General features: G+C 38.3%; 6 protein-coding genes across 10 annotated transcripts; 3 read left to right on the forward strand and 3 right to left on the reverse strand.

The window, feature by feature from the left end:
- Window positions 1-10,136: 10,136 nt before the first annotated feature.
- ubn1 (ubinuclein 1) lies at window positions 10,137-33,035 on the forward strand. 3 transcript variants are annotated; one of them, XM_057844024.1, is made up of 15 exons: window positions 14,502-14,638; window positions 14,730-14,854; window positions 16,879-16,977; window positions 17,061-17,153; window positions 17,263-17,388; window positions 20,942-21,030; window positions 21,094-21,607; window positions 24,159-24,229; window positions 29,979-30,102; window positions 30,230-30,354; window positions 30,418-30,534; window positions 32,093-32,236; window positions 32,324-32,374; window positions 32,442-32,845; window positions 32,922-33,035. In XM_057844024.1, the coding sequence occupies exons 3-14, from the start codon at window positions 16,942-16,944 to the stop codon at window positions 32,824-32,826; spliced, it is 1,875 nt and encodes a 624-aa protein (XP_057700007.1). In that variant the 5' UTR covers window positions 14,502-14,638; window positions 14,730-14,854; window positions 16,879-16,941; the 3' UTR covers window positions 32,827-32,845; window positions 32,922-33,035. The 3 variants fall into 3 exon arrangements, with proteins under 3 accessions (XP_057700006.1, XP_057700004.1, XP_057700007.1); XM_057844023.1 differs by lacking the exons at window positions 14,502-14,638; window positions 14,730-14,854 and adding an exon at window positions 10,137-10,196; XM_057844021.1 differs by lacking the exon at window positions 14,730-14,854 and having other exon boundaries at window positions 14,390-14,638.
- A 1,288-nt stretch (window positions 33,036-34,323) lies between these two features.
- LOC130919910 (MAM domain-containing glycosylphosphatidylinositol anchor protein 1-like) lies at window positions 34,324-50,455 on the reverse strand. Its single transcript, XM_057842542.1, has 7 exons — window positions 50,292-50,455; window positions 44,605-44,761; window positions 41,593-41,668; window positions 41,232-41,370; window positions 40,830-41,159; window positions 40,509-40,739; window positions 34,324-40,440 (listed from the first exon to the last, which is right to left on the reverse strand). The coding sequence occupies exons 1-7, from the start codon at window positions 50,344-50,346 to the stop codon at window positions 40,376-40,378; spliced, it is 1,053 nt and encodes a 350-aa protein (XP_057698525.1). The 5' UTR covers window positions 50,347-50,455; the 3' UTR covers window positions 34,324-40,375.
- A 9,026-nt stretch (window positions 50,456-59,481) lies between these two features.
- LOC130920789 (protein GPR108-like) lies at window positions 59,482-81,354 on the forward strand. The gene is made up of 18 exons (XM_057844250.1): window positions 59,482-59,861; window positions 64,198-64,317; window positions 64,451-64,501; window positions 68,668-68,759; window positions 68,839-68,918; window positions 69,012-69,190; window positions 70,166-70,228; window positions 70,299-70,400; window positions 70,462-70,595; window positions 70,668-70,743; window positions 74,494-74,567; window positions 74,647-74,764; window positions 74,826-74,956; window positions 77,241-77,284; window positions 77,350-77,399; window positions 77,479-77,562; window positions 77,638-77,759; window positions 80,714-81,354. Exons 1-18 carry the CDS (start codon window positions 59,766-59,768, stop codon window positions 80,799-80,801), a joined length of 1,704 nt encoding a protein of 567 aa, XP_057700233.1. The 5' UTR covers window positions 59,482-59,765; the 3' UTR covers window positions 80,802-81,354.
- Window positions 81,355-85,850: 4,496 nt separating this feature from the next.
- Window positions 85,851-96,432, forward strand: soul5l (heme-binding protein soul5, like). Its single transcript, XM_057843270.1, has 7 exons — window positions 85,851-85,961; window positions 91,588-91,647; window positions 91,712-91,793; window positions 93,427-93,547; window positions 93,626-93,765; window positions 93,830-93,993; window positions 95,937-96,432. Coding segments are annotated over exons 1-7 (909 nt in total). The 5' UTR covers window positions 85,851-85,959; the 3' UTR covers window positions 96,277-96,432.
- Window positions 96,433-98,542: 2,110 nt separating this feature from the next.
- LOC130920226 (calmodulin-regulated spectrin-associated protein 3-like) lies at window positions 98,543-144,769 on the reverse strand. 3 transcript variants are annotated; one of them, XM_057843269.1, is made up of 19 exons: window positions 144,516-144,769; window positions 130,159-130,436; window positions 129,952-130,092; window positions 128,643-128,735; window positions 128,517-128,552; window positions 124,981-125,028; window positions 122,330-122,468; window positions 122,115-122,254; window positions 121,956-122,049; window positions 117,318-117,369; window positions 117,185-117,246; window positions 117,047-117,077; window positions 114,485-116,780; window positions 112,751-112,866; window positions 112,399-112,682; window positions 112,245-112,332; window positions 110,838-110,944; window positions 110,644-110,762; window positions 98,543-105,105 (listed from the first exon to the last, which is right to left on the reverse strand). In XM_057843269.1, the coding sequence occupies exons 1-19, from the start codon at window positions 144,661-144,663 to the stop codon at window positions 104,770-104,772; spliced, it is 4,608 nt and encodes a 1,535-aa protein (XP_057699252.1). In that variant the 5' UTR covers window positions 144,664-144,769; the 3' UTR covers window positions 98,543-104,769. The 3 variants fall into 3 exon arrangements, with proteins under 3 accessions (XP_057699252.1, XP_057699250.1, XP_057699251.1); XM_057843267.1 differs by having other exon boundaries at window positions 114,485-116,882; XM_057843268.1 differs by lacking the exon at window positions 124,981-125,028 and having other exon boundaries at window positions 114,485-116,882.
- A 16,011-nt stretch (window positions 144,770-160,780) lies between these two features.
- On the reverse strand, window positions 160,781-213,096 carry lpar2b (lysophosphatidic acid receptor 2b). The gene is made up of 5 exons (XM_057843442.1): window positions 212,754-213,096; window positions 184,685-185,106; window positions 181,702-182,196; window positions 169,039-169,298; window positions 160,781-161,437 (listed from the first exon to the last, which is right to left on the reverse strand). Exons 2-5 carry the CDS (start codon window positions 184,938-184,940, stop codon window positions 161,339-161,341), a joined length of 1,110 nt encoding a protein of 369 aa, XP_057699425.1. The 5' UTR covers window positions 184,941-185,106; window positions 212,754-213,096; the 3' UTR covers window positions 160,781-161,338.
- Window positions 213,097-230,659: the final 17,563 nt, after the last annotated feature.

The raw sequence follows: 230,659 nt of genomic DNA on the forward strand, positions 1-230,659 counted from the left end.
CGCCGGAGACAATGAACCAAAACACACCCGAATGGGCCAAAGATGGACAGGACAGATGGACTCACAAGAGGGGGGGCTCACTATGTGTGTGTGGTGGTCTACTCGGTGACACGGGCCCCGCCGGTGAAGGATCAGAGTGGTGAAATTGGAGGACAATGCTGGGATGGGGGGAGCGTTCTCCCAGAGGTGCATAATTCACTCATTCATTAACACAAGCAAGCAGGAGCCAATATTAATTAAGTCCTTCTGCGCGGAGGCTTTTGTTGTCAATTGGCCTCTTGGAGGAGAAGGAGTTAAATCAAAGGGGGGGCAGAGGGTGCGAATAGTGAGCAGTGTCAAATGAAGGGAAATGTTCTGTTCAATGGACAGGCTTTGCTTTTATTTGAATCAGAAATATACTTTGGATACAGAACTATCAATAGAATTTATTAGGCCTGCTTAATATATCGTTTGAATATCGACATCGCGATATGCGCAACAGTACTATCGCAGGATGTGCAATTATTATTTTCTGAGCACGTAAGCTTTTGGTTTGCTTCATTAAAGCAGCAAGTATGCCGAGACATAGCTTCATGTATTCCTTTTATATACCGTATTTTCCGGACGATAAGTCGCTTTTTTTTTTTTTTTTTTTCAGAGTTTGGCTGGGGTGCGACTTATACTCCGTAGCGACTTATGTGTGAAATTATTACCACATTATGATATCATTTTACGTTATTTTGGTTAGGGATGTCCCGATCCAGGTTTTTGCACTTCCGATCCGATACCGGCCGATACGGATACCGGCCTATCTGAGCATGTGTTAAAGTTTAAAGTTATTTAGCCTCCTTACTTAGTTGTCAGACTCATGTTGAAAAAGGTTTTAGTACTCTTGATAACAACCAGCCAGCTAAATTAGGTGAGTTTGAATAACAACGGTTGGTAACAAGAAACTGACCTGTTTATTCAGTGACAAACACAAAATATTATAAATAACAAACAGAAATGGCATCGTCAGTAAAACGTGCAAATAATATTGTAAACTGTCTTAAAAAAGCAAAACACACAGACAACCTCAGTGTAAAATCCCACAAACAAAAAAATCCCCCAAGTTTTTAGATGCTTTTAATGTTTCGTGCATTAGTTACAAAATTTGTATAAAAAGCCTCTCAGGTTTAAATAAACGACTATTTCAGTATCAAGTTAACATTTAAAAACAGTAAATAAAATACTCAAGTCCCCTTTCTGTATCAGCAGCTTTAAACTACATTCAATTCATTTAATTTTGCGAATCAACTGTTAAAGTTGTGAAAATTGCTCCCGTTATTCCATAATTTCCCTTCTGTCTACTTTCGACATGTGAAAGTTTTAAAACTGTTTTGATGATGGATTCAAGTCATGATTTTGCCGATTTAGGAGTATTTTAGATAAAAAGTTAATTGGGTTCGCTTGGAAGGTTTACAACAGCCCACTAGGGAAGTCTCCTGCTTTAAGATGGCGGCTGTTTACCAACGCAACTAGTTTTCAATACTTCAATGCAGTGGCATTACCCGGGTCTATGACAAGCATGATGTTTACTCTCGGGACGCAATGCGGTCCGTTTCTCATTGTGTCCCGAAGACCGTGCTGTGTATTAGTTCCGCTTTACTTGACATATTTCAGTAATCGGAATTTGGATGTTTGTAAATCGTTCTCGAATTATCCACGGCCGAATCGCTCAAGGATGTAATGACGGCTGGGCATGTTGTACCGTGGTTCTAAGTGTTGGATGGTGCGTCTTTACTCACGAGAGATAATGGCTCGTCATCCAGAATGAATTCTTCAGCAATGACTCTTGTTATTCCCTCGGCTTTGGGACTGTCGAGTGCCAGTTTGTCACGCATAGCAAAAGTTTCTGCCAGTGTTAGTTGCGTAGGACATTTCTTTTTGTCTTCGGTTTTCTTAACATACTTCTTATTTTGTTTGTGGTGGGATTTCGCTAAATGCTTGATTAGGTTGGTTGTCTTAAAACTTTAGCTAACTTTAGCTTTACCACCACGCTTGACTTTATTGTGGCATATGTTGCACTCTGCCTCCTCGTCTTTGTAGTCCTTTAAGGTGAAATGATCCCACACAGCTGACATTTTTACCGATAAAGTCTCTCGGTAAATTTGGAAACGGAAATGTAAATGTAGTGTCTTGAAGGTGTGCCGTAAAATGCGGACCGGATTTTAGGGAAACCGAATTAATAGGATTATGTAAATCGGTGCGCTGGAAAACCCGGACCGGACTTTTAAAAAAACTGGATCGGAAGTATGGATCGGAATTTTTCCGTGTTGGCCGATCCGATACCGATGCGCATTTAATTGCCCATATTGGCGTCCGATCAGGACATCTCTAATTTTGGTGTTTTAGAGTGACACTGATAGTTTGGTAAACTTGTTAGCATGTTCTTTATGCTATAGTTATCTGAATAACTCTTAATAGCTATGGCCACGTTCGCGTTCTGCCTTTGACAATGTGTGTTCAATTGTATTATTGACTTTTTTATATTGAAATGCATGCTTTTAGTTTTTGGCTCTTTCACGGCCACGTGGGGGCGCACTCGCCCTTGTTTACGTGAAGTTAGAGCACTGATACGCCAGAAGAAGACTGACACCTGTAGCTCTGAGTGAGTGGGCGTGTCAGTGAGAGATAAACACGGCTGCAAACCCACGTTCATTGTTTATGCTTGTAAAATATCTCTCTGTTGTTGGGTGTTTTCCACCCGCAATCTGACACTTAGAGCCAGTTGTGTGGTTGTTTGAACGATGTGCTAATGCTAGCGAACGCATGCTAACCGTTTGTGTCATTGCTGTAAGAGCACCTAATTATCATTTATTTATTTTGATGCGAACCTGTTTGGTATCGAGGACGAAATTGATTCAGCAAATTATACCGACGTCCAGCATCATCATTTGGGAGTTTAGCTCGCTGTATAGCCAGGACCGAGCGTAGCGTCCTGGTGAGGACAGTATATTCGCATTTCGTTGTTCATGCACTGTACACTTCATCAGCATTTAGCATGTTGTTCTCTATTGTATTTTTAGATTAAATTGCCTTTCAAGATGACATATCTGTTCAATATGTTGGATTTTATCAAGTAAATTTCCCCCAAAATGCGACTTATACTCCGGTGCGATTTATATATGTTTTTTTCTCTTCGTTTGGCATTTTATGGCTGGTGCGACTTATACTCAGGTGCGACTTGTAGTCCGAAAAATACGGTACAGCAATCTTCATCATTCATTGATAAACCCTCTTGCCTCGATTAAATGGTATTATAATGGTAATTTATATATACAATCATATATCGTGGTTTTGCAATTTTTTCCCCCACTTTTGGTTCTTAAATGTATGAATAATACTGTAAATAAATAAATATAGTTCATGTATATTGAAGCACCTTAAATCTGTAATGCAACAATAAAAAAATTACAGAAACTAAGATAACATTTTGATAATGAAGAATATGATAAATTGTTTAAAGAACATAAACAAACAAAAAAGAAAAACAAGAGGGGAAACTCAGGAAAAACAATCTCATAAAATACTGAATGCAATACACTATACAATAACATGGTAAGTCAACCAAAGTCTTCCCTAAAACTAGAGGTGCACGATAATTATCAGTCCGATAATTATCGGTCCGATAATAGGAACTATGATGTCATCCCAATAAAGCCAATAACATTCTATATTATCGGGCCTAATAATATTAATTTTGGCAATTTTGTTACTGTTCTAGAAGCCTTCTTTTTTCCGTCACTGAGTGATGAACCTCACTATGGCAATTAGCAAATGTTTGCATTTTACACTATGATGTTTACATGTTATTGAGAGGCCTTTTGGTTATCGATAGGCTTGCTGTCCTATAATTGCCAGGTTATGAAAGTTGTTTCATTCTCCTGTTGCACCAAATATTTTATCTGCTGACAAAGCACAATACCTGTTGGGTTTATGTTTGTTTTAGTTCCAGTGTTGGGAGTAACGCCGTTACGGAACGGCGTTATTTTTTCAGTAAAGGGGTAATCTAACTAATTACTTTTACTGACGGTCAAAAGCGGTGCGTTACTTACTCTGAATAAATTGAAGAAACTACCAGCCGTGTCGAGTCGACTCTCTGCTCTGTTGATTTGTCATCCAAGACTTGGGGTGCGTTCAGGTTCGAGAATAGCGCACGTACTTCTGACTCCAAGCTGTTTGTCTCTGCTCATTCAATTAGACAATGCTTTCCGAAGTTTGGTAATGTTTCTGTGTTTGCTACACCTGATGCTAGCTCCGTTTCCATTTCCCAGTGTCAGCCAGCAATAATTCTGCTTCCATCTTGAGGACGGCAGACGCTTTGAAGGTGACGTGAACTGTCGGGAAACGAGCCTACCTGAATGCCCCTCGAGAGATGCGATGGAAGTGATTGTGATTGGCTGAGGGTTAGAGTCATGTGTCGTGGTAAGCCAATCAGAGCCGGTGATTTCACAAGCAAACCGGAACAGCGCGTGCGGCAAACACACACACGCAAAACAGATGCACAGGGTCGGGATGGCAGAGCATTCAGAAGAAAAATTGTCCTTTAAGAGGTGGAGATATAGACACTATTTCAACTTTGTCGAAATTAAAGGAAAGAACCTGCATGTAATGTGTAATTTATGTCCCGGGGCAAAGCTTTTGTCGACATCTGCGCTAAGCAATTCAAATCTGCTGAAGCACCTAACAAGTTAACTGTTCTTTTCTATTCCACTGACTCGAATACTGCTCAGAAAATTTCAAATTCTTTGACATACAACAAGTTCTTTTTAAAGTAACGGAAATAGTTACTTTCCCTGGTAACTAGTTACTTTTACTATAGAGTAATTCAGTTACTAACTCAGTTACTTTTTGGAAGAAGTAGTGAGTAATGTAACTAATTACTTTTTTAAAGTAACGTGCCCAACACTGTTTAGTTCTGTGCTTATTGTTCAGGGGAACACATCGTCAATGATATTGACTGATTGACTCAAATTCTATTTATTTGAAAAAATTAATATGGGCACTGTATTTGAAGTCAAAACTGTTCTCATCTTTGTTTTGTTCATTATAATAATGTTCATGTCATCATGAAAATTCTGGTTAGGTCAAAGGCAAATCTACTAGTATTATTGACCTACAGGTGTTCAAAAACTCAGGTAAATATACATTGAAAAATTATATCTAAATATTAGGGCTGCAGCTATCGAATATTTTAGTAATCAAGTAATCGACTGAAAATTCTATCGATTAATTGAGTAATCGGATAAAACATATATTTTTTTAGGTAAAGAGCAATTGTAAATACACATGAGAAAACAAGACATTTCATCTAATATTGAACCACTTTCAGTCAATCAATGCCTATATTTTCGATGTACATTGTGGGAAAATAGCCAACAACTGCATCTCAGATGTGACTAGAAATTAAAAAAAAAAAGACTAATTCACTGCTTTCACTCAAATTTTTTTAGATCTTATAAAACATATATACAGTGGGGAGAACAAGTATTTGATACACTGCCAATGGGAAAACCCATTGGCAGTGTATCAAATACTTGTTCTCCCCACTGTATATACTATACATATACAGATATTTCTTACCTAAAAATGCCATTACGCTTGATAACACACATCACTTAAAAGTTAGGTGTTTTTGCCACGTGTTTCAATTGAATTTCCATTTGTGTCAGGGTATTTTTAAGTTGTAGTTAAGTTTTAAGTTAATCTAAACTGTAAGTCCTGATAGGGTTTTGAGTTTTTGCATTGTTCAAAATAAATGTATTGTAACATATCAGGTTATAATATATGGCTTCGATATTTGCATGCGTTCCTGAATGCACCGCGTGGCGTGTGGAGGTGAGGGAGGTGCGTGAGAGCGAGAAACGTGCCTTACTGTTGTTGTTCTTCTTCTGGCAGGTGTGCGTGCGTCGGCTGCGCAAACAGCAGTCGTGTGTTGGTTGTTCCACAAGTTCCCAAAAAATAAATAATCACAACCAAACGAAGCGGGTGACTCTTTGTCAACGTTACAGTATGATACCTACTGTATTAGAGCACATTAGGGACCAGTGCTACTTGGTGTTTTATCTAGCAATGACTACTGAGCTAAAATTGACAGTTAGCATTATTAAGTTTTCATTTTACACCCTCATCACTCTACAGGGCTATGTTTTCACAGATAAAATAAAGCCTGTGTGTAAGCCACGTTAGCCACGCATCGACAGTGGTCAAAATTAATAGAAACCTAGCCCTCCACAGGGCTAACGTTACGTGGGCGAGTGACAGTAACGTTAATCATATTTATTAGCGCTGAGAGGTCTACTGCTTTAAGATGGCGGCTGTTTACTAACGCCGCTGACTCTCTCATTTTGCATCTAGTTAAACATACAAGTGATATGTATGAGACGATTCAGACGCTACCAGCAACCACCGTTGCATGCTCTGCGTAGCAGCAATAGCATGCGGGCTAGTTTTTAGCAACGTGGGCATAGTTTGTAGCGGCTGTCGGCTGCAGTAGGGTGTTTTTTTATTGCTTCTTCCTCTACGCAAGTGATATCAGCGCGCTGTCCCGCATTAAAAAGTTGTCCAGGCAAAACGTGATGCTTAGAGCAAAATGAAACGATTCCTCGAGGTGAATAAAATTACTCGGATCAGTTTTTAAACTCGAGTTACTCGAGTTGCTCGAGTATTCGTTTCAGCTCTAATATATATATATTAGGGCTGTCAAACGATTAACATTTTTAATCGAGTTAATTACAGCTTAAAAATTAATTAATCGTAATTAATCGTAATTCAAACCATCTATAAAATATGCCATATTTTTCTGTAAATTATTGTTGGAATGGAAAGATAAGACACAAGATGGACATATACATTCAACATACGGTACATAAGGACTGTATTTATTTATTATAACAATAAATCAACAAGATCACATTAACATTAACATTCTGTTAAAGCGATCCATGGATAGAAAGACTTGTAGTTCTTAAAAGAAAAATGTTAGTACAAGTTAGATAAATTTTGTATCAAAACCCCTCCTAATGTTTTCGTTTTAATAAAATTTGTAAAATTTTCAATCAAAAAAATAAACTAGTAGCCCGCCATTGTTGATGTCAATAATTACTTACACAATGCTCATGGGTGCTGAAGCCTATAAAATCAGTCGCACCCAAGCGCCAGCAGAGGGCGGCAAAAATCCATAAAACACAATTAACAAGTGGGCATTACACCCTACTGTCATTTAAATCTCTCTGAGCGGGACATGTACGTTAATTGCGTCAAATATTTTAACGTGATTAATTAAAAAAATTAATTACCGCCCGTTAACGTGATAATTTTGACAGCCCTAATATATATATATATATATATATATATATATATATATATATATAATCGGTTATCGTATAGGTATAGGAGCAGGAAGTTATCAATATCGGTATCGGTTTCAAAAAATGGATATCGCGCACCCTCAGTGAAATCCATAAATGTTTTTGGTAGATTTTTGCAAATGAAAATTAGTGTTGACAAACAACATTTTTTTTTGCTCCCGATACCAATCCCAAAGGTATCGGCCATTGCCGACACTGTACCGATACCACATTTTTGGAAAATATACAGTAAATAAAAATAAATAAATAATAAACCACGAAGGAAATAAACAGTAAATATTCACTTATTTTTCTTAACCTTATTAATTTGAATTATATAATTTTAAAATTCACCCAAAATATTGGGGAACTAATTTTTCCCATTTTTTTTTTTTTTTTCCCACATTGTTTTTAGTTCTTTTGCTCATTTCCACAAGTCAAGCTCAGAATAATAGAAAATAGATATAGTAAACTGGTAGATAAACTGGTAGTCTAGGTGGTGTTCGTGGTATTTATTTTTTTTTTTCATAGCGGCTTAAGTATAACACCATTTACCATTTACCATTCATGGCATTTCCATTCATTCCAATGCCAAAAGATAATTAGAGTCGCAAAGGTTTTGACTTGCAAGCCTGAAAACGGAAGAAACACTCATAAGTCAATGCAGAATGTGGTTGAAATGAACTGAATTGAGTAATCATTTTTACTGCCTTACAGCGAGGCCTGTGGTGTACATTTCCACTTGAGTCGAAGTATATTTTCAATGTTTCATAGGCCTATAAAAGGCTACGAGGCTTTTGCAGTTGCTTCCAAGAAAAAGAGGCCATGTCTTTAAATGGCTTTTTACCCACATTTGTGCAGGCCTCTGGGACGCACAGTAAAATCGGATCATGGAATTCTGGAATATTTGTGGTTCATCTCCACTCGAAAACAAATGATGGATTATCTTTAAAAGTTTATAGCTGTGCTGAGCAGTACTGATCGTGTTTCGGCGCCACTGACGGAGATAGACGGTTGAACGAGGAGGTCGGTAGCGAATTTTTACATTACATTTTTAAGAGCTGTTTCTTGTAGCGCTGTCAATGGAAGCCAATGAGGTGAAAAATCTAATTTGTTCATCCACAATTCAGTTTATCATTAGTGGACAGTGTTGTTTTTGGCAGCAGTTTTCATTTTCGTCTTAGTCTTTTGGATGATATTACTTATTAGCCTTAGTCATATTTTAGTCATCTCAAATGTGTTTGTCTTCATCTAGTTTTTGTTGACTAAAACTCGACTAATTTTGTCCTGTTTTATTTGACATTCACTAAAAATGTATTTGTAACATTTTTTAAAAATTACCCCCCCCCAAAAAAAAGAATAAAGTAGGGTTGTTCCGATCATGTTTTTTTGCTCCCGATACGATCCCGATCGTTTTAGTTTAAATATCTGCCGATCCCGATATATCCTGATCCGATTGCTTTTTTTTGCTCCCGATTCAATTCCAATCATTCCCGATAATTTTTCCCGATCATATACATTTTGGCAATGCATTAAAAAAAAAATGAATAAAACTGGGACGAATATATACATTCAACATACTGTACATAAGTACTGTATTCGTTTATTAACACAATAAATCCTCAAGATGGCATTTACATTATTAACATTCTTTCAGTGAGAGGGATCCACAGATAGAAAGACTTGTAATTCTTAAAGGATAAATGTGACTTTGTATATTGTGACTAAATATTGCCATCTAGTGTATTTGTTGAGCTTTCAGTAAATGATACTACAGCCATTTAGCTTCTGCCCAAATGCATGATGGGAAGTGCAACAATGACTGTGCATAGTGCTACCAATTGATATATCTTCTCTGCGTTGGGAAATAACATAGGGTGTTAAGAAAAAGATCAATTACTACCTTGATTCAGATTCAGATTCAGATTCAGAATATTTATTGTCATTGTTACAAAAAAAGCACAACGAAACTTTGTTTGGAGCATCCATCCAGCTCATACAGCTAAGTTGGTAAAGTGCAAAGTGCAAACCCATAAAATAAATACCCATCAGTACCAAGTGTAAACACTGACACAGTTTTGGACATATGTACAGCAAAGATTCAACAGCAGCATGAGGTCGTGTCAGTGCTAAAGAGCAGAGCAAAAATATACCAGTTGAAAACAGGCTTCCCCACATTGCTTCCCACCATATTTCTAATCGTAGGGAGAGGGATTGTAAGGCTATAGCCAGTTAAAAAAAGGCTCCAAAGGCTGCCAAAATTCACTCGACTCATTTTACGCTGCCTTTTTGCTCTCTTTTTAGGTAAAAGGGCACCATCACAGATTGCGCGACAATGCGTGAGTGGGTTGTGCAGCACATGCATTAATTGCGTTAAATATTTTAACGTGATACATTTTTTACAAAATTAATTTCCGCCGTTATCGGGATAAACTTGATAACCCCTAAACTAAAGACTCTGGATGAGTGTAACATATTATGTCTGTAATGTTAAATACAATTAGAAAACGATTTAATAAAAAAATATACTGTATATATTAGGGCTGTCAAAATTATCGCGTTAACGGGCGTTAATTAATTTTTTAAATTAATCACGTTAAAATATTTGACGCAATTAACGCACCCGCTGGCATATTGCCTCAAACATTACAATGAGGCCGTTTATGGACATTTAAAAGTGAAGAGAATGCCACCGGCCGCTTGGGGGCAGCGCCGTTCCATACTCATGTTATGTCTTCTAAACGTGGGAGAATTAGTAATTGTGAGACATTTATGCTGTATTCACAATGCAACGCAAATTGCTATTTGTGCTTCACACAAATTTCGGTAAGTTTTCTTTCTTTTGGTGGCAATTATGTGTCTCTTGTTTTATTTTGGGTAAGATATGTACAGATACAGTGGGGAGAACAAGTATTTGATACACTGCCAATGGGTTTTGGCAGTGTATCAAATACTTGTTCTCCCCCCTGTATATGTTATACAGTAAAGGCGAGTGGACACAGGCGCGCCGTTTATTGGCATAAGCTTCTCCTTCACAACAAACACAAGTATCGTTTAGTGAAAGCACAGCAAAAATAATATTCCTATCTCTCAAAAAATATATATAATGTTCTCAAAAAGAAAAGCACTTTAGTCTATAGTAATGAGGCCCTATTCTGACACACAGTTAAACAACAATGCTAAATAAACTGGCATTCCATATCAATTTAGCTATGCAAAATACACGTAAAACTTTTCACTCTATTTTTATTATTGTTATTTTTAGTCTTATTATTATTATATTAACTCTACTTTTGATTGAAAATTTTACAAATTTTATTAAAACGAAAACATGAAGAGGGGTTTTAATATAAAATTACTATAACTTGTAACTATAACATTTATCGTTTAAGAACTACAAGTCTTTCTATCCGTGGATCACTTTAACAGAAAGAATGTTAATAATGCCATTTGTGGATTTATTGTTACAATAAACAAATACAGTACTGATGTACAGTATGTTGTATGTATACATCCGTCATGTGTCTTATCTTTCCATTCCAACAATAATTTACATAAAAATATGGCATATTTTAGAGATGGTTTGAATTGCGATTAATTACGATTAATTAATTTTTAAGCTGTAATTAACTCGATTAAAAATTTTAATCGTTTGACAGCCCTAATTATATTATATTAAATTATATATTATATTTTTATTTTATTTACTTTTGGTCCGTGAAGAATCCAGAAAGGGTTATTTGATTGTAGCTTTCTGAAAAACAATACATTTTTACATTTAGGCACTTCTGCAATCGTCACACTTTTTCTGTTACAAACTGACCCTGGCCCCTCATCAGAAAGGGGGGAAAGTAATCTGGCCCTCACAGGAAAAGTTTTGGGACCCCTGGTTTATCTGAATTTTTTTTTTTTTTTTTTTTTTTTTTTTTAATGTGAAAGTGGTTCGCCCACCTGGTGACTAATTTGAGGAAATGCAGCGTATTGAAAATTGCTTAAATTGAAATGCATGTCAAATAAACATATGTGAAGCAGGTATCTTGTGGAATCAGATGCATTTTCAATCAGCAATTACAGAAAACATCTTGCTAATCAGACTCAATAAAGTCAACCTGAAGAACAGAGTGATTTCTTGTTATGTGTGCCAAGCTTTATTTTCTCCTGATCTGTTTTGGTATGCATTTGAAATGACTATCCACATTAGCTGGAAACCAAATCTTTACTATACAAGTACTGTTAAAATTGAGTCGGTTGAAATTGTCAAAAACAAAACAAAAACAGTTAATATTATTTTAATGTTATTGGGTTCCTGACACTTGTTGTGGTTCGACACAAAACCATTAAACTCTGACGTGGTACAAGGTTTTCTCCAACGTTTGTTTTGGTTTTATTGATATATTTTCCTAAGATATTTCCTTGATATATTTTCCTAAGAGTTCAACTGTATGAGCTCTTTGTTGTCTTATGAAAAGTGTGCCACCTACAAGTGAAAAGTGCAGGACTGTGTATCCTTTTCATATGTCTCTACTGCCCCAATGTGTTGGAAAGATGCATTGCAAGCTTGTTGACACCGATAGCCTGATGCAAAATTGTCCATTCGCCTGATTTTGAAGCAGGTAGCGTGGAATTTAGTTCCCAATAAATAATGTGAACAGTTTTCCCTTTGTTTTTAACCTGTATATGCCCTGAGATTGAGCAATTCGGGGTGTTTAAGACCAAAGTTGTGACCATGAACAAGACAGAAAATAGATGATGGATATTACCAGGGGTGTCACTATACCGAATACAATACTAGGGCACAGCGGGGCACTGACGAGTATTTTTTTTTTTTTTTAAGCTCTTATTAGTATGATAAAAAGTTTTTTAAAAAAATAGTGCTTTAAACTATATATAATCGAACCAAAATACAAGTTTGTGTAAAAAAGTGACATGTTTTTGTTGTTGTTTGTTTTTGTTTTTCAGTATTTAAAATCAAAATTGGGACCTCCCTTTTTTATAGTCAGTTCACTTCTTCTAATGCTCATCAACTTCCATCTCTCCTTCACCTCTTCCTACACACGTTGTCTGGACAGAAATGAGGATATACAGTGGGGCAAATAAGTATTTAGTAAACCACCAATTGTGCAAGTTCTCCTACTTGAAAAGATTAAGGAAATCACATTGTTTGATTTTTAAAGAATTTATTTCCAAATTAGAGTGGAAAATAAGTGTTTGGTCACTTACAAACAAGCAAGATTTCTGGCTGTCAGAGAGGTCTAACTTCTTCTAAAGAGGTCTAACGAGGCTCCACTCGTTACCTGTATTAAGGGCACCTGTTTTAACTCATTGTCGGTATAAAAGAAACCTGTCCACAACCTCAATCAGTCACACTCCAAACTCCACTATGGCCAAGACCAAAGAGCTGTCAAAGGACACCAGAGACAAAGTTGTAGACCTGCACCAGGCTGGGAAGACTGAATCTGTAATATGTAAAACGCTTAGTGTAAAGAAATCAACTGTGGGAGCAATTATTAGAAAATGGAAAACGTACAAGACCACTAATAATCTCCCTCTATCTGGGTTTCCATGCAAGATCTCACCCCGTGGCGTCAAAATGATAACAAGAACGGTGAGAAAAAATCCCAGAACCACACGGGGGTACCTAGTGAATGGGACCGTTTTTCTGCAAAGGGACCAGGACGACTGATCTGTGTAAAGGAAATAATGAATGGGGCCATGTATGGAGAGATTTTGAGTGAAAATTTCCTTCCATCAGCAAGGTCATTGAAGATGAGACGTGGCTGGGTCTTTCAGCATGACAATGATCCCAAACACACAGCCAGGGCAACAAAGGAGTGGCTTCGTAAGAAGCATTTCAAGGTCCTGGAGTGGCCTATCCAGTCTCCAGATCTCAACCCCATAGAAAATCTGTGGAGGGAGTTGAAAGTCCGTGTTGCCCAACGACAGCCCCAAAACATCACTGCTCTAGAGGGGAGCTGCATGGAGGAATGGGCCAAAATACCAGCAACAGTGTGTGAAAAGCTTGTGAAGCAAGCTGGAGAAACTCCATACAGGACTTGAATTAGAGTCAGTTATAAGTCATCGTACGAGTAAAACAGTAAAACATCGCCTTTTTTTTTTTTTTTTTTTAATGGATGGGCCATGTTTTAAAACTTTGTACATAACTACATCACCAAAACACGGAAATCCTGCACATCAGTACAGCGCAGTGGCTCCGCCCAGGGGATACTACATTGGCAAGACACCGGCGGGCGTACCATATTCAATGGATGACGATCTTGGCAAAAAGTATAGCTGTCCTAAGCAGCCTGATTTAGAATTCCTCTCAAAAATAATGGGAATTGGGGAATGAAAAAACACTCATTTTCAACTTAATATTATATATATTCTTGTAAGTTAATTTTATTTCTGACACTGTGTTTCCGGGGTCATCAACATGTTGTGCCCCCTCCTGCCCCAAAAGTCAAACTCAGCCTATGCTTAAAGGTTGGTGGGGACAATTTGAGCATCCTGAAAAGTTGGTAGTGTTATGTCCCTACCGTGCCAATGCAAACCTTCGCCCTTGAAGAAATCTAATTCAATTCCCGGGGCCAGGCAAAGATGCAACCATGACGATGCGCGTGATTTCAAAATGCGACCTATTATGTCATTTAGATGTCATTCCCTATAAGTAGCTGTGGGGGACAGCTATGATGTCTTATGATGTATTTTAACCAACTTTATAGTGCGCAATTGTCTTTCTGACTTAGACTCTGACCAGCCATTAGCCATTATTACAGTAATTCCCAAAGTCTTTATTCATTTAGTCAAGCTAACATACTTTTATGAGTTACGGGGTATTATTAACGGACACCTGTTGCCTAAATACATAGAAGACACAAATATAAAAGTAACATTCTTCTATGAATGAAGACTGTTGACATGTTGTGCAATTAACGGCACACTCTTTTAACCGTTATTTTTTATTTAGTATTTGAATGTTCCCTATTTGACCGTTATTAAAGCCAAGCTGTGGCAATCACGACGTCGCGTCCCCACGCAAGATGGCGCAGCCACGCCGGGTCCGGCTCACCTCGTTGCCCTGTGACGTTCACTCTCCCGCGGTCACCAAGACCTCCTTCAACCTGAGGACGTCGACAGACAGCGGTTGTGCTCCCGGACCTGTTGCGGAGGGTGGGTCGGGTTCGGTTCGCCTCGTTGTGGACTTGTTTGAGCCGGACCAACACAGATTTAATGAGTTTATTTACACTCAACTGCTGGAAAAGGCAAAGGTAAAGCGCCAAAGTTTGGAACGTGGTAAAAAAAAAAAAAAGATATGGAAACTAAATGGGTTGTTTTTTTTTCGGTCATTTTGTTCTTTAGGACGTTTGTCGCCTTGCAATCGAGACGTTACTTCCTGATTCATTGATTAATCATGCCCTGCAAACCTCAACTGCCCAACCAAACCACTTACCCGGTCCATAGGCGGAGTTCGACTTTTGTGGGAGGTGGGTAGAGTAGCCAAAAATGTTAGTCAAGAAAGAGTAGTTACTTCAAAATAATATTAGAAAAGTAAAATTAGTTGTCATAGGCGGAGTTTGACTTTTGGGGCAGAGGGGCACAACATGTTGATGACCCCGAAACGCAGCGACAGCAATAAAATTAAACTGTATAGAATATTTATAATAAAAAGTTGACAATGAGTGTTTTTTTGTTCCCCATCATTCTTGAGGGGAATTCCAAATCAGGCTGCTTACTTTTTGCCAAGATCGTCATCCACTGAATATGGTACACGGTGTCGTGCCAATGTAGTTACCCCAGTCACAAATTGTATCCCCTGGGTGGAACCAAATGGTGGTAGATTTGTGTCTTTGTTATTCAATCCAAAAAAAAGTTGTTTCAATAAAAAAAAGTTGGCTTCAATCAAAATATATATTTTCAAACCAAAAAAATAAAGTCGCTTAAATCAACAACAAAAAAAAAAGTGAATGCAAAAATAAATTTAAAACTAAAACTCCCCCAAAAAATTTATGTGAAAGCAATTTTTCTTTGATTTAATTTTTTTTTTTTTTTTTTGGGGGGGGGGGGGGGTTGAAGTTGTTGATTTGTGTTTGGGCCACATTTTGGCTAGGCCATTTTTGTCTTTATTATTCAATTAAAAAAAAAAGAAATAAATTGCTTAAAAAAATATTTTCAAAAAGAAAAGTCAATCAAAAAAAAGAACAATTTCAATAATGGAAAATGTTTTTGAATGGGGAAAAAATATTTGAGATTGAAAATTTTCATTTGAACACTTGATTGAAGCAATCATTTTTTTGTTTGGGCCATATTATGGGTAGGACATTTGTGTCTAAATAATTTAATCCTAAAAAGAGCTGCTTCAATCAAAAAAATATATATATATGTATTTTCAATCAAAGAAAAAAATCATTTGAAAAATAAAATTGCCCTCCCCTAATTTTTTTGTGAAAGTTATATGCAAAGCAAATGACCGTCTACGTTGCTAGTTTTGTAAATCTTTAAGAGAAAGGAAAAAGTTAATGAGATTCATTTTATTTGGGAGGTTCAGAGCATTTTACATGTTAGTGTGCATTTTGGACTTATTTTTGTTGATTTTTGTTAGTTATTCATGATAATTGGAAAAAAAAGTCAATGTATCAATTTCACTCTGCATTTGTACTTATTTTTTGTTTATATATGTTACTCATATCTTTTTCTATTTTTAAAGTCAATCTTTACCTTCAGTTTTAATGTAGCGAACCTATTTACAATTCTCATAGCAAATCGCTCACACATTACGCCACAAACTTTAGCTGTAAACTTCATTACAAATGTTTACACAAACATACATATATAAGCTGAAACAACTTACAGCCCTATGTGGGCCAAACCAGAGCACAGCTATTCTTTATCCCTGTCGGACATCGGAATATGCCTCTCAATCATACAAGGCAACAGTCCAGCCAGACCTGAAACTGCCACCAGAGGGCAGTGTATCCTCCATCATTAAACAAAATACAATACTTTTGGACTTTTTTAATAGTTTTCTTGAGATTTACTTAAAAGGTTCATTCCGATTTACGCGGAAATTCGGGTTACCTCGCAAGCGGAGGAACGGAACTCGTTGGTAACTGTAAATGTGGTTAAAGTTGTCAGGCAAACATGCAAAGAAAAAAAAATGTAGAACTCCATGTTAAAAATACACACAGGTTGGAGCAAACAAAGTACAATTAAAATTTTTAGTTTATGAAAATACAGCACAGTCTTGGTGAAAGCGACAAAAAATGTAGGCCATTATGATGCTTCAAAACAACAATGAAAGATTTGAAAGTATATGTATTATATATAATATACAGTACACAGATTACTACTGTATGATATGTATCGTTGGATGGAAATTACATTTAACATTTAATAACTAACGGAAGCAGTTTGACAACATGCAATTTGTCCAAACATTTCCAATTTGAGTACTAATGTAATCTGACCTGCTTGCAACTGTGCCACTCATAACTTTTTGTATTTTTCCAAGAAAAAAGATGAAGTCCAAACTAGCCCCAAATCTGAAGCTAAGGACAAAAGGGAGAACGAGCTTATGGCTGACATCGTGAGGAAGATGGAGGAAAAATATGTGAGTCACCGTCACTCTACTCCTATTTTTTTTTTTTTTTGTATGTTTTGTTTTTTTTCTTAAGAAAAATTTCTTTCTTGCAGGCGGTAAAGAAAAAGCAGGACCGCCTTCAGGACTTGATCGATATGGGTTATGGTTACGATGACGAGGATTCCTTTATTGACAACTCTGAGGCTGTGAGTACAAAGCAAATAGAAAGTAGGAAACTAATACGCATTTTTCTGTGTTTGAATTAGAGCTGTGTGGCGGGGGGAATGGCGATTTAATACTATGTTGTTTCCACAGTACGATGAGTTTGTGCCATCCTCCCTCACCACCGAATATGGAGGCTTCTACATCAACACCGGCCTGCTGCAATTCCGACAGACTTCTGAAAATGAATTGGACAACGACAGACCCGAGAACTCCGAGGTAGGTCGAAAATCTTTCCGCTTCACGCATAGATTCGTCATTTTTGGAGGACAACGAAGTGAGTCCTTCACCAGTAAAGGGAGAGGGAATTCTGGGTTGAGTTACGATGTTCTCGACCTATGACATTTCAACTTTGCAACGCTCGTGTCTTGTCTGCCATTAAGTTCCCTGCACCATAGTTTGTGCTTTAGCTAATGCATAGTGCAGTTGGGGACCTGGCAGCCACTGTAATTGAATGGTAGGTGGGTCCCACACTCTTGTACTGGTGCACGATAATTATTTGTCCGATAATTAGCGGTCCGATAATAGGAATTATGACGTCATCCCGATAAATCCAATAACATTATTAATAGGACCGATAATATGTACTGTGCTGGCTTTACAGTTTACCCACTAGTATGGGAAATCAGTTGACCATTTACGGGGCATTGCTGCCACCTGCTGGTCAGAATAATTCTCTACATCTATTCTTTGTTACAGTAGTTTGGTTCATTCACTTACACATTGCCGTGTCTAGCGATAGCATTGACAATCGTGAATGCTTTCTGTTACGTTTCCGCCTCGGAAATATATGTAAGTATTTTATGTTTACTATAACATATGGATGTGCAAAATCTGTTTACTTCTGTGGTCAAGGGTGATATGTACAGAACTTCATAAGTTGTTGACTTGTTGTGTAATAGAAGCCAGCCAATGCTTTAGTAGCTCAAGCTAGTGTGCTATGCTATACATACAATAGTTGTGTATATAAGTCTATTGTGCAGTTTGTTGCATATTGAGTATTGAATATGTGTATTTTTCTGTTGTACTTTCACAATATTAAGACGAGTGTCTTCCCATAAAAGCAAAAAAAGACCAAGCCTTGTGGTTTATGGAAGTGCATTCATTCTTAGCTGGCTGTCGGGCAGTGCAGAAGTGAAACGCACTGTTTTGTTTTTGTCATTATGAAAAATCTGGTGAGATCAAAGGCAAATCTGTGTTGAATCCACCACTATTTTTTTTTCTTTTTTTTAAATTCCAGGTTTTCAAAAACTTAGGTTATACATTTTAAAAAATTACAGTGGGGAGAACAAGTAATTGATACACTGCCAATGGGAAAACGCATTGGCAGTGTATCAAATACTTGTTCTCCCCACTGTATATATTTATTATCGGTATCGGCTTTGAGGAGGAGGAAGTTATTGATGTCTGTATCGGTTTCAAAAAATGGATATCCGATAAATTACTTTTTTTTTTCCCCCTTCATTTTGAATCCTGCGGCTTATAGTCCAGTGCGGCTTATTTGTTGATTTATTTGGGTTAATAGGCAACACATCCCTCGTAGCATACATTGCGGCGCTACAGATGTAAATAACAATTAAAATTCAGGTTCTGTTCTGATTATTTATTCAGTTACTGTTCCAGTTGTTTCATTAATTGCTTGTAATGGCATTTGGTAACACTATATTTGACATGTATTTGTATTGAACCGTTTCATTAGTGCTGCTCGGTTCGGAATGGAGGCGTACCGAACGATTTTCTGACGTAATGTAACCCTTACTTTTTGAGGCTGTGAGTCGATCGGGTTACAGTTTCTTTGTGTAGATTATATTTACTCCGTCTTCTCTATTATAATGAGGACCAACACGGTAGGACAGTATAACCCAGAAACGTCAACGCCGCGACAACGTGGCCCTGCGAGAACGTAGTGAAACGCGTGCGTTAAAGTCAATCAGCCAATGCACACCAGTCGCAATGCGGCCGCGTGTTAGACGCGTCCCAGAAGCGGCTCAACACGACGCACGCGAAAAGAACTGCAGAATTAATTATTTGACACGAGACGCGACCCTCCTGCGTCAATACTACTACCGGTAGCTAGGATCGGGCAGACCGGAAGTCACTCGTGTAAAAATACGGTGGATCCGGTCGATTTTCAAACTAATATGCACTCGTAACCCACTTTTTGAGTCCATCAGATCTCTCGAGTGGTAGATCGGGGCACAGTTGACTTATCTCTCTTGATTTACTGCTGTCTTCTCTGCTATAATAATAACCAACATGGCCCCGTGTTCAATACAAAACCCTCCTACCACAACAAAACAAGTAGGAACTAATATTCACATAGGAACTAAAGTTATACAACATAAAATATACAATATAAATGAATACTACATCACATTTGTAAAATATAAACACATAATAAAATAAATAATAGCCCATTTAAATAAAATAAATTGAAATGAGCTAAAACACCTGTAATTAAATAATAAGAATAATACACAGCTCCTGCTTACACAATTAAATTTATTAATTTCTGTGTGGCGCTTTAACTTGAGAAAATCCACCAATAAAGCTTTTGAAATCCGTTCATAAGAAAAATAAAAATGATTCATTGAGGCATTTCATTTGTAAAATACATGTTAAAATATTTGTCATTGGGATTTCTTTACTCTTTAGCACAGGACTTCTTTTTTCTTCTTTCTTTCAGAAAGATAGCTGACCAATACGCGGGGTCTGAAAGGCAAATTGTTGTTGGATTATCTTCAAATACCCGCTACTTTTTGAGCAGAATTCTAGCTTTGTATAGGCTAATGTTCCTATCGTTGAAAGCACAAAGATGTGTAATAAACAACTAGCACATTTATATTTAGCATTTTGTTTTCTTACTGTACCGAAAATGAACCGAACCGTAACCTCAAAACCGAGGTACGTACCGAACTGAGATTTTTGTGTACCGTTACACCCCTAGTGGCGTGATATCCCACTATCATGGGTATTACAGAATACTTATGACAGATGTCATTAAGTGTCATCTGGCAAATTATGTTACTAACTCCATTTATGTCCAGCTCGGATCTTTTAGATCCATTCGCCAGATGACACTACTTGACATCGGTTATAAGCATTCATTAATGCTCATGACACTGTCATGTCGTAATTATGATTGTCTATTGACAGTCTTAAGGTGCCACTGTCAAATCAAGTGTTATCAAATACAATAACTAGCAATGAATGAAACAACTGGAACAGTAACTGAATAAATAATTGGCATAAAACATGAATTTTGACTTTATTTACATCTGCAGCGCTGCAGTGCATGCTAGGAGGCATGTTGGACTACAACAGTGTTTAGAGCAGGTGGCAGAAGAGGTTGACTGTCTCCCCCAAAGGAACAGTGATGGTCAAATGAAGCTTCTTGAAGCAATGAAGCTTTGAAGTCAATTGGTTCAAAGCTTCATGGTGGTTCATTTGGTCATATGACAGTCTTATGATGTCGCTGTCAAATAAAGTGTTACCGGTTAATATCTTTTGGTATAAATATCCCATAATACAGTGAGGACAGCTGCAGCTTATAGTCCAGTGCGGCTTATCTAGGAACAAACGTGGTTTTCGTGTCACATTTGGTGGGTGGTGGCTTAGAGTCAGCTGCGCTTTATAATGTAAAAATTACGGTAATCAGAAAAGTAACTAGATTACGTTTTTGAGGCCTAATCAGTAATTAATTACTTTTTCAAGTAATCTGTGACAACAATTCTCGTAATAGATAAAAATCTTGATTTTTGTGATTTTACAGAAACCTAAACTCAAAGAAGGACAAAAGCCGCCAAAGAAGAGGAGTAGAAAAGCCCAACAGGATAAGGACGATGTAGACATAAAGCCAAGGTGGGACTTGGAAGAATACTCCTGTGTCACATGTGCTTGAAAAATGCTGCGCTTCTCCTTCAGAGCGGATGACCATCTGACCAACAAGAAAAAGAAAAAAACAGCAGGCACTCTGAGCGTCACCAGCATGCTGAAGAAGTTCCGTCGAGAGAAGGAGCTGGAGCGGCAGAAAATGGAGCGAGCTCATCAGCACGTGACGCCGCCAGGTCCAGCGGATGCGGGTGGCGGCGGCTCGGGATTGGCCGACCCGCTGCTCAGTTTGATCGGCTCTACCAACGAGCAAGCGCTTCTCCAGGCCGCCAGCACGGTGGAGTTTGACATCGATTTGGACTGTTTGTTGGGTGTTGGTGACGACATCCCTTCACCGCAGTCTTTAATGGAGGCGACACTGCCAATTCTGAGTGAAACGGACCATCAGCTCCCGTCTGAAGTCTCCACCGATGCAGCAAAGCCTCCCAGCAGAGACGTGACCCAACCACAAAAAGCTCATTCAGAATCTAGGGAATCGCTACAGTGCGTCACGTTCCCTGAGGGACTCCCACCAACCCTAGAGGACAGCATTAAGTGTCTGATGCTGGTAAAGTCCATCTTTCTAACTCATTGGCTGCCATTGATGGCGTTAGAGATCCTAACAATTTGAACTGGGAGGGTGGCAGCGAATGAACAAACATTCATTCGCTGCCACCCTCCCAGTTCAAATTGATAGCATTAGGGATTTGCTTGTGAGAGAAATTAACATGGGTCCCAAGAAGGTTAGTGCAGGTGGTGAAAAAAGGTCAAGCTCTTACCCATAGACTTCACCATCAGTTGACGGGACACAGGACTGATTGGGAGGGGGCCTATTTTCAAAAACTTAAAATTCAAATATTTTCATATATACAGTGCCTTGCAAAAGTATTCGGCCCCCTTGAATCTTGCAACCTTTCGCCACATTTCAGGCTTCAAACATAAAGATATGAAATTTAATTTTTTTGTCAAGAATCAACAAGTGGGACACAATCGTGAAGTGGAACAACATTTATTGGATCATTTAAACCTTTTTTTAACAAATAAAAAACTGAAAAGTGGGGCGTGCAATATTATTCGGCCCCTTTACTTGCAGTGCAGCAAACTCACTCCAGAAGTTCAGTGAGGATCTCTGAATGATCCAATGTTGTCCTAAATGACCGATGATGATAAATAGAATCCACCTGTGTGTAATCAAGTCTCCGTATAAATGCACCTGCTCTGTGATAGTCTCAGGGTTCTGTTTAAAGTGCAGACAGCATTATGAAAACCAAGGAACACACCAGGCAGGTCCGAGATACTGTTGTGGAGAAGTTTAAAGCCGGATTTGTATACAAAAAGGTTTCCCAAGCTTTAAACATCTCAAAGAGCACTGTGCAAGCCATCATATTGAAATGGAAGGAGCATCAGACCACTGCAAATCTACCAAGACCCGGCCGTCCTTCCAAACTTTCTTCTCAAACAAGGAGAAAACTGATCAGAGATGCAGCCAAGAGGCCCATGATCACTCTGGATGAACTGCAGAGATCTACAGCTGAGGTGGGAGAGTCTGTCCATAGGACAACAATCAGTCGTACACTGCACAAATCTGGCCTTTATGGAAGAGTGGCAAGAAGAAAGCCATTTCTCAAAGATATCCATAAAAAGTCTCGTTTAAAGTTTGCCACAAGCCACCTGGGAGACACACCAAACATGTGGAAGAAGGTGCTCTGGTCAGATGAAACCAAAATTGAACTTTTTGGCCACAATGCAAAACGATATGTTTGGTGTAAAAGCAACACAGCTCATCACCCTGAACACACCATCCCCACTGTCAAACATGGTGGTGGCAGCATCATGGTTTGGGCCTGCTTTTCTTCAGCAGGGACAGGGAAGATGGTTAAAATTGACGGGAAGATGGATGCAGCCAAATACAGGAACATTCTGGAAGAAAACCTGTTGGTATCTGCACAAGACCTGAGACTGGGACGGAGATTTATCTTCCAACAGGACAATGATCCAAAACATAAAGCCAAATCTACAATGGAATGGTTCAAAAATAAACGTATCCAGGTGTTAGAATGGCCAAGTCAAAGCCTGTTGGTATCTGCACAAGACCTGAGGTTGCAAGGTTCAAGGGGGCCGAATACTTTTGCAAGGCACTGTATTTTCATTTTGCAGAATTTCCATAGATATGAACGTAAAACAGTATAGATTCTTGGTTAAAAGCAAAAACCGGGCAGTTATCATTCATTTTACGTAAATATTTGTAGCCGAAGTTACAGTATTATTTAATCCAACATAGCTGCTGTCACGGAACAAAGAGCTTTTTTAAGTCGAAAATTCTTGTAAATAAATGCTTAAATCACGCAATTTCTATAGATATGAATGTAAAACAGTCTACATTCTTGGTTAAAAGCAATAAACAGGCAGTTATCTTTCATTTTACTACGTAAATATTTCAAGCAAAAGTTACGATATTGTGTAATCCAACACGGCAGCAGTCACAAAACAAAGCTTTTTCAGTTGTAAATTCTTGTAAATAAATGCTTAAATCACGGAATTTCTGTACATATGAACGTAAAACAGTCTGGATTCTTGGTTAAAAGCAAAAATCGCGCATTTCACTTAAATATTTCAAGCCAAAGTTACAGTAATTTTATCCATTGATTTTTTTCACAACGTTTCAAAGTGCATCCATTGCGCTATTTTAATATGATGATTACCTTGAATCCTTGACCAAATCGCTCTTGAGATACTCCTGCCTTCCTGTCAGCAGTAAAACCTTCATCCTGTTTCCACCTAAATACGGCGTTAGAACGCAGCGTGTATTAGAGTTTATCACAGTGAAAGCCAACTCAATATTCTGCCTATCGTGGCCCATCTGTGGGAGCCGTCTTGTCAACTGATAGTGGAGTCTATGGCTTACCATTGAAATTAAGATGGAAATGATGGAATATGTCTACAATCTCGACGGTCCTCCTCTGACCTCTGTTCGCCAGTCTTTATAAGTTAAGGAGACTATTATTATTATCGTAACATCTGCAAGGAAGTCGCGAGTTTCGTTTTTAATCATCGGATAGGAGAGGAACGATAAAAAGAGCTACGATTGGACGCCAACATTAAGCAATTTGTTTCCGCAGGCAGCCAAGACCTCGGAGGGAGAGTCCAAACTCAAGTTTTTCACCCCAGAAATCAACTCTCTTTTGCTCGAGTGAGTCTCACACAACTTTGTCGAAGCACATGGTGTTAAGGTTTGATTCGGTGGAGCATTAGATCTGCCACAGTTAATCAATAAATACAGGGGTCCCCAAACTACGGCCCCCTGAACAAAAAAAATAATTTTTTTGTTTTTTTGTTTTTTTTTTAAATAGTGTTATTTATTTCCTGGCTTTTTTCTGTGAAGAACCCAGAGAGGGTTATTTGGTTATTATCGATTTAATTAATAGTGTTATTATATTATATAATATTATATTATATTATATTTAGGGCTGTCAAACAATTAAAATTTTTAATCGAGTTAATTACAGCTTAAAAATAATTAATCATTATTAATCGCAATTCAAACCAATTATATAATATGCCATATTTTTCTGTAAATTATTGTTGGAATGGAAAGATAAGACACAAGACGGATATATACATTCAACATACGGTACATAAGTACTGTATTAGTTTATTAGAACAATAAATCAACAAGATGGCATTAACATTCTCTTAAAGCGATCCATGGATAGAAAGACTTGTACTTCTTAAAAGATAAATGTTAGTACAAGCTATAGAATTTTTATATTAAAATCCCTCTTAATGTTTTCGTTTTATTAAAATTTGTAAAAATTTTCAATCAAAAAATAAACTAATAGCTCACCATTGTTGATGTCAACAATTACACCATGCTCACTCATTATGCTGAAAGCCATAAAATCAGTTGGACCCAAGCACCAGCAGAGGGCGCCAAACACCCAAAAACAAGTAACAAGCGAACATTACACTCTGCTGTCATTTTTAATCTGTTTGAGCGGGTCATGTGCGTTAATTGCGTCAAATATTTTAACGTGATTAATTTAAAAAATTAATTACCGCCCGTTAACGCGATAATTTTGACAGCCCTAATTATATTATATATTTTTTTTTTATTTTATTTACTTTTGTTCCGTGAAGAATCCAGAAAGGGTTATTTGATTGTGGCTTTCTGAAAAACAATACATTTTTACATTTAGGCACTCCTGCAATCCTTACACCTTTTCTGTTACAAACTGACCCTGGCCCCTCATCAGAGAAGGGAAAGGTTATGTGGCCCTAACAGGAAAAAGTTTGGGGACCCCTGGATTAATGGATCATTATTTTGATTGTCGATGTGTCGTTTAGACATTTTTGACCAAAAAATGGTCAACGTTCTCTTTTTTGAGGTTCAACTTAAATGATCTCTTATAGGGTTTTTTTTTTTTTACTTTTTTTTTTTCAATTAAAAAAATAGATGAATATTCCATTATTGTTCATTTTACTTATCTGCAATTTAAAAAAATTTATATATTTTTTGTTTTGTTTTGTTTTTTTTTTTTTGTTTTGTTTTTTTTTTTTTTTGTTAACATAAAAGCAACATTAGGTAACTTTTCACCCTTTACAGTGGTATGAAAAAGTATCTGAACTTTTTGGAATTTCTCACATGTCTGCATAAAATCACTGTCGAATGTGATCTGATCTTTGTCAAAATCACACAGATGTAAATACAGTGTCTGCTTTAACTAAAACCACCCAAACATTTATCGGTTTTCATATTTTAATGAGGATAGCATGTAAACATTGACAGAAAGGGGAAAAATAAGTAGGTGAACCCCCTGGCTAAGGAGACTTAAAGAGCAATTCAGACCAATTTTTACCAAACGATTTAAGTCAAGTGTGTGCCCAATCACTAATGAGTGGTTTAAAGCTGCCCTGCCCACTATAAAACACGCACCTGGTAAGAATTGTCTTGATGAGAAGCATTGTCCAGTGTGCGTCATGGCTCGGTAAAAGAGCTGTCTGAAGACCTGCGATTAGGGATTGTTGATTTGTATAAAGCTGGGAAAGGATGCAGAACCATCTCTAAAAATTAAAGAAGTTGTATAAAAATGGGGAGAGTTTGTCACAAGTCATTCCGGAATATCCTGACATCGCTACGAGAGCACTGAAAACCTTGCTAGAATTTCCAACATCATAGCTTTGTGAAGCGGGCTTCTCTACAATGAGACAACGTTACGGAGCAGACTGGACATAAGGAACACACTACGTGTCTCACTGTCTCCCATCACACCTAGATGAGACCATCTCGTCTCGGCGAAACAAGCTCAGGCCTCCCACTGATTCAGCAGGTGAGTTATGTTTTCCCTGCACTTAACATTTGTTTATAGCCCCGTCGTGTTATTTTATATTTGCTGTATTTTTCTGCCGCACATTGCCGGTCATGAAAAAAAGACCCAAATCACACTGGTCCGTGGTGCAAAAAAGGTACGGGGCCCTTGCCCTAAAGTGTCTGCTAAAGACATTCAGAAATCTCTGTGCAAAAATAAACTAAATATAAAACTATGGCCAAAAATGGTGTTCATGGGAGGACTCTCACGGAGGAAGCCACTGCTGTCTAAAAAAAAAAAAAAAAAAAAAACATCGTTGCTCGTTCAATATTAGCACAAAGGCACTTGGACACTCCACAGAGGTTTTGTTAAAATATTTTGTGGACTGATGAAACCAAAGTTGAATTGTTTGGGAGTAACACACAATGTCATGTGTGGAGGAACAATAAAACAGCTCACCAACATCAACACCTCATCCCAACTGCAAAGCATGGTGGAGGGAGCATCATAATTGGGGCTGTTTGCTACCTCGGGGCCTGGACAACTTGCAGTCATTAATGGAAGAATGAATTCAAAAGTTTCTCAGGATGTTTTGCAGGAAAACCCGAGGCGGTCTGTCAGATGGTTGAAGCTAAAAAGAGGATGGATGCTGCAACAAGACCATGATCCAAAACATAGAAGTAAATCAACTTCAGAATGGTTTCAGAAGAACAAAATACACGTTCTGGAATGGCCAATTTAAAGTCCAGACTTGAACCCCATTGAGATGCTGTGGCATGACCTAAAGGCAGCGGTTCATGCCAGACATCCCAGCAATCTGACTGAACTACAGCAGTTTTGTAGAGAAGAATGGGCTAAGATTAGTCCTGATCGATGTGCCAGACTGATCTTCAGCCACAGGAAGCATTTGGTTGAAGGTATTGCTGCCAAAGGGGGGGGGCACAAAATATTAAATGGGATGGTTCACTTACTTATTTTCCCCCTTCTGTCATTGTTTGCATACTATCCTCATTAAAATATGAAAACTTAAAAATGTTTGGGTGGTTTTCGCTGAAGCAGACAGTTTTTTTTTTTATCTGTGTGATTTTGACAAAGATCAGATCACATTTGATAGTGATTTTATGCAGAAATGTGAGAAATTCCAAAAGGTTCAGATACTTTTTCATACCATTGTATAAAATATACAGTGGGGAGAACAAGTATTTGATACACTGCCAATGGGAAAACCCATTGACAGTGTATCAAATACTTGTTCTCCCCACTGTATTTATAACATGTCATATGTCGACTCATAACTAGTTCAATGACACCTCTTTTATATCTTGATGTTATCTGTTTCACTTTCACCGACACTAATTAACTTTGATGAGGGTGGCAGGAATCCAGCCACACACACAAAAAAAAAAAAACTACAAATGTGCTGACTGCTTTACAGCATGCGTCACTTCCCCCTTTCCCCATTCATTATAAAGACAGAATTCGATGCTAACGTTTTTGCGCTAATTCTGCAAGGATGGCAGAGCAATAGAGAGTTTTGTCTGAGAAGGAAAAAGAAAGGGCGGCTACCAGGACTTTCCCAACCGAACTCTTCAGCGCTGACGAGTTCAGGTGGGGTGGGGGGATTTAGCCTCACTAAGCCACACAGTTGCTAACTGTCATATGCTATTGTTTAGCCACAACTAGATTCATTACCTTTTTACTTTTGATCCTTCACACAGCTGCTGGAAACAGAAATGTTGTTTAATCCATCTGCAGGCGACCATAATGATTTTACGACACTATGCAGGTGTGCGTTGGTCCTCCTGGGAAACGCAAAATACTACTGCTTTTGTCCACCGGCTTCGCTAAAATCGACTAAAACTGAAAAGATGCCAAGTGTTGCTTAAAAACACAAAAGGTTACAAATGTAATTAATTTTTTTTTTTTTTAAGGAAAACCAGCAAATATTTTTTTTAGACTTTAGAGTTACACTATTTAATTTTTCTTCAATTAGAAAATAAATGGGGGGTCTATAACTGTGTAGTTAATATCAGTGGCGCCTCCAGAAGTTTTTCATAGGGGTGGCCGATGAGGCCACTTAAAATCTTGGGGCGGCCAAAACTAAAAGCCATCATTTCAGGTTTTCATTATATTATTGCAGTAAAAAGTTCAGGGGAAAACTATCAGAAAGACTTAAGGACACGGCTACTGATATACTTTGGTGTATTGTGTAATATTTGATGTTGCTAATGATTTAATGTGCATAGTCCATAACTGTCCAGTCAACATTTTGAGTTCCACAACAATTCTGTTTTATTATGTTATGTATATATTGGGCATAAGGTGTACATTTAACTAGCTGTCAAACGATTAAAATTTTTAATCGAGTTAATCACAGCTTAAAAATTAATTAATCGTAATTAATCGCAGTTCAAACCATCTCTATAATATGCCATATTTTTCTGTAAATTATTGTTGGAATGGAAAGATAAGACGGATATATACATTCAACATACTGTACATAAGTACTGTATTCGTTTATTATAACAATAAATCTACAAGATGGAATTAACATTTTTAACATTCTTTCTGTGAAAGGGATCCATGGATAGAAAGACTTGTAATTCTTAAAGGATAAATGTGAGTTTGTATATTGTGACTAAATATTGCCATCTAGTGTATTTGTTGAGCTTTCAGTAAATGACACTGTAGCGACTTAACTGTTCTGCCCAAACGCATGGTGGTGCAACCATGACTGTGTGTGGTGGCTGTAAATGCTATATCTTCTCTGCGTTGGGTACACTACAGGGTGTTAAGAAAAAGATCAACTCCTGTCATTCTTCCCCACATCGCTTCCCACAATATTTATAGTTGCTGTGGGAGAGATGACAAAGCTTTTGCCAATAAAAAAAGCACGGCCCCAATGAATGCTTGTATCTACTCCACTCCGCCTCATATCTCCGTATATACGTAAAACGGCGCCATTGTAGGCTGTTTGCGGCAATGCGTGAATGAGTCGTACCGCGAGTGCGTTAATTGTGATAAATATTTTCACGTGATTAAAAATTGATTACTGCCCGTTAACGCGATAAATTTGACAGCCCTACATTTAACAAAACAAAATAAATGCATTCATTTCGGATGAAATGCATAACTGATGCTACAACTAACGATATACTGGCAAGCGGGGTGGCCAGTGGGGTGGCCAACCAATTCATTGGTGGCGCCACTAGTTAATATAAAAAACATTAAGAATATGTAAATTTCTACTTTTGGTGTTTTATTTTTTTAGTTAAACAGCAAATTTGCATTTTAAGAACGATATATTTTTTTTCTTTTTAGTATTTAAAACTGCTTTTGAAAAAACAATTTTATTTTTAAATCAAAATTTTGAGAAAAAAAAAAACAAGAATATGCTTGAATTCTGATATTTTAATTTTCATTTTAGTTGACGCACGATTTACTTTGGTGGGCCGAACAAAAAAATCTGGCAGGCTAGAGTTTGTTCTACTTCCTTCAAATTGCCCTCAGTTAGTGCATCAGAGGGCCAGACTGTTTTTTTAGTTTTGCCTTGAGGTACAAAAAGGTCAGTAATTACAATTGCACTCAGTTTTTATTAATGATTGCTCGTTTGCAAACTTTCTTCAACATAAGCATCGAGTATCAGTGTCGGGAGCACGGCGGCCAGTTACGCACCCGAGTGTACACGTACCTGTCGTCCTTCCTGCCCTGCAGCAAGGAGACGCTCCTGAAACGAGTCAAGAAACTCAAGCTCGCGGTGAGTACTTTGATTCATCCACTAGTATTCTGCAGGCATAAGAATGGGGGAGATTAAATCAACTCTTGTATCAGCCTCTAAATTTTGGGCGATTTTAAACATTGTTTTTTTTCTCCTTGGCATCCAGGAAAGTCTTTCAAATATGGAGGATCCCATGTGGAAGCTGAATGAAGCCATCCAGCGAGCCATGACAGAGCAGATTGCGCTTTTCAACCAAAAATGTCAAGAATATGAACACGCCAAAACCCTGCAGTGAGTTTGGTATTTATGAAAAATGCTTCTAAATTCACAACATCTGTTGCGTTTGCTCGTCAGGATAATGGAAGATGGGAGTGAGGTCAAGTGTGGTGGTCAAGGGAACGCGGTGGAGGAGAAGGTGACAAAAAGAGGCGCTGGGCCAAAGAAACTGTTCAAGTGGAACGAGAGGATCAGGTGATGAAGTGAAAATTGCTGCATTTAAATGGACAGACGACACGGTGTAAATGACCTTATTGTGAAAGACTGTTGCTCAAATATGTAGGCAGATGGCAGGTACACAGGTGCGGAGCTTTGGGGGGCGGGGGGGTGTAGGGCTGTCCCAAACGATTATTTTTCTCCCGATTTAGTTTTATTTAACGATCAGTCGACTGGTCGAATATATATATATATATATTTTTTTTTTTTACTATTTTTGCAGTTAAATTTTTGTTGATGACTATTAATTCACAAAAACACTTAAATTCTTTGTTAAAGTACAAATGAACACATAAATAACTAGCGATGCCGATCGATCGGGTCCGATCACGCCATTTTCAAAGTATCGGAATCGGCAAAAAAATATCGGCCATGCCTTTTTTTAATATATATATATTTTTTTTTTTATTGTTTTCTAATTATATTTAACGTTGCAGACATAATATGTTACACTCATCCAGAGTCTCTAGTTTAGGCTTAAGTTAGGGTTATCACATTTATCCCGATAATGGCGTTAATTAATTTTGTTAAAAATGTGTCACGTTAAAATATTTAACGCAATTAATGCATGTGCTGCACGACCCACTCACGCATTGTCGCGCTCAATCTGTAATGGCGCCGTTTTACCTGTATAGAGAGATAAAAGGCAGCGTAAAATGAGTAGAGTGAATTTTGGCAGCCTTTGGAGCCTTTTTTAAATTAGCAAAAGCCTTACAATCCCTCTCCCTATGATTAGAAATATCATGGGAAGCAATGTGGGGAAGCAAGGTGGCAACTGATCTTTTTCTTAATCCCTTATGTAATTTCCCAACGCAGAGAAGATATATAAATTGATAGCACTACGCACAGTCATGTTTCCACTTCCCATCATGCAGTTGGGCATGGCTACAGTATCATTTACTGAAAGCTCAACAAATACACTAGATGGCAATATTTAGTCACAATATACAAAGTCACAAGTCTTTCTATCCGTGGATCCCTCTCACAGAAAGAATGTTAATAATGTAAATGCCATCTTGAAGATTTATTGTCATAATAAACAAATACAGTACTTATGTACTGTATGTTGAATGTAAATATTCGTCCGAGTTTTATTCATTTTTTTCGTAATGCATTGCCAAAATGTATATGATCGGGAAAAATTATCGGGAATGATTGGAATTGAATCGGGAGCAAAAAAAAGCAATCGGATCGGGAAATATCGGGATTGGCAGATACTCAAACTAAAACTATCGGAATCGGATCGGGAGCAAAAAAACATGATTGGAACAACCCTATAAATAACAATAAGTCACAAAGAAACAATGAGGTCAAATGCTGATGTCATTAACTATATTACATTTCGTAAGCCTCTTGCATGCCAACTGTTAATACAGTAGCCCACATGAGGCAAAATGGGATGTACACATATATTAAACTAACAAAAATAGTCAATTGCCCTATAGAGCATAGTCTGGAGTTGTTGTTGTTTTTTTGTTTTTGTTTTTTTTTTAAATTGACAAAATCCTTATTTCTTCAAATCTCATTTCACCTCTAGGGAGGCGCTCCATCACGTTCTGAGAGAGAAAATTTCAGTTTTTCAAAGCAGAAATAAAGACAATCAGCATCTGGACAACTACCTCAAGATCTTGTTGATCAAGGACTTCAAACCTCTTTGGCCCAAAGGCTGGATGCAGACTAGGTATGCGGTGAGCGCTATCACTATTACCATTCATATATCACTATTACGTTCATACCATGTTTCATTCAAGTGTGTCCCTGCCTTTAGGGTGCTACTGGACGAGAGCAGGAGGTTATTGGGCCTCCAGCCGACGAATCCGTGAGTACTGCAAGCTTACGGTTGTTCTGACAGCCGCTTAATGAAGTTTTATGGCAAATATGAATAGGAGGAGGTCCAGACCAAAGAAGAAGCAGCTTTCGATCGTCGCTCCGTCCGTTTTGGATCAAAACACAAAATCGCTGCCGGTCAACGTAGGCCTTCCCCACGAGGCAGATTCAGCAAAGGAAGGCTCCAGCGCCTCGTATGTGACGACAGAGGGCAACGAAGTCATCATCTTGGATTCGGACTCATCACAGGTGCTCGATGAACTGGATCCAAGAGTTCCCACCCCGCCGGCGTCCGCTGTCGCCAAGTACAAAAGTTCCCCACATAACTGGAGGTCCAGCTCCTCGGTTTCACCGCAGGGTCCTCAGTGCAGCAGGCCTGTGTCGCAGGGTGCAGCCAAAACCGCTGCAAGATTAAATTGGTTCGGAAATGACGTTGGGTTCTGAAGTTCATTTTGAGATCTAGGTGAGTAAAGATGCTCATCGTTTTAATCACTCACATTGGATGTCACTTAACCCCCTTTTTTCCTTCACCCTCCTAGATGGAGTTTCTGTGGATATAGTTAGGAACTGCTGTTATTCATTTTGAAGCTTTGGTATGACTTAAAAAAAAAAATAATGCCCTTTTTTGTTTTTTTTTTTAATTTAAATATTAGATTAAAAAAATAAAGATACTGCATATATAAAATGTTCAGCTGTATTTGACTCTGTAGCTGTCAAAATGGATTGGACGTCCACAGGGGTTCATTTGTGCGGGATCCTACCGGAACAAGATCCGGCACCTCTTGATTTTGGCCTCCCTGTGTTCCGGGACTTATTTGGGCAGATCCGGCACCTCTCGTGTATAGAAAATAATAATGATATAAAATCTTTTTCAAAAAAAAAAAAAAAAAAAGAAAAATGTATAAAATAAGTAGGGCTGTCAAACGATTAAATTTTTTAATCGAGTTAATCACAGCTTAAAAATTAATTAATCGTAATTAATAGCAATTCAAACCATCTATAAAATATGCCATATTTTTCTCTAAATTATTGTTGGAATGGGAAGATAAGACACAAGGCGGATATATACATTCAACATACTGTACCTAAGTACTGTATTTGTTTATTATAACAATAAATCAACAAGATGGCATTAAACTTAACATTCTGTTAAAGCGATCCATGGATAGAAAGACTTGTAGTTCTTAAAAGATAAATGTTAGTACAAGTTACAAGTTATAGAAATTTTATATTAAAACCCCACTTAATGTTTTGGTTTTAATAAAATTTGTAAAATTTTCAATCAAAAAATAAACTAGTAGCTCGCCATTGTTGATGTCAATAATTACACAATGCTCATGGTGCTGAAACCCATAAAATCTGTCGCACCCAAGCGCCAGCAGAGGGTGACAAAACACCAAAAAACAAGTAACAAGTGGACATGACACTGTGCTGTCATTTTAATTCGAGCGGGGCATGTGCGTTAATTGTGTCAAATATTTTAACGTGATTGATTTTTTAAAAAATTACCGCCCGTTAATGCGATAATTTTGACAGCCCTAAAAATAAGATAATAATATGCATTAATTTATTTACAGAACAAATCCCAAGAATTGCATGTTGTTTGTAAAAATGTAACGTCATTTGAAAGAGTTGGAGATTTGTTGATGCTGGAACAACAAATAATACCCCTGAAATAAAAAAAAAATTAAAAAAAGGAAAAACTTTGGAAATTTGCGGTATCTGGGGGGCAAGCAGCGAGGACCAAATGGTATTTCAACATGCCAAAAAGACTACTTTTTTTTAAAAAAGAAGGGAGATGGTTCAAAACGAGTCAGAAAAGTAACAACCAGCAATGAGAGCAGCTGCAGCGATCATGCTAACGGGCAGGACTGGGTGCGGCAGGAGGCTAGCGCTGCAGCAGCTTGCCAGGTTCACGGACAGCAAGCCAAGCCGGGGCAGGAGGCTGTTACCGTGGCAACAGCTGGTCAGGTTTAGCGCCACCCAGCGTGGGGACCAGCTACAGCGCCAGCGGTCAGCCAGGGCGACCACCAACAGCCGGAGCAACAGGCTAGTACCCTTATGGGAAATTTGGGTTTGGGTTGCACTATTTGGCAGGAGGTGGGAACTTTGGTTCCAGAGAAAACGGGGGGGGTGAAACTCTCAAAAGAATGTGTTTGTGTTATTTATCGTAATCAGATTTTTTTTATGTTTTACAAGTTAGACCTGTTGAGAAACTAGTTGCTGACTGTGTACAGGAAGTCCCACCTGTGGTTATGTCGGCAATTGCCCGTGCTGTGCAGGGTATAGCCTAAATAATTGTAAATTGTTGTCATAACATTTATACCATGGATATCTGAAATTGAAGCTTATAAGTCCAACAGCATGGCAAGTGGGCATTTGCGTGTGTTTTTCAGCACCATATTCTGCGTATGTTCCAAGACCTGTGCCCGTCTCGTCATCCCTACGCTGTCATATGTACTTTGCATTCCGGCACCTTATGATTTACAAATTAAGCACTGGACGTCCATCACCGTCAATGGCCCTAAAACATGATCATGCGGTGGTGTTCAAATTAAAGGTCATACATTAAAGTCATATTTATTTACATTACACTTGATCACAAAAACATCATCCTGATCATTAATTGACAATCTGCCAGCCTGTAAAAGTGGAAAAATGATTAAAAGTACCTGGACAGTAGTTCTTTTCAGCTCAACTCATTGGCTGCCATTGACGGTGATAGGCGTCCAATCATTGGCTCATTTCTTTTGGTGTGAATTTAAATGAGTTTATCACTAGTAGACATTATAAACATTTGAAGTGGGAAGGCAACCCTCCCACTTCGAACGGATTGGACGTCTAGCACCGTCAATAGCAACCAATGAGATCATTGCTGTGCATTTGCACGAGATGAGAATGTAAATTATCCTATTTCACTCACATTACGGCCACCAAGCTGAGCCTCTTGATCATTTTTTGGATTGACTAAGCCAGTGCTTTTCAACCCCTGTGGTTCGGCACTGTGCAAAACCATCCACTTTCACCTAATTGATGTAAAATTGTTTTTTTGAAAATGAATCCGCAAATGTGCCATCTCTGAGTGTCTGTACTGTCCAGTGGTTAGTAATCTTGCAAAACTCATCACTATCAGTGGGTGTCAATAGATAGCTAATAGAGCTGGGAAAAAAATATCATCAGGCGATATATATCGCGACGCTTTATGTCACAATCTGAGTATCGATACTTTTTTTATGAGTATTGATTCTTTAGATAGTTCTAATGTGCTGCACCAACGCAGCAAAGACCACAAACCAACAAACCATAGATGTCCCGATCCGATCACACTCTGTCCTGCTGCTTTTCTTGGTCCATGTACTCAAGATTGCTTGTTAAAGTTAACGATGACTGATAACTGTTTAGGCTTTGATGTTTCCAGAGAAGCCTGGGAGTGCTATACTTGAAAAATGCTCATTGTTGAGCTTGTTTACACTCTTGCAGTAGTGTGAGTGGCAATTCATTATGTGTGTGTGAGCAGCCTGAGTGGACTGACTCAATGAAGCATTTCGAAAAGATAAGTGCCGTAATTTCCGGACTATAAGCCGCTACTTTTCCCCCTGATTTTGCATCCTGTGGTTTATAGTCTAGTGCGGCTTAGTTGTTGATTTATTTGTGTTAATAGGTAACACTTTATTTGACAGCAGCATCATAAGACAGTCATAATTATGACATGACACTATCATGGGCATTACTGAATGCTTATGACAGATGTCATTAAGTGTCACCCAGCATATTATGTCACTAACTCCAGCTCAGATCTTTTACATTCATTCAAAAGTGAGATAATTTGCCGGATAACACTAAATGACATCTGTTATAAGCATTCATTAATGCTCATGACAGTGTCATAATTATGATTGTCTAATGACAGTCTTGTGGCGCCACTGTCAAATAAAGTGTTACCAAATGTCATAACTAGCAAATAATGAAACTGGAACAGTAACTGAAGAAATATTTAGCACAGAAGATGAATTTTGATTGTTATTTACATCTTTAGTGCTGCAATGCATGCTTGGAGGCATGTTGGACAACAGCAGTGTTGACAGCAGGTAGCAGCAGAGGTTGACTGTCTACCCCAAGAGAGCAGTGATGGCTAAGTGAAGCTTCTTGAAGCAAATGAAGCTTTGCCGCTAATTGGTTTAACACTTCAAGGTTGTTCATTTGGTCTTATGACATCCTCTGATGCCACTGTCAAATAAGGTGTTTTGGGTTAATATCTTTTGGTGTAAATATCCCATAATACAGTGAGGACAGCTGCGGCCCATAGTCCAGTGCAGCTTATTTATAAACAAGTGCTGTTTTCATGTCAAATTTGTTGGGTGGCGGCTTATAGAGAGGTTCGCCTTTATAGTGCGAAAAGTACGGTACTTTTCTATGTTGTTCCCAGGGGTCGCGTTAACCGGATATTTTCCGTCGTTGACCGGTTTTTTAAAACGGTGACGGAAAAAACTGACGTCCGTCCGTCATTTTGACAGGTTGTAATTCACACCCCAGACCACAGGGTGGCGAGTTAGCATATTAATTAGCTATTGTCTCTCTTAATGCATGACGTCGTTGGCTCTTCTGTCAGAATATTGTAGCGTCACCGGGGTCTGGCGGCGGCACCGTGATTGACACATCAACGCGAGGTTCTTATTGGTGCACCCGGTGTGCCAGCGCGTCATCCAATTGATGGACAAGATTGCCGCCCAATCACATGACGTCACAACTCCGCCCCCCTGACTGGAACCGCCATATTGTGTGTCAGCTGTTCATGTTTACACATTACCGCTACGTACATGCCTCCTATTACGGCGTGTTTTTCTGCTCGTTAATATTAATAATCAAAATGGTGAAGGCGTGTGTGGCGGTTGGTTGCTGTAACAGAAAAGATAGACGGAGAGACTTGAAGTTCTACCGTATTCTGAGAGACCCGAGGATGAGAGCGAGATGGACTGCTGTAATTCGACAAGAAATCTGGGCACCAAACGATCACCACAGACTATGTAGTAGTCATTTTATATCTGGTAAGATGCATTTAATATATATTTAGAAGATTTTGAGCTGACAACCACAATTAAGATCATTGTGTGACGTTGGTGATTGGGGTCTATATCGTTGCCTCTTTTTCTTTGGGGGTGTTTTTTCGCCGCCAAGCAAGCGTTACAATATTAATTAAAAATGAATGAAAACAATACTATTGAATATGTCATCATTATCATTTTAAAAATTGAAGTGACCGGTAAAAATAGACTATGACCGGATTTTTATGACCCTGTCAGTCAAAATGACAGACAACGAAAATGTCTAGCGCAACCTCTGGTTGTTCCTGTTTAAAAAAAATAATAATTCAGTGGGACATTAACATGTTTAAAACTTTTTTTTTAACAAATTTTATTTCGGTATCGGATTGGGACTCGATATGAAATATGAAGGGTTTGTAATATTTATAATGGTTCTATTTTGCATAGGAACAGTTGCTGTAAGTAAAAATAAAAAAAGAATGTCAAATGGTATGTAGTTTAAACGGAGATACATGCCTCTGCTTTTTTATGAATTTTAAAAGGTAATATGTTGCTATAGACACTACCCACCGACGTCATAAAACCACGTGCTCGCTGTATGGTTCCGCCCACTTGTCCGTCATTTTGTCTCTGTATTAGCATTGGTTTCAATTGATCGAGGAATTTAAAATGCATTTCATGGAAGACCCGGTGCTTTCTGATGCCGTAAACTCACTGGATGTGTTGCATAAAAGGAGTTATGTGGAAAAGCTTCGTTCTATACAGTCGCCAGATCCATATTTGATGCCCAAATCGATGTTTTTCGACCCACTGTCTTCGCCCTGTCTGCCTGACATCTGCTACGCTGATATTTACAATTATCTTGTCCACACAAAATCAGCCTATTCTCACGAAAATTTGAAAAACTTCAAGAGCTTGGAGGCTTATAAATACTTCGTTGCTGGTTGGGTGAAACAGGTCCTCGTCCACGAAAATTCGGCAGGAATCTATCTTGTGCTTGGAAAGGTGAGTTACGAAATTTTCAATTCAAAATCTTTTGTTATTGCTAACATCCACTGTCAAGTCTAATGTATTTCATGTCGTTTGTCAATGGAGTTAAGGCTTTTAATGTTTATATGGTTTAGCGATAGCACTCTCACTACATACATACGTGTATGTTGTCGGCGATTAGCCTAGAAATGATCTTAATTGTGGTTATTTGTCAGCCCAAAACCCTCTAAGTATATCTTAAATGTATCTTACCGGATATAAAATGACTACTACATAGTCTGTGGTGATTTTTTGGTGCCCAGTTTTCACGTCGAATTGCAGCCGTCCATTTCGCTCTCCTCTTTGGATCCCTCGGAATACGGTAAAACTTCAAGTCTCTCCTTCCATCTTCTCTGTTAGTGCAACCAACAGCCACACACGCCTTCACCATTTTGATTATTAATGTTAAGGAGCAGAAAAACACGCCGTAAATAGGAAGAATGTACGTAGCCATAATAAGTTAACACTGTTTTGACGGACAATTGGGCGGTACCATTCAGGAGAGCGGAGTTGTGACGTCACGTGGGTAGGGTCTATAGTTGAAGTATCAGATTGCCACACAGGTATCGGGGATACAGATCGGATCATGACAAAAGCGGATCCTCCTAGCCCTAATAGCTAATTACTTTGTTTAGTAATGCGCATGAGGTATGAATGACATTTGGGCTAGCGGCTAACTAGTGAAACTATAATGGTGACAGTGGCCAGCAACAGCGGGGAAAGTTTTTAAAAAGGAAATGTGCTAACTCGGAACTGTACACTGGACAAAACTCATTGAATGGCGGTCAAAAGGAAGCAAAGACTATTTCCTCATGGAGAGTCTGGTCTGAGGAATAAGCAGAACTTTCATTGGGACAATGTTGTGGCATTAGCAGTGCAGTGACTGTGACATTGTCAGTGGTGTGCAGCATGTCAGAAAAATGTGTTGTATTTACTATTCAAAACGGGACTTTATATTGTTAATATAGGCAACAGAAATTAATTTTTACATTATTTTGGTGGTTTGCCATGTGATTTTCTAATTGAAAAAAGGGGGCTCGTAAAAGGTTGAAAAACACTGGTGTAAGCAGATCTATTAAAGTCCATGCATCGGAGTGCCTCCAGCTTGCCAAGCAGAGCCTTTTTTATGCTTTTTGGCGGGACTTGGTAGTCCTGAGATGTCCATGGTGTGCTGCGGAGCATCTCTATGTGGCCCAATATTGATCCGCTATTATTACCGTGTTGGCCCGAATATAAGACGGCCCTGATTATAAGACGACCCCCTCTTTTTCAAGACTCAAGTTTGGGGAAAAAAGACTTTTTTTACACCAAATTTTTAAACAGAAAATAATTACAGTACATCTGAAACAAATGATTATAACAATATATGTGAGAGAAAAAGCATGCTGTTTTGCCTCATTCAAATCTTAATATCTGAACATTTAAATGTGTAAACTAAAGTGCAATCACATTCGTAAATGAATGGCTTCTGGTTTTTTAAATGTAAATAAACCAATCTATTGTGATAAAACGAGAAAATTGCAATAACTGCATTAACCATCAAAGTGAAGTCTAACTGTAACTGTAGTCTTGAAACAAATCTGAATAAGGAAAAACATTGCAATAAAATAATGCACACTGGTTAAACTTGAGAGTAGCTGAGATCCGTCATGACAGAACATCGCTTCAATGATATCTGGCGCCATCTAGCGTCGTGAATGGGGATAACGTCTAGACCGCGAATATGACGACCCCCGCTTTTTCAGTCTTATTTCAATGCAAAAAACACCGTCTTATATTCGGGCCAATACGGTACAAATCAACGATAACTAATCCCGTGCAAACGCGAAACTAAACATGAAACCAAACTCCCTGACAAATTTTCCTCCCAGCAGCAGACATTTGTGTTAACAGCAGTGAGACTTTGGTTAATTTTTGAAGCTTTACAGCACGTTCAACATCAGTACAAACAGCAGCAGGAAGAGTCCTTCACACACACTTGCGGTGCCTAAAAAGAAAAAACATGGTGGAATTGCATCACTTTTAACAAAAAAAAAGGCAAAAAATAAAACATACCTCTGCATGTGACCACCTCTACCTCCACGGTCACATTCTTTTGTCCAAAAAGTCCTGTAGCCAGCACTGTGTATTTCCCCGCGTGCGCTCTCGTGGAGTGGGTGGGCGGGATCACCCGGCGGCCATCTTTGAGCCAGATGACCGACGGTTCAGGATTTCCTCGAACATCGCAGTGCAGACTTTCGCCCATCTTTACTCGGAGCTTTGTGGGGCAAAGCAGTTGTGGACCAACTGTGGGTGGATTTAGTTTTCCCAATTTTAACTCATTGATGACAATAGACATCAAATCTAATTGACCTGTGAATGTTTTAGTTCACTTACAGAGGACAGTCGTTGCGACTTTTTCCGACACGACTGTTACAGGTTTCTTCGTTGTCATCAGCTGCAGTTGTAGTTCAGCCTCACACCAATAGTTGGCGCCATCGTCTTCCCTCATTGCCACGATGTTTAACGGGAAGATCTCAGTCACTGGTGTCTTATCAGTCACATTTGAACGTAATCGAGCCAGTCGGGTTTGGTTTCGGTAGAAAGTCACGACGAGGTTCCTCGACGGTGCGACATCGTGGACGGTGCAATGTAGAGTGTACTGATTGTGCTCTAAGAGTGAGCCCGTGTGGTTCGCGAAGCTGAGGGATACACTGTCTGGAGGTTCTGATTTTAAAAAAGTGGCAAAGGATTGAAGAGACTGCTTCAAGTTTTCAATCTACAAAACCTAACACTTACTGTAAACGAGGACAGGAAGAGGACGGTGACACGGTCCTCCAAGATCTGACACGGCATAACACATGGGGGAAATGCTCCATTCGCTCATGTGATCCACTTTCCAGACTAGAAAGCTATCCATGGTGGGCTCTGGAGCAAGCTGAAGATCACATACGTCAAACTGTAAGGCAGGGTTACCCAACTCTGGTTCTTGAGAGAATTCCTGCTTAGGTGGTGCTTCTCTAGATTTAGGTTCAGTCTCAAGGACAAGTACATTAACTCAAAAGCGGGCGTGATTTACTATTGTGTGGATTATTAAACACTTGAAGTTGGACGTAAAAGCAATTTTGGAATGACCAACATATAGTTTACTTGCTCTCACCAGTGTGACCTCCCATCCTAGCAGAGAAAAGCCCTTCATCGGCACAGAGCAGTTGACTTTGACTGGATCTCCAAACCTAAACAAGACGACTTTTACGTGGATGGTGCCATTGGTTTCAGTGTATGTTGTTTCCAATTGAGTCAATTTTTTTTTTCATAGGGTGCCATTTCGACCTAACAGAGTGAGTGGACACTAACAGTTAGAATATTTTGTGCTAAAGTTAGCCCTCAAACTAGCTTTGCTAGCATAATAGCTAGCATGACTTTGGATACATGATGAGAAATCTATAATTTTACAAATAAACCTTTTGAAATGATTCAATTTATTTTAGCTATGGACTTCATAAAAAGTGTAAAATCTTTTTAAAGGAGGTAAAAAAAAAAAAAATGCCTACCACAGTTGGATTTCCCGCCACTGGTGTGATGTTATCGCAGAAGAGTGATGTCATTAATGAATGGGGAAATTTCTTAAAGGTACAGCAACACAACTTTCAGTAGGCAGTGACCATTTTGTTTTTTTTTTGTTTTTGTTTTTTTAATGTGTTGTTTTCAAAATGATTACACGAATAAAATAGTTTATCCAGGACAATAAAATCATTTTTTTTAATCTACTTATAGTAGTCATTTTATATACTAAATTTGAATGAAATACACTGAACCAGAACCCGCTGCGATAAGTGAAAAATCACGAAGTAGCGCCCGCCCCCCCAAAAATAAAAAAATTAAAATTAGTGAGTTTTCATTGTATTTATTCAGAATTAGCATTGTAAAGAGATACATATAAGACATGTTTTTTCACTTTTTTTCCCCCCAAAGTATTAAAAAAAAACAACTTTTATGTATAGATATATTTCAATAAATGGTTTTAGGTCAGGGGTCCCCAAACTTTTTCCTGTGAGGGCCACATAAATTTTCCCTTCTCTGATGAGGGGCCAGGTCAGTTTGTAACAGAAAAAAAATTAACGATTGCAGGAGTGCCTAAATGTAAAAATTTATTGTTTTTCAGAAAGCCACAATCAAATAGCCCTTTCTGGATTCTTCAAGGAACAAAAGTAAATAAAATAATAATAATAATAATATAATAAATATAATAAAATAATAACACTATTAATTCAATAGATAATAACCAAATAACCCTCTCTGGGTTCTTCACAGAAAAAAGCCAGGAAATAAATAACATTATTGGAAGAAAAAAAAAAATTGTTCAGGGGGCCGGACCAATTTGGAGGCTGGCCGTATCTGGCCCGCGAGCCGTAGTTTGGGGACCCCTGTTTTAAGCACTTCATGTAATAATTGTAAGTCTTAAACATGTTACTGTCCCACAGAGTAATTTTTAAACAAGAACAAAGTAGAAAAATGCTTGTCTTTATTAAAAATGCTTCATTGAGTGAGTCCACTCAAATCCGCTCAAGCTGCTCACTTACATGCAGTGAGTTGCCACAGCAACTGTTTAACAAGTTAAACGATGATTGACGCATGCGGCGCTTTGAGGTTTCGGCTTCCAAGCATCACTAGCAAAATCAAACCTTAACGTCAGTCAATCATTGTTAACTCCAGTGCACTGCCCGACCAAGGAAAGTAGCAGGAAGGAGAGTGAGACTATGTGATCGGATCAGGACAGCTCATCTGTGTCTATTCATATTTAATTGAAAAAAAAAAGAATCCGCGATGGACTAAGGGCGCAAAGTTTGAAGCACGAAGGGATCACTGTATAGCAAAGTTCTATAACAACTAAAGATGTCATCCCGATCGATCGGGTCCGATTATGTCATTTTCAAAGTATCGGAATCGGCAAAAAAATATCGGACATGCCTTTTTTTAATATATACAGTGGGGAGAACAAATATTTGATACACTGGCAGTGTATCAAATATTTGTTCTCCCCACTGTATATATTTTTTAATTAAATCATTTTCTAATTGTATTTAACGTTACAGACAAAATGTCTTGCATTCATCCAGAGTCTTTAGTTTTGGCTTAAAGTAGGGCTATCAAATTTACCGCGTAAACGGCGGTAATTAATTTTTTTTTAATTAATCACGTGAAAATATTTAATGCAATTAACGCAGGCGTTGCTCGACCCACTCACGCATTGTCGAGTTCAATCTATTATGGCGCCGTTTTACCTATATATACAGCTAACAGGCAGCGTAAAATGAGTAGAGAGTATTTTGGCAGTGTTTAGAGCCTCTTTTTAATTGGCTAAAGCCTTAAACTCCCTCTCTCAACAATTAGAAATATCGTGGGAGGCAATGTGGGGAAGAACAGAAGTGGTTGATCTTTTCCTTAACACCCTATGTTACTTCCCAACGCAGAGAAGATATATCAATTGGTGCCACTACGCACAGTCATGGTTGCACTTCCCATCATGCATTTGGGCAGAACAGTTATATGGCTACAATATCATTTACTGAAAGCTCAACAAATACACTAGATGGCAATATTTAGTCACAATATACAAAGTCACATTTAAGAATTACAAGTCTTTCTATCCGTGGATCCCTCTCACAGAAAGAATGTTAACAATGTAAATGCCATCTTGAGGATTTATTGTCATAATAAACAAATACAGTACTTATGTACTGTATGTTGAATGTATATATTCATCTGAGTTTTATTCATTTTTTTTTTCTTAATGCATTGCCAAAATATATATGATCGGGAAAAATTATCGGGAATTATTGGAATTGGATCGGGAGCAAAAAAAAAAGCAATCGGATCGGGAAATATCGGGATCGGCAGATACTCAAACTAAAACGATCGGGATCGGATCGGGAGCAAAAAAACATGATCGGAACAACCCTAAAATAACAACCTTTTACCAGAAGTCAATTTAAAAAAATACAGAACTTAGGAGCCCTTGAATTTATAATAGATAGCATTGAAAATACACAAAAATGTAAGTTGAATGGCTATTTGTCCAACTGTAGTGAAAATACAGCTTAATTTATATCATGGACACAAATGGCACCCTATAAAAAGAAACTTGAGCCAATTCGGAGTCGTGCCCTACCTGACCACCAGGCTGGATGGAGACAAGGTGAGAGGGCAGAGGGCGCTTTCCGACAAATCTATCCAGTCTGCGGACGGCAAGATTGTTGGATATGGAGAAGGGATTTGGGAGGTGAGCAGAGGAGCAGATGTGTGCGTGGAAAGCGGAGATGAGGTAGCTAAAAAGGAGAAGAATTGAGAAATGATTTTAAAAAAAACATTTCGGTTGATGTGAAATGCTGTGTGTGATTCTTTTTTTGTTTTGGCTGAGTCATTGTTATACAAGGCAGACAAAGGTCAATAGAATTTTGCCATCTCGTGAAATCAGACTCTTTTTAGATGATCTATTGTGTACCATTGTTTTATTGCAGGCTGAATCCACCCAATGTGTTCCTTTGAGGAAGGAAGGACACCCTGCCCAACTCCAAAGAACTGGCTCCTCTTTTCTACCACCATTGTTCAACTGGACCCCGAGCGCCTTCTCCTTCCTCGTACTCAGGCGCGGCGCCTGCTTGGGAGGGATTTTCTATGTGCGTGGCTCAAGTTTTCCTATGGTTCATAGTTTTTAATTCGTTTTAATTACCATAACTTGCAAATTATAAGCCACTACTTTTTCCCGTCATTTTTAATCCTACGTTTTATAGTCCAGTGCGGTTTATTTATTGATTTATTTTGTCTAAATTAGGGCTGTCAAATGATTACAATTTTTAATCGAGTTAATTACAGGTTAAAAATTAATCGTAATTCAAACCATCTATAAAATATGCCATATTTTTCTGTAAATGATTGTTGGAATGGAAAGATAAGACACAAAATGGATATATACATTCAACATACGGTACATAAGTACTGTATTTGTTTATTATAACAATAAATCAACAAGATGGCATTACCATTATTAACATTCTGTTCAAGCGATCCATGGATAGAAAGACTTTTAGTTCTTAAAAGATAAATGTTAGTACAAGTTAATAGAAATTTTATATTAAAACCCCTCAATGTTTTCGTTTTAATAAAATTTGTAAAATTTTCAATCAAAAAATAAACTAGTAGCCCGCCATTGTTGATGTCAATAATTACTTACACAATGCTCATGGGTGCTGAAGCCTATAAAATCAGTCGCAACCAAGCGCCAGCAGAGGGCGACAAAACTCCGAAAAACACAACAAGTACACATTTCGCTGTGCTGTCATTTTAATCTGTTTGAGCGGGGAATTTGTGTGTTAACTGCGTCAAATATTTTAACGTGATTAATTTAAAAAATTAATTACCGCCCGTTAACGCGATAATTTTGACAGCCCTAGTATAAATATATATATATATATATATATATATACCTGTATATATACAGTATATATACATACTGTATACTATATATATATATATACAGCATAATAGGTGACACATTATTTGACAGCGGTGTCATTAGACTGCCATAAGACCATCATCATTGTGACATGACAATATCACTGTATCATTGATGAATGCTTATGACGGATGTCATTGAGTGTCATCAAGTAAATAATGTCCCTAACTCCATTTATGTCCAGCTCGGATATTTTTACATCCATTCAAAAGTGAGATAATTTGCCGGATGACACAAAATGACATCTGTCATTAACATTCATTAATGCTCATGGCTGTGTCATGTCATAATTATAACAGTCTTATGACAGTCGTATGGCACCACTGTCAAATAAAGTGTTACCAAATACCGTAACTAGCAATTAATGAAACAACTAGAACAGCAACTGAAGAAATAATTAGCACAGAACATGAATTTTGATTGTTATTTACATCTGTAGCACTGCAATGCATGCCAGGAGGCATGTTGGACAATAACAGTGTTGACAGCAGGTGGCAGCAGAAGTTCACTGTCTCCCCCAAGACAACAGGGCCAAATGAAGCTTCTTGAAGCAAATTAATCGACAACTATTTTGATAAACAATTAATTGTTTAGGACCTTCTTCACCTTGAACTTGTCGAAATTCTTGAAATTATACCTGAAATATAAGTTCTCTGTGGTAACGATTTCTTCATTATATTTTTGTTAAGTCAAAGTAGGACATGAACAACAATCTGCTTTTACTTTGGAAAACAACAATTCATATTTTTGCCAATTTTCAGGCATTTTACTATGTATACAAGATCCTTAATTAGGCTGCAACAACTTGACGGTGGTTCATTTGGTCTTATGACGGTCTTATGATGCCGCTGTCAAAATAAAAGTGTTTTTGGATAATATCTTTTGGTGTAAATATCCCATAATAAAGTGAGGACAGCTGTGGCTTATAGTCCAATGCGACGTATCTATGAACAAATGCCATTTTCGTGTCAAATTTAGAGGGTGGCGGCTTATAGTCGGGCCCGTCTTGTATAGTGCGAAAATTTACTTAGCCATTACTTTAAGCTGTTTCAGTCATGACTTTTACTTTTGGGGAAAAAAATGCCACCAATTTTGTCTGGGGATGGCACTAAGAACACAACTGAAATTTGGAGTTGTCTGATCATGATTTTTGTAACCAATGTCGCGATATTGTCCAACTCCCAAAATCCGATACCGATATATGCAGTCGTGAATTTACCATAGTATGGCTAATAGTATTGTGATGCCTAATTGGATGCGTTAATGATGATAATGCTCACATGGAAAATTCCAAGCATCTTAGTTTGGAGACATCTTATAGTCGATAAGCATAACTGCTGTGCTAAGCTGTGACCAGTCCTTGTACAAAGGCAGATGGCTTCTACAGTCACTTTGAAGGCAACATGCATATTGGCCTTAAACCGATGATGAAAAACCGATGTCGATAGGGCTGCAACTAAGGATTATTTTCGTAATCGATTAATTATTTAAACGATTAATCGGATAAATGTACCGTAATTTTCGGACTATAAGCCGTTACTTTTCCCCCTGATTTTGCATCCTGTGGCTTACAGTCCAGTGCGGCTTATTTGTTGATTTATTTGGGTTAATACAATAGGTAACACTTTATTTGACAGAGGCGTTATAAGACTGTCATAAGACTATCATAATTATGAAATGACACTATCATGGGCATTACTGAAGGCCTTTAACAGATGTCCTTCAGTGTTATCCGGCAAATTATGTCACCAACTCTATTTATGTCCAGCTTGGATCTTTTACATCCATTCAAAAGTGAGATAATTTGCTGGATGACACTAAATGACATCTGTTAAAGGCCTTCAGTAATGCCCAAGATAGTGTCATTTCATAATTATGATAGTCTTATGACAGTCTTATAACGCCGCTGTCAAATAAAGTGTTACCTGCTGTATAACATTCATTAATGCTCATGACAGTGTCATGTCATAATTATGATTGTCTTAATGCACCTGTGTCAAATAAAGTGCTACCAAATACCGTAACTATCAATTAATGAAACAACTGGAACAGTAACTGAAGAAATAATTAGCGCAGAACATAAAATTTGGTTATTTACATCTGTAGTGCTGCAATGCATGCTAGGAGGCATGTAGGACGACAACAGTGTTGACAGCAGGAGGTTGACTGTCTCCCAGAGTGATGGCCAAATGAAGCTTCTTGAAGCAATGAAGCTTTGCAGCTAATTGGTTCAAAGCTTCATGGTGATTCATTTGGTTTCATGACAGTCTTATGATGCCGCTGTCAAATAAAGTGTTACCGGTTAATATCTTTTGGTGTAAATATCCCATAATACAGGGAGGACAGCTGCGGCTTATAGTCCAGTGGGGTTTATCTATAAACACATGCCGTTTTTGTGTCAAATTTGGTGGGTGGTGGCTTATAGTCAGGTGTGCCTTATAGTCCGAAAATTACAGTAACTTTTTTCAATTACCTTGACAAATTGAAGTCGTTTTAGGCATGTTGTAAGTAACAAGACAAAATGGATGACGATTTCCTTCAAAAATAATATTTATCACAGCTTCCTGATCTAACAGTAGTCTACAACTTTATCGATTATCAAATTCATTGGCAACTAATTTATTAAACGATTACCGTATTTTCAGACTATAAGCCGCTACTTTTTTCTCGCCGTTTCTACTCTGCTTATTTATGGATTTTAATTATTTATTTATTTATTTATTTTTACAAGCAAGCTTCATATTTTCTTGTTTAAAAAATAATAAAATTGGACAACTAGACATATTTTAAAAGAATGTCTTTCCAAATTTTGCAATGACATAGCTCTCAGCCTCTACACTACCACCGATAAAGCGTGGCAGAAGCTTGTCAGACTTACTCAAAAACTCAGGATTTATAGATGTAAATGGCTCCATCTGGTACTATATGCTACTACAAAAGAACAGTTTTAAATGGATGGGCATCCACTTCTTGCTGCGACAAGAGAACGCGATGCTAGCGTTGATTAGCCATTTTCAACTGGCACTCGGAGGACTTTAATACCACAGTATGCTACAGCAAAGCTGCTATATAAGGGTTAGCGCTAGCTGTTAGCCGTTTTTAAGAGGATTTCAGCCACGACAAGTTTAGAAGTCAAGGTAAATATCTTTGCAAATGTGGCGACCTGTTTTTTAAAGTTAGTTCGTTCTAAAGCATTCATACAACACGTGATGTTGATGCGTGTCTATCTGGTTCATAAAGATATTTTTGATCAATAAAATATTTGGGTCTAACATCTATGTAAGTATCCAATGTTAAGACATGGACACCTAGTCAGGGACGGCGTATATATGGATGTTTTTCTAAAAATTTCGTGAAATTTGGCCATTGCGGCTTATAATCAGGTGCGCTTTATAGTGCAGAAACTACGGAGGTTGTTGCAGCCTTATTAAGCTAGTTTAGATAGTAAGGTGTCCGAAAATTGGTAAAAATGTGAATTGTTTTCCAAAGTAAAAGCAGATTTTTGTTCATGTCCTACTTTTACCAAAATGAAGAAATCTCTACCACTGAGAAGTTATATGTATGATATAATTTCAAGATTTTAGAATAGTTCAAGGTGAAGAAGGTCCTAAACGATTAATTGGTTATCAAAATAGTTGATTAATTTGCTAATCGATTAGTTGTCGATTAATTGTTACACCTGTATATGTTGATATTATCCGATATCATTTTAAAATATTTTTATCGGCAGATATTATCATCATTAGGCTCTTAAGTGCTTTGCTGTCAACACAACACTGGCTTTTGGACCATAAATTTTATTCATGTTTTATGCACCGAAATATCTTAACATTTCCAACTTTACACTGAAAAATAACGCACACTTTAAATGAAAATAATATACAATATATTGTAGCTCTCCACCAAGGTTGAAATCCTTACCCTGAACTTTATTTTAACACCATTGACTCAAAAATTAACACAGCACGCCACCTGATCACTATGTGATTTCCGTTAGCCATTCAGTATAGAAAACTGATGAGAATCAATTCAACTTACAATGTAACAAATGCAGGAAGTCGGCTATGCTATAGTGTACTGAATTATGCTTTAATGTAGCACTTGATAATAATCATGCTCTACTGGTACCATAGAAATCAGTTGGTTATTTAAAATAGAATATTTTTAAATTGAAAAATAATGCAGATTTTTAATGTACAATACTTTTGAAGTTATTATGAATTATAATTGAAATTATCTTTTTACTGTACTTTTACATTTAATTCAGTGCTTTCTCTAGTTTTGGTCTCCATTTTTGTGAAATGGGAGTAGTTCTATAGTCCCAGCTCGTTGTTCTGACTTACCTGAGCAAAACAGGTGAAGCAGCAAAGTGACCTTGATCCACCTTGAGGCACACATCCTTCGCGAGCTTCTGTATCTTCGATGGAGTCTCTCGAACAGTAGCAGAAAGACAGTTTGGAAGTACAATAGCTAACTAGTTGTCGGCAACACCTCAATGTCAGAGTGGAGAGACTTCAGGCTTTTATTATGGGGCTGTCAGGGTGTGTGTTTGTATATGTGTGTGAAGCTGATGATCAGGCAATTCCTTTGCTTTGGCCTCTCAAAGGCACCATGGGCGTTCTCTGTTGGTATATCGGGGGAGGAAGGAAGGGAGGGTCAAGAATAACGGTGTGGAGTGCAGCAGCACACTGGGCAAGGAGGCATGGCGCGCCCCTATGCCTATGCGTGTGTGAAAATCCAAAACTGGAAAAATGATCGTTACAACCTCATGAAATGGGAGTTTCTACACTGGTTTGATGACGTCTTAGGTCAGAATATTAGAAAATGCTCCGTGTATGATACAGTAACATGTTGAACTAGAAACTGCAATTTCGGGAGAAATTACACCTGGGTCTTTCCTCTGTGGAGATACAGATCTTAATCCCACTCAGGTCTATCAATAGAAAGGACAATAATGCCAGTCAATGGCATTAAACTAAGTAAACGCCATTAAAAATGATTGGGAAAATTGGACGTCCATGTCCGTCAATGACAGCACCCTCCATAAGCGTCAATGCAATCGGGGAGACTTGGGGTACACGTCCTATTGATATCTGGTCATTTTCTGTTGATTTGGGGAAAAAAATTCCCCATTGAAAATGAATGGGGAAAATTTTGAATAATAATGTTTATAATGATGTCATACTTTAAAATTCTTTCAATTCTTTTTAGTTCTGCTGGTCCTTTCTATGTAGTTTTATTAAGTGTATTGTTATAGAATGCTATTTGTCTCGTTTAAAAAATACCTCATTCCCATTTTTTTATTTTTTTATTTTTTTTTGAGGGGCGAGAACTCATTTTTTCTTTTCGAGGTTTCACTGTAGGCTACGTCCTATTTTTTTGCAAAAAAAAAAAAAAAAAGACCTCGCATCCACACACTGTATGTGGACATAAAAATTTGGCCACAATTTAGGCCGGAATATGAATTTATTAGGGCTGTCAAACGATTAAAAATTTTAATCGAGTTAACTGCAGCTTAAAAATGAATTAATCGTAATTAATCGCAATTCAAACCATCTCTAAAATATGCCATATTTTTCTGTAAATCATTGTTGGAATGGAAAGATAAGACGGATATATACATTCAACATAAGTACTGTGTTTGTTTATTCTAACAATAAATCCACAACACGGGATTAACATTCTTTCTGTGAAAGGGATCCACGGATAGAAAGACTTAATTCATAAACGATAAATGTGAGTACAAGTTATAGTAATTTTGATAGTTTGTATATTGTGACTAAATATTGCCATCTAGTGTATTTTTTTAGCTAAACTTAATGTTTGAATAGTGTATTATTTTGCATAACTATTTTGATTGGGAATGCCAGATCTCTTTGCATTGAGCGCTTTTCTTTTTGTGAATATTATTTTATTTTTGAGAGCTAGGAATATTATTTTTGTTGTGCTTTCACTAAATGATACTGTAGCGATTTAAATGTTCTTAACTGCCCAAATGCATGATGGGAATTTGAGCAACCATGAGTCACAGTGGTTGCTGCAAAGGATATATCTTCTCTGCGTTGTGTACTATACCTGGTGTTAAGTAAAAGATCATCTCGAGTTTTACTTCCCCATGTTGCTATCCACAATAGTTATAACAATTGTTGAAAAGATTCTACTGCGTAACCCATTAAGAAGCGCGGCTCCAATAAATGTCTGCATTACCAATTCATCCTGCTAGGAAATTGGTAGTGCTATGGACCCCATTGAACCGGTTAATCATGTTGGCTCATTGTCGTCAGATGACTCGTTTCGTCCGATTACCTCCTGAGGAAGACGGCGACGAACATTTAACACCGAGAGGCGTTAAATGGCTTTTTGTGAATACTTTTATTATCAAAACAAAAGCATGTGGGGAACGCAGCACTCGGGCCTGCGCTAACTGCGCACTTTCCCTACTCTCTCGCTCCCTCTCTCGCTCGACCACTTTCTTCCTCACTGCTCAATCTGACAATGCCGGTCACATTGAAAATAACAGCGGCCCCCTTGGCAGGTGCCGGTAACACCTGCGTCCACTCCACTTGCTTGCCTCTGCCCTTAGCTCTCAATATACTTCAAACGGCGCCATTGTAGTCTGTTCGCGGCAATGCTTGAGTGGGTCGTTCCGCGCATGCGTTAATTTCATTAAATATTTTAACATGATTAATTTTAGAAAATAATTACCGCCCGTTAACGCGTTAATTTTGACAGCCCTAGAATTTATTATTGTATTTGGTATACAAGTGTGCATATGCGGAGATTGAGGGGGGAGGGGCGATAAGGGGCATACTCCCCCTGGCGGGCGAAAATTTCTTTGCACTTTACTACATATGAATTTAAAATTAAGACTTTCCCGGTAAAAGTTTGTCTATAAAAGCTGTAAAGCAATAAAACAAACTATAACATTTATAATGGGTCAAAACTATTTTTCAAACAGATCATGTGTCTAGAACCTTAGAGACGGTCATTTGCTTTGCTTAGCCAAGAAAAAAACTCAGGACAGAAGAGGCAAGATGGATATACATAATTTTTTCAAACCTAAGCTTTCAAAAGCAACAACAACTACTAAGCGAGAACCAAGTATTGAAGATGGCTAGGTTCATACTACAGGTCTTAATGCACAAATCTGATTTTTTGTCATATGTTTTTTGGCGTGCCCGTTCAGACTGCCTTTGTCCATTGAGACCATTCAAGTATTACGCATGCGCACTAATTCGCAGTCCGACACGCGCTGAGCAAGACGACGCGCATGCGCAGAAGCATCAAAACAAATGACCACACATGCTGGCTGTCATCCGTCATTCCAGGGATATCATATTTTGCTTTTTAAAAAGGGGGCACAAATAACAGACATAAATAACCCCAGTTTAGGCTTATATTCAAAGTATATGGATCGATAGTATGCACGCACTGTCCGTGCATGTCACACGCACATACGGGCAGTTTGCCCCGACTCTCGGCTGTGTAAGCAATGTTGAAATATTGCTTATATGGAGCAGACAGAAAACCGATCATTCTCGGGCTTATCCTCAACCCATTTTTATTTTTTTTTTATGACTGTTGTCAAGTCCGACCCTTCCTAAAAAGCCGTGTTCAAGGCAGGCTAGGCGCTAATGACGCACAGCTGCACCGCTACCGTAGCGTCTCTCTCACTTTTTGATGACATAATTGCTGCATGAATTCCGATTTGAGAGACTTGACAGTACAGACCGCCGCGACAGTCTGGAAAAATGTGGCCCAGATCGGATTTGAACCACATACGAAAGTGACCCAGATCGGATTTGAAATCGTCCAGTTCTATGCGACTTGTCACATTCAGACTGTCAAGTTAATGCCTCACTCGAGTTGGAAAAACACGAAAAAATCGGATTCGTGCATTAAGACCTGTAGTATGAACGTAGCCTTCGTTTTGTTGGCAAATTATCCCAATTTTGAATGGATGTAAAAGATCCGGCTGGACATAAATGGAGTTAGTGACATTATTTGCCGGATGACACTTAATGACATCTGTCATAGGCATTCATTTTCATTCAGTCTTATGGCAGTGTTATGACGTGGTGTTATGAAATGGTCCAGTTCTATGCGACTCACGTTCAGACCGTCAAGTTAATGCCTCACTCGAGTCGGAAAAACACGAAAAAATCGGATTCGTGCATTAAGACCTGTAGTATGAACGTAGCCGATGTGGACCATGAAATGCTGGCGAGCACCGCCAAAATGGTGAGCGGAGTTTCAGTTTGCCACACTAAAGATGTTAATTGTACAAAAGAGCCACCACCAGGCGTACCATATTCAATGGATGGCGATCTTGGCCAAAAGCATAGCTGTCCGAAGCAGCCTGATTTAGAATTCCCCTAAAAAATGATGGGGAACAATAAAACGCTCATTTTCAACATATTATTATAAATGTTCCTGGCTGGAATATTCAAAGTCAAAAAGGATGCGGCGTCTACTTCTTCACTAGATAAGACAGAAAAACGTGCACGCACACACACACAGCTGGGATGACTGTATGTACGAGCATGGGCTAAGCTACTATCCGAGCATATATCTTGTAAGTTAATTTTATTGCTGACACTGCATTTCAGGGTCATCAACATTTTTGCCCTCCCTGCCACAGAAGTCAACCTCCGCCTATGCAAGTCAAAATAACATACCCACATTTGTGAACACCATGTCCAAAAAAAATGATTTTAAGAATGAAAAAAAAAGTATAATAATGGGATAGCAGTTTTTTTTTTAAATGAATTAAAATGACCAAAAACGGAATTATACTCTGGTTATGGTCCTAAAAAAAATAACACTTTTTTTTTTTAATTTGGCATGATACATCAAATTTATTTATTTATTTATGGAATTTTATTGCCATCATCATCTGTATCATTGACATACATTGACAATTACAAAATGTGATATGATTTGCCTGAAGGAACCGAAGAAGACGACAAAGGCAGACGAGATGAAGCATATGCTTATCAGTTTCCCGTCCCCCATACAACTAAAGACGCACATTCAGGCATGGAACATACATCAAAACTGTAAAATAACACAGTCAACAATCTGGGTTTAGTAACTGAGCGTCCAGTCAAACAGCCCGATTAATTTTAGGGCGTACAAGGTTATGACTTTGTCATGTCCCTGACATTTTTGCATCTGTTTGCTGTGGAACATTTTGTTGTGGCTATGTGTGTGACATGTTATCACAGCTGGTGTGAGTAGCGACTCAAAATGCTTTTCTTATAAGTCTCTTAAGATACATTGCTGAGGTGTACATGGTGGCAACAATTGGCGTACACAAGGTCACTGTAACAGTTTCATCAGACATGAATGTATAAGAAAATCAAACAACATGTTGCACATATTTTATCCCAAGATTAATGTCTCCACAACGAAAACATGCTTATTATTCGTTTTATACAGTATCTTTTCCATATACTCAGTAAACTAGACATTTGAATCAGGAGCTCGGTAGACACAGCAGATAATTATGTTTTTACAATTGGGGATTAGGAGTTCAATTGTAATACATTCCAGGAGATTTTTAATCATAATTGCAACACCCCCTCCCCCCTTAGATGCCCGATACTTTTGTGTCATGTTATATCCGTGCAAATTAAAGTCAGAGCCTTTGTTGTCTTTAGTAGATAATCCTTAATGTGTTCAAGATTCTTGTAACTCCTGCCGTTGATAAATTTCAGTTTACCGTCCACATCCACGAGTTGTTATACTGGTCGGCTGAGTAGTATTTAGTTATCCAGGTATTGTAGTCAATTGGTCAAGACTCGTAATAGCTTTAATCTTCATATCTTGCGTCTTGACAAGGATCCTGCAATCCGAGACCCAGGTGTTGGCTATTTTCCCAGCTTTTTTGAGTTGACGTGCTTTTCTTGCAATTTCGGCGAGTCAAGTTGTCATTCAAAAAAATCTTCTACCCTTTCAGGTGGCGGCGCTGGTAAAGCAGGGCAGTCTTGGTCTTGTGGTCTGCCAGCTTCATGAGCACCGTCGCCGGTCCTCTCCCCCCAGATGGGAGCAGAAGGCAGCGACGGATGTCCAGCGGTTCCATGTTTATTCCATACTCTTTCAGTTTAGCAATAGCCAGTTGCGCCACTGTGTCCCATGGGCCAGGCGTCAGTTGTAATCCAGAAATGATGAGCTCATTTGCGCGTCGGGCCTGGTCGAGATCGTCAGCCAAAATTTCCAGCTTCTTGACGCGAACATCTCTCTCCTCGACGCCTGCTTGAGTTTCTCGTTTTCAGTGCGAATTAAATGGAGCTCTCTGACGATTTCTTGATTCTGGTTTTGAACCAAGCCAGTCAAGGAGACCTCCAACTTCTGTATGGAGGATTTTATTTCATCCAAGTCTCCAGGTTTCAAATTCTTTGGAGCCATTCTGGGAGTCGAGCTTGCTGGCCCTGAGCGCTTATTGGTTAAGATAAGAGAGTGCTTCAGAGTGCGTCTGTACGTGGCGAAGGCTGAGCAGCGAAAAAATTTAAACTAGGAGAAAAGGTTGTGAATGCTCATAATTCAGCAAGGGCGTAGGTTTGGTGTCAACATTGGTAGGGACGATATAACAGCATAAACTGCATGTAAATGTTTTGCTTGGGACAGGACATTAATAAGACCAAACAGATTATTGAACTGGGGTCAGGGGCTACATTTCTCACGAATAGAAACTTAATAATTGATATGCCAAATGATCAATGCAAAAAAAAAAAAAATCTGTCTCGATTTATACTAACTTTCACGTGTATCACATCGAGTGACCCCTGTGAGATTCAAATTTTTGAAAACTTCCAGAATAAATTACCAGATTTTATTAGCAAATTTAAATTGCAATATTTGAACATAAATTACATTAACATGCACAATAGCTACAAACTTGTAAATAATCTCTTAACTATCCAGGAATGCAAAATATAAAGTTTTGTCTGAAGACCACTCAACATTATCTGTCGCAATAAAGAAATTAAATTAGGGCTGTCAAACGAATAAAATTTTTAATCGAGTTAATCACATCTTAAAACTTAATTAACCGTAATTAATCGCAATTCAAACCATCTATAAAATATGCCATATTTTTCTGTAAATTATTGTTGGAATGGAAAGATAAGACACAAGACGGATATATACATTCAACATACTGTACATAAGTACTGTATTTGTTGATTATAAAAATAAATCAACACGATGGCATTAACATCATTAACATTCTGTTAAAGCGATCCATGGATAGAAACACGTGTAGTTCTTAAAAGATAAATGTTAGTACAAGTTATAGAAATTTTATATTAAAACCCCTCTTAATGTTTTCGTTTTAATCAAATTTGTAAAATTTTCAATCAAAAAATAAACTAGTAGCTCGCCATTGTTGATGTCAATAATTACACAATGCTCATGGTGCTGAAACCCATAAAATCAGGCGCACCCAAGCGCCAGCAGAGGGCGACAAAACACCAAAAAACACAAGTAACAAATGGACATGACACTGTGCTGTCATTTTAATCTGTTTGAGCGGGGCATGTGCATTAAATGCGTCAAATATTTTAACATGATTAATTTTTAAAAATTAATTACTGCCCGTTAACGCGATAATTTTGGCAGCCCTAAATTAAATGTAACTGAAAAAACATCTTAGTCAGGGTATGATAAAAATGGAGCTTTCGTTCAGGTAAAACACTACTGCTTTTGTCCACAAGTACAGCTAAACTCAAAAAAATATGAAAACTTTTACCTCGATTATGATTAATGTATCATTATCTGAAGAAAAAATGTCTGCGTAGGCTGCAAAAATAAACCTTTTCCAAATAAATATAGTAGAAAATAAATAAATAAATTTTAAATAAATCCAAGTCTTCAGCCAATCAAATGTGTGTTTGAGGGGGGGTGGACCGGGACATTCAGCAAGTGAAAAGGGGTAAATGTAAGTCTGAACATAATGAAAATGAGTCAGTTAATGGTAGGGTCAGGGTTGGTCCAGGCCATCTGGGAGCCCTAAGCAAAATAATGCCAAGGGGCCCATATTTTTGGCCCACCATTTCGTCACAGTTTACTGTGAAACCCATACATGCAATCCAACCCATACGTCCATATTTTTTATATTAATCAGATTTTTCGTTTCTCTGCTCCAGAAGGACAAATTCTCTTCGACATATTCGTGCATCTATTTTCCAAGCAAGTTTGAGCACCAATCATCGCAAAGCAGGTTCAACGTCACTCCCCAGGTTGCCAGAATTGTAATGACAAGAAAATGGATGTTTGCATAGATAAATTGCAATGTGCGCTGCATTATTCACGATGCTCTATTAACAACGTATAAAATGAGGTTGTCAGATTGGAGGCCCTCTAGTGCTCAGGGGCCCTAAGCAGCTGCATAGTCTGCGTATAGGCTGGGCCGGCCTTGGGTAGGGTCAATTATATCCTTACAACATATAAGAAGATAATTTAAATAAATAAACTATCGGGTGATTCAAAATGAATGTGCCAAAATCATAACACAACATGTCAAAAATGGAAAAACATTACAAAACTGTAGCTTGGACGCATGTGTTGAACATCATTTCCATATTCCATGTTTTATAAGTGCTCAAACTACTACTACTACTTACAAATACTCAGTGTGGCAAAATAAATGAAGATATTACTACCAAAGCATTTGTAATTGCAATCATTTTCTGGAAGAAATTCAGCATTATCTGACAGAATTGCAGGGGTGCCAATACTTTTGACCAGCAGTGTACGTAATAATAAATGTATGTCATGTCATGTGTTTGCCACAGGATGGCAGTAAATACACATTTTAGAGAGAGCCATAGAGCCAAAACTAATAAAATATTCAATGTGTAAAACTTGAAATGATGTTCAACACGTGTCCAAGCTAGAGTTTTGTAATGTTTTTCATTTTTGACATGTTGTGTTATGATTTTGGCACATTCGTTTTGAATCACCCTATAATGCAAATAAGGTTGCTTAAAAGTTGGTGGGGACAATTTGAGTATCCTGAAAAGTTGGTCGTGTTATGTCCCTACCGTCCCTATGCAAACCTACGCCCTTGTTATTCAGCGCCCTCAGGCTGGCACCAATTATTCGCTGCCAACCTCTCCTAATCAAAATGGATTGGACGTGTGGCTCCGTCAATGTCAACCAATAAGTTCAATAAGGACAGATGTGCGAGCAACTATAACGTTTATTTCGTTTGCCGAATAAACGCCACCAACTCTTATTAATTAAAAAAGAAAAAAAAATAAGTTGGTTCCACGTGTCAAACCTGTTATTTTTATATAACGTCATCATCCATCGCAACTCGGGAGACGTGGAGCCGGAAGTTGTTTGTCAATCATTCGTGTCACATGACCGACTCATTCGAATTCCAGTGCTCCAAGTTGCAAAAATAAAAATTACACTAGATAACATCAATTCAATAAATATATTTGACGGTTAAATAGCATATTTTTCGTTTTCCCGCTTCGTCATTTTGTTAGCATGACGAGGAATGATAACGTCACATCCGGTTCCTTGTCGAATGTTTGGCTAGTTGCGAGTCCAACACCAGGAAGGGAGATGAGCTAATTGCTAAATGCTCGAAGCTGCCGTTGCTTTGTAGCGATGAAAGCCCACCGAGTTCACCTATTGTTGGTATTTTAGTAACACAACGTGATTCAACGAACATTTCGCCTGCTTTCATTCTTCTACGTCGCCCCTCCTGTGTTGTTGGGATACCGTTAGCAACCGAGGGGCTGTCAATCGATTCGTCCATCCTTTTGGCTTGTAGTGTAGTTTCTCGTTCTCTCTGCGGGAATATGGCCGTGGCGCACCAAGGTGGCGTCGTGGCTGGATTACTACTACTATTTTTTCTGGGTGGATGCAAGGCAAGGATACACAAACTCACCCTGAAGGTAAGTCGTTATATTGCGGTGAGCAGCAGAAGAGTTAGCATGGCTGGAGAGTTACTCGGGGAAGAAATCATACGGAAAGAAATTACTGCAATACCATAAAATTAAGCCACGCGTCATGTTATAGGGTGAACAATTTCACGCTTCGACGTTATCAATGTTCAATTACACGTTTCGCGTTCTCAAAAACACTTGGGGCTGAACGATTTTTTTTTTTAAACTGACATTGCGATTTGGGGGGGCTAGCGATATGTATTGCGATCTTTAAAGGCCAAGAATTTTCACCTAACTTGCATAGCTGTGTTTGGTTGACTCATAATGACCACATCTTTTTCATTAGAGATGTCCCAATCTGATCACATGATTGGAAATGGGGCCATTTTATAGAGGACCGGAATCTGGCGAAAACTTAAGGATTGGGTTTTTCATTAAAAAAAAAAAAAGTTTTTCTGCTTTATGCTCGTATAGCCTCTCATCCTCTCTTCTGCTAAGCAGTGTGACCTAACTGCAGGGCTGCAGCTATCGAATATTTTAGTAATCGACTGAAAATTATATCGTTTGATTGAGTAATCTGATATATATAAATTTATATATTTTTAGGTAGAGAGCAATTATAAATATACAGTGGGGAGAACAAGTATTTGATACACTGCCGATTTTTCTGGTTTTCCCACTTGCAAGCCATGTAGAGGTCTGTAATTTGTATCATAAGTTCTCTTCAACTGTGAGGGACGGAATCTAATACAAAAATCCAGAAAATCACATTGTATAATTTTTAAATAATACATTTGTATTTAACTGTATGAAATAAGTATTTGATACATTACCAACTAGTAAATAATTCGGCTCTTAGTTCTTTTTTAAGAACCCCTCCTGTTCTCCACTCATTACCGAAAGTAACTGCACCTGTTTGAACTTGTTACCTGTGTAAAAGACACCTGTTCACATGCTCAAACAAACAAACTCCAACCTCTCCACAATGGCCAAGACCAAAGAGCTGTGTAAGGACATCAGGGATATAATAATAGACCTGCAAAAGGCTGGGATGGGCTACAGGAAAATAAGCAAGCAGTTTGGTGAGAAGGTAACAACTGTTGGAGTGATTATTAGAAAATGGAAGAAGTTCAAGTTGACGGTCAATCTGCCTTGTTCTGGGGCTCCATGCAAGATCTCACCTCGTAGGGCATCACTGATCATGAGGAAGGTGAGGGATCAGCCCAGAACTGCACAGCAGGACCTGGTCAATGACCTGAAGAGAGCTGGAACCACAGTCTCGAAGAAAACCATCGGAAACACATTACGCCGTCATGGATTAAAATCCTACAGCGCACGCAAGGTCCCGCTGCTGAAGCCAGTGCATGTCCAGACAGGTCTGAAGTTTGCCACTGACCATCTGGATGATCCAGAGGAGCAATGGGAGAAGGTCATGTGGTCGGATGAGACCAAAATGGAACTTTTTGGTCTAAACTCGGCTCGTCGTGTTTGGAGGAAAAAGAAGGATGAGTACAACCCCAAGAACACCATCCCAACCGTGAAACATGGAGGAGGAAACATCATTTTTTTGGGGCTGCTTCTCTGCCAAGGGTACAGGACGACTACACCGTTATGAGGGGAGGATGGATGGGGCTATGTATCGCCAGATCTTGGCTGACAACCTCCTTCCTTCAGTGAGAGCCCTGAAGATGGGTCGTGGCTGGGTCTTCCAGCATGACAACGACCCAAAGCACACAGCCAAGGCAACTAAAGAGTGGCTCTGTAAAAAGCATCTTAAGGTCCTGGAGTGGCCTAGCCAGTCACCAGATCTGAACCCGATAGAAAATCTATGGAGGGAGCTTAAAGTCCGTGCTGCCCGGCAGCAGCCCCGAAACCTGAAGGCTCTGGAGAAGATCTGCATGGAAGAGTGGGCCAAAATCCCTGCTGCAGTGTGTGCAAACCTTGTCAAGGACTACAGGAAACGTTTGGTATCTGTAATAGCAAACAAAGGTTTCTGTACCAAATATTAAGTTCGATTTTTGTGATGTATCAAATACTTATTTCATGCAATTAAATGCAAATTTATTATTTAAAAATCATACAACGTGATTTTCTGTTTTTTTGTATTAGATTCCGTCCCTCACAGTTGAAAAGAATTTATGATACAAATTACAGACCTCTACATGCTTTGCAAGTGGGAAAACCAGCAAAATCGGCAGTGTATCAAATACTTGTTCTCCCCACTGTACCTGAGAAAAAAAGACATTTAATCCAATATTGAACCATTTTCAGTAAATCAATGTCTTTATTCTCGATGTACATAGATGAAAACAGCCAACAATTGCATCTCAGATGTAACACAAAAAAAAAATCACTGCTTTCACTCAAAGAACTTCGAGATCCAATTTAAAAAAACAAACATATTTCTTACCTAAAAATGTAACTACACTTGATAACACACATCACTTGAAAGCTACGTGTTTTTCCCACGTGTTTCAGTTGAATTTCCATTTATGTCAAGCTATTTTTAAGTTCTAGTTAAGTTTTAAGTTGTAAGTCCTGATAGGATTTTGAGTTTTTGCAGTGTTCAAAATAAATGTATGATACCTGCTGTATTGGAGCACATTAGGGACCAGTGCTACTTGGTGTTTTATTCAGCAATGACTACTGGGCTAAAACTGACAGTTAGCTTTATTATGTTTTAATTTTACACCCTCATCACTCCACAGCGCTGTTTTTTTACAGATTAAATAAAGCCTGTAAGACGTTAGCCATGCATCGACAGTGGTCATAATCAATAGAAACCTAGCCCTCCGACGGGTTAGCGTTACGTTATTTGTATTTAACAATACAATTTTTTTTTTTCAGAGCATTAAATGTATTGAATCGGATCAAAAATCGTGTCCCCCGTATCGAAAATCGTACTGAAACATGACTTAACTGTATCGTTGCATCCCTATGGAGCACCATTGCAGAAGCTATGAGGGGAAAAGTTTTCATTTGCCTAAATGCTTAAGTTATTAACTGCAATTGTGTTTTTTTTTTTCTTGGAAAACACATTTTATTTATTCTGTGTTTCTGTGCGGTATTAATATTGTTGTCTTTTACTTAAGAGGCATGGTCTATTGTTTCTAGTTATGATTTCTTATCACGTTTAAATGGGTGTACTTGATCTATTAATATATACTGTATTCTCACTGTGTTATTGTAAATTGGTTTTTAAAAAATTGGGCTGGGCGCAATAATATCGCATATCGCAATAATTTATGAGATAAATTATCGCACGCTAGAATTTGTTATCGTGACATATGTGTAAAATATAAACACATAATAAAATAAATTGAAATGAGCTAAAACACCTGTAATTAGATAATAAGAATAATACACAGATTCTGCTTACACAATTAAAGTTATTAATTTCTGTGTGGCGCTTGAGAAAATCCACCAATAAAGCTTTTGAAAACCGTTCATAAGAAAAAAAATGATTGAGGCATTTCATTTGTAAAATACATGTTAAAATCTTGGTCATTGGGATTGCTTTTCTCTTTAGCACAGGACTTTTTCTTCTTTCAGAAAGAAAGAAAGCTGACCAACACGCGGGGTCTGAAAGGCAAATTGTTGTTGGATTATTATCTTTAAATACCCGCTACTTTTTGAGCAGAATTCTAGCTTTGTATAGGCTAATGTTCCTATTGTTGAAAGCACAAAAGTGTGTAATAAACAACTAGCACATTTAAATTTTGCATTTTGTTTTCTTACTGTACCGTAAATGAACCGAACCGTGACCTCAAAACCGAGGTACGTACCGAACCGAGATTTTTGTGTACCGTTACACCCCTAGTATTTTATTTTTTAATTGGAAAAAAAAATTGCGATGGACAGATTCCGCGAAGTTTGAAGTTTGAATCACTCACTGTATTGCGCATGCTCACATTGCGATGACGATATTCAAACGATATATTGTGTGGGCCTATTCTGTCTATCCAAGTTTTTAATAAACACGCGAACACATCTCTTTTGCTACTTCTGTCAAAAAAAAATAATCCAAAATACAGATAAGATGCAAGGGTACGGCAGTGCTTTAAAGTTCGGAAAATTGGCGAAAACTTCCACCTTTTCACTGTAAAAACAAAGGAATTGTGTGATTGAAATATGTTCTTTCTGAAACAAAAAACGTACTTTACCTATACTTTTCAATGATAAATTAATTAGAATTGCATTGATCAACATTTCTTAATACTGTCACTATTGCGTAACAACTGCACCGTATGTGTTATTGTCGTGAGAGAGTGGTGTGATAAATTTCCAATAAAAGTCAACAGTCAAGTTTGTGTGTCTCTAGTATTGTTTCTGTTTATATCATCAGAATGAATCTCGCTCTTTCGTCCACCTCAACACTTTTGGCTTTTATGCCAACGGTACTCTGGATGTGAACCTACATTCACTCCGTCTCCAGCAACAACTTGTCAACTACAGTTTGAACCCGGTAAGAAGCTTTATGTTGGTCTGTTTACTTCATCATGCTCGCTTGTGTTGAGGGAAAAGGGAGTCACATGTGGTGGATGATTGCACTCATTCTTCATCATGTGATTCATTTCTCGCTCTCTATTTCTTTTTAGGTTGGGTTCACCCTCTCCAGGGCCCGCGTGAGTGGAGTTTTGTCTTACACTGTGAGTGTTTCTAATTCTTCGTTATTAACTCATTCACTCCCAGCTATTTTCACCGGTGCAACCCCCTTCGCTCCCGGCCGTTTTACTGGATTTTGACTGATTTTGCAAGGCCCACAGAAAATTCTGTTCTCTTGCTATATAAACATGTAACCCACCAAAAGAAAGATTAGACTCTCTTCTTTCAGCAGGAAAAAAAGTTCATATCTTTTTCCCTTCTTTAGAAATCAGCTTTAGAAAATAGCTTTGTTTGAGCAATTTTCCAATTTCTGATGAGAAAACGGAGAAATTGAGCTTTTTGTAAAAGCATACATTTCAAACATAACTTTGACATTAACACAGCTAGTTTTTGTTTTTGTGACACCCCAGACATCTAAATAATGTTTTCCTCCTAATAATAATAAAATACCACTAACATAAACAACTAGACAAATAGAGCTTTTGACAGCAACGTCATTTCTTTGCACATGGCTGGTAGAGGTGGGAATCTTTGGGCACCTAACAATTCAATTACGACTCAGAGGCTACGATTCAATTATAAATCCATTATTGATTACCCCCCTCCCCCACCCGCTATTAGCTGCTTTTAATGTTTTGTACATTAGTTACAAAAACTGTTTTAAAAAAAAAAAAAAAAATGCCTCACAGGCTTAAATAAATGACTATTCCAGTATCAGGTTAACTGTTAAAAACAAATAATATACTCAAATCCCCATTCTGTATCAGTAGCTTTAAACTACATTCAATTAATGTAATGTTGTGAATCAACCGTTAAAGTTGTTAAAATTGCTCCCGTTATTCCATAGTTTCCCTTTTGCCTACTTTCGAGATGTCAAAGTTTTAAAACTATTTTAAAGATAGATTCAAGTCAATATTTTGCCGATTTAGGAGTATTTTAGATAAAAAGTTAATTAGGTTCGCTTGGAAGGTTTGCTACAACAGCCTTGCAGGGAAGTCTATTGCTTTAAGATGGCGGCCGTTTACTAACGCCCGCATCCAGCGTTTTGTACATGTGCTGCTAAAGCCACCGAGTCTGTTATTTTGCATCTAGTCCTATATAAATATGATATCTACCGTACCATTATGTGGACGTAGTTTGTAGCAGCTGTCAGCAGCAGTCAGGTATGTTGTTGTTTTTTATCTCGTGGCATGAGTTGAGCTAAAGCCGTGAGTTGAGCATTGTCATTACCCGAGGGGCCGGGTACTGACAAGCATGATGTTTAGCTACACTCGCTCCGTTCCTCATTGCGTCCCAAAGACCGTGCGGCGCGCTGAGTGTGTTTTATTTCTGCTTTACTTGACATACAGTATTTCAATAATCGGAATTTGGATGTTTGTGAATCGTTCTCGAATCTTCCACGGTCGAATCGCGAATAATCTAAGAATCGGAAATTTCGCACACCTCTAATGGCTGGACTGTTGGGCTGGCAGATGGCGCTGATGTGGCCGCCGCGGCTGTCTTGGCGGACGGGGTGGGTTTTTCCCTCGTCACCGCCTGTCGTGTCTCATCAAGATGGATTTTTTTGAGTCTCTCTTTTGTGGTGACCACTGCCTCGTGGCGGAGTTCACCTGAGGAACTTGTGTGGCGGGGGGGGGACTGGTTTGGCCTTGGGCGTTTCTGGCTGAGTCGCTGGACACTGGAGGGTGCGGGGAGCGCGAGCGGCCGAGCACGGCTGCGCGGGCTCAGCTCGGCGAGCAGATCGGACTCAACGGCATCGTCCGCTGCACTGGTGGTCCAGGTCGTTCTGCTCGGTCGTCCAGCGCCAGGCATCTCGAGCGTCCTCCCGGTTGTTCTGCTCGGTCGTCCGCCGCCTGCCATCCTGGACGTCCTCGTGGTCGTCACACTTGGTCGTTCGTCGACACCCCCCAGAAACACAACATGCCCCACACAAGTACCCCAGGCGAACTCCGCCACGAGGCAGTGGTCACCACAAAAGAAATACTCAAAATAATCCATCTTGATGAGACAGGCGGGGATGAGGGAAAAGTTTACCCCGGCTGTCGGGGCCACAACAGCATCATCTCTCAGTTCAATAGTTTAGTTATGTGTAAATCAATTGTTACTTTGCTATCAAAAGCTCTATTTGTCTTGTTATGTTGTTTTGTAGAAGGACAACATTATTCAGATGTTTGGGATGTCACAAAAGCAAAAAAAATAGCTGTGTTAAAGTCAGTTATGTTTGAAATGTATGCTTTTACAAAAAGCTCATTTTCTCTGTTTTTTCATTAGACATTAGAATTAGGAGTGGGAACCTCAGGGCACCTCACGATACACGGCTCACGATAACGTTATATCACGATACAGCGGTTATCGATATATTGGTCAGAAATTGGATACATGACATTCTACGATACAACTGTTGAAACGAAAAAAGAAAAAACATTTTTTTAAATAGAAAAAAATACTGTTTGAGTCATTTATTAAACAGTGACACCTTTTCTGTGCAACATTGCTGTAAAATATAAATCTACTGCAAATTGTGCCCCTGTACATATAGAGGAAACCAACCACGACCACTGATATCGCTTGGAGAGATCATGATGAATGGCACCCTTAATTTCTTTTAAGTTTTAAATATTTAAATAAATAAATAAATAAATAAATAAAAAGTGCCGTAGGTGTCAGCAGTTGAGCTTGGAGGGGGGCAATGATAAAATTGGTGGGTCTTTTCTTCGTATATGACCTTTGTTGCTTGGTTTGAGCACTTCCGCTATCTGCTTCAGCATTTAAGATGTCAGACTTGCTTAGTCACAGTCTTCCTCACCTTAAAAACAACAAAATAAAACAAAAAATATTAGCTACTTCATAGCGTTTGAGTTGAAATCCTGATTTTTTTTGTGTTGGAAGTATTGAATTAAAAAAAAATATGAATTGAATGTATAGAAATTAAAAATTCAATAATTACCTATTTTTAATATGTAGGCTACATCAATAATTACCTATTTTTAATATGTAGGCTACATTAATTATCATGCACATCACTTTATATATCTTGGAACCTATTCAAACCATTTTTATAGCTTATTGTATCAAAATGACAGTAATAACAGTTTGTGTAGTAAACTAGATGGAAATTGGTTCTCAAATAAATCGGTAAATTCACGTGGGCTTGTTCGATATTCATTTTCATCCAGTTTAGGGTCCTGGTTTATTTTATATCATTCAATACCAAATGTCATCAAAATAATACATGTAAATCAAAAAGTCAATTACATTGCAAAACTTTCTTACCTCAAGTGATGAAAGCGAAGCTCACAAGCTCCGGTGGCCACTACGTCACCAGCTCCCAGTGAAACGTATTTTTCTTAGACAATTCTTGCATACAGCAAAGTCCTTGTTCACCTTACTTCCTTTCTTGTTGGTGTAAAATCTAAAGTGTGTCCCCATGTGTGATTTGTAGCAATATTTTTCTCATTTTTTCCTCCACCGTTCTCACGGAGCTTTATTTTTTCAACCCACTTGGAGCTTCCTCTCTTCTTCTCTAGACAACTTGTGCGCACTTTACCCTCACCGCCACTCCCGAGCGCCCCTAGTGGACCGCCAAGGAATTGCTCAACAAACATTGAGCAGTTTACAGCATCCATACTCCATTGTATGGCCAATATGTTAAATAAAAGTATCGATTCTTGGCGGGAGCATATCGATAACCCACCGGGTTGCAAAATATCGCGATATATCGCTGTATCGAGATATTGTCACAATCTTAATTAGAATATTGCTCAAACTAATCTAATTTCTAATGCTGATTTCTAAAGAATGGAAAAAGATATGAACTTTTTTTTCCTGCTGAAAGAAGAGAGTCATCTTTCTTTTGGTGGTTTCCATGTTTATATAGCAGTAGAACAGAATTTTCTGTGGGCCTTGCAAAATCAGTCAAAATCCAGTAAAACGGCCGGGAGCGAAGGGGGTTGCCCCAGTGAAAATGGCTGGGAGTGAATGAGTTAACTGCACTTTTGCATTGAGTTCACTCTACTTGTTACTCACAGGAAGTATTTTTCACATATTGTGTAGTGACTGTTGTTTTTATGTAACACTTTGCTCTTTGTTCCTCAAAACAGAAACATGCAATATGATGCGTTTGGTTTTCATTACAAAGTTGCAATAATGTCACAGTGACTCATTTGCTGCTGTGTTTTTTTTTTTTTTTTTTTTTTTGTCCCTTTCACAGGCTGAAGAGACTGGGACGTGCCCTCTCACGATCACTAAAGTGACCAGCAATGAACCTCTTATCCTTTTTCTTATTAATATCAACAGCCCCAGGTGTGTTCACATTGATGCGGGTGGGTTAGCAAAACGGTATGTGAGTATTATAAATGTTAACAATGCTCTTGCTGTTTAGCGTCAATGTGCGTGTCTTCGGAACTCAAGACAGCGTACTGACTGCTAAACTGAAGGCCAATGTGCCAACCAAAGAGAAAGGTAAGTGTCTCAACCTGCTAAGGGCTTTAAAGTCAAGAGAATCTTACTGCTATGTTCTCAGGGGGTCCAGTTTGAGATGTCTGTATGATTTAGGTCAGAAGTCTAAACGGCAGGCTCCTGAGCCGGCTCCAGGAAATTCAGCAGCAGGAGTTAAAGATGGCAATAAAGATTCTGCCACAACTGCGGATAAAGCAAAGGCGAAAGCTAATACGGAGCCCGTTGATCCAAAGAAAGAGGATAAAATAACAGAAAAGACCACGACGGATATCCAGGTGAGTTCTGACTCCTCGCATGCGCTTAGCACTAGAGCTGGGAATCTTTGGGCACCTAACAATTCGATTACGATTACGATTCATAGGCTCCAATTCGATTATAAAATGATTATTGATGCATCCCCCTCCTTTTTTTTTTTCCAATGTTTGTACCTTAGTTCCAGAATTGTTCAAAAATCCTCTCAGGCTAAACCAAACTACTATTTCAGTATCAAGTTAACATATAACAGTAAACAAATATACAAAAATAACAGTAAATAAAATACTCCAGTCCCCATTCTGTATCAGCAGCTTTAATCTACATTCAATTAATTTAATGTTGTTAATCAACTGTTAGTTGTTAAAATTGCTCCCGTTATTCCATAATTTCCCTTCTGTCTACTTTTTACAAAGTTTTAAAACTATTTCATCATTTAAAGATAGATTCGAGACAAGATTCTGCCGATTTAGGAGTATTTTAGATAAAAAGTTAATTAGGTTCGCTACAACAGAGCCTTCTAGAGAAGTCACTGCTTTAGTACTGCTTTAAGATGGCAGCTGTTTACTAACGCCGGAAAGTCTGTCATTTCGCATCTCTGTTCAATAATACATGTTCTAACACCGCCGTCTGTCATTTTGCATCTAGTTCTACATATATATGATATCTATTGTAGCCGTAAGTTTGTAGCAACTAGCAATTGGGCGTTGTTTGTAGCGGCTGTCGCCGCAGTCAGGTATGATTGTTTTTTCTTTATCTAGCGGCATGAGTTGAACATGATATTTACTCTCGGTCCGTTCCTCATTGTGTCCCAAAGACGGCGCTGACTGTGTTTTACTTCTGTTTTACCTGGTATAATTCAATAATCGGAATTTGGATGTTTGTGAATCGTTCTCGAATCTTCCACGGCCGAGTTGTGAATAATCTAAGAATCGGAAATTTTGCACGCCTCTACTTAGCACGGTCGTGAAAATGCTGTAATATATGTTTGTGTTCAGTTGGGGTCCACCAAAGAGATCACACTCGCTTTGGATAAGATTAACGACACCTACGCCTTCAATGTAAGTTAGTGTCAAAACCTCACTGTATGACATCAGCATTTGTTCTGACCTGATATTTTCTCCTTCGCAGTTCCACCTACTTTTGGGACAACTTTCCGAAGGGCTGTACAACTTTAACTTCTACTATTGCCAGAACATGGTCCCTGGAATTGCCCTGCCATACTCCTTTACTGTGAGTTTCTCGCAGTGTCGTGTGATTCGCGCACTCGCTAACTCTTACATACCCTTTACAGCTGGAAGTGACCGAAAAGAATCCCGGTGGCTTCTTGTCGGCGGCCGAAATCCCGCTCTCCCGCCTCTACATCGGAATGGCCGGCGTCTTTTTCGGGGCCGCCTTGTTGTGGGTTTACACGCTTATGAAGCACAGGTACAGCGAGTGACTACATGCACGTCTTCGAAAGGATAGAGTGGTGAATTGTCAACATTGGTTGTGATGCAGGTACAGCGTTTTTAAGATCCACTGGCTGATGGCGGCGCTGGCTTTCACCAAGTCCACTTCGCTGGTTTTCCACAGCGTGAGTCTGAACGATAGTACAGGATTTGTGATGCAATATTTGCCTTTGATTGCAATAGATGTCCAATCCATTTCGACTGGCGGTAACATTTGTGGGCACCCCTTGTAGTCAGTATTGATTAGAAATCGATCACAACGATACTAGTTGACAAATTACTGTAAAGTTCTCACAATAGAGCACACCTGCTAAGCCGCCCGACTCAAATTCATAAAATTTTAGTGACAAAAGAAATACACGTATAAGCTTCCCCACCCAAATTGAATAAGAATACACACATAAACACCACACCATAATTTAATCAAATACGAAAAAAATACATAAGGCGCACCTGAGTATAAACTGCACTACCCAAATTTGACACAAATAAAATAGACATAAGCTGCATTACCATAATTATATTATACCAAAAAAAATACACACATAAATTGTACCTGACTATAAGCTGCACCTCTAAAAAACCATTTAAAAAATACCGTAATTTTCGGACTATAAGGCACACCTGACTATAAGTCGCCACCCACCAAATTTTACACGAAAATGGCATTTGTTCATATATAAGCCACACTGGAATATAAGCCGCATCTGTCCTCACTGTATTATGGGATATTTACAACATATATTAACCGATAACACTATATTTGACAGTGGCATCATAAGACCAAATGAACCACCATGAAGCTTTGAACGAATTGGCTGCAAAGGTTTATTGCTTCAAGAAGCTTCATTTAGCCATCACTGCTCCCTTGGTGGAGATGGCCAACCTCTGCTGCCACCTGGTGTCAACACTGTTGTCGTCCAACATACCTCCTAGCATGCGTTGCAGATATAAATAACAATCAGAAATAATGTTCTGTGCTAATTATTTTTCCTGTTCCAATTGTTTCATTAATTGCTAATTTTGGTATCTAGCAACACTTATGCTTATGACAGATGTAACTTTGGCTACGTTCATACTACAGGTCTTAATGCACGAATCCGATTTTTTGCCGCATCTGTTTTTTTGGCGTGCCCGTTCAAACTGCCTTTGTCCACTGGGATCATTCAAGTATCACACATGCGCACTAATTCGCAGTCCGACACGCACTGAGGAAGACGACCCGCATGCGCAGAAGCATCAAAACAAATGACCACACATGCTGGCTGTCATCCGTCATTCCAGGGATAGCATATTTTGCTTTTTAAAAAGAGGACACAAATAACAGACTAGGCTTATATTCAAAGTATATGGATCGATAGCATGCGCGCGCTGTCCGTGCATGTCACACACGAATACGGGCAGTTTGCCCCGACTCTCGGCCGTGTAAGCAATGTTGAAATATTGCTCATATAAGGCAGAGAGAAAACCGATCGTTCTCAGGCTTATCCTCAACCCATTTTTATTTTTTTTATGACTTCTCAAGTCCGACCTTTCCTAAAAAGCCGTGTTCAAGGCAAGCTAGGCACTAATAACGCACAGCTGCACCGCTACCGTAGCGTCTCTCTCGCTTTTTGATGACGTAATTACTGCATGAATTCCGATTTGAGAGACTGGACAGTACAGACCACCGCGACAGTCTGGAAAAATGTGGCCCGGATCGGATTTGAACCACATACGAAAGTGACCCAGATCGGATTTGAAATGGTCCAGTTCTATGCGACGTCACATTCAGACTGTCAAGTTAATGCCTCACTCGAGTGGGAAAAACACGAAAAAATCGGATTCGTGCATTAAGACCTGTCGTATGAACGTAGCCTTCGTGTTGTTGGCAAATTATCCCAATTTTGAATGGATGTAAAAGATCCGGCTGGACATAAATGGAGTTAGTGACATTATATGACACTTAATGACATCTGTCATAAGCATTCATTTTCATTCAGTCTTATGGCAGTGTTATGACGCCGCTGTCAAATAATGTGTATTAACCCAATTAAATCAACAAGTAAGCCGCAGAATTCAAAATGAGGGGGAAAAAGTAGCGGTTTATACTCCGAAAAAAACGGTACTCATAAGCCACACCATCAAAATCTGGAGAAAAAAAAATGCACACATAAGCAGCATGACTCAAATTTCATAAGATTAAAAAATTAATGCAAACTCCCCACCAAAATGTGATCAATTCTTAAGGAAAAATGCACACATAAGCCTCACCCTACTATAAGCCGAACCACCCAAATCCCAAGGAAGACATACACATAGACCTCACACGACTATAAGCCGCACCAACCAAATGTTAAGTTTCCAGAACAAAAATACACATTAGCCTTACCACCTAGATGTCATGAAATCTAAATAAAAATGAACGTATAAGCCAGTTCTGACTAGGCATGTGCCGGTATGATATTTTGACGGTACGATAACCATGAGCAAAAATACCGCGGTTTCACGGTATCACGGTATTGCAATTATAGCTTCAAAAAATTTTGAGATGTATGGGTTTAAAAAAATAACTTTTTTCCATTAAACAGGATTTTTTTTTTTTTTCAGACCATAGTTGCAAATTGGAACATGAATATATTGTTAAAATAAATAAATTATCAATAAAAGATATTTTAAATAAAATTTAACTAAATATAACTTATAGACTATACTCACAACCGCGCCTCAAGTTGCTCAAGATTAGAGCAAGAACAGAATTATTTCTATAAAAAAGTAAAAACACTTCTGAATAAAATTTTTTTTTAAATTTATACTGCATCCCTTTTTTTTGAGGGTGGAAAAGCTCAAGTGAAGTTCCGCCATTTTCAGCCACTGTGTCAACTCTAGTCAACATGATGTCATGCCTTAGTGTTAAAAAGAACAAAGAATTCGTAAGTTAGTTAAAAATGTATAAGTTAGTTAAAATGTATATATTGTTGTGGAAAGGTTTCATCTAAAAAAAAAACTTAAAAAAAAAAACATTGGGAGTGAGACCTCTCCTTGATCCAGCGAACATGGATTTGTGCTTAGGGCAAGATCATCTTTCGCAATTAGCGATCTTTGATGCTATCACTTTTTCCCCTTCATTCAAGCGAATCAAACTTGTTTTCTCACTCTGCGGCTGTCACACTCAACGAAGTTGCTCTCCCAGCTAAGCCTCGGCTAACATTAATCTTTGTAAGCTTTTAGTTAGTTTATATATTGAATTTGAAAGGAAAATGTGTGTTTTGTTTTTGGCGAACTTTTTCCATGGTGCTAATCTGGTGAAGCTACTCACATGGAATAATCTAATTGTACAACATTTTAAATGTATTCATTTTGTATATTACACTTACCACGATTTGAGAGCTCAATAAATTGAAGAACAGTACGCCTTATGTTTGGAGTATTTGTGTTTGGGCTAGCTGGCTGGCTAGCCGATAGCGTCACTTTCACACACAGCAACAAACGGGAGGGGGTGAGCGCTGCTGCGCCAAGCCGCTTCTGGCTGCATTTTTGACACAAGAAAAATAGCGAATACCGTACTACGGTCTGACGGAAAATTTTTGTGGTTTTGAAACCGCGACGTTTTCACACCGCGGTAAACCGTGAAACCGGTAACCGGCACATGCCTAGTCCTGACTATGAGGCGCAGTACCCAAATTTAATAAATTTCAAAGAAAAGAATAAAGATTTGAATGTTCTCAGTGGCAACACCACCATGACACCCAGTTCCCCTAAAAATCGATCATTTTCCCACGTTGTTATTTGAAGAAAAAAAAACAAAAACGTCTTATAGTCCGAAAGATTTATACCGTTTTGTGGACATGGTGGCCTAAGTTCTTCTCATGAGGCTTTCTTGTTGTCACTTTCAGATCAACTATCACTTCATCAACACCGAGGGACATCCCATCGAGGGCTGGGCTGTCATGTATTACATCACTCACCTGTGAGCCTTCCCTTTTTCTGTTCTGTATTGTCTTGAGTCTGTTTTCCTATTTCAGCTTTCTCCTTTCTAACCCACTCAGGCTTAAGGGGGCGCTGCTGTTCATCACCCTGGCGCTGATCGGTACCGGCTGGGCTTTCGTTAAGTACATCCTGTCTGATAAGGAGAAGAAAATCTTCATGATCGTCATCCCACTGCAGGTATGACATCTTGGTCATTTTGTGGTGTTTGTTGTTGTTGACTGTGTGCTGACACCTGTAGTGCCTGGCCAACGTGGCTTACATCATCATCGAGTCGACTGAAGAAGGCTCCAGCGAGTATCCGCTGTGGAAGGAGATCCTCTTCCTTGTGGACCTCATCTGCTGCGGTGCCATCCTCTTCCCTGTTGTCTGGTTTGTCTTCAGCCACTTGCTAGTGGGTCATTCTGTGTCAGTGCACACAAGGTATTATTCATTTAACTAATTGGATGCCATTGATAGTCTGGGAGAAGCTGGCAACGACTCAGTCAAAATGCATTGGATGTTGAGGCTGGTCAAAGAAAACTGAAAAATTGACATTTATATAGCCAGTCCTTAAATTTTAATGAATTGGATGTCTATCACTGGCAGTGGTAGCTAATGAGTTAAACACTATCACATTTATGAAGAAAAAAATGGGAGTGTTTATTTCTATCTTTTTTTGGGGGGGGGGGGGGGGGGGTTGATTTTATTGATTTTGTTTTTATTAACTTTTTATTCATAGAATATGTATATAAAAATTATGATTTCACTTCTTAACCCCTTCAGACCCGCATTTTCTCTGCTGGGGAAAAAAAATCTTTGCTGATTTTTACTCAAATGCAAGGACAAAGTGCAATTTTTTTGGTCAGGGATATTTCATGCTTTTATTGGTTATTCTTAATGTTGCATTGTTTTTGATGAGAAATGAGCACTTGCGTTTGCCTTTTTGACGTTCCGTTTTGTCCAAGCCATTTTCAAAGAGTCATAAAGAGCAAAGAGGTCGTGCTAAATCTCATGATTTGATTTCGATGGGTAAAGTTTCGTCCAATTATATCCCAGAAGTGGCAATAGCAACTAAATTCAATATATTAATTGGTTTTGAAACGCGAACGCGTCGTGTCATTCAGCAGCATGCTGGACTCCGAAGGGGTTAAAAAAATAATAATAATTAAAATTGAGATGTGGTGTCCACATATGTGGTCATGACATTTGGTAGGTCACACTGGCACCAAAATGTTTTTTTAAATATTTTTTTAAACTAAGTTTAATCATGGGGGGGTCTGTTTTTACCATCATAAACATGAATAGACAGTTTAAACAATATTTACAGAATCGTAGAAAGAAACTACTTTTTGTAAACCTACTAATTATTAAGGATTTTTCAGGAAATATAAAAAAATGGTAGTAGGGCTGCAGCTATCGATTATTTAGGTAATCTATCAATTAGGTAGTTCGAATAATCGAGTAATCGGATTACAAACAGCAGAATAAATTTTGATGTAAAACAAAGAAACAAGTGTTAGTGTTGTTTATACCTGCAATAACATTTCTTTATCTTGCTAAGATTTCACTTTCAAAATAGCAGTAAATGCAAATATAAAATACCTGAGTTTCCTCAAAATATTCAGGATTGCACTTTCATAAAAGCAATAACTGCATTTAAAAATAGAAATACCTTATTTTTATACCTCAAACGGTGTAAAAAAATTTTTTTAAAAAGAATCTTTAGAACAATTGGCTAACTTGCGTAGCAAAAGTCGGCTAGCTTAAATGCTATTCTATGCTAACTTTTTTTTTTCTTGTTAATACAATTATCTTAACAAATCGGTCAAAAGGATTCAGAAGACAGGTTTTGATGGAGACAACTGATTCACTGCCACAAAAGGGAAAGGCTGAAAGGGAAAGATGATGAGTTATGTCATCATATTCACTGTTGTCACTAGAGGGCAGTGTATCCACACATATCAATAAAACTAACTGCGACACTTTCAAAACATACTATTACAACACCACTCTAATTAAATTAATCCTCAAAGCAGCAAAATTAGATTCGAAGTTGTTTTTTTTGTTTTTTAATCAAATTACCTGGGTTAATTGATTAATCGTTGCAGCATTAAATGATAGTATATGCATTATGCAATAACTAAACGAGTTTGATCAACAAAGCTCTTGTTGGTTCAAGGTGACTGTTGATGTGGTAAAAGCTAACTTTTATCATTTGACCTAAATAAGGGGGTCCAAAATGGCAGTTTTGTCCCTCCTCTCCCCTGTACCCCCACCAAAGTTCGGAGTGTCCTGAAACACTCTAAATACAGGGTACAATTCCCAAATATGATAATAAATTAGTTGACGCCACACTAGCACAAAATGTGGACTACAAAAATTATATATATCATTGCTTTAAAAAAATCCACTTTTAAAGGGTTATCTCCTCTAAAAACACATGCTATTTTTAAGAGCAGATTCTGATAGACAGGTAAACCTTGAAGGGCCATAGCTAGAAAACCATTTGAGCTAGGAGGCTTAAATTTGACATTATATATTATACTAAGAATATAAAGTGTAGGGAAAATTGAAGACAATTCACTGAGGAACGTGTGTGACTTGACATGGAATGACCCTACTATTTAGTGATAAAGAGAGAACCGTGTAAAGTACATTCCGAATATTTTTGCAGGTCCATTCGTCACCTGCAAGAGGCTTCCAGCACAGATGGAAAAGGTGAGTCTGTCGATTGAATTGCAGTCAACCAAATGATGGATTTGATTCTGACTTTTGACTTGCAGCTGCCATGAATTTGGAGAAACTTAAACTCTTCCGTCACTACTATGTCATGGTAGGCTTTGCCTTTAACTTATTTGTCCTCTTTTATGGTCAGTTATCTGATTTTCTTTTTATACTTTCTTTTTATATAGATCGTGTGTTACATCTACTTCACAAGGATTATCGCTATTCTGCTCAAGGTTACCATGCCTTTCCAATGGCAGTGGTTCTACGAGGTTATTATGAATAAAGCAACCTCAGTGATGACGACGGTGATGGTTTTAACCCTTGTGTCCGTATTTCTTCCTCAGTTCCTAGTAGAGGTGTCCACGCTCATCTTCTTCGTGTTGACGGGCTACAAATTCCGACCGGCCTCCAACAATCCGTATCTCCAGCTGCCGCAGGACGAAGAAGACGAAGAGATGGATGAAATGTAAGACGGTGTGACAAGTCGGGGTGCCACAAATTATTGTTTTGACAGTGTAGTAATCACAGAGTCATTTTGGGATGAGTCGACTATTTGGCTCGTACATGAATCACGTATTGTTTGCCGTATTTTTCGGACGCTTAAGTTGCACCTGAGTATAAGTCGCACCACGGTATAGGTCGCATTTTTAGGGGAAATTTATTTGATAAAATCCAACACCAAGAGCAGACGTCATCTTGAAAGGCAACAACGAGAACAACAGCGTAACCACTGCGTTTCGCCAGTCCCTTACATGTTTCTCGCCCACTCCAGATTTTCTTTTATGCTCCTCAATCACCGTTTTCGGCTGCATATTTCACTACTTGCAACTTATAGTCTGCTGACATATGATTTTCTTTTTCAGTGCCATTTTGATCTCAGTTGTTTTTATAAGTTACCGCAAATGTTGTAACACAGGCCTTGAGCGCCCTCTAGTGATACAGTTTGAAAATAACATGTGAATTGATGTAATAATGTGTTGTTATTTCACACTTGAGTCACTCCGGAGTATAAGTCGCACCCCCAGCCAAACTATGGGGGGAAAAACTGTGACTCATAGTCCGTAATAGACAGTACTGTTGTATTAACATTTTAGCTTTATATTTGCATTGGAAGGACTAAAAAAGATAGAATATTCTAGAACAGGGGTAGCCGACTCCAGTCCTCGAGGGCCCCCTATCCAGCTTGTTTTCCATGTCTCCCTCCTTTAAAACACCTGAATCAAATAATCAGCTCATCAGTAAGCTCTGCAGGAGCGTGATTACGATCCTGATTATTTGAGTCAGGTGTGTTGGAGGAGGGAGACATGGAAAACAAGCTGGATAGGGGCCCTCGAGGACCGGAGTTGGCTACCCCTGTTCTAGAATTATGTATCGTTGTTTTCCAGATGTTTGCAAATATGTCTTTTTAATCAAAGATTACAGAAATCAGAATAATCTTTAATTTTTTTTTTTTTTTGCTTTTTTAATTAAAAAATATTAAGTTCTCAGTTTTTTAGATGGAAAAATTAAAAATTTGAAAAAGTTCTTCTTTAAAAATTGAAAGTAAATAATGAAGATAATATTTAAGAGTTGTCCAAGTCGCATATTTCTGAAAGCAGTTTGAGTCAGTATCACCTGATTTTGAAGATCTGCCGATACCGACAACCGATCCGATACCTCAACAATTTATTCATCTATTATTGCAAAACATACATTTTTTTTTGTTTCTTTTCACAATATCCATGTCCATCTAGAGTATTTTGTTGCTTTGTTGCCATTTAAAAAAAAAAAAAAAGCTTAATCTTTTTCACCCGATTCCGATCTTCTAAAAATAACTTCACATGATCGGCTTGAGGACATCTCCTGCCATTGACAGCGATAGACGTTCGATTTATTTGAACAAGGAAGGCAGACATTAAGTTGATCATGTCCGCCTGCCATTGACAGTGATTTGACTCCAATTTGACCAGAAGGGTAGGCAATTGCTGCCAACCATCCCAGTCAAAATGAATTGGACGCTTACCACCCTCAATGGCAGCCAATGGAATATTTAAAAAATAAATAAATAAACCTGATCTTTTTTTTACCCGATTCTGATCTTCTAAAAAGGACGTGATCAAGCCTGTTTTCCGGAATTAAAATTATTTTAACCAGAAAGATACTAAGACTGCCTTTATCAAGGACTACAGAATTCAGAATATTCAGTTTTCTGTTGTTTTTTTTTTTGTTGTTTGTTGTTGTTTTTTTTTTAATTAAAAGCTTTACATTACTGTTTTAACAGTGTTATTTTTTCATTTTTATTAATTTTAAAAAATTATATGAACTGTTTTTCCCTTTGTAGCTTTTTACAAATTGAAAAATATTTTAAAAGGAATTCGAGAATATACACGAAGTCCCAAAAAAGGGGAATTAGATAAGTTTCAGGTCAACAATGTGTCTGAATAATTACCGTAATTTTCGGACTATAAGCCGCAACTTTTTTCCCCTCATTTTAAATCCTGCGGCTTATAGTCCAGTGTGCTTTATTTGTTGATTTATTTGGGTTAATAGGTAACTCTTTATAAGACTGCCTTAAGATATTCATAATTATGAAATGACACTATCATGGGCATTAATGAATGCTTATGACGGTTGTCATTTAGTGTCATCTGTCAAATTATGTCACTACATTTATGTCCAGCATGGATCTTTTACATCCATTCAAAAGTGAGTTAATTTGCTGGATGACACAAAATGACACTCATGGCAGTGTCATGTTATAGTTATGATGGTCTTATTGCGCCACTGTCAAAAAAGTGTAACCAAATACCATAACTAGCAATTAATGAAACAACTAGAACAGTAACTGAAGAAATAATTAGCACAGAACATGAATTTTGATTGTAATTTACATCTTTAGTGGTGCAATGCATGCTAGGAGGCATATTGGATGACAGCAGTTTTGACAGCAGATGGCAGCAGAGGTTGACTTTCTCTCCCAAGAGAACAGTGATGGCCTAATGAAGCTTCTTGATGCAATGAAGCTTTGCAGCCATTTGGTTCAAAGCTTCTTGGGTTTCATTTGGTCTTATGCCAGTCTTATTTGACCGCTGTCAAATGGAATGTTACCGGTTAGTATCTTTTGGTGTAAATATCCAATGGTACAGTGAGTACAGCTGTGGTTTATATTCCAGTGCATGTTATCTATGGAAAAAAATGACGTTTTCTTGTCACGTGGCGCCTTGTAGTCCGGAAATTACGGTAACGGATTAACCCGGGCAATTGTGTCCAATCTAAAGGTATGCCATGGAAGCGATGCATCAACAATCTTATTCGCTACCATTGACGCATAGACCTCCAATCAGTCAAAAGGGATTGGACATCTACCGCTCATTTTTTTTACTCCCATTTTTTTTTACTTCAATGGCAGTCAATATCACTGATTGTGTTTTTCGTGTCCAGAGTGACCGAGTCGGGCGCCCTGGAAGGCATTTCCAAAGTCAAGAAGACGTCTAATGGACGCGAGCGGCAAAAGGAGGCCACCTTGTGAGCGGGAGGCGGGGCTTCATTCAGGGAGGAGAGTCACATGACCAGCTGGCGCTGAGTGGCACACAACACAGACCTTTCCCTTTTTTCAGATGCTCCTTCCTGGCTATGCAAACAGACTTTTACAGGTTTTTGGACGGACAAACGGACCTTGCCCTCGATCCAAAGACCATTTTAGCTTTCCAGGTGTGTGCGTTTCTATTTAAGTGGAATATTTACAGGAACTGGTGCATCTATTGAGCGTGTGCACGGAACACAAGCTCAGGTTACGCCGACGTTAGGGTTGCTTATTTGGCCGATTCTAGTATTACACCTAAAATCCATCACAACTGTATTTTTTGTTTCAACTTTAAACACGATCACAATATTGCATTTTTCAGCCGACAACCCGTAAATACGATGCCTATTTTAACGGATAATTCAGAGTTAATTGTATTGAAAGGTGTGTAGTGAGTGTAAATATTGATGTGAGGACTCATTTGGTTTAATATGGATCAATTGAACTGAAGTTTCTTTTCATGTCTGTGACCTGTTAATAATAAAGATGGTGTTCTGGGTGTCGTGTCTCAAATTTCTTGTCTAAGGTTAACTCAAAGGCCGACATTGACGGGGATAGACGTCCAACCCCCCTGTTCAAATGAATTGGGACGTCTGTCGCTGTCAATGGCAGTGGAGTTCATGTTAAAATTGTACATTTTAATTGCTGGGGATGATGATCGTACAGGTATATTGATCTTGTAAAGAGCCTTTCAAAAAAAAAAATAGAAAAAAATTCCCATACTAAGTTGTCAAAAAGATTTGAGTAATATAGGAAAGTTAGCTATAATATCATGTGGAAGATTATGCAGTCAAAAATATGGAATATGTATTTCCGTAATAAATTTGCCCATAATTACATAAATCAGAGTTGCTTTTTCCTATTTTTTTTTCCTCAGGACATTCTCAATAAAAGTTTTAGACCATCCTAGACAAGTTTTACTTACTTACTACTTTACTTAGTTTGGAGACATCTAATGGTCAATAAGCATAACTGCTGTGCTAATCTGTGACCAGCCCTTGTACAAAGGCAGAAGACTTTTACACTCACTTTGAAGGAAATATACATATTGGCCCAAAACCAGTAATGAAATATCGATGTCTATATTATTCGATAGCATTTAGAATGCTTTTTTCAGACGATATTATGGGCTACCCGTTAATATCTGACAACTTTAAATGTATGAGTACCTTTAGGCCATTTGTATTTTCTTCTAGTTTTGGAAAATGGAAAACATAATTTCTTTTCTCAATGGCCGTCAACAAAAAATGATAACGTGTTACTTAAAATGTTGAGTTTTGCTTATTTAGCATATATTATGCTTACTTAAAAGGTTGAGTTTTGCTCATTCAAATACGTTTTGCAAAATTAGTTTTGACGTTTTGGCAATAATTCCATTTGCAGGTTTTCCATCAAAATTTGTAAATAAAATTGGCTGACTTTCTTTACAATGTATGTAGTCCTAATGTTCATTTGTTGTTCACCATATTGGGAAATTTGACAATGTATTTACCCATTCATTCATGGCATTACTAGAGTGCTGGCCCAAAGTATGGGTACCCCTGAAATTCTGTCAGAAAATGCTCAATTTCTCCCAGAAAATGATTTGAATTACAAATGCTTTGGTAGTAATATCTTGATTTGTCTTTCTTGCAATGAAAAAACAAGGGAATGGAGAAAAAAATTAAATTATAATTTTACACATAACTCCAAAAATGGGCCGGACAAAAGTATTGGCACCCTTTAAAAAAAAATGTGATGCATCTATAATTTTTGTAATTAACAGCCCAAGTTACTTACCTTTTGCACATAACAGGTGGTGGCAATAACTAAATCGCACGTGCAGCCAGTTAAAATGGATTAAAGTTGACTCAACCTGTGCTTGTGTATATCACATTGAGCATGGAGAAAAGAAGACCTGTCTGAGGACTTGAGAAGCAAAATTGTGAGGAAGCATGGGCAATCTCAAGGGTACAAGTCCATCTCCAAAGACCTGAATGTTCCTGTGTCTACCGTGCACAGTGTCATCAATAAGTGTAAAGCCCATGGAACTAACTGAACTAACCTCCCCTAGATGTGGACGGAAAAGAAAAATTGACGAGAGATGACGTGAAGTTACACTGATTTATGACCCGCATCTTGGATTCTTTCATTATAAAATGTAAGACCATATATGTAAGTATGTCTATCATAATTATGTTAAGTAATTATTTGAAATACATCCCCATTGATCTGTTCAGTGTACGATCATCAATATACTGTACTTCAATATCAAATGCAACAATATAATGACAGTATACATGTACAGTAACTGACTAGGTGATTCTCATGAAAGCCATGCATTACATTAATGCAGGGCATTTACCAAAGCTAGCTTAATATAGCAGACTGCTATGGTGATTCAGTAATTTTTTTTTCATCAACAGTCTGAGCTCCCTAATATTTTATTTACAGTAAAATATCTGGTTGTCTAAAATCATGTCATATTACATCTACGGTGGGGGAGTAAGCATATGTAAACTTTTTTTTAACTATTAGTAATATCAAAACAGGCCAAACAATCTTGGGTCATTTAGGTCACTAGTATAAATTATTCTACTATGATAAACTTCAGTATTATAAATGAATGGGTACAGGCTCCTAAATACAATTTTTAAAATCTAATTTGCTTCTGGTAAAAAGTTGTTAAGTAATTTTGCTGTGTGCCCAGTGTGATTTATTCCAATTCAGTCTATAAAATAACTAATATACCGGTAAGTAGAAAATATTCCAAAATAACTGTTTTGATTTTACTGTCCTGGATAAAACCTTAAATCGTGTTGTTAAAATAAGTTAACTATAAAAGTTAAAATATATAATTTAAAAAAAAAAAAAAAAAGGTAGTTTTGTCACTGTCCAATCCATTAAGTTGACACCAGTCTTCTGCGATAACATCACACGATTGGCGGGAAATTCAACTGTGGTAAGCAATTTTTACCTCCTTTAAAAATCAGATTTTGCAGTTTTATGAAGTACTTTTAGTGGCGGTGATTATAACGTGTCCACTCTATCAAATAGAAATAAAAGAAATTAACTGAATCATTTCAAAAAGTTTATTTGTAAAATTATGGATTTCAAGTATTCAAAGTCATGTTAGCTATTATGCTAGCAAAGCTAGGCTGAGGGCTAACTTTAGCACTAATTGCCTTCTCTGTTAGTGTCCACTCTGTTATGTCCAAATGGCACCCAAAAAAAATGACACTCATACCTTGTAGCCACCTTTTGTCTTGCTTTCTTTGTGTGGCAGTTTGGGTCAGAATAATTTAAATTTTTAATAATAAAAAAAAAAAAAAAAAAAAAACAAGCACAGACACTTTGATTATGACAGGACCTATGAAAGCTGCATACTGGACACTACATTTTCCTTTTTTTTTTTTTTTTTTAATACAAAGAAACCATTAGACCGTAGTTTAACATAATCTGCTAAATTTTTGTTTTATATTTTTTAGCGCTGCAACGATTATTTTTTTAATAGTGTTTGAGACTAAGCTCAGGTATTTTGATTTATTTTTAAATGAAAGTGCAATTCTGCATAGTTTGAAGAAACACTCGGGAATTCTGTGTTCGCATTTAATTCCCTTTTGAAAGTGCAATTTTAGCAAGCATCAAAAATTTATTCTGCAACGCATTTAAGTGTTCCTAATCCGATTACTAGATTATTCGATGACTAAAATAAAATTAGAGATGTCTGTTTGATCGGGTCCGATCACGTCATTTTCAAAGTATCGGAATCGGCAAAAAAAATATCGGCCCTGGTTTTTTTAATTTTTTTTTTTGGGGGGGATTAAATCATTTTCTAATTGTATTTAATGTTACAAACATAATATGTTACACTCATCCAGAGTCTTTAGTTTAGGCTTAAAGTACGGTTATCAAATTTATCCCGATAACGGCATTAATTAATTTTTTTTTTAAAATGTATCACGTTATAATATTTAACGCAATTAATGCATGCGCTGCACGACCCACCCACGCATTGTCGCGCTCAATCTGTAATGGCGCCGTTTTACCTATATAGAGAGATAAAAGGCTGCGTAAAATGAGTAGAATGAATTTTGGCAGCCCATGGAGCCCTTTTTTAATTGGCTAAAGCCTTACAATCCCTCTCCCTACGATTAGAAATATCATGGGAAGCAATGTGGGGAAGCAAAGTAGCAATTGATCTTTTTCTTAACACCTTATGTTATTTCCCAACGCAGAGAAGACATATCAATTGGTAGCACGACGCACAGTCATGGTTCCACTTCCCATCATGCATTTGGGCATGGCTACAGTATCATTTACTGAAAGCTCAACAAATACACAAGATGGCAATATTTAGTCACAATATACAAAGTCACAAGGCTTTTTATCCGTGGATCCCTCTCACAGAAAGAATGTTAATAATGTAAATGCCATCTTGAGGATTTATTGTCATAATAAACAAATACACTATGTACTCTATGTTGAATGTTTATATTCGTCTGAGTTTTATTCATTTTTTTCTTAATGCATTCCCAAAATGTATATGATGGGGAAAAATTATCGGGAATGATTGGAATTGAATCGGGAGTAAAAAAAAAAGCAATCGGATCGGGAAATATCGGGATCGGCAGATACTCAAACTAAAACCATCGGATCGGGAGCAAAAAAACATGATCGGAACAACCCTAAAATTAATTGATAGCTGCAGCCCTAATATTTTTATAATGAAATTGAATGTTTATGATCCTGTATTTAGGTGAACACATCGAAGCTTTTCATGGAATTTACGACTCTAAAATCAGTTTTTTTTAAAAAAACATACAAAATTCTATTTTGCTAACTATGCCACATAATAGACCATCTTATTTATATATAATAACAATCTTTCAACAAAAAAACGAACTATTTCAGGTTTTCATGACTATCCCTAAAATCTACAAAGGATCTTCATAGAATCATGAAAATCACCCCACTGTGCTATTTCCCCTCCTCCCTTCCCTTCCCATCCTCTCCCTCCTCCTGGCGTGCTGCGGTGAAAGTTGCCGGTGCGTCACAGTGCAGCACGCTGCCTCAACTGCATCACCATCGTTATTCTCTGCGGGAAGGACAAACACGCCGTGACATGTAAGTGACCCACACACTAACACTTGCTTAAAGTACAATGTCATCATTAAATAATGATCATACAGAGCACTTGCTCGTTTGGTGTCACTTTTTTTCTGCTGCGTCACGGCTGAAGAGCATGCACAAATTATTGAGTAGCTATTTAAAAAAAGAAAAAGTCATTTTGGAAATCACAATCATATGGTTATTTGTGTGACTGGCGTTTAATTCCAAGTCAGTTTTAGTCCTTGTTTGACCTTGAAATGTCTGCTGCAAAGTGAGAGCTGGTGCAGTCCTGCAGTGACGATGCACCACATGCAGACCTTGACTTACGAGTTGAATACTCCACCCTTGTAACTCAAAATACTCGCATCTCAAATCGTCCTACTTGAAATAATAAAAGGAAATACCTCATAATCAACAGAAAACTGACCAAGAAATCGACACCAAAACAAAACAAAAACTAGAATGGTAAGTGACCCGAATATTTGTCCAAACATAGAACGACATAAACGACAAATTTTCTTCTGATTAGTCAGCCGACTAGTTTTACGATTAATCGACTAATAATTTTCTTTTGTTACTAATTTAGCAATGAAATTTTTGTTGACGCTTATTAATTCACAAAACTATTTTAGAACACTTAATTTTTTTATTAAAGCACAAATAATCATGTAAATAACAATAATTAATCACAAATAAACAATGAGGTTAAATTCTAATAGCATTTACTAGTGCAAAAGAATGGAAAGTAAATAGATTCAGAACACTGACTTTGCCTTTCCAACATTATTCAAAACAATTCTTTGAAAAAAAATTCTAGCAATAATATAGTGTACTACTATATATAATAGTAGTATAATAATTGTAATAATTATTCATTGCCAATCATATTTGTCATGAAGAATGTCATTTGAAAGCTATTCTTAGTGTAGAATCTGTATTATGTATTATTTACTCAACATATTATAATATTAATTCTAAAGTATGCGGGATCAACTCCAGAAATCATTATTTATATGACGAACATGACGTTCTTTTGCTGTTAACCAGCTGTTGAGTGTTATTGTATGACTGATTGGAACTGTGCTACATTTTTTCGCCACAGGGTGTGCTATCGTGTATTTTATGTTCGGTGTGAAGAAGACGAAGAAAGTTAAGAGTCATTAGAGGCCTGTTCTCAACTTCTCCCTCACTGCACTTTGGCTCTCATGGAGAGCACGTTCGCTCATGTGTTCGAAATAAACGATAGCCGACGTGCAAAGTAGCAAGTGAGCTGTAAAAATAAACCGCGGGAGAGCTAAGTGAAGTTAACGAAGCTAACGAACAGCTAAGCGATGCTTAGCTAAACGGCGCTAAATGAAGCTAAGCGGCTGATACTCAGTCCGTGGTCATGAAACAGTACATTGTAGTGCGTTTGTGGGGGGGGAGATAATATAAATGCAACATTCAGATGGCTTTTTTTTTGTTTTGTTTTGTTTTTTTTTGTTATTTGTTTGTTTGGTATGCTGACATAATTATACATGACGAATAGTTGGGGGTGCTGCTGGCTCCGGTGGCCCAAGCCCTTGCTCGTTGGGGCAAGGGCAGTTGGTTGGGGGCCCCCTACTGGTTGGGGGCCTAAGGCAATCGCCTACTTAGCCTGAATAGTAGATCCGCCTGTGCTCATAGTGGGCCTATTTTCAAAAACTTAAAATTCAAATATTTTCAAAACCAAAGCCGCTAGCAACCTAAAACCAAAACAGGCACCTCCCTTAGGCATATATGAGTTTCCGTCAGCAGCGACATAAAAAAATTCAAAGTCTTTCCCTAATAAAATCCCAAACAAATATTTTTTTATACAAGTATAACAAAACTTAAAATGGCAATAAAATTCTCAAATTTTATGCTAGATGCATAAAAATCACCAAATGCAGCGATAATCACCTATATTTTCAGGATCAATTGCAATATTTAACATATCATTTAAGTTTTTGCCTAAAATAGCAACTTTTTTTTTTATTAAGAGCAAGTTTTCACTCAGTTTTCACATCAGAATCTTAATACTTGAGAAAAGCATGCAGAATCATCTTAATTTTACCCAACAAAAGCAAAATTTGCATTTTTCTATACACAGTCACAACCTATTTAAATTGAATTCCGATGTTACTATTCCCGCAGCACAGAGGCACGTCTTACCGGCTATCTGTTCCTCATCGTTTTTAGATTGAAATGTTACATAAAATAAAACACGGAAAAGGCTAATTCTTTTTTGTTTGGATGCAGAAATGTCTAAATTACTACATTTTTACCAAAAAAATGGGCAGTTGGCCAAAAATTACCTGATCATTTGAATGTAAACTTACGCTACTGTGTATGGATACAACATGGCGCCCATCACCAAAAAAGAGCTTTTTAAGTTGAAAATTATTGTATTTGAATGCGTACATCCCGCAATTTCTATAGATATGAATATAGAATAATCTAGATTCATGGTTAAAAGCAAAAAACGGGCAGTTATAATTCATTTACCGGAAATATTTCGAGCTAAAATTACGCTATTGTGTAAATCCAACGTGGCGGTCATCACAAAACAAAGCTTGTTAAGTTAAAAATTCTAGTAAATAAAAGCGTACATCGCGCAATCCTATAGATATGAACATAGAATAGTCTAGTTCCCTGGTTAAAGGCAAAAAAAAACAAAAACGCAGTTATCATTCATTTTACATAATTATTTTGAGCTAAAGTTACTCTAATTTTTTCCATGCATTTTTTCACGTTTCAAAGTGCATGCATTGGGCTATTTCATACAAGAATTATCTTGAATCCTCGACCAAATCACTCTTGAGACACTCCTGCCTGATTGTATCCAGTCAAACCTTTGTCCCTTTTCCACCTAAATCTGGCGTTTGAACGCATCGTGTGATTGAGTTTATCACAGTGAAAGCCAAATGCTCTGCCTGGGTCTGCCCCTGATGGCAAGGCGTGGCAATATGTTTGTGGGAGCTGTCTTGTCAACTGATGATGAAGTCTATTGTCCAAAATTGACAGGAAATTACCTAGAAATTCCCCCAAAATCAATATGAAGCGACCCTGGAAATGCGTCAAAATCAACAGTAATTGACCTGAAATTGAATCTAAATCAACAGAAAGTGACCCAAAATCAACAGGGAATCACATGGAAATGGCCCAAAATCAACAGGAAGTGATCTGGAATTGAACGTAAATCACATGTGCTAACATGAATAAGAAGTGACCTAAAATCAATAGGAAGTGACTCGTAATTGTCCCAAAATCAACAGGAAGTGGCCCCAAATCAACTGGAAATCACCTGGAAATGGCTAAAAATAATCTGAAAGTAATATCTGACATTTTAGCCAGATTGCCGAAATCACGCCAGCCAAACCGCCGGAAGCGAGCTAGCGCAATTCCAAACGACCTGGGCCTGCGGGAATCCCGACAACCCGACCAAAAGACCAAACTCCGCAGTTCACCTTAGTCTTAATTAGGGCTGCGGCTATCGAATATTTTAGTAATCGAGTAATAGACTGAAAATTCTATCGAGTAATCGGATAAAACAAATATATTTTTAGGTGAAGAGCAATTATACATATACATGAGAAAACAAGACATTTCATCTAATCTTGAACCATTTTCAGTCAATCAATGTCTTTATTTTCGATGTATATTGTTGAAAACAGCAAACAATTGCATCTCAGATGTAACTAGAATTTTAAAAAAAGACTAATTCACTGCTTTCACTCAAAAAACTTTTAGATCTTATTAAAAAAAATATATATATATATCTTACCTAAAAATGCCGTTACGCTTGATAACACACATCACTTAAAAGGATTTTTTCCCCACGTGTTTCAATTGAATTTCTCTTTGTGTCAAGCCATTTTTAAGTTCTAGTTAAGTTTTAAGTTAGTCTAAACTGTAAGTCCTGATAGGATTTTGAGTTTTTGCAGTGTTCAAAATAAATGTATGATACAGGCTGTATTGGAGCACATTAGGGACCAGTGCTACTTGGTGTTTTATCCAGCAATGACTACTGAGCTAAAATTGATAGTTAGCATGATTAAGTTTTTATTTTACACCCTCATCACTCCACAATGCTATGTTATGTTAAAGCCTGTATGTAAGACACGTTAGCCACGCATCGACAGTGGTCATAATTAATTGAAACCTAGCCCTCCGCAGGGCTAACGTTACGTGAGCTAGTCACAGTAACGTTAATCTTATTTATTAGTGCTTTAGTGCTCTTTATTAGCGCTTAGCGCTCTTTATTAGCGCTTAGCGCTTAGCGCTGTACTGCTTTAAGATGGCGGCTCTTTACAAACGCTGCCCAGACGCGGCCGAGTCTGTCATTTTGCATCTAGTTCAACATACATGTGATCTCAATGAGACGTACCAGACGCTACCTGTTACCAATGTAGCATTGTGCGGGCTAGTATTTAGCAACGTCGGCGTCGTTTGTGGCGGCTGTCGGCTGCGGTAAGTTTTTTTTTTTTCCCTTCTTCCTCTCCGCACGTGACAGCGCGTTGTCCCGCATTAAAAGTAGTCCTAGCAAAACGTGATGCTTGGAGCTGTCAAAATAAACGATTACTCGAGGTGAATAAAATTACTCGGATCAGTTTTTAAACTCGAGTTACTTGAGTTGCTCGAGTACTCGTTTCAGCTCCAGTCTTAACCCCTTGTACTGACTCCATTTCAAAAGCAGGAAAAAGGCTTCGAAAAACAAGTTGACAATATATTTCAAAACGGCAGCAATCGTACAGCACAGAGAGACCCAGGTGAGGAGGCAAACTGGATCCAGGGTCATCATATCACAAGTCAACAAAAGATTCCTGAGAAAAATGACAACGATGAGTAAAACATTCAGTCTTTTAAAGACTCTGGTGAGTTGGGCTGTGGTCCGGAAAGAGGGTGCGTTTGGTCGTTGTTTAGAATTATTCTCTGTTGTTGATTTGGCAGGAGGGTTTCGGGCGTTACTGTTGTCAGGGCAACGAGAGTTGAGAATTTTGCCACCCTCAGCGCCACGTGAGTGCTGAGTGTCAACTTCTCAGTCGCGGGTTCCTCATTATCAGATGTTCCTTGTGGCAAGACAAGCTGTCCCGCCATTTGTTCTAGACTGTCCAGAAAAGCTGATTGCGGGATTTGGTGGTGCGGACGTGGGCTTGTAGATGTCTTGCATGCTTGTCAGCGTCAGTCTTGCACAGTCAGCTGCATGACACGCACATTGGGCTTCCGTGGTCAGAAGGCGTCCTGTGTCTGTTCTGCCCTTATTTGCCCGTTGTCTTGGCGATGCAAATTTTAATCATTTCAAGGTTAATTGTTCATAATATCAAATATATTCTGCTTGTTCTTCTTAAACCATGATATAAGTGCTATTTAGTTTATATTGGGTGTGTTAAAGTAATACAGTCAAACAGTAAATATGAGAAAAGACACTATTCCCTGATTGTATTACTCTAACACACTTCAGATAACCAAACAGTCAAAAAGTAAATACAAGAAAAACTAATATTCCTTTCAACTGGGAGGACTGGCAGCGATAAATCGCTGCTCGCCTCTCCCAGTTCAAATGGATTGGATGTCTATCCCAATCAATGACAGCCTATGAGTTAAGAGCAATTGAATTGAATGCACATTTACTTCTTTTCAGGACTTTCCTATCAGTATTGGCTGTGTTGACCCTTGTGGTTAGCATTGAAGGAAGTGTTGGGTAAGTTGAACCATGCGAGTAATCGCTGTTCAGTGAGAGTAAAAATGAAATTGTACTCTTGCAGCCCAAGCACCAATAGCAGCTTTTGCACAGAGTCAAAGGAATGTCTGGAGTTTGAACTGGTCTGCAAAACGGATGAATATGAAGTAAGTGCTATTAACTAGGCAGTAACACTGAATGTGTTTGGTGTTGATGTTAGTGTGATTTATGTATGATTTGAAACAGAGGTAGTCCCCAGGTTACGAACGAGTTCCTACGGTGGCGACTTAACCCGAATATCCGCGTAAATCGGAATTAACCAATTTAAAATGTAACTATGCGGGGGATGGGGCTTTTCTGCCTGGATATCTGCCCTGCGCCCTGGCGCGGGTTGCTGGCTGGGTGCTGTTGGGTTGGCTGGGTATCGCCTGCTCCGGTGGGGGGTCCTGCCCTGCCCTGCCTTGGGCTTGGCGGGCCATTGGGGCTCCTGCGGTGTGCCGGGCCGGTTGGGGCGCCGCAGCGGTGGCTCATGTGCCAGGTGGGCGTGGGGGGTGGTGGCGCGTCTCCTTATCCCATCCCTGAAGGCCGGTTAATCGGGGCACGGATGGCCCGGAGGGTGTCAGGATTAGCGATAAAACAGCATAGAATAGGATGCCAACATACTCACACTCACTAGGGATTCACACAATTAATGGTTGTAGACCACATGGCTGATTTGTGTAAACTCCACCTCTCCCAGTCACTTACCTTTAAGACCCCCCCCCACACACACACACACACACTCTTTCCTTGGTCATCAGGCCCCCCACATGGTGTCAACCAGAAATACAACTAGCTAACGATAGCACCAACATATTTATAGTTAGTGTAGGCGTTCAATGTATTTCTTGTTGTTGTTTGTGCTTCCTGTCTCTCTCTCCTTTTCTATTGTTCCCCATAACCCGTTCCTGTTCGCTGTTTTCTCCTAATAAACGAGGTACGTTTAAAAAACTAATCATAATAAGGAAAAGAAAAGAAAAAAAGCAAGTCCAAAAGTATTGTATTTTACTTAATGGTGGAGGATACGCTGCCTACTGGTGGCAGCGTTGGGTCTGTCTGGACTGTTGCCTTGGATGATTGAGAAGCAGACTCAGACGTCTGACATGGATAAAGGTTAGCTGCGCTCTGGTTTGGCCCATATAAGGCTATAAGTTGTTTCAGGTAATATATGTTTGTGTATGCATTTGTAATTAAGTGTACAGCTACAGTTTGTTGAGTTATGTGTAAGCGATTTGCTATGTCAATTGTAAATACGTTAGCATTTGTAGCATTTAAGCTAGCGGACTTTTGTGAGGAAAATTAGGCTAATTTAAGCAACCAAATTTACATATTGATCAGACTAGATGGACGTTTGAACACCAAGCGTTTTGTGTAGAATATTTTATTGTTAAAATGCGTGTCGTTTTGAACAGACGTGTACTTATCGTGTGTTACAGCTTTACAAACTGTCAAAAGTGTAGAAGGTAAAAAGCTTCAAAAAGGACAATTGCTTTGTTTGCTGTCTGTCAAGCTGAACAATTTGTCGAAAAGTCATTTTAATAAAGTACAAATTACGATACTGTGAGGTACAATTAGGTACTGTTTGTGCAACAAAAAACAAATTTAAATAAAACCTGAAGACAAAATGGCAGACAAGACTTTGGCATCGTAAAGTCGAAACCACATAAATTGTAACCCAGGGACTACCTGTATATTTCCATAATAATAATGATAATAAAAATCTAATATCAAACATTTTTTTCTGATTTCAAACTTATGTAGGTGCGACACTACAGCCCCACCCGCTGGGTGTCCACTGACGCCGAGGCCTACTTCATGGGAGTGGGTGCGGCCATGGCTTTCAGGAGGCTTTTTCAGTACATCACCGGTGCAAATGAAGCGGGTAAGAATAGCAAAACGTCTCCTTTGGAGTGCATAGGACGCCAAGTGTGTCATTTGAATGAGTGTGTATTTGCGTCAGGCATCCAGATGGAGATGACCGCTCCCGTGCTGGTTAAAATCCCCGAAGAAACCAAAATGTGGGAACCGGCAGTCTATACGCTCAATTTCCCGCTGCCACAAGCCTATCAGGACAAGCCGCCCGCACCCACCAATGACAAGGTTGGACTCGGTCGCTAACCAAAACAGCAGCACCAGTCCTAATGTTCTACTTTTCTGTTTGTAGTTGTATTTCACCGAAATGCCCGAGATGGACGTCTACGTGCGCAGCTATGGAGGTTGGATGTTATCGGTGACATCTAGGCTTCATGCGCATCTGCTGACTAAAGAGCTGGAGCGAGTGCGGGCATCGTACAACCACACCTACCACTATGGGGTCGGGTATGACAGGTATGTACTCGCTTGGTGGTTGTCAGTGTGGTATGAGGTAAGGCTGAACTATATTGGAAAAAAACTGACATTGCGACTTTTGGTGGGTTTGCGATGTACTGCGATATTAAAACTAAAAGAATTTTCACCAGATGACTTGAATAGCTCTGTTTGGGAAGACTGGTTGATTCACTATTACCACATTGTATTGATTAGAGATGTCCCGATCCGATCACGTGATCGGAAATCAGGCCGAATGCGCCATTTTTCCGAGGATCAGAATCGGGTGAAAAGGATCGGGTTTTACGTAGTGCTGTCAAATTTATCGCGTTAACCGGCGGTAATATTTTTAATTAATCACGTTAAAATATTTGACGCAATTAACGCATGCACGGAATGACCCGCTCATGCATTGCCTCAAACAGTTTACAATGACGACATTTAAGCACATTGAGAGCAAAAAGGAAGAGAAATGCGAGTGGACACTAGAGATGGGACGCTCGAGCCGTCCTGCTTGAATCTGATTCAAGCAAATGAAGTAGAGGCGTGTCAAAGCAGTGTTCCGAAAACGGCGTCGAGCAAGCCAAAAATCACGTGACCACTACTGATGAGGCCTCGAACGTCACAGATGCGAGTCACACTGTTTCCACAGGAAAATGAAAACTCGATGGGAGCCCGCCCGCTCAATCGGTAGGAACGCAATAAAAAGTGGCAGAATAACGCAGTTATTCACTTTTTTTTGGGAGGAGGAATTTTCGCGAGTGCTACAAACAGTTGCTCATTTTCAAGTTTGGAGTGAGAATCTCATTATCACTTTATTTTAATTAAATTCATTCACATTGTTATACACTCGATAGTGGGATACGTCTAGATATTTAGAATATATACAAATACGACACATCCACCCCCCCAGAAATTATACTCAATAAAAAAATAAAATATTTTACAAACCTTTCCTTTTTATTCGGCTCAATTATTTCCATCTTGTGATTTTGGAATCCTTATAGTATGCAATAAATAATATACCTGTTCCCAAGCACTGTGCTTACCGTACTGTAATTTTTACACAAAACTAACAATACAGAGTTACTCCCCGACATCTAGGACGAGCCACTTACAAGACTAGCACTGTCGTGTATTACAAATACCGCTTTGAACACATCTTCACAGACAAAGCAAAGACACAGGCTTAAAAAGGTCAACTTTAATTGTGTAAATCACACTTAATGACAACACGATCCCACGGTTGAAATAGACGATATCCACTTAATTCTATTGAAGATATGCAATACTGAGGCAAATTGAGAAGTTTATCATTTGTGATTTTAATCTGTTTGAGCACGGCATGTGCGTTAATTGAGTCAAATATTTTAACGTGATTAATTTTAAAAAATTAATTACCGCCCGTTAACGCGGTAATTTTGACAGCCCTAATAAATATTATAGATTTTTAAATCAATGGCAATATTTTGTATCTTTCTAATAACATATTTTAGTAAAAGAGAACATTATTGGCTTATTAGAGCCTACAAGCCCGAGGTTACCTTTAATAGTGTACTCATTGAACTCATTGGCTGCTATTGATAGCACTAGACGTTCAATCCATTTTGACTGGAAGCGAGTGATCTTTGCCAGTCTCCCCCACTCAAAATGGATTGGACGTCTAAGGCAGGGGTTCCCAACCTATTCCACTAAGGCACACTGTGGGTGCAGGATTTCATTCTTACCAAACAAGATGACAACACTTTTTCCCCAATCTGGTGTTTTACAAGTGCAATCAGTTGATTGCAGTCAGGTGTGGCTTGTTTTAGCAGAAGCCTCATTGGTTCAACTGTCTCTGCTGGATCGGCTGGAACAAAAACCAGGACCCACAGTGTGCCTTGAGGACTGGGTTGAAAACCCCTGGTCTAAGGCAGCCAATGAGTTCAACGGTTGTCCTAAAAAGCTTATCTGTGTTTTTGTAGCCCATTAAAGCTACTCAACAGACACAACGAAGTATGGTACATCTCCGAGGGTCGGCCGGTGTGCTCGGATCCACAAGAGCCCACCCCAGCCCACATCGCCAGGACACCGGATCCCCTCCCCGACATGACCACCAACATGACATCATCCGACACATCGGACACCTCCGTCGTCACGACCGCCGGGCCATCTATTTCCTTTAGCCCCACCCTCGCCTCGACTCAAGTTCCGACGCACACGCCCTCCAACAACGCAACGGGATCCACCTCGCCGGAGCCCCAAGTAGACACCACCCACTGGAACAGCACAGAGCGCAATATAGCTACTCAAGATGCCGTCTGAGTTGCTACAACCACAATGCTCGCTTCTTGTACTTCACACATTATAAAATAATGGCAAATGCTGCTTTCACGCAAAAACAAAAAACAGAACTGGGTTGTATAATCTGGCGTTTCCCAACCTTTATTGACATTTTTTAAAAATTTATTTTCATTTTTTCAAACCCCTGATTGGTTGGGAATAACTGGTATTATCAACTCTAGAGCTTCTATTTGATTCTATGCACTTACATCATGTTATTAGCTTAACGCATGCAGGCGCTTGAATCGCTTCCACAGCAAAATTAGGCGAGAACATGGTTGGTTGTCACAAGTCTTCCACGATAATTCATTTTTAGCTAGGAAACTTAATTTCTTAGATTGGATTTGATCCTTTTCATTTTTCAACTTTTATTCATTAGTTGTTGTTGAGTTATGGTTCTGGGTGAGCGTGGGACCCAAGCGCAGAGAAGTCAGGCAAGTTGGCAGGAGTAACAATAGTTTATTGCATAATAAGAAAGCAGTCAGGCAGGCATTTGTCGAGTGAGCAGGTGCGCTATCAAGGCAGGAGAGCAATGCAGGATCTGTAGAATGAGACAAGGTGAGCAATACAAATTTTTGGTCAACGTGAATGCTAGAGTCACAAACTCGTGGAGTAGAGTTGTTGATATGGCGACTAAGTGAGGCCAGGGACCGGCTTAAGTAGGCTGTTAACGATGATCAACTGCACCTGGTCCCAGGCGCACCCATCTGTCCAATTCTGCAATCAAGACACACACACACACAGAGGAGGAGCAGGGCTCAAGGAACAGGAGCTCTAACATGTTGTTTTTGATAGTTAGCTGAATGGGTTTTCTGTAAAAGGGAAACCAATGTTTTCAATGAAATGAAGTATTTTTTATAAATAAGGACCTTTTATGAGAATACATTCTAACGTTACCGTTAAATTAGAATAGGTTTACAACGTTGCATCAACAGAGCAGATCAAATCAATTTTTCAAGTTATTGTGTAAAAACAGTGCACACAAGAACTCTACACAGACTTAAATTGAGTCCAGAATTGAACATCAATATCTTGTTCGATAGCTATTGACTGTCTGATTCAGAGTAATGATCGACTTTGAGTTTGCGCTTACCAAATATGCAGAATTGGTGTGCCTACTGCCTACGCAATGTTGTGTTTTACTGCCTTAAATTGTTTTTATTTTCAATATGTTTATTAAATCTATAGGACGGACACAACTGAGAGCTGTCAGAACACAATTTCATTGTACCGTTGTAGTGAAAGTGACAACCAACCTCAATGCGTTTTGTTGTTTCAAAAACTAAATTAGCAGCTAGCTAGCTAGAGAAAGCAAGTCAAAACAGTAACTTCGTCCTTATGCTTTTTAATGGTAACTTTTTCAAAACGAATACTGTAGTGTACCGTGCAACTCTATGCTATGCAGATACTTTACCAATACTACATTTTTTCTTTTAATGCTAAAATACTGCATACTCGAACGTAAAGTAATTGCTATCATGGCTCGGTCATGGTCCGCTTAACTCATTGTTTGCCACGGATGGCGCTGGACGTCGAACCCATTTGAAGTGAGAGGTTAGCAACGGATGATCGGACGTCTAAGGCTAGGTTCACATCGCAGGTCTTAATTCACAAATCCAATTTTTTCTAGTTTTTCCGACTGGAGTCAGGCATTAACTTGACAGTCAAAATGGGACATGTCGCATAAAAGTGGAGCATTTCAAATACGATCTAAGTCACTTTCGTATGTGGTTCAAATCTTAAAATCCGATCTGGGCCACATTTTTCCAGAATGTGGCTGCGGTCTGAACTTTTAAGTCCCCCAAATCGGAATTCATGCAGCAATTACGTCAGAAAAGATCGAGAAAGAGCGAGAGAGACAGGGTGCTAGGTTAGTGATGGAGCTGTGCATTAGCGTTAGCGCCTAGCTTTAAGGCGGCTTTTAAGAAAAAAATAAAATGGGGAGCAGGGGGAGATCTCTGCTCCAAATGAGCAATATTTCAACATTGCTTACACTTGGGTAGGGCGACCAGCGGTTTACCTCTGACCGCCAAGCGATGTAATCAAAGGGCGTAGGTTTGCATATGGATGGTAGGGACAAAACTACGGTACCCACTTTTTAGGATGATCAAATTGTCCCCACCAACTTTTAAGTAACCTTATTTGCATGATATAATGACGTGAGTCATTTAGATTGTCTTCCCATATGTTTTAATGGTTGTAATTTACCCCGCCATTATTAAGTAAATTATTGTCATTATGGTCAGACTTGGTTAATGACTTCAGTCCCCCCCCCCCCCCCCCCCCAACACACACACAGACACACACACTCGTTAGATATTAGGGATATTAGAATTTATTTTTGCAGCCAGCAGCAGCCACTTGTAAGAAATGTAAAACAATGTCAATGTCGTGGAAGTGGGGAACACGCCACTAATTTTGTTACTGAAAGTCCGACTTGCATCAGAGTTAGCATAACATTAAACTGTGTAATTCCTGGATCATTACGAGATGATTAACAAGCTTGGATTTATTGTGTATGTTATATAACTTAAGTGATGTTCAAATAATGCATTTTTAAAATTTGCTCATAAAATCTGGATATTTTTTCTGGAAGTTTTCAAAATTTTTCTTTAGTAGTTTTTGAAAACAAAGGTTTGAATTAAATAGGTCTGAACACATACACATAAAAGCTAGTATTAGTCAATACAGATTTATTTTGCATTGATCATTATAAATGTCTCGTTCCCAGCAAAAAATGTACATCCAGTTTATGCAATATCGTCCCAACCAACGATGTAGATTTATTATTAGCGCAACTCTGATCATGTCAATACTGATACTCCGCAACATCTGGTGGTCGAGTTATAGCACATATGTCAACCAACACATGTGACAACCAACCCTGTTCTCCCCTACTGTATTTCAGAGTGGTCAATAGTATTCACAAATGTGGTAATCATACCCACAACAGTAAGCAGTCAGCTAAAATCTGTACTTAGAAGTGCCTGTAAAACATTTTTGTTGTTTATTTTGTTCAAATGCATCAGTATAATTGAAATAAATGTACTTGGGCTCTTGTCAAATAGTGGACGTCACATTATAACAATAGAACAACACTCCGGCTCTTTGTGTCACTAAGTAATGAGGAAAGTGCAATAAATGTTGATGAAAACATTGATTTGATATGAGTTGTGCTGCGTTCATGGTTGAGGAATTCACACATTTTGAAATATAACAATAAAAAAAGTGCTTAAAATATATTCCTTGGTTGAAGAAGAGTTTAATCGGTCATTTCAGACATCACGTCCTTTTGGTAAAGCACCACTTGAGTCAACATCCTTCCACTCAAAAGTACAAAATCAGCTTCATTTTGCAAGGAGTCAATCAGAAACTACGTTCTGAGTCATTTTTTTTGTGAGGTGTAATAGTACAGTACAATGATCAGCCACTCACTGGCAACCATTCACGCCTTTGCAGATGTATTCTAGGTCCAAAATATGATCATATATGGCAAGTACTTCCATATTTTTCAACTTTAATGCCTTTAATTTTGTCGTCGCTATATTTAAAGATGAGCATGAAAATATGTTCTGCTTTTTTGTTCCTGCCGAACATCATCAAATCTCCACATTCAGAACCAAAACAGGTCATGTATAAAAATGACATCCCGTGAATGCGGCATGTTCATAAAAATGGACTTTGACAACAACTTCAAGGGTTTGGAAGAGAAATTCATTTAGAACAGTGGTGCTTTAAGATACGAGTTAAGGTTTACAACTTTATACATTCAAATTCTTTCCTAGATTTGCTGTTGAAACGGTCTAAAGCAGCAGTTTTCACACATTAGAATACTTGGCACTCCAAATACCAAAATGTATTGGATGTCTAGCGCCGTCAGTGGCACTGAAAGAGGAGCATTCACAGCCAGTCCTTCCAGTTTACATGACTTGGACTCCCACGCTTGTTAATGATAGGCAATGAGTTAATTAGTTGATTAGATTTGGGGGGAAAAATGTAATATACTCAAAGATTAAATGAAATGGTATTACACATAGAATATGTTCCTAAATACTGCATTTGAAAAGTCACAGTTCCAAAATATTAAATGTGAATCTTTTGTAGTTTAAATTGAATACAATTGAACTACAGGGTTACAAGTTCAAATAATGAACTACTACAGCCCGGTACCCAAACAAGGTACAACAAAATACTGATATCTTATGGATAACAACATAACGGCCTCAATTAATCAATCCGTAATCAATTTATAAACCCTGAGGAGAAAAAAAAAAAAAAAACTTGGCTCCAAAGATCAATACATAAACATCCCTAGAATATACCTACCAAATTTCATTCTGATCAGTCCTCAAATAACAAATAGGTAGCCATTTTAGTTCATATCCTCACTATGAATAACAACAAGAACAAAGCGAGTTTTTAAGAACTCCCTGTACTGTTGTCACGATACTCGATATTTAATACCATTTTTGATAAACTGAAACTTACAGTGTATCACAAAAGTGAGTACACCCCTCGCATTTCTGCAGATATTTAAGTATATGGCGGAAAACACAGACAAGACTGAAAAAGCAGTTTCTGCTCTTGTACTCATCTTTCAAAGAAACTGCTGTATTTTAAGCCAAAACAACTGTTGTGTTTATTAGAACAATATGTCTATATGCTGCCATAGCAGATTCATGGAGCATGAAGCCCCCAAACTATTTTTAATTTGTCCGTTTTACCCTGAAAACCCTCGTTTACAGACGCTGCGCAACCGCTTTTGTTTCAACCCAGCCATAAAACGAAGGTAATTATATTTATTTTTCAAAATGTCTCTTTTTTTTTTTTTTAGCTTAAAATCATTAATTGATGTCTCATATTTCGTTTGGAAAAAAAAACAACTTAGAAAAAATTATTCACTCACATATTTTAAACTTTTAAACAAATTATGTCACAATGGAAAAAATTGCGTCTGTAAAAGTCACGGATATCTACCTCATAACTATCGGTTAATTGTAATTTTTTTGTTACTGTTGCAGTTTCTACAAAATGTTCGATGATAAATAATCGATCCAAACAAAAAAATAATTGGAAAAAAAAAAACGTTTAAAAGGGTAAATATATGAAAAAGAACATTTCGACCACTCCTTAATGTCTGTGATTTCTGCATCGCGACCCTTGTTATATTACCATGTTTCACCCATGAAATCCCCCCCAAAAATCCAGCTGTGGCCATTCACAGCTGTGTCTTCACACTCAGTGATACATGCTACATAGAGTTTTTGGATCAAAACAAGGTAAGTAAGCGATAATATCTCGTTAAAGTCATGGCGTCTGTAATTCTGCTCTTGCGTGATCTCACCTCCAGTTAGGGTTTTGGTGTTTAAAATGTTTTTTTTTTTTTTTTTTAAATGCCCTCCTGTTCAAAAAATTTTCCCCTAGAAAATTGAGATTTTAAGCTTTCCAATGATGTATCACACATGCACAGTTTTGAAAGTTGGCTAAATTGGGGGTCTCAGAGCAGAACTTCATGACACCTGAGTGTTTTCCGCCATATTTTTTCATGGGACAACACTGACAAAATGACACTTTTACACAATAAAAAAGTAGTCTGTGTGCAGCTTATATAATAGAGTTAATTTATTTTCCCTTCAAAATAACTCAAAATATAGCCATTAATCCCTGGCAACAAAACTGAGTACACCCCTTAGAAACTACGAACTGTACATGCCTAAATGTCCAAATTGAGTACTGCTTGTCATTTTCCCTCCAAAATGTCATGTGACTCATTACAGGAGTGCTGTCAGCATTGCTGCAAGGACTGAAGAGGTGGGGGGTCAGCCTGTTAGTGCTCAGACCATACGTCGCACTCTCCATCAAATTGGTGTGCGTGGCTTTCACCCCAGGAGGAGGCCTCTTCTGAAGACGGTACACAAGAAAGCCCGCAAACAGTTTGCTGAAGACATGTCAACAAAGCACATGGATTACTGGAAGCATGTCCTATGGTCTGATGAGACGGGCGGGGTACTTAAATATCTGTAGAAATGCGAAGGGGTGTACTCACTTTTGTTGCCGGGGTTTAGATATTAATGGCTATATTTTGAGTTCTTTTGAGGGGATAATAAATTAACTCTATAATATAAGCTGCACACAGACTACTGTTTATGGTGTCAAAGTGTCATTTTGTCAGTGTTGTCCCATGAAAAGATATACTTAAATAACTGCAGAAATGCGAGGGGTGTACTCACTTTTGTGATACACTGTAAATCTTAATGTTCAGTGTTTTCCATTGGCGGTCATTATTTTTTGAGAAAAAAACATTTGCACGAAATTCCTCAAAATTAACAGGAAGTGACCCAAAACATACAGGAAGTGATCCGGGAAAGCCCTAAAACCATTAGAAATTTACGCAAAATTATCAAAGTGAACCAGAAATGCCCCAAAATAAAGAGGAAGTGACCCGGAAATGCCCTAAAATGACATGAAATGATCCTAAAATGTTCAGGACATGACCCCGTAATGCCCAAAATGTATATGAAGTGGCACAAAATTAACTCATTACCTACCAAACCGATTTATTTGGACTGAATCAAAAAACAAGAAGGTCATTCGAACATTTAATTCAATCTTTTGTCTACCACAGATCAATGTTGTTTTTGGCAGCCCTTTTAATTTTCGTCTTAGTCTTAGTCTTTTGGACAATATTACTTATTAGTCTTAGTCATATTTTAGTCATCTGAAAATATGTCTTCGTTTAATTTTGTTGACGAAAACTCAAGACTAATTTTGAGTAGTTTAAGTCTACAGTTTCTAAAAATGTTTTTGATTTTTTTTTAAATGTACTCAAAAATAAATAAATAAAGGTTTCCAATTATTCCGAATAAACATTGAGATGTGAGCACATATTGTAGCATGTACAAGGACAACATCAACTTGCAGGAAAACAGTACATTTTAACTAGATACATTTTGAAACTTTTTTTTTTTTTAATGGAAAATTGCCATTTACGGGCGAACAGAAAATTTTTCGGGGCCATTTGAAAAATTTCCTGCTTCACGCAAAAATTCCGGTCATGCCGATACTTGAACGGTGCCGATCAGTCAAACGGTTCGGGCTGTGCAGCGCGCCGTTTTTTTTTTTTTTTTCCATTAAAAATGAATAGGAATATTTTTGGCAAATTTCCGGGGAACTGTAAATTTTTGCCAAATTCTATATACCACTTTTATGCCCCTCACCGTCCCGGAATTTTGGAAGCCTAAATTATTTGATTTGCTCAAAAATTGTAGGATAGTTTCGGAAAGTTGCCGTTTACGGTCGAACGGAAAAATTTTCGGGGCCGTTTGAAAAATTCCCATCGTCACATGAAAATTCCGGTCGTGCCGATACTTGAACGGTGCCAATCGGGGCTACGGTTTGGGCTGCGCGGTGTGCCGAAAAAAAACGTTGACAATTATTGAATAATAATAATAAATAAAAATAAGTACAATAAAGTTGCAGAACAACATTACCTTGGCTTTCCCTTTGGGAAAGACCCAGGTAATGAATTATATCCATCTGGATGCCACGAATTGTATGTAAAAAAAAAAAAAAAAAAGTTGTCCATGAGTTTAAGAGGACGCTCACTTGGCGTTAGCCTAATGCTAAGGCTACGAGTTACATTTAGTTTGGGATGATCACTCAGCACAGACCTTTGAAGGCTAAAGCAACATTGAATATTCTCTCTGGCCAAGATAGGAAAAAAAATCTTACCGTGTGTGCAAGCTGGAGTGACTGGCGATGACACGGGTATGTCATGACACAACCAGACATTGCTACGATTTAGGCTAACTACACATAAAATGTCACACATTAACTTGTGACGAAAACTATTGCTCATTTTCCTCTCATCAGACGAAAACTGACATTTGTATCGTTATGTTTTAGTCACCCAAAACACGTTTGAAGCTCGTTATCGTCTCGTCATCGTCATGAAATGTGTTCGTTGACGAAATATTTTCGTTATGGTCACCGTTGACAAAAACAACACTGCCACTAATGGGAGGCCGCGAAACACTGGCAGTACTCGTGCCACACTTTGAGAACCTCTGATGTCGCGCGTATCAACACTAGTATTTTGCGAACTGCTGTTTGTGGTACAGTGAGTGGAGTTGAGGTTTCCTGCACAATAGAGTGCTCGAATGTCAAGTTTTCACATGCTAGTCAAAGAAAAAAAAAAAACATCTGAAAGTATGTAAAAAAACGGGGAAAAAAATCTCGTGAATCGGGTCACTTGTATCCAACTGTATTCAACTTTAAAGAGTTTCTTTGCAACCTTGCATAGCTAGAAAAACTCTATATAAAATCAACTTCATAGTCCTAGTAGATGTCAGGGTTTACTAGCTATAATCTTGTGTTGGATAGCCTTTTAAATCAATACGTTTCTTACTCTGACTATGAGAGAAACTATTTGCACTGGAAAGGGCCAAACCGGAAATTTGTTCATGAGGTGTCCCGTCACTTGGAAACGAGCGCTTTCTTGGTGACGCTCGCCCTTCTGCTGCCCCCACCTCCTGCAGCTGCCGCTGCCCCACCGTGCCATAGATGTCCAGGGATGGTGAACGCATCTACACTCATGCCAAGGGTCTTAGAAGGGATGGTGCTGAACTGCTTCCGGTCCGAGCTGTACTTGTACATGGATTCCACCTGGGACGAGTTTATGGTCTTAGGGCCGACGCCGGTCAAGCGCACCAGCTCTGTGGATTCGGGGTTGGCCGTGTAGACCCCACGGAACTGGCAGCTGGCGTCCCGGAAGAGGATGAGGAAGTGGTTGGCGGGGCTCTTCTCCATCTCCTGAAGTTGGAGAAAGAAGAAGACAAAATGGTGTACAGTGGTACGAAAATGTATCCGAACCTTTTTGGAATATGTCACTAGGGTTGTTAAAGTATTCGAACCTTTTTGAAATATGTCACTAGGGTTGTTCCGATCATGTTTTTTTGCTCCCGATCCGATCCCGATCGTTTTAGTTTGAGTATCTGACGATCCCGATATTTCCCGATCCGATTGCTTTTTTTTTGCTCCCGATTCGATTCCAGTCATTCCCGATCATTTTTCCCGATCATATACATTTTGGCAATGCATTAAGAAAAAAATGAATAAAACTCAGACGAATATATACATTCAACATACAGTACACATGACTTTGTATATTGTGACTAAATATTGCCATCGAGTGTATTTGTAGAGCTTTTCAGTAAATGATACTGTAGCCATTTAATTGTTCTGCCCAAATGCATGATGGGAAGTGCAACCATGACCGTGCGTAGTGGCACCAATTGATATATCTTCTCTGCGTTAGGAAGTAACATAGGGTGTTAAGGAAAAGATCAACCACTCGTTTTTCCCCACATTGCTTCCCACGATATTTTTAATTGCTAAAAGAGGGATTGTAAGGCTTTAGCCCAAAAAAAAAAAAAGGCTCCATAGACTGCCAAAATTATTTTTACTCATTATACGCTGCCTTTTAGCTCTATCTATAGGTAAAACGGTGCCATTATAGACTGAACGCGACAATGCGTTAGTGGGTCGTGCAGCGCATGCGTTAACTGCATTAAATATTTTAACATGATTAATTTTTAAAAAATTAATTACCGCCGTTTACACGATAAATTTGATAGCCCTACTTTAAGTCAAAACTAAAGACTCTGGATGAATGTAAGACATTTTGTCTGTAACGTTAAATACAATTAGAAAACGATTAAATTAAAATATATATATCTATTAAAAAAGGCATGTCCGATATTTTTTTGCCGATTCCCATACTTTGAAAATGACGTGATCGGACATCTTTATATGTCACATTTCTGTATAAAATGACCATCAAATGTGATCTGGTCTTTGTCAAAATCACACAGATGAAAAAGCAGTGTCAGCCTTAACTAAAACCACCCAAACATTTATAATATTTCATATTTTAATGACTATAGTATGCAAAAATATGACAGAAGGGGGGAAAATAAGTAGGCCTGTCAAACAATTAAAGTTTTTAATCGAGTTAATCACAGTGTAAAAATTAATTAATCAAAATTAATCGCAATTCAAACCATCTATAAAATATGCCATATTTGCCAGGATATTTTTCTGTAAATTATTGTTGGAATGGAAAGATAAGACACAAGACGGATATATATATATTGAACATACTGTAGATAAGTACTGTATTTGTTTATTATAACAATAAATCAACAAGATGGCATGAACATTATTAACATTCTGTTAAAGCGATCCATGAATAGAAAGACTTGTAGTTCTTAAAAAAATAAATGTTAGTAGAAGTTATAGAAATTTCATATTAAAACCCCTCATAATGTTTTCATTTTAATAAAGTTTGTAAAATTTTCAATCAAAAAATAAACTAGTAGCTCGCCATTGTTGATGTCAATAATAATTATGGTGCTGAAACCCATAAAATCAGTCGAACCCAAGCGCCAGCAGAGGGTGGCAAAACACAAAAAAACACAAGTAACAAGTGGAAATGACACTTTGCTGTCATTTTAATCTGTTTGAGCGGGGCATGTGCGTTAAATGCGTCAAATATTTTAACGTGATTAACTATAAAAAGTAATTAATGCCCGTTAACGCGATAATTTTGACAGCCCTAAAAATAAGTGAACCATCACATTTAATATTTTGTGGACCCCTTTGGCAGCGATAACTTCAACCAGACGCTTCCTCTAACTGCAGATGAGTCTGGCACATCAATCAGGACTAATCTTGGCCCATTCTTCTCTACAAAACTCCTGTAGTTCAGTCAGATTCCTGGGATTTCTGGCATGAATCGATGTCTTTAGGTCAGGGGTGGGCAAACTATTCCACAAAGGGCCGCAATGAGTGCGGGTTTTTGTTCATACCCATCATGAGGACAGCCTTTCACAAAACTGGTTTCTTACAAGTGCAATCAGTTCATTGCAGTCAGGTGCTTCTTGTTTCCACTGAACCCTCATTGGTTAAACTGTCTGTGCTAAATCTGTTGGAACAAAAACCAGGACCCACTGCAGCCCCTGAGGACCGGTTTACCCACACCTGCTTTAGGTCATGCCACAGCATCTCAATGGGGTTCAACTCTGGACTTTGACTTGGCACTCCAGCATGTGTATTTTGTTCTTCTGAAACGTTGATTTACTTCTGTGTTTTGGATCATTTTCTTGTTGCAGAATCCATCCTCTTTTTAGCTTCAACTGTCTGACAGAAAACCTTAGGTTTTCCTGCAAAACATCCTGATGAACTTTTGAATTCGTTCTTCCATTAATGATTGCAAGTTGTCCCGGCCCTGAGGTAGCAAAACAGCCCCAAATCATGATGCACCCTCCTCCATGCTTCATGGTGGGGATGAGGCGTTGATGTTGGTGAGCTGTTCCTCCACACATGACGTTGTGTGTTACTCCCAAACAATTCAACTTTGGTTTCATCAGTCCACAAAATATTTTGCCAAAACTTCTGTGGAGTGTCCAAGAGCCTTTTTGCAAAAATTGTGCACATACAGTGCCTTGCAAAAGTATTCGGCCCCCTTGAACCTTGCAACCTTTCGCCACATTTCAGGCTTCAAACATAAAGATATATAATTTTAATTTTTTGTCAAGAATCAACAACAAGTGGGACACAATCGTGAAGTGGAACAAAATTTATTGGATAATTTAAACTTTTTTAACAAATAAAAAACTGAAAAGTGGGGCGTGCAATATTATTCGGCCCCCTTGCGTTAATACTTTGTAGCGCCACCTTTTGCTCCAATTACAGCTGCAAGTCGCTTGGGGTTTGTTTCTATCAGTTTTGCACATCGAGAGACTGACATTCTTGCCCATTCTTCCTTGCCAGACAGCTCGAGCTCAGTGAGGTTGGATGGAGAGTGTTTGTGAACAGCAGTCTTCAGCTCTTTCCACAGATTCTCGATTGGATTCAGGTCTGGACTTTGACTTGGCCATTCTAACACCTGGATACGTTTTTTTTTTAAACATTCCATTGTAGATTTGGCTTAATGTTTTGGATCATTGTCCTGTTGGAAGATAAATCTCTGTCCCAGTCTCAGGTCTTGTGCAGATACCAACAGGTTTTCTTCCAGAATGTTCCTGTATTTGGCTGCATCCATCTTCCCGTCAATTTTAACCATCTTCCCTGTCCCTGCTGAAGAAAAGCAGGCCCAAACCATGATGCTGCCACCACCATGTTTGACAGTGGGGATGGTGTGGTCAGGGTGATGAACTGTGTTGCTTTTACGCCAAACATATCGTTTTGCATTGTTGCCAAAAAGTTCAATTTTGGTTTCATCTGACCAGAGCACCTTCTTCCACATGTTTGGTGTGTCTCCCAGGTGGCTTGTGGCAAACTTTAAACGAGACTTTTTATGGTTATCTTTGAGAAATGGCTTTCTTCTTGCCACTCTTCCATAAAGGCCAGATTTGTGCAGTGTACGACTGATTGTTGTCCTATGGACAGACTCTCCCACCTCAGCTGTAGATCTCTGCAGTTCATCCAGAGTGATCATGGGCCTCTTGGCTGCATCTCTGATCAGTTTTCTCCTTGTTTGAGAAGAAAGTTTGGAAGGACGGCCGGGTCTTGGTAGATTTGCAGTGGTCTGATGCTCCTTCCATTTCAATATGATGGCTTGCACAGTGCTCCTTGAGATGTTTAAAGCTTGGGAAATCTTTTTGTATCCAAATCCGGCTTTGAATTTCTCCACAACAGTATCTCGGACCTGCTTGGTCTCTTCCTTGGTTTTCATAATGCTCTCTGTACTTTAAACAGAACCCTGAGACTATCACAGAGCAGGTGCATTTATACGGAGACTACACACAGGTGGATTCTATTTATCATCATCGGTCATTTAGGACAACATTGGACCATTCAGAGATCCTCACTGAACTTCTGGAGTGAGTTTTCTGCGCTGAAAGTAAAGGTCCCGAATAATATTGCACGCCCCAATTTTCAGTTTTTTATTTGTTAAAAAAGTTTAAATTATCCAATAAATGTTGTTCCACTTCACGATTGTGTCCCACTTGTTGTTGATTCTTGCCAAAAAAATTAAATTTCATATCTTTATGTTTGAAGCCTGAAATGTGGCGAAAGGTTGCAAGATTCAAGGGGGCCGAATACTTTTGCAAGGCACTGCAGATATTGGACTGTGCCAGTAATTTCTGTAAGTCTTTAGCAGAAACTCTAGGGTTCCTTTTTTACCTCTCTGAGTATATCTTGGCGTCATCTTTGGTGGACGGCCACTCCTTGGGAGAGAAGCAACAGTGTAAACTTGTAGACAACTTCTCTGACTGTCGATTGATGAACATCCAAACTTTTAGAGATGTTTTTGTATCCTTTCCCAGCTTTATACAAATCAACAATCCTTGATCGTAGGTCTTTAGCAGAGGCGTCGCGCACCATTAGGCAAACCAGGCAATTGCCTAGGGCCCCCCAGCCAGCAGGGGCCCCGAGAGGGCCAAGAGATTTAGCACACGCAGCTTTACTGCACTGTCGCAGCAACAAGTGCGACAGTGCCAGTGAAAGCCTTGTGTCTGAGTTCCCAGAAGGGGCCCCTTCACTCGCTCTACACCCCTCACCCCCTCACGTGACTCAGAGTGAGAGTCAGCGGTGATTTGACTTTTTTTTAATTGGCGTATATCCAAAATGAAGAGAAGTTATTCTTCTGGAAGCAACAAAAGAAAAAAAAAGCAGAAGAGGAGAGAAGGAAGCAAGACAGCAGTGAGTGTACTATGTTACTGTAGTTTTATGTCCTAATGTAATAGAAGCCAGGCACTTTGAGTGTGCTAAAAAACACTTTATGAGACCGAGGCGTTATTATACTTTTATTAAATATGCTATTGCTCCAAGTCCAACTGTCCCTCTTACTTGCACACGCTCGAAGGGCCCCATGTTGCTTGTTGTCTGGGGCCCCCGGGGACCCCTGCTACGCCTCTGGTCTTTAGGCAGCTCTTTTGACTGAGCCATGATGCAAATCAAGACAATTCTTACCAGGTGTGTGTTTTATAGTTGATAGGGCAGCTTTTAAACCACTCATCAGTGACTGGGCACACACCTGACTTAAATTGTTTGGTAAAAAATTGTTTCAATTGCTCTTTAAGTCTCCTTAGGCAGAGGGTTCACTTGCTTGTTTTTTTCACTTCTATCATTGTTTGCATGCTATCCACATTAAAATATGAAAACGTATAAATGTATGGTTGGTTTTAGTTAGAGGAGATACTGCTTTTTCATCTGTGTGATTTTGACAAAGACCAGATCACATTTGATGGCGATTTTTTTGCAGAAATATGAGGGATTCCGAAAGGTTCAGATCCTTTTTCATACTACTGTACAATGAATGAATTACACACTATGGTGACCAACCTCAACGATCTTGTTTTTCTGGGATTCGTTAACCTTCCCAGCCAAGCAGCAACGAGACAGTGCATTGTGGATGATGAACTTATTCGACTTGAAACTTGGTTCTTTGAAGAGTTTTGGACCTGTTCGGACAAACGTTAAATCACTTAGCTATGGATGTGTGCGATGGGAAGTACGTAAGTCCCAACGCTGTGTACCTGTGTATTCTGGTGCAGGCGAGGTTCCATTCGAACCAGTTTCCCAGTCTCCGTTCTGCTTTGCAAGTCGGCTTGGCGTCAAGCATCCGGCGGGTGAATCAGGTCGGCTATCAGGTGCAGAAACAGAGACGTGAAGTAATACTCAACTAATGTTTACCGATCACGTTGTTTTAAAAGAACACAAGGAAACTAGAAACCGCAATTTCTGGAGAAATTACGCTGGGAATTTGCTCTCTGGTTATACAGATCTTAACCCCGTCCAGGTTGACTTGGGAGATTTCGGGGACAATATCAGTTCACTTCCTGTTGATTTGGGGACACTTTTTTTGCCATTGAAAATGAATGGGAAAAAATTTGGACGTCCATGGCCGTCAATGGCATCAACTCACAGATGCGTCAATGGAATCCAAGTACATTGGCATCAATAGATTTGACATACATGGCCATCAATGGCAACAATGCAATGTAAATTATATTGGAAATCCCATTGAAAGTGATGGGACATTTCCCATTAAAAATGAATGGGCAAGTTTTTCAAATTTCCAGGGAACCGTACATTTTATTCAAATTCTGTATAACTTTAATGCCCCTCACCGTCCCGGAATTTTTGATGCCCAAAATTTGTGATTTGGTGAAAAATTGTAGGACTACATACATTTTGAATTTTTTTTGTTTCCTATTAAAAAGGAATTGAGCAAGTTTTTGTCAAATTCCTGGGGAACCGTAATTTTCAAATTCTGTATATAACTTTTACGCCCCTCACCTTCCCGGAATTTTTGATGCCCAAATTGTGTGATTTGGTCAAAAATTGAAGGACCAGATACATTTTGAAACTTTTCTTTGTTACCTATTAAAAATGAATGAGCAAGTTTTTGGCAAATTTCCGGGGAACAGTAATTTTTTTCCAAATTCTGTGTGTAACTGTTATGCCCCTCACCGTCCTGGAATTTTTGATGCACAAATTGTGTGATTTGCTCAAAATTTGTAGGACTAGATACATTTTGAACCTTTTTTTTCTCATTAAAAATGAATGGGCAAGTCTTTGTCAAATTTCCGGGGAACTGTAAATTTTTTCCAAATTCTGTATACAACACTTATGCCCCTCACCGGAATTTTTGATACCTACGTAAATTACGTAATTTGGTCCCAAATTTTTTTTTTTTTTTGGAAAATTGCCGTTTGCTGCGCAACGGAAAATTTTTCGGAGACGTTTGAAAAATTCCCTTGATTGCGCAAAAATTCCAGACATGTCGATACTTGAACGGTGCCGATCGGTGAAGTGGTTCGGGCTGCGCGGCGCGCCGAAGAAATCCCATTCGGAAAAAAAAAAAACAGAGTAACACTAGGTCTTTTTTCAAAGACCCAGATAATAAGTTCTTGTAAACCAGCTAGAAATAGAAAGAACACCTTTGGACTTTCTTGTCTGCATCACTGGTTTCAGGCACATCTGTGGCTGTCAGGTTGAGTGAAGAATGAGACTTGGTCATTTTAGGGGCTGTAGAAACAAAGTCATTAGTCCAAAGACTTTTCAACTATCTTACAACTGATGATATTTCTGTACCTGTGGATTTTTTGGCAGGGCTCAAAGAGAGTTTGGTTTCCTCCCTGGTGACGCTGCGAGGCCGTGCCCGTGTCTTCCTCACAGGCGATCGCCCCTGGTTGGTAGATTTCCGCTGCAGCACCTTGTCAAGGTCGTCCATGAGCCGGAGCTGCTGCCGACGGGCGTATTCCACTCTTGTGAAATCTCCACGTCGTGCTGGAGTGGTCGGAGGAGTTGGAGAGGAAGAGGTGTTTCCAACTTGAGGTGAGTTAGAGGGAGAGGAAGTCTTCTCGGAAGATTCAGATCTGGGAAAAGAGGTAAGCAGCTTTAGCGTCAGTATAACTAACCACATGGTTCGTGTGACGGTCCTGACCTTTTTTCGCGATCCTGCTCTTGTCGTTTCCTCTTTAGCTCCTCAGCTCTCTTCTGTTGCCTCTCCAATAGCAAAGCTTTCCGCTGGGCCATCTCCTCTTCGTTGTCGACATCCTCCTGCAGATAACGTACAGTGGGGCAAATAAGTATTTAGTCAACTACCAATTGTGCAAGTTCTCCTACTTGAAAAGATTAGAGAGGCCTGTAATTGTCAACATGGGAAAGCCTCAACCATGAGAGACAGAATGTGGAAAAAAAAATAAGAAAATCACATTGCTTGATTTTTTAAAGAATTTATTTCCAAATTAGAGTGGAAAATGAGTATTTGGTCACCTACAAACAAGCAAGATTTCTGCCTGTCAAAAAGGTCTAACTTCTTCTAACGAGGTCTAACGAGGCTCAACTTGTTACTTGTATTAATGGCACCTGTTTTAACTCATTATCGGTATAAAAGACACCTGTCCACAACCTCAGTCAGTCACACTCCAAACTCCACTACGGCCAAGACCAAAGAGCTGTCGAAGGACAACGGAGACAAAATTGTACACCTACAACAGGCTGGGAAGACTGAATCTGCAATAGGTAAAACGCTTGGTGTAAAGAAATCAACTGTGGGAGCAATTATTAGAAAATGGAAGACATACAAGACCACTGATAATCTCCCTCGATCTGGGGCTCCATGCAAGCTCTCACCCCGTAGCGTCAAAATGATAACAAGAACGGTGAGCAAAAATCCCAGAACCACACGGGGGGACCTAGTGAATGACCTACAGAGAGCTGGGACCACAGTAACACAATGTGCCGCCAGGGACTCAAATCCTGCACTGCCAGACGTGTCCCCCTGCTGAAGCTAGTACACGTCCCTGCCCGTCTCCGGTTCACCAGAGAGCATTTGGATGATCCAGAAGAGGACTGGGAGAATGTGTTATGGTCAGATGAAACCAAGATAGAACTTTTTGGTAGAAACACAGGTTCTCGTGTTTGAAGGAGAAAAAATACTGAATTGCATCCAAAGAACACCATGCCCACTGTGAAGCATGGAGGTGGAAACATCATGCTTTGGGGCTGTTTTTCTGCAAAGGGACCAGGACGACTGATCTGTGTAAATGAAAGAATGAATGGGGCCATGTATCGAGAGATTTTGAGTGAAAATCTCCTTCCATCAGCAAGGGCATTGAAGATGAGACGTGGCTGGCTCTTTCAGCATGACAATGATCCCAAACACACAGCTAGGGCAACAAAGGAGTGGCTTCGTAAAAAGCATTTCAAGGTCCTGGAGTGGCCTAGCCAGTCTCCAGATCTCAACCCCATAGAAAATCTGTGGAAGGAGTTGAAAGTCCGTGTTGCCCAACGACAGCCTCAAAACATCACTGCTCTAGAGGAGATCTGCATGGAGGAATGGGCCAAAACACCAGCAACAGTGTGTGAAAAGCTTGTGAAAAGTTAAAGATAGCGTTTGGCCTCCGTTATTGCCAACAAAGGGTACATAACAAAGGATTGAGATGAACTTTTGGTATTGACTAAATATTTATTTTCCACCATGATTAGCAAATAATTTCTTTTTTAAATCAAACAATGTGATTTTCTGGGGTTTTTTCCACATTCTATCTCTCATGGTTGATGTTTCCCATGTTTACAATTACAGGCCTCTCTAATATTTTCAAGCGGGAGAACTTGCACAATTAGTGGTTGACTAAATATAATATAATAAATATAATTCTTTGTGAGCACTCACCTTGAAGAAGAATCCTATCCCTCCTCTGGCTCCAAGTTCATTGCTTTCTCCAAGCGGTTCCGCAACGTCTAACTTCGCCTGGCCTTCACTGGATTCCGTTTGTTGGTCCGAAAGGTTCCCGCCTTCTGTGGCTGAGTCCAACTGCTCTGTGGCGTCGGAAGTGATTACAACGCCACGCTCTGCCGCAGATTCTAGTTGCTCACTCATTGAGTCAGAAGAAAAGTCCTGAGCCTCATCTGTTGGTTCATCAGCACCTCCCTCTGGTCCTCCCACGGAGGAGAGCGACACCTCGATCATACTGAGATTCTTCTCTGCAAGAGCAGCATCACCTTTGTCTCGTCCTGTGCTGAATGCAGCAGAAATTGATAAGGTCTCGCTCTCAAACGAGCATTCGGAGGGAGCTCCGGAGCTACTGCCACTGGTGGCCCTTGGGGGAGGCGGTATGGGCACCGCGGAAGCCTCGGCATCGTCCTGCTCAAGCTCCAGGCTGAACTGGGTCGGGGTCTCGCTGGACGCGGTGTCTGAGGTACTATCATCAGTTTGGGGCGCAGTTTGAGGAACCTCCTGAGGAGTTCGAAGACCACCAATGCGAAAGGACGACGATGTCTGATCTTGACATTTGCTGGGTGAAACCCTGCGCAAGTGGGGTAGTGTATCCACAGTGTGAGTTGGAGTCAAAACACGATTGAGAGGGGGAAACTTCAGCTCTGAGGGTCGCTGATGAGGTTGCGTTCGTGGTTGGTGCTTGGGACTGTGGGGAGCGGATGAGATGTGGATCTTGGTGCGAGGGGCCGGACAGGATGAGGAGACAATTGTTTTGGGCGAAGTCGACGCAGAGACTGCATGGGTTCGTCGGGACGGCGAAGACACGGAGGATGTTTTGGAACCTGTGGGGATCATCCATGCCTTGGTGGTGCTCATGCCGGGATTCTTGGTCGGGGTTCTTGGAGGAGTCTTGGCGGGTGTGGCAGGCGGGGTTTTGGCCGGTGCCTTAGTACTGCTTTTAGCTTTTGGCTTTGGAGTGACTTTTTGTGAGCTTCTAGGTCTTTGGTTCCCCAAAAGTTGCTGCTGCTGTTCAGTTAGTTTCTGCATGTCCTTCTGTAGTGACTGTAAAGCATGACTCAGTTTCTGGACAATTTCATTATACTCCACTAGGACATCGCCTCCTGTCTCTTTATCTGATGCTTTTTCTTTCTCTTGTCCTTTCTTACTGTCGATAGAAAATGTGACCTGCTTTTCCAGCCGGGGTGGGTTTGAGACGGAAGGTTTGGCTTTCTCCTTTTCATCTTCCTTTTCTTTTCTTTCCTTTTCTTCTTCCTTTTTCAGCTGTGCCTCCATCTGACTGAGACGCTCCTCCAGAGAGAGGTTATCCTCTTCCATTGCCTCTCCCCCACCCTCTCCTTGCTCTCGTTTCATTTTTAGGAGGGCTGTTTTTCCGAGCCTCTGTCTGTGCTTAGTGAAGATGGCCTCAATTCGTCTCTTCTGAGCTTCGATGCTTTTCCGTTTTTCCTCCAGACGAGCTCCCAGCTCCCAGGCTTCTGAACCCGGCTCTGGACCTTTGAGGCACGGAGTTCCTACTGGTGTGCACGGAGTGCGTGGAGTTCCTGGGGTCGTTGGTGTCGGGGTAGTGGCGAAGTCTTCCCCAGAAGCGATGGGATTCCTTCTTCTGTTTTCCCGTCGCTCTGCAAAGCTTGTCAGACGTGGGCTGTTGTTGGCACTGTCGTGTCCCTGATGACTCTTACTGGGTCGCATGTTACCAGGGGCATTTCTGGGGGTATCGTCAGACGCTTCTGACGAGTCAACGCTGCCGTCTCGCAAGACAGAGTCATCGTCACGTGACGTATCTGTTGCCCGCGATGGCCTCTCCTTCCTCTCCCCTCTACCGCTACTACTACTTGCCTCTCCGCCCACTGGCCGATAAATGACTCCCGAGCGACATGGCGCAGAGCTACTGAGCTGAGGATTGTCCTCGAATGGAGAGTGCAGGAAAAACCCAGCAGGGGCACCCTCAGGACACAACCTGGGCTCTGGTCTTGCAGCCGAAACTCCCTTTCCTCCTTTCTCTGCAGTCCGTTCCTTTTTGCGTTCCTTACCGCCAGGAGTCATTTGTACCGCCTCCTCAACAGCGGGCAACACTCCCAAGGGTGCCGAGTGCGTATAAGGTCCCCAGGAAGACCGCTGAGACGGTGCCGAGGCGCTGACCAGGTGGCTGAGGTCCTCGGGGGGGCTGTACGGTACCCGAGTCATCCCCGCAGGCAAGGTCGTCGCGGGGATGCCGGCGGCCAGGCTGTCCGTGCTGACAGAGCGAAAGACAGAATCTATTGGGTTGCCCATGACAACATCAACATCACTGTCCAGCCCAAATGGGATGCTGAAAGTCACTGCGGACAGAGGACGACTGCAGGGAGGGCGAATGACAGGTGGTGGTGGTGGGGGAGTGAAGATGTGTGTGCAGTGAGACCACAGAAGCCAAAGTAAAACGGTTAAGAAAATTAAGGCAAAGTATGAGCACAACAGCACATTGACTAGGAAAAAGTAACGCACATCTAGCAAGTGCAATACCTGATTTGTTTCTTTGTCCAGCTTTTGTTTTCTGGAAAGACACATGAGCAGAATGTACTTGTGAGTGTCCAGAGATATGGGAGGACTTTGTCTAACATTTTTAAAGTGTGTCCCATTTTTTTTTTTTGTATCTCATACCTTGTGTTACAGGGGAGGAGACGGTCACAAAAGGTTGTTTGAAGACAAACAAAGGAGAACCGCTGGAACGGCGGTAGATAAAATTGTTGGTCAAAGTTAAAGGAATTGTGGTCTGAAAAAAATAGTTTTCTACCTGTTGCTGTTCCCACTGACAGGACTGGTACAAAACACTAAACCTGAGATGTCTGAAAGATATGAAAGCGCTTATCAGAAACTGGAAATGCAAGCCAGATCAGGATTTAAACTGGATCAGGGTTTCAGCCTGAAAATTTTCTACGCCTAGTGGGAGAAAAGCCCACCGGTGCCCCACCATGTTTTTTTGAAAAATTTAAAATGTTGACAGGAATTTTCAAATGATGACTATTGCCATTTCTTAAGAATACTTAAAGAGACTACCTTGTTTTTCGGACTATAAGTTGCAGTTTTTTTCATAGTTTGGCTGGGGGTGCGACTTATACTCAGGAGCGACTAATGTGTGAGATTATTAACACAATATGATATCATTTCACATGTTATTTTGGTGTTTTGGAGTGACACTGATGGTTTGGTAAACTTGTTAGCATGTTCTTTATGCTATAGTTATCTGAATAACTCTTAACAGCTAGGGCCACATTCGCGTTCTGCCTTTGGCAATGTGTGTTCAATTGTATTATTGACTTTTTTATATTGAAATGCATGCTTTTAGTTTGTGGCGCTTTCACACCTACGAGTGGCCTACTCGCACTTGTTTACGTGAAGAAGAGCGCTCTCACTCGCCAGAAGAAGACGGACAGCTACGCAGCTCTGAGTGAGTGGGCGAAATAGCGAGAGAGAAACACGGCTGCAAACCTACTTTCATTGTTTATGCTTGTAAAATATCTCTACAGAGGCAACGCCTGTGTGTATCATCTTTTCTGTTGTTGTTGTGTGTTTTCCACCCGCGATCGGACAGAGCCAGTTGTGTGGTTGTTTGAACTATGTGCTAATGCTAGCGAACGCATGCTAACCGTTTGTGTCATTGCTGTAATAGCACCTAATTATCATTTATTTACGTTGATGCGAACCTGTTCGGTATCGAGGACAAAATTGATTCAGCAAATTATACGGATGTCCAGCATCATCATTTGGGAGTTTAGCTCGCTGTATTGCCAGGACCGAGCCGTAGCGTCCTGGTGAGGGCAGTATATTCGCAATTCGTTATTCATGCATCATGTAACATCATACTGTACACTTATTCAGCATGTTGTTCTCTATTGTATTTTATATTAAATTGCCTTTCAAAATGACATATCTGTTTTATTTGTTGGATTTTATCAAGTAAATTTCCCCCAAAAATGCGACTTATACTCCGGTGCGACTTATATACGTTTTTTTTGTCTTTGTTGGGCATTTTATGGCTGGTGCGACTTATGCTCAGGTGCGACTTGTAGTCAGAAAAATACGGTACATGAATTTTCAATTCCATGCATGCTTCCCCAATGCCCTGATGAGTACACGGACCCCTGACATTTGAAGTGGGGCTACGTCTACACTAGCAAGGATAATTTTTTATCTTGTAATGCGGACAATATTTTATCACTGTCCGCACTATGTTTAAGGACAATTTATAAATGCCCCCTCCTACACGAGACACCTGCGCAAAAAGTTCCAGCTTCATGTGAAATGTCTTGTTCGATGTTCGATGTCTCCTCCGTACATATTCAAGAATAATGGGGAATGTTCATGTTGACCACTCTGGGCGAAAACGCGCCTGTGCATGTCCACGTGCATCCCCAGTGCAGTACCGCCCTCTCGGCTTAGCAAAAACACTTTTCTAATCCACTTTTCTGACACACTTAAGACTTGCGACTAACAGTAAACAATCACATGTTTACGTTTCTGGAGATGATCTGATGGCGGTTGCTTAATGTTCGTGCTTGTACAACCATGCACGAGCTTAACACAGGCTGCAGTGACACTTTTGGCTGGAGGTGGAAGGCGCGAGTAAAAAAGTGACAAACTCTGTATACGAAGAGGCAGTCTTGAAGTACACTTTTAACCAATAAACAAAAATACAATGCAAGTCAGTGTAATGGCACAATAAAATTTGCGATACATGGCTTACGATAACGGTTAATTAACAATATGGTGATAGAAAAATTATCTATATGCTCATGAATGCTCGTGTTTGATTGCCACTGATGGCGCATGACATCAACATTTGTTCATTCACCCCTCCCAGTCAAAATGAATTGGACGTCTATAACACCACCAATGGTGGACAATGAGTTAACATAGATACTATTCTTGTGGAAAATTTTGCTATCAATGAGCTGACATAGAGACTATTATAGTGAAAAATATTGCTAGCAACCTGTTGGTTCCTTTATTAAACAGTCTTTTTAAAACAATATATCATTTTATTGGCTGGAGCAACTAGATATCCTACTGGCAGACAAAGTCAGCCACTCATCATATTGATATATGGTATTTTCACACTTTCACATTCACTTACGCGATTTCGACTTTACGATGCTGGTGTTTCGTGTGTCATTTTTCCCCCCCTTTTTTCAGTCGAATAACAGTGCCACGCCTGCAAATTTATTGCAAGTCGCCCATTTTTGCTTAGTTTTTTACTTTATTTCATTAATATGACTTAAAATTAGGGCTGTCAAAATTATCGCGTTAACGGGCGTTAATTAATTTTTTAAATTAATCACGTTAAAATATTTGACGCAATTAACGCAGATGTCCCGCTCAGACAGATTTAAATGACAGTACGCTGAAACGGTCACTTGCTGTTATGGAATTTTGCCGCCCTCTGCTGGCGCTTGGGTGAATGACCATCTCGCATATTGCCTCAAACAGATTACATCATATGAGGCCGTTTATGGACATTAAGAGTGAAGAGAATGCCACCGGCCGCTTGGGGGCAGCGCCGTTCCATACTCATGTTATTTCTTCTAAACGTGGGAGAATTAGTAGTTTATGCTGTATTCACAATGCAATGCAAATTGCTATTTGTACTCCACACATATTTCGGTAAGTTTTCTTTCTTTTAGTGGCAATTATGTGTCTCTTGTTGTATTTTGGGTAAGATATGTACAAATATATGTTATACAGTAGAGGCGAATGGACACAGGCATTCTTTGGACCGCGCCGTTTATTGGCAACTTCACAACAAACATACATTGGGGAGAACAAGTATTTGATACACTGCCTATGGGAAAACCCACTGGCAGTGTATCAAATACTTGTTCTCCCCACTGTAAGTATCGTTCAGTGAAAGCATAACAAAAATAAATTCCTATCCATCCCCAAAAAAATAATGTTCACAAAAAGAAAAGCACTTCAGTCTATAGTAACGAGGCCCTATTCTGACACACAGTTAAACAACAATGAAAAATGAACTGGCATTCCATATCAAAATAGCTATGCAAAATACACGTAAAACTTAAGAATTTGGTCACTCTATTTTTATTATTGTTATTTTTATTCCTCTTATTATTATATTAACTCTACTTTTGATTGAAAATTTTACAAATTTTATCAAAACGAAACCATGAAGAGGGGTTTTTATATAAAATTACTGTAACTTGTAACTATAACATTTATCGTTTAAGAACTACAAGTCTTTCTATCCTTGGATCACTTTAACAGAAAGAATGTTAATGCCATTTGTGGATGTATTGTTACAATAAACAAATACAGTAGTTGTACAGTATGTTGTATGTATATATCCGTCGTGTGTCTTATCTTTCCATTCCAACAATAATTTACAGAAAAATATGGCATATTTTAGAGATGGTTTGAATTGCGATTAATTGCGATTAATTACAATTAATTAATATTTAAGCTGTAATTAACTCGATTAAAATTTTTAATCGTTTGACAGCCCTACTTAAAATACATGTTTTTGGATAGTTTTCTTTAATTAAGAGGGGATTTAGAGGTACTTAAAGGGTAATTCCAATTTACAAGGAAATCCGGGTTACATCGCCAGTGCAGGAACGGAACTCGTTATGTTACGTTACGACGTACCCGCCTTAATTGATTTCAACTTTACGACGCCGGAGTCTAGTCCGCCATTTTGTCTCCAGTCTTTTTTTTTTTTCTGGATCACGTAAACAGTACCTTATTGTACCTTACAGTATCTTGTTATAACCCGGAATTTAGGAAGTTCTGACTGGTACCACCGCCGTCGGTACCAATAAGAACTTCCTAAACTCCCGGATGTCCCGCGCAATCCGGTACTGTTGGCAACCCTAAGTACTTCCCATAGGCGGAGTTTGACTTTTGGGGCAGGAGGGGGCACAAAATGTTGATGACCTCAAAACGCAGTGTTAGCAATAAAATTAACTTACAAGAATATTTATAATAATAAGTTGACAATGAGTGTTTTTTGTTTCCAATCATTCTTGAGGGGAATTCTAAATCAGGCTGCTTAGGCAATACTTTTCGCCAAGATCGTCATCCATTGAATTTGGTACGCCCGACGGTCATTCATTTGTGTTGCAATTTTATTGCTTTACAACTTTTATACATACACGTCTTGGCGAGGACAGTACAATGATATCCAATACACGTTTTTGGATGGCTATTTTGAGATTTAGGGGTTATTTAGGGGTACTTAAAGGGTTAATTCCGATTTACACGGAAATCCGGGTTACATCGCCAGCGTAGGAACGAAACTCGTCGTAACCCGGAGACTACCTGTAGTTTTTTTTTTACTGTCAGCCCGCCAGGCTTATAAAAAATACAGGCAAACCCTGTTAAATGTAGACAGAACTGTGACTTTTCGCCCAATACTCACCTGTGAGATCGACGGCTTCTATCGGTTGGACAAATTCCGGCTTCTTGATCTCGAACCACTCTAGCAATTCTGCTACAAAGCTCATGATGTTCAGCTAAGGAACAAAAAACAATGGGTTAAAAATCTGAAAGAATTCACAACTTTTGCTATGATGCTTACATGTAAAAGAGGCGGAGCATAGAGAAGATCCTCGAGCGGAAGAAGGCAGCAACTCTGCAAACTGTTCTCACAAAACTCTTTAATCAGCTGCAAATTGTAAAGACTATCAGCCACTGACATGGTGTCCTTCAGACAAACATCTGGTGGGAAGAATATTTCAATTATTGACGTTTCACGAGGTAATGATCAATGTTTGATGACGCGTGCGAGCGTACCCTCAAGAGGCAGCACGCCGGGGCAGTAGAAGTGCATCACAGCAGCTATAGCGCAACCATTAGATAGATCTTTGACGGCGGTGACCAACGGGAAGGTGGGCGTCAGCTTGGACTGCACTTTGTCCTTCCTGTAGCGGATCTAATGGAGAAGAGAAGCTATTGAGCAGGAAGGGCTATCACCTATGAGGACAATAAGACTAAAAAAAAGGTGTGAGTCTTTCTCGCGTGATTTAAAATCAACCCCTTGATGCCTGAATTTACATTCAACAAAAATGCAATAAAAAGCTTTGGGGGAATGCATAAGTAAATAAAGATATTAATAATTTCTAAAAATGAATATACAGTAATCCCTCGCTACTTTGCGCTTCAGACTTTGCACCGTCAGTCAATTGCAGATTTTTAAAAAAAATTTTTTTTTCAATAAATAAATAAATAGATAAATAAATGAGCTAGCCCGATCCGGTCACACGTCAATCATTTAACTTGTTAAACAGTTGCTGTGGCAACTCATTGTGTGTAAGTGGCCAGCTTGAGTGGATTTTTGCGATTTTTCACTCATCGTGGCGGGTTCTGGTCCCCAATAACCGTGAAAAACGAGGGATAATTGTATACCGTTATGTAAGTATCGAAAAATACAGCAAAAAAAAAAGGGGAAATCATAAATAAATGAAAAAAAGTCCTTAAAGAATTTAAAAAATATATATTAAAAAAAATATAAATAAAATTTAAAAATACAATATATAGAAAATGTATTACATTTACAAATTATAATATTAGAAAAATAAGAAAATCATTTTTTAAAAAATATAACAATATATTCATTTTTTTTAAAAAAATTTAATTCACCCCAAAATTATTTTATTATTATTATTATTATTATTTATTTATTTATTATTATTCACCGTAATTTTCGGACTATAAGGCGCACCTGTCTATAAGCCGCCACGCACCAAATTTGACACGAAAACAGAATTTGTTTATAGATAAGCCACACTGGACTAGAAGCTACAGCTGTCCTCACTGTATTATGGGATATTTACACCAAAAGATATTAGCCAGTAATGCTATATTTGACAGCAGCATCATAAGACTGTCGTAAGATTAAATGAATCACCATGAAGCTTTGCAGTCAATTGGCTGCAAAGCTTCATTGATTCAAGAAGCTTCATCGGGCCATCACTGCTCCTTCGGCGGAGACAGTCAACCTCTGCTGCCACCTGCGGTCAAAACTATTGTCATCAAACATGCCTCCTAACATGCATTGCGGCGCTACAGATGTATATAACAATCAAACTCATGTTCTGTGCTAATTATTTCTTCAGTTACTGTTCTAGTTGTTTCATTAATTGCTGGTTATGTATTTGGCAACACTGTATTTGACAGTGGTGCCATAAGACCGTCATAAGACCATCATAATTATGATACGACACGGCCATGAGCATTAATGAATGCTTATAACAGATGTAATTTTGTGTCATCTGGAAAATTATCTCAGTTTTGAATGGATGTAAAGATCCAAGTTAGACATAAATGCCATTGATAGTGTTATGTCCCAATTATAACGGTCTTATGGCGCCGCTGTCAAAGAAAGTGTGACCTATAAACCCCAAAAAAATCAACAAATTAGCCGCGCTGAACTAGAAGCCGCCAGATTCAAAATGAGGGCAAAAAGTAGTGGCTTATAGTCCGAAAATTATGGTAATTATTTTTTCAGTATATGTATCTAGTTTTATTTTGATCATTTTTTAATCATTCGGGTTATTGTCATTTTCGCTGCAATTTTCAATTTAATTTACTATATTTTTCAATTAACTTATTGAATGCCCATGATGGCGATGGATTTTTATGTACAGTACTTATTTATTCCTCCATTTTTTACAGATATACAGTATTTGTTAATTGAAAATTCAGTAATCAAGGGGTTTAAAAAAAGGTAAAAAAAGCAAGTCAAGCTGTGAAGCCACAATGTACTGTACTCTCCGGCCACTTCATTAGGTACACCTGCACAATGTCATGGTAAGCGATCACAATATCAAAATGTTTACATGACTTTTAATGAACATACCTTACATATTTTTTATATACAGAGATGGCAAAAAAAAGCTAATTCTGCGCCATTTTGACTGGGAATGATGGCGAACTCTCCCAGTCAAAATGGATTGGACGTCTAGCGCTGTCAATGTCAGCCAATAAGTTAGCAAAAAATATAAATATCAATTTCAGAATTATTCGAAAGTGACATTATTTCTATTTTTTGGGATCTTGTGTAAAATGTTGAAGGACTTTTTTTTGTTGTTGAAAGTTTTAAACCACAATCAAGCATTATTTCCATTGGCAACACACAACTCTTGTTTGTGCAGGTGTTCCTGATGTTCTGACCAGAACGTGAGTGCCACTTGATCAAAACGACATAAGCACACACCAAACACTGGGTGCGGATTCAAGCTTCCGAACACAAACAACAGGCAAGAAGCTTAAAAACTCAAAGGTGTCTTCAGGTGAGAATTTGTGTGCCGCATGCAGCAGAAGCGCACGCACGCATTCCAGTTTGTTTGCAAAGTGAGATGAGGGTGAAGGGGTTCGTTTAAAGGGGTGCGCTGCTGGGAGGGGCGGGGGGTGACCACAAGAGCGATCGAGCTGTTATACGTTACCACTGGAGGTTTGTTCCCCGACTCCTTCAAACAAAAAGCGATTGCATGCTGGACGGGGCCGGGGCAGAAAGAGGGACACAAGCGTAAAAATGACAAAAAGGGACCCTCGGAAACACATCGTAACGCTGACACACATAGGGGAGGTTTGGGTGGGGGGGTACACAAGATGGATGGGGCTTCACCTCCCTCCTCCCCAGCGTCCCCTTCTCATCACACTAATGATTGAGAGTCGTGGATTTGAGATTTTAATACAGAGCCAATTGAGACATTGTGCGTAAAGTCTGCACACCCCCTTGAAATGTTGGTAGTAAAAGGTCAAATCAAAACCATTCATTTAACATGTACGACTCAATGTTTTGGAGCAAGGAAGTGAAAATAAAGAGCTCATGGGGTTGCACAAGTGTACAACACGCCCTCCTAAAACTGGGGAGCAGCTGTGTCCGGAATGAATATGTCACATTCAAACACATGTCAGGTTTTCTTGATTCATATTTTATGAATTTCCGCCACATTGACTTTGGATCTACTGTCATTAGTTAGCTCAGTTTCACTTAATGCACTGGTCAGCTAATTTTTGCTAGTAACTTTCACAAATGAGTTAGTAACTTCATTTCTTTGTTTGTTTTGCAAATGTTAGTTAGTTAGTTAGTTAGTTAGTTAGTTAGTTAGTTAGTTAGTTAGTTAGTTAGTTAGTTAGTTAGTTAGTTAGTTAGTTAGTTAGTTAGTTTTCAAATACGATTATTTAGTTAGGTCGTTAGTTTTGAAAGTCACATTAATAGGATTTGAAATAGTCAATTAGTTTTGCAAGTAACATTATTAGTGAAACAGTTGGGCTACTTTTTTTAAGTAATATTATATAGTTCGTTCGCTAGATGGATGGATGGATGGATGGATGGATAGATAGATAGATAGATATGCAAGTTAGTTCATTTCTAAAGTAACATTTATTTAGTTGGTTGGTTATGCAAGTAACTGGTTGCTAGTTGGTTATTTAGTATTGTTGTATTGGTTTTGCGAAGTTATTTAGTAAGTAGTTAGCTATGTACGTAACACTAGGTAGTAAAAAACAAGTTAAATTTTCCAAATACCATTATTTAGTTAGTTTGTTGGTTAGTTATGAAAGTTTCATTATGTGGTTTAGTGAGTGAGTGAGTGAGTGAGTGAGTGAGTGAGTGAGTGAGTGAGTGAGTGAGTGAGTGAGTGAGTGAGTGAGTGAGTGAGTGAGTGAGTGAGTGAGTGAGTGAGTGAGTTAGTTAGATATGCAAGTAACTTGAGTTAGTTCATTTCTGAAGTAACATTTATTTAGTTGGTTGGTTATGCAAGTAACTGGTTAGTAGTAAGCAAATATCTAGTTCATTTCTCAAGTAACATTAGTTAGTTAGTTAGTTAGTTAGTTAGTTAGTTAGTTAGTTAGTTAGTTTTCAAACACGATTATTTAGTTAGGTGGTTAATTTTGAAAGTCACATTAATAGGATTTGAAACAGTCAATTAGTTTTGCAAGTAACATTATTAGTGAAACAGTTGAGTTACTTTTTCAAGTAATATTATTTATTTAGGTGGTTACTTAGTTTTGTAAGTTAGTTAGTTAGTCAGTTAGTTAGTTAGATATGCAAGTAACTTGAGTTAGTTCATTTCTAAAGTAACATTTATTTAGTTGGTTGGTTATGGAAGTACCTCTGGTTAGTAGTAAGCAAATATCTAGTTAGTTTTTTTGGTTAGTTGATTAGTTAAATTTGCAAAAAACATTGGTTTTGCGACATTTAGTTAGTAATTAGTTATGTACATAACTCTAGGTCGTAAAAAACAAGTTAGTTTTTCAAATACCATTATTTAGTTAGTTTGTTGGTTATTTATGAAAGTTACATTATGAGGGTTAGTTAGTTAGTTAGTTAGTTAGTTAGTTAGTTAGTTAGTTAGTTAGTTAGTTAGTTAGTTAGTTAGTTAGTTAGTTAGTTAGTTGAGATAAAAAAGTCATCCCCCGCAAGGGGGTGACAAAGCACGGGCAACAGGAACATCCATCGACTTCAAATAAAACTTCCCCCTTTCTAATAAATACTCTTAAAAAAGCTCTTGATCCAATAAAAGATCCCTAGCCCTTTCTTTAAAATAAGGTAATATAAATAACTTTAAAAGTGTCCAATAACTTCAAAATATCCTTTAAAAAGTTAATGGTCCCACAAATTTATAAAAAAAAAATTAAAAATAATAAAATAATAAAAGAAAAAAAGGTTAGGAAAAAAAGGTTAGGGTTAGTTAGTTAGTTAGTTAGTTAGTTAGTTAGTTAGTTAGTTAGTTAGTTAGTTAGTTAGTTAGTTAGTTAGTTAGTTAGTTAGTTAGTTAGTTAGTTAGTTAGTTCATTTTTCAAGGAACCTTATTTATTTAGTTGGTTATGCAAGTAACATTGGTAGTTTTGCAACAGTTGAGTAAGATATGCAAGTAACTTAGTTCAGAAAGTTACATCAATATGGTTAGAAACAATTTTCTAGTTTGCTAGATAGTTCATTTTTCATGTAACATTTAGTTAGTAGGTAGGTTATGCTAGTAATATTGTTAGTTTTGCAACAGTTGGTCAGTTGTTTTTTAAAGTAACATGACTTAATTGTTTAGTTCTCAAGTAGCATTATTAGTGTTGAAAGAGGTACTTTTTCAAGTAGCAGTATTTATTTAGTTGGTTAGTTAGTTTTGAAAGTTATATATGTACTGTATGTGTGTGTGTGTGTATATATATATATATATATATATATATATATATACATATATGTACACACAATTTTGCAAGTTAGTTATGCAAGTAACTAGTTAGTTCATTTTTCAAGTAACATTTATTTCGTTAGTTGGTTGTTTTGCAAGTAGCTAAGTTAGTATTGAGTATATAACTAGTTAGTTTTTCAAGTAACAATATTTAGTTAGTTGGTTTTGAAAGTTACATTATTAGTTTTGCAAGTTTGTTAGATGTATAAGCAACTCTATTTAGTGTATTTCTTGAGTAATATTTTACTAATTTAGTTAGTTGTTTATGCAAGTAACTTTAGTTAGTAACAAGCAAATAACTATGTGGTTAGTTGGTTAGTTAGTTTTTATAGCAAGTATAAAGCAAGGAACTAGGTAGTTAGTTTTTCCAGTATCCTTTTTAGTAGTTTAGTTTTACAACAGTTAGTAAAAACGTTCAATTTTGGATGTAACCATCGTTAATTTTTTTACTAATAGTTAGTTTTCTTCAGTACTTTTTTTGTTACTTATTTACATATTTATATTGTTAGTTTGAAATTTACACTGTTAGTTTTGCCAGTAAATTTGATTAGAGAGATCGTGGAACATTATGTTCACTTGTAGCCTCAGAGAGTACAAACATGAGGCAAAAGACCGAGGGACAAATGAACACGCTCTCATTGATGGGCAGCTATTTAAAGGACAGACGCGTACACACACACACTTATATATTTTTATGTGGCATTTCCAGCAGGCACAGCGACGTCAGCCCCGGCGGGTGCACGCACACACGTCGTTAGGAGATGAGCGAGCGAAGGCGCACTTACGGGGACCAGCTTCCAGTACCAGCGGGTGGGCGGACCCTGCCACGGAGCCACAAATTAAGGGACAGAGAGACACAGTGAGGTTGATGATGACAGATGTACATCCATTCACATGTAAGTGGAATGTACCGTTTCCTGGGAGGGCTGCGGGTCAGCATTCGGTGGCGGCGGTTGTTTGGGCGTCTCTTCTTCCTCGGTGCTTTCTCTCAACTTCTGGTTCAACTTTTAAGACAGGACATATTCATAGACGGAGTTTGAGTTTTGGGGCGGGGGGGCACAACATGTTGATGACCCCAAAACACAGTGTCAGCAATAAAATTAACTTACAAGATTATTTATAATAATAAGTTGAAAATGAGCAGTTTTTTTTGTTTCCCATCATTCTTGAGGGGAATTCTAAATCAGGCTGGTTAGGACAGCTATACTTTTCGCCAAGATCGTCATGCATTGAATATGGTACGCCCACCGGTGTTGTGCCAATATAGTTACCCCAGTCAAAAATTGTATCACCTGGGTGGAGCCAATATGAAGGTGGTTTTGTGTCATCATTATTCGATCCCCCCCCAAAAAAGTTGCTTCAATCCCCCCCCAAAAAAAGTTGCTTTAATCAAAATATACTGTGCAAAAATAAATTTGAAACTAAAAAAAAAAATGCATTTGAAATGGAATTTTTGTTTTGTTTTGTTTTTTGAAGGAAGTCAATTTTGGGGGGTTGAAGCAACTTTTTTGATTGCATTAATGTTGTTTTGCATTTGGGCCACATTTTGGCTTGGACATTTGTGTCTTTTTTATTCAATCAAAACATAAGTTGCTTAAAACAAAAATATATATTTTCAAAAGATAAATTCCTTCAATCAAAAAAAAAAAGAAACATTTCAATCATAGAAAAGTTTTTGAATGTGAAAAAATATTTGAGACTCAAATATTTGCATTTGAACACTTAATTTTTCATTTAAAAAGTTTTCTTTGATTTTCGCAATCCTTTTTGTGTGACATTTGTGTCTAAATCATTCAATAATCCCCCAAAAAGTTGATTCCATCAAAAAAAAAAAAAATTCAAACAAAGAAAAAATAATTTGAAAAATAAAATTGGCCTCCCCTAATTTTTTTTTTTTGGGGGGGGGGGGGGGGGGGGGGTAATATGCTAAGCAAATGACCGTCTAAGGTGCCCGTCACCTGATCTGTTCAAAAAATCATTTTGACCCATTATAAAAATCTTTTTTGTTCATTTCATTATTTTTTGTTGTTTGTTTTATTGCTTTACAACTTATATATATATATATATATATATATAGGAAAGTCAATTCCATGCAATGAAACTCTTCGGCCACCAGGGGGGCTGCCCCCCCTTAAACTCCGCTTATGGACATATTCACTGCTTGTTAGATGACAATCATTACTGAGCTGAACCAAATTTGTGAGGGAAATGACGGCTTACCCTGTTGACCCAGAAGAGCAGCGCGTTCTCCCACGGTGCCCCGACACCCATTTGCCCGGCCTCGGCCGCCATTTTGACCCGGTCTACGATCTCCCTGGCGGCCAGGGACATCAGCGAGTCCATCACGGCCAGGTGGGCGTTCTGCACCAAACATTTTTGTTAGTGAAAATGAATTAGTGTCCACAATGTTTACCAGACATATCCTACCATCTTGACGGGAGTGCAGCTGAGGTCATCCTCGCTAACGTCCACATCTTGGACCTGTGGGGCCACGCCTTTTTTGGTAAGGAACTGCAGCAGGGAGCAGTTGTCGGAGGGCACATCCCGCGAGGCCGAGGTGGGCACGCCGCGGGCCCGGAGAAGCAAGGCCACGGCTCGACAGTAGATCTCCGGGGAGACCAGCAGCTCGGCCACTGCCGGCTTGAGGTGCTCCTGATCATACTGGTCCTTATAGAGTGGCTCGCGCAACTCCACTGGCACATTTTCTGTCGACACACACACACAAAAAAAAAAAAAAAAAAAAGCGTAACTCATAGACTTCACTATCAGTTGACGAGACAGGTCCTACAGACATTGCGCCACGGCTTCCCATAGGTGGCCAGTCTAACAGGACGAAAATCTTAGTGCATAGAAGCAGGCAGGAGTGTCCCAAGAGTGATTTGGTCAAAGATTCATGGCAATTATTATCTAAAATAATGCACTTCGAAACTTTGAAAATGAATGACAACTGCCCGTTTTTTTTTTTTTTTTTTTTTGCTTTTAACCAAGAATCTCGATTGTTTTACGTTCATATCTATAGAGATTCTGGTATTTATTCACGAGAATTTTAAACTTAAAAAGATCTTTTATTTGTGATGGCCGCAATGTTGGATTTTGTATTCATACACAATAGCGTAACTTTACATTCAAATAATCAGGTAATTTCCGGCCAACTGCCTATTTTTGGGCAAAAAAAAACAGTAATTTAGACATTTCTGCGTCCATTCAAATCCATTAAAAAAAAAAATCGGCTTTTATTTTATTTTACGTAACATTTCAATATAAAAACGTTGAGGGCCAGATAGCTGGCAAGGCGTGTTGAGGCATTAGTGCCATTCAACCTAGATCCGGGGTCCTCAATTAGCAGACCGTGGTCCACGACCGGACCACAGCACACCTCTCTGCGGACCCAGAGCAAACGGCACTTTAAAAAAAACAAGAACTTTTTTGCTTTGCGCTACTATTCTATCGCTAAATTCTGTTTCATTTTTAGTAGGGTTGTTCCGATAATGTTTTTTTGCTCCCGATCCGATCGTTTTAGTTTGCGTATCTGCCGATCCCGATATTTCCCGATCCGATTGCTTTTTTTTTTTTTTGCTCCCGATTCAGTTCCAATCATTCCCCATAATTTTTCCCGATCATATACATTTTGGCAACGCATTAAGAAATATATGAATAAAACTCGGACGAATATATACATTCAACATGCAGTACATAAGTACTGTATTTGTTTATTATGACAATAAATCCTTAAGATGGCATTTACATTATTAACATTCTTTCTGTGAGAGGGATCCATGGATAGAAAGACTTGTCATTCTTAATGTGACTTTGTATATTGTGACTAAATATTGCCATCTAGTGTATTTGTTGAGCTTTTAGTAAATGATACTGTAGCCATTTAACTGTTCTGCCCAAATGCATGATGGGAAGTGCAACCATGACTGTGCGTAGTGGCACCAATTGATATATCTTCTCTGCGTTGGGAAATAACATACGGTGTTAAGAAAAAGATCAACTACTTCGTTTCTAACCCACATTGCTTCCCACGATATTTCTAATTGTTGAGAGGGATTTTAAGGCTTTAGCCAATTAAATAAAGGCTCCAAAGACTGCCAAAATTCACTCTACTCATTTTACGTTGCCTTTTAGCTCTAGATATAGGTAAAACGGCGCCATTATAGATTGAACGCGACAATGCGTGAGTGGGTCGTGCAGCGCATGCGTTAATTGCGTTAAATATTTTAACGTGATTAATTTTTAAAAAATTAATTACCGCCGTTAATGCGATAAATTAGACAGCCCTACTTTAAGCCAAAACTAAAGACTCTGGATGAGTGTAAGACATTTCGTCTGTAACGTTAAATACAATTAGAGAACGATATAATTAAAAAATATATATATATTAACAAAAGGCATGTCCGATATTTTTTTGCCGATTCTGATACTTTGAAAATGACGTGATCGGACCCAATCGATCGGGATCTCAATCGATCGGGACATCTTTAATTTTTAGTCAAATATCTTCCATGTTCCCACTTCTGTTGTCATATCTAAGACAATGCTGATTGGCTGAGAGAGCCTGCGTGGATGCGCTGATTTGCTGAGAGAGCGTGCATTGATGCGCTGATTGGCTAAGAGAGCCTGCATGCTGCTAGCTAGCTAGAGTGGACGGAACGCAGCAGTGTGAAACACAAGTCACACCCGGCACTTTGCAATCTGTTTGTTTTCTGTTTGCCACCAGTAGAAGACCTAATGTAACAAAATGGCATGCTCAAAGTTGACCAAGAGAAGAAAAAGTGGACAACAAAATTCACCTTTTCAATGAGGAATGGACTGACAAATATGCGTCCATTTTGCCAATTGCATGTGAGGAAGGTTATTGTTAAACACAACAACAAATTGCAACGGAGGGCTCACTCAGAGTGTTGTGGGTGTTGGCCAAACATAAGCAGTTCTCTGATGGAGAAATAATAGAAGAGTGCATGACTGAAGTGACGGCAGCAATGTTTGAAGGAAAGAAAAGGAGGAAATGACAACAAAAATCTCACTCTCAGATTCATCAACCACAAGACGCACTGAAGTACTGGCCGATGATGTGAGTAAACAGCTTTATGACCCCAAATGCCATTTCTCTCATTGAGCAGTGTTTTACAGTTAAAGTTACTGTCAAAAAATATTATGTTTACACCTTAATAACAGAGCTTGTCATTTATGTTCCGTGTATATGAGTATGTGTGTATGTCAGCTCTTCTGGACAGTCCAGAACAAATGGCGGGACATCTTGTCTTGCCACAAGGAACATCTGATGCGGAGGAACCCGCTACCGAGAAGTGAACACTCAGCACTCACGTGGCGCTGAGGATGTCAAAATCATTAACATTCGTAGCCCTGACAACAATAACGCCTGAATTCTCCTGTCCAATCCGCAAACAGACAACCCTAAACAACGGCCAAACACACCCTTCTTCCAGGCAACAGCCTGCCTGACCAGAGCCTTTAAAAGACTGAATGTTTAACTAATCATTGTCATTTGTGACCCTGGATCCAGTTTTCCTCCTCGCCTGGGTCTCTCTGTTCTGTATGATTGCTGCCAACTTGGAATAAATTGTCTATTTGTGTTTTTCCAGCTTTTAAAATGGAGTCAGTACACGGGGTTAAGAATAAGGTGAACGCCTTTTGGCAGAGTTGTCGGGGTTCCGCCGGGTCGTTGAAATTGCGCTAGCACGGTTCCGGCAGTTCGGCTGGCGTGATTCCAGCAATCTGGCTGAAAGGTCATGAAGGAAGTTGACCTCTCGCCAAGCCGCGGAAACAGCGCCAGCCGAACGAAATAGTGTTCCACTCGCACCGCTCCCGCAAGCCAACCGGTGGGGGCCAAGATTCCGCGCGTTCACACCGTTGTTAACCCTTTGTACTGACTCCATGTTCCAAAAGTTTGAAGAAGGCTCACCGAAAACAGGTTGACACTTTTTCTTCATCGACAATGGTCAAAAACAAGGCAAAAACAGACGACGAAAAGACCCTGCTGGATCCAGGGTTGGCAAAACAAGGTTACATAGAAATGTTCCCGAGCAATGACTGTGTTATCTAAATGTTCAGTTCTTTTTGAAAGCTGCGGTGGAGTGGGCCGGGCCAAAGGCGTGGCTGGGTGTCGTCTTGGGATCATCTCTCTGTGGCAGGTTTGGGCGGTGAAGTTCGTGCGTCATCCTTTGTGGCTGGGACGTGGTTGCCACTGTGACCGACGCAGGTCTTGACGTCCCAGGCGCCTGCTATCAACTTGTTATCCTGGTTGGGCGAGGGTGTTCTCCAATGCTACTTGTTTTAGGACAGAGTGCCCTGCTCTTTGTCCTGGAGTGCCCGGGCGAACTGATTACGAGAGTTGATGGGTCAATCTTACTTGTGACGCACACACTGGGCTTCTGTGATAAGATGACGTTGTGTATCTTTTATGCTCTCTATTCTGCTTTTTTTCATTCAACTATTGTATAAGTGCTATTTCTTTTATATTAGATGTGTTACAGTAATACAAACAGTCCTACAGTAAATCTGAGAAATGGCACTATTCCCTGATTGATTATATTAAGTGTTTTGGAGTAATGCAAACATTTATATGGTGTGTGCGAGAAAAGTAACTATTCCCTTCAATCAGATTCCTTCAGTATATCGTTGTTGAAAGGAAAACTAAAGTTGTTGTAGTATATTTATCCTCTGCATAGAGCGACAAATATTTGTGCGGTACTGATGCGCTTCCATAAGTTCTCCAACTCCTCATTGGTGGTCAATGGCACTGAAACATGATCATTCTCTGCCAGCCTAAATGCAAGCAACGAACTTGTACTTAATAAGACTTGCTGCTACTCTGCAGTCTCATCGCATCTCCATCCACACCGCAGACACACAATGACGACTTGCCGTTCCCATAGTGACGACGTTCCCATTTCCTGTGAGATGATTGAGCCGATGAACGGATGGGAGTCGTGCTTATATAAGAAAAAAATGAAGTACTAGTTCGCAGACAGACACGGAGGGAGAGTTAGAGCCTTCCCTCCGGTCATCCCGACAGCCTGAAGAATGTGGGTCAGTGTTGCAGTGGCGTCCCGCAGTTGTCGTCTTTGTAAAATTGTGCGAGGCGGAACTCGCTTCAGTACTGCCGAGTCAACCGAGCTGATGACAACGTTATGATCTCGCTGAGGAAAAACTTGTTGACTTGCTATAAGTGTTTAATATGCCAAGGAACGGTTAAAAGGGAAAGACAATACTTAGTTGGCCGAAAATTACCTGATTATTTGAGTGTAAAGTTGCAATATTGTGTATGGATAAAACATGGTGGCCACCACAAAACAAAGAGCTTTTTAAGTTAAAAATTCTTGTAAATAAATGCGTAAATCACTGAATTTCTAAAGATATGAACGTAAAACAGTCTAGATTCTTGGTTAAAAGCAAAACAAAAAAACGGGCAGTTATCATTCATTTCACGTAAATTTTTCAAGCTAAAGTTGCGCCAATTTTTTCCATTCATTTTTTTCACGTTTCAAAGTGCATGCATGGTGCTATTTTATATAATAATTTCCATGAATACTCGACCAAATCACTCTTGAAACACTCCTGCCTAATCACTATAACTTTTGCGCTATTTCCACTTATGTTCAAATATTGCTATTTATATTTGTTAATAAAATCCAGTTTTCAAAATGTTTTTATAGTAATTTTTGACAACAAAGGTTTGAACTGAGTGGTGTATCAACTGAACCAATACACATGAAAGTTAGTATAAGTCAATACAGTTATTTTGCATTGATCATTTAACCTATCAATTGATTAGCTTCATATTTGTGAGAAATATAGCCCTGAATCTACATGCAGGTTATGCTGTTATATCGCCCCTACCAATGTTGAGACCTTTTTTAAAAAAAAAATTTAAATTCTTTTTTAAACCTGTCCTGTTCAGCTGTTTGACACAGAGAATGGAAGTCTAAGTGCCCGGTTGGTCTGAGCAGTTTTAATGTTTCACATTTAGAGTATGACATACTCCCATTGTGATCATTCAACATACCTCGTTTATTATGACAAAGCAGCGAACAGGAAGGGGTTATGGGGGAACAGAAGAAAAACACAAGAGAAGAAAGAAAAGAAACACAAACAACAAGAAGAAATACATTGAACGCCTACCCTAACTACTAATATGTTGGTGCTATCGTCAGCTAGATGTATTTCCGGTTGACACCATGTCAGGGGGCCTGTTGACAAGGGAAAGAGGGGGAGGGGGGTGGGGAGTCTATAAGCTAAGTGATAGAAAGGGGTAGAGTGTACACAAATCAGCTCTGTGATCCAGAACCCAGTAATCGTGTGAATCCCTTGTGAGTGTAAGCCTGTTTGCGGCCGACCCTACACAACCCCATTGCTAATCCCAGCACCGGGACCCCCCACCCGAGCGCGGCCAATCACATCCAGCTGCACGCGAGCCCCACCAAGCACACGACAGCCACGCAGACGAGCGGAGACGCCACGCGGGCGCCAACCCAGGGCCACGGCCCCCACCCAGCCAGCCCGCAGGCAGGGGGGCGAGGGCAGCGTAGCCTATTCCTCATCCCGCACCCCAGTAAAGGAACCATCACCCCCCGGGATCCAGGGTGGTCCCCCGGTCCACCCGCGCACCCATCAACCGGCCTTCAGGGATGGCAAGAGACGACGCACCACCAATCCCACCCCCGTCCGCCCAACCGGCCTACGAGCCACAGCCGCAGCCCCCCAACCGGCACGGCACGCCACTGGACCCCCAGCAGCCCTCCAAGTCCAAGGCATCCTCCGCCGGAGCAGGAAACATACAGTCGATACACCGGCGCCCAGCCAGCGACCTGCTACGGAGCACAGTGCGGATAGCCAGTCAGAGAACAGAGGGGAAGACGGAGGCAGGAGGACGCCGAGCAGCCGCCGCGGGGCGACGCCAGATCGGAGCCCCGACCTCCCCCAACTCCCGCAGCAGGCAGCCCAGGCAGAAGGGAGGCCATGCCCCGGGAGCCACACCATACTACTACTGCTACTGTTTTTTAATCCTTCGGTTTATAGTCCAGTGCACCTTATTGTTGATTTATTTGGGTTGTTGTAATTTTCGCAATATAAGGCGCACCTGACTATAAGCCGCCACCCGCCAAATTTGACACGAAAACGGCATTTGTTCATATATAACCCGCACTGCACTATAAGCCGCAGCTGTCCTCACTTTAGTATGGGATAGTTACACCAAAAGATATAAACCGGTAACACTTAATTTGACAGCAGCATCATAAGACCAAATGAACCACCATGAAGCTTTGAACCAATTAGCTGCAAAGCTTTGACCATCACTGCTCCCAAGGGGCAGACAGTCAACCTCTGCTGCCACTGAATGAATTGCAGCGCTACAGATGTAGAAAAAAACAATCAAAATTCATGTTCTGTGCTAATTATTTCTTCAGTTACTGTTCCAGTTGTTTCATTAATTGCTAGTCATGGTATTTTGTCACACTTTATTTAACAGTGGCACCATAAGATTATCATTAGGCAATCATAATTATGACATGAAATTGTCATGAGCATTGATGAATGCTTTTAACAGATGTCATTTACTGTTATCCAGTAAAATACCCCACTTTTGAATGGATGTAAAAGATCCGTGATGGACATAAATGGAGTTAGTGATATAATTTGCTGGGTGACACTTAATGACATCTCTCATAAGCATTCAGTAATGCCGATGATAGTGTCATGTTATAATTATGACGGTCTTATGACCAGTGGCGGAGCTAGAGGGGGGGCCGGGGTAGCACTGGACCCCCCTAAAATCTGATTGGACCCCCCAGGTGCCACCCCAGATGATTGACAATGACATATCGCGGCACCGACTGCTAAGTCCTTCCTGTACAGTAGTTGGCGCTATGTACCTTAAAGCGTTGCAAATTCGCTTTCATGAGGAGAAGAAGAATCGCCACTGAAACGGAGGAAGATTTGAGATTTGAGTACTTGGTCATCGTTGACGGAACGGAACACGGAAGATAAACAAAGTGACAAGAACAAACAAGGAGACGAACTTGGATACCCTGCCTTCAAGCCACTGAAATCCTCGTCGTAATGTAAGTTTTTTGCTGGTGTCCTAATGAGTCAATGCTTAAATTTGTAGGAAGGAGATTTTTTGTTGTCGCTAAAACAGAGAGCCACGGCATCAAGCAAGCGTTAACGTTATCTCATGTCGTCTAGCTTCCAACAGCCGCTCGATATTAACGTCTATATTTAATTCATTTGGGTCGCTATTTACATACATGTTTCTCCAATAATTGTAGAGCATTAGCCAGCTGTCTCATGCTCTCTTGCCTTAAATGAAACGTCACGTGAACACGGTAGTTGGCCGGGCCTGCTGTCAACTAGCTTAAAAGTCAGAATATTAAATTTATGTCTACGGTGGTTTATTTGCCCCGAATTTTTTAAGGCTTGAAGTAGGGATTTAATCATTTACCAACATTGTGTGATTATGAGTGATGCTAGGAGTAACGTTAACAGGACTGGCTCATTGTTTCATAGGGACAGTTCAGAATGAAAAGGCAGGGGGCCAAGATTTATAACCTCTTTTTAAAGCGATCCAAGTCTGGGACGAATCAGGCTCAGGATGAGAAAGAATCTGGCACACACTGCCCATCACCAGGTCAGTCAGAGCAGAGAAGCAGCTTCTCTGGTCTGAGAAGCAGTCACATGCTCACTTCAGCAGTAATTTTTCAGATACAGGTTTCCTACGTGAGTATGGAAAGTATGGAACTTGATTTTTTATATTTAGTTCTATAGTAGTAGTTCTACTATATACAGTATTTCCATACAATGGCTTCCATACCACTAGTATGGAAGCCATTGTATGGAAATATATTTATCTTAATAGTTATCTTAATATATTTGATAAGATATTGATAAGAGAGAAGTGTGTGTGTGTGTGTGGGGGGGGGGGGTCGTGTGAGTAACTTTGAATGTGTTGGTGCATTTTCACCATTTTTGTAAAAAAATAGTTATTATTAATGACTGATCGAAAAGTTGTTACCAAGTTGTGTTTTACATTTTTTACATCGTTAAGATGTTGATGGGGGGGGGGGGGGGGTCGTATGAGTAACTGTGAATGTGTTGGTGCATTTTCACCATTTTTGTAAAAAATAGTTATTATCAAGTTAATAAACAAATTATATACATAAATCATCACCTGTGTGCTTAGTATGTACATTTCAACATTTGACACTCTGATTGCAATTGATAAGTCAAGAAACAAATGTATTGTTATAGTCTGTGGACCCCCTGAAATAGCCTCGGCCACCCCCTGGCCACCCCAAGAATAAAAGTCTAGCTCCGCCACTGCTTATGACGCTGCTGTCAAATAAATTGTTACCTATTATAACACAAATAAATCAACAAATAAACCGCACTGGACTATAAGCCGCAGGATTCGAAATGAGTGAAAAAAGTATCGGCCTACAATTAGTCCAAAAATTACGGCAATTGGTAACACTTTATTTGACAGCAGCGTCATAAGACTCATTAAACTGTCATAATTATGACATAACATTATCTTGCTCATTAATGAATGCTTATGACATGTCATTAAGTGTCAGCTCGGATCTTTTACATCCATTCAACAGTAAAATAATTTGATAATAACACAAAATGATGTCTGTCATAAGCATTCATTAATGCCAATGGCAGTGTCATGTCATAATTATGATGGTCTTATGACAGTCTTATTGCGCCACTGTCAAAAAAAAGTGTTCCCAAATACCATAATTAGCAATTAATGAAGCAACTAAAACAGTAACTGAAGAAATAATTAGCACAGAACATGAATGTTGTTATTTACATCTGTAGTGCAGCAATGCATGCCAGGAGGCATGTTGTAAGATAATCGTGTTGACAGCAGGTGGCAGCACAGGTTGACTATCTCCCCTAAGGGAGCAGTAATGGCCAAATGAAGCTTCTTGAAGCAATGAAGCTTTGCAGCCAATTGTTTCAAAGCATCATGGTGGTTCATTTGGTCTTACAGTGGTATGAAAAAGTATCTGAACCTTTTGGAATTTCTAACATTTCTGCAAAAAATAACCATTAAATATTGATCTGATCTAAGTCAAAATCACACAGATGAAAAAACTGTTTGCTTTAACTAAGACCACCCAAACATTTATAGGTTTTCATATTTGAATGAGGATAGTATGCAAACAATGACAGAAGGGGGACAAATAAGTAAGTGAACCATCACATTTAATATTTTGTGCCCCACCACCCTTTGCCAGCAATAATTTCAACCAGATGCTTCCTGTAGCTGCAGATCAGTCTGGGACATCGATCAGGACTAATCTTGGTCCATTCTTCTCGACAAAACTGCTGTACTTCTGTCAGATTCCTGGGATGTTTGGCATGAATCGCTGTCTTTAGGTCATGCCACAGCATCTCAATTGGGTTCAAGTCTGGACTTTGACTTGGCCACTCCAGAACGTGTATTTTGTCCTTTTGAAACCATTCTGAAGTTGATTTACTTCTGTGTTTTGGATCATTGTCTTGTTGCGGCATCCATCCTCTTTTTGGCTTCAACTGTCTGACAGATAGCCTCCGGTTTTCCTGCAAAACTTTTGAATTAATTCTTCCTTTAATGATTGCAAGTTGTCCAGGGCCTGAGGCAGAAAAACAGCCCCAAATCATGATGCTCCCTCCACCATGCTGCACTGTGGGGATGAGGTGTTGATGTTGTTGAGCTGTTCCATTTTTTCTTCCACACATGACGTTGTGTGTTACTCCCAAACAATTCAACTTTGGTTTCATCAGTCCACAAAATATTTTGCCAAAACTTCTTTGGAGTGTCCAAGTGCCTTTTTGCGAACGTTAAACGAGCAACAATTTGTTTGTAGACAGCAGTGGCTTCCTCCATGAACACCATTCTTGGCCGTAGTTTTACATATAGTTGATGTGTGCACAGAGATATTGGACTGTGCCAGTGATTTCTGTAGTCTTTAGCAGACACTCTAAGGTTCTTTTTTCACCTCTCTGAGTATTCTGCGCTGAACTCTTGGCGTCATCTTTGTTGGACGGCCATTCCTTGGGAGAGAAGCAACAGTGCCAGACTCTCTCCATTTGTAGACAACTTCTTTGACTGTCGATTGATGAACATTCAGATTTTTAGAGATGGTTTTGTATCCTTTCCCAGCTTTATACAAATCAACAATCCTTGATCGCAGGTCTTTAGAAGCTCTTTTGACCTAGCCATGATGCATATCAGACAATGCTTCTTATCAAGACAAATTTACCAGGTATGCGTTTTATAGTGGTCAGGGCAGCTTTAAACCAATCATCAGTGATTGGGCACACACCTGACTTAAGTTGTTTGATAAAAAATGGTTTCAATTGTTCTTTAAAACTCCTTAGGCAGATGGTTCCCCTTCTGTCATTGTTTGCATGCTATCCTCATTAAAATATGAAAACTAGGGCTGTCAAATGATTAAAATTTTTAATCGAGTTAATTACAGCTTAAAAATTAACTAATCGTGATAATCGCAATTCAAACTATCTATAAAATATGCCATATTTTTCTGTAAATTATTGTTGGAATGGAAAGATAAGACACAAGATGGATATATACATTCAACATACGGTACATAAGTACTGTATTTGTTTATTATCACAATAAATCACAAAGATGGCATTAACATTATTAACATTCTGTTAAAGCGATCCATGGATAGAAAGACTTGTAGTTCTTAAAAGATAAATGTTAGTACAAGTTATAGAAATTTTATATTAAAACCCCTCTTAATGTTTTCGTTTTAATAAAATTTGTAAAATTTTCAATCAAAAAATAAACTAGTAGCCCGCCATTGTTGATGTCAATAATTACACCATGCTCACTCATGGTGCTGAAAGCCATAAAATCAGTTGGACCCAAGCGCCAGCAGAGGGTGACAAAACTCCCAAAAACACAAGTAACAAGTGGACATTGCACTTTGCTGTCATTTTAATCTGTTTGAGCGGGGCATGTGCGTTAATTGCGTCAAATATTTTAACATGATTCATTTAAAAAATTAATTACCCCCCGTTAACGGGATAATTTTGACAGCCCGAATGAAAACATATGAATGTTTGGGTGGTTTTAGTTACAGCAGACACTGTTTTTACATCTGTGTGATTTTGACATAGATCACATTTCATAGTGATTTTATGCAGAAATAGAGTGTTACTGACTAATATCTTATGGTGTAAATTAGTGCTGCAACGATTAATCGATTAACTCGAGTATTCGATTAGAAAAAAATATTCGAATTAAATTTTGCTCTCTCGAGTATTCGTTTAATTAAAGAGGGGATGTAATGGTTTATTTTCAAAGTGTTTGCATCAAGTTTTATTGATTTGGGTGGCTACACTGCCCTCTCTTCGGCCTCATTTCACATGGCTGAATCTAGCTGGTCCATGTTAAGACCAACATAAGCAAAGTTTTTTTTCTAATGCTTTCGTAATTTGGTTTACAGGTATATTTCACCATTTTCTGTTGAAATATGTGTCCGAACAATTTGCTAAGAGCATTGTAAAAAAAAAAAAAAAAAAAAAGTGTTTTATAGCATTTAAGCTAGCAGACTTTTGCTGTGTAAGTTGGCCAATTGTTCTTTTGTAGTACATAAATCCTTATTTTATTTTATTTTTTTAATAACGTTTGTGGCTAAGCTCGGGTAGTTTAATTTTTCATGTTCCTTATCCGATTACTCGATTATTCGAAATAACTAGTTCATTGATTAATCGACTACTAAAATAATCGATAGCTGCAGCCCTAGTGTAAATATCCCATAATACAGTGAGGACGGCTGGGGCTTATAGTCCAGCGCGGCTTATCGATGAACAAATGCCGTTTTTGTATCAAATTTGGTGGGTGGCAACTCATAGTCAGATACGCCTGTAGTCCAAAAATTACAGTATTTTTCACCAAATGAAAAATGTATTATCATCGTGATATTAAACGACCAATATCGCGCTAAATTTTTCCGTATCGCATCCCAGCCAAAATGAATTAGGCATCCATCGCCGTCAATGGCAGCCAATGACTTCACAGACTTCAGACACAGACTAATATTTGGGTGGTTTTAGTTAAAGCAGACACCGTTTTTACATCTGTGTGATTTTGACATAGATCACATTTCATAGTGATTTTATGCAGAAATGTGTTAAATTCCCAAAGGTTAAAGCAGACACTGTTTTTACAACTGTTTGATTTTGACAAAGATCACATTTCATAGTGATTTTATGCAGAAATGTGAAAAATTCCAAAAGGTTACATACATTTTCATACGACTGTATGACAATTGTATGATGCCGCTGTCAAATACAGTGTTACCGGTTAATATCTTATGGTGTAAATATCCCATAATACAGCGAGGACAGCTTCGGCTTATAGTCCAGCGTGGCTTATCTATGAACAAATGCCGTTTTTGTGTCAAATTTGGTGGGTGGCAACTTATAGTCAGGTGCGCCTTTACAATTTACCAGGTGTGCGTTTTATAGTGGGCAGGGCAGCTTTAAACCATTCATTAGTGATTGGGCACACACCTGACTTAAATTGTTTGTTTAAAATTGGTTTCAATTGCTCTTTAATTCTCGTTAGGCAGAGGATTCACGTACCTTTTTTTCCCCTTTTATCATAGTTTGCATGCTACCCATGCTAAAAATGAAAACATGAATGTTTGGGTGGTTTTAGTTAAAGCAAACACTGTTTTTACATCTGTGTGATTTTGACATAGATCACATTTCATAGGGATTTTATTCAGAAATGTGTTAAATTCCAAAAGGTTAAATCAGACACTGTTTTTACATCTGTGTGATTTTGACAAAGATCACATTTCATAGTGATTTTATGCAGAAATGTGAAAAATTCCAAAAGTTTAGATACTTTTTCATACGACTGACTGTATGACAGTTGTATGATGCCGCTGTCAATAAAATGTTACCTGTTAATATTTTACGGTGTAAATATCCCATAATACAGCGAGGATGGCTGCAGCTTATAGTCCAGTGCGGGTTATCTATGAACAAATGCCGTTTTCGTGTCAAATTTGGTGGGTGGCGCATTTTAGTCCTAAAATTACGGTATTTTTCACCAAATGATTAAAAATGTCTTATTATCGTGTTATGAAACGACCCATATCGCGATACATTTTTCCATATCGCATCCCAGCCAAAATGAATTAGGCATCCATCGCCGTCAATAGCAGCCAATGCCTTCGAAGGCATCCCTGCCCTAGAGAGCAATCGGAATGTCAAGTGTATGCAGCAAACACATCGATTACCAAGAGGGTGGGTAACCGTGTGATGACGTCAGCCGCCCTATCAAGTGAAGCACAGCGTTTGCAACGTTGCATTTTTTTTTTCTCTACCTCTTTTGTTCCCCCACAACAATAAAGACGAGTCACACTGACACCAATATTAGTCGGCGTGCTGCTGACCCACTTCCACGCCGCACAGCACCACTTTTGTCGCAGCAGCATCCACGCGTGGGAAGACCATGCACCTGCTCATACGGCAAAGACGTCCGATTATGTTTTCATGAGTATATCGCTAGTAGACGTCCAGTTCATTTGAACTGGGAGGGTGGCAGCGAATGAACGTTCGTTCATTCGCTGCCAACCCTCCCACTTCAAATGGATTGGACGTCTATTGTCGTTAGAGGGGCGAAAAATGAAGATCGAACCCCACCCAATGCACGCGCGCATGTTAATATGAAGCCACCCCACGCCCACCGACCCTTGGGTGCCGTTTTGGTAGCATCTTACCTGCACCGCCGTAAGATTTGCAGAGCAGCCAACGCACGCTAGCGCGGATCTTAGCCCGGTTGAAGTCGCAGCGGTCCAGCGGGGGGATCTCCGGCACCGAGAAGGGTTTCCTCGTCGTCGAGGCGTCGCCGGGCCCGGAGTCCACCATAGCCGCGCTTAGGCGCACGGAGCACCGGTAGGAAGAGGAGGAGGATGGAGGGATGAGAAGGGAAGGACGATGGAGGAGGCGGAGGAGGAAAAAGAGGGAGGGTCTGCTGATGTGAACAGGGACAAGAGTGAATCATCATACGGCCAATCAATTTTTCTCATGGGCTCCCCCCTTAATCGCAGAACACCACAGGCAGGATACGATTGAGTATATTTAAAAAAATGTGTAAAAATGTGAAAAACGAATCAATAAATGCTTAAAAAAAGGGAGGCTGAAAATCAACAGCTTTATCATGTACATTTTCAACATTTTCTTACATTTAGCGCCACACAGTGTTTAAAATGTGGTGTGAAAAATTTTAGAGTCACTTTTTATTGCACATGTACAACATTATTTAGCAACTTAAATATTTATTTTTAAATAATAAGTATTGGACCTGAATAATTAAATCTAGAACTAAATATTTAATTTAAATCTTAAATCTAAATGTTAAATATATATCTTAAATCCAAATGTTAAATATATATCTCGAATCTAATTGTTAAATATATATCTTAGGGCTGTCAAACGATTAACATTTTTAATCGAGTTAATAACAGCTTAAAAATTAATTAAGCGTAAATAATCGCAATTAAAACCATCTATAAAATATGCCATTTTCTGTAAATTAAAACCACCCAAACATTCATGTTTTGAAAAGGGGTGTCAAACGATTAAAATTTTTAATCAAGTTAATTACAGCTTAAAAATTAATTAATCGTAATTCATCGCAATTCAAACCATCTATAAAATATGCCATTTTTTTCTGTAAATTATTGTTGGAATGGAAAGATAAGACACAACACGGATATATACATTCAACATACGGTACATAAGGACTGTATTTGTTTATTATAACAATAAATCAACAAGATGGCATTAACATTATTAACATTCTGTTAAAGCGATCCTTGGATAGAGGGACTTGTAGTTCTTAAAAGAAAAATGTTAGTACAAGTTATAGAAATTTTATATTAAAACCCCTCTTAATGTTTTCGTTTTAATAAAATTTGTAAAATTTTCAATCAAAAAATAAACTAGTAGCCCGCCATTGTTGATGTCAATAATTACTTACACAATGCTCATGGGTGCTGAAGCCTATCAAGTCAGTCGCACCCAAGCGCCAGCAGAGGGCGGCAAAACTCCATAAAACACAACAAGTGAGCGTTTCACTGTACTGTCATTTAAATCTGTCTTAGCGGGGTATTTGTGCGTTAATTGCGTCAAATATTTTAACGTGATTAATTTAAAAATTAATTAACGCCCGTTAACGCAATAATTTTGACAGCCCTAAATTATATCTTCAATGTAAAATTTATAAAAATTAATTAAATTTTAATATGATATAATAAAGAAGTTAAAATTTATATCCTAAATGTAAATCTTAAATATATATATAAATACTAAATTTAAATGTTAAATCTGGAAATGGTTGAAAGTAGAGATGTCCGATCACGTCATTTTCAAAGTATCGGAATCGGCAAAAAAATATATGCCATGACTTTAAAAAAAAAATTTTTTTTTTTAATTAAATCATTTTCTAATTGTATTTAACGTTACAGACATAATATGTTACACTCATCCAGAGTCTTTAGTTTAGGCTTAAGGTAGGGTTATCACATTTATCCTGATAACGGCGGTGATTAATCTTTTAAAAATGTATCACGTTAAATATTTAATGCAATTAATGCATGCGTTGCGCGACCCATTTACGCATTGTCGTGCTTAATCTGTAATGGTGCAGTTTTACCAACTTAGAGAGATAAAACTCAGCGTAAAATAAGTAGAGTGAATTTTGGCAGCCTTTAAAGCCTTTTAGTAATAGGCTTAAGTCTTACAATCCCTCTCCCTACGATTAGAAATATCATGGGAAACAATGTGGCGAAGAAATGTAGTAGTTGATCTTTTTCTTAACACCTTATGTTATTTCCCAACGCAGAGAAGATATATGAATTGGTAGCACTACGCACAGTCATGGTTCCACTTCCCATCATGCATTTGGGTTGAACGGCTGCAGTATCATTTACTGAAAGCTCAACAAATACACTAGATGGCAATATTTAGTCACAATACACAAAGTCACAAGTCTTTCTATCCGTGGATCCCTCTCACAGAAAGAACGTTAATAATGTAAATGCCGTCTTGAGGATTTATTGTCATAATAAACAAATACAGTACTTATGTACTGTATGTTGAATGTATATATATTCGTCCGAGTTTTATTAATTTTTTACTTAATGCATTGCCAAAATGTATATGATCGGGAAAAATTATCGGGAATGATTGGAATTGAATCGGGAACAAAAAAAAGCAATCGGATCGGGAAATATCGGGATCGGCAGATACTCAAACTAAAACGATCGGGATCGGATCGGGAGAAAAAAAACATGATCGCAACAACCCTAGTTGAAAGTAAATATTTAGCTTAATATGCAAATTCACATGACTGGAAACCGGAAGTAACAAAATAAAAGCTGGAGCAGCTCAGGCTGTTTGTCTATGTTGCTTGAAAATGAATAAAACCCACTTAACGGTAGCAGTAGCCCCATATTATGGGGCGCTGTTTGTAAAGCAGCTCACATTTTCTCACATTTCGCGTCACACAGTGTTTAAAATGTGGTGTGAAAATTTTAGAGCCACTTTTTATTGCACATTTACAACATTATTTAGCAACTTAAATATTTATTTTTAAATAATAAGTATTGGACCTGAATGATTAAATCCAGAACTAAATATTTAATTTAAATCTTGAATGTAAATCTTAAATGTATAACCTAAATATATATCTTTGCAATTTAAATTTGCTAATAAAATCCAGACATTTATTCAGGAAGTTTTCAAAATGTTTCTTCAGTAGTTTTTGAAAACAAAGGTTTGAATCAAACGGTGTATCACCTGAACCAATGCACATGAAAGTTAGTATAAGTCAATACCGATTTATTTTGTATTGATCAATTAGCCTATCAATTTATTAGGTTCATATTGGTGAGAAATGTAGCCCTGACCCCCATTCACCTAGTCTGTTTGGTCTTATAAATGTCCCTACACCAGCAAAAAGTGTACATGCAGGTTATGCGGTTATATCATCCCTACCAATGTTTTGACCAAACCTACGCCATTGACTCCATGTGTTATCCCGGTTGCATTACTTGGAGATACACATTAAATCAACACACCATTTATGGCAGCCTCCACTTGAGGGCGACTTACACAAATCTTTACTCGGATTGGTCAATAGGCAACCATATATTTGTCCGTTCTTTTCACAACGTTATCTAAAGGTGCACATCTTTAAGTTATCGTTTTAATCTAAATTTAATATTTGCAATCTGTCCCTTTATTTCATTTCCTGTGATTCCGGTGTTTGTATTAATCAATGTGATAATTTGGTAATTCCATGTCTATATATTTTTGTATTGTTCCCGTTAGTTACCCTTGTTAAGTGTTCTGTCTTCTCTCTCCCTTCACGTTTTTTAAAAAGAAAGCTTTCAAAATAAAGGCCACCACGGAAGCAGTTTTTTTTTTTTTTTTTTTAATTTCAGGTTTATATTTCATTATGTACACAGCAAGGTATAATCGGGTATAAAATGCAACAATTATAAACACAATTACAATCCTATTATTGTATAACTTTTTATGTCATTAGTCATTTGGTACATTCATTTAATAAAAAAAAAAAAAAAAAAAAAAAAGAATACGGCAACTATGCTATCAGTCACGTCATTCCAGGAGTCCCACTTACTTCCACACGAAGGCTCCCTTGAACCAAACATCCATTATAATCATAAGCGGATTTTAAGGGGGGGCAGCCCCCCCGGTGGCCGAAAACTGTCATTGCATGTAATTGATTTTCCTATATATATAAAAACGTTGCAAATCAATAAAACTGCAACAAAAATGAATGAAATGAACAAAAATTTTATAATGGGTCCAAATTATTTTTTTCAAATAGATCATGTGACTAGCAACTCAGATGGTCATTTGCTTTGCATATAACCCCCCCCCCCCAAAAAAAAATAAAAAAATAAATAAATATGGGAGGGAAATTCTATTTTTCAAATGATTTTTTTCTTTTTTATTTTTTTGATTGAAGCAACTTTTTTGGGGATTAAAAGGTTTAGACACAAATGACCTATCCATAATATGCAAAAGGATTGCTTCAATCAAAGAAAACGTTTTATATGAGAGATTAAATATTAAATGTTCAAATGCAAATTTTTCAATCTCAAATATTTTTTCGCATTCAAAAACTTTTCCCATGATTGAAACTTTTTTTGATTGAAGTGATTTTTCTTTTGGGAAAAAAATATATTTTTTAAACAACTTATTTTTTAATTGAATAACAAAGACAAAATGTCCTAGGCAAAATGTGACCCAAAGACAAATAAACATTACTTCAATCAAAAAAGTTCCTTCAATAAAAAATAAATAAATAAATAAATCAAAGAAAAATAGCTTTCACATGCATTTTTTAGTTTCAAATTTACTATTGGCTTTCAAACACTTTTTTTTTTTTTTTTTTTTTTGATTGAAGCGACTTTTTTGGGGGTTGAAAATATATATTCTGATTGAAGCATCTTTTTTTTTTATTGAAGCAACTTTTTTTTAATTAATAAATAAAAACACAAATCTACCTCCATATGGCTCCACCCAGGGCATACAATTTTTGACTGGGGTAACCACATTGGCACGACACTGGAAGGCGTATCAGATTTAGAGAATGACGATCTTGGCGAAAAGTATTGCCAAAGCAGCCTGATTTAGAATTCCCTTCAAGAATAATGGGAAACAAAAAATGCTCATTGTCAACTTAATATTATAAATATTCTTGTAAGTTCATTTTGATGATGATGATGATGAAACTTTTTTATTTCGAGCATGCACACACAAAAGAAACAAAAAACATACAATATAATTCAACAAAAATAATTGTACTCGAAAGGGAGTGGGAAGAAGAAAAAAACTTATTTTGTCCCACCCCTGATCTCATTGTCCGGCATCCTTACTTGTGGGATACTCATGTCCACACAATGAAAAGAAGAAAAAAGGAAAAACAGACAAAAACAACTAAACCAACAGACAACCAACTAATGTTGGCTCATTCCCAAAAATTACAATATTTACACCAACTGACATAAACAGCAACACACATTGTCAGCGAATGTCATTATATTGTGACCAGACCATATTTTTATACAGCGATTTAAATTTTTGCATATTCTGACACTGCTTGAAATGATTGTCTAAATTGTTCCAGAGTTTCACTCCACATACAGACACACGAAAACGTTTGCAAGTGGTTCGAAATCTTGGCAACATAAAATCTCCAGAGCCTCGCAGACTATGGATATTCTCACGAACCTTAAATAGGTTTTGTAAATTTTGGGGCAGTAATTCATTTTTTGCTTTAAATAGCATTATAGCTGTATGATAGTTTACAAGATCTTTGATTTTTAATAGTTTTGAGAGAGCAAATAAACGGTGGGTGTGATCGAGAAATCCAACCTTATGTATGATTCGTACCGCACGTTTCTGCAATGTGACTAATGAATTGATGGTAGATTTGTAAGTGTTTCCCCACACTTCAATGCAATATGTGAAATATGGGAGCACTAGAGAACAGTACAAAGTGCGGAGTGCACTGTCATCAAGGTATGATTTCACTTTGTTTATTAGTGACAGGCTTTTGGAGATCTTGGTTTTGATATGTCTGATGTGGGGTTTCCATGATAATTTACTATCTACAATAACTCCTAGAAATTTGAATTCATTTACATTCCCGATTGGGACCCCATCAATCTTTATTTGTAGTTCTGCGTTATATTTTAGGTTACTAAATATCATTACCTTTGTCTTATTTAAGTTAAGTGATAATTTATTTATATCCATCCACCTCTTTAATTTACTTAATTCCTCATTAACGGTAGTTACCAATTCATTTTGGTTTTCACTACTATAGAATATGTTTGTGTCATCTGCAAAAAGTATAAATTTCAATAACTGAGATACAGTATATATATCGTTGATATAAATATTAAATAATTTTGGTCCCAAAACAGACCCCTGAGGGACCCCATGAGAGATACTGAGATGTTCTGATGACCATTTCCCCATTTTCACATATTGTACCCTTCCTGTTAAATAACTTCTCAACCACTCCCCAGCAACCCCCCTGATACCATACAGATGTAGTTTCTTGAGTAAAATTGTGTGATCAATTGTGTCAAAAGCTTTCTTTAGATCAATAAAAATTCCAACTGCATGTTTTTTTTCATCCAATGCATTTGTGATTTCTTCTACTGCATCTGTAATTGCCATTGAGGTGGTTGTTTTTGTTCTAAATCCATACTGGCCCTGGTTAATTATGTTATGTTTATCAAGAAAATTATTAAATCGGCAGGTAAATAGTTTTTCCAAGATTTTAGAAAATTGTGGTAATAGTGATATTGGTCTATAATTTGTGTAACTGTGTTTACTGTCATTTTTGTGTATTGGAATTACTTTAGCAATTTTCATTTTGTTTGGAAATTGACCCGATTGAAATGATAAATTACAAATATAAGTGAGGGGCGTTGCTATACTATGTATAACTTTTTTAACAATAAACATGTCAATATCGTGACAGTCGGTGGACAGCTTGCTCTTGCACTTCAATGCAGTATTTATCACCTCCTGCTCACTGGTGGCATAGAGAAAGATTGAATTCTGATTCCGTTTAATTCTTTTATAATAGTGGTCGGGGTCCTGGTCCGGAATACCTGCAGCCAATTCTGAACCGATTTTTACAAAGAAACTATTAAAGCTGTTAACAACTTTTTTCATATCATAATTTATACCATTCTTTTCAATGAAGTGGTCAGGATATGTTGCCTTGGTAGATCCTTGTTTGATTAATTTGTTCAATATGTTCCATGTGCCTTTTATATTATTTTTATTTTCATATAATTGTTTGTTGTAGTATAGCTTTTTACTAGTTCTTATTATAGCTGTTAATTTGTTCTTATAAATCTTATATTTCAGTTCAGCTTCTTTGGTTTTTAACTTGATAAACAACTTGTATAAATAATTTTTCTTTTTGCAGGCGTTGATTATTCCTTTTGTCAACCAAGGGCATTTGAATTCCCTTTTCTTTGTACTGCTTCCTTCAACAGGACAGTGCGTATTATAAAGAGAAGTAAATTTCTCTAGGAACTTATCATATGCACTGTCCACATTTGATTCCCTAAATACAGTAGTCCAATCCTGGACCATCAAACTGTTATTGAATGCGTTAATATTTTCTTCGCTTCTTTTCCGTTGATATACCACTTCACTATCCTTACTTTTCCAATTTTTTTTGATTTTATTGCTGACATCAACATGTTGTGCCCCCTTTCCCCAAAAGTCAAACTCCGCCTATGATTATAATGCAATAAACTCAAAAGCTGCCATTGACGGCGCTAGACGTCCAATCCATTCGAAGTGGAAGCGGTGCTGGAGCGATTGTCCATTCGCTGCCACCCTCCCATTTCAAATGGATTGGACATCTACAACACATAAACTCCTTTCATGAGTTTTTAACTATTTTTCAAGCGCATTGAACACATAAACGATCTAAAAATAAAAAATGCATGCAAGACCACGAAACATATGAAACACAATTATCCCATTACATAAAAAACCCCGCTCGCTTTCCAAGTAGTCTCCACCTGATTGACTTTTAGTTAACAATTAGCGATGGAACTTTCAAAGAAGCTAGCCAGGCAAGAATGCAACAAAACCGGTTTATCCGTCGTCGATTTCTTGTAAAGAGACATTCAAAGTCTCTTATAAGAAAACACATGGGAAAATCAACGTGCATTTAAGACGTCGTCGTCTGCTTTAACCATGCTCAAGGTAAAACAACTACTAATTATTTTCTATCTAGCCATGGATTTATTAGTATGAGAGGAGTAGTATGGTGGTCGCAATTAATCAACTAATCGGTTAGTGAATTAATCGGCAATTGTTTTGAAGGTTAAGTGTTGAGAGACATCGTTTACTTTAAAAAATCGTCCAATCTCCCAGTCAATCTGGATTAAAATCTATTGAAATCAATGGCAGGCAGTAAATTATAGGTGAATAAAATAAAATAAAAAATTACTTTATTTTTAATGGTTTTTTTTAATTCAATAATTTTTTTTTTAACTATACATCTTATTTATATTTTATTTAAAAAAAAAAAAAAATTAAAAAAAATGACAGGAGATATTCTCTTTATTTGAAATGATTATTAATTCCAAAACTTAAAAGTAAATATTCTTTAAGAATTTAAAATTTCTATTTGTTTTAGTAATTTAAAAAAAAAATGAAACTGTAAATATTGTAATTTTATTCAAGAAGTTGCCTTTAAAAATGACAGAAAAATTTGTTTAGTCAAAATTATCACTTTTTTTTTTTTTTTTTTTTTTACATGTTTAAAGGTTTTAGATTTTTAAAATTTAGATTCAGATTTCAAAAAATAATAATAGTTAACCTAATAATTTAATAACTACAGTAAAGGTAAATATTGTCATTTGTCATATTGTTGTTTTATTAAAATTTATTAAAAATAAAAAAACTTTAAAAAAATTTTTTGTAAATTTATTTCAATTTTAATAAAGCGAGAAAATAATTACCGGTACTGCATTCTTCACTGAACTTTTTTTTCCATATAGTCTGTCTATATGTTACACATTTGATTGTATACCGTTTGATGCTGGTGCAATGCCGGAGTTTCTCCTATGAGGGCTCAATAAACGATTATCTTATTTTGAAAGCAGACCGATTCCTTTGTAATATATTTGTCAACAACTGCTTTTGCTTTAGGAAAAAACAATAACATTGCATAGATACTAGGGCTGTCAAACGATTAAAATTTTTAATCAAGTTAATTACAGCTTAAAAATTAATTAATCGTAATTAATCGCAATTCAAACCATCTATAAAATATGCCATATTTTTCTGTAAATTATTGTTGGAATGGAAAGATAAGACACAAGACAGATATATACATTCAACATACAGTACATAAGTACTGTATTTGTTTATTAAGACAATAAATCAACAAAATGGCATCAACATTATTAACAGTCTCTTAAAGCGATCCATGGATGGTAGGGTAGGCTAGAGTAGGGTAGGCCATAGTAGGCTAGGACAGGGTAAGGTAGGCTAGGGTCTGGTAGGGTACAATATACAGTATGGTAGAGTAGGGTATGGTAGGGTAGGGTAGGATACATGGTAGTGTAGGCTAGAGTAGGGTAGGGTAGGATATATGGTAGGGTAGACTAGAGTAAGGTAGGCCAGAGTACGGTAGGGTAGGGTAGGGTAGGCTAGAGTAGGTTAGGAAAGGATATATGGGTAGGAGGAATTTTTTGGGATGGGATGGGTAGGGTAGGATATATGGTAGGGTAGGCTAGAGTAGGGTAGGAGGATTTTTTTGGGATGGGATGGGTAGGGTAGGATATATGGTAGGATAGGGTAGGGTATATGGTAGGGTAGGCTAGAGTAGGGTAGGCTAGGATATATGGTAGGGTAAGGTAGTGTAGGATAGGATAGGGTAAGGTATATGGTGGGGTAGGCGACGGTAGGGTAGGGTAGAGTTGGCTAGGGTACATGTTAGGTTGGGTTGAGACAATGTATAATATACATTTATATATCACATAATATACATATATACTTGTAGCTCTTAAAAGATAAATGTTAGTACAAGTTATAGAAATGTTATATTAAAACCTCTCTTAATGTTATCGTTTTATTAAAATTTGTAACATTTTCAATCAAAAAATAAACTAGTAGCTCGCCATTGTTGATGTCAATAATTACACCATGCTCACTCATTGCGCTGAGGCCCATAAAATCATTTGGACCCAAGCCCCAGCAGAGGGCGCCAAACACCAAAAAACAAGTAACAAGTGGACATTACACTGCTGTCATTTTAATGTGTTTGAGCGGGGCATGTGCGTTAATTGCGTCAAATATTTTAACGTGATTAATTTTAAAAATTAATTAACGCCCATTAACGCGATAATTTTGACAGCCCTAATAGATACATAATATTCATAGTGCAACTTTAGCATTCAGTTTTAAGTTTGTACATTTCAAGCTAAAATGTCAAGCCCAGAGCAAAAAAAGTAAAACTAGACCACTCAGAGCAGTCTCCCGCCTAAGCAGCCAAATTCAGAGCATTGTCTGTGACATTTGACAAAATTCCTCTTCTGACCTGTCATAATAATCCTTTTTATTTGTTCTTGAACACAAACATACAAATAGACCAGAGGTGGGTAGAATAGCCAAAAAATTTACTCAAGTAAAAATAGCGTCGCTTCAAAATAACATGGTAACAGGTGAAAGTAATCATCCCAAAAAATGTACTTAAGTAAAAAAGTACTTGGTGAAAAGAATAGTCAAGTAATGAGCAACATTGAGGGGAAACTGCTTACAATATCTGGTATATATGTATTTTTAATTAAACTGTATAACCTATTACATGATAAAATTAGGCCCAAAAAAAAAATAAACACAAAAATAATTAAATTCCGACTTGAAGAATCTATAGAAATGAAACAACACCCATCCAAATAGCCCCAGTGACAACAAATTTCTGGTTACCTGCAGTTGCGCAAAAACAAATTATTGAGTATTGATACTTTGGTAACACTTTGTAATAACTATCCGTTTTACTAGTTAATAGCTCATTAGTAAACTGTTCATAAATGATTTATTGTTGATTTGTGAAGTATTTGTTAACAGTTTGTTAAGCATTTACAGGGTGTTCCAATATGGTTGACCCCATTCTAAATGTCCATACTAGTTGATGGATCTTAATAAAACTATATACACTTTATGTTGAAGGTCATACGTTTTAGTTGTTAAGTATACAAAGAAAGGTACAAATATTTGTTGGTTCTATGGCAGATTTTCATAAATTTGCAACATGAGCGCTGCCTGGAAAATGCCTTATCAAAATGCCTTTTTTTTTTTTTTTAAGTGAACGACATTTCTTAACCTGAAAAGATGGAAATGCCAAACGTTACACACAAAAACTTGAAACATTTCTACACAAACTGTTTCAGGTTAAGAACACCCTGTAAATGCTTAACAAACTGTTAACAAATACTTCACAAATCAACAATAAATCATTTATGAACAGTTTACTAATGATCTATTAACTAGTAAAGGGATAGTTCTTATAAAGTGTTACTGATACTTTTGATATCAAATATTGAATTCGGATACAACCTTTCAATATCAATACTTTTGACAACCCTCTTACAGTGAATGAAAAAGTTTCTGAGCCTTTTGGGATTTCTCACATTTCTGCATAAAATCACCATCAAATGTGATCTAATAATTGTCAAAATCACACAGATGGAAAAACAGTATGCTTTAACTAAAACCACCCAAACATTTATAAGTCTTCATATTTTAATGCAGACAGCATGTAAACAATGACAGAAAGGAGAAAAAACATAAGTGAACCATCACATTTAATATTTTGTGCCCCCCCCCCCCCCCCCCCTTTGGCAGCAATACATTCAACCAGACGCTTCCTGTAGCTGCAGATCAATCTGGCACATCGATCAGGACAAATCTTGGCCCATTCTTCTCTACAAAACTGCTGTAGTTCACTCAGATTCCTGGGATGTCTGGCATGAATCGCTGTCTTTAGGTCATGCCACAGCATACCAATGGTGTTCAAGTCTGGACTTTGACTTGGCGACTCCAGAACGTGTATTTTGTTCTTCTGAAACCATTCTGAAGTTGATTTACTTCTGTGTTTTGGATCAGTCTTGTTGCAGCATTCATACTCTTCTAAACTTCAACTTTCTGACAGACAGCCTCAGGTTTTCCTGCAAAACATCCCGATAAACTTTTGAATTCATTCTTCCATAATGATTGCAAGTTGTCCAGGCCCTGAGGCAGCAAAACAGCCCCAAATCATGATGCTCCCTCAACTATGCTTCACTGTGGGGATGAGGTGTTGATGTTGGTGAGCTGTTCCATTTTTTTCCTCCACACATGACGTTGTGCGTTACTCCCAAACAATTCAACTTTGGTTTCATCAGTCCACAAAATATTTTGGCAAAACTTCTGTGGAGTGTCCAAGTGCCTTTTAGCGAACATTAAACGAGCAAAAATGTTTTTTTTTTTTTAGACTGCAGTGGATCCTCTGTGGAGTCCTCCCATGAACACCATAGTTTTACACATAGTTGATGTGTGCACATTGATATTGGACTGTGCCAGTGATTTCTTTAAGTCTTTAGCAGACACTCCCGGGTTCTTTTTTTACCTCTCTGAGTTTTCTGCGCTTAACTCTTGGTGTCTTTGGTGGACGGCCACTCCTTGGGAGAGAAGCAGCAGTGCCAAACTCTCTCCATTTGTAGACAACTTCTCTGACTATCGATTGATGAACATCCACACTTTTAGAGATGGCTTTGTATCATTTTCCAGCTTTATGCAAATCAGTAATCCTTGATCGCGGGTTTTCAGACAGCTCTTTTGACCGGGCCATGATGCACATCAGACAATGCTTCTCTTGAAGACAATTCTTACCAGGTGTGTGTTTTATAGTGGGCAGGGCAACTTTAAACCACTCATCAGTGATTGGGCACACACCTGACTTAAATTGTTTGGTAAAAATTGGTTTCATTTGCTCTTTAAGTCTCCTCAGGGAGAGGGTTCACTTGGTTATTTTTCCCCCCTCTGCCTTTGTTTGCATGCTATCCTCATTAAAATATGAAAACATATGAATGTTTGGGTGGTTTTAGTTAAAGCAGACACTGTTTTTACATCTGTGTGATTTTGACAAAGTTCACATTTCATAGTGATTTTATGCAGAAATGTGAGAAATTCTAAAAGTTTCAAATACTTTTTCATACCACTGTACATCTTCACGTGAATCCCTTTTCAAGGTCTTTTTTTTTTTTTTTTTGCATACTTGCCATGTTTTCCACAGGTGACGCGATAATGGGCGGCTTTTCCTCCAAAGACTTGGTGTTCCCACGAAGGAAGTTTCCATTGAGGAGAATTTTGGCCCCGTTCAAAAGCGCCGCACGCAAGAGGAGGCGCAACAAGCTGATGAGGCCTTTGTACACGCTCAATCCCAAAAGGACGATGCCACGCCAAAACAGACTGCCGCCGTGGCTGAGAATTGAGAAAAAAGCTAAGGGAGACCGATGACAGTGGAAGGAGAAAAGATGATGTCTCACCAAGAACTTGACTTTTATTACACAAACATCAAAAAAAGAACACAAAGACATCTCAAATTGCCCTCGATGTCGCCCTAAATAGTTTGAAGGGCGTTGGTTTGACATTTCACTCGCCAAAGAAAATGTCAGTGGAGTGAATGTCGAGCTACACATGCTTACGGGTACGCGAGAAAGGTTTTGCCCCAAATATTACGACTCCATACTGATACGGGTTGCTGTTTTTGTCATAAGCAGACGTGACAATTTTTTGTACACTTTCACCATGCTTGTTTCTCAACATCTAAATCCTCATCGTTGTCACATAACTTGGATGGACGCATATTACACCTACAGTGACCCTAAAGTAATATTATAACTGTGTTCTCATAATTTTACAACTGTATTATGGTAATATAATTGAATTCTTGTAATAGAGGGTGGGGCAGAGCAACTTGCTTATTTAAATTTGGCGCCCTGAAGCGATGGTTGCTCTGAGGATGGTCGGGATGGACTTTTTTGAGAGGGTGGGGCTTAAAGTTTGGTTCTTAACATGCGTTATTTAGTGTATATTTTTCAGTAACCCCAGTGAGCATCATGGAGTGGTCGAAGTTGGAATGCGCTTTCGCTGTTGAGGCGTTTTTTTTTTCAAGCCATCGCTCAATCGTTGCAACGCAACATGCATTCCGTGGACATTTCAAAATTGCCCCCTGTGGTCAAGATCCTGGCTGGAAGTTGATTGTTCAATGGGTAAACAACTTCAGGGAAACGGGTGATGTTAAGAAAAGGAACCCTGACCTCCCATGAACAGCAAGGACACCCGCAAATATGACGGTCTGGCTGCAAACACGTATCTGCTCTTGTGTTGTCTGCACATTCTGTGAGAAGAATCCTCCATGAAGAATTGAAATTTCATCCCTAAAAATTAGCTAGGGTGCAAAAACTTCATCTACCCAATTTTATTTCTCATGAAAATGCATGAGAGGCGCTTTTGGGCTTGCCTGATGACACACTTCTTTTCTTCAGTGACAAGGCTCACTTCCATCAATATTGAAATGTCTACCTCATGCACGTTGCGTTGCGAAAATTGAGCGACCGTTTGAAAAAATGCCTCAACAGCGAAAGGTTCCTGAAAAATAAACACTAAATAACGCACGATAAGAACCAAACTTTAAGCCCCACTCTCTCAAATAAGTCAATCCCTACCATCTTCAGAGCAACCATCGCTTCAGGGCGCCAAATTTAAATAAGCAAGTTGCTCTGCCCCACGCTGTATTACAACTTTATTCTTTTAATATTACTTTATTCTTGTAATTTTACGAAACTGCTTGTAATAAGACTTTGTTTGCATAATATTGCGACTGTATTCTTTGTCACATTACAACTGTGTACTCGCAATATTGTGATTTTCTCGGAAATATTACGACTGTTTTGTAATATTACATTTCTTGTAATAATACAACTTTTTTCTCGTAATATTATGATGTACTCTCGTAATTTTACAGCTGTTCTTTTAATAATACGGCTTTTTTCTTGTAATACTATTTTCTCGAAATATCAGGACTGCGTTCTTGTAATATTACGATTTTCTGGTAAATATTTTTCTAGTAATATTCTTGCAATAATAAAACGTTTTCTCATGATATTACGACATTTCGTAAACTTACAACTATTCTTGCAATAATACGATTCTTGTTGTAATATTACTAGGGCTGTCAAACGATTAAAAATTTTAATCGAGTTAATTACAGCTTAAAAATTAATTAATCGCAATTAATCGCGATTCAAACCATCTATATAATATGCCCTATTTTTCTGTAAATTATTGTTGGAATGGAAAGATAAGATGCAAGATGGATATATATATATTCAGCCTGCGTTACTTAAGGACTGTATTTGTTTATTTTACAATAAATCAACAAGATGGCATTAACATTATTAACATTCTGTTAAAGTGATAAAGGATAGAAAGACTTGTAGTTCTTTATGAAAAATGTTAGTACAAGTCATAGAAATTTTATATTAAAACCCCTCTTAATGTTTTCGTTTTAATAAAATTTGTAAAATTTTCAATCAAAAAATAAACTTGTAGCCCGCCATTGTTGATGGCAATAATTACTTACACTATAAAATCAGTCGCACCCAAGCGCCAGCAGAGGGCAGCAAAACTCCGCAAAACACAATTAACAAGTGGGCCTTTCACTCCTCTGTCATTTAAATCTGTCTGAGCTGGGCCAAGTGCGTTAATTGCGTCAAATTTTTTAACGGGATTAATTTAAAAAATTAATTAACGCGATAATTTTGACAGCCCTAAATATTACATTTTTCTCATAGTTTGACAACTGTGTTCTCGTAATATTGTGACTTTCGCCTAAATACTACATTCTCGTGATTTTACGACAATGCTTGTAATACGACTTTGTTGTCATAATATCATGACCGTTCTTGTCACATTACAACGAGGTTGTCGTAATACTGCGATTTTCTCGTAAATATTACGACTATTCTCGTAATAATACAACTTTTTTCTTGGAACATTATGACGTACTCTCGTCATTTTACGAGTGTTCTCATAATAATACGACTTCCATCCCGTAATATCGTGTCTGCGTTCTCGTAATATGACAACTGTATTCTGGTAGTATTACAATTTTCTCGTAAATATTACGAATTATTTCTAGTAATAGTACTATTCTTGTCATGGTACATCTTTCGTAATTCTGTGACTATTTTTGCAATAATATGACTTTTCTTGTAATATTACTACTTACTTACTACTTACTTGTATTTCGTTGTGTGGTCGTAATACTCTGTTGTAGCTATTGACCACTTCTTTTTTTTTTTAACAAGTCCTAATTATTTTCCTACTATTTTTATAACTTTTATTCAGATTTTTTTTTGCTTTTTATTTATTTATTTATTTACAAATTATATATACTGGACATATAGCCAAACTAATTCTTATATACATTTTGTACACTTTCCCCAACAATTGTCTTTTTTTAATTAAAAAATTTTTTTTTTTTTTTTTACAAATTTTAGTCCTAAGAAAATCTTCAAAAACTCCAGCCATTTATGTCTATCACTATCAATGGCAGCTATAAGTTAATCCGAGACAAAAATTTGTTCCCCCTTGTATTTTTTTTATTTTTTTTTTTATAAATACAACAGTCAAAGTACTTTTGAGATGATTTACTACATTAAAAAAATGAAAAAATGTATAGTTCTTTACTCAAATTGCCGGTTTATTACGTTTCATCCTCTTGGAAAGACGACAAAAGCTTTGTAACGAATTCACAATTTTGTTCTCCCAAAAAAAATAAAAAAAACTTGAAGGCAACGCGGCAGTATTTCCAGCTTGCAAATCGTCCACGGAAAAAAAAAAGAGGCACATACAAAAAAAAATAATACCAAACTTATGTCTTAACATATCAGTCCTTATCACATGCGTTTTAATTCCACCTCCCTGAAGACGACACATCCGAGTTTTTGCTGATGAGCGGCGCCCCGTTGCTCTTCTCCATCAGTTCCATGTCGCGAGATTTGGAGTTCTACAGAGGGGAAGGATGTGGTCGGGAATTAAAAAAAAAAAAGCAGGGAAGCAAAAGAAAATGTTAGTTGATAGAGATGAAAAGGCAAAGACAGCCCAATTTGTAAAAATATGCTTTTTTTTTTTTTTTTTTTTTGGTATGAAGTAGGGCCACCACAATTAATCAACAACTAGTCGATTATTAAATGAATCGATAAATGATCATTAATTACTCGTGAAAATTCATAATATGTCGACCTTAACATTTGAAAAAAAATGCTTGTTTTGGGCCATTAAATTTCATTTATTCAACAGCTTTTTAATCTTTTTAACAAAGGAATATATATGTTTTTTTTGTTTGTTTTTTTTTTTTGGGAAAAATGGTAAATAGCCTTATTTTTAAAAAATGTTCATTAAAAATATTTTGAATTGAAAAGGAAAAATAGTAGATACTCAGATTTTTACTTTAAAATGTGTATTTATTATTTATTTATTATATTTGTTATTTATTTAAATGTATTATTTTATTTATATATATATATTTTTAAAATGTGTATTTATTATTTATTTTATATATTTGTATTCAAATTTATTATATATATTTTTTTTAATTTAAATTTATTATTTATTTTTATTGATGATTGAGTTTTTTTTTTTAATTTAAAAAGTGAATATTCTTCAATAGTTTTTTTTAAAAAATTACTATTTATTTATATTTTTTATCTAAAATTTTTAATTAAAAAGGGAAAACGGTAGATATTCCTTTATATTTTAAAATGTGCATTATTTTTTTATTGAATTTTTTTCAAACCTGGATTTGGAAATGTTCTTTTTTTTGAAACCGATTTTTTTTTTTTTTTTTTTTTAATGTTTATATTAATTTAAAATATATTGGCTAAAATGGGGAAAACTGCAGATTTTCTATTCGATTTATATCAATATATAAAAATCTATCATCTCTCTAATATATCATCAATAATACATCAATCAAAAACAGCTGCAGAGTCCTCGTTAAACATCACACGTGTCACATGTGCTGCTGGTTGGTGTATTTATTATTGCAACAAAGTACAAAAAATAAGCAAGGCGTATAATCCAGTTGAATACCGACATTTGGCAGCGTGAATCAAAATTGAAAAAAAAAAAAAAAGGGAATCAGTGACACAAAAAGCAAGAAATGCAAAAGTAAGATGTGACTACAAGCTCTTCATTAAAAGAATTTAAAACTCATTCTAATACAGTATTACAGCAAGTTCTCTACTCGTTTTGGGCGTAATGCCGCCCTCTACTGCTTTTTCTGGGTTATCGCAAAGAAAAAAAAACCCCGCCAATTTCCTGCAGCAACTGAGATAACGTGGCAACAGATCATATTTTAGTGCCATTGACGGCGATCAGGGTGACTACTTGGCCAAATGTAGCTTGGAGTCCCCCCTAAAATAGCAATACGCATATATATTTTAAAATATTGTATCATTTGTAAATATCGTATTTTCACAATTTAAAGGGTGTTTGTCCGTCAGTTTATCATTCACCCGAAGGTATCTGGAATGCCTGCGCAAAATTGCAAGGACGTCGCAGTGCGGGCGTAAGCATGTTACAAGCTATGTATGAAGCTAAGACTATTTTCATGTTTAATTTTTATTTAAGACAATGATGGAGATACCTCTACCCTATGTCCGTTTTTCCTCCTAAAGCAAAACCTGAGAAATCATTTGGACCCAAGCGCCAGCAGAGGGCGCCAAATAACAAAAAAACAAGTAACAAGCGCACATTACACTTCTGTCATTTTAATCTGAGCGGGGCATGTGCGTTAATTGCGTCAAATATTTTAACGTAATTTAAAAAATTAATTACCGCCCGTTAACGCGATAATTTTGACAGCCCTAATTAAAAGTCTTAAATGTTGTATTGACAACATCCGTGAGACATTCATTTATCAATAGCGCTAGCCGCTGCCACAGTGAAATGATACACAACCCCTCCCAACACCTTTCACTGTCAACAAGAGCAAAACAACAAAACAAACTCAAAAAGGACACTGCTGGCCTATACTACGAACTGAGTTCAACCTCCCCAGAAGTAATCCAGTTTACCAGCGGGTAACCGGAGTTGACAAAACCTGGTTGTCTAGTTTGTGGTCAGTCGGTGCTACGACGCTGATTATGAGGTTGATTAGTCGAACCTGTGTCAACCCAGTCAGAGTTACTGCGCGTTCACATAAAAGGGGGCGGAGACCAGAGTCAAACACTACTTGTGACGATGGCACGGGCACCTTACTTCACGGAGGAGGAATGCGCGATGATCATATGGAGTTATGAGGAATTAAAATCGACCCTCACCGCGAAATCGAACACCGTTTCAGCGAGTAGAACGCAACGGGGTCTGTTGACAGCGAATTTACAGATCGTGTGATTTGTGAATGCGTCAATATGCCAGTTTACTTATGTCCATGCAAAGAAATAAAGCCTGCTGTCAGGACAATAAAATAAGATTTGGTACGTTAACAGTAAGAAATAATTTATCGCACATCATCACATGAAGCAAGATAATTGTATGTTTAGTCCCATTGACTGTATGAATACGTATGTCCTTTTTTTTTTTTTTCCTTTGTTTGGGCCTAAAAAATCAAGCCCGACCCGAGCCCGATCAATTAACTTTATTTGCAGGCCCGAGCCCGACCCGACCCCCCCCCCTCCATAATTTTGTGTTATCTTTGTGAGGACTCAGGAGAAGAAGGAAATGCGGGGATGCCATGCGTTGTTGCGTGAATTAAAGCCCGTCTTTTGTAACGAATTTTCACAGTTAAACAAGACTGTCAGATGAGTATTCAAAAAACATTTATATCTTTTATATTTGTGCATCTGTCCTATCAGTGGATTTGACATTTAATTTAATCTCTTCGAGTTGGCAGAAAAAAACGCAAGTTTTCTCAATGTTTAAATAGTCTACATATTTCTATGGTTATTAGTAACTCATTTACACAACGAAATAACACTGGAAAAGTTTGTTAAATATATTTCTTGTATATGAGAGCAAAGCTCCGCATTCGTTTACATTCAGCAATTTCAACGATCAATTTGAAGCGCTTCCATACCCCACTTCGAATCGCACGGCATACAGCATTCTTACGCAGATATTCAGCATCACCATTGGAATGCATATATTGTCCCTGGCGAAAGAGCGCACAGAGAGGCACACAATCTGCCCGTTTGTGAGGGCCTGACTTCGGCGGGTTACATTATAGTGACGTCCGCCTCGATCAGTTGGCACAGGTAAAGAACTCCCTCAGCTGAAAATCTATATCTTTCATGGAGAACATCTTCCGGGTACGCCAGCGGATTCTGGCGGTCTCCAAAAACCTGTGCACTCCGAAGAGAGCCCCTCACAATCCGCGCGCCAATGTCGTATGGGTCGTCCAGGTACGCTGTCATTGTCAGGAGGACAATGCGGAGGAGTGCTGTTTAATTATAGCGCGGTTAATTAGAATTCTGGGGTTAAGCAAGATCTAACTCTGAGACGACCAGGTTTGGCGTGTGGCGTGTGTTGCCATGGCAACACTTCTTGGTTCCAACATATCCACCTTTCGTAGTCTCGCTTAGCTGCGAACTTAGGTCGCACGTGATGAAGTTACTCTCGAAGTTACCCTGCCAAGCCAGAAAACTGGCTTCGTAGTATAGGCCACACGTCATGATCTGACTGAGGCTGTGAGGTTCAGACCGGAAGCCATTTTGAAAATTGTTTTTATATATAACATATTGAAACATACCTGATATTTTACTAAACGTTTGAGACACGTTGCACGAGTATTTTGCCCCTCGAAGCAATTTAGCACCCCCTCCACTAGATGGCGCCCTAGACAACAGCTTATCTCGCCTATGCTGAGGCCTGGCTCTGACGGCGATGGCCGACTAATCAAGGTTCACTTTACAAAAAATTTAAGGTAAGTAAAAGCTGTCATGAACGTTTCCCACCAGCTATGAGAGTTCTCTCCAGCTGGTTTAGTGAAGCTGGCGATGGTAAAACAAATACTACAACGTAAACTTGTTAACGAGGCATACGACGTAGCTAGTTAGCATGCCAAGATGGCTAACTAGTTTCCTCTCTACCATTAGCCTATTTTTGTAAAGTCTTCCGCCATTGTAAACATCTGTTCAAAATAACATTTTCATAATACAGGCTGTGGTGTTTTTTCGGGCGACTTTTTGTGTTGAGAGAGGGTGGGTTTGTGCGCGTATAATGTGTAAATAATACTACAAGTCATACACACGCGTTCTGTCTCTTGCTCTCCGGTAATATTAAACTAATTAATATTAATAGTAGTGGTACGCGTTTTACAAAAAATCAATATTGATCATATATTGTTTAAGTCCATTTATATATTTTTTGTTCTTGTTCTGATGTTGAGCAACTTGAGCTGCGGCTTTGAGTTTAGTCTATATGTTCAATTTATTTCAATTTTATTTTAGTTATTATATGGGGCTTTGCATTGCATTTTTGGTAATGCCATTGACAGCCATGTATGTCGATTTTATTGATGCCAATGTACTCAGACTCCACTGACGGCCATGGACGTCCAAATTTTCCATTCATTGTCAATAGCAAAAAAAAAAAAACAAATCAACAGGAAGTGACCTGATATGACCAGGACATGTCACCGAAATGTCCCCACATCAACCGGAAGTGACCTGATATGACCAGGACATGACCCCAAATCAACAGGAAGTAGCCTCATATGATCAGGACATGTCCCCGAAATGTTCCCACATCAACAGGAAGTGACCTGAAAATGTCCACAAATCAATCTGGGCAGGGCTAAAGTCTGTATCTCCCCTCCTTAGCAAAGCCCCATAATAATTTCTCCAGAAATTGCAGTTGCTAGTTTATTTTATTGCTATTTTATTTTAACATTATATTTATTTTGATGTTCCAATTTGCAAATAAGTTGTGGGAAAAAAAAACATATGGCGGAAAACACAGACAAGACTGAAAAAGAGGTTTCTGCTCTTGCATCCCTTTTTAAAAGAAACTGCTGTATTTTAAGCCAAAAGAACTGTTGTGTTTGATAGAACAATATGTCTATATGCTGCCATAGCAGATTCATGGCGTACTAAGCCTCCGAACTATTTTTAATATGTCCGTTTTACCCTGTAAACCCCCCCGTTTACAGACGTCGCGCAACCGCTTTTGTTTCAACCTAGCCATAAAAAGAATGTTAAGCTAAAAATGTGTCATTTTTAGCTTAGAATCATTAATTGATGTCTAATAATTAGCTTTAAAAAAAAAACTTTAAAAAATTATTCATTCGCATATTTCAAACTTTTAAAAGAATTACGTCACAATGAAAAATTTGGCATCTGTAAAAAAGTCACGGATATCTACCTCATAACTATCGCGTAATTGTATTTTTTTGTTACTGTCACATTTTCCCCGATATGTTAGATGATGAATAATCGATCCAAACAAAACAAAAATTTAAAAAATAACGTTTAAAAGGCTAACTATATGAAAAAGAAAATCTCGACCAATCCTTGTTGTCTGCGATTTCTGCATCGCGACCCTTGTTATATCACCATGTTTCACCCATAAAATAAAAAGAAATCCGGTTGTGGCCATTCACAGCTGTGTCCTGACACTCGGTGATACATGCTACATGGAGTTTTTGGATCGAAACAAGGTAAGTAAGCGATAACATCTCGTTAAAATCGTGGCTTCTTTAATTCTGCTCTCGCGTGCTCCCGCATCCAATGGCGTACCGCACGCAGGCTATTTTTAGACCGTGACGTCGCATCGTAAAGCGGAAGTAAAGCCGAAGTGGGACATTATAGACCCGCCCTCACATAGACACAACAGAATTTGTACTCCTTTTCGCCGGTAATCTTTCAAAAACGAACATGCCGATCACGCATTGCTTTTTTGGAAATTGTAGAAACGACTCTAGACAGTACGACACATGAAGGATGTTTTCTTCATACGTTTCCGGAAACCAAAAACTCGGGAGGAAAAACTAAAGACCGAATCAACTTGCGCGGACTTTAACACCAGCTCGGTGAATCCATTCACATTTCATATGCAGTAAACATTATGTTGGGTTGGCATGGTCTTTCAGACGACAAAGAGGTAAGCCATTTTTATATTTTTAACTTATTTTTTTAGTGTAACGTTGTGCTGTACTGCTTCTATCTGACAATGAATGACCTGAAAAGAATTACATTGGTATCTGACTGCCACTGTTACCGTTTCTGTTATATATATATGTATATAAGAATACAACTTTAGTAAGGGGGAAGTGTAAATAAATTAGAGTTAAGATGTGTTATCAATGAAAAAATTAAAAGTGTTCGTTGGCTGTCACTGAGTAGCATTTGCGATCGCTACACAAAGCTAACTAAATTACCCCCAAGAACGGAAAGAGATGTAGGACAACCAGAGGATATATAAGAAAGACAGGGCTGATGGTAAAGGATAGCTTGTTGAAACAGGAGAATGTCATTGTCAGTCGCGTCGATAAAAAATCTAAAGCTATGCTTAGGTCGGCTCGTTTTTTTCGTCTTTTTCAGCCTTCGACACTAAAGCCATCTCTTTAATTGAACATTTTTATGTTCTTCCACATCTTTGCCAGTCCATTTGGCACCAGGCACATCATTTTCGGAGAGAATTGGTAGGTTTAGCTTTGTAAACATCTCCTTCGTACACGATTTCCATTCATTTCCTATTAGGGACAAACGCTGGCTTGTCCCTACTTAGCAACAGTAGCTAATGTCATGAATATTAATAAGCGGAAGTGACGTGTTGCTTGCGGTACGCCATTAGGGTTTTGCTGTTAAATTTTTTTTTTTTTTTAAATGCCCTCCTGTTCAAACTTTTTGTTCTCCCAGAAAATTGAGATTTTAAGCTTTCCAATGATGTATCACACATGCATATCGGACAATTTTGAAAGTTCAAATTGGGGGTCTCAGAGCGGAACTTCAAGTCACCTGAGTGTTTTCCGCCATATATATATATTTTTTAACCCATACATCTCAAAATAACACATTTTAAAACTATAATTGCAGTACCGTAAACTGCGGTATTTTTGTTTAAGGTTATCATACTGTCAAAATCTCATACCGGCACATGCCTAGAGTAGACGTCCATTTGAACTGGGAGGGTGAACGTTCATTCATTTGCTGCCAAACCTTCCATTTCAAATGAATTGGACGTCTACCGCCGTCAATGGAACCCAATGATTAAAAAGAATACAGAAATGAATTTTTGGCGTGTTCCAGAATGACCCCATACTACATGCATTTCTGGCATGAACACTAGAAGCCTCAGTCCACAAACTAATTAAGATGCATGCTAGATGGGCTAAACCGACGGGGATCAAATGATATGGACTTGAAAAATGTGAGGAATGTGTAGATAAGAAACATTCCTTCCCCTCTGCTGGTTTTGTCGAGCTTACGTAAATGTGTGGAGTCCTGGAAGATTCCCCATTTTTGTTTGCCCGCGCGAGTAATTTTTACATAAAGAAGAGCAATTTCGGCGTGAGGCGAGCATACAGTTGTGGGGTGAGGAGACGGCGGGCTAGTGGTTGTTTTGTTTGAGACTGGTGACTTCGGTTCCGTTGCTGTTTGACAGTACCTCGTGGTCCATGGTGTTAAAGTTAACTCCGGATAAGCTGGACGGCTCGCCACCGCGCCGGCACAGGCAGCACAGGATCTCCCGGAAGGTCCTCCTCATGTCTTTATCCCTGAAGGAGTAGATGATGGGGTTGACCAGGGAGTTGCACTCTGCCAGCACCAGGCAGTACTTCTCGTAGCGTAGCACTTTGCAGTCGTCGCAGCCGAGGCCGTCCAAAAGGAGCACCACCAGACCCGGTGTCCAGCAGATCACAAAACAGCCTGTAGAGGGAGACAGGTTGGCTCAGGCAATTCATTTAGGTTGGATTTACACAAAAAGTTCCCAATTCTGATTGCGTCGTCCATTTAAAACCTGCGGCCTTAATGAAGTATCAGCTAATTTATGAATTTTTGCAGGCTAACTAGCACTCTGTTCGCTTGTTTGATTCATTTTGCCTAGCTACATTAAGTTCGTTCAAATCTATACATTAGGTTTTAGCACGAGCGAGTTAAATACACCATTAGCGATAGCGTTTCCGAGGCTACATTTGTTGGAGAGCAAGCTATTTACAGTAACATACCGGCTTGGTGCCACAACAAAAGGATGGTTTAATGCTAATAATTGGTGCACTGACAGATTTTTTATTTCTAAGATATCCACTGTTTTGTGACAATGAAGGTCCTATGCTAGCACAAAGTGCTAGCCAAATTGATATGGCACTACAGGGATGTTATAGCTCATAATTGCTACGTTTGATGCTTGGTGCCATTACGGAAGAACAAGATGCCTAATGCACTTTTAGCGATAGCATTTCCGAGGCTACATTTGTTGGAGAGCAAGCTATTTACAGTAACATACCGGCTTGGTGCCACAACAAAAGGATGGTTTAATGCTAATAATTGGTGCTCTGACAGATTTTTTTTCTCTAAGATATCCACTGTTTTGTGACAATGAAGGTCCTATGCTAGCACAAAGTGCTAGCCAAATTGATATGGCACTACAGGGATGTTATAGCTCATAATTGCTACGTTTGATGCTTGGTGCTATTACGGAAGAACAAGATGCCTAAAGCACTTTTAGCGATAGCATTTCCGAGGCTACATTTGTTGGAGAGCAAGCTATTTTTCAGTAACATACCGGCTTGGTGCCACAACAAAAGGATGGTTTAATGCTAATAATTGGTGCTCTGACAGATTTTTTTTCTTCTAAGATATCCACTGTTTTGTGACAATGAAGGTCCTATGCTAGCACAAAGTGCTAGTCAAATTGATATGGCACTACAGGGATGTTATAGCTCATAATTGCTCCGTTTGATGCTTGGTGCCATTACGGAAGAACAAGATGCCTAATGCACTTTTAGTGATAGCATTCCAGGGGTTACATTTGTAAGAAGCTCGTGATTACCGGTTACATACAGGCTTGTTTTTAAGAAAAGACTCCTTGGTACCACTGCAGAAGAATGAGTTAAAGTTAACCATTGGTGGTTTGGACAGATTTCATTTCATTTTTTAAAGGATATTTACAGTTCGCCAAGACAAAGCTGCTAAGCTAGCAAGCTGCTAGCTGAATTTGTTTGGGGCTGTGAGGATCTTATGGCCGAATAATGCTCCATTTGATGCTTAGTGCCATTACAAAAGAAAAAGTTGTCCGACACATGGGGGCTAACCCTATACCCCCAACGAACTCTAACCTTAACCCGTGGGAATGGATGGGCCATAATCCTATTTGGACTGACCCCCCAACGAACCCTAAATATAACCTCGGGGTGGGGGAGGTACCTTCACCAGAATGGAATAGTAGGGGAGGTTGCCCAAACCCTAACTTGAGGGAGGGACTCCCCAACCTCTGGATAAATATTGGATGTCTTTGGACTCGACCCGCAATCCTTCTGTCAGAATTTTTTCGAAATATATATTTATTTATATTTTTTTGTTCATAGATAGGGTTATGTTTGGTTTTCCATATATTAAGTATTGGTACAAAACGGAAAATATGGATAAACGGATTAAAAATATATATGAAATATAAACATATATGTTTAATCAAGAATATATTGTTTATCTATAAATTATTTTAGTGCTGCAACGATTAATCCACTTAAGTTATTCGATTAGGAAAAAAAGCTTCGAATCAATTTTGCTGCTTCGAGTATTTGTTTAATTAAGAGTAGTGTTGGAATGGATTGTTTTGAAAGTGTTTACATTTAGTTTTATTGATTTGGGTATATACAGTGCTGCTCAAAAGTTTGTGAACCCCCTCAACATTTTGGAATTTTCTATTATTTCAACCTGATTTCCTAATCAATCAATTCAGTAGTTTTTTTTTTGTTTTTTTAACAGTTGTGTTGTCGAGACTAAATTAAAAAGAGTTTTCATCAACTGATGTAGGTGCAAAATTGAACTGTTTGGTCACAACCAAAACCGCCATGTCTGGCGAAAAGTCAACACTGCATACCACCAAAAGAACCTTCTCCCAACAGTGAAGCATGGAGGTGGGAATGTCAAGATCTGGGCTTGCTTTTCATCCTCAGGACCTGGACAACTCCACATAGTCCAGGGAATCATGAATTCTGAGGAATATTGTCAAATCCTAGAACATAACCTGACACCATCTGTTTTGAAGTTAAAGCTTGGCAGAAGGTGGATCATGCAACATGATAATGATCCAAAGCATTCCAGCAATACAACCAAGGAATGGCTGAAAAAGAAGAAGATTCGTGTTCTGGACTGGCCCAGTCAAAGTCCTGACCTAAATCCCATTGAAATGCTGTGGCGGGACCTGAAGCGAGCAGTTCATGCCAGACGCCCATCAAACCTCTCTCAACTGACTGCGTTCTGCAAGGAAGAATGGGCAAAAATCCCCCAAAGTAGATGTGAGAGGCTGATTAGTCACTACAGAAACCGTTTGGTTGAGGTAATCTCTGCAAAAGGAGGCGCAATATCCTATTAACTGAAGGGGTTCACATACTTTTGCACACATGATATCTGAGTTTTTCTTAAATCAACCACTTTTGTTAAATAAAGAATGACAATATAACTATTTCTTTTGTTTCAGTCCATTATTTGGAATGTCAGTATTGTGGATGTGGGTATAACTTAACATTTAATAAGGTTATTTTAGTTTTTTTTACAAAAAATCTGACCATCGCTGTGGGGTTCACAAACTTTCGAGCAGCACTGTACACTGCCTTCTAATGTCAGGATTGAATATGACATAACTCGTTTACCATGGCTGAATCCAGCTGCTCCCTGTTAAGACCAACTTAAGATAATGTTTTTTATGCATTCTTAATTTAGTTTATAGGTATATTTAGCTGTTTTTTGTGGTCATATGTGTTTGAACGATTTGTTAAGAGTATTGCAGAAAAAAGTTACCATTTTATAGCATTTAAACTAGCGGACTTTTGCTACGAAAGTGAGCCAATAGTTCTTTTGTTGTACTTAGATCCTCACTTATTTATTTTTCTAATACCGTTTAAGGCTAAACTCGGGTATTTTATTTTTAAATGAAAGTGCAATTCTGCATAGTTTGAAGAAATACTCGGGAATTTTATTTTGTGTTTTAATGTTCTTTTGAAAGTTCAATCTTGGCAAGCTTTGTTTTACATCTCCTAAAATTGATTCTGCAACACATAAAATGTTCCTAATCCGATTACTTGATTATTCGAACTAACTAGTTGATAGATTAATCGACTACTAAAATAATTGATAGCTGCAGCCCTGAATGATTTTTATTGGAATTATACTGGATGAGCCTGAGCAAAATATAGGGATGCCACCATGCTTAAAATATTTTATACACTTTTTGTTTTTTAAATGGGAAGAATGAAATATAATCTTGTAATAATGTGCTTAAAAATGACTTGCGCCTGTACATATGAACAATAATTATTCATCATTTCTAAATTAAAAAACAAACACTTTTAACGATAGCATTCCTACGTTTGGAAGAAGCTAGTGATTTACCGGTTATACAAGGAGTTGTTTTCAAGAGAAGACCGTTGGTAACACTGCACAAGAATGATTTAATGTCAACCATTGGTGGTTTGGATAGATTTCATTTCTTTTTTTTCAAGGGTATTTACTAGAGGTGTGGAAAATAATCGATATGGATTGTGGTTGAGATACAAAGGTGCGCGATGCGAATGTATCGATTCATTCAGTGTACATCCGTGCAAAGACGGTGTAAAATCAAGATGCATTTGTTTGCTGTGTGTATTATCGGTAATCTTAACTTTAACATGGCGGAGGGTAGCATCAGTGGCGCTGAAGCGGATCAGATTTTCAATGCACCCTCAAAGTTCAAATCAGTCGTTTGGCAGTACTATGGATTTTACAAGAAACAGTGCAGACTTGACAAGACTCAGGTTATTTGTAAAGAATGCCGCGCTTCTAAACCTTACAACAGCAGCACAACAAACATGGGAACTCACTTGAAAAGACAGCATGGTATTGACGTCGCGAAAATGACCGAGCAGGGGGCTAACAACAAGACTGGTGAGAAGGAAGAGAAGATAACTGATTATTATGGCAAGAACAGTAAAGCTACTACTTTTGTGAAAGGTTATTATTTATTGGTTTTTATGTATGGACATTGCACTTAAGGCACTCTGAGAGTGGTCAGTTTACAGCAGATATCCATGCCAAGTTGTTTGTATTCTTCTTTTCACAAGCAGTTGTGATTTGTTAAAGATGGACCTAATTGTGAAAGGTCATTATTTGTTATTGTTTTTCTTATTACTATTTGGGATATAGATGGACATTGCACTTAAGACACTCAGTGAGAGTGGTCAGTTTAGAGCAGATGCCACTGCCAAGTTGTTTGTGGTTTTCTTTGCACAAGCAGTTGTATTTCATTTTAGGTTTTGTCTGGCAGACAGGTATGTAGACATTGCAAAGTGTTACTTTAAGTCACTCATTGAGAGTGATTAATGTTACTGTAACGTTTACACATACAGCATCTTTAAGCTATCTTTATTTGTTTTGTTTTACTCTTATATTAATAAACCAAAGCCTTTTGTAACATACTTAATTGCCATATTATTTTTTTCGTTTGCTTGTTTAGTCGATAAAATACGATATATCACAGATCCAGAATTATATGATGCAAAACAATCTTTTTAACTCATTTCAGTCTGGATTTCGACCACAACACAGCACCGAGACTGTGCTTATCAAAGTCCTAAATGATATTCGTCGGAATACCGATGCAGGCAAATCATCTGTTCTGCTACTATTGGATCTCAGCGCCGCATTTGACACGGTTGATCACAACATACTACTCAGCAGATTGGAACAGTGGGTAGGGCTTACTGACACTATTCTTCAGTGGTTCACATCCTATTTACATGATAGGGATTTCTTTGTGTCAATCGGAAACCATCAGTCAGAACGAACCAAATTCACGTGTGGAGTCCCTCAAGGGTCAATTCTTGGACCACTCTTATTTAACATCTATATGCTTCCGTTAGCTCAGATAATGGAACAGTATGACATCTCCTATCACGCCTATGCAGATGACACACAACTGTACATTTCTGTGTCCCCACATGATTATAGTCCCTTAGTCACCCTGAGCAAATGCATTCATCAAATCAATGAATGGATGTGCCAGAATTTTCTCCAGTTAAATGTGCAGAAGACAGAGGTGATCATTTTTGGGCCAAAAAAGGAAAGGTCAAAGATAAGCAGCCAACTTAGCACAATGTCACTTACAGCTACAAATCAAGTCAGAAACCTTGGCGTAATTATTGACTCAGACCTAAAATTTGATAGCCATTTAAAGTCTGTCACTAAAGCCGCTTATTACCACCTAAAAAATATAACCAGAATTAAGGGGCTTCTGACTCAACAAGACATGGAAAAACTTATGCATGCATTCATTTTCAGCAGATTGGACTATTGCAACGGTATATTTACAGGTCTTGATAAAAAATCAGTCAGGAAGTTGCAGCTGGTACAGAATGCTGCAGCCAGAGTCCTCACAAATACAAGGACCACATTACACTAGTTTTGAAATCGCTACACTGGCTTCCAGTAAGTCAAAGGATAGACTATAAAATACTACTGCTCGTCTACAAAACACTTAATGGCCTTGGACCAACATACATGCTTGACTTGTTAGAGTCCTATGAGACATCTAGACCCCTAAGTTCGTCTGGAACCGGTCTTCTGCATGTTCCAAGAACAAGAACCAAGCAGGGTAAGGCAGCATTTAGTTATTATGCTCCTCACCTATGGAACAAGTTACCCGAACGTCTGAAGTATGCTCAAACTGTTAGCTCTTTTAAATCAGGGCTAAAAACGCTTTTGTTTAGCACTGCATATCTATAACTGTCTATATATTTCAATCTACCTGCTTTCTATTCCTCTTGTTTTTATCGCCACTGCTGATTTCAATTATTATTATTAGTAGTAGTTTTTGTTTTATTTTTATTTTATTTATTTATTTTTATTCTGTGATTAAATGCGATCTTTTGTCTTCGTTTCTACGTTGTGTTGATTTAAATGTGATTTTTAGGATCTTCATGTGATGTAAAGCACTTTGAATTGCCTTGTGTTGAATTGTGCTATATAAATAAATTTGCCTTGCCTTGCCTTGCCTTTTGCTTCCCACTGAATCGCATTTGATTGAACTAATTTATCAAAAAGCATCACAAACAGGTGTATCGCACTTTATCGAAGTGCATCACATCGTATCGGGAACAGGTTGTATTGTATCATATTAAATTGGGACGGAGGATGAATCATATCGCATCGTATCGAAAGCATGGATTAATCATAAGTGGGCTGCAGCTATCGAATATTTTAGTAATCGAGTAATTGACTGAAAATTCTATCGATTAATCGAGTAATCGGATAAAACAAATATATTTTTAGGTGAAGAGCAATTAAAAAATTATTAAAAAAAGAGTAATTCACTGCTTTCATTCAAAAAACCTTTAGATCTTATTAAATAAAAAAAAAATATATATATATATATATATATATATATATATACCTAAAAATGCTGTTACGCTTGATAACATACATCACTTGAAAGTTAGGATTTTTTCCCACGTGTTTCAATTGAATTTCTATTTGTGTCAAGCCATTTTAAAGTTCTAGTTAAGTTTTAAGTTAGTCTAAACTATAAGTCCTGATAGGATTTTGACTTTTTGCTGTGTTCAAAATAAATGTATGATACAGGCTGTATTGGAGCACATTCGGGACCAGTGCTACTTGGTGTTTTATCCAGCAATGACTACTGAGCTAAAATCGATAGTTAGCATTTTTGAGTTTTTATTTTACACCCTCATCACTCCACAACGCTATGTTATGTTAAAGCCTGTATGTAAGACACGTTAGCCACGCATCGAAAGTGCTCATAATTAATAGAAACCTAGCCCTCCGCAGGGCTAACGTTACTTGATCTAGTGACAGTAACGTTATTCTTATTTATTAGCGCTTAGCGCTCTTTATTAGCGCTTAGCGCTCTACTGCTTTAAGATGGCGGCTGTTTACTAACGCTGCCCAGACGCGGCCGAGTCTGTCATTTCGCATCTAGTTCAACATACATGTGATCTCTATGAGACTCACCTGACGCTACCTGCTACCAACGTAACATCGTGCGGGCTAGTATTTATCAACGTCTGCGTCGTTTGTAGCGGCTGTCAGCTGCAGTGTTTGTTTTTTTTTGCTTCTTCCTCTACGACATCAGCGCGCTGTCCCGCATTAAAAGTAGTCCGAGCAAAACGTGATGCTTAGAGCTGTCAAAATAAAAGATTACTCGAGGTGAATAAAATTACTCGGATCAGTTGTTAAACTCGAGTTACTCGAGTTGCTCGAGTATTCGTTTCAGCTCTAATCGTAAGTATCGTATCGGGCAGGGATTCAGTGTATCGCAAATTATATCGTATCGCTGGCAGGGCATCGAGATGCATATCTGATCGCCACAGTAATGGAGATCCACACCCCTAGTATTTACAGATTGCCAAGACAAAGCTGCTAAGCTAGCATGCTGCTAGCTGAATTCGTTCAGGGTTTATGAGGACATCATGGCCATATAATGCTCCATTTTATGCTTGGAGCCATTACAACAGAACTAGTGAAGGCTAGCTAAGAGTGTTTTAACAGATTTAAAAAGAGCGGCAAGTTTGCAACCTAGCTGCTATGCTATGCTAGGTCTAACACTGACAGCGAATAGCCCTGAGATTTTAAGAGAATTCCATTCAATACAAACTAGGAAGTCAAGGTGGACTTTTTTTCCCCATCATTTTAACGACCTTTTTTTTTTTTTTTTTTTTCCCCATTAAGTGTTTTTGTAGAGTTAGTCTGTGGACACACCAGTGAGACGTGTCTGTGTTTGGCTTCAACATGAAGGAAGAGGACATGTATTGAGCACATAAATTTTGTGTGAGATTTTTTCTAATTTTTAAAAATTTTTTTAGCCGAAACACCCAATGATGTCAGAGGCAAGCAACTGATGACCACGTGATCATCGCCAAATTCCACCCCACCCAAGATGACATCTCCAACTTTCGATTGATGTGCTGAATATTAGGGATCTTTAACAGCCAGTCCTATTAAGATGTATGTATAACATCTTTCTTATGTAAATAGCTCATTTTATTTCTTTTATAAAACCGGGGTGGTGCAGCTTAATAGTCAGGTGTGCTTTATAGAAAGGAATTTACAGTGGTGTTTGCAACAACCCCCCGTCTGCTCAGCAACATCTGTGTAACACACGCTGTAAGAAGTCACAGCTTCAAAATCAGAGCACACAATCTAATAAATTCCCCAAACTTTTATTCCGTCATGCTTTTATTTCCATGTTGCCAAGCAGACCACTAAGCCTCTTTTTATGCACAAAAAAATTGAGTGGCAGCTGCTTTCTAGAGTGTTGGATAAATAAAACATCCAACAATTCAGGTTACATAAACATACAGCATACAGAGCAAAAAAAATAAACCATGAAGTGGAAGTTACACCCAAACAAAGCAACAAAAAGCCTCCTCGGTGGAGATAACCGCGAAGAATAAACATACAATTGTGCCGGAACACGTGAAAAGACAACAGATGGATGTGCTGAAGAATGTCCGAAGCAGGAGGTCCTAAAGGGAGAACGGGAATGTACTGTAAATTCCTCTAACACATGCACGCACGCACACACAAAGCGTTTAGTCTGCATGATCACATTTCATTATCATAACACCTGATTGGGCAGCTCAGGAATCCTTTCAGCGCATCGATAACAACGTGCGCACGCTACAGCGCGAAGTGTGACGCCAACGATGTGAGGACGAAGACCGACGCGAGTGTCACGCACTTCGCTCCGTCACTGTAACTCAAGTATGCGGCTTCTTGTCCAGGCACGCCAGGGTTTTCCTGGCCTCCCTCAAATGCCAGAAGTGGCAGGCGCTCGCTGCTGAGCGACGGCGGAAAAGACGAGCGGCACTTGAAGCAATTTGAGGAATTTATTGTAATGTTGGAAAAGCAACAGAGGCAGGGGGAGGACTGGACACAGTGCGGGGAGGGTTTTGGTATTGTTTTACAGAAAGCAAGGGGAGTTTAGAAAGGGAGTGTGAACCAACATTTGTGCCTGGATATTGCGGATGAACAAGTGTAGGCATGTTAGCTAATAAAGCCTGATACATGCATACCAGTTTTTAGTATTTTAACCTATTTTTAAAATTGGAAAGATTCCATATTGGGGAAAATTATTCTAATGCATCTTGTATAATTTTGTCTGTACTTAACTCATTCACTGCCATTGACAGTGCATGGCATCAAATCCATTTGAACGTGAATGACTTGCACTGGTTTATGACATTTCACTGCTGCGACAGTGCCGGACAAAAGTATTGGCACCCTTGGCCTAATACTTGGCACGTCCCGATCGATCGGGATCGGGTCCGATCACGTCATTTTCAAAGTATCGGAATCGGCAAAAAAATATCGGACATGCCTTTTTAAAAAATTTTTTTCTTTTTTAATTAAATCGTTTTCTAATTGTATTTAACGTTACAGACAAAATGTCTTACACCCATCCAGAGTCTTTAGTTTTGGCTTAAACTAGGGCTATCAAATTTATCATGTTAACGGCAGTAACAACTTTAAATATTTAATGCAATTAATGCATGCGCTGCACTACCCACTCACGCATCATCGCTTTCAATCTATAATGGCACCGTTTTACATATACATAGAGTTAAAAGGCAACATTAAATGAGTAGAGAGAATTTTGGCAGCCTTTGAAACATTTTTTTAATTGGCTAAAGCCTTACAATCCCTCTCTCAACAATTAGAAAGATCGTGGGAAGCAATGTGGGGAAGAAAGGTAGTAGTTGATCTTTTTCTTAACACCCTATTTTATTTCCCAACGCAGAGATGGTTGCACTTCCCATCATGCATTTGGGCAGAACAGTTAAATGGCTACAGTATCATTTACTGAAAGCTCAACAAATACACTAGATGGCAATATTTAGTCACAATATACAAGGTCACATTTATCTTTTAAGAAATTCCAAGTCTTTCTATCCGTGGATCCCTCTCACAGAAAGAATGTTAATAATGTAAATGCCATCTTGAGGATTTATTGTCATAATAAACAAATACAGTACTTATGTACTGTATGTTGAATGTATATATTCGTCCGAGTTTGATTCATTTTTTTCTTAATGCATTGCCAAAATGTATATGATGGGGAAAAATTATCGGGAATGGTTGGAATTGAATCGGGAGCAAAAAAAAAAAAGCAATCGGATCGGGAAATATCTGGATCGGCAGATACTCAAACTAAAACGATCGGGATCGGGAGCAAAAAAACATGATCGGAACAACCCTACTTGGTAGCACACCCTTTAGACAAAATAACTGCGAACAAACGCTTCCGGTATCCATCAATGAGTTTCTTACAATGCTCTGCTGGAATTTTAGACCATTCTTCTTTGGTCAACTGCTCCAGGACTCTGAGATTTGAAGGGTGCCTTCTCCAAACTGCCATTTGCAGATCTCTCCACAGGTTTTCTATGGGATTCAGGTCTGGACTCATTGCTGGCCACTTTAGAAGTCTCCAGTGCTTTCTATCAAACCATTTTCTAGTGCTTTTTTTTTAAGTGTTTTTTTGGGGGGGTCAATGATCTGCTGGAAGACCTCTGTGGGCGACCCAGCTTTCACACACTGGGCCCTACATTATGCTGCAAAATTTGTTGGTATTCTTCAGACTTCATAATGCCATGCACACGGTCAAGCGGTCCAGTGCCAGAGGCAGCAAAGCAACCCCAAAACATCAGCGAACCTCCGCCAAGTTTGACTGTGGGGACAGTGTTCTTTTCCTTGGAGGTCTCGGTTTTTTCCTGTAAACTCTATGTTGATGGCTTTTCCCAAAAAGCTCTATTTTGTCTCATCTGACCACAGAACATTCTTCCAAAATGTTTTTGGGATTCTCAGGTAAGTTTTGGCAAACTCCAGCCTGGAATTTTATATTTCTGGATCAGAAGTGGGGTCTTCCTGAGTATCCTACCATAGACTCCCTTTTCATTCAGACGCCGACGGATAGCACGGGTTGACACTGTTGTACCTTCGGACTGCAGGACAGCTTCAACTTGTTTGGATGTTAGTCGAGGTTCTTTATCCACCATCCGCACAATCTTTCATTGAAATCTCTGGTCATTTTTTCTTTTCCGTCCACTTCTAGGGAGGTTAGCCACAGTGCCGTGGGCTTTACACTTATTGATGACACTCTGCACGGCAGACACGGGAACATTCAGGTCTTTGGAGATGGACTTGTAGCCTTGAGATTGCCAATGCTTCCTCACAATTTTGCTTCTCAAGTCCTCAGACAGTTCTTTGGTCTTCTTTCGTTTCTCCATGCTCAATATGGTTCACCCAACGACACAGGACAGAGGTTGGTCAACTTTAATCCATTTTAACTGGCTGCACGTGGGATTTAGTGATTGCCACCACAGGTAAGTAACAGATGCTGTTAATTACACAAATTAGAAAAGCATTACATAATTTTTCAAAGGGTGCCAATACTTTTGTCAGGACAATTTTTGGAGTTTTGTGTAAAATGACAATGAACCCCCCCCCCCCCCATTCTCTTTTGTGTTTTTTCATTGCAAGCAAAATAAATGAAGATATTACTACCAAAGCATTTGTAATTGCAATCATTTTCTGGGAGAAATTGAGCATTATCTGACAGAATTGCAGGGGTGCCAATACTTTTGGCCAGCAAGGTATGCTGTTAAAATATGCATACTTTTTGAACATTTTTATGGAGCAGTGTTTTAGTCTGACAGGCGGGCAAGAACAGCCTGACGACCCGCCAGGCTTATAAAGCAATGTGGCAAAAACCCATAATTAAACCCTACCATAATTTTTCATTAAATTTTTTTAAAATTTACTATGTCGTGGCATACGGTTATCAAGGGAGAAAATGGCGCAGATCATAATAAAGGTTAAATAAAGTATAAAGGTTTACATTCAATATTGCCCAGCACTAAAATGTTCATAAGTCAGTGGCAAGCCGAGCCATAACGGATAGAGATAAGACCGTGTCACTGAAGAGTCAACAGGAAGCTGAGCAGGAAGTTGCGGAAATGAAGATATCATGGTTCTTTTTAGGAGCGACCAGATTGGAAAGATTTAGAAATGAACTCATCAGAGGGAGAGTCAAGAGTAAGATGTTTGGAAATGCCCTCACCTAAGATCATGGAGACCGTCTTCATTAGGTTCAGCACAGTCTCTCTGTGTCTCATCTGGGTGGTGTGCTGCGACATCTGCTTGCTCTTGTGGCGCACGTACAAGAAGATACGAGTGTAGACAGCCACCATGATGGAGAAGGTGAGCAGGTTGAGGACCGCCCAGAACACCAGGTAGCTGCGACTGTATAGCGGCGCCATGGTAGAGCAGTGTTCCAGGTCACACAGGCAGTGCCAGCCCATAGTGGGCACCAGGCCCATGACGATGGCCACCAGCCAGATGAAGATCATGATGACGAAGACCCGCCGGGTGCTCATCTTGCTGTGAAGCTGCATGTTGAAGATGGTCTGGTGGCGCTCCACCGCCACTGCCAAGAGGTTGAGGACGGATGCGGTCAGGCTGGTGTCGATGAGTCCCTGACGCACAAACCATTGATATTTGGACAGCTTGATGGTCCACGGACCAGTGTGGAACATCAAGTGGAGGTAGGAGACACCTGGGATGGGAGGAAGATAGATATAAAAACTGATTTTATTCACCAAAATTTGGACTTTTCTGAGGGGACAATAGCAACAAAAGACAAAAGTTCAATTTGTCTTTTTAACCATTTCTTGGGTAATTCATTTTGATCGAGACCCCCCGTTAACTAAACTCGTTCGAAATTTTTCTTCCCCCAGAAAATGGAGATTTTAAGCTTTTCAATGATGAATCACACATGCATATAGGACAATTTTGAAATTTGGCCAAATTGGGGGTCTCAGAGTGGAACTTCAAGTCACCTGAGTGTTTGAGTGTAGTGTAGTCCGATAATGACTTTTTCCACAGAGAACAGATATCCTGATATTGTTATATATAGTATATATACAGTATATATTAGTAGAGTTATCCGATAATAACTACAGATGTCGGGATGCTGATCGATCGGGTCCGATCACGTCATTTTCAAAGTATCGGAATCGGCAAAAAAATATCAGACATGCCTTTTTTTTTTATATAAATATATATTTTTTAATTAAATCGTTTTCTAATTGTATTTAACGTTACAGACATAATGTGTTACACTCTTCCAGAGTCTATAGTTTAAGCTTAAGGTAGAGTTATCAAATTTATCGCGTTAACGGCGAGAACTAATATTTTTTACCTTTATCCCGTTACAATATTTAACGCAATTAACGCATGCGCTGCACGACCCACTCACACATTGTCGCGTTCAATCTATAATGGCGCCGTTTCACCCATACAGTACATAGAGTTAAAAGGCAGCGTATAATGAGTAGAGAGAATTTTGGCAGCCTTTGAAGCCTTTTTTTAAATGGCTAAAGCCTTACAATCCCTCTCCCAACGATTAGAATAATCGTGGGAAGCAATGTGGGGAAGAAAGGTAGTAGTTGATCTTTTTCTTAACACCCTAAGTTATTTCCCAACGCAGAGAAGATAAATCAATTGGTACCATGACACACAGTCATGGTTGCACTTCCCATCATGCATTTGGGCAGAAGTTAAATGGCTACAGTATCATTTACTGAAAGCTCAACAAATACACTAGATGGCAATATTTAGTCACAATATACAAAGTCACATTTATCCTTTAAGAATTACAAGTCTTTCTATCCGTGGATCCCTCTCACAGAAAGAATGTTAATAATGTAAATGCCATCTTGAGGATTTATTGTCATAATAAACAAATACAGTACTTATGTACTGTATGTTGAATGTATATATTCGTCCAAGTTTTATTCATTTTTTTCTTAATGCATTGCCAAAATGTATATGATCGGGAAAAATTATCGGGAATGATTGGAATTGAACCGGGAGCAAAAAAAAAAAAAAAAAATCGGATCGGGAAATATCGGGATCGGCAGATACTCAAACTAAAACGATCGGGATCGGATCAGGAGCAAAAAACATGATCGGAACAACCCTAATAATAACTTAACAGATAACAGATATCCCGATATTGTCCAACTCCAAAAATACGATACTGATATCAAACTGATACCGATATAATCATTTAATTTTTACACCATAATGCAAATGTTCTGCTCACATAACAAATCCTAAGCATTTTAGAGACATCTAATGGTCAATAAGCATCACTGCTGTGCTAAGCTGTGACCAGCCCTTGTACAAAGGCAGAAGGCTTTTACATTTACTTTGACGGGAAAATGCATATTGCTCCAAAGCCGATAATGAAAAACCGATGTAGATATTATCCCATATCATTTTAAAATGTTTTACTAGCCAAATTTATTGGCCACCTGATAATATTGGACAACTCTATATATTATATATGTAATGATTAATAAATAATAATTTTTAAAAAATCAAACAGAATTTAAAATTGAGATGTGTTGCATAAGTGGATATTATTTTTGGGATACTGTAGGCCAAACTTGTATACGAAATGTTCATATTGTGGCCTAAATGACCCAGAATATGATGACCACTCGACGTGGACACCAGGTCTTTATAGGGTTAAAATAAAATAAAAAATTTTAAAAGTCGAGTCGAAAATTTTAAAAAACCTTTTTGCTCTCCAAAAAGGTTTTAAAAAATGTCAATGTTTAACAAAACTAAAACACAAAACATTCGTTTCAAATACTTTTCGCTCCCCATATTTGTGCTGTCAGCCCCCAAATTAAGGATGTCCCCAATCCGATTGCGTGATCAGAAACCGATCACGTCATTTTTTTAAAATCAGGCTCAGATGTAAAAATCGTGTTACCAAAACAATCAAGAGTACCATAAACAGCTAAAACGGAAAACTGCCGGTAGAAAAACTTTATGCTAGCTGTTACAGTAAGCTAACGTTAAAATAACATCATGCAAGAGTGATAATGTCTGAAGTATGGCAAAAAAAAGTTTTGGCAAAAAAAAAAAAAAACAAGAAAAAAACACATTATTTGTTAAAAATCATCCGCAATAAATTCATAACGTCGCTTTATCGTCCATGCCTAGATAAACCACGCAAGCAGATGACGTACCTGAAAAAAGGTCTGCCAAAGCCAGGTTCCCCAATAAGTAATAGATGGGGTAGTGAAAGCGTCGATTTTTCAAAATGGCGCCGATGACAAGCAAGTTGGAGAAGATGACGATAAAGCAGACCGTTATGCCTAGCGAGACGATGATGTAGTCGCGGGTGCGCCAGTGGTCGCTGATGTTCTTGCCGCTTTTCTGGTAAAAAAATTTGATGGTTTGATTGAAGTAGCAGCCCTCCCTATCATCCGTCTGGGTATCCATGTCGGCGAGGAGGTCAGCGTAGGCTGGGATCGGACGAGGGGCGAGGTGGCGAAGCTCCGTTCAGGCGAGGGCAAGACGGGCCGCACTAGGGCGCCATTCAGACAGGCCTTCTGACAGATGGCCTGAAGGGTGGCATGCCATCGGATGCGCCGGTGAGGAAGCTCGTCTGTGAGACACATCATTCAACATCATCATTATTATTCATTTAAAAAAATAAACAACAAACTATACTATTGTTGTTTTTGGCAACGATGACATCGAAAATATTTCATTGGCAAACATTTTTTTCATGACGATGACAAGCTAAAAACTTGTCTTGGATGACTAACATGACAAGATAATTGTCAATTTGTACGTATCGTTAGTCAGCCTGCATCGTAGCAGTGTTCGGATCGTGTCACTCATGTGGCACGTCCTTCGCCTCCACTCTGACAGTCACCGGTGACTGGTGATTAACTCATTCACTAATACTAGATGATGTTCTTTAAGCTTGTTTGTTTTGAAACACACGGTAAGATTTGTTTTCTTATCTTGGCAAGAGATATATGCAGCATTGCTTTAGCCTTTAAAGGTCTGTGCTTAGAGCTCATCACACAATACATGTAACTCGTAGCATTAGCATAGCATTCACCCTAACATTAGCTTGCTCATTCGGAATTGTTGCACATATTTATTTTGGACTAAAACCAATTTTTACAGACAAAAACATTTTGAGTATTTGTTAGCGATTAACCGATATGGGTTTTTCACGACCGATACTGATTATTAGTAGCTAGAGGGGCAGATAACAGATTTTTGGAGCTGATATTCATTGAGGTAAAAGTGTAAAAATTGTCTTAAAAAATTGAATAATGCATACACTGAACTTCATTGAAATGCTCTTATAAAGTTGAATAAAGGGTTAAATAAATAGCTCTCTCGAAAAAGAAAAAAACATGTTGTTACAAAAAAAAAAAAAAAAAAAAAAAAAGTTTTAAACATGTTACTGTCCCACCGTGCTGCATTCATATTCAAATTAATTTTAAACAAGAATATAGTAAAAAAATGCTTGTCTTTATTTAATGCTTCATGGAGTGAGTCCATTCAAATCCGCTCACTGCTGGAGAGACAGTGAGAACGAAAAGTGGTATTTGGTATTTTGAGTTTTTTTATGTATTTATTTATTTTTTTTTTTTGGAATGTGGCATTTTTTTGTATATGAAAATTTTTTGTTGTATGGCATTTTTGCAGGCCATATACTGTACGTCCATGCCATTAATGGCTATGCACGTCCATAATTTTCCATTCATATTATATGGGAGAAAAACGTGTGGCTGTGATTTTTGACCATACACTTAAAATTACAGCGCATTGACAACCAACTGGCACACAAGTAAGGCCATGCCACTGACGGCTATGCACGTCCAAATTTTTCACATACCAAAAAAAAAAAAAAAAATCAATTTTGCCACATACAAAAAAATGTCAGATGGCTAAATCAATGTTGCCACATACCCAAGAAGCAAAAAGAAAGCCACATGCCAAAATCCATTTTGGCATATACCCAAAAAAATGCCAAATGCCAAAATCTATTTTGCCACGCACCAAAAAAAGTGCCACATGCCAAAATCCATTTTGCCATAGACCAAATACCACTTTTTGGTCTTGGCGCTGCCACACTGCTGAGAACAGCCGCAAACACACACAATAAGTGGCCACAGCACACTGGTGTTTAACAAGCTAAACGATGATTGACACATTCGGCGTCTTTGAAGGTAGCGCTGCGAAGCTTCTCTGTCAAGATCAAAGCTTTAACACCTGTCAATCATCGTTAACTTTAACAAGCAAAACTCACAGTGAAGAGACTGAGGCTGTACGAGCATGAAGCAGAAAAACAAATATAATTTTTTAAAAAATTAAAAACCAGATCCTTTTCAACCGATTCCAATCCTTTGAAAAATGGCGCGATCCCGAGTCCCTATCCTTAGTTATAAATGGACTTTTTCATATCGGCTGGTCAGATTACAAAAAAACGCCGGTACCAATACATGTCAAATGTCCAAATATCGGTCCAATATATAGGCCAGCCGATATATCGGTCTATCTCTAGTATTTGTCGACAAAAACTAGACGAAGACCAACACATTTTGAATGACTAAAATATAACTAAGACGAATAGGTATTTTCATCCAAAAGACTATGACGAAAATGAAAAGGGTTGCCAAAAACATCACTGTACCATACGACAGAGTAACGGAGGATAATTTTTCATCTTCCGTGTCAACTCATTTGCAGCTTTTGATGGTGGTCACCCTCCCACTTCAAATGGATTGGACGTCTACTAGTGATAAATATAAACTCTTTAAATGAGTTTTTTTTTTTTTTTACCTTGCCCAGATCTACAGACAGCCCCACTTTGTGAGCAAATACGTGAGAAGAAAAACTCCAATTGTTTAAAAATCTTTCTCAAGATTTTCTACAAATAGTAGTTTTTTATATGCAAAAACCTTCATTTGAGCCACGAGCACTCACTCAAAGCCGTGATTTTGCCGTGTCTTCATCGGAGACACACCTCGCAATTACACAATTCGGCGGTGGAACACAATCGCAATCCAAACATCGACACACACACAGCCTCGGTGACCCACTCTCGTCGTAAGGGTTGCGCAGAAGAAGATGCCAAATTGAAAAAAAAAAAAAAAAAAAAAAAATGTGGAGCGGGAGAGGCACTTAAGAGCCACAAACTTGAAATGAAAGAATGTGAAGAAACCCCCAATACACAAAAGCGCTCCAACAATATGGAGGTTGTAAAAACTGATTTAGTGATGGTCAGAATTCAGAATCATCAAAAAGTTAAGCTCACTTTGGCTGCAATGTTTTTGGAGTCTCCAAAATAACAACATGTGCATCTTATACGACTTTTTAGTCATGCTTTCTTGGGCTACCAAACAAGAGACAACAAATTATCCACAAGTAACTCCACACAATCGGCAGAATTTTTGTTTAATTCCTTTAATTTTCAGGAAATACAGTGAAGAAAATAAGTATTTGAACACCCTGCTATTTCACAAATTCTCCAATTTAGAAATTATGGAGGATTAGGAAATGTTCATCCCAGGTGTATGTCCACTGTCAGAGAGATAATCTAAAAAGAAAAATCCAGAAATCACAATGCATGATTTTTTTAAAAACAATTTATTATAGGGCTGTCAAACGACTAAAATTTTTAATCGAGTTAATCACAGCTTAAAAATTAATTAATCGTAATTAATCACCATTCAAACCATCTATAAAATATGCCATATTTTTCTGTAAATTATTGTTGGAATGGAAAGATGGAAGACACAAGACGGATATATACATTCAACATACTGTAGTAAGTACTGTGTTTGTTTATTACAACAAATCAACAAGATGGCATTAACATTCTGTTAAAGCGATCCATGGATAGAAAGACTTGTAGTTCTTAAAAGATAAATCTTAGTACAAGTTATAGAAATTTTATATAAAAACCCCTCTTAATGTTTTCGTTTTAATAAAATTTGTAAAATTTTCAATCAAATAATAAACTAGTAGCTAGCCATTGTTGATGTCAATAATAATAATGGTGCTGAAACCCATAAAATCAGTCGCACCCAAGCGCCAGCAGAGGGCGGCAAAACACCAAAAAACACAAGTAACAAGTGGAAATGACACTTTGCTGTCATTTTAATCTGTTTGAGCGGGGCATGTGCGGTTAAATGCGTCAAATATTTTAACGTGATTAATTTAAAAAATTAATTAACGCCTGTTAACGCGATAATTTTGACAGCCCTAATTTATTTGTGTGAAACAGCTGCAAATAAATATTTGAACACCTGTCCATCAGCCAAAATTCTGACCCCGAAAGACCTGTTAGTACGCCTATTAAAAGTCCACCTCCACTCCATGTATTATTCTGAATTAGATGCACTTTTTGAGGCCGATAACATCAGGAAGACACCTGTCCACCCCATAAAATTAGTAAGACTCAAACTTGTAACATGGTCAAGACCAAAGAGCTGTCCAAAGACACCAGAAACAAAACTGTTCACCTCCACCAGGGTGGAAAAAGCTACCGTGCAATTGCCAAGCAACTTGGTCACTGTTTGAGTAGAGCTGAAACGAATACTCGAGCAACTCGAGTAAATCGAGTTTAAAATTGATCCGAGTAATTTTATTCACCTCGAGGAATCGCTTAATTTTGCCAGCTCTAAGCATCACGTTTTGCCCGGACTGCTTTTAATGCGGGACAACGCGCTGACGTCACGTGCGTAGAGGAAGAAGCAAAAAAAAAAAACAAAAAAAAAAAACAAAACTTACTGCAGCCGACTCCGATGAGTGTCATAGATAACGCATGCATTTAGGACTAGATGCGAAATGACAGACTCGGCCGTGTCTGGGCAGCGTTAGTAAACAGCCGCCATCTTTCCATCCTACATCCTTCCATCGCTAATAAATATAAAGTTACTGTCACTCGCTCACGTAACGTTAGCCCTTCGGAGGGCTAGGTTTCTATTGATTATGACCACTGTCGATGCGTGGCTAACGTGTCTTACATACAGGCTTCATTTAATCGGTAAAAACACAGCGCTGTAGAGTGATGAGGGTGTAAAATTAAAACATAATAAATAGAGGTGGGAATCTTTGGGCACCTAACGATTCGTTTACGATTACGATTCAGAGGCTCCGATTCGATTATAAATCGATTATTGATGCCCCACCCTCCCGTCTTTTAATGTTTTGTACATTAGTTCCAAAATTGTTAATAAATCCTCTCTGGCTAAACCAAACTACTATTTTAGCAGTTTTAACAGTTAAAAACAGTAAATAAAACGCTCAAGTCCCCATTCTGTATCAGCAGCTTTAAACTACATTCAATGAATTCAGTGTTGTGAATCAACTAGGGTTGTTCTGATCATGTTTTTTTGCTCCCGATCCGATCCCGATCGTTTTAGTTTGAGTATCTGCCAATCCCGATATCTCCCGATCCGATTGCTTTTTTTTGCTCCCGATTCAATTCCGATCATTCCCGATAATTTTTCCCGATCATATACATTTTGGCAATGCATTAAGAAAAAAATGAATACAACTCGGATTCATATATACATTCAACATACAGTACATAAGTACTGTATTTGTTTATTATGACAATAAATCCTCAAGATGGCATTTACATTATTAACATTCTTTCTGTGAGAGGGATCGACGGATAGAAAGACTTGTAATTCTTATAGGATAAATGTGACTTTGTATATTGTGACTAAAAATTGCCATCTAGTGTATTTGTTGAGCTTTCAGTAAGTGATACTGTCGCCATTTAACTGTTCTGCCCAAATGCATGATGGGAAGTGCAACCATGACTGTGCGTAGTGGCACCAATTGATATATCTTCTCTGTGTTCGGAAATTCACTCTACTCATTATACGCTGCCTTTTAGCTCTATATACGGGTAAAACGGCGCCTTTATAGAATGAACGCGACAATGCTAAATGGGTCGTGCAGCGCATGCGTTAATTGCGTTAAACGTGATTAATAATAATAATAAAAAAAAAAAAAAACTACCGCCGTTAACGCGATAAATTTGATAGCCCTACTTTAAGCCAAAACTAAAGACTCTGGATGAGTGTAAGACATTTTGTCTGTAACGTTAAATACAATTAGAAAACGATTTAATTAAAAAATATATATATTAAAAAAAGGCATGTCCGATATTTTTTTGCCGATTCCGATACTTTGAAAATGTCGTGATCGGACCCGATCTATCGGCATCCCGATCGATCGGGACATCTTTATTTATAATTGCTATTTAACTTAAAAAAAAAAAAAAAAAAAAAAAAGATCCGATTACTCGATTAATCGATAGAATTTTCAGTCGGTAACTAAAATTTTCGATAGCTGCAACCGTATGTTGGAGTAATCCTTACAAAATGGAGGAAGCTAAACATGACTGTCAATCTCAATCGGAGTGGAGCCAAATGCAAGATATCCTCTCGTAGGGTCTCAATGATCCTACGAAAGGTGAGGAATCAGCCCAGAATACACGACAGGAGTTGGTAAACGACCTGAAAAAAACTGGGACCACCATTTCCAAGGTTACTGTTACACTAAGACGTCATGGTTTGAAATCATACATGGCACGGAAGGTTCCCCTGCTTAAACCAGCTCTCCCTTATACAAGCATGGCTTCTAAGTTATATTCTTTTGTTTTATATTCATGAGCGTTGTGTAGTTTCGTATTTCGTTTTGTTTGCTCTTGTGGAAAATGTGGTTACATTATTTCACTGCTTGCAAGCTGTAATAACAGTTGCTATTGCAAATTGACACTTCGCGTACACTTTGCTTCATTTGTGACTTTATTTTCATATTTTTGACATGCTGATTTGTTGTTTTTAGTACAACAAAATAGTATCAGTGCTCTTGTCAAGAGAAAGATGACCACAGTAAAAGCCAATTCATTTTTACTACAGCGTCTGACATTTCTTTAACACCTGATTTATTTGCTATCTGTCGATTTGGGTACTCGCACACACACATTGAGTACACAATAAGTGCCTTATTGGCCCTTTGCACTTGATAAAAAAAAAAAACTGATGTTCGCACTATTTTAATTTCAACAATAAATACAGTTGTGCAATATAGGCACTTTTTCCACAACTTCAGTTGAAGTTGTTCTCTATTTTTTTACAGAATGTTTATTTGAGAAACATTGTTGTTACATTATTAAAGCATCCAGTGGGGCATCACAGTACAATTAGCCATAATATGTTAAGTTCACTACCGAAAATATCAGGATCGGTTTGATATCAGTTTCGGATTTCTGGAGTTGTACAATATCGGGGTATCAGTTATCAGTAAAAAAAAAAAAAATCATCATCGGACAACTCTAATCTGAAAGATGAAAATGTTTCTGTCTTTCAAACAGTCTAATCGGATTGTTGCATAACCAATAGTTTTACCAATTAGTGCTGCAACAATTAATCGATTAACTCGTATATTTGATTACAATAAAAAAAAGGATTTGAATTAAATTTTGCTGCTTCGAGTAGTCGTTGAATTAAGATGTTGTTGTAATGGTTTGTTTTGAAAGTGTTTGCATTTAGTTTAATTGATTTGGGAGGATACACTGCCCTCTAGTCTGCCTCATTTCATATAGCTGAATCCAGCTGCTCCATGTTAAGACTAACATAAGCCAGGTTTTTGTTTGAACTAATGTTTTTTTAATGCATTCGTAATTTAGTTTACATATGCTGGTAGCAGCACTGCTGACCAATTTATTAAGTCTGTGTGCGGGCCAGACGTAATTGATTTTATGACAGAGGCTGGGGGCCGGACAAAGTTTTACCGCGGGCCGCATTTGGCCCCCGGGCCAGACTTTGGACATGCCTGGTTAGAAACATTCTAGGGAACACTGTAACCTACAAACTTAGCTGGAGATTTCCCAAATGTAACCATCTGACACGGCTGTATTTTTTTTAACTGCACTCAAGTCGTTTCTTTCATTTACCTGCTCGCTGAAGCATAGTTTTCAAGTGCCGTTTGCACTAACAGGCTGTGCAGTTTGCGTTGCGCTAAAGCCTGAATGCATGAGAGCGACACTGCAAACATTCCCATTGATGCATTTGTCAATGTCGAGGGTTGAACGATTAATCACGCAGCGCAACGGTTGACTGTTGAACCCGTACGGTGAGCGTCGGCTTACGTCAGGAAATACCTGTCAACTACAACTAACATTTATATGTAACTTAATCTACTGTATTGTTGAGGTAAGCTATGAGAAGACCACAGCAGAAGCAAATTATCATTTATCGCGGTTTTGCAAATTTTTTGTACTTTCAATTCTTAAATACAGGTAGTGCTGCAACGATTAATCGATTAACTCGAGTAATTCGATTAGGAAAAAGATTCAAATTAAATTTTGCTGCTTTGAGTATTTGTTTGATTAAAGTGGCGTTGTTATGGTTTGTTGGTTTTCACATGGCTGAATCCAGCTGGTACCTGTGAAGACCAACATAAGCTAAGTTTTTTTTAGCTAATTATTTCTTTAATGCAGTGATAATTTAGTTTATAGGTGTACTTTTCCGTTTTTTAGTGGGAATATGTATTTGAACCATTTGTTAAGCGCATTGAAAAAAAAGTTAGCATTTTATAGCATTTAAGCTATCTGACTTTTGCTATGTAAGTTAGCCAATTGTTCTTTTGTTGTACCTAGATCCTCATTTATTCATTTTTATACCATTTGAGGCTCAGCTCAGGTAGGGTTTTGAAATGTTCAAGTACGTTCGCTAAACCACTAATAGCTTCACACTCCGCAAACAAGCACTTTTCGTCATTGCATGTGGTATTATTCATATATATATTTTTTTCTTTTCATTTTTTCGTTTGCAAATGCTGTTAACCAACGATTTATAATTTGTGTGAAGTGTCACCTTTTAACCGCAAGTTTGCATTTGGGAGAAGACTGCCAATGTTTTATAGCAGGTTAAAGTAGGTTGTCTTTTTTTCCCCATTAGTCTTAATGTAGCAATGGTAACGTTTACAATGTTTAATATACATGTGTTTACCTTTTTTGTATGTCTGAATTGTATTCTACGGCGTGTTGATTACCAATAAACATCTGTGAAATTAACTGGAGTCTCATTTGTCATCTACATGCACGCACAAATGTATACATGTACGCACGTGGTGATAAAACGTGGCCGTGAAAATTATCGCTCTCATTTTTAGTTACTTTGCGACAAATGGACTCATTGCATATTGCGACAGGCTTAGCAACTTCAAATGAAACATGTCATTAGTTAGTTAGATGGAATTACAACCCCTCTCCCTTAAAAAATTTCACCTCGGATCTACACAATTTACGTAGGTCACCCTTTTTGACTTCAAAATGGCGAATTTCGCCGAAAGGTGAGTGATTTTCATGCCTGTAAAATAATCGATAGCTGCGGCCCTATATGTAACATATTGAAACGTACCTGATATTTTAGTAAACGTTCGAGAAGAGTAGCAGCAGTATTTTTCCCCCAAAGCAATTTGGCAACCCCACTACTAGATGGCGCCCTAGGCAACCGCCTAGCTGGCTTATGCTGAGGGCAGGCACTGACGGCGATGGACGACTAATTAGTAAGATTAAGATTTATTGATCGTGATCATTGATTACGAAAAATTTAAGGTCCGTTTCGATGATTTGCCGATTTAGTTATCAACTTTTTTTTAACACTTGTAATTCGAACTGAATAATTACACTTTGATGTGTATTTTTTTTTTCTTTCAAAAATGTTTGTATACTGTTTTGGGTTATACGGTATGTTCAATACAATATCAATTATCTAGCTTTGACATAAATTATCAAGTTTTTGTTTGAGCTAATGTTTTTTAAGCGCATTCTGAATTTATTTTATAGGTATATTTAGCTGTTTTTTTTTGTGGGAATATCTGTTTGAAGCATTTGTTATGAGCATTGTTTAAATAAAATAAAACGTTAGCATTTTATAGCATTTAAGCTAGCAGATTTTTGCTATGTAAGTTGGCCAATTGTTGGCCCAAAAAGTTTTTTTTTATACAGTTTCAGACTCAGCTCAGGTATTTTAAATTTTTATGTTTCTTATCCGATTACTTGATTATTTGAACGAACTAGTTCATCGATTAATTGACTACTAAAATAATCGATAGCTGCAGTCATATAATAAAGAATATGATAAATTATTTAAAGAATATGAACTAAAGAAAAAAAATAGTAAAGGTGTTTGTATTTGCCCTCTAGTGGCAACAGTGAATATGATATAACTCAATTAACATGGCTGAATCTAGCTGTTCCCTGTTAAGATCAACATAAGCTAAGTTTTTGTTTGAGCTAATGTTTTTTAACGCTTTCTGTATTTAGTTTATGGGTATATTTAGCCTTTTTTTGTGGGGATATGTTATTGAAACATTTGTTATGAGAATTTTCAAAATAACATTTAAAATAAATAAATAAATAAATAAAAAAGCATTTTATAGCATATAAGCTAGCAGCCTTTTGCTATGTAAGTTAGCCAATTGTTCTTTGTTGTACTTAGACCCTCATTTATCTAGTTTTTTTATACAGTTTCAGGCTCAGCTCAGGTATTTTAAATATTATTTGAACTAACGAGTTCATCATTAATTGAGTACCAAAATAAACGATAGCTGCAAAAAATTAAGAATATGAAGCTAAATGAGAAAAACAAGAGGGAAACTCAGGAAAAACAATCTAATAAAATACTGAATGCAATACACGAATACAAAAACATTGTGAGTCAACCAGATTCTTTCCAAACAGAGCTATTCAAGTCATCTGGTGAAAATTGTTCTAGTTTTAATATTGTATATAAAGTTTTTTTTTCCAATATCGTTCAGCCCTAGTTTATGGTTTTCTAAAAACAGATGAGTTTGATTGTATTCCTTTACAGACAGCTGTTGTGACATATAACAAACACTATTTACAATCATGAAACGCCATCAAAAGACGAAAAATATAGTGAAGCACACGAAGAACAATTGTCTGGTTCTGCTTGCCAAGGACATTAATCTGACATTCCAGACTTGAGCTCAGTTTTCCTCTTTCTGTAACTTCCATCGAAAAACAGGAACGAAACTAAACCCACGAAAAGAACATTTACATTTGGTTTGTAAAGGACACTTATTTGAGATTCAGGAATTGGGGCTACTCAGCTTCTTATGCTTCTTAGATCTTGCCAAAATCTTAAAAACTCTCCCTTTAGAGAACAGTCTGCGATATCCATTGCTGTAATGTAACACTGAATCGATTTGCTGACACAAGAGCAAACATTTTAAGAATATTCCTCCAGTGTGAAACAATGCTGGCGTTCAAATCCACTGCGCTACTTCTGCGTCTCTACACACGACTTAGCGTTTTTCTGCATCGCTTGCATCCATTTGTGCGTGAAAGAAACCAGCGTCGACAGTAAACAGCAGTTTGGACGCTAACCCGTCATTAGCAGGCCAGCCACGCCCGAGTCTCCTCTTTCTCCCATGAAAAAAAAAAAGTATCGCATGTTAGCGAGGGCCAGCAATTCTTTTTAGAGGCAAAGATTTACACCTCGCAGACAAATTTCTTTGTCGGAGTTCTGTTTGTCTTCTGCTTGCGTTTGTGCTACAGTATAGTAGCGCTTTGACACACGAGAGGCAGGAAGCTCCTACTCTGAGCAAGTTGCATCTGTACTTTAGTACCCTTTAGTCATTGAGTCACACGAGCACGTGTGCGGACACGTTATTCGGATGGGAACCTCAACGACTGATTGAATGGGAAGACTTTAAAGGCATGTGACTAGGGGTGGGAACCTCTTGGTACCTCACAATATGATACGCGATATATGTCTCACGATAACGATGATCTCACAAAATGGCGATACAACGATTATAGATTCAGTGGTATGAAAATGTATCTGAACCTTTTGGAATTTCTCACATTTTTGCATAAAGTCATCACCATCAAATTAATCTGATCTTTGTCAAAATCACACAGATATAAAAACTGTGTCTGATTTAATTAAAACCACCCATTTATAGGTTTTCATATTTTAATGAGGATAGCATGCAAACAATGACAGAAGAGGGGAAAATAAGTACAGTGGGGCAAATAAGTATTTAGTCAACCACTAATTTTGCAAGTTCTCCCACTTGAAAATATTAGAGAGGCCTGTAATTGTCAACATGGGTAAACCACAACCATGAGAGACAGAATGTGGGGAAAAAAAAACTGAAAATCACATTGTTTGATTTTTAAAGAATTTATTTGCAAATCATGGTGGAAAATAACTATTTGGTCAATACCAAAAGTTCATCTCAATACTTTGTTATGTACCCTTTGTTGGCAATAACGGAGGCCAAACATTTTCTGTAACTCTTTACAAGCTTTTCACACACTGTTGTTGGTATTTTGGCCCATTCCTTCATGCAGATCCCCTCTAAAGCAGTGATGTTTTGGGGCTGTCATTGGGCAACATGGACTTTCAACTCCCTCCACAGATTTTCTATGGGGTTGAGATCTGGAGACTGGCTAGGCCACTCCAGGACCTTGAAATGCTTCTTACGAAGCCACTCCTTTGTTGCCATGGCTGTGTGTTTGGGATCATTCTCATGCTGAAAGATCCAGCCACGTTTCATCTTCAATGCCCTTGCTGATGGAAGGAGATTTTCACTCAAAATCTCTCGATACATGGCCCCATTCATTCTTTCCTTTACGCAGATCAGTCATCCTGGTCCCTTTGCAGAAAAACAGCCCCAAAGCATGATGTTTCCACCCCCATGCTTCACAGTGTGTATGGTGTTCTTCGGATGCAATTCAGTATTCTTTCTCCTCCAAACACGAGAACCTGTGTTTCTACCAGAAAGTTCTATTTTGCTTTCATCTGACCATAACACATTCTCTCAGTCCTCTTCTGGATCATCCAAATGCTCTCTAGCGGACCGCAGACGGGCCTGGACGTGTACTGGCTTCAGCAAGGGGACACGTCTGGCAGTGCAGGATTTGAGTCCTTGGCAGCGCATTGTGTTACTGATAGTAGTCTTTGTTACTGGGTCCCAGCTCTCTATAGGTCATTCACTAGGTTCCCCCGTGTGGTTCTGAGATTTTTGCTCACCGTTCTTATCATCATTTTGACGCCGCGGGGTGAGATCTTTCATGGAGCCCCAGATCGAGGGAGATTATCAGTGGTCTTGTATGTCTTCCATTTTCTAATAATTGTTCCCACAGTTGATTTCTTTACACCAAGCATTTTACCTATTGCAGATTCAGTCTTCCCAGCCTGGTGCAGGTCTACAATTTTGTCTCTCGTGTCCTTCGACAGCTCTTTGGTCTTGGCCATAGTGGAGTTTGGAGTGTGACTGACGGAGATTGTGGACAGGTGTCTTTCATACCGATAATGAGTTAAAACAGGTGCCATTAATACAGGTAACGAATGGAGCCTCGCTAGACCTCGTTAGAAGAAGTTAGAGCTCTTTGACAGCCAGAAATCTTGCTTGTTTGTAGGTGACCAAATATTTTCCACTCTAATTTGGAAATAAATTCTTTAAAAATCACAATCGATGTGATTTTCCTTTTTTTTCCACATTCTGTCTCTCATGGTTGAGGTTTACCCATGTTGACAATTACAGGCCTCTCTAATCTTTTCAAGTAGGAGAACTTGGTGCACAAAATATTAAATCTGATGGTTCACTTACTTATTTTTCTCCCTTCTTTCATTGTTTGCATACGATCCTCATTAAAATATGAAAACCTATAAATGTTTGGGTAGTTTTAGTTAAAGCAGACACTATTTTTTCATTGTGTGATTTTGACAGAGATGAGATCACATTTGATGGGGATTTTATGGAGAAATGTGAGAATTCCCAAAAGGTTCAGATACTTTTTCATACCAATGGAGATACATTGGTCAGGAAGTCAACTAATACAACTAATAAACAGAAAAACAATATATTTTCATCCTTCACTCATCGACGTCCAATCCATTTGAGTTGGTTGGGTGGCCACGAATGAACCCATCCCACTTCAAACAGGCCCCTCCCACTTCTATGGCTGTCAGTGGCAGCCAATGCCAGGCAAAGAGGTCATTTTGGGCCGTTTCAGGTCATTACCTGTTGATTTTGTGGCATTTCAAGGTCACTTCCTATTGATTTTGGGGCATTTTATGTGTCACTTCCTCTTGATTTTGGGTTACAGAAAAGGAAGTGACCCGGGGAATGAATAGGCAGTGACTCAAACTCAATGGAACGTGACCTGTAATTCCACGAAAATCGGAAAGAGTGACTGCGAATGCTCTGGTTTAGAACAAACGCTCATTTAGCCTTCTCGGTCTTAATGGATTGGACGCCGAGCGCCGTCAGTGGCAGCCATAGAGATAACTGAGACACTATTATGGTGGAAGATTTTGGTAACAACTTGTTGGTTTACTTTATTTTTTTTAATAAATAAATAAATAAATAAATAAAAACATTGACACCTTCTTAAAATGATATCTCGATTCTTGGCTTGAGCACATCGATAACATTTTGGCATGTAAACCCCTTGGGGTCACTTCATGTTGATGTCAGGTCACTTTCTGTTGATTTGGAGACATTCCGGGGTCACTTTCTCTTGGTATCAGGTCATTTCCTTTTGATATTTTGACGTACATGGCCGTCAATTGCATTGACTTACAGTTGCGTCAATGGAATCCAAGTACATTGTCATCAATAAAATTGACGTACATGGCTGTCAATGGCATTAACTTACTTGGGTGCCAGTTGAGTGTCAATGGTAAGTTTCGGGTGATTTTTTGGTGAAAAATCACAACCACCCATGTTTGTCTGCCATTGAAAATGAAGGGGAAATTTTGGCCATTTGAAAATGAATGAAAGGACATACATGGCCGTCAATGGCATCCCTTTAGAAACGAATGGCAAATTTTTGGCAAATTTTGGGGAAACCGTAAGTTTGTTTATACAACTTTTATGCCCCTTACCTTCCTGAAATGTTTATTTATGATTTATGTGAATATTATAAAAATAGTAGGACTGTCAGGTTTTGACTCCTGAGCTAATTGAGAGCCACTGTTTAAGTGACTAGCTCCATCTAGTGTTAAAGCTGAGTAGTGCCACAGATATTGGCTGAACTCAAGCTTCTTTTGCGGGCCACATTGTGATATTTTCATAAATCGCTGCAGGCCAATAAAAACGAAGCAGCAGGCCGCAGTTTTATAATTCTTTTATTTTTTAACAAAACAGCTAATATAAAACATGATGATGTTTAACGATCCACCCATAGAATAATCCCCAACCACCCAAAAATATGTCAAAGCTTGTGTTGAGTTGGTCTTCAAAACAAAGTGAATGAGCAAAAGAAAATACTTGTCAAAACACGAAACATTTCTGTAGTTAAAAGTCCATAAACCAAAACTATAAATCTTGTTGTAATAAAAGACACACGAACAAAGAACAACGCAAATGCTGGAGGTTCTCTATTGTCTTTTTTGTTTACTGGCATAACTGCTCAAAATATCACCGTCCCTAGACAACAGTAAATCCTTTTTTTTTTCTTAACCCTTGGTTTGGTATTGTTAATGTGTGTCAACAACCTCATTTACTCAAACAGAAAGTTCAGTCTTTTACTTGAGTTATGAAGTCTCATAGGCACTTGAAAGCCGTTTACACAAGCTCAGTTGTAGTAACTGAGGACAGAGTTTTCCACCTCAATCACTCATTGTTATTTTGTTTAGATATGGTTGTTTTTACATGTTCTAACCTTGTTCTCGACACTTTCTCTGCCCTGTTAGTTTCTGGTTCATAAGAGTTTAGAAATTTGTCGGAATATTGGCAGCGAAGCCAATCCTCCCACTTCAAATGAATTGGACGTCTACAAGTGATGAACTCATTTAAACAGTTTTGATTTAAAAATGTTTTTACCTTGGCAGCCTTACAGACTACACCACTTTGTGAACACACTGTATAAGCTGGACAGACTACTTTTCATTGTGTCAACGTGTCAATTTGTCGGTGTGTTGATATACTTGAATATTTGCAGAAATGCGGTGGGGTGTACTCACTTTTGTGATACACTGTATTTGTGACCAATTCACAGCAGAAGGATTGTGGATTGGTTCCTCATCGCCATGGATTTGGTAAAATCCCTCTTTAAGATTGCACAAATACTAAATAATTCAAGTCGGCGCCCAGCAAATGGAAGATGCTTGTCTGCCGTTTTGGTTGAAGCCGAATCATATGAAGCCAGCCCGGGTGACGACTGGACATTTTGCATATTTCTAGACGCTGCAGCCAGCTAAACTTCTTGGAAAAGTGTCAAATTCTTAAGCTGCCGATGAGTCATTCAACTGAGAAATGACTCATCAGCTGTTCTCGTTTTAACTGAATCTTTTAGATTGCATTTTGGGGGGAAAAACATAATGGGAAAAAAACAAAACACTGCACTTCAAGATTAATATTGTGATGTTAACCGTAAAAAATTTGTTTAGTTGAGGTAAAAAGTTGAATTAAAAAGTGAATTTAAAATTAGTGTTGGCGTTTCTTTTTTTTTTTTTTTAAACACTACTTTTTAGATCTAATTTGGACATTTTTCTAAAAGTTTTAATATCACATGAGTGTTTGTTGCTAGCATAACAGCGTACCATGTTAAGGGCTTTTATTCCGATTTGATAATAATAAATAACAAAAAACATTTAACATTATGCTTTAATCCTGAAAATATAAGAGAAAAAAGGGATATTAGAAAAAAGCTTCGGATCAAATTTTGCTGCTTTGAGTATTCGTTTAATTAGAGTGGCGTTTTAATGGTTTGTTTTGAATGTGTTTGCATTAAGTTTTTTTTTTGGGGGGGGGGGGGGGGGGATACACTGCCCTCTAGTGGTAACAGTGAATATGACATAACTCATTTAACATGGCTCAATCCAGCTGCTCCCTGTTAAGACCGACATAAGTAAGTTTTTGTTTGAGCAAACATATTTTTTATGCATTTGTAGTTTATCTTAGGTATATTTAGCCATTTTTTGTGGGAATATGTGTTGTAAAATCAAAAAAACGTTAGCATTTTATAGCATTTAAGCTAGCGAACTTTTGCTATGCAAGCTAGCCAATTGTTCTCTTGCTGTCCTTAGCTCTTCATTATAATTCATTTTTAAATGAAAGTGCAATTCTGCAGTTTGAAGAAACACCCGGGAATTTTATTTTGTATTCGCATTTAATGCTGTTTTGATTAATTGCTCTTTCTTTTACTTTTCCAAAAATGTATTTTACGACGCATTAAATGTTATAATCCTATGACCCTGTTATTCGAACTAACTAGCTGATAGATTAATGGACTACTAAAATAATCGAGAACTGCAGCCCTAATGTCTTTAAAATATGCAAGTTACTCCTAATTTACAATCGCGATGTTGAAAATAGGACATTTATCTTGAAAATATCAAATCAGCAAAGAAAACCTCTTTTTCCAAGGGTGTTATGGACAAGGCAAGCACAATTAAAAGTATGAAATTTTTTTCCGTCTGAAAAAAGTAATAAAAAAATTAAGTAAATAATGCTTGTAATTAGGGATGTCCCGATCCAGGTTTTTGCACTTCCGATCCGATACCGATACTGATACCGGCCTATCAGAGCATGTGTTAAAGTTTAAAGTTATTAAACCTCCTTACTTAGTTGTCAGACTCATGTTGAAAAGAGTTTTAGTATTCTTGATAACAACTAGCCAGCTGAATTAGGTGAGTTTGAATAACACACAACGGTTGGTAACAAGAAACTGACCTGTTTATTCAGTGACAAACACAAAACATTATAAATAACAAACAGAAATGGCATAGTCAGTCAGTAAAACGTGCAAATAATATTGTAAACTGTCTTAAAAAAGCAAAACACACCAACAACCTCAGTGGAAAATCCCACAAACCCCCTCAAGCTATTAGATGCTTTTAATGTTTCGTGCATTAGTTACAATAATTGTATAAAAAGCCTCTCAGGTTTAAATAAACGACTATTTCAGTATCAAGTTAACATTTTAAAACAGTAAATAAATTACTCACGTCCCCATTCTGTATCAGCAGCTTTAAACTACATTCAATTCATTTAATTTTGCGAATCAACTGTAAAAGTTGTTAAAATTGCTCCCGTTATTCCATAATTTCCCTTCAGTCTACTTTCGACATGTGAAAGTTTTAAAACTGTTTGGAAGATGGATTCAAGTCAAGAGTTTGCTGATTTAGGAGTTTTTTTTAAAATAAAAAGTTAATTAGGTTCGCTTGGAAGGTTCACAACAGCCTACTAGGGAAGTCTCCTGCTTTAAGATGGCGGCCGTTTACTAACGCATCTAGTTTTCCATACTTCAATGTTGCTAACGCAGTCGAGTCTGTCGGTCTGCATCTAGTCCTATATACATATGATATCTATTATCTACAGTAAAACCATGTTGACGTAGTTTGTAGCGGCTGTCAGCAGCAGTCAGGTATTGTGTTTTTTATCCAGCGGCATGAGTTGAGCTAAAGCCGTGAGTTGAGCATTGGCATTACCCGGGTCTATGACAAGTATGATGTTTACTCTCGGGACGCAATGCGGTCTGTTTCTCATTGCGTCCCGAAGACCGCGCTGTGTATTAGTTCCGCTTTACTCGACATATTTCAATAATCGGAATTTTGATGTTTGTGAATTGTTCTCGAATCTTCCACGGCCGAATCGCTGAAGAATGTTATGACGGCTGGGCATGTTGTACCGTGCTTCTAAGTGTTGGATGGTGCGTCTTTACTCACGAGAGATAAGGGCTCGTCATCCAGAATGAATTCTTCGGCAAGGACTCTTGTTATTCCCTGGGCTATGGGACTGTCGAGTGCCAGTTTGTCACGCATAGCAAAAGTTTCTGCCAGTGTTAGTTGCGTAGGACCTTTCTTTTTGTCTTCGGTTTTCTTAACATACTCCTTATATTGTTTGTGGTGGTATTTCGCTTAATGCTTGATTAGGTTGGTTGTATTAAAACTTCTTACAGCTTTACCACCACGCTTGACTTTATTGTGGCATATGTTGCACTCTGCCTCTTCGTCTTTGTCGTCCTTTAAGGTGAAATGATCCCACACAGCTGACATTTTTACCGATAAAGTCTCTCGGTAAATTGGGAGACGGTAATGTAGTGTGTTGAAGGTGTGCCATAAAATGCGGACCGGAGATTAGGGAAACCAAAGCAAAAACTGGAATGGATTATGTAAGTCGGTGTGCTGGAAAACCCGGACCGGACATTTAAAAAAAACTGGATCGGAAGTCTGGATCGGAATTTTTCCGTGTCGGCCGATCGGATACCGATGCGCATTTTTTTGCCCATATCGGCGTCCGATCCGATCCAAATATCGGATCGGGACATCTCTACTTGTAATGATTAATGAGTTCAACATCGCTAGGAAATCCAAAGTTGATTAAAACCGCTGTTAAATATGGAGGCAAAAGATGCACATTGGGACATAAAAATGTTTGCGGTATTGTTTATGTTGCTTCTATAATGACAAAAAGGTAAATCGAGACGGGTATGAAAACACATCTGTGAACGCTTGCCAAACCTAAAGACAATAAACTGCATTAACTGCAATTGATATGACGTAGTGGTATTATGCAATCATTTCAGTAATGGATATTTAACCACAAATGGTGCTGCGGTACACGAAGGCAGACAAAATAACAATATTCAGAGGATGTGTTCTTTAACTTGAGTAAAAAAGAACTGCATGAAATTCAGTTAAATTATACATGTACAGTGAGGGGAAATAAGTATTTGAACACCCTGCGATTTTGCAAGTTCTCCCACTGGTGCTGCGTCACCAGTAGGTAGATGGCGAGATAGTGTAAAGCGCTTTGAGCGCCTTGAAAGGTGGAAAAGCGCTATATAAGTATAACACCATTTACCATAACACCATTTAAAAATGATGGGCGGGTTTGAAATTTTCATGGAAGGTGCTTGTCCACTGTGAGAGACAATCTAAAGGGGAAAAAAATCCAGAAATCACAGTGTATGATTTTTAACAATTTATTTGTATTAAACTCCTGCAAATAAGTATTTAAACACCTGTCTATTAGCTACAATTGTGAGCCTCAAATACCTGTTAGTCGTCTTTGTAAAGTCCAACGAATAAGTGGAGAGAAGGTAGACTTTTTGAGCTGTTTGTTTTTTGAGGCGGTTAGCTGCATATAAACACCTGTCCACCCCATACAATCATGAAGACTCCAATTACTAACATGGTCAAGACTAAAAAGCTGTCCTAGGACACCTGAGACAGAATTGTAGACCATTACAGGGCTGGGAAGGTTTACAGGGAAATAGCAAAGCAGCTTGGTGATATAAGATCCTCCGTTGGAGCAATTATGAGAAAATGGAAGACGCCAAACATGACTGCCAATCTTCCTCGCACTAGGGCTTCATACAAGATCTACCTCGTAGAGTCTCAATGATCCTAAAAATGGTGAGGAATCAGCCAAGAACTACACAGTAGCAGCTGGTTAATGACCTGAAAGGAGCTGGGACCACCATTTCCAAGGTTACTGTTGGTAATACACTAAGACGTCATGGTTGAAAATCATACGGAGAACGGAAGGTTCCCCTGCTAAAACCACACATGTCCTGGCCCGTTTTAAGTTGACCATTTGGATGATCCAGAGGAGTCGTGGGAGAAAGTCATGTGGTCATGAAAGATTAAAATGGAACTTTTTGGTCTTAATTCCACTCATAGTGTTTGGAGGAAGTAGACTGGTTGGTGTGTACCATCCCAAGAACACCAACCCTGCTGTGAAGCATGGGGGTGGTAGTATTTTGCTTTTGGGGTGTTTTTCTGCACACGGGACTGGAAGACTGCATTGGATTAAGGTGAGGATGACCAGGGCCAGGTATTGTGCGATTTTGGGGAATAACCTCCTTCCCTCAGTTAGAGCATTGAAAATGGGTCATGACTAGGTCTTCCAACATGACAATGGCCTGAAGCAGGCAGCCAGAATTACCAGGGAGTGGCTTGATAAACAGCATATCAAAGTTCTGGAGGGTCCTAGCCAGTCTTCAGACCCAAACCCAAGAGAAAATAATTGGAGGAAGCTTAAACTCCATGCTTCTCAGTGAAAGCCCAGAAACCTGATTGATCTAGAGAAGAGCTGTGTGGAGCAGTGGTGAAAAATCCTTGCTGCAGTCTCTGCAGTCGTCGGAAACGGTTGACCTCTGTAATTGTAATCAAAGGCTACTGTACCAAATATTAACATTGATTTAATCAGGTGTTCAAATACATATTTGCAGCAGTATAATACAAATTTTTTAAAAAATCTTAAATCATACACTGTGATTTCGGGATTTTTTTTAGATCGTCTCTCACAGTGGACAAGCATCTACCATGAAAATTTCAAATCCGTTCATCATTTCTATTTAGGAGAACCTGCAAAATTGCAAAATTGCAAAAAATATATATATATATTGCAAAAAAAAAAAAATCTACTTATTTTCCTATTTTATTCGGGAACTGGAATGCATCAATAAAAATTCCATTCATTTCGTTCAAGGTTGTCATAATATATCGATATTGTGACTAGGGCTGCAGCTATCGATTATTTTAGAAGTCGATTAATCGATGAACTAATTAGTTTGAATAATCGAGTAATCGGATAAGGAACATGAAAAATTAAAATACGTGAGTTGAGCCTCAAAATGGTATAAAAAAATAGACAAAGAAATAAATGATCTATTTACAACAGAAGAATAATTGGCTAACTTACATAGCAAAAGTCCGCTAGCTTAAATGCTATAAAATACTACTTTTTTTTTTTTTTTTTTTTTTTTACAATGCTCTAAACCAGACATGTCCAAAGTCCGGCCCGGGGGCCAAATGCGGCCCTCGGTCAAATTTCACCCGGCCCCCAGCCTCTGTCATAATAATCATTAACATCTGGCCCGCATAGACTTAATATATTGGTCAGCAGTACTGCTACCAGCATATGAGGTAGCTCACACACTAAATGCTGCTCCTCATTTACCCACTAAAAGGCAGCACCATTCCAAGCAACATTACACCGTGTGACCCTTTACTCCCAATTTTCTGAAATGGCGACAATCAACAAAAACTGTTGACTGCGACAGCCGACGCTTTAGGGATAGGTGGAAATTGGACTATTTCTTCACTAAAATACGCAACAGCTGTGTCTGCCTCATTTGCAAAGAGACAGTGCGCTGTTTTTAAATAGTTCAATGTTAGGCGATATTACCAGAGGCGATATTACCAAACAAGACACGCTGACATACACGAAAAGATTTCAGGGAAGAAGCGAGAAATTGAAGCAACTTAAAGCTAGTTTAATTTTACAGCAGCCTTATTACATTATTACATTACATATAACAGCAGTATTTCGCAAGAGCCCGAGAGTCGAAAGAGAACGCCACAAAGGCTAGTTGCGAGATTGCTGAAATTATTAATTTAAAAAAATAGGGCTGCAGCTATTGATTATTTTAGTAGTCGATTAATCGATGAACTAGTTAGTTCGAGTAATCGGATAAGGAACATGAAAAATTAAAATACTTGAGCTGAGCCTCAAACGGTATAAAAACATAAATAAGGACTGACAAAAGAACAATGGCTAACTTACATAGCAAATGTAGCTTAAATGCTATAAAACTCTTGACAAATGGTTCAGACACATATTCCCACAAAAAAAAAACCTGCTAAATATACCAATAAACTAAATTACGAATGCATTAAAAAAAAAAAAAAAAAAATTAGCTCAAACAAAAACTTGGCTTATGTTGGTTTTAACATGGAGCAGCTGGATTCAGCCATGTGAAATGAGGCAGACTAGAGGGCAGTGTATCACTTTAATTATTAAACGAACACTCGAAGCAGCAAAATTTAATTCGAATCTTTTTTCTTTAATCGAATACTGGAGTTAGTTCATCGTTTCAGCACAAAAAAAAAAAATAATGAAGCAAATGTGACACACAGAATGGCTTGCTAACATTTCCTTAAATATATTGTTCTACGTAAAGGACGTCAGCCAAGGTCGGCCCTCCACATTTTTACCACACCAAATCTGGCCCCCTTTGCAAAAAGTTTGGACACCCCTGCTCTAAACAAATGGTTCGGACACACATTCCCACAAAAAACACCTAAATATACCTGTAAACTAAATTACGAATGCATTAAAAAACATTAGCTCAAACAAAAACTTTGATTACGTTGGTCTTAACCGGGAGCAGTTTGATTCAGCCTTTTGAAATGAGGCAGACCAGAGGGCAGTGTATCCACCCTAATCAATAAAATGAAATGCAAACACTTTCAAAATAAACCATTACAACGATACTTTAATTAAACGAATACTCGAAGCAACAAAATTTAATTCGAATATTTTTTTCTAATCGAATACTCGAGTTAATCGATTAATCGTTGCAGCACTAATTGTGACATATACCGCTACTTTGTATCCCATTGGATTATCGGCTATCGACATGATATATGATATATGCCAAGAATCGATATATTGATTTTTGGCATATATCATCTACTACAAAAATGTCTACGTTAACTCATTGGCTGCCATTAACGGCACCAGACATTTCGCCACCTCCAAAATCAAATGAATCAAACGAAGTCAAAATGGCTGTATAGAACCGCCAATGGCACTCTAACATTAGCATTCAAAGCCAGTCCTCCCAGTTTAAATTAGTTTCTGAGGCACTCATTTGTTTATGTTGCAGTAAGAGGGTGCGCTGTATTTACTCACAGAAACGTTGGACTGAAATATTCTAATATTCTGTTGGGTAGACAAACGTTTTATCATAGACTTCAAAATGTATTGACGGGGCGCGGGGCTGATTCATAGGGGGCCTATCTTCATCAAAGATGACCAAGTGGAAATTCAAACAAAGAGCTTTTTCCGTTGAAAATTCTTGTGAATAAATTCTTAAATCCCCGAATTCTTTATAGATATGGATGTAAAGCAGTCTCGATTCTTGGTTAGAAGTAGGGTTGTTCCGATCATGTTTTTTTTGCTCCCGATCCGATCCCGATCGTTTTAGTTTGAGTATCTGCCGATACCGATATTTCCGATATTGCTTTTTTTTTTTGCTCCCGATTCAATTCCAATCATTCCCGATAATTTTCCCGATCATATACATTTTGGCAATGCATTAAGAAAAAAATGAATAAAACTCGGACGAATATATACATTCAACATACAGTACATAAGTACTGTATTTGTTTATTATGACAATAAATCCTCAAGATGGCATTTACATTATTAACATTCTTCCTGTGAGAGGGATCCCTGGATAGAAAGACTTGTAATTCTTAAAGGATAAATCTGACTTTGTATATTGTGACTAAATATTGTCATCTAGTGTATTTGTTGAGCTTTCAGTAAATGATACCTTAGCCATTTAACTTCTGCCCAAATGCATGATGGGAAGTGCAACCATGACTGTGCGTCGTGGTACCAATTGATATATCTTCTCTGCGTTGGGAAATAACATAGGGTGTTAAGAAAAAGATCAGCTATTACCTTTCTTCCCCACAATGCTTCCCACGATTATTCTAATCGTTGGGAGAGGGATTGTAAGTCTTTAGCCATTTAAAAAAAGGCTCCAAATGCTGCCAAAATTCACTCTACTCATTTTACGCTGCCTTTTAGCTCTATAAACTGTATGGGTAAAATGGCGCTATTATAGATTTAATGCGACAATGCGTGAGTGGATCGTGCAGCGCATGCGTTATTTGCGGTAAATATTGTAATTAGAAAACGATTTAATTAAAATATATATATTAGTGACGGGATCTGTCGTTCACTTGAGTAAACGAATCCATTCCGGTTCGTTCAGTAAAAAGATTCGTTCAAACAAATCGTTCAACGAATCGTTCGCCCCCCTCATCTCCCTCCCCGCCCAAACGAATCGTTCGGTTACTGAACGGGAAGTGACGTTGCCGAACGAATCACCAAAGACCGCTTCGCAGTATAACTGAACGGGAAGTGACATTGCTTGGTCCCTCCCTCTCTTGCACACAGGCACCGCTCGTCTTAGTTTCAGAAATGAGTGACAGGCGGTATCATTCTGCTTTCACAGACAGCCTCGTCTCCCTCCTGCTGCTGCAAAAGCGAGGGAGAACTTCCGCGTCGTCTGTCCTAGTTCTATGGGCTCAAAGTCATGGCTCGTGCTTGCATTTCGATTTAGGACACGGTTAAACATTTTCCTTTTGTGGGGGGGTTGGGGTCGGGGCGCACGGACTTTCTTTAGCATGTTCTTGAACACATATACAATGCTGCTGCCACCAGCCAACGCAGCATGCTTGCTGTCACGAAAATAAAAATAAATCCAAAGTTTAATTTCTAAATATGGAACGACCAACACATCATATTTACCTCTCGCTCTGTTGTATTTTTGTTTTTATGCTCATCACTATTATTTTAGGTCACTATTGTTAAAACTGAAGTGTAAATAGCTAGTTGTCAAATGTGCTGCTCTGAAATAAAAACAATACTACATTTTGATATTCGACAGTTTAATTGCAAATCAGTATTAAGATGATCGTATAGAATTTTTGCACTGGTATTAACAAATAAAATAATCCGGTCAGCTCCCCTGTCGCCCCCTCATCTCAGATTGTCAAATGCTGACGAGAAATAATTGTTTGCTCTTTACGATGTTGCCTTTCTACTCTCATTAGTCTGTTAAGAAAAATGTAGACATATTGTGACATCTCCCGTGTCCGCGTGCGTTGTTTTTGAGTAGCACATGATGGACGGATGGACATAATTTGTCAAATCAACACCCGACACGCTCTGACACGAAAAAAAAATAATAATAAAACAGTCGGAAAAAATTGACATGTATATACAGTTTCATTGCAAATCAGTATTATGGTGATAATACTAAATATTTTTTCTGTGCGCATATGAGGTAAATATCGCTGCCATGAAGCCTCCATATAGTGACAGTTCTCTGCCCCCTTCACTGCCGTGAGTGCCGTCACGCGACCGCAGCTCACTTTTGCTTGCCTCGTAGCTACCCGTGTTTTTTTTATTTATTTATTTTTAGCTACCCGTGTTTTAACTACTGTAAATTTGATAGTATGTTGTCAGTCATAGGTAGTCCCGAGTCTGTTGAGAAAAGTAGTACACTAAACCATGCTCGCTAGATTTGTGTGGTGTTTTGTCTGTTTGAGCAGCATTTGATAGGCTCCACATTAACAAATATGTGATTTCCTTCCATTTTTTGACTCGTTCACCGCATTACTGGAAAGTCAAGTTAGCAGCAAGCTAGGTCAGGAACCGGAGGACCGAGTCACTGAACGGGAAGTGACATAACTCAGTCTTGCCCCCTTGCGTGCACGCTGGCTGCTTATTGGCGACACGTGGAAGTGAGTGACAGACGCCCTGATTCTGTTTCCGCTCCCTCCTCTGCCCGCGATGAGGCTGGCGTCTGATTGGTCGTGTGTGATGTCAGAAGACGCTGCCGCTTGCTCAACGCCCTCCCACGCAGCGAACAAGCCCTAACTTCATAGAACGAATCAGTGCAGATGGTGATTAGTTCGGTCTCGTTCACCCAAACAATTCGTTCAAAAAGACCGAATCGTTCGCGACCGATACAACACTAATATATATTAAAAAAAGGCATGTCCAATATTTTTTGCCGATTCCGATACTGTGTAAATGACGTGATCGGACCCGATCGATCGGGACATCTCTAGTTAGAAGCAAAAAAAACCAACAACAAAAAAAACGTGCAGTCAGCATTTATTTTACGTCAATATTGCAAACTATGATACTACTCAAGAAGCAAATTGGCGGCCGCTATATGTAAACAAAGAGCTTTTTCTGTTGAAAATTCTTGTGAATAAATGCTTAAATCCTTGAATTCTTTATAGAAATGGGCGTAAAACAGTCTCGATTCTTGGTGAAAAGCAAAAAAATCATGCAGTTCGCATTCATTTTACGTAAATATGGCGAACTATTATGCTAGTCAGTAAGCAAATTAGCAGCCGCCATATGTAAACAAAAACTTTTTCCATTGAAAATTCTTGTGAAGAAATGCTTAAATCCCTGTATTCTTTATAGATATGGACGTAAAATAGTCTTGATTCTTGGTTAAAAGCAAAAAAAATAAATAAATAAATAAAAACGTGCAGTTAGCGTTTATTTTACGTAAATATTGCGAAGTATAATGCCAATTCTGTAGCGGCTAATTTCTCCCATTGACTTTTTTCACAATGTTTCAAAATGCATGCATGGTACGAAAAAAATAATAATTATCTTGAAATCTCAAACAAATCGCTCCTGAGACAATCCTTCCTGTTTGTATGCAGGACAGCTTTCGTACTTTTTCAACCTAAATCCGGCATTGGACCCCTGCATGTGTTGACTAACTGCGACCTACTGCAAACAACTGAAGTGGGCTGTAGGACCGCCCCCTACTTGAAGGCGTTGCGCAGTGTCTGATGGATGGACCAGTCAGTAAAATTATGAAGTCTATGGTTTTATAAAAATTGCTTGTTTTTCCTCTTTAATAGTCGTAGTATCTTACATTGATTTACTGTATCATGTATCGACAATTATCGCCATATTGTGAGATCATCGTGAGCCTTGTATCGCAAATCATACCGTCAGGTACCCACCCCTAATTTAAATAAGAATTTGACTGGATACATGTGTTTTGAGTTATGAGCACGCTCACAGGGCAAACTCATATTTCAAGGCTCAACTTTTTGATTTTTTTTTTCATTTTCAGTGTGACCCTTAAACCTTTTAGTAGATTAAAAAGCTGTGTGCGGTGGCATAATGTCATGTTATCTGAAATGCGGGCACAGCAATCTATTTTGAACACATCTTCAAGGTTGCGTGTGGACCAAAACAGTCTCAAAGCAAGACGTTTGTCCTAAACACTGCAGTTTTTTTTTTTCTTTTACCCGCAAAAAAACCTACTTGACGTCTAGAATGCGTGCAAAAAGCCTGCCAACTGCGTGGATGGGGTTCTTCTTATAATATGAAAAGCAGCATCAGATAACATCAGATGCAAATAATTTGCAAATATTGAAATGGTAATAATAAGAGGAAATCACGGCTGAAGGAAGTTGGAGGGATGGCTTGAGTCGGGGATGTTCGGAGAAGCAAGGGAACTCCGGGCTGGTGCTTCTCTTGGACCACCGTGAAACACCTCGAAGGGAACCCGCGTTGTGAAGCACCAACGACGGGCACAACAACGCTCGCGCGCACCCCTCGTGTACATGAACAATACTCCACTTTTCACCCAAAATGTTAATTAATAAACACACACAAGATAATGAAAAGGATTATATTCACCTGGTTTGTTAAGTTTGAGCTTGTTCTTCGAGTAAATCCACTTGAATCGTCGAGCTGGCAAACAAATTGCCTGGAAGTACCTGAGGTCACCTCCCGCGAAGCCGCGACGCCCAAAACAAGGTGAACGAGCACAAAAAAGGAACTAAATGTAATTTTGTTGCAATTCCAGCAAAGTTTGCGTTCAACGTTTTGGCACGAAACCGGCAATGTCCTCAGGCCAATCTTCCGCCTGCTTCCGGGACTTATATCGGCGCTCCTGTTGTTACCTGCACGCCGGGACAACGCTAGCTGACTTTGGGCTGCGAGGGGCGGAAAGGGCGCGGCAAGCTCCGACGCTGGCCGCCTCCGCCTCCTTCAAGAGGGGGGCGGCTGGAGTGTCTTGGCCGGTGCTGGAGCTCCGCCTTACCGCCAATGAGGCGAGAAACTCGGACTGATTGACGGTTGAGAAGGGGGTGGGGGTTCCAGTTTGGCTGGTAGTGCAACAAAAGGTGAATTAATAAAGTACCAGTAAATAAGAGGTGTAAAACTGGCGGCCCGAGGGTCAGCTCTGGTCCGCTGCATCATTTTGTGTGGCCCGCAAAAGTAAAACATTTGCATTGACTTCATGGTTTTTGCTAAAATGAAATAGATGTAAAATTTCCACAGTCCAGAAACACGTTTAAGCCCATACTACTGAATAATTGATAACAAATTTAAAACGTATAGACTCAGAGGCTTTAAATGGTCCTTCGGAACAAAAACACTAAAAAAATATCTTTTTTTTCTTTTTTTTCTAAAAATTGTATCATGTAGACGCATATGGTACATCAACGGTACAACACATTTCTCCAAATTCATAAATCAAATATGATACGTATGGCAAGAGAAAAAAAATACAATAATAATAATTAAAAAAAGGATATTTACTGTTTATTTAAAAAAATAAATAAATAAATAAACAGTACATTAAAGAAAATATTTGGTGTTTATTTTAAAAACTGAAAAAAAACCTGTGAATATCCTGAATAATTTTTATTATTAATTTTATTTAAAAATATATATATGTATATCTAAAAAAGTTATTTACCATTTTTTATTTAAAAAAAAAAAAAAAAAAAAAAACAGTAAAAATTCTGTATTCATTTAACTGAAAATTATTAGTTTTTTATTTATTTTAAAACCTGAAAAAATGCTTGTGAATATCCTTATTTATTGATTTTTATTACTAATTTTATTTTAAATATATATATATATATATTTTAAGATATTTCCCGTTTTTTTAATCCAAAAAAAAAACTATAAAGATCATTTATTTTTAATATTCTTAATTCTATTTATTTAAAAAATGCATTTTAAACAAAAGAAAATCTAAAAGCAATAGATTCTCTTTTTTTAAGGTATTTATTTTCTTAATTTTTATATATAGACGCATATGCTACATCAATGGTACAAGACATTTCTCCAAATTTATAAATGAAATATGATACGTATGGCAAGAGAAAAAGAAAACAATAAAATAAAAAAGGCATATTTACTGTTTTTTTTTAAAAAAAAAAATAAAACAGTAAATATCCAGTTTTTTTTTAACAATAATTTAAAAAAAGGATATCTGCCATTTAAAAAAAAAGTAAACATTCTGCATTTATTGAATTTAAAAAATTCAATAAATAGTTTGTTTTGTTTTTTTTTAACCTGAAAAAATGCCTGTGAATATCCATATTCATTCATTTTTATGACTAATTTTATTCTAAATAATATATTTTAAGAAGGGATATACACCATTTTTAATAGAAAAAAAACTATGAACATCATTTATTTCTAATATTCTTAATTCTATTTATCTAAAAATACATTTTAAACAAAAAAATCTAAAAGCAATTAATTCTCTTTTTTAAGGCATTTATTTTTATTCTTCTTAATGGTACAACGCATATTTCCAAATTCATAAATCAAATATGATACGTATGGCAATAGAAAAAGAAAATGAATACAATAAAATATTTTCTTAAAAATGGGATATTTATAGTTTTTTTTATTGTTAATAAAAACAGTAAATATTTTGTATTTTTTTAATTAAAAAAAGTTTTTTTATTTTGAAATCTTAAAAAATGCCTGTGAATATCCTTATTTATTCATTTTTATTATAAATTTTATTTAAAAAAATATTTTTAAAAAGGATATTTACAGTTTTTTTAATAGAAAAAAAACTGAAGATCATTTATGTTTAATTCTATTTAAAAAATACATTTCAAACAGAAAAATCTAAATAAAAGCAATATTCTCTTTTTTAATGTATTGTTTATTATTCTTAATTTTACTCTCTTAACTATTTTACATGACAAAAAATATTTTTAACATCTCTAATTTAATTACTAATTTCTGTAGTCCTCAATAACATATTTAAAAAAAAAAAAAAAAAGAAAGAAAAAAAAAAAACGATAGAATATTTACTATTAAGATGCTCGCTCAGTGTTTGCGGCGTGCCAACGTTGTCGTGACAATGACGGGAAAAGACGAGGAGGAAATACCAAAGGCGTCGCAAAGCGAGAAGAAGCGAGTTGGGGCGGTAGTGGTTGGGGGTTTCGGTGAGCAAAGCGCAGTTACGACTTCCTGTTTACCACCGCTTTCTGTTCAAGGCTGGAATGTGACAGATATGACGGCTGTATTCTTTCCCTATGTGGGTTGAGATGTCTGTCGTCACAGCAACAGGGGGATGCTGAGCGACCGCCTCCACATCTTTACATGCAGTAAATCCCGCGTCACCTTACACGGGAATTTACCGGGATATGTTTGCGAAAGGGGCTTATGGGTTAACACTTCAAAATAAAAGTACATTTTAAAAACCCGATCTTTTTCACCTGATTCTGATCTTCTAAAAATGACGTGATCGGGCCCGATTCGTTATCAATATTATAAAGGCATAGACTTCATAATGTATTGATATGACATATTCCGCATTCACTACATCACGCTTTCCCGAAGGGGGCCATCCAACACTCCGCTTCATTTAATAACAGTCGGTCACATGCTAACGCCGATCTAACGCCGGATTTAGGTTGAAAAAGTATGAAAGCTGTACTCAATACAAACAGGAAGGATTGTCTCAGGAGTTATTTGTTCGAGGATTCAAGGTAATTATTATACTATTTGTACCATGCATGCATTTTGAAACGTTGTAAAAAAAAATCAATGGGGGGAAATTAGCCGCTATAGCATTGGCATTATACTTCACAATATTTACGTAAAATAAATGCCACCTGCTGTTTTTTATTTTTTTGCCTTCAACTCAAAACCGAAACTGTTTTACGTCCATATCTATAAAGAATTTAGGGATTTAAGCATTTATGCACGGTAATCTTCAACAGAAAAAGCTCTTTGTTTACATATGTTGGCCGCTAATTTCCTTACTGTTTAGCCCCATAGTTCGCAATATTTATGTAAAATAAATGCTACATTCATGTTTTTTTTGCTTTTAACCAAGATTCAAGACTGTTTTACATCCATATCTGTAAAGAATTCAGGGATTTAAGCTTTTATTCACAAGAATTTTCAACAGAATAAGCTCTTTGTTTACGTATGGCAGCCGCTAATTTCCTTCCTGACTAGCCTCATAGTTCGCAATATTTATGTAAAATGCTACCTGCAGGGTTTTTTTGCTTTTAACCAAGAATCGAGACTGTTATACGTCCATATCTTAAAGAATTTAGGGATTTCAGCATTTATTCACAAGAATTTTGAACGGAAAAAGCTCTTTGTTTACATACTGAATGTTGGCCGCTAATTTCCTTACTGTCTAGCATCATAGTTCGTAATATTTATGTAAAATAAATGCTACATTCACGTTTTTTTTTTTTTTTTTTTTTTTTGCTTTTAACCAAGATTCGAGACTGTTTTACGTCCATATCTATGAAGAATTCAGGGATTTAAGCATTTATTCACAAGAATTTTCAACAGAAAAAGCTCTTTGTTTACATATGGCGGCCACTAATTTCTTTACTGTCCAGCCTCATACTTCGCAATATTTACGTAAAATAAATGCTACCTGTACGTTTTTTTTTTGCTTTTAACCAAGAATTGAGACAGTTTTACGTCCATATCTATAAATAATTCAGGGATTTAAGCATTTATTTACAAGAATTTTCAAAGGAAAAAGCTCTTTGTTTACATATGTTGGCCGCTAATTTCCTTACTGTCTCGCCTCATAGTTTGCAATATTTATGTAAAATAAATGCTACATTCACGTTTTTTTTTTTTTTTTTTTTTTTTTTTGCTTTTAACCAAGAATTGAGACTGTTTTACTTCTATGTCTATAAAGAATTCAGGGATTTAAGCATTTATTCACAATAATTTTCAACGGAAAAAGTTCTTTGTTTACATATGGCGGCCGCTAATTTCCGTACTGACTAGCCTCATAGGTTGCAATATTTACGTGAAACAAATGCTACCTGCACGGTTTTTTTTTGCTTTTAACCAAGAATCCAAACTGTTTTAGATCCATATCTTTAAAGACTTCAGGGATTTAAGCATTTATTCCCAATAATTTTCAACTGAAAAAGCTCTTTGTGTTTCCACTTCGTCAGCTTTGACGGAGATAGGCCCCTATGAATCGGCCCCGCGCCCCGTGTCCCGTCAATACATTATGAAGTCTATGATAAAGGGTTAAACATGTTATCTTTCATGACAAATTTAGGTTTCCACTCTATTGGCTCAGTTATTTTATGGGTAGATTTTCAGAGGAATTCTCAGTTTGGGTCACTTGGGTTGTGCAACTACTATTTCTCAGTTGTAAACCATTTGTTTTACTTTACTGTACACTTATCCTTGACACTTGACTGGACTCCAAAGTCCAAATAGTTACCCTGGAGTCCAATCATGTGACGTTGAGCATGACCGTACCCCTAATTGTAGCGAGTCGTCCCAATCCGGCCTTCCTTCCATATAAAAACACTTACAAGGTTCGTACTTTTGAAGAGGAAGTAGTAATGATCCACCAACCATTAAGGAGAAGTAGAAGTGTGAAAACTTGAAGAGTTGCGTGCGAGTGGGCGACCATGTGTTTGTTTTTTACCAAAGAAAATCTGAATAAAACAAGCTCTTGTGCAATGACTGACTCCTATGTGTTGTGTGAGATCACATACGGAGCCACTTTATTGTCATCTGGAATTGATTTTCGGCAGGGTTCTAATCAGAGATGGGTAGAGTAGCCAAAAATTTTACTTAAGTAAGAGTAGAGTTACTTCAAAATGATATTAGTCAAGTAGAAATAGTCATCCAAAAAATGTACTAAAGTACCGTACTTTCCACACTATAGGGCTTATCAAAGTATAAGGGGCACCTTCATTAAATTCAACAACATTTACATTAGCTATTATTATTATTATTATACTGCACTATAACCTATTACATGAGCATATTAGGCCAGAAATCATTGAATTCAGAATAGAAAAAAACAACAAAAATGAAGCATCACCCATCCAAAGAGTATGACAGCCCCCGAGTGGAGAAAACCTATTTCCTACCATGAAGTTAAAATGATCGTATCGTCAGCTTTAGTTTTTTACGGTGCTTTAAAAGACATCACTTGATTGATCACGTCGCCGTGATCATAGGATTCAAATGGTAAAATAGAAGGGGTCCGAGAAAAGAGCCTAGAGGAACCCCACGCGCGATTTTGGTCCGTTCAGACTCATGTTTTCCAATTGACACAAATAAATTAGGGCTGTCAAACGATTAAAATTTTTAATCGAGTTAATTACAGCTTAAAAATTAATTAATCGTAATTAATCGCTATTCAAACCATCTATAAAATATGCCATTTTTTTCTGTAAATTATTGTTAGAATGGAAAGATAAGACACAAGATGGATATATACATTCAACATACAGTAAGTACAGTATTTGTTTATTAAACAATAAATCAACAAGATGGCATTAACATTATTAACATTGTGTTAAAGCGATCCATGGATAGAAAGACTTGTAGTTCTTAAAAGATAAATGTTAGTACAAGTTATAGAAATTTTATATTAAAACTAGGGCTGTCAAACGATTAAAATTTTTAATCGAGTTAATTACAGCTTAAAAATTAATTAATCGTAATTAATCGCAATTCAAACCATCGATAAAAAATGCCATTTTTTTCTGTAAATTATTGTTGGAATGGAAAGATGGGACACAAGACGGATATATACATACAATATATTTTACATAAGTACAGTATTTGTTTATTAAACAATAAATCAAAAAGATGGCATTAACATTATTAACATTCTGTTAAAGCGATCCATGGATAGAAAGATTTGTAGTTCTTAAAAGATAAATGTTAGTACAAGTTATAGAAATTTTATATTAAAACTAGGGCTGTCAAACGATTAAAATTTTTAATCGAGTTAATTACAACTTAAAAATTAATTAATCGTAATTAATCGCAATTAATCGCAATTCAAACCATCTATAAAATATGCCATATTTTTCTGTAAATTATATATATATTCTGTAAAATAAATTGTTGGAATGGAAAGATAAGACACAAGATGGATATATACATTCAACATACGGTATATAAGGACTGTATTTGTTTATTATAACAATAAATCAACAAGATGGCATTAACATGATTAACATTCTGTTAAAGCGATCCATGGATAGAAAGACTTGCAGTTCTTAAAAGATAAATGTTAGTACAAGTTATAGACATTTTATATTAAAACCCCTCTTAATGTTTTCGTTTTAATAAAATTTGTAAAATTTTCAATCAAAAAATAAACTAGTAGCCCTGCATTGTTGATGTCAATAATTACACAATGCTCATGGGTGCTTAAGCCCATAAAATCAGTCGCAGCCAAGCGCCAGCAGAGGGCGACAAAACTCCAAAAAACGCAAGTAACAAGTCGGCATTGCACTGTGCTGTCATTTTAATCTGTTTGAGCGGGGCATGTGCGTTAATTGCGTCAAATATTTTAACGTGATTAATTTTAAAAATTCATTACCGCCCGTTAACGCAATAATTTTGACAGCCCTAAAATAAATCCCTACCTTGCAAAGAAGATATGAACCACTTAAATACTGTGTCAGGGAGCTCTACCAACCGTTTCAGCCAACTGAGTGGTATTTTATCATCAACTGTATCAAAGATTTGCTTGTGACATTGTTCCGCCGAATTTCATTCAAGACTTTGGTAAGCACAGTCTCAGTGCTGTGGTGTAGCCAAAATCCAGACTGCATTTTGCATCATAAAAGCATGAATTCGCTCAAAAATAACCTTTTGACACCGAATGGAAGACAAACAGCTCAAAAACATTTTTAATGCTTTCAACCAAGTTAGAGGATGGTTTGAATTAACGTCTATGTCAAATAGTTTAATTTTTACGGTGCTTTAACCCTTTACACTCTGCACTGGACAATCAGGGACGTCGGCGTCCCCTTGATTTTTGTCATTTTTGGCGGTATATAGACGAATAGTAGCTCTTTCATTCAACACCAGATAGCAGCATTGACGAAGTTCACGTCTGTGGCCGCTATCTTGCATCGGCTAAGTTTTTTTTATCCCCTCTCTGCTGGAATAATCAATTTTGATGACAATTATATTGAAAATATGGCATCACGACGACAAGGCAGGGGTAGCAGAAGGTGTGGAACACCAGGAGAAGAGTACAAGCAGTAAATTTTGCTGAGTCTGATGAGGAGTCCCCAGAAAAAGGGGACATGGCTTCGAAGAGGATGGAGGAGGAGTTGATAAACAATGGCATTGATCCCCTCAAAGAAGTTAATAAAATGAGAAAATATAACCATTTATCATGAACAACAATGATCAAGTTAAATTGGATAAGATTTGAGCCCTCCAGACCTGCCTTGAACAGAGTGACCCTCACTGCTGAATCAATAACATCTTGTAAAATTGCCTATATACAGTGCCTTGCAAAAGTATTCGGCCCTCTTGAACCTTGCAACCTTTCGCCATATTTCAGGCTTCAAACATAAAGATATAACATTTTAATTTTTTGTCAAGAATCAACAACAAGTGGGACACAATCGTGAAGTGGAACAAAATTTATTGGATAATTTAAGCTTTTTTAACAAATAAAAAACTGAAAAGTGGGGCGTGCAATATTATTCGGCCCCATTGCGTTAATACTTTGTAGCGCCACCTTTTGCTCCAATTACAGCTGCAAGTCGCTTGGGGTGTTTCTATCAGTTTTGCACATCGAGAGAGTGACATTCTTGCCCATTCTTCCTTGCAAAACAGCTCGAGCTCAGTGAGGTTAGATGGAGAGTGTTTGTGAACAGCAGTCTTCAGCTCTTTCCACAGATTCTCGATTGGATTCAGGTCTGGACTTTGACTTGGCCATTCTAACACCTGGATACGTTTATTTTTGAACCATTCCATTGTAGATTTGGCTTTATGTTTTGAATCATTGTCCTGTTGGAAGATAAATCTCCGTCCCAGTCTCAGGTCTTGTGCAGATACCAACAGGTTTTCTTCCAGAATGTTCCTGTATTTGGCTGCATCCATCTTCCCGTCAATTTTAACCATCTTCCCTGTCCCTGCTGAAGAAAAGCAGGCCCAAACCATGATGCTGCCACCACCATGTTTGACAGTGGGGATGGTGTGTTCAGGGTGATGAGCTGTGTTGCTTTTACGCCAAACATATCGTTTTGCATTGAGGCCAAAAAGTTCAATTTTGGTTTCATCTGACCAGAGCACCTTCTTCCACATGTTTGGTGTGTCTCCCAGGTGGCTTGTGGCAAACTTTAAACGAGACTTTTTATGGATATCTTTGAGAAATGGCTTTCTTCTTGCCACTCTTCCATAAAGGCCAGATTTGTGCAGTGTACGACTGATTGTTGTCCTATGGACAGACTCTCCCACCTCAGCTGTAGATCTCTGCAGTTCATCCAGAGTGATCATGGGCCTCTTGGCTGAATCTCTGATCAGTTTTCTCCTTGTTTGAGAAGAAAGTTTGGAAGGACGGCCGGGTCTTGGTAGATTTGCAGTGGTCTGATGCTCCTTCCATTTCAATATGATGGCTTGCACAGTGCTCCTTGAGATGTTTAAAGCTTGGGAAATCTTTTTGTATCCAAATCCGGCTTTAAACTTCTCCACAACAGTATCTCGGACCTGCCTGGTGTGTTCCTTGGTTTTCATATTTGCTCTCTGCACTTTAAACAGAACCCTGAGACTATCACAGAGCAGGTGCATTTATACGGAGACTTGATTACACACAGGTGGATTCTATTTATCATCATCGGTCATTTAGAACAACATTGGATCATTCAGATATCCTCACTGAACTTCTGGAGTGAGTTTGCTGCACTGAAAGTTAAGGGGCCGAATAATATTGCACGCCCCACTTTTCAGTTTTTTATTTGTTAAAAGAGTTTAAATTATCCAATAAATGTTGTTCCACTTCACAATTGTGTCCCACTTGTTGTTGATTCTTGACAAAAAAATTAAATTTCATATCTTTATGTTTGAAGCCTGAAATGTGGCGAAAGGTTGCAAGATTCAAGGGGGCCGAATACTTTTGCAAGGCACTGTAAACAATGACAAAAAATGCGCTTTTTTGTTTGTAAAATGCTTATCTCCATTATAAACCTAAAAATTCATTGATTATGAGATTACATTAAATACATACAATTTAAAAGTGCCTGGTTGAAAATGCTTGTGTATTTTTTTTGTTTGTTTTTATTTTTCAAATCAAGTCATAACATGTTAGTATTTTGCTATGAGATGTGTTCGGATGGCCAGATACAGTGGGGAAAATAAGTAATTAGTCAACCACCAATTTTGCAAGTTCTCCCACTTGAAAATATTAGAGAGGCCTGGAATTGTCAACATGGGTAAACCTCAACCATGAGAGACAGAATGTGGGGAAAAAAAACAGAAAATCACATTGTTTGATTTTTAAAGAATTTATTTGCAAATCATGGTGGAAAATAAGTATTTGGTCAATACCAAAAGTTCATCTCAATACTTTGTTAGGTACCTTTTGTTGGCATTAACGGAGGTCAAACGTTTTCTGTAACAATTAACAAGCTTTTCACACACTTTTGCTGGTATTTTGGCCCATTCCTCCATGCAGATCTCCTCTAGAGCAATGATGTTTTGGGGCTGTCGTTGGGCAACACGGACTTTCAACTCCCTCCACAGATTTTCTATGGGGTTGAGATCTGGAGACTGGCTAGGCCACTCCAGGACCTTGAAATGCTTCTTACAAAGCCACTCCTTTGTTACCCTGGCTGTGTGTTTGGGATCATTGTCATGCTGAAAGACCCAGCCACGTCTCATCTTCAATGCCGTTGCTGATTGAAGGAGATTTTCACTCAAAATCTCTCGATACATAGCCCGATTCATTCTTTTCTTTACACAGATCAGTCGCCCTGGTCCCTTTGCAGAAAAACAGCCCCAAAGCATAATGTTTCCACCCCCATGCTTCACAGTGGGTATGGTGTTCTTCGGATGCAATTCGGTATTCTTTCTCCTCCAAACACGAGAACCTGTGTTTCTACCAAAAAGTTCTATTTTGGTTTCATCTGACCTTAACACATTCTCCCAGTCCTCTTCTGGATCATCCAAATGCTCTCTAGTGAACCGCAGATGAGCCTGGACGTGTACTTTCTTCAGCAGGGGGACACGTCTGGCAGTGCAAGATTTGAGTCCCTGGCGCCGCATTGTGTTACTGATAGTAGCCTTTTTTTACTGTGGTCCCAACTCTCTGTAGGTCATTCACTAGGTCCCCCCGTGTGGTTATGGGATTTTTGCTCACCGTTCTTGTTATCATTTTGACGCCACGGGGTGAGATCTTGCATGGAGCCCCAGATCGAGGGAGATTATCAGTGGTCTTGTACGTCTTCCATTTTCTAATAATTGCTCCCACAGTTGATTTCTTTACCACAAGCGTTTTACGTATTGCGGATTCAGTCTTCCCAGCCTGGTGCAGGTCTACAATTTTGTCTCTGGTGTCCTTCGACAACTCTTTGGTCTTGGCCATAGTGGAGTTTGGAGTGTGACTGACTGAGATTGTGGACAGGTGTCTTTCATACCGATAATGAGTTAAAACAGGTGCCATTAATACAGCTAACGAGTGGAGCCTCGTTAGACCTTGTTAGAAGAAGTTAGACCTCTTTGACAGCCAGAAATCTTGCTTGTATGTAGGTGACCAAATACTTATTTTCCACTCTAATTTGCAAATAAATTCTTTAAAAATTAAAAAATGTGATTTTCTGTTTTTTCCCCCCCACATTCTGTCTCTCATGGTTGAGTTTTACCCATGTTGACAAAAACAGGCCTCTCTAATCTTTTCAAGTAGGAGAACTCGCACAATTGGAGGTTGACTAAATGGTTATTTGCCCCACTGTACGTTCAAGATGCAGTTTTATACAAGCGTATTACAACTCCTCAACCAATCATATAGCATGACTACTGTGATTCGTGCCCACTTGACAAGTTTGTACAAACACACCGGCGTGATCATAGGACTTCGAGCTAGTGTGTGGTCATGTGACAGTATTACTACGTCTGATTGGTATAGTGGAGTCATGATTATTACGCCAATATCTCATGGGTTGAAACTAGTAGAGGCACTGTCGGCATTTCTATCAAAAATGAAGTAAAATTTAAAATGTTGAATTAAGAGGAAAAATGTAACGACTCTAGTATAGCCCAAAGTAGCGGAGTAAACGTTTCTTGCACGCAAATCTACATAAAAGTTATAAGTACGGCGTGGTAAAACTACTTTTAGAAGTATTTTTCTCAAAAAGCTACTCTAGTATACGTCACGCAGTTCTCCTCACGTCTGGTCTGGATTTCCCTCATCAATGATTTAACCCACCGCCGGCCAGTTCTTCTTAATGGCATCGACGGGAAAGAGTATTTGTTAAGCGTTGGTGCGTAAATCCCCCTCGCATACTTTTCACTCTTTCAAGATGACATCACACGTCTCCAAAGACTCTTGAATGGATGCAGGCCTTGTGTGGTTGATGGAGCAATGCTGATCAACATTCCAAAGATGGAAAAAAGCTGGCCTTGGAGAACAGAAATGTTTAGATTGACAGTCACGGAGGTGTTGATTTATTTGGATTTCACGCGTTCGGGTCTTATCTTTGCGTTGGACTTTTCAGACGGCAGAAGGTTTTGTTTTTATGCACCGGCGGCTGGTTTGAACTGGTGCTGCAGGCAACAACATCCTCTCGCGGCTTGTAAAAGAACATCCTGCACAGCGGTTCCGTTCTGAAGCTTTTGTCTGATTAGGCAAGGCGTCTTGTGCACGAAAATACTCTTGTTGGTACTCCGTTCAGCTCCAGTTGAGTGCAGTTTTCTTTTTTTTTTGAGTGAGAAATGTTTGGGACCGGTAGGAGTGAAAATGGAATTTAGACAGATTTGGATGTGAAACACCCTTGAGCTCTGAATTTACATTTAATTGGCTGCCATCGACGAAGGGAGACGTCCAATCCATTTCGACTGGGAGGGGCGTATGATAGTCAAAATGAGTTGAACATTTAGGGATGTCAATTCATGTTTTTGGTTCACAGCGACCTCTCGCTACTTCGCGCTTCAAACTTCATGACAGAACGTTGACAGGCGTTAAAGTTTGATCTCGCCAGAGATGCCAGGAAGCCGAAAGCACCGCATGCGTCAATCATCGTTTTACTGCTTAAACTAAACATGTCCAAAGTCCGGCCCAGGGGCCAAATGCGGCCCGTGGTCAAATTTCATCCGGCCTCCAGCCTCTGTCATAAAATCAATAACGTCTGGCCCGAACACAGACTTAATGAATTGGTCAGCAGTACTGCAACCAGCATATGAAGTAGCTTACACATAAAATGCTGCCCCTCGTTTACCCACTAAAAGGCATCAGCACTTTAACCCTTTATTGCCAAATGTATCACATTTGGTACAACTAAAATTCCATGATTTTGAGACTAATTTAGAATTTTGACATTTCTTTTTGGAAAAAAAAAAAAAATGATGAATGCAAGTCAACACATGCATCTGCAGGTTCCATGAGAAAAAAAACCACATGATTTAGCATGGGTTATAGATGTAGAGCGCTTATTACTAGAGATATCCCGATCGATCAGGTCCGATCACATCATATTCAAAGTATCGGAATCGGCAAAAAAATATCGGACATGCCTTTTTTTTAATATATATATATATTTTTTAATTAAATCGTTTTCTAATTGTATTTAACGTTGCAGACATAATGTTACACTCATCCAGAGTCTTTAGTTTAGGCTTAAGGTAGGTTTATTAAATTTATCTCGTTAACGGCGGTAATTTAAAAAAAAAAAATTATTTACCACGTTAAAATATTGAACGCAGTTAATGCATGCGCTGCACGGCCCACTCACGCATTGTCTCGTTCAATCTGTAATGGCGCTGTTTTACCTCTATATAGGGCTAAAAGGCAGCGTAAAATGAGTAGAGTGAATTTTGGCAGCCTTTGGAGCCTTTTTTTATGTGGCTAAAGCCTTACAATCCCTCTCCCTACGATTAGAAACATCATGGGAAGCAATGTGGGAACGAAAGGTAGTAATTGATCTTTTTCTTAACACTGTAATGTTATTTCCCAACGCAGAGAAGATAATACAATTGGTACCACTACGCACAGTCATGGTTGCACTTTCCATCATGCATTTGGGCAGAACAGATGGCTACAGTATGATTTACTGAAAGCTCAACAAATACACTAGATGGCAATATTTAGTGACAATATACAAAGTCACATTCATCCTTTAAGAATGACAAGTCTTTCTATCTGTGGATCCCTCTCACAGAAAGAATGTTAATAATGTAAATGCCATCTTGAGGATTTATTGTCATAATAAACAAATACAGTACTTATGTACTGTATGTTGAATGTATATATTCGTCCGAGTTTGATTCATTTTTTTCTTAATGCATTGCCAAAACGTATATGATCAGGAAAAATTATCGGGAATGATTGGAATTGAATCGGGAGCAAAAAAAAAGCCATCGGATCGGGAAATATCGGGATCGGCAGATACTCAAACTGAAGCGATCGGGATCGGGAGCAAAAAAACCATGATCGGAAACCCTACTTATGACACATATTCATTTTGAATTTGAAAAAAATGTTTAATTAGGACCTTATTTTTCAAATTTAGGGATTCTGTGATAATTGCTTCATTTTGGAGGTATTGAAGGGGTAAGCAACATTACTCCGTGTGACCCATTACTTCCATTTTCTAAAATGGTGACAATCAACAAAAAAAAGAAAGTTGACTGTGACGGCCGACGCTTCAAGGATAGGTGGAAATTAGACTATTTCTTCACTAAAATACGCAACAATGAAAAATGGCTTGCTAAAATTTGCTTAAATATATAGTTCTACGTAAACGACGTCAGCCAATGTGCCCCCCCGACACACATTTTTACCACACCAAATCTGGCCCCCTTTGCCCTTTGGACACCCCTGGCTTAAACAGTTGCTTTGGCAACTCATTTTGTGTAAATGAGCAGCTTGAGCCGATTTAAGTGGACTCATTCAATGGAACGTTTAATAAATATATTTTTCTACATTAGTCTTGTTTAAAAATAGTTCGGTGAAACGGTATCATTATTAAAGTGCGTACGACAGGATAAAAAGTCAGCATTATTATGTGAATTAGAATCATATTTGAGACGATTCGACTGTATACAACAATTTGGCAAATCACAGATGACGAGAAATTAGTCTTTTAATCCGCCGTTTAGCAATGCCTACCATTATAGGGCTCTAGCGTCCCCAACAGGAGGATGATGTCGGCAGGTGTTTTCCGAAATTTCCAGATTCGCAGTGAATCAGTAACAGGCACACTTTTGCTCAATAGACAATGTTTATTGATTAGAAAATGCAGAATAAATTAGATTTATTGATTACAATCCCACAAGAGCAAGCAACAAGCATCAAAAACAAGCATAACAAGGGTAACGATGACGCTAGATTTGAGTTTGTCAATCCCAGAATCCCCGCGCTACGTTACAGCACAACCAGGTGCCCCTTAGCAATGAAAAACGCTTACAGTGACAAATGAGCGGGAGCCAACGCTCCGGTAAGGCGGCGAAGGAACAAACCCAGGCGATCCGTACGTGACCCGCTGGCGGACTTCACTGGTCGCCCGGAAATGCCCTGTTTTTGTAGGAACATGCCACACGGAGGCGGAGATGGCCAACCTCCGCCCCCAGGCGGCACGGCCCCGTCCGATGACAAAGCTACTTTTGGTTTAGCCCCTCGAAAATGGGGCTTTTCTTTGCGTAGTTCCCAGGTTGCGCCGTCCGGCAGCAGATGTTGTGTTCCCACAGTAAATATTATGAGTGAAAAAGAAGTTATCTCGTGAGATTCCCTCCTAACTATGAAACTCATGGTAAAAAAACAATAGAAGTTGTTACAATCTAGGTCACAGAAGCAATCATACATCACAAAGGCATAATGTAATATTTTCCCCCATCATTCCGCCCTTTGACCCTGATTGAATTTATCATAAGCCATGTGCTAATTCACTTCGGGTCAAATAATATTTTAATATTTTCTCTATCATCAGGGTCATGGTTTCATCTGATTTAGAATTCAGTCCATTAAGGGGGAATTATTCAGAGCGAGGAAAATGCGACGAAGAGAGCGCCAAAATGTCATTGTTTCAGTCTCTTTACTCCAATATTTTTACAGGACATTCTTTTCATGGTAGTATTTTTCCCCAATTGCTTAATAATTGGTATGGTCATGACAAATAACAGCATAATGGTCAAAGCTGTCCACTTCTTGCACCTCCCAAACTATATTTTATGCCACCGGAGTTAGTCCGGCTTTTGTCATTTCCCTGCCTTTCGGAGAGCGTAAACAAACCAAGAGGCGTGACAGCTAGCCGACATGCTAACCCGAACTGAGTGATGTTTTAAAGTCTTTCTCGGCGTTCGGAGTGAAAAATCACACAAAACTAACCAGGATCATGTCCCACGGCTGCGGGGTTGTCGATTGTCTTCGCCGATCAGCAACCCGCCCGCGTCGAGCAAGTTACAGCTCGTCAGACTCGTTCCCCTGCTGCGGGCAGGAGAGAGCGTTTGCCGGGGAAGCAGCTGGACGAACTGGCCGAGGTCGGAGTAGCGCGTGGCTGCCACATGGCCACCACGAACATGGCGTAAAATAATGCTTGGCTACACGGCGAAGACGCAAACAGTGAGAGAGCGGCGTGCAGTTGTTGTGCAGCTGACATGGCAGGATGTGTCCGAGGAGAACTTTTCTACATGTCCGTCCATGATCAAACGTAAGTAAATCGTCCTTTATTTAATGAAAGTTTAGTGTAAGTGTTTAATTTGTAATCGCTGTATTCGCGGCCATTTTTAACACAAAGTTGCAATTTCTGATGGGGTTGAAAATCTGACACAACACCGGGCACACGAAGAGGGCAATAAGCTGAGTATAGTGCTCTTCTGGCGGGCACGCAGCCATAAAATGCAAGCCACCTCCGAATTAAAACGTGCGCCATGATGCCAGTATTTGACTCAATACAAAATACGATGTTTACTCACTTCTTTTTAAGTCCAAAGGTCCCTCAATAGAAGGGCTCGTTTTGGCCAATATCCACGGTGAATGGGAACCTTTTGAAACCCAAAAAGGCTCACATACCCCTCCCTGGTGCAGCAACAATTTTCTGCAGCACATTTAGCTGGCGTGATGCGAAAAATAAATGAATTAATCCACAAAATCAGCTGAATCCGCAGTCCATCTGAATGCTATAAAGCAATGCTGTATTGTGAGATGCTGACCCGGGTGACGTCACATTCGCATTCGTCCTAAACCTGAGACTGGAGTTACTCATTTTCATCATGGCGCAGGATTAAAAAATTGAATATATAAAACAATCACTTCCACACACATCCAAGCGGTCCATTTCATTCAGGAGCATAAAACAACACGTGAAATATGAAATAAACATGCTTTTTGGTGTCATACGCACTTTAAACAGTTGCTCTGGCAATTCATTGTGTCAGTGAGCAGGTTGAGTGGATTTAAGTGGACTCACCCAATGAAGCATTTAATAAAGACAAGCATTTTTCTACTTTATTCTTGTTTTTAAAAAATTAGGTGGGACAGTAACATGTTTAAAACTTGCCATCCATGTCATTATTACAGTATTACATTTGAAGTGCTTAAAAACCATTAAAAATATATGTGTAGATTTTAATTTTCTAAAATTAAACATGTCTTAGATGTATCTCTTTCCAATGCTAAACAAGGTTCCTTTGTTGTACTTCGATCCTCGTTTATTTTTTTATATTGTTTGAGGCTAATCTCAGGTGCTAGTTGAGTCTTGATTGAAGTAAAGCAAAATCCTGAATTATCATTTTTAGCACGCCGAAACTGCTGGTTTCCGATGTGCGCCCGAGATTAGCCTTAGAAAATATATTTTATAAAATAAATAAATGTGGATCTTACAATAGAACAATTGGCTAACTTGCAGAGAAAAATAGAGATTTTTGGGTTTTCTTGACTTTTTTGTAGGGCTGTCAAAATTATCGCGTTAACGGGCGGTAATTAATTTTTTAAATTAATCACGTTAAAATATTTGACGCAATTAACGTACATGCCCCGCTCAAACATTAAAATGACAGCACAGTGAAATGTGTACTTATGTTTTTCGGAGTTTTGTCGCCCTCTGCTGGCGCTTGGGTGCGACTGATTTTATAGGTTTCAGCACCCATGAGCATTGTGTAAGTAATTATTGGCATCAAAAATGGTGGGCTACTAGTTTATTTTTTGATTGAAAATTTTACAAGAGGGGTTTTAATACAAAATTTCTATAACTTGTACTAACATTTATCTTTTAAGAACTACAAGTCTTTCTATCCCTGGATCGTTTTAACAGAATCACAATGGTAATGCCATCTTGTTGATTTATTGTCATAATAAACAAATACAGTCCTTA

This window comes from Corythoichthys intestinalis, chromosome 8 (genome assembly GCF_030265065.1).
Source record: "Corythoichthys intestinalis isolate RoL2023-P3 chromosome 8, ASM3026506v1, whole genome shotgun sequence".
Classification (NCBI taxonomy): Eukaryota; Metazoa; Chordata; class Actinopteri; order Syngnathiformes; family Syngnathidae; genus Corythoichthys; species Corythoichthys intestinalis.

Bases quoted from the DNA above. Each gene is read 5' to 3' on its own strand.
- ubn1 (XM_057844021.1), top strand. From the start codon at position 14,411: ATGGCGCAGCCACGCCGGGTCCGGCTCACCTCGTTGCCCTGTGACGTT. The intron at 30,355-30,417 runs GTGAGTTTGGTA...TTTGCTCGTCAG, and splicing joins GAACACGCCAAAACCCTGCA to GATAATGGAAGATGGGAGTG. The intron at 32,237-32,323 runs GTATGCGGTGAG...CCCTGCCTTTAG, and splicing joins AAAGGCTGGATGCAGACTAG to GGTGCTACTGGACGAGAGCA.
- LOC130920226 (XM_057843267.1), bottom strand. From the start codon at position 144,663: ATGGTGGACTCCGGGCCCGGCGACGCCTCGACGACGAGGAAACCCTTC. The intron at 130,437-144,515 runs GTAAGATGCTAC...GTGTGTCGACAG, and splicing joins CAAATCTTACGGCGGTGCAG to AAAATGTGCCAGTGGAGTTG. The intron at 128,553-128,642 runs GTACATTCCACT...GCTCCGTGGCAG, and splicing joins CGCAGCCCTCCCAGGAAACG to GGTCCGCCCACCCGCTGGTA.
- lpar2b (XM_057843442.1), bottom strand. From the start codon at position 184,940: ATGGATACCCAGACGGATGATAGGGAGGGCTGCTACTTCAATCAAACC. The intron at 182,197-184,684 runs GTACGTCATCTG...CTCCCATCCCAG, and splicing joins TTTGGCAGACCTTTTTTCAG to GTGTCTCCTACCTCCACTTG. The intron at 161,438-169,038 runs GTACTGTCAAAC...TCCCCTCTGTAG, and splicing joins TTAACACCATGGACCACGAG to AACTCCAAATCTCGCGACAT.
- LOC130920789 (XM_057844250.1), top strand. From the start codon at position 59,766: ATGGCCGTGGCGCACCAAGGTGGCGTCGTGGCTGGATTACTACTACTA. The intron at 68,919-69,011 runs GTAAGTGTCTCA...TGTATGATTTAG, and splicing joins TGTGCCAACCAAAGAGAAAG to GTCAGAAGTCTAAACGGCAG. The intron at 74,765-74,825 runs GTATGACATCTT...TGACACCTGTAG, and splicing joins TGATCGTCATCCCACTGCAG to TGCCTGGCCAACGTGGCTTA.
- LOC130919910 (XM_057842542.1), bottom strand. From the start codon at position 50,346: ATGTGTGCCTCAAGGTGGATCAAGGTCACTTTGCTGCTTCACCTGTTT. The intron at 41,669-44,604 runs GTAGGGCACGAC...CGTCTTGTTTAG, and splicing joins CCATCCAGCCTGGTGGTCAG to GTTTGGAGATCCAGTCAAAG. The intron at 41,371-41,592 runs GTGAGAGCAAGT...TGTGATCTTCAG, and splicing joins TAGGATGGGAGGTCACACTG to CTTGCTCCAGAGCCCACCAT.
- soul5l (XM_057843270.1), top strand. The intron at 91,794-93,426 runs GTAAGTGCTATT...AAACTTATGTAG, and splicing joins GCAAAACGGATGAATATGAA to GTGCGACACTACAGCCCCAC. The intron at 93,766-93,829 runs GTTGGACTCGGT...TTCTGTTTGTAG, and splicing joins CCGCACCCACCAATGACAAG to TTGTATTTCACCGAAATGCC.